This window comes from Artemia franciscana, chromosome 20 (genome assembly GCF_032884065.1).
Source record: "Artemia franciscana chromosome 20, ASM3288406v1, whole genome shotgun sequence".
Taxonomy (NCBI): domain Eukaryota; kingdom Metazoa; phylum Arthropoda; class Branchiopoda; order Anostraca; family Artemiidae; genus Artemia; species Artemia franciscana.
The window spans coordinates 28,056,727-28,345,084 of NC_088882.1; the positions used below are offsets into that span (position 1 = coordinate 28,056,727).

Consider the following 288,358-nt stretch of genomic DNA (forward strand, 5'->3'; position numbering starts at 1 on the left):
AATCAATGGTAAATAAATAATGATCCTTGTCAATAATGAAACTGTAAGAGCGTAACTATTGATAATATTTAATCAAATAATCAGCTTTTTATGGTGATCCTAAACATTTATTTGTTTATTAGTAATTAATGCAGTTATTAGTACGCAAGAAAGTTCATATAGTTATAGAAAACAAAATGGAAGCAACTTAATAAGGGGTACACTAGGTAGAAATGCGCCGTCAATCTTTGCCTGCATTGCAAGAGTACCCATGAGCTGATATTTGAAGCCACTATAATCAGAAATATTTCTCTTGAATGGAATGCTAGAATTTGTTGTATTTTCCTCCTTAATGGATACGTTTTTTTGTTTTTATTATCATTTATTTTTTTCCAGGATTGATTGTATTTATCTATTTGCCACTTTGAAAAAGTATAAATTTTTCACAGTTATGACTCATAAAGGTGACGAATATATTAGTTTTTGGTATTGAAAATAGAATAAAAATATTGAATTAAAACTTTTATTTGATTTTCTGAATTTTAGTTTTAATGTTTTACTTTGAACAAACTTCTTTGATAATGTGTTATCTTTTATAAGCAATTGAGCCTAAAGACATTAAATATTTTGGTGTTTGATAACTAAGTTCAAAACTGTAGTTATTGTTAAAAAAATATCCGTCCAAAGCTTCGTCATTATTCCACAGAACTGAATGCTGGGAGTTAATATCTTAGTTTTTGCAAGTAGTCTATTGTTTTGTGTGTTTTTCGAATTATTACTTTTTCTTTTTTTATATACTTTTACTTAAGTTGGCATACCTTTTTCATTGCCTTTAGAAAAATGTTTGTCTCTAAGCTTCATTAAAAAAAAAACAAGTTTTTTCAACTGAAAGTAAGGAGTAACATTAAAAAGAACAGAAGTTGTTCCTTATATGGGGAGGGCTACCCCCCTTCTTAATACCTCACTCTTTACGCTAAAATTTTTTCGCACGTTAAAAAAAAGTTACTGATTGTTCTAATTAAACGACATTTGTGTTTCAGGAGATATTTTTAAGGAATTGGGACAAAATTCAAACTTTAGTGTAAGGAGTCAGGTGTTGAGAAGGGGAAAAAATCCTTGTATTTGTAATTATTTGTTCTATTAATAATCTGTTCGTTTAAAGTTTTAATGTTGCTCCTTACTTTCAGTTGAAAAAACTTGTTTTATTTAAATTTGATTTCTAACCGTTTTTAAAATAACACCAGGACATTTGGCTCCACCTCCACGGAAAATTCCTCCTCCCTAAAGAAATATCCTCTGGGCAATTCAATCCTGGTGAAATCTTATCTTGGATAATTACCCTTAGTATGTCCACGCCTATGAATTGGTAAAGAGAAAGCAAGACACATAAAGAAATTTAGAAGAGGAATTCTGGCAAATTCACCAAGCGTAAAATTCCCCCTGGATAGTTCACCTCCTGGAAATTTCCCCCTCCCTGAAAAAAATCTCCCCGTGCAAAACCCTCCCAGCAGAAAATTCGTCCTGCCCTCTCTACTCAAAAAGTATATGCAGACTTCCCAATAATAAATGAAACAACGGGTGCATTTCATAACTTAAAAAACTTTCCCCAGGAGCTGTAGGGGGTCATTTTATCTCTAAAGACATAGTTATTGGGCCTTTCAATTATACTGAAGAAAAAATTTTCTCAAAATTTTGCTGACGATTTTGGTAATAAGTGGCGTGGCAGGGGGCCTAGTTGCCCCCCATTTTTTGGCCATTTAAACAGGGCACTAGCACTTTCCATTTCCATTATAAAGAGCCCTCTCGTGAAGTTTCAGATCCACTGGGTCGACACGATCACCCCTGAAAAAAAAACAAAAAAACGAACAAACAAATAAACACACATCCGTGATCCTTCTTCTGGGAGAAATTACAAAATTCCACATTTTTAGATATAAGCTTGAAACCTCCAAAGTACGGTTCTATGATACGTTAAATTCGATTATGTGTTTTTCATTAAAATTCTATAGCTTGAGGGAGGTCTTCCCCCCTTTTTTCAACTTATTCCCTCAGGCTCGTAGCTTTTGATGGGTAAGTTTGAACTTAATGAAACTTATATATTTGGAATCAGCATGATAAGCAAATTTTTTTGATATATCTGTTGGCATCAAAATTCCGTCTTTTGAAGTTTCAGTTACTATTGAGCCGGGTCGTTCCTTACTTACAGTCCTTTACCACGAACTGTTTGATTACCCATTAAAATCCAAATAGAGATCATTGAAATATTGATCATTTTTTCTGCGTTGCCAAAAGTATTGTATTCAAAAAACTTTAAAGTTTCATGAAATATAATTAAACACTGTCCCCTGCTCATTAAACAAAAGTTTTTTAGTTCTTGGAAAAATCTTATCTTTCCAATTGCAAATTTTCTTTAAAAATTTGAAAAGAGCCAAACTTTACGGTAAAGAGTATGGTAATTATACGGTAATTATATGATACTAATAATTATATTATGGTAATTATATTATGGTAACTGGTAATTATATGGTAATTAGTACGGTAATTATATGATGGAGGCTGCCTCCATCATATAAAGAAAAATCTGTTCAAATAAGTATCAAATCTGGTCCTTGCTTTCATTTGAAAAGTTCTTTTTTTATTTAATTTCTGACTGTTTTCCAAATCATACCCATGCCTAACCAAGACATGATTGTACCAGTCCCTTACATCCCCGGCTGATTCCTTTTAAAATGTGTAAATAGTAATTGAACGTTGATTATTACCGTACTATGTTTAAATTTGCAATGTCAATTGTGGATAAAATTTGAATATACTTAAAAAATTAGTGGTGGTAGTAACTTTAATACAAAGTCCTTGTTAAAATTGCTACTAAAAAATTGTGGTTCGATGAAAAGGAGTATTATTATTTGTATGGATGGAAAGTCTAGGAGACCTTTGATCTTTTACGTAACTGAAGCATTCACTGCCTCTATAATAGGATTTCTCTACAATTAAATACATTACATGCATTTCTTTAATGTATTAAACTACTTCATATAAATAGAAAAAACAAAATAAGACCATTTAAAATTTTTGAAAACTAAGTTCCTAGCAGTATTTGCCATCCCTAAGAAGTTTTCTAGCGGAGTGATGATGACCTGGCTTGCCTTTTCTGCCTCTGAGCTGCTAGATATGGGAATATAATATTTTAGCTGTATAGAGAAACATTCAAATTAATTCCTACTCCCACCCTACCTCTTGAACATTTACCTCAAACTTCATGAAGAGTAAGCAGTTTGTCCATTAAAATATACTTTTTTACGAATCTACCCTACCCCACCTAAACAATGACTCCCTCCTCATTATAGCTAATATGCAATTACAGATTAATAAACGTAAGCTAATTCCACTACAAATAAAGCGAATTGACTTGGTTCAAGTCAGTACTGCCACCGCGTGGCATTACTTCTTCTGCAACTTGGAAGCCTAAAATAAAGTTATTGATACTTGTAAGTCAATTCCCTCATCATAATATAGATAACTTCGAAGACCACACTGCATTTCCATGACGAAAGTAAAACAGTTCAAAATAGGGATGATACCTTTTTATTGACAGTGAATAGATATAAAATTATTTAACTGGATATTTCGAACAGTGTATATGTGTTCGAAATATCCAGTTAAATAATTTTATATCTATTCACTGTCAATAAAAAGGTATCATCCCTATTTTGAACTGTTTTACTTTCCTCATCATAATTTTAAATTGTATACGACTTTGTCCTCTTCGGGGTAGAGTCGTATTTTGGTGCCCTAAAATAGCAAGAAAACAAGATTTTCCCCTAACGCAATCTGTATTGTTACTTAAAAAAGAGCTTTAAATTTACGTTTGAATGAGCTCCCTCCCAATTATCTTGGACCTTCGGTTGATATAATCACCCCTGCAAAAAAAACAAACCAAATAAACATGCCTCGATGATATTTCTTATATAAAAAAAAAGCGAAATGCCATATTATGAAGATTGGAGCTTGAAACCTCTATGGTAGGGTTCTCTGATATGATGGATCTAATTAAGGGATTTTTAATAATATCGCTTGCTTTTTTGGGGTTTTTTACCCTTTTTTCGAAAATAAGGCAAATATTCTTAGATTGTTGGTTTTAAGTGGGTAACAATAAATTGAAAGAATTTTATATATTTAGAATAAGCATAAAAAATCAATACTGCCGATATAACAATTGTCATGAGAATTCCATTTTTAGCTTTGGTGAATATTGGTCCAAGTCACTTTTCGCTTCCAATTTTTTAATCACAAACTATTAGATAAAATTCTCTTATGACAAATAATTCTTGAACCTGTTAATTTTATTAAGTGGAATAGGACAATAGAAAGAAAGAGAATTAATTTGACAGCTGTATAGTAAGTTTAATTTTTTTTTTCGCTATTCCTTTTTATTTATTTTTTTTAACGTCTCAATATATAAAGGATTTAATTTCTAGGGGGAAAACTGTCCTAATATGAAAAAGGTACATTTTACTTGAGTTATAAAATCAAAACGTGGTACGCAGGCAGGTATGATGATTTTCAGCATCTCTACTCCTTCTGTAAAACCAGAGGCGCCATTTGGGGGGGTGGGGGAGGGTCAGGGGGGGGGGAATGTGGGGGGGGGGGTCAGGGGGGCAACCCCAGATTTACCAGGGGGCCCAAGTTTCAACCACAAAGGGCCCTTTGCCGGCCATAACAATCCATTATGTCCAACATAATCCATTCTGTCCAATTGATTTGAAATTACTGCACGCCAATTAACCAAAGAGCGTAATTACTTGATGACCCTTGGGGTAATTACGCTATTTGCTATTAATCATTGTAAACTTTGAAATTAGGTAAGATACATAATAAAATTCTCGAGTTCTGTCAAATGCCCATTTCCTAGATGATTACGCGACACGAAGTGAGTCAGGGGGGGGGGCAAGATGGAGTTCATGCCCACCCCAAGATTTGGTCCTAATGGCGCCTCTGTGTAAAACTATTCCTTGGCGTAGAAAATTGCAAAAATGACAGGTCTATATTTGTTATAACCTACGGAAGCAATAAGCATTTCTACTTGATTTTCTTTTAAAACTAAGTACATAATAATTAAATATATTATTGATTAAATTAATTGATACCTTTACCAGGAATCCTTGTCGTTTAAGGTTTACTGTATTTTATTTAATTTTGCATACAATGTAATTGTTCTTTTCATTTGAGAGTCTTTCGCAAAAGTATTTAAAATAAACATATTCATACGAAAATCGTTTCCTGAAATATAATCCCTATCACCTAACCACCACTTATATTTTGGAGTTTGCCTCCCGCCTGGAAAATTTTCTGCCGGCGCCCTTGGGTAAAATATAAGCTAGAATCTTTACATGTTCAACCTTTTTGGAATCGTTTGTTTTATGGTTTTAATATAAATGCCTATTAAGATCATTCGTACAACAACTATGGTTTATTTTCGAAAGTCAAAAGTTCCAGTGCCCTTTTTAAGAGTCAAAAGTGATCGGACCACACTATGCTCCTTTTTCTCTCAAATACATCCGATGAAAATTTTGAGATACCCACTTTACTTAAAACAGTCCAATGTTTAAATAACTGTGCCCCAAGAGTTCACAACCATTAGTCCCTGTTGCAAGGACTGTAAGTTATGCAAGTTGCCTACTAACATACGACGTTTTTCATCCAGAAAAGAGGGTATATTTGATCCAGGATATCCAAAAAAGCCTGGAGTATTAATGCCAAACTTTAGAAAAATGCCCAGAAGAATACAAAACACAATAAAAAAGAAAAAAAAAATCCTTTATTGGTTATGAAAAGGAAATACGAGCAATATCTGAAGACCGGCTGATGGTATCAGCCGTCACATCGTTCGGAAAATGTTTAGAGGCATCTTCAACTCAATCATAAGATACTTGTAATACCTTTAAAAGATACTTTTACAAGAAGATGTTTCTGCAGTATGTCGAGAACAGCTGAGTGTATTAAGTTTAAACTTTCAGGGTATGCTGAGGAATGTTAAAAAAAAGGCCGGAGTACAACTATTCCCCTCCCGTGCCCTTTTTAGCTACAATTTCCCCAAAGACGTCTGATCAAAGTTCGTTACCAAAATTCACAAATTTAAAAGATGTTCGATACTGGTGTTCATTAATCAGCATTCAGAAAAAGTCTGATTCATCTGGATAATGAAAAATAAATCTGCTCTAATGATTTGTGACATTTGATTTTCCTTTTTTACCACAAGTGTATGTTCAACCGACCAAAGAGAAAGTTAGCAAGCTGCTACTATTGCTATGACTACTACCCCTACGACCACTATTAAAAATGAAGGGTATTAGGGTGAAAAATTCGAGAAGTTCTTATATAGAAGTTGAACTGAATCAAACACTATATGTACGTACTTGCCAAAGGGCGCGTTAGTAATACCTTGTGAACCACTTTGAACAGTGGCGTAAAATACTGGGGGGGGGGACAAAGTTAGAGTCAATTTTCCCAAATCCAGTTAAAATTACGATAAAACTGAGAAATTAGCCATTTGGTACAATGAAAGTACTATATAGTGCTATAAAAGCAGTATAAAGATACATATAATGCTATAGAAGTAAATATATACTAAAGAAAACTGATGCCTTTCTGTTGATCCTTGAATTATGCAGAATTATGTTAGTTTTGACAAGATTTTTGAAGAAATTAAAATTTCAGCCGAGGGGGGACTCAGGTCTGGAGGAGCAAATCAAGGTCTAGGAGGGGCAATTGCCCCCTGCCCCATAGAAAATTACGTCCCTGACTTTAAGTATTATATTAGAACTTACAGACATGTTGATGGGGATGTTAAACTAACCAAAAGGCATTCTTTACGTACTTCTACTACTACTACGACTGCCCCCTTTTTGGGGGCCCTTCCTATCTTTAACAGGGACACGTTCAGATTGACTATACCCTCTCAATTTATTAGTATGCCAGTTCTATATGTTACTATTTTACCGTCTGGTTCCATCTTCCATATCTTCGCAGTTTTATCCGCGGCCTCCACTTCACACCTCTTAGTTCATATTTTAATGCTTTCTCCACTTTCTTTACATTCCTCATATTTCCATATGATCTATCACTCATATAATTAACGTCAACACGATTTTTTCTCTGAAGGTCCTGGCACATAAATCAAATCCCTTCAAAATTTTCCTGCGAAAAAATTAGCAACCCTGATCAAACAGTTCGTGGTAACGAACTGTAGTAAGGAGCGACCCGGCCCAATAGTAGCCGAAACTTAAAAAATGGAATTTTGATACCAATAATTACATCAAAAGAATCGCATTTTAATGCTGATTTTAAATATACAAGTTTCATCAAGATCAGTTATACCCATCGAAAGTTACGAGCCTAAGGAAAATTTGCCTCATTTTAGAAAATATGGGGAAACACCTCCTAAACGTCATACAATCTTAACGAAAATCACACCATTAGATTCAGCGTATCAGAGAACCTTGTTGTAGAAGTTTCAAGCTCCTATCTACAAAAATGTGCAATTTCGCATTTTTTGCCAGAAGACATATCACGGGTGCGTGTTTATTTGTTTTTTTGTTTGTTTTTTTTCCCAGGGGTGATCGTACCGACTGAGTGATCCTAGAATGTCGTGAGAGGGCTCATTCTAACGGAAATGAAAAGTTCTAGTGCCTTTTAAGTAACCAAAAAAATTGGAGGGCACCTAGGCCCCCTCCCACGCTCATTTCTTCCCAAAAGTCACCGGATCAAAATTCTGAGATAGCCATTCTATTCACCGTAGTCGAAAAACCTAATAACTATGTCTTAGGGACGACTTACTCCCCCGCAGTCCCCGTGGGAGGGGTTGCAAGTTACAAACTTTGACCTGTGTTTACATATAGTAATGGTTACTGGGAAGTGTACATACGTTTTCAGGGGGGAATTTTGGTTTAGGGGGAGAGTTGAGGGGGGCTACGTGGGAGGATATTTCCATGGAGGAAATTTTCATGGGGAAAGAGAATTTCAATGAAGGGGGTGCGGGATTTTCTAGCATTATTTGAAACAGCAATGAAAAAAACAATTATGAAAAGTTTTTTCTACTGAAAGTAAGGAGGAGCATTAAAACTTAAAACGAACAAAAATTATTACGCATATGAGAGGTTTACCTCCTCGTTATACCTCACTCTTTACGCCGAAGTATTTTTAGTAATTTCAAATATTTATTCTTCGGCCTTTGTGATTCAGAGGTCATCCTTAAGGAATTGGGACATTTAAGCTTTAGTGTAAAGAGCGAGGTATTGACAAGGGTTGAACCCCCTCATATACGCAACACTTAGCTTTTTTCGGCACCGATTTGCCAAATCGACACCGAATTACGAAGAACGGCTGTGATTCATGCTTGATAATTTTTTTGTTTTCGGTGCCGATTTATAAAACGGCTGCGAATTTCATTGTGACCATAAAAAAAAAAACTGTTCTTTCTTAGGTATTTCATTTCTCAATCGTTCCCTTCTCTTCATCAAGATAATCAAAAGAACTAAGCTAAAATCAGTCATGCAACTGTTGATAAACTGTAGTTGATTATTTATTTAAGAATTAACGACGCTTCTTGACTACTAAGGTCCCTGCGTCGGCCCTGCAGTGCATTCCTGCAGCGTGATTCGATCTCTGGGTCCCGTATTACCAAGCTAAGGTCAAATCCACTGCGCCACCACAGGACTTGTAGTTGATTATTGATGCACATTTCTCTTAGTTTTAAAAATATCGCGCAAAGGGCACTGTTTTTGTTCCACTATCAATTGCCCACATAGCTGCTGAAATTGGCGCAGAAAAAAGTTACGTGTGTCTGGTCCGTAAGATGTAACTCTTGAATCACCTTTGGGTCTGCCCAATCTTGCCTTTGGTACACCTGAAGTATGTTTTGAATTAAGTTGCGGCAGAAATAAGCTTATGATTTCTCACCTGCTCTTAGCAGTGCTACGTAGAATTTTGTTAAGGCAAGGTGCCCAGGTCAAAATCTAATCAAGTCCCGTCTTAATGCTCTCATTTATTGGATTGTTCCTAGATTGAGTTTGAAATGTGGCAACTTTTAATTTATATAAGAGGAGAGGATCATGTCTTTTCTTAGTCGTCACCCGAAACTACAATGAGGAAAAAGTACAATTTCTATGAAATGGATTAAACACGATTTCGTAAGTAGTATCGGAGTATATATATACATATCGCTACTTTTAAACAGTGATATCCATTGTACGCTGGTTTGGGAATCCTTTGTCCCAGTGGCACGGGTTTAATTCCTTGCGTGACCGGGTATTTGGTTTGGGACAGGGGTCAGTGGCATGACTAAATAAGCTCGACCCGGCTCTAAATGGGTACTAAACAACAAAGAGATAAAACTCCACAAAAAAAAACCTCAAACGAGACTACGGTCAGTAGAGAGGAAAGACTAAAACAACGCGGATATTTCGCCTATATCCAAACTAGGCGTCCTCAGCACACGATAAAAAGAAAAAAAAACACTAAACTAAAAACAAAAAAAAAACACCACCAATAATAATAAATACAATTGTCGCTACTGATCCACGTAGGGAAAAGAAGCTATTAGAGTTACTTCAATGAAAACATCAAAGCAACTGAAAAAAAATTATGAAAATTGAAACTTAGTTAACTATTATGTTGCGAAATAATCCTCTTGTAAGCTAATCAATAATAATATAAGCTAATCAATCTTGTAAGCTAATTAATACTAATATAACTTCAATATTCTATAATATTCTATAACTTCAAGATTCAATATATAAGAATCTAGTGCCATCATGCTGACATACTTACTTACTTGGCTCATATAGATTTTTCCTTTTCATTTCTTTTCTTTTTTTTCGCTTTGACTATTTCTGTTATTATTATTTTTTTGTCTATTTTAGAGATTGGTCCAAAATTTATTTGTTATTTAATTTTACTTTTAAAGCATAAAGAGGATAGCCAAAAGTAATTTGCTTGCTGAAAAAATTTCATTTCAGTAATGAAAACCAGGCTTATGTGCAAATGGAGGGGAGTTTAACGCATATACCCCTCGTCTCTGAGATATCGTGATTTTTTTTATTTTTCAAATAATTTTCAATTTTTCAAACAATTCAATTTTTTTTCGAATAAGCCTTTATAAAAAATTTTACTCCCCCTCTCTTCTTAGGAAAAGTCCTATTTCAAATACCTGCCAGAGTCATGGAATCCAGTTTATGGCCTGAATATTGGTTGAGGTTAAGGCCTGAAACATTTCAATTTTATAATAAATTATTAAACACTGTACGATTATTGATGAGGCTTGATGCTCAATTAAAGCATCCGCGCCCATAGCTTGGGGATTTCCATTGTTTTCTGTCTATAAAAACAATTGCCTAATATCAGCTACGGTGATGAACGTTCCTCCTCTGTAAATATTAGCTCGTCTCTGCTGTTCCCTACCCCAACTACCTGAGTGTGCGTCTGCTGAAAGGCTAAAACCCATGCTACCTGGTAAGTACTAATGGTGATGGGAGCACTTGCAGGGAACTCTATGTTTCCTTCTATGTCATTTTGTGCCTAATTGAGAGCTATGAAATCTTATAAAGTTACCGTAATAGTAAGTTAAACTACATGTGTTGGTTATGAGTTTTTATATTTTCCTTTTTCGTTAGCTACAATCAAGAAAGAACTTGAAAAGACTTCACTCACTAAAAACGGATATTTCGCTTATTTTCGGACTTTATCCATTAAACTTCAAACCATAAAGGTGAATTTGAAATAAAATCCCTGTAACACGGGTGACGGGCCCCTAATAAACTTATTTTCGTTTTCAATGACCTCAATAATCCCATAGAAGACAATCCTTTGTATGTATTAAATGAAATAAACTTTTTAGCTTTTTGCCCCTCCTCCGTATTTTACAGGTATTTTACTGTGTGGTGCGAAGAGTACGAAGGGAAAAGGTGGTGCGCCAAGAAAACGAAGACAGTTCGGTGTAAAATTTAAACAAAATAAAATGGAAATAGTTTAAGGAAAACTAAAATGCCCCTGGCAGAAAAGTACACAGGATTTGTTCCGGGGGGGGATGGGAGAGAGAGCAATGCCAAAAGAAATATATTTTATGGTTTGAATAGGAAGAATCAAGAAATGCAGAAAAATTTAAGATTTTCCGCAGAACCAAGCTCAGAAGGGACGGATCCAGGGGACAAGAGAACTGTCCCCTAAGATCTTTCAGGTACTCTTTTATGTTTTTCTCTTTTTACCCTTTTTTTTAAATATGTCAATTTGGTCAATTATTAACGCCCTTATCACATTGCCCTCCCCCCCCAATTTCGCTCTTGACCCGCCTCTGGCCGAGGGCTCTGTTTTTTTTGTGTGTGTGTGTGTGTGTGTCAGTGTCCCTGCCTCTCTGCTTATTTTCCTGTTTGTTATGTCCGTATCAAGGCCGAATCCGGGTTTTTTTTTGGCGATATTTTTGGAGGAGGGGGTAAAAAATTTTTTAAAAATGCACGAAAATTTTATTTATATTCCTTTTTTTCGTTTTCGCGAGTCAGACAAACATTTTTGGGTGGTAACGTAAACCCCCTACCCCCACCTCTAGTTACGGTCTTGTTCGTTAGGCACAGAAATAACAAGAAGACTTTCGTCGTGTACACGTTTTGACGGCATTTAATTCAATAGAAATAATTTATTTTATTCTACCTCCTTCCCCTGTCTCTCAAGCACAGCTTTTTTTAATTATTTCTGAGCCAATTTATCGACTATAAAGCAGTGACCAACAATTAAGAAAATAAAATTTAAACTGTTAAATAAATTCTGACTATAATGACTTAAAATTATTTTGTCTTCCTGCCAAATTCCTTACAGCATTAATTTTTTTAGCTATTACAATTTTTTTATTACTCGATAATCAAAGAGGGAAGGTAGAGCTTTCAATAGCATAATGAGCTGAATATCATGTAGATATGGCAATAGGACCCCGTCGGCATTTTTACCATCTCAATATGATGAGACCGGCTTTTCTTTGTGTGGTTCGTGCCGACTTTTCAGTAGTAAAACCGTTGAAGTCTTGTGGAATTTAAAGATATTTGGATGCACTGGGAGAAGTTGGATATTTTTTTTTGGATTCATGAATAGCATTTTTCAAAGAAAGCAGTTGTTATAATGGTATGATATTAGGTTAGCTAAAATTCACGACAAATTAAATTTCCAACAAAAATGATGGTTTGGCATTTTTATCCGTGTCCTAAAGTTATTGAAAATAAAACTTTATTAAAAGAGCGTAACAGCTTTAAGAAATATACAAGGTATAAATTCAACCCCAGCCCCTGGCCTATAGATATCAAGAGACTGTTTGAGCTCATTCTCCGTCCCCTAAATCTTAAGATTGTTTACAAAAGAGCCAGAGTTAGGTTTTTTCTCAAGGGCGGGGGGAGGGCAAATGTAGAGTTCGCCACCCCTTGCCATACCATCAATGCTGTAACTATTACAATTTTTCCCCAAAAATATTATAATTTAAACTTGTTTTGCCACCCCAAGGCGTACCGCCTGGGGCGCCTGCCCTTTCTAGCCCACCCCTTAGATCTGGCCCTGGTTTATGATTCTCTTTATTATCTCATTTAATTAGCGTGGTTTCTGCATTTTTTAAAGCTACCCCCACCCCTCAAAATAAATTTACGTGTAAGTCTGGGGCTTTATTTGCTATGGGGTAGGGGGAGGGCAAATGCCCCCAAACTAATTGTCTAATTTGCTCTTTAATTTGAGCAAATATTTTTTTAATTAGTCCATGCTCATTTATAACATAAAGAAAACGAGAAAAAAGGGGTCCCTTACACTTATAATATGTTTCACATTAATATTTTTTCCAGACATACTGTCTTTGAAGCCATATCATCGAGCATACCCTCTACATCTGAAAATAGGAAAGATATGTAATCACTAAAGTATGGGAAGATAGATAAATAATGAATATAATTTCCGGGAAAAAAAATCATTGAAAGAGAAAACAAGACTTAGGACTTTTTATAATTATATTCGTACTATAACTAGATAGGTCAAGTCGGTTGTCGTTTGGTCATGGAATTTGGTAGAGGGTTATCCGCTCAAGGAATCATATGATTGTTTTAGTTTTTATTTCTAGTATTTAATTGGAACTCCCTATTCTCTTATTTGTCATTGAAATACCTAATAAGCGCTGATAACGTCCTATTCCTTACGTTCCGGGTTCACACACTAACCCATAAATGTGGAACTGTCTTTATACATAATACCATGCGTCCTCGTTATTTTCGTTTTTCTAAATATTTCTTTTAACCAGCTCCAAAAAAATAAATTATCATAAATGTGCAAAGAATTATGACTGAAATTAGTCGCTTTAAATTAATTTAGGCCTATTAATTTAAATAAACAAAGTTTTCCGAGGGAAGTAACGAGCGAAGTTGAAACTTAAAACGGGCAAAGATTATTACTTCACAGCCTATCTAATATATATCAACAAAACTAGTAACAATAAACCAACAAATTATGTTTCCCTATACTTTATGATTATAGAAAACTAGCGCTTTACTGAAAACACGAAAATCAAGTATAAAAAACAGGAATACTGATTTGGGAGTCGAAAATGAGTATGTAGCTAGACAACCGTAAACGAATCTACAAAGCTTTTCATAGTCTTGCACCAGTTATGACATCAGTAATTTTCAGTATTTTACTTTGAGAAAGCACAGAGGTCTTTTTCCCAGAAAAATAGATTCCCAATTTTTCCTAATTTTTAAGATGTTTATGGTTGTCAACTTTCAGTATACAATTAAATTATCTTAAAAACATAAGTGTAAAATTAAATATTTTTCTAATAACCGAAAATAATTGAACAGCATACAGAAATAATGGATTGCTTTTCAGGTAGCATTTTGGTCCCGGCAGCTATAATACCAATAGTGAGTAATATACAATCTTAAATTGTAAGAAATATTCTGTAGTATTACTTGAAATGAAGATCAAATAAGACATACTACGAACTCTGGAAATCCGGTTATTTCTCTCTATACAACAGTGAATTTCAAGCTATGATCAAACAGTTCGTGGTAACGAACTGTAGTAAGGAGCGACCCGGCTCAATAGTAAACGAAACTCTAAAAAACGGAATTTTGATGCTAAAATATACGTAAAAAGAATCGTATTTTCATGCTGATTTTAAATATATAAGTTTCCATCGCATTCGGCGCATCAGAGAACCATATAGCAAAAATTTCAAGCTCCTATCTACAAAATGTGGAATTTCGTATTTTTTGCCAGAAGACAAATCACGGGTGCGTGTTTATTTGTTTGTTGTTTTTTTTCCCAAGGGTCATCGTATAGACCAAGTGGTCCTAGAATGTCGCAAGAGGGCTCATTCTAACGGAAATGAAAAGTTCTAGTGCCCTTTTTAAGTGACCAAAAAATTGGAGGGCACCTAGGCCCCCTCCCACGCTCATTTTTCTCCAAAGTCAACGGATCTAAATTTTGAGATAGCCATTTTGTTCCGCATAGTCAAAAACCGTAATAACTATGTCTTTGGGAATTACTTACTCCCCCACAGTCCCTGGGGGAGGGGCTGCAAGTTACAAACTTTGACCGGTGTTTAAATATAATAATGGTTATTGGGAAGTGTACAGACGTTTTCAGGGGGATTTTTTTTGGTTTTGGGGGTGGGGCTAAAGTATTTTTAGTAATTTCAACTATTTAATCTATGGCCTTTCTGATTTAGGGGTCATTCTTAAAGAATTGAGACAAAACTTACGATTTCGTGTAAAGAGCGAGGCATTAACGAGGATACAAACCCCCTTATATACATAATAAAAATATAAGAATATAAAAGTTTGTTACGTAAGTTAATTCTTAAGTTACGTATATTTTTTACTAATAGAAGCGTTCGATAAAAATTAAAAGCTATAGTTGCCTTTTTATGTAACCGAAAAACTGGAGGGCAACCAGGCCTCCTTCCCCACCCTTTATTTCTCAAAATCGTCTGATCAAAACTAAGAGAAAGCCATTTAGCCAAAAAAGGAATTAATATGCAAATTTCATTTTAATAATTTATGTGTGGAGAGCCAAAATCAAACATGCATTAATTCAAAAATGTTCAGAAATTAAATAAAAAAAACTAGTTTTTTTAACTGTAAGTAAGGAGCGACATTAAAACTTAAACGAACAGAAATTACTCCGTATATGAAATGGGTTGTCCCCTCCTCAACGCCTCGCTCTTTACGCTAAAGCTTTTAATTGTTTTAAAAAGTAGAATTGTGGCAAAGAGTCAAACTTTGGCGTAAAGAGCGACGCGTTGAGGAGGGGACAACCCATTTCATATACGGAGTAATTTCTGTTCGTTTAAGTTTTAATGTCGCTCCTTACTTACAGTTAAACAAACTAGTTTTTTTATTTAATAAAATTCTAAAGCTAGTCTGTAGTCCTAATGCTATTAAGATGGCTTTGCTTCCAACTTGTCAACAACCTAAGCGTGACATGACCTTTTCAGAACCAAAACGCGACCCGGTCATTGAACTAAGCCATTGTGCAGAAGTAATACCAAATTAATCAAAAAAAAAAAAAAAAAACTAAAGGAACAATCTTAGAAGGGATTGTCCCTTAAAAAGGATTGATGATATTTTTGTTGTGTAAAAAGTGTTTTTGATTGGCTTGCTTTTACTGCACCAAAACTATTATTATTATTACTGCACTATTATTATTATTTTTACTTATTATTATTTATTATTACTGCATTATTATTATTATTACTGCACCAAAACTATTTACTGCAAAATATTATGTTGTGTTTTGAGTAAAGCGCTAGTTTTCTATAATCCTCGGAGTATGAGGAAACATAACTAGTTGGTTTATTTGTACTTGTTTTATTTATATATATTAGATAGGCCGTTAAGTAATTATTTTTGTCCGTTTTAAGTTTCAACTTCGCTCTTTACTTCCTTCGGAAAAACTTTCCTTTTTGAAACTAATCTTCGTTCGTTTCTGATTAAAATTTAATATAGGAACAGCGCTGCCATGATCTTTTTTATTTATACGGAACAATGTATGTTCGATAAAAGTTTAGATGTCCCTCCTTAATTTCAGTTGAAAACCTATTTTTAATATAATTTCTAATTATCACCGATCTAGGGGAGATAAGACAGCTCTAGAAATTACTGCTGACAACATTGACAGCTACGAAAAGTTTTCAATCTATAACATGGATTTCATTATTCATACTTCACAAATCAATACATGTTTTTCAGGAAAGTTTGTTTCTGATAAGCAAAAAGCTGTTTTTACTCGGCCAACTTCGCCTGAAAAAGCCATAATAAAGACAGGGCTTTATAAATCGCCTACTGGCTAGCAGAAACTAGAAGGCTGCTGTAATAAAAGAGGGCTGTTTAAGGGCTCATTTAAAAGCTTATATTTATACCTAATCATTTTTTATAAATTTGACTTGATAGCGCATTCCCACAAAAGGCACTTTTGGTTGTTTCTGCCTTTTTTTATCAAATGGAAAAAGTGCCTTTTTCAATGAAATGACCAAATAAGGTGTTTTTCAAGCCTAGGCAAGGGCAAAAAACTAAGAGGGCAATTACGTCCCTCCTCTCAATTACCACTATTAGAACTAGCACACAGGCTTCATCGCAGAGTGAAGTTTGAAGGTTCAATTCAAAACTGTTGATCATTCAAGCTTAATTTTTCGTAGATTTTTAGTTGAAAAGTGTTTAGTTTTAATTAGTTTGTTTTCGCAATAATCTTTTACTTTTAAGATGAGTAGGCAATTTATGAAACTTACTAAGAGGGTCTGGAGGGGGAGTATATGTAAGGGGTTCTTATAAACCTCCATTTATGGGCTTTGAGCCATAATCATTGCAATGCTACCGTTTTATGCTTCTAAGCTCTTCCACTTAAGAAGTGGCACCAAAAGTGCCGTTCGTAATGCTATATTGCACTTATGGTAAAATTGATATAAAGCACGCAAATATGTGCAATAGGTTTAAAATAAGTCTTCCCGGAATATACTTTTAAAAACAAGTGCATCACATTTGCAAAGATAGTGGATTATATGAAAAGTAATCATAAGAAGGGACAAAACATGATTGAAAAATAAAATCCAAGCTGGAATGGGACGCATGATAATCCAATTCGAAGTCAACCCCTGTACTAACAGAACCACGCCTCTAATAATACAATTTAATATAGTAGTGTTTGTTGGACTTGAATTGCGTAGCTTAATAAGGGAGCCTGGAGGAAGAACATGTCAGAGGTGTTCTTGCATACCTCCAATTAAAGGTTTTGAACCACAATTATTACAATGATACCGTTTATGCTTCCTAGATTTTCCACTTAGAATTTCAGATGAGGCATTAAGCATCGCTCTAAAAAGTTCTGGTAGCCCACTAGCCATATCTTTTCCACTTGATACATTGCACCTAAAGTGCCATTTGAAACTTGAAGATGGAAGAATTTATAGGAAGAACGTAGATATGAGCAACATTTTTTATATTTGCTATCAAAAATCTATCTAAGATTATCTGGTAGCCTGCTAGCCCCTCCCCTTGAGAAACGGCATAAAAAGTGCATTTCTTCGTGCCATATGGCACTACCAAATGGCGGAATTTATATAAGCCACGTACATATGATAAATGACTTTTGAATGAGCTCTTAAGCATCTCTCTATGGTGTTCTAGTTACCCGCCAGGCCTGGAAAAAAAAGAAGAAAAAAGACTGTTTTAACATTTTTTAACTTTTAGTTACCATAGGCTCTTTACTAGGTTGCAGCTAATGCTTCAACCTTGACAAAGAGTCCATTGCAAATTCTCCCCAGAAACTAGTTAACGTTGAAATTTGTGAAGTCTAATAGATGGTGGAATTTTTTAAAACATAGTAAATAAAAGCAATAGCTTTTAATTCAGCCAATAAACATCCACCTACGATGGTGTGCTAGCCTGCTGATGTTTCAATAGCTTACTGATGAAGACTATTTATGAAATGTACTATGGGGGCTGGTAGGGGGAGTGTACGGTAGGGGTTTTTGTAAACCTCCAATTAAGGTTTCTGGAACATAATTGCTACAATAATACCTGCTTTGTGCTTCAGAGCTTTTCCACTTAAGAACTGGCACCAAAAGTCTTATTTTCAGTGCTATATAACACTTACGAAGAGGGTAGAATTGAAAAATTGAAACCGCTTAGATATGAGCAATCGCTTTCAAATGAGCCCCTAAACATCACTCTTATAAGTTCTGCTACCCCAATAGCCTCAACTTTTCCACTCGAGACATGGAACCAAAAGTGCCGTTTCTAGTGCCATTTGGAACTTCCATATGGTGGAGTTCATAGGAAGATCGTAGATATGGGAAATGGTGCAATTTATAGGAAGATCGTAGATATGGGAAATGGTGGAATTTATAGGAAGATCGTAGCTATGGGTAATATCTTATATATGAGATATAAAAAATCTGTCTACGATGTTCTGGTAGCCTGCTAGTGCCACCCTTTGTGAAATGGAACAAAAAGTACCATTTTAGTGACATATGGCAATTGCATATGGTAGAATTTATAAAAAGCACGTAGATATACATACATACATACATACATACATATATTTATTTCCCATCAAAAGAAACAGATGGAGTATAAGATAAAAAAGCATAAAAAAACTCACTACAAAAGAATACACAACACATAAGAAAAATAAAGAACAAATGGGTGTCTAACTACAAAAAACAAAAACCTATTGCCTCAAAACAATTGCCCAAGGATGAGTAACAATATTAGAGTTATATCTGGCGATCTGGGCTAATATTGCTTCATTAGGGTCGATAATCCCATACCGACTTGTCACAATACGCTTACTTGTCCATGGTGGAAGCCGTAAGAGGTACTTTGCATATTTATAATATGTAGACCGCAATTCTTTCTTATCTTCCTTTTGGAAAATCCTCCAAAAGGGACTTAGATACAGATAATGGGGTAGTGCCATTGCATTATATAGATGGGCCAAAATCCGCCGATCAAACTGACGCTTATAAACTACAACATGGCTATACGCTAAAGAGATCCGCTTTAGAGAGAGCTATATGAGAAATAGTTTTCGAATGAGCCATTAAACACCTCTCTATGGTGTTCTGGTGGTCCACTAAACATACTAAAAAAAAACGAAAAAAAAAAACAAACAAGAGACAGATCAGTTTAGAGATCCGCTTATACCGCTTTAGAGATCAGTTTACAAGATCCGCTTTAGAGAGAGCTATATGAGAAATAGTTTTCGAATGAGCCATTAAACACCTCTCTATGGTGTTCTGGTGGTCCACTAAACATACTAAAAAAAAACGAAAAAAAAAACAAACAAGAGACAGATCAGTTTAGAGATCCGCTTATACCGCTTTAGAGATCAGTTTACAAGATCCGCTTTAGAGAGAGCTATATGAGAAATAGCTTTCGAATGAGCCATTAAACACCTCTCTATGGTGTTCTGGTGGTCCACTAAACATACTAAAAAAAAACGAAAAAAAAAACAAACAAGAGACAGATCAGTTTAGAGATCCGCTTATACCGCTTTAGAGATCAGTTTACAAGATCCGCTTTAGAGAGAGCTATATGAGAAATAGTTTTCGAATGAGCCATTAAACACCTCTCTATGGTGTTCTGGTGGTCCACTAAACATACTAAAAAAAACGAAAAAAAAAAAACAAACAAGAGACAGATCAGTTTAGAGATCCGCTTATACCGCTTTAGAGATCAGTTTACAAGATCCGCTTTAGAGAGAGCTATATGAGAAATAGCTTTCGAATGAGCCATTAAACACCTCTCTATGGTGTTCTGGTGGTCCACTAAACATACTAAAAAAAAACGAAAAAAAAAAACAAACAAGAGACAGATCAGTTTAGAGATCCGCTTATACCGCTTTAGAGATCAGTTTACAAGATCCGCTTTAGAGAGAGCTATATGAGAAATAGCTTTCGAATGAGCCATTAAACACCTCTCTATGGTGTTCTGGTGGTCCACTAAACATACTAAAAAAAAACGAAAAAATAAAACAAACAAGAGACAGATCAGTTTAGAGATCCGCTTATACCGCTTTAGAGATCAGTTTACAAGATCCGCTTTAGAGAGAGCTATATGAGAAATAGCTTTCGAATGAGCCATTAAACACCTCTCTATGGTGTTCTGGTGGTCCACTAAACATACTAAAAAAAAAACGAAAAAAAAAAACAAACAAGAGACAGATCAGTTTAGAGATCCGCTTATACCGCTTTAGAGATCAGTTTACAAGATCCGCTTTAGAGAGAGCTATATGAGAAATAGTTTTCGAATGAGCCATTAAACACCTCTCTATGGTGTTCTGGTGGTCCACTAAACATACTAAAAAAAAACGAAAAAATAAAACAAACAAGAGACAGATCAGTTTAGAGATCCGCTTATACCGCTTTAGAGATCAGTTTACAAGATCCGCTTTAGAGAGAGCTATATGAGAAATAGTTTTCGAATGAGCCATTAAACACCTCTCTATGGTGTTCTGGTGGTCCACTAAACATACTAAAAAAAAAACGAAAAAAAAAAACAAACAAGAGACAGATCAGTTTAGAGATCCGCTTATACCGCTTTAGAGATCAGTTTACAAGATCCGCTTTAGAGAGAGCTATATGAGAAATAGTTTTCGAATGAGCCATTAAACACCTCTCTATGGTGTTCTGGTGGTCCACTAAACATACTAAAAAAAAAACGAAAAAAAAAAACAAACAAGAGACAGATCAGTTTAGAGATCCGCTTATACCGCTTTAGAGATCAGTTTACAAGATCCGCTTTAGAGAGAGCTATATGAGAAATAGTTTTCGAATGAGCCATTAAACACCTCTCTATGGTGTTCTGGTGGTCCACTAAACATACTAAAAAAAAACGAAAAAAAAAAACAAACAAGAGACAGATCAGTTTAGAGATCCGCTTATACCGCTTTAGAGATCAGTTTACAAGATCCGCTTTAGAGAGAGCTATATGAGAAATAGCTTTCGAATGAGCCATTAAACACCTCTCTATGGTGTTCTGGTGGTCCACTAAACATACTAAAAAAAAAACGAAAAAAAAAAACAAACAAGAGACAGATCAGTTTAGAGATCCGCTTATACCGCTTTAGAGATCAGTTTACAAGATCCGCTTTAGAGAGAGCTATATGAGAAATAGTTTTCGAATGAGCCATTAAACACCTCTCTATGGTGTTCTGGTGGTCCACTAAACATACTAAAAAAAAACGAAAAAAAAAAACAAACAAGAGACAGATCAGTTTAGAGATCCGCTTATACCGCTTTAGAGATCAGTTTACAAGATCCGCTTTAGAGAGAGCTATATGAGAAATAGCTTTCGAATGAGCCATTAAACACCTCTCTATGGTGTTCTGGTGGTCCACTAAACATACTAAAAAAAACGAAAAAAAAAACAAACAAGAGACAGATCAGTTTAGAGATCCGCTTATACCGCTTTAGAGATCAGTTTACAAGATCCGCTTTAGAGAGAGCTATATGAGAAATAGTTTTCGAATGAGCCATTAAACACCTCTCTATGGTGTTCTGGTGGTCCACTAAACATACTAAAAAAAAAAACGAAAAAAAAAACAAACAAGAGACAGATCAGTTTAGAGATCCGCTTATACCGCTTTAGAGATCAGTTTACAAGATCCGCTTTAGAGAGAGCTATATGAGAAATAGTTTTCGAATGAGCCATTAAACACCTCTCTATGGTGTTCTGGTGGTCCACTAAACATACTAAAAAAAAACGAAAAAATAAAACAAACAAGAGACAGATCAGTTTAGAGATCCGCTTATACCGCTTTAGAGATCAGTTTACAAGATCCGCTTTAGAGAGAGCTATATGAGAAATAGTTTTCGAATGAGCCATTAAACACCTCTCTATGGTGTTCTGGTGGTCCACTAAACATACTAAAAAAAAACGAAAAAATAAAACAAACAAGAGACAGATCAGTTTAGAGATCCGCTTATACCGCTTTAGAGATCAGTTTACAAGATCCGCTTTAGAGAGAGCTATATGAGAAATAGTTTTCGAATGAGCCATTAAACACCTCTCTATGGTGTTCTGGTGGTCCACTAAACATACTAAAAAAAAACGAAAAAATAAAACAAACAAGAGACAGATCAGTTTAGAGATCCGCTTATACCGCTTTAGAGATCAGTTTACAAGATCCGCTTTAGAGAGAGCTATATGAGAAATAGTTTTCGAATGAGCCATTAAACACCTCTCTATGGTGTTCTGGTGGTCCACTAAACATACTAAAAAAAAAAACGAAAAAAAAAAACAAACAAGAGACAGATCAGTGCCACCGATGCAAAAAAGTATTTTGCTTGTTGTTAAAGCAGGAGGATTATAATTTCCCTAAATAGAGTTTTCGACCATACTGATTCCAACAGGTTTGGTACACTTTTCATTTTGATCTGATGCCATTTTCAAGGGGTTTCAGGCTTTTTTTTTAATCACCCTTAATTTCTTAACGCAATAAACTTTTACTTTTAAGACGAACCGAAATAATAGAAGAGTCAAAAGTGATCGATTGGCAACTAGCCTCCCCCACGCCCTTTTTTTTTACCAAATACATCCTATGAAAATTTTGAAATAACCATTTTGTTAAAAAAAATTAAAGGTCATATAACAAAACTTCAGGGTTGACTTCAGGGCCCATGGGCAGGTGTTGTAAGTTATGCCCTGGGGACATATGTAGTTGTTATAAAAGGGATGTTCGGATAAACTTCAGAGAGGGCTCATTTGATTGGAAATTAAAAGTTCCAGTTTTTTTTTAGAGTCAAAAGCTATCGGAACGCAAATAGCCCCCACCCCTTTTTATCCCCTAACCCGTCCAATAAAAATTTTGAGATAGCTTTTTTGTTAAAAATATACCTGGGGCTATTAGAATCGAGCTTGGTTCAATTATGGGGTTGAGCATCCTGCGCTGGGCGAGAGGGAAGTTGAGGGGGATATTTACTGCAGTATTAGTGGTGAATCTGGGTGAAAAAAGCTGATTGTAAACTAAATTTACCTTCGTCCATCCGAAAGCTTGTTTGCGCTATACTACTGTCGTCTGCAGCAGCTCATTGCTGATAATTTTAGTAAAAGCCAATTATGATTGTTTAATGCGTCTTCATTGTTTATAATGTATGGTGTAATGATCTGAAATTCACCAAGTAGCGTGTTTATTAATTAATTACTTTTCTTCACTACGGCTTGAATAGCACCTACTTCAATAGCACCCCCTCTTGCCCCCCCCCCGATAAAAATACTTTATTTACGCCCTTAACCTGAAATTGAATGTCTTCGAAAATCTCGTCGAAACTGAGATAGACCTACATAATTCAAGTATCCCCAGAAACAGGTCAGTTTTCTTTAGTAAACCTTTGCCTGTATAGTACTACATGGTTATTTTTTCACTGTCCTTTTCATTTGACTTCGAAAGTTGGCTTCAACTTTTCCCCCCCCTCCCCTCTCCCCTCAACGATTTGACGAAATTACGCCACTGGTGCACATGTCTGGATTTAAAAAACCTAAAAACATTTAACTTCCATCAGACCATGATAAGGATGCTCGTGATATCCCTCCCCAATAATTTCAGAAAGAGCTCCAGTATCTCCAACAAGCAGAGCTATCGGTTATATTTTATTGGAACAAGAAAGGGGGACTAAAAAATATTCTAATTTTTCCTCATTTTTATGTAAGTTTTTCCTTTGTACAGAAACTATACAAAAAATATTTTAATCTTTGAGGCGACATTCCTACTCCCACTCCGTCTAATATGGTCGCTGATGCCAATGATCTACTGCCAGGTATGAATAAAAACGTGAATTTAGTTTAGCAGTATTCATATCAAACAGTTTTCATATCAAACAGTTTTCAAACAGATTCATATCAAACAGTAGGCCGAGTTGGTTGGTGCGCTGGATTCGGGATCCTTTGTCTGAGAGGACGCGGGTTCGAATCCTAGTGTACCCAATTCTTCAGTTGGGACGGGGGTCAGTGGCGTGACTCTGTAAGCTTAGCCAGAGTCGACCCAGCTCTAAATGGGTACCTGGAGAAATCTGGGGAAGGTAAACAGGAAGGGTGTGTGAAAGCACAGGATGGCTGGCCCCAAACCCCCCATTGCACTTCCTGGCTGAAGGGCCAAGAAACGGAGATCAGCACCGCCGGTAGGGACTGTAAAGTCTAATGCCGTATCCTTTACCTTTACCTTTTATATCAAACAGTTCGTGGTAACGAACTGTAGTAAGGAGCGACCCGGCTCAATAGTAAACGAAACTCTAAAAAATAGAATTTTTGATACTAAAAGATACATCAAAAGAATCGGATTTTCATGCTGATTTTAAATATATGAGTTTCATCAAATTTAGTCTTTGTCATCAAAAGTTACGAGCCTGAGAAAATTTGCCTTATTTTGGAAAATAGGGGAAAAAAATTTTCGCATTCAATTTTTTACTGTTTATTAAAGTAGAATTGAGAGAAAGAGTCAAACTTTAGCGTAAAGAGCGGGGCGTTGAGAAGGAAACAGCCCCTTTCATACACGGACTAATTTCTGTTCGTTTTAAGTTTTAATGTCGCTCCTTACTTTCAGTTAAAAAAAAACTATTTTTTTTATTTAATTATTACAGGATGGGGCCAAGAAGCGGTACGTAGCTCAAGCTTCAGACGAAGGAAGTGCTAAAAAATCTTTTTAATGCCGTTTTTTTTTTTAAGAAAGATTTCGTTCTGATAGCGCATTAGGCGTAATAGCAGTATCTTGGGCATTGTTGTAAAACTACATTTAAAGATTAAAAACTCGTACTGACAATTTAGGTGGTAAAAGATAGTAAACAGATGAATTGGTTGATATTCTGTTGTTCAATAGTAATATTTTAATGTTTGAAACAGTTTAGAATATAAATTACGAAGTACCAACAATTTAAAAAAGACCAATAGGGATCTGCATTTTTTTTTTTTTTTTTTTTTTTTTTATTGGCAAAATTTTCTTCTCTAATGTCGCCTGCTTCTCAAATTTGTCATTTAGCCTTCTAAGAATGTATGAGAATGTTCTGAACTAAAGCCGCTAATTCCCCACATGCTTTCACTCGAGTCACGTAACATTTGTACAAGCCCAAATGTTTCGGTGAAATCAAATCAGGTCTATAAGGCAGTCCTTTGATGAATTGGTTCTTAGCTTGTGTGTTTTCAGGGTAGCTAGATTAGCTGCTGTGGCTGATTTAGGTCACGTTTCGACGCGGAAATCCTTGCTTTTTTAACTTATTTAAGAGGGAAGAGATCTATTTGTTCAACCAATCTGTATTCAATATCAAACCATTTTTGACAATAACTAAGAAGAGACCCTTTCAACGGAAACTAAAACTCTAAATTAAATATAAATAACAATATAAATAAATAATAACAATATAAATAAATAAATAACTCTCGTAAAAGGAGCCTGCTCATAAACCTACTCATTTGAACATAACTATAAGTACTCATTAACATAAGAACGTTTACATATGTTCAAGAAAAGGGAAAAATACCCCCAAAAGGGCTATAAACTTTACGAAAAATAGACCCTCTAATTTCATGTTTGAAAACCCATGCTTGAGGTTGATTTTAGGGTGATTATTCACCCAAGCATGAAAACTCATGCTTGAGGTTCATATAGGAAGGGTGATTATATAATCTTCAGAGGAGGCTCATTGTATTGGTAATCAGGAGTTCTAGTTCCCTTTTTAAGATTCAAAGTGATCAGAGGGTGGACACCCCCCCACACCTTGTATTTTCGCGAAATGCATCTGATAGGAATTTTGAATCTTAACGAAAATGCTCACACTGGAATGTTATGTGCTCCCTGCAACAAATTAACGTGCATCTCCCCGATTAACCCCCTTCCTTGAAAAGAATTTCAAGCTCATGCCCGGGAAAATTTTTCTTTGGATAATTCCGTTCTTGGAGTGTTGGCCCCCATTCATCGCACTTCTGTAGCGGAGTTGGAACAACCATTTGTTTTAGAAGACAGGAAGAGTATCTGTTCAAAGATAAAATTAGTATTTTAGTAATTGAATATTATAAGTCAACTTGCTCATTTCAGTAACAAAAGAAAATCATGCCACTGTAAAATTCAAGATTTTGCCATTTTATTCCAGAAACCAACAGTTTTGGGCCGAATAATAAAACAAATATGAAACAAAAAATATGAGGTGGTGGATCAATTTAAGGCTGTTAAAAATCCATTAATATAGTCTTCCAGTTTCAGAGATCCTACTGCCCCAGAGTAGCGCAATCGTCTCTAAATAAGGGTCTAATGTAGTCCATACATATCAACTGATTGTTAAAGGCAATACTTCATTTGACTTGCTTGATTCATTTGAAGTCTCATTTGTTTATTTTGAGAATTGCATAGCTTTGCACTTACTATTACATTTTAACATCCATATCAAGAGTTATCAAACCCTTAAAATGAATGGTGGTCCAAAATTTTCATTTTTCCATATCAATTTCTGCAGATCAATATGGCAAGGAAAAAGATCGCCTCTTACTTTTACTTCAGGTATAGATTTTGGAATATTCAGAATGTTATATAGAAGATTACATACCACTACAGAAGTGCGATCAATTGGGGCCAACACTCCAAGAACGGAATTATCCAAAGAAAAATTTTCCCGGGCATGAGCTTGAAATTCTTTTCAAGGAAGGGGGTTAATCGGGAACATGCACGTTAATTTGTTGCAGGGAGCACATAACATTCCAGTGTGAGCATTGTTTAGCAGTAAACATTACCTGAACAAGCAGAGGCTGCGAAAAAGGGGTAGCCCTCTCAAATCTTGGACAACTTCAAATAGAGCACCAAAAAATGAATAAAAATCAAATTGAGGAAACTTTATTTAAATGTTGAATGTAAAGAGCATCAATTAAATTTAGCACGAGCAGAATTATCCTTTACCCTAAAAGAAGCTATATCTTCTTGCCCCTTGACTCTTTACATTGAACTCCAACTTTTTTCTATCTTAAATTTTCAAGAACGAAAATCTTATCATAACAGCAATGTCATCGAAGAACTTATTTTTTACCCCTAACAATGCTTAGAGAATTAAAAAGAACTTGGTATTGCACTTGGTATTGACCAAGGGACATATAGCAACCGCAATTTCTGTCGGTCTGTCTGTCTGCCGGTCCCGCTTTTGCTATTTTGGGCACTTTCAAATAAACTAGGACGCTGAAAGTTGGCAGGCGTATCAGGGACCAGACGAGATTAAATTCGGAATAGTCTTTTCCCCGCTTTGACCATCTGGAGGGGGGGGGGAAGCGAGCGAACAAGATAGCCGAGAAGAATTTTATTTGCAGATCAAACAAATGATTGTTCTTCTTAAGTATGACTTCTGGTCAGGGGTATGATTCTTGCTTAGGGTGTGAGAGGTCTCAGATTTGAATCCCAGACAACCCTAACTTGTACATGAAGAAGATATGAAACTAGATAAGTTATCAATATAGAGATCACTGAAAGTTGGCGGACGTATCAGGGACCCAACCAGATTAAATTAGAAATAGTCGCTTCCCCGATTCGACCATCTGGGGGAAGTCGAAGGACAGTTAATTCGGTAAAAATGAGGAAAAATTAGGTATTTTTAACTTACGAAGGAGTAATCGGATCTTAATGAAGATTGATATTTAAAAGGACCTTGTGTCTCAGAGCTCTTGTTTTAAATCCCGACCTGATCCGATGAAATTCTGGGGGAGTTGGAGGGGGAAACCGGAAATCTTGGAAAACGCTTAGAGTGGAAAGATCGTAATGAAACTTGGTGAGAAGAAGCTCTTGGCTCTTCCGACCTCGTCACAGGTGCCATATGAGCTCTTGGCTCTTGTTTTCAATTGAATGTACAATTAAACTAGCTTGACAATAATTACGAAAGTAGCATAACAGTAGAGTTTTTATTTCTGCTGTTTATAGATATTGGCATTCATGGACTTAGCTGGAACTTAGTGACGGGGGAGGGACACAGTATTTCAGCCTATTGTGACTCGAAGGGACGTAAACGAAGAAACCATCTGTGCATTTCAATTTTTTTATATAATTACCTTTAAAGATAATTCTATAAAAAAAATTATTGCTAGAGAGAGGGTGGGGGCTAATGGCAATAGTTTTCTGGGGGAGAGGGGGGGGTTAAAGCTTGGACAGGGCATCTTTTTTGAAACAATTGAATTGTTCTAGCTAATAACAGGACTATATTTCTTGTTGATTTTTTAATCTAAGAAATACGAGTGTGAAATCTTTATGGTCCCTTTCCCCATGAGTATCCATTATTTCGTTTGTCCATATTTTGGACAAACGAAATAATGCAACTATGGGACAAATGAGGAATGCAACTATGCATTTCGTCAAGTTTCGGCTTTCGGAATACTTATGAAACGCCATCTATTTTCCATGCAGTCAATGGCGGAATTTGTATATACAAACTTCATATAAAGTTAATCTTATTTTAAGGACTGTTAGGTCCATCAACATTTAATGTCAAGAGCTATTGCAATCAATTAGCTTTGGTATGTTTTAACTGAATCTACCTTGCCAGTCAATAAGACTATTTAAAACCAAGGCCTACTGGTGGTGATTGTAGCATACATTTATAGGTTAGTTGAACCATTAAATCACCATAGCCTAGACCAGTACTCCAAATATTCAGGCTTGTGTTAGTGCCCTAATCCTTGAAATAATTCAGGGCTAACATCTGAGCTGTAGCTTTTGGTAGGGCTGGGCTAACCAGAAAATGCTGTATTAGGGCAAATAGACCTAGTGAGCCAAAATGTCCATGAGAATTGGTTAGCATACTAGGGTTACAGCTCTTGTGAGGGAATTAATAAAAGATGAGCACCATTTCCTTCCCCCAGTAGATAATCTTTCCAAATAGCCTAGGGTATTGGTTTTAGCCTGGGGTATATTGCTCCATAGTCAATGATATGGTTTATCAAACATCAGATTTATCCCACTGGTACTTTCAAAGAACACAATTCCACTCAACATCCAGTAACTTATTGAAAGCTTTTGGCAGGGGAAAAACTGTTGAAGATGTTTGACCAATGAATTCAGCTGCTTCTTTAAATGTCCTCTCCTTTCAGTGTCCAAATTTTGGTAAGTTGACAAGTAGCCAAAATTGGGGGCAGGGGGCTTAGCTTATAGGACAGAAGGATAATAACTCTTTGTCATTGGTATACCAGTGTAGGTACTTTCAACCACCCTCAAATGTCCATTGTAAGACTTGTCTTTCATCTTTGTTGCTACCTTAGTAGCCCCCCCCCTTTGCACCCTTTCCAGCAGCTCTACATCACTCCTGTGCCTTAGTGATGCTATACACATTCCAAAATCAAACACTGGCTTGAAAAGGGCCTTGTGCAATTTCTTAAAAAACATAGGGATAGTTGTCTTCAAGAGGCCAAGGAAAGAGTTTACATGAGACACAGTCTTCTTGCAGTTTGAGTAGAATTTATGCTGGTTGTCAACAATAATAGCAAGGTCCCTTTCTTCATTCACACTTTACAGCTCTTGCATGTTTTTCTATAGCTAGATTGACCATAGTATAGTTACCTGGTATTGACCGTAGTATAGTTACATAGTATAAAACCTGGGTTGGACTTGTCAAAATGTATGAGGCTGTATTTGGTGGCATTACTAGCCAAAATGTTTAGGGAAGGGATTTCACTGACTAGCTGGTAATTTTTACCATTTTTTTTTATTAATAATTAGCATAATTTCTGTTTAAAATTTGATAGGGATTCAATCACTTGATGAGTAGGTAAAACCACTGCATTTACTGGCCAAGATTGATATTTCAGTATATGTCATGCCTTTATATGGAGCATTTTGATGGACTTAGTCTTATGGAGCACAGGAAAGGCAATTGGAGACCACATAATCAAATGGGGAGGGAAAATGCTCCTGGACTTAGATTATGCTGATGATTTAAACATATTAGATGAAAGCATGAGCAAAATGAATGAATTTTTAGAGGTATTGCAAGTTCAGGGTGCTAGAATAGGTTTGAAAATTAATGTTAAGAAGACTACTTCACTAAGGCTAGGAATAAGTGAAGGTGAAAAGGTGATGAAAAGATTGATCAGGTGGGTAGCTTCACTTACCTTGGTAGTATTATTAGTAAAGATGGTGGGAGCAGTGAAGATGTTAAAAGTAGAATAGCTAAGGCTTAGGGTGTTTTTTCACAGTTAAAAAAAGTTTGGAAGAATAGGGAGTTGAAGTCTGCAAACCAAGATTAGAATATTGGAAGCTACAGTAATGACATATGTCAAATATGGCTTTGAAGCATGGGTGCTTCAAAAAGCAGACAAAAATCTACTAGATGTTTTCCAGAGAAATTGTTCTGGGTACCCAGCTGACTGACTGTATTTCAAATAGTAGGATGTAAAAAAATGTGGTTCAATCCCACTTCTTAGGGTTATAATGATTGCCAAAAACTGTCCTTTTTGGCCAACTGTCTGGGGTTACACAGAAAGCAGGTTGTTCTTGTCTGGGTTGGGAGGATGTCATAAATAAAGATTTAAAGGAAATGGGAACTTCCTGGGAGGGTGTAAAGAGGGAGGCCTTGAATAGATTAGGTCAGAGGAGGAGTGTGCATAGCTGTGTTGGACTCAGGTGACTTGGTGCTGCAGTGAGTTAGTAGTAGTAGTAGTAGTCATGCCACTATTTCCATGCTCTTTATTTAACCAAATGAAAAACTGTGGCACCATCTGTGAAATCATGGCAGGAGTTGGTAAAACTGCTGTATTCACTGACTAAGTGCAAAATTTCTATAGATTACATTTCAATATTTTTCTGGTCTTTATTTAACCAAATAAATTTTTTTTGGAAATGTTGGTAAAATTGTGGTGTTTTGCACCATGATTTTACTGACTCTTTTTTATATGCTGCCCAAAAATATTGAGGAGGGTGTCAAACTCCATCCCCTCCTTTTTGTGGTGGCCCTGGCTCCATTGTTAGTTTTGAAAGTCATGTCCCATGTAGTTGCCAAGTTTTGAATATGGTCAAGATCTGCTTGTAGTGTTTCATGTTTGACTACAACATACAGCTTTGAATTGTCAGTGCAGAGAGTAAGACAATCTGTAGCCAGTTAAAAATATCCTTTATATAGACATTGAACAAGGAAGGTCCCAAGACACTACCATCAAGAACACCACTGGTGTTCACACCTTTAGAGAGTATCGATTGTCCTTCCTTAGTAAATATCCTCACTCTCTGCATTCTATCTGCAAGAAAAGCTGAAATCCAACCCACAAGGTCTGCAATAATTCCACACAAGATTACCTTTTTATTTCAGGTGTGGATTTGGAGCTTTGTCAAATGCTTTTGGAAGGTCAATCAACTTGACATCCACAGGTAGCCTGTGGTAATTCAGGTCTGTTATTGCATCATAAGTCTTGAGTAAATTTGTTTCTACTGACTTCCCTGGTTGAAATCCATGTTGGCTGGGTGATAGTATTCCATTAAGTTTGAGATGCTTCTTGACAGTGTCATTTAACCCTCTTTCCAGGATATTAGCTACAACAGAAGTAATGCATATAAGATTGTAATTTTCTGGTCTGGCTTTATTTCTTTTTTTAACAAAGGGGTGCCAAATGCTGTTTTCCAATCTGTTGCAGCTTTCATAGTACTGAGTGAAATTTTGAACAATCAGATGATTGGTTTGATAATGATTTTCTTTCAAAAGATGTGGATGTAACTTATCTGGTCTAACTGAATTGTTAGACAACTAACAATTTAAGTTGTTTTAGGACATATAAACTATAAATCTCAATAGGCTGCATTGGATAGTGTGTTTGTTTGGGTTCAATGGTGGGTCAGTCTGTATCTTGTATACTATTAAAAACTGGCAGTACAGTGCCAACTGCGGCGAAGCTCATGTTTCCTATAGTATGAATTGCCCAGTGATAAAACGCGCTCTGAACTCTGCTCCAAAATGAACCAAGCCACTATTTTAAGTTTTGCTTCTCTTAATATTAACGGCACAAAAGACAAAGACTTGTTAATTAATGAATTATTAGTCCATGACATAGTGTTCTTGCAAGAACATCTTTTGACCAAATCAAACGTTTCTAGCCTGAAGCGATCTTCTGTCCACCATTTCTTTTCGCAAGAGGCCAAGCAAACTAGAGGCCGCCCTTCCGGTGGCCTAGCAATTTTTTTCCGTTCCCCATCAAAGCCCACTGTGATTCATTGTGATGATAACATCTTAGCGATTCAATGTGACAGTACCGCCTTTATAAACGTTTACTTACCTTGCGATCGACGTTCTATAGCATCGTTCACATCTTTCGCTAAATGTTGCTCCAGTTTAAAGTCTCTACTCGAAAGTCTACGTTTGAAAGACCTAAATTGGGTTTTAGCTGGTGACCTTAACTGTGACATTCTTGGTACCTCCGATAGATCAATCCTCTTGCTAGAATCACTTCCTAGCATATATCACGTCGCAGTTAAGAGCCTCCCATTCACGTATATTCATAACAGAGGCTGTTCAAAATCGAACCTGGATCACGTGATCTCTTCCAGTTCCAGCTTAATATCATCGATTGTCAGGGTGGACGAAGAGAAGATTGACGACGATCACCTTATTCTTAGCTGTAATTTGTCCTGTGAGCTATCTGGCAAAATACTTTCGGCTCAGCCGAAGTGGCATATGAAGTTGAATTGGGATCGTGCTAATGTCCCACTATACCTTGCTAGGCTAACTGCTTTACTCTCGACCATAAAAGTGCCATATCACCTGCTGCAAACGTCAGTTTCCTCGCCTTCAAGTACAGTTGACCTAAATTTCTATTATTGTCAAATCGTCCATTGCCTTAAATCAGCTTCCAAAGCTGCAGTGCCTGTGGATAAAGTTAGGATTGGTACAAGAAAGCCTAATTGGAACGTTGATCCTGAAGTAAAACGTGCTAAGCAAAAAGCCAAATTTTGGCTACGTATGTGGATATCATGTGACCGACCATCTTCCGGAGCTGTTTTCTCTGTGAAACAAAAGTGTAAACTTGAATATAAGGCCAGTTTGAAGAGGGCACGCTTGAATGCATGGCCAGGCCCCACCGATAAGGCCTCCTGGAATAAGGTTATTAATAGTGAGAAATGTTCCCCATCTACCCTATCTTGTCTCCAGCTAGCTAATTTTGTTGATCATTATAAGCGTGTGTTCAGTGTATTTAATAGTTTTCTTCAGTCTTTTTATTATAAGTTGCTTAAACCGCTTTTACCATACCGTCTCCTGCAGGCTCATGTCCAGCCTGTAGCAATATCTGAAATTCGCCGGGCTTTAAGAAAAATTAAGCGTTCAAATAGCCTTGATGGTGACGGCCTTTCTTACCGATTTTTTGCTTATGATTGTCCTGCTCTACTTAACCATTTACAAATATTTTTCCAGTCTTGCTTAGCACAGTCGCTTGTTCCTGATAGTTTCCTTTGTGGCCGTGTAACGTCTATTCAAAAGCGAGGCAAGGACCCCACGTCATGTATGAATTATCGTCCCATTACAGTATCGTGTTTCTTAAGTAAGTTGCTTGAACATTTGTTACTACCAGAAATTGAGTCGAATTGTGATTTTACGCCTTTTCAACTTGATTTTCGGAAAAGTTTCGGTTGCTCCCATGCACATCATGTTTTAAGCCGACTCATGAAAGATGCCGTAAAAGCTAAAATGTCTTTATACTGTCTTACTGTTGATATTTCTGGAGCTTTCGACAATATTGTGCACTCTCAGGCTCTATTTTCCCTTGCGTCTTCAGGTGTTAATCCTTCCGTACTAAGTTTATTGTCTTCTTGGTATTCGAAGTCTAAAATTCAAGTTACCTGGAATGGCCAAATATCTGACCCGGTAAAAATTAATAAGGGAGTTCGGCAAGGTGCCGTATTGTCTCCTAGTATATTTAAATGCGTGCTTGCATCGTGCCTGCGTCCCCTTAGAAGTTCTGTTTTTTACGGTAATACTGGTTTGTCTTCTATTGCATATGCAGATGACGTTCTTCTTGTTGCCCGGACTCGCCGTGGATTGCTTTCTAATTTTACTATATTAACCAATGAACTATCTAAGATTGGACTGTCAGTTAATGCGTCTAAATGCGAGTTTATTTGTTTTAATAGCCCTTATGCGGTCGCTCCATTCGTTACTGGGACTGCAGTTCTACCATGTTCTTCTTTAGTTAGTTGGCTTGGTCTGTGTTTCGGCCCAACACTTTCCGCTACCTGTTCATCCCTAGTGAATCAAGCCGTGAAAAACCTACGCGTCGCTTACGGAAAAATATCCCCAAACAAAAGCCGTTATAACCGCAACGGTTTGTGCATGATTTATAACGCTTATTGCGCCCCTGTGCTTTTGTTTTTATCAGGCATGGCTCATCTGTTTCGTAAGAAAGATCGACATACTCTACGTACGGCTTATTTCAGATATTGCAAATTCCTCCTCCGGCTTCCTAGATGGCGCCGAAACAAAAAAATAATTGCTCGATTTGGTTTAGTAGATGTGCCTTCTCGGATTCGGTCTTCCAGTGATGATTTATGTAAAAAGACTGTCAACTTTATTCACGTTTATGACCCTCTGCAGCCTTTTTTCCATATTGATACTGGTTGATTAATCCATATTGTCTTTTGTTAGTTTCAATTTTGTATTTCTTCGCTGTTTATCGTATTTGTTTTTGTTTATTTATTCATAATACTCCGTACTTTGTGTTTTTTATACTTTACGGGTAATAAAGTTCATTCATTCATTCTATCTGCAGTTTGTTTGACAACTGTTAGTTCAGGTCCTGAAGCAGTAGTTAATTTAGATTTTGATTGCCAACTGGGTATTTTACTAGAAACATATTTCCATGATTTCTTTGGGTTATTCTTGCTTTCTTTAGCTAGTGTGGCTTCATGGTTCTGGTAAAGTTTCCCAGTTATATTTCTCAGTTTATCTCCTGCTCTTTTGAATGTCTTATACTGGTCTGAATCCTCGGTTTTGTGAATTTTTTTCAAGATCTCTTGTTTCAGCTGCTTCTTAATTTCATTGGTCATGTATTGAGAGGTCTTTAACTGTCTCTTGTAAGACACAGTCATATTGCTGTCTTAGATTTTCGATAGAGTTAACTTAAAATTTTCCTTTGCTTTTCTACTAATCTTGTAAAAGTTCACTCCAATTCACTGGTTTAAGTGTTTTCCTGATAGATTTTTCACCTTTAGACAGAGGTGTATTTCAACAGCTATGTGGTTACTCTTACCAATGGGGGCAGGTACTCAATATTTTCCAAAGCTCAAGAATATTGAGGAAACCATGGTTTCAGAGGGTCGAATTTTAGAAGATTCTCTATCTAGTTGGCGTTTCAACAGCTTGGTATAGGAAGAAATCATCTATGCTGTTCTAACATGCACCTCTCCCCCTAATTGTCCCTGACATAGCCCTAGGCTAAAAGCCAGTAACTTTTGGTTTGTGAGCCATGTGTGGCTCTTTTGTTGTCAAATAGGAGCTTTGGAGAGACTCTTGATCAGTATGATTATGATCCATAATAAAATGATGGTAAAAAAGAACATAAATCTTGAAACTTCCTTTCATAAACTCATCAACATGAATAATAAGAAATTAGAGGTACACTAGGCTGTATAATCCATATCCATGTTTTTCACCCTGATTTATTTTAAGTTTGTTAGTGGTATATTTATGGCACTTGGTATTAGCCAAGTGACATATAGCAATTGCAAATTCTGTCAGTCAGTCCTGGTTTTGCTACTTTAGGCACTTCCAGGTAAGCTAGGACGATGAAATTGGGCAGGCGTATCAGGGACCGGACCAGAATAAATTAGAAATAGTTTTTTTTCCGATTTGACCATCTGGGGGAGGGGAGCGTGGGGCCTGATAATTCGGAAAAAAAAGAAAAAATGAAGTATTTTTAACTTACAAACGGGTGATCGGATCTCAATGAAATTTGATGTTTAGAAGGATATCGTGTCTCAAAGCTCTTATTATAAATCCCGACCAGATCTGGTGACATTGGGGGGACTTTGGGGGGGGAACCTAAAATTATGGAAAATGCTTAGATTGGAGGGATCAGGATGAAACTTGGTGGGAAAAATAATCAGAAGTCTTAGATACGTGATTTACATAATTGGAACGGATCCGCTCTATTGGGGGGGGGGGTAATTCTGAAAAATTAAAAAAATGACGTATTTTTTACTTACAAAGGAGTGATCAGATCTTCATGAAACTTCATATTTAGAAGGACCTCGAAACTCAGATCTCTTATTTTAAATGCCTGACATAACCGGACCGGACCTGCTCTCTTTGGTGGAGTTTTGGGAGGGGGGTAATTTGGAAAAATGAGGTATTTGTAACCTACGAAAGGGTGACCAGATCTTAATGGAATTTGATATTTAGAAGAATCTTGTGCTTTAAAGCCCTAATTTTAAATTGGGGGGAGTTGGAGGGGGAAACCGGAATTCTTGGAAAACGTGAAAATTGGGGTATTTTTATTTTACAAATAGGTGATTGGATCTATGAAATTTGACATTTAGAAGGAATCTATGTCTCAGAGCTCTTATTTCAAATCCCGACCAGATCTTTTGACATTGGGGGGAGTTGTAGGGGGAAATATTGGAAAACACTAGGAGTGGAGGAATTGGGATGAAGCTTGGTGGATAGAATAAGCAAATGTCCTTGATACGTGATTGACGTAACCGTACTGGATTCGCTCTTTTTGGGGGAGTTGGGGGGAGGGGTTCAGTGATTTTGCGAGTTTGGTGCTTCCGGACGTGCTAGGACGATGAAAATCGGTAGGCGTGTCAGGGAGCTGTACAAATTGACTCGATAAAGTCGTTTTCCCAGATTCGACCATCTGGGGGGCTGAAGGGTGAGGAAAAATTAGAAAACATGAGGTATTTATAACTTACGTGTGGGTGATTGGATCTTAATGAATTTTAATATTTAGAAGGACATCATGACTCAGAGCTCTTATTCTAAATCCTGACCGGCATTAAGCCTCTGATTTTCCTTTTAAATCAATCTATTGACTCTTAGAATTTTGTCAGAACTCATACCATATGAGTTCTTGGCTCTTAGCTCTTCTTGCCTCATCACAAGTGCCATATGAGCTCTTAGCTCTTGTTTTGAATAATCTTAGTGAACAGCCTATTGCATCAGTGACTACAAAAGTTGGTGAAATGGGATTTAAGTGTCTCTCCAGAAGTAAAGATGTTAGGGTAAATCTAAATGAGGTTCCATAACTGACATAGGGACAAGGTGAACACACTACTTGATTCCTTTTTTATAATCTTTCTTAATACAGCCCAATAAATAATTTTTTCCTAAATAGTCTTGTGCTTTTGGAATATATTGAGTACCTACCCCTATTGGTAAGAGTAGCCACATAGCTATTGAAATACAGCTCGGTCTAAAAACTGTAAATAATAGAATTGTTAGAAATGTCTTCACAGACTACAAATATATCAGGAGGAAACTCTCAATTATGTTGGTCTCCTGCGCAATAGCAAAATCAAGCCCCCTTTTCAGGAAGACAACCACTTATAGCTCTTGAGGTAGCATATTGCATTTGCTTACCTAGCAAATAAAAGAATTTTGCCCAATTCAGTCATTTATTTAGTATTGGGCAAGAACCACTGGTTTCCGCTAATTGTGAATCTCAGCGAGTGGCTCTCTCTTGAAATTACATCTTTTGGCTTTTAAATCTTCAACACTTCTGACGATAGATTTTATTTGTTTGTTATTTTTGTTGGATCTTGGCGTTGTTTGTTTTTTGTAATCAATTTACTCATAAATGCAGTCCCTCCTCTTGCTGATAATTCCATACCCAAGGAAGATATAAAACTGAAAGATTACACTAAAACAATCACATTCTTACTTTAAAATGTAGTTTTATTAATAAAATTGTCATGTTTTTACCAATTACTGTAAACTATTTAAAATCAAATCAAATAATATTTTTTAAATTATGTACTCAATCACATATAATGATAAATTCCCGACTGAAAAGATATCTGGTTTAATATAGGAGTTATGGTGTATGATCGGGTTGCTAAGATGGACAAAACATTATTAGGGATATAAACAAAGAGGGTAAAGAGAAAGAGCATTTGCAGGTGGATTGATATATTTGGAAAGGAAAGGAATTAAGTAGTGTTTTCAGTGTGTTCCTATGTCAGTTATGGAATCTTGTATGTATATACTGATGTGAAATGAAAGTAGATTGATGCATTATATATTTATTATTAGTCATAATATATACATAAATCTAATAGAAAACAATGAAATTTTAGCCTATAAAATGCAGCCTGTTTCTATTAATCATTCTACCATGTTTCCTTCCATTGTCATTCATCTCTTGAAATAATGTTTTTATGCACCTGATCTCAGTTCTTTTGCAATCAGATATGCATTTTGATTTTAACAGGTCAAGAACACAGCTAGCTACCTGCTGATGAAATGGAAATCATCAGGAGGTGATAAATAAGGATAAGCTTATAACTTGGGGCTAGACCTAAATCTGAGACCATCAGGGAGGAGAGTTGCTTTGTTGGTAATGCAAATATGATATTTGGGACTTGTATAAATTAAGAATATAATGGTATTGCTTTTTATTAAAATCTTCATTCTGCAGAATTGCTTAAATCCCTGCTACCTACAAAAATTAATTTGAAAACCTTATAGTACCAATTCTAGAGTTTTTAGGTTCTTGTTAATTATTCAGAATACACTGAAGAATTTTGATCTCAATGTAAGATCTGAGGAAACCGGTTTCATAGCCACAAAAAAAAATTGAAGAGTCACAGAATGCATTGGACTTCTATAATTTGGGATATATATTTGTATGTCAGGGGTGGAATGGGGTTGGGTTAAAGTATAGCGGGTTTGCATGCAAAATGTTTCAACTACAGTTATTCTGCATGTTATGAAGTAGAAATGTTTTCTAACTTCATGCTTCCCAATTACTTTACCCCCCCCTCTAATGTGCAAATTATGTAAATCCAGTACACTCTGTTGCTTGTCTTTGCGGCTATGAAACCGGTTTTTATCAATCAAATTCCTGAGTGTGTTCTTAATAATTAACAAGTATCAATTTTTTTTTATAAAAATTTACTTTTAAACTGAAAATTATGGTTACAAAGTGAATAATACATATTTTTTATTTATTTATAATATTTTGTAATGTAACTGCAGTTCTTTTTCCTTTTTTTGGCTTATTTTGAAAGGTTGACTGTGATCTTTTTTAGACTTATTTTTTAACAATTATTAAAAGGTTGCCAATCACTGCCCCAGGCTATATACAAAACAAAGGAAAACACAACTAATGACATTTCACTTTATAATAATTCAGGGAGCTTCTGCATCATTCACATTTTTTCTTCGATTCCAAATCGAAGATGAAGAAGACATGTGATTAATTAAATAAATGTGATGAATCTCTAATCCCTTTGCAATTTCCAATTACTTGTTATTTTTTGTTCAAATTAAAATCAATGGTTTACCTAGTTGTGAGAAGTTTCTTATTGGATTCTAAGAATTTAGGGTGGAGGGTAAATTGACTTGCATGACTTCTTCTCTGCATTAGCAGTCCAATTTTTTCTCAATGGATTCAACTTCTCGTAATGATGTTCTCAGACCTATATCGAAGCTTGATTTATGAGCGGAAGGGGGGGGGGGGAACTGAACATGAGCGTTCAAAACAAAAAAGTGCATATTCGTTGTCTGTGTACCAGATTTACCTGTTATTTATTTTCGATACGTGCCAATTAAGTTGTTTTTAAAAAGTCGTCATTTTAGAAGAAAAGACGAAAAACGGTCAATTTTACCTCTCCGATTTTGGCTGATTTTTTATATGCTGTAGAGAATTTTTTTCCGGTTCGAATGGTACCAAGATCAAACTTTTGCAATTTGTTTGAGGTTAAACTTTAGATTGACTGTACTAAAAGTAGTGCTTTGCGGCAGCCGAAGTCGGTTGAAGCTGCTCTGCCTGAACGAAAGCGTTTGCAATTGCCAAATGCTCGCACCTGCACATCCTCCAGGGCCTTATCATTACTTTTCACTTTGTATATGCGGAGTAAAGCTTTCAAACTCCCTGAGCGGGTTCTCAATGTCACTGGACTGTCGAGTGCCTCAATTTTCATCAGTGTACTTGTTAGAGAGGCTTGTCGGCTGTCCTCATATCTTGAATGAACTAATGAGAGATGTTGGAAAAGCACACAACTTGAGTGACAGAACGTTGGTCAAGTTAGAACCACTGGTGCTAGCCATTGCGGCTGGACGTTGGAAGATTAGAGCTCGACCTACCGTTTTTCTCTCGCTATCTTTTACCACAGATGACTTTTCAGTCATAATTACAGCTTTTTCCTTTCTCCTGAAAACATATTTGTCGATGTCTTTCGCTTCCACGTCCTTCAGAATCGTTTCTCCCGCAGATTTGGCAACATCCGTTTTTACAGATGACAAAGTATGTATCAAACTGTCTTTTCGATATCCACCAGGTATCTAGATATTCTTGATGATATTGCTTCCGCGTGACTCTCTATAGTCAACTCCACGAGGCCGGTCAGATTCTTCATGTATTCGTTTACGAGGGTAAAAGTAGGTATAGCAGATGTCCAAATTGTCTGCTGGAATTCTGTCAAGCCTCTACCTCTCATCAGACCTCAACTCGTTTTTGTACTTCTCATTAACATATATTCGATCACCGAATCAGGAGAAAGTACTGCCCTGTAGTTGTCAGTTCTCCGGATGAACAGGTATTCCTGTAACGTTACTGCTCTGGGTTACCTTTCCTCAACTGAAAAATAGCCTGCACGAAGTAGACTTCGTGTAAAGATTGTGGCAAGAAGCAGCAAATTAAGGAAGTATCTCTAACATCGACTGCAGATAAAGTTCAAGGATGTCATTTCGTTCAACTCTTATGTTCTTTCTCAGGATTCCATGTTTGTCAAAATACTGAAACCAAAGATGGGCAATTCTGGACTCAGATAATCGTTCTTTTCCATTGTAAGCTATTTTATAGATAAGCTCTGCAACTTCCGACACCTGCGCTTAATCTTTGGTATCTCCTTCAAGGAGCAACTCGTACTCCTGTTTTGTCTTTTTAAAGGGCTCTGGTAGCACGTCATTGCCGTCAAACGCTCTGTTACTCAGTTCTGATGATAAACCGTTCGTATGAAAGGCTACCTCCAATAGACCTTGGCCTCGCACAGAACGAGAGACATCTTTGCCTTGTAACATACTGCGCCCCGTGTTAGGCGCGTATGCTTGACTTAGGATTTCCAAAAGTCCCGAGTCAGCCATAGGGAAATCAATGGTTTCTAATAATCTCATGCGTGTGTGAAATCCTCCTAGGACAACAATAGCACTTCTTAAAGCTATTGTTGCAGGCTCTGCACCGACGATACACTTTGCCTTCCAGTAGTTGGTCAAAGGTAATGACAAGTGCTATGATAGATGGCCCCACTGATTCAGTCACCTAAAGAGTGGCACTAAGGAATGGAAACCGGAAACTGAAGAGAGAGAGGGGAGGGTTCTGAAATACTGGTTTAAAATTAATCTGCTCGAGATCACAAATGATTAAAATAACTTGTTCATGAAGGTCAATTTTTACAACTGTTTAAGGTAAGATGACTGTGAACTCACATTTTCGAATTGGCCACCATTGGTTTCATGCGAAACGTCCAAATATTTCAACGAACTCTTAATTTCGAGTGCCCCCTCTTCGTCCTTTTAGTGTGAAAATGGGCATTACAGTACAAAAAAATTGAAAACTTGAATTCAGATTTGAAGTCAGCATGCTTGATTTGATAGGTAACGACAATTTAAACTCCAAAATATTGATAAAATACACAAATTGATTATCCTGTCTAAATTTCCTCCTTCAAGGCAAATTTGTGACACTTATGCAAGGGGGATTCGGGTGGATTTGTTTTGCACAATTAACCTGATGTTTCTGAACATTTTGGCGCAAAAAAAATCTTTGACAATTTCCTCGACGTTTGATTATTTTTTCCCGCATCTTTACTCCACTAATCAATCAATCAATCAATCAATTTATTGATACTAAAAGAAAAAACTATTACAAAAGTAAAGTGGTTACTAGGCCCAAGAAGCTTTGCTTGTAATGGACCACAGAGAACAAGAATAAAACACTACTATAAAATATATACAAAAAAAAAAAAAAAAAAAAAAAAAAAAAAAAAAACACTGGAACAAGACAAGGACATTGAATAGATAGGATATTTAACAGATAGAAGATTTAGAAGGAGATTAACATATAGCTGAAAATGATTTTAAAAGAAGAGAAGAGACATACAAATTAGGAAAGGATTAATAAAGAGAGAAAAATTATTGAATTGGAAATACCCGACGAAATAATGCCTTTGCAGAAAGAAAAAGAGGGACATCCGAAGGGATGGAGTTCCATAATAGAATTGATTGATATACTGGAGACCTCTGGCTTGCTGTAGAAGATCGTTTTGGTAAAGTAAATCGTCGAGAAGAATTACGTAAAGAAGAAAAGTACCTACCTGAGCCTGTCCGTGAGAAAAACTGCTGTAGGGGCGGTGGGAGAGTACCTAGAAAAGCAGAATGCGCAAAATAAAGGGTACTTTTACCTATAATATGATCCAGCGGAGCTATTCCAGTATCATTATAAAGATCAGAGGAAGGGTAAAGCCGAGGGAGAAGAAAAGTAGCCTTCACTGCCCTATTTTGGGCTCTTTGAAGTGAGCAGAGAAGAGATTTATTATTATTACCCCAGACAGAGCAGCAATAAGAAAGGTAAGGATAAATAAAAGCATAATAAAGAGAAACCATAATATCAGGAGGAAGAAATGAGTTAATCCGGTGCAACATTGAAGACTGGCAGAGGATTAAGGAACGGGTGTGAGTTATATGCGGTTTGAAAGAAAGAAAACAGTCAAGATACACACCAAGAAATTTCACCACAGTAGCTTGTGGTATAATATCATTCCCAAAAGTCAGGGTGATTGGCTCCTGTACGTCTCGCATACGGTAAGGGGTTCTGAAGTTGACAATGGCACTCTTTCGGCTGTTAAGAGCCATACCATTTGACCAGCACCAATCCTTTATTTTATCAAGAAGACCTTGAGCCATAGAAGTGGCAGATGGCAGGTCCACCGCAGCAATGAAAAAGTTACTGTCATCAGCAAAAAGAACAGGGTGAACATGGGGATGAAGACCATCAACAAGATCATTGATGTAAATTAGAAATAAAAGTGGACCAAGCACAGAGCCTTGTGGGACACCTTTTAATACAGGCAAAGTAGAGGAAGAAGTACAGTTAACCAAAACATACTGAGATCTCTCTGAGAGGTAGGACCTAAACCATTCTAGTGGGACTCCATGCACTCCAAATAAAGATAGTTTAGACAGAAGAACATTGTGGTCAACCATATCAAAGGCCTTAGAAAAGTCGAGAAATAGACCCAAAACACACAAGCCCTTGTCCAGATTAACACGCACAAACTCAGTTGCATCAGAAAGTGCGTGCAAGGTAGAGAATGAGGGACGAAAACCATACTGATGGTTAGTGATGAGAGGATTTCCAGCAGTCGAATTAGTACTAAATACAAATGAAGAGAGTCGACGATACACTACTTTTTCAACAACCTTTGAGATGACGGGAAGAAGAGAAATAGGTCTGTAATTTGAAATTAGAGAAGAATCACCTTTTTTATGCAAGGGTACAACGGTAGCAACTTTAAATAAATGAGGAAAAATACCAGAAGAAAGAGAGAGGTTAGTTATATGTGAGATGGGATGAGAAACAAACTGACTGATTTTTTTAAGGACATTATTACTCAAACCAAAACTATCAACTGAACAACTAGTTGGAAGTTGAGAAATAATAATAGAAATCTCAGTAGTACTACATGGGGAAAGGAAAAAAGACTTCTCTGTCATAGGAAAACAACTTACTCTACTCAGGGGTGGAATGAGAACTGAGGGAAGTGTGGTGAAGTGTGGGAAGTGTGGGAAGTGTGGTTTAGTTTTGAGTGTTAAAGTCCGTGACTGACATTTGTATGCGCTTTAAAACGGATTATCTACCTAAAACAACACGGTTGTTTATTTCTAAATATTTGTTGTAAGTCATATAAACCAAAATGTAGTTCGCAGTTCTTATTGAAAATATTGAGCCTTCCAAATATAAATTATTTCAATAATATAAAAATTGTTGCCTACTTTATTGTTTTTTAGGCCTACAAGTAGGCCTGAAAAAACGACAACAACAAAAGCAGCAATTACGTCAAGAAAATTGAACTAATATCTTCTACTGTGCAAGGATTTGCTTCAAAAATTGTATTTTACTACCATTATTTAATTTTATCCTTAATAAGAAAACTAATTAAAAAAACTGATAAAAACGATAAAAAAAAACAGTAAAAAGTATCTTCACTTTTTTTTTAAACTTATCTTGAACATATATCATTTAACGAAACGTCCTTGAATTGAAATGTCATCGTTAACTCTCTTAGAATTTGCTTCAAATTTTTATTTCACAACTGTCTTAATTATTTCCATTTCTAATATATGTCGGATTAGTTTCTTTGAAAAAATATCTTGATCAGTTCAGCTTGTCGCTAGTATAGAGATAATACCGCAAATGCCATTAAATTTAATGTCATTAAAATGAATTACCTTCATCCACTGTCTGAGGATTTGCATCAAAATTATGTTTCTCAATCCTCTTTTGCAAGACCGACACATGAGTTCACCTCACTGTGGGCTATTATTTTGATAGCATTGTTTTTTTTATTATTATTAATTTTTTTTATGTAGATAATAAAGAATTTGAAGAACTTGCTTTGAATTTCACATATTGCGCTGCAGTCGGTTCAGTGTGCTGCAAAACAAATGACTTCATTCTATCTTGTCCCAAATATAGAGTCAATGTAGCCTATGACATAAATTTAATGTCATTAAAATAAATCATCTTCATCCATTGTCTGAGGATTTGCATAAAAATTTTAGTTCCCAATCCTCTTTGAATTTTATATAATTGCTCGTATTCGTAAAACTGATCCTAGTTTTTTCCAAATATAGAGTAATTGCAAGACATACAATTAATGTCATTCAAATGAAGAGGGCCTCTATCGTTGGCTCTCTTAGATATCAAGGATATTTCGCTTCTTCCTCCACCATTGGAGCATGTGCTGCTATTCCACAACCATCTCTTAACTTATCTATTTCCCATATGCGTCGGATCAATGTTCTGTAAAAATAATTGTCTTCCTCATATTAGCTTGTTATATCGATAATGATAATGTCACGGATTTTGCAAATTTTCAAGGGTTTTGAAGGGCCATTTTATTCACCCAATCATTCTAATTTTAAGCTACTGCTCCAGGGAATCTATTGTATAAATTAGGGTGGTTTCCATATATGCCTTATTAAATATTGAAGTATAAGCTCCTGTCGTTCATTCTCCTAGAAATGAAGAGGATTGTGATTGGTCGAAATGTCTCTTACTTTTCATAATGAGCTCGGAGAATACTTCACCCATCATCTACCATTTCATAATAACTTCTCAAGAGCTTAGTTTTTTGAATTGAGCCCCCCTTTGTCGTTCTTCAAAGATATTGATCCATTTTGTATTTTTCCATTTTTTACGCTTGGAAAATTTTTGTATTGTTCTGTCAATCAAAGGGAAAATTTCTCTGAGATTCGTTTGACTTGATAAGAATGATTAGCTGTCCTAGGCTTAATCTTGATAAGCAGATGGTTCAAATAGAAATAAAACCCCAAGATGAACCGGACGTGGGCTATGCTGAAACCATCCAACTCAGTGTTGCCACTGGCCAGAAAAAAGAAATCTCGAGACGAAATGTTTATAAATCACTGGGCCAAACGACATTCCTTAGAAGGAGACCTACTAACCCTGAAAGTTTAAATAGTGGAGGGGTTATAAATTTGGAAAAGTCCAAAAATAGGTGGTTTATGAGAACTGTGATTATTAGAGCAGTCATGGCGTTTTAAGGCCTGAAGGCCTATCTCTATGAGTGCGTGTATGGTAATAACCATGGGTTAACAATGGCGATTTTTCCCCCGACAACTCATGGGTTTCATATTATAGACCCAGCAAAGCAGCAACATTATTTGATATTGAACCATTACGATCGTCAAACTCAGATGATCGTCTTTTTTTATTTGTGTGTATTGTCACATTTTTTACGCTCAGTTTTTTATTACCGTTTTTTACTCCTTTGTAACGCAGTTTGAGGTATGGTTTTTGTTTGCTTCATATTATGAATTCTATTTTTGTGTTTTTTGACCTGAAACATGAATTCGTTTTTTTCCGGCTTGTGACAATCGTTTAACAATAAAGTATTATTTTATCTTTTCGTTAATTATGGGAATAAGTTAAAGCCCAAAAAAGGAAAAACAAATTAATTATATATTTTTTCGCCTCAAGAGTGGAACTTTTGTTTCCTGGTAAGCCTATTGAGATGTTTTTAACTAATAAACCGTAATGACAAATCATAGTACGAAACTTCAACACACAAAATGAAAAAAGAACAATCCTAGCTTTAGTGGTATGATTGTTTTCTTTAAACAGTAATAGACTCTGTTCTTTAGGTGGCTTCCCCCCTCCAATCGACACTGATGATTTTGGGTCTCTTTAGTGGGAAACTAAGTAGTCAAAGTTGTATTCCAAACAGAGAAGTTTCTCTTCAATAATTCCATAGAAATTCCCCCTAGAACATTTTGATGGGATAACTAGAGGTTCATGAATGTGTATCATGGCATTGCATGTTCTGAACTATATTAGGCTATGAATTTTTTTCTCACTAGAATTATTGGAGTGAATGATATTTTGAACTTAGGATTATAGATTAAGCTTGGAGGTTAAGTTTCTATTGTTATATTTCGCTCCCTGAAACTGTTTCTAGTTGCAAATCATGGTCATTTTTACTTCTTTAATGTTTTACGTTATACTGTGGAATGTGAGGAATATTCTAATAATTATGCCTCACCAAGATAAAATTCTTTCCTGGTGTAGCTTTCGCCTAATTTCTATGCTACGTAATAAATTTAGTTTGTCAAAAATTGACTTGATAACAGTCGTTTTCCGAAACGACCATCTGGGGGGCTGGAGGGAGACGAAAAAAATAAATAAGAGGTATTTTGACTTACGAATGGGTGATCAGATCTTAATAAAATTTGATATTTAGAAGGACCTCGTATCTCAGAGCTCTTATTTTGAATCCCGACTGTATCCAGTGATATTGTGGGAGATACAGGGGGAAACGGTAAATCTTGGGAAGCGCTTAGAGTGGATAGATCGGGCTGAAACTTTGTGGGAAGAATAATCACAAGTCCTAGATACGTGGTTGACATAATTCGACTGAATACGCTCCCTTTGGGGGAGCTGGGGGGGGGGTAATAATTCGAAAAATGAGAAAAATTGAGGTATTTTTAACTTAAGAACGAGTAAGCGGATCTTAATGAAATTTGATATTAGAAGGAACTCATGTCTCAGAGGTCTTATTTTAAATCCCTGCCAGGTGTGGTGACATTGGGGGGAGTCGGAGGGGGAAACCGGAAATCTGGGAAACGCTTAGAGTAAAGAGATCGGGATAAAACTGGGTGGGCAGAATAAGAAAATTTCGTAGATACGTGTTTGGCGTAACCGGACTGGATCCACTCTCTTTGGGGGAGTTTTGGGGGTCCAGTGCTTTGGTGAGTTCGGTGGTCTGGACGTGCTAGAACGACGTCAATTGGTAAGCGTGTCTGGGACCTGCACAAATTGACTTGATAAGGTTGTTTTCTCCGATTCGACCATCTGGGGGCTGAAGGGGGAGGAAAAATTAGAAAAAATGAAGTATTTTTAACTTACAAGTGGGTAATTGGATCTTAATGAATTTTGATATTTAGAAGGACCTCGTGTCTCAGAGCTCTTATTTTAAATCCTGACCGGCATTAAGCCTCTGATTTTCCTTTTTTGCTAGATAATTTTGCTAGAGCTCATACTATATGAGTTCCTGGCTCTTGGCTCTTCCGACCTCGTCACAAGTGCCATATGAGCTCTTAGCTCTTGTTTTCTTCTCCTTTTTGGTATTCTTTTTTGAGCAATTATTAATATTTTTTTTTCTCTGAGTAAGTGACTCGTTTGTCTTCCCCCTTCTTGACAAGCCAAAGGGCCTGTGGGGAAATAGTAAAATGTAATATTGTATGCATATTTCATGATGAATAATCTTATATATATATATATATATATATATATATATATATATATATATATATATATATATATATATATATATATATATATATATAAATATATATATATATATATATATATATATATATATATATATATATATATATATATATATATATATATAAATATATATATATATATATATATATATATATATATATATATATATATATATATACATATATATATATATATATATATATATATATATATATATATATATATATATATATATATATATATATGTGTGTTTGTATTGCCTCCTGGTTTCAGAGGCATTAAAGCCCTGCAGTGGCACATTCGCCCCTGAAGAGTTGCATAGTCCATACGAAATAAATGTTTGACATAGATGTTCGTTTTAAAACCTCATTCAACCAAGTTGATTCAGATTATTTTTGATTAAATTCTATACAGTGAAATATGATTTGGCACTAGATATTATGGATGACTCTGTGCGTCGATAAACAGTGGGGTGTTTATGATAACTCTGAACACAGTATTAATAATGGTCGAAAATTAAATATAAAAAGAACAGCTGTACTAAAATTAAAGTAAAAATCAACATTCAAAGTTATAAAAAATATAAATTATCCTTTATATAGGCCCTCTACTTTTTGAGACAAAGCTTACCTTATGCTTAATTGGGAGTATAATTACTATCCATAATTGATCGAAACTTTGGCATAAAAGGCAGGAGACTAAAGACACCATCTATTTCCTCATAAAAACATGGTTTCGTCATCTTTACTTTCTTTTGAAAATACTTGTTTACCTGCATCTAACTTCATTGAAGGTGTCATTATGGAACTCGATCTATGACACAGTTCAGACGAATATGTGTTCAGCATCAGTGAATCGAATAATCCCCATTTCTACATTCCATCGATTGTTCAGGCCAAATTTCACTGTTAAGACAATAATGAAGTTCATCTTGGATAATAATTGGCCGTTGACACCAGTTGCTTAAGGATGCACAGTTTTGGGGACCAAGACTGTTTTGAATATGCAATCAGGATCTATCGTCTCCCTCTTAGTTTTGAGAGATTTTTTTAAAAAAAACTTGGTATTTTAAAACTTTAGTAACATATTATTTAGAAATTATTCTAATTTAGATTTGAAAATTTTCTAACATATATCAGTTTGATTGAAAATTAATGGCTATTATTTTTGTATATATATTTTTTTTAAGGAATGAAAGTTCAGAATGAAAGGTCAATATGGAAGAAGAAGAGAACAACGAGGAATTAATGCCTGATAAAGCGGAGATACGACCCCCCGTTCCAGGTCAGAATCCCTCTGATATTTTTACATGTTTAGTAATTTTATAAGTTGTAAATTCCTAAATTTGGGCGCAAATATATGGCTAAACACTCCTCAATCATTCCATTCTGTCAGAACTTCTGCTTTAGCCACCTCCCAAGAAACGTGTAAAAATTTAAGTGGCTTTTATGACCCCGATCTCTTGCGCGCCCAACCCTTTTCGTACTCTCTTGTGCTCTATTAAGAACATTCACTCTTTGATGACGGTTTTTGTCTTTCATGCGGAGGAGGATTAAAAACCTGTGTTTTAGGGTTTTTGGCCGAGGTGATTCTAATAACGTATTTTCGAGAGTTGATGCGTAATGGCACTGAAAAACAATTTTTATTTGAAAATCGCGTTTTGCTTTATTGCTGTCAACACGGTTTCATGAAAAAGATGTAGATAAAAGCCTTAACTTTCAAGTGAGCCGTTAAACAGCTTTTAAGGGTGCTTCAGTGCCACACTAGCGCTAGTAAGATAAGAAAAAAAAACACGTCTGTGCTATGAATGTGATTTTTTCAATGTTTTCTTTCAGACGGAAGACTGAAAAACTCCCTTTAATGGTTTTTGACCGCAACGACTCCATTGGTGTAATTTTTTTTTTATCCACCGCCAATTTCGATTACTTTCAAGCTCTTTTGATTCTCCTGTAAATTTTCTTCCGTCATTACTTTTTACTTTAAAGCTTAAAATAGATAATAATTACTATTCACGAAGCAGAGTGGATATTCTTTTACACATGAAGATTTACTTGGAAACACTTCTTTTTTTTTGGTTCCTGCATGCTATGATTTGCTCTTTACTAGGTTGACTAATAGTTCAATAGATCACCAGTTACTTTAATATATTTTGTCTTCTTTACATATATGTGAAGAATTAGCTTCTACAGTTTTTTGTCTAAATAGATATAAGCTCTCGGGTAGGCTATATAGGGCTGGGGACTATTCATCCCTCCGACAAATTAAGATCAAGTCGTCATGCAACTGATCAGCAAAAATTCCGTTGCAAGTTGATATAAAGACATCATATAATTTTTCAGAATCTGTACAATGTAAGATTATAACAGACTGCAACATTTTACCTTTCCTCGTGACAAGATGGGAAAGGTAAAAACGTCGCAAATTGATATAAAGAAATTATATAATTTTTCAGAAACTGTACAATGTAAGATTGTAACTGACTGCGACTTTTTACCTTTCCTCGTGACAAGATGGGAAAGGTAAATCGTGACAAGATGCGACTTTTTACATTTCCTCGTGACAACTTGCGACAAAAGATGCCAGTTGTCGCAAAATGTATTTTACCGTGCCGATTCTCAAATACAAATGCCCAGAAATAGATCCATAATGTGGTATCATAACGTCTTCTTGTCTTATACAAAAGACTGAGAGGCATATAACTACTATGCTTAACACACCAGACTCTATTTGGGGCTAACTCTTTTGTTCTGAACTAGGTTTATTTATATAAAAAGTGAAGAGTAATTAAAACAAAATGATCAAAACTCATATTGCGTTGCTGGTTGACTGCTGCCTCATCATACCCCTGTTAAGTATTCCAAGAAATAACTTGCTTCTTACTTAATATACAAAGAAATTTTGTATATATGTGATATTGATTTAATTTGTGGCTTGAATCCGCCCTGAATTTTTCCAAAAGTCTTTTAAGTAAAGGGTGACACATACCCAAGTATACTTAATGAGGAGTTGAAGGAGGTGGTAGCCGTCATCTAACGAACTCGTAGTTTTCGCATGATTGAAGCTCCAACCCCTCTTTACTTGTACACAGATTCTAATTTTTTTATTGGATATTTTTACTTTATCCAAAAGAAATGTATTTGGAAGCATATATAAATACATCATCCTGTTTACTACATCTACTTTGGCTATACACAGCCAGGTTTGCTACCTGTACCACGAAAGTGAGTGATGAAAGTGATGCACTATTTCATTATGTGTAGCACGTGCTCTGGGTCGCTTAAACAGTGCGAAAATAGCACGACATCGCTATTTTAGCACCATCACAGTCAATGTTTTGACCATAGTGCTGAAAATCGCTGTACAGCACGCAAATTTAGGCAATTATGACACTTTAGTAACTAACCATGGTGGCAACCCTGTACACAAGTCTATACAGTCTAGTTCAGGGGTGTAAGTTTAAATAGGGAGCACTCTAGGCCCTCATCATGAATGCGATTCTCAGATATAAACAAGAAATAAGGGCATGCCATTGCTACCCATGCAAAAAAGTGATTTGTTGTTCAAGGTTCGGGCCTATAAGTTTCTCGGGGCTTTTCGACACCGATTTCAATGATATAATTTAAACGCCATTTTGGTTGGGATCCGGGCCGTGTTCTGAAATTATAGCCCCTCCTCGTAAATGTGAGTCTCCGATATAAACAAGAAAAAAGAGGACACACTATTGCTACCCATGGAAAAAAGTGATTTGTTGTTAAATGTTTGGGGCTATAAGTTTCCTGGGGCGAGAATGTCGATTTCAGTGGTGGAATTTCAACGCCATTACGGAGGGGTTTTGGGCTATTTTCTGAAATTCCCATAAATTTGTTTTCAAAATAACGTTTGATTATTAAGACCTATCAAAATAATCATTACCATTTCGGAATCAGCGATAAATGGCATTTTTTTTTCTCGCTAGACTTTTTTTTAACGAATTTTTGATTTTTGTCTTTTACGGGCCGTGGTCCGTTCTTTGCTAGTTTGTCCCAACTGAGACAACCTTGATTACAGAATAAACGCCCATTCTTATCTTAGCTTATAATGTGGCTGCCTTACTCAAGCATCTTTTTTATTTTAACCTTATACACATCAATGCATGTTGATTGGATCTTGATTTTTTCATTTATTTATATCTATTTTAATAATGTTTTATTGATTTTTATGTGCCTACATTTTCATATGATTTTTAGAAACATTTCTTTCTGTATTTTAGAGTAAAACAACTGTTTTCGACCTGCTCCAATGCCAAATTTCTAAAGAGAACGGTAAATGTTGCGTCAGCTATAATAATTTGCAGGCGATAATTTTTGTCAAAATAATTCAAGTGAACCAAATTCTTCCAAAAAATTAAGAATATTTTCTTTCCAACACAGTGATAAACAAAACTAATATTATAATATTTTTGTTCTGTATGTAATGTAGTCGTACTCATTGGAAAAGAAAGAGCTAAGAAATAATGCCTCGTAGCTGCAAAAATAAGGTGAATTTTTGTGGTTCTCCGGGTAGCCAATCGATCCCCAAGAAACTCATTTTTTTTTTTTTCCGCCGCAATAGTGATATTCTATTTTAGGCCTAAAGATTAGCCCCTGCCCCACAGCGATAACCAGCTTCAGTGTCTAGCTTTAGAGGAAGAATGTAAACTTACTACGATTTTCAGACAATCTGAGTGTAGAGACCTGCAATTGGAAAAGGAGTCTTGGCTTATGGTTTGTCATAGGCCCCTGCTCTTCAAGACAGTAGACAAGTTTTTTCACTTCCCGCGATTTTTTTTTTTTGGGGGGGTCCTGAATATCCCCAAAAGAAAATTAGATTCTCCGAAATCTCTCCCCCTAAGTTAACTACGCTCATTTTGTGTTAACATTCTTATATTTACAAATGTTTAGTTTAAGGGAATTCTTGGAGGACCTAATTTTTTTCGGAGGAAGTTCAGGGTTAGGGAAAGCATGGCAATGGATATTGGAGAATCAAGTTTGGTGTACTGGCTTAAAGAAATCTAACACCCTGCGTTTTTAACAACAAGATTAAAGCAGTGCACGGTGAGGAGTTTTATTTGAAACTGAACCTACCGTGGAGAACCCCTTAAGTGGTGGTTTTAAGTACGGGCCAAGTGGGTACCACTGCATAGGAGATACGGGGTGTCATATCAAGAGGATGACTCGGAGGTAGGCGGACTTGTTCCCTTTACGTATGGAGATATACTGAAGCATATTCTGAGTAATTATCCAAACTCGGTGAATTCAAGGAAAAGTTTTTTCGAGGGACTACTGCTCCCAGGTATTTTGGAACTGAAACTGAACCTACCGTGGAGAATCCCTTAAGTGATGGTCTTAAGTACGGGCCAAGTGAGTGCCACTGCGTAGGAGACATTGTGTGTCATATCAAGAGGATGACTCGGAGGTAGGCGTAATTGTTCCTTTTACGTATGAAGATATACTGAAACTTATTCTGAGTAATTACCAAAACTTGGCGAATTCAAGAAAAAGTTTTTTCGAGGGACTACTGCTCCTAGGTATTTTGGAGACCACTTCTAGAGACCTTATTATTCCAGTAGGAAGTTTTTTTTTAGAGAAAGGTGTAGAGGAGTGGAAGACATTGATTTAAATATGTTGAGTGTATGTTGAGTATTGTTGTTTGTTTTGCTCATTTTTTTACTTGTTGAGAATCACGAAACATGATTTAGCTTGCCAGATATGACCTAGTCTAGGGATGTATTCTGTGGTGCATGTATGGTAGCAAAGTGCTAGATAACTTGATAATCTTTTCTTCGTCTTTTCCAGAAAAATGACCATCTTATCAGCGTTTTCGTGATATGCTTATTCCTATGTGCTCCAATAAAATGTGGCATAGATAAACCATTTCGAATTTTAAATTATAAAACATAATAGGATTTTCTTTACCCTTTCTGGCGTATATATTGTCACCTGGTAATCAATCAGATTCTTTCCACCTTTGTAAAAATACAAGCCGTCTTTTATCACTAAATCCTACCCAGATTACTTCAATTGAAAGGACAGTATAGAATTCAAAATCTGGGTGGGCTTAGTTGACACTTGCAATGAATGAAAAATTTAAAAAAAGGGATTTATACCCAATGACAAGATAGGGGAGAGGGGTTCCTTTGTAAAAGAATTAAGGTTTATTGCTCGTATCTTTTCATGGTGCAGAACTATAAGAAACCAATGTTTTCCGCTATTGCTTATTTATCATTGTAAGTAGCAGATTGTTATCAAACAGACAGAAGCCGGTAGTGCTATCCTAGGGTACTCTGGAGGTTTTTCATTTAGATTTTTGTATGTCTAAATTAATTTTAGCTGATCCGTTCATGGGAAAAGGGGCATTATTGTTTTGAATTCTGGTGGATAATTTAATTTTGAAGTTTAAACTAAATTTGGATCAGTCATGTTATATCTGATCAAATTGAAAAAAAAAAAACTAGCTTTTTTAACTGAAAGTAAGGAGCGACATTAAAACCTAAAACGAACAGAAATTACTCCGTGTATGAAAGGAGCTGTTCCCTTCTCAATGCCCCGCTCTCTACGCTAAAGTTTGACTCTTTCTCTCAATTCTACTTTATTAAAGAGTAAAAAAGCTTTAGCATAAAGAGCGGGGCGTTGAAAAGGGAACAGCCCCTTTCATACACGGAGTAATTTCTGTTCGTTTTAAGTTTAGTGTCGCTACTTACTTTCAGTTAAAAAGACTAGTTTTTTTCAATTTAATTTCTGAATTTAATTAGCGTTTCAATTTAATTAGCGTGGGAGGGGGCCTAGGTGCCCTCCAATTTTTTTGTCACTTAAAAAGGGCACTAGAACTTTTCATTTTCGTTAGAATGAGCCCTCTCGAAACATTCTAGGACGACTGGGTCGATACGATCACCCCTGGAAAAAAACAAAAACAAATAAACACGCATCCGTGATCTGCCTTCTGGCAAAAAATACAAAATTCCACATTTTTGTAGATAGGAGCTTGAAACTTCTATAATAGGGTTCTCTGATACGCTGAATCTGATGGTGTGATTTTCGTCAAGATTCTATGACTTTTAGGGGGTGTTTTCCCCTATTTTCTAAAATAAGGCAAATTTTCTCAGGCTCGTAACTTTTGATGGGTAAGACTAAACTTGATAAAACCTATATATTTAAAATCAGAATTAAAATGCGATTCCTTTGATATAGCTATTGGTATCAAAATTTCAATTTTTAGAGTTTTGGTTACTATTGAGCCGGGTCGCTCCTTACTACAGTTCGTTACCACGAACTGTTTGATATTCCTGAATTTGAGATCTCCATTCTTCACATGTGTATTCTCGATATTTTTTCATACATTCTGCTCCTCTGTGCTTTCTTTCAGCATTGTGTTCGATTACAAATCATGTTGTATACCTATTTATCGAGGTTTGACGACCAAGAGGGAAGGTGGGGGCTCAGGAAGAGGGGGAGGACTCAGTTTGCTTGATTTGATTTTCGAAATAAGATGTACAATTTATAAACTCAATCTATATTCATTTTATAGTTTATTCAATTCATTTGACCTCTCACCTCTTAAGGAAATTTTGGGAATTTGGCGAAATTTGGAAAAAGGCTATTTTGAGGTCCCTCCTCATAAAAAAGAATTTGATGGTCTCCACCCTAATAGCCATTGTGTAACAATTAATCTTAATAGCAATACTTTTTATATGGAATGCATTCATATAAAGACGAATCTTCTACCGTACGTCAGTGTTGTCTCAGAACAGGTCGGTTATAAATATTCCCTTCAAATAATTTTCAGAATTTGACTTGATAACATTTTGGCCCTCTGAAGGTTAAAATTGCGTTTTTCGGTACTTTGGTCGACAGTATATATATATGGGTTATCGTTAATTTTGAATTTCATTGCATAACTTTTATCAAAGTTACATGACTTTTTGAATTTTTGAACCCTTTTTTTCTGAATTAAGCAAGCTTCCATGTCTATTAGCTTTTGAGGGACAAATTTAAAACTGACGAATTTTTCATATTAAATAATAAGCCGTCATTATTTTTACAGATGGGGAATTCTTCAAACAATCGTTTACAGGGACCCCCCCCCCCCCACACCTTCCCTTCCCTTGCAGATAAGCATATAAAATATTTCCCGAAATGAAGGGAGACTATGGGAGACCAAAACTTACACGAAGATTAAATCACTTGGTCTAAAAACACTTAGTGAGGATTCAGGCATCATTTCCCCCACCTAAAGAAAGGTCCACTAACTTTCCTTCCCAATAGTTGATACGAAACTATAGCCAACATCATTTTGTATAATCTAATAAAGCTAAAATTGGATAAACTCAGTTAAATGAAGCTTCGAAATAGTTGTTTCTATTAACCGTTTCCTTTTTATTGTCTGCATCTATCGGTAGGAATAAATGCGTCATTTCACGCCATTATTGGCTCGGATACTGGGAAGCAGAATGTATAGCTTTTCGATAATTCTAAATTGATTGACTGTCTTGGAATTTTCAATCCACTGAATTTGAGTGTGTTTGTGCCAAATTGTTGTTTTATGCCACAACACAATGGAAAACAACTCCACTTTACTGTGGCATGATCTTTTTTGCTACTTAACAAGGGCACTTCAAATAAGCTCCCTCCTGACCTACGAAAACCACAGGCTCGGTGACACTCTAAAAATTTAGGGCTGCCTCAAGGTCCCTTAGTCATGAAAACTAAGGAAGGTCTCTAAAAGTCACTAAAAAAGCTCTCAAATCCCTAAAAGTCCTTTTTTTCAAGGTCAAGCCATGTCGATATTTCAGCTAAAAGAAATCTTCTTAGTTTGTTAGTGATCATTAGTGCCCTGAAGACTGCAGAATAGTTTCAAGTCTACAGCGTCCAAGTTTTCTTGATAATGAAATGATTTGCTCTTTACTAAAAAAAAATAAAATAAAAAAATGACCGTGGATTGTCAGTTTATTTTACATGTACTGATGTTTATTCCTTAAACTTTTAATATTTTTTCAAGTAAAAAAAGTGAAAATTTTGAAATGTATTGTTTTCAGAAAAGTGGAAATTATTTTCTGGTCTTGAGAAGGCATGGGGGTTATCTGCCCTACCCATGTTAATTTTTGCTAGTATTGAGTTTGATTCGGCTATTTATTGTAAATTCTGTTCGTTTTGAGTTCCATTTATTTATTGATAGCGGTTTGCGGTAGTTTTATGGCACTTGGTATTTACCAAGTGACATATAGCAATCGTAATTTCTGTCCGTCGTTCTGTCTGTCTCTCTTTCTGTCGGTCCCGGTTTTGCTAGTTCGGGTACCTCCAGATAAGCTAGGACGATGAAAGTTGGCAGGTGTATCAGGGACCGGACCAGATTAAATTAGAAATAGTCGCTTCCCCGATTCGACCATCTGGGAGGGAGTAGAAGGACGGTTAATTGGGAAAAGTTAGAAGAAATGAGGTATTTTTAACTTACGAACGGGTGATCGAATCTTAATGAAATTTGATATTTAGGAAGACCTCGTGTCTCAGAGCTCTTATTATAAATCCCGACCGGATCCGGTGACGTTGGGGCGAGTTGGAGGGGGGAACCGGAAATCTTAGAAAACGCTTAGAGTGGAGAGATCGGGATGAGACTTGATGGGAAGAATAAGCACAAGTCCTTGATACGGGATAGACACAACCGGACCTGATCAGCTCTCTTTGGGGGGGGGGGGGTATTTTCAGTGGTTTGGCGAGTTGGGTGCTTCTGGACGTGCTCGGACGACGAAAATTGGTAGGTGTGTCAGGGACCTGCACAAATTCACTTGATAACAGTCTTTTCCCTGATTCGACTATCTGGGGGGGGGGGGGGTTGGAGGGAGGAGAAATCGTGAAAACTGAAGTATGTTTATCTCACGAATGGGTGATTGGATCTTAATGAAATTTGATATATAGAGAGATATCAGGTCTCAGATGCTCCATTTTCAATTCAGATCGGATCCAGGGACAATGGGGGTGGAGGGGGAAACGGAAATCTCGGAAATTGGAAATCTTGGAAAACACTTGGAGTGGAGAGATCGGGATGAAACTTGATGGGAAGAATAAACATAAGTTCTAGATACGTGATTGACATAACTGGACCAAATCCGATCTGTTTGGGGGAGTTGGGGGGGATTTCTAGTGCTTTGGCGAGTTCGAGAATAAGCAAAGCTCTAGATGCGTGATTGACATAACCGGACCGGATTCGATCTCTCGTCACAAGTGTCATATGAGCTCTTAGCTCTTGTTTTCTTGGAAAATTGCTTGTCTTTATTTCTGCTCATTTTTGGCTTAATGGAGCTGTTTGCTTTTCTTTGAAAAACTTGTTTCGTGTATTTTTTTTAATTAATATTTTAAAAGAATGAGTTGCCATTTTTATATTCTTTGCTGCACAGAGAAGGGTCCGGTGGGGGCAGGTTATACCAACAAAATTTGTTCGGTTGGCCCCCTCTCCATCCAAAAACTTCAAGAATATGGACTTAACTTTCATTAGTATTCCAGCCTCCCCCCTCTATTTGCTCAGAGAAATGTTTCGAAATCTCAGTATTGGGAGTGAAGGGTTTGATGGGCTGTAGCCCCTTTATAATTTCAGTGTCGAACGTAAAAATTTTTTCCTGATTAAAAAAGTAAAGTCTCAGTGATAGGCTTTGGCAATAAAGAGAACTTTAATTTTTAGGTAAAGAAACCGTCAAAATGAGTTACAAGGAGCCTCCAGACTTGTTGACGAAAAGCTTAGAAAACCTTAGATTAGAAAGGAGCGGACAAATTGGATCTGGGGGGAATTCTCCCACAGCTTCGTTGAAGAGAAGACAGGTGGCAGTGTACAATGGTATGTTTTATGTCAAGCTTTTTTTTTGTAATATTGTGGTACTTTGGGCTTAAGCCGACGGGGAAGGGGACCCTTTATTTAATTTATTTCCCACAAAATATCTAGTGATGCGCCATGTGCTACAAATCGGTCAGGATGAAATGTTGATTTTTTTTTTACATTTTTCTTACAGACTGCGTTTGAGGACGGCAGAGGTTACTTCAACATGTACTCCTGCCAAGGTTGTATCCATGGGGATAATAGGTTCTAGGTTTGAACCATCCCCCCTACTTTCTTTTCCCACTCGTAAAAAATTAAAAGAAATATTCTGTATAAGCAAATTTTTGGTGCGGTTTGTAAAGTTTACTCTTAACCCCCCCCCCCCCCATCGAACAAAAATCCTGGATACAGTCTTGATTCCTATCCTTACTGGGTAGGATTTATCAAGTGGGCAAGATATACCTATCTGCTTTCAAAATAAGAAAAGGAAGATTTCTGGAATAGGTTGGTAAAACCAAGAAATTTCATAAACTGAATTTTTGTCCTTATAAAAAGAACGCTAATAATTTATTTTTAACCCATATCATATACAAAAACAACACTTCTGAAGAATAATGCAAAAAAAAAAAAAAAAAACAGCAAGAGAATACACTATATCCATGAACTATATGAAAACTTAAGAAATTTACAATAGCAGAGTAAATAAAGAAAGAAAAAACATTCAAGACACAAAAAGAGAGAAAATTAAAGTATTTAAGAAAAAATCCGGAGAAGACTTCTTTCAAAGAATGTATTCTTTGAAAGATTCGGCTTTTATGGTAATTCTAAATGAGTGATAGTTGAAAATTTTCTTTTCAGTTTAAATTACCAACGAAAAGCTATGATCCTGAGAAAATTTAAGCTATTTAAGAAAAAGAAGAGAAATTCCCTCAAAAGATGGGTGATCTTGCAGATATTTACACCATCAAATGTAGCAGAACAAAGAGCGCTATTAATGTACAGATTGTTCAAACCCTATTGACAAAAAAAGCAAAATTTCGTATTTTTGTCGAGAAGAATGGTCACGAATTCTCTATTTTTGTCTCTGCCTTCGGGTTGTCGGGTTGCTGGGGTTGTCGGGTTGTCGAACCAGTGGTGCTAAAATTCCTTAAAGAAGTTCATTCGAATGGAAATTATACGCCCTAGAGCCCTTATTAAGTAGTATATGAGATTGCGTCAGAGGAAAGTGACCTTTTCTGCCATTAAATAAAAAAAAAGTTTTTTTTAACGGAAAGTAAGGAGCGACATTAAAACTTAAAACGAACAGAAATTACTTCGTATATGAAAGGGACTGCTTTATGCTAAATTTTGACTCTTTCTCTTAAATCTACTTTTTAAAACAGCAAAAAATTTTAGCGTAAAGAGCGGGGCGTTGATGAGGAAGCAGCCCCTTTCATATACGAAGTAATTTCTGTTCGTTTTAAGTTTTAATGTCGCTCCTTACTTTCCGTTAAAAATACTTTTTTTTTAATTTAATTTCTGAACGTTTTTGAATCAATGCATGTTTTGATTTTGGCTCTCCGCCATATGAATAATTAAAACGAAATTTACATATTTATTTATTTGGCTAATTAAATTTCTCATAGTTTTGATCGAATGATTTTGAGAAAAAAAGGAGCGGGAGAGGAGACCTAGTTGCCCTCCGATTTTTTGGTTACTTAAAAAGGCAATTAGAACTTTTAATTTTTTACGAATGTTTTTATTAGCAAAAGATATACGTAACTTACAAATTAGCTTACGTAACGAACTTCTGTATTCTCATGTTTTTATTACGTATATGAAGGGGTTCATCCCCTCGTCAGTACCTCGCTCTTTACACTAAAGCTTAAATTTTGTCCCAATTCATTAAGAATGACCCCTGAATCACAAAAGCCGTAGAATAAATAGTTGAAATCACTAAAAATGCTTTAGCGTAAAGAGCGAGGTATTACGAGGAAGTGAGCCCATCATAATGCTTCTCCTTACTTTCAGTTGAAAAAACTTTTTCTTATTTATTTTTTTATTTATTTTTTTTAAATAATGCTAGAAAATCCTGCGCTCCCTTCATGAAACTTTTCTTCCCCCATGACAAATTCCTCCAAGGAAAGTTCCCCCAACATATCCCCCTCTTCTTACCCACCCAACCTTAAAAATCCCCCAGATTTTAAGGTCAAAGTTTGTGATAAACTGGTCAAAGTTTGTGACTTGTGGCCCCTCCCACGGGGACTGTGGGGAGTAAGTCGTCCCCAAAACATAGTTAAAAGGTTTTTTGACTACGCTGAATAAAATGGCTATCTCAGAATTTGGATCCGGTGACTTTAGGAAAATGATTAGCGTGGGAGGGGGCCTAGGTGCCCTCCAATTTTTTTGGTCACTTAAAAAGAGCACCAGAACTTTTCGTTTTCCGTTAGAATGAGCCCTCTTGCAAGATTTTAGGACCACTGGGTCGATACGATCCCCCTGGGAAAAAAAAAACAAACAAATAAATAAATAAACACGCATGTGTGATCTGCCTTCTGGCAAAAAATTCAAAATTCCACATTTTTGTAATTAGGAGCTTGAAACTTCTACAATAGGGTTCTCTGATACGCTAAATCTAATGGTGTGATTTTCGTTAACATTATATGACTTCTAGGGCTTGTTTCGCCCTATTTTCTAAAGTAAGGCAAATTTTCTCAGGCTCGTAACTTTTGATGGGTAAGATTAAACTTCATGAATCTTTTATATTTAAAATCAGCATTAAAATGTGATTCTTTTGATGTAGATATTGGTATCAAAATTCGATTTTTTAGAGTTTTGGTTACTATTGAGCCGGGTCGCTCCTTACTACAGTTCGTTACCGCGAACTGTTTGATTTTTGTGGCATAGAGAACAATCTTGGCACAAAGAAAGCGAAATAATTATCAGTTTAAGGTTCTGAAATATCCAATCAGTTTAGATTTTTCCTGAAGGCTATATATTCAGGTTCCCAGTTTCAAAGGCCACAATGCCGAGGGTCGACGCATTTGTTCTTACCAGTAGATTTTGTTAATGTAAAGTGAACGGTTAACGTAGAGATTTACTTTTAATCTTTATTTAGATAGGTTTATTCATTCGAAGCTTCATGAAATTAAGTTCTTCCAAATGGCTAGCGCGCTGGACTTACAATGCTATGTCATTTAGGTTGATGGCTCGAGTTCTGATGTCGTCCATTATTTAGTTTTGAACGGAGGTTAGAGGTGTGATTGTCAGTGGCGTAGTTTCATTAAAATCCAGAAGGGGGAGGCAAAGTTGCAGCCAATTTCCCCCCAAAAAGTAAAAATGGCAGTGAAAAATGAAAAATGTACCACATAGAACCATAAGGGCAAATATATGCCAAAGAAAACTGACCTATTTGTCCTGGCTGCTTGAATTATGCAGGCTTATCTTACTTTTGACAAGATTTTTTCAGAAACTAAATTTTGGCTGGGGAGCAAAGTGAGGTCTGGAGGGGGCAACTGCCCCCTTGTCCCATAGCAATTACGCTCTTGGGGATTGTATAAGCTCAACAAGAGTCAACCAGCTCCAAAATGGGTATTTTGAGAAATGTGTGGAAGGTCAACAGGAAGGGTCTGCTAAAGCACAGGATGAGAGGCTCCACAGCATCGCCGTGCTATTCCTAGCTGAGGGGTCATGAAATGGCGATTAACACTGTTAGTGTAAACTGTCAAATCCGATGGAACATCCTTTTTTCATCAAATTGTGTACAGTATTGCATAGCTTCTTATTGGATATTTGGGAAGAAGGTCTTTGGGGCTTTCTCAAACAGTTCGTAGTAACGAACTGTAGTAAGGAGCAACCCGGCTCAATAGTAACCAAAACTCTAAAAAATGGAATTTTGATACCAATACCTACGTCAAAAGAATCGCATTTTAATGCTGATTTTAAATATATAAGTTTCATCAAGTTTAGTCTTACCCATCAAAAGTTACGAGACTGAGAAAATTTGCGTTATTTTAGAAAATAGGGGGAAACGCCCCCTAGAAGTCATAGAATCTTAACGAAAATCACACCATCAGATTCAGCGTATCAGAGAACCCTACTGTAGAAGTTTCAAGCTCCTATCTACAAAAATGTGGAATTTTGTATTTTTTGCCAGAAGGCAGATCACGGATGCGTGTTTATTTGTTTTTTTTGTTTTTTTGTTTTTTTTTTTCTTTTTCCCAGGGGTGATAGTATCGACCCAGTTGTCCTAGAATGTTGCAAGAGGGCTCATTCTAACGGAAATGAAAAGTTCTAGTGCCCTTTTTAAGTGACCAAAAAAATTGGAGGGCACCTAGGCCCCCTCCCACGCTAATTATTTTACCAAAGTCAACGGATCAAAATTCTGTGATAGCCATTTTATTCAGCGTAGTCGAAAAACCTTATAACTATGTCTTTAGGGACGACTTACTCCCCCACAGTCCCCATGGGAGGGGCAACAAGTTACAAACTTTCACCAATGCTTACATATAGTAATGGTTATTGGGAAGTGTACAGGCGTTTTCAGGAGGATTGTTTTGGTTGGGGGAGGGGTTGAGAAGAGGGGGATATGCTGGGGGAACTTTCCATCGATAATTTGTCATGGGGGATGAAAATCTCCATGAAGGGAGCGCAGGATTTACTAGCATTATTTAAAAACACAATGAAAAAATAAATATGAAAAAGTACTTTCAGCTGGAAGTAAGGAACAGCATGGTAAGGAAGGTAAGACAGTAAGTAAGGAAGTAAGGAAGGAGCGACATTAAAACTTAAAACGAACAGAAATTACTTCGTATATGAAAGAGGCTGCTTCCTCATTAACGCCCCGCTCTTTACGCTAAAGTTTTTTACTGTTTTAAAAAGAAGAATTGATAGACAAAGTCAAACTCTAACGTAAAGAGCGGGGCGTTGATGAGGAAGCAGCCTCTTTCATATACGAAGTAATGTCTGTTCGTTTTAAGTTTTAATGTCGTTCCTTACTTTCAGTTAAAAAAACTTGTTTTTTTTTATTTAATTTCAACCCTAAAAAGAGCATTTTCTCTCTTTCATTTGTTTCTCTTTTCCCGGGGATAATCATATCGATTCAATGGTCATGGATTGTCAAAAGAGGGCTCATTTCAACAAAAAAAAAATAGAACCCTTTTTATGCAGCAGAAGAGATCGCGCAGCAGCAAAGTGCCGATTTATGGCATTTCCCCTACAAACAACAATTTTACCCAAGAAAATCTTAAGTGTAACGTTAGAAGTCTTAGTAGAGTGGTAAAATTTACTTTAGAGGGTGAGAATTAAAGATAATTTTGTTCGTTTCACGCTTCGCTCGTTTTGCGAACAGAAAATTTTCTTAAGTTTTGGCTTACATTCAAAAGAAAGAAAACAGAAAGGACGAAAAAAGCAACAATAGGAGACCTACTGCTTATTTCAAATATGAGAAATACCTGCTAAGATCTTCGTAATTTGTGAAAATTCTAAGGTATACAATGACAATAATTAGTTTTTTATTTCACGTTTGCTTATATCCAATTCATACAAGAGAATCTTTCCGAGTCAGCCAAAATATGCATGTAAAAAATTTAGTCATTGCTGGCGTTCGCACTTAAATGCGTATTGAATGGATTTTCGGTTAAGTCATAGTGAGATATTTTGATTGAAGGTATTTTAGATTACGTCATACTAAGGTATTTTGATTGAAGATATTTTGGGTTTCCTCATAGTACGATGCTTTTTGGATAGCGCCATTTTAAGAAGGGGCAGCTTTCGCCTGTATAATATGGTCCTGGTTGTGGTGTTGATCGCAATCTAGTTAAGAACGAAATCTAGCCCACAGTAACCGAAAACTTTTTTTTATTGTCAAGTGAGGAAGAATTGCCATTTGAAGCTGATTCAGGAATGGTAACAATATTGAACCAGCAAGAATACGCATGTTATCAAGCTATAAGCAGTGGCAGGTTAATAATTTGTTAGTAATATCCTAAACCACTCTGCCATTCCATTAGTAAATACAGTACAATGAAAATATAGAGATATACAAATAACGGGTAATACTTTTAATAAAGACAGTAAAAAAATAAACTGAAATATTTCTGAATATTTTGGTACCACGCCGTGAAGCCCTTATCAACGAAAAAATAAGAAGGAAAACTAGACTAAACAGACAAAATATTCAAGAAAATAGCATACAGAGATAAAAAAAAGGTTTGTGAAACCTTTTAATGTTATAATATGGTCAATTCTAAGAGTATTTAAAAACCTGTTTTAATCGTTTCTTTAAATGAAGAAGAAGCCATATGGATTACAAAGTAAAGAACATGTCAATTGGCATTCCCATACCCTTTGAAGTATGGACGTCAAACTACTATAGACACTAAATTCCAGGGTTTTTATGTATTTTCAAGAAATGTTTATTGAAGCCTTTTATTTTCGAGTTTACTGAAAATAATAGGAATCATCGATAAAAATACAATTTTATTTAAAAACACTTTAAAAATTTGTTCACACGTATTTTTGTTACGTTTTTACGTTTTTCAAAATTGACCCCGTAACCCCCTCCCCTGTATACGGCCATGCCTACCATCATCTGATATCTAACTTAATCCAGGACGTCGTTTTACGGATGCTTACCAATGGACTATAAGCGATGTGTTCTCATTTGCTGCGGATAAGCTGAAAGGTTGGGCTTGTTCAACGCCCATTCTTACCCTCAAAACCTATCTCGGGCCTTACAATACAATAGCTGCTTGAAATCCACCCTACTACATTTAAAATGAAATGGAAATGAAAAAGGGGTAAAACTTTGAAGACAGTGAAGAAAAAAACTGTACCCATGATTTGAAAAGTCCAAATATTTTGGCTTCCCATCTGATTCTGGAAGCCTTAATCAATGAAAAAAAACAGGAAAAATCTATCTTAAACAAACTTTTGGGAAGATGAGAAAAACACAAAACAAACGCTCCGCAGAAAAATAAAAACCAACGTCTGTAAACCTTGTTCAGATTTGAGTTTTTGTCCGCTTTTCTTTTTAATTTCTTCGTTTAGTATTTTTATGCTCTTTTGTTTTTCATTTTTTTCAATATGTTTATTTGTATTTTGGGCTACTTTTAGTTGTTTTTTTCCCCATTGATAAAGGCTTCCAAATATGAAGCGATTAACATCTGGACTTTTGCAATTATTTTTGTAAATAGTTTTTTGTCTTTTTTTTACTGCCATATTAAAAGTTACCTAATTTTCAATTTTTTATTTCTTTTAAATTGAAAGGCAGCGTGGTTTAAAGAATTTTTGTTTTACTCTATCGAATGGACTAGAAACAGAAAGTATGAAAGTTAAATAATGACCAAAAGAGAAAAGACGTCGATCACTGTCACACATTACATAGCTGGGTTCAGTTTTAGATGTAGTAGGAGGAGCTAGCCATGTGAAATAGACTATAATAAAAAATAAGACATATAATAAGAAATAACTTATAATATAAAATAAATAAATAGATAGAAATAAAATAAAAAGAAATAGATATAATAAGAAATAAGACATATAATAAGAGAAAGAAGTAATAAAGCACAAAGCCTTAAAAGGCTCGATTGTAATTCGGTAAAAATGCTCATTCCTTGAATGTGTTAAGTAAAAAATATATTAGAATTTACTGTAAAGTTTTTCTTAGCGTGGCAGCATTTTGTAGAAGATGTGGTTTGGTTTTGTATGTAAAAAAAAAAAAAGTGTTTCTCAGATACAAGCAAGGACCTTTGTTAACAAACACCAAAAACAAGAAGAACAATAGTGAAATTCTCAAGACAGTGGGAAACAAATTAGAATGAATATTTCGGCCCTATGTCCAAGGGCCGTCCTCAGCAATACAAAAATATATAAGAAGAAACAACTTACAACAGGATAAAATCAATAAAACTAAACTGAAGAATTTTTCAAAACAGTCCCAGCATACTTACCTCAGCGTATTTATTTATCAGTCCTGGTTGAACTTCACTGAGGTAAGGATGCTGGGACTGTTGAAAATCTACCCTGCCAGAAAAAATCTCCCCTAAGAAAAATCGTACATTTCCCAATAACAAATACTGTATGTGGACAATGGGCAAACTGCGTAACTTAAAGTCCTTTCTCCGGGGGCTATGTGGGGTCTTCCCATCCCCAAAGGCATAGTTATTGGACCTTTTATCTACGCTGAATCAAATGGCTATCCCTAATTTTAGTCGAATGTCTTGGGGGAAAGGGGGTGTGTGAGGAGAGCTTGTTGCCCTCCAATATTTTGATTACTTAGAATGGAAACTACAACTTTTGATTTCCGTTCGAATAAGCCTTCTTCGATCTTCTAGGACCATTGGTTTGATAAGATCGTCCCTGGGGAAAAAACACTAACAAATAAACAGGTGTCCATGGCCTTTCTTCTGACAAAAATAAAGATTTCCACATTTTCGTAGGTAGCGGCATGAAACCTCTACAGTAGGGCTCTCAAATATGTTTGATCTGATGGTGACTTTCTGCGTGTGCATCCCCCCTTTTTCGAAAAACCGGCAATTCTTTTAGGCTCGTAGCTTTTGATGGGTAACATGAAGCTTAATAAGTTTTATGTATTTGGAATTAGTTCAAAAGGCCAATTCTTTTGATGTATCAGTTGTTATCAAAATTCCGTTTTTAATGATTTTATGTGTTGTATATGGTTTAGTAAAAAATTATTAAAGATATTTTATTTTATGTAATCATTATAATATTGTATGAAATAATAATTCTTATTAATAATAACTAATATAAGTATTTTTAAGGTTTTTGTTCTTGTTTATTGTTATATTAGTAGCATTTATTATATATTTTATGTGTTATTTCTTAAAAAATGATTTCATACATGAACAAAAAAGCGTATGTATTATAAAAACTTGGAATTTTATGTCGCTTTTTTTAATAACATATGGACTTTGACTACTAATTACTACCGTAGCCATTTTCTTCTTCTTCCCTGATTGTTTGTTTCCGCTCAAAGACTCTGCAACTAAACCAAGCATGTTTAAAATGCGCAAGTTTCCTATTTTGGAGCCGAATGAGTCTCCAAATATCCTCTTCTTTAGTTACTCTTTTGGTAGTCTCTGAACCAAGGCTTAAAGAGTTCTAAATTCTATATGAAACTATGGAATTCAGCTGCTGGGGATGCGAGATAGAAAATAGGCTTTTGTGTGACAATTTTGAAATTGAAGGATGTAGCAGCCACTCTACCTGCTCAAGCGATTGTAATCAGCGAAGAGAGGATTTGGAAAAATGTCGAGATATTTTTGATTGTTTTTATGGTATGTTAACTCGGAATCGCTTTCCTTTTTTTGTATTCTGGAGATAGCCAAAAATTGAGGCGCTGTTTATATTTAATTGGAAAATTGATTTCTAGTTGGGGAACAACTCTTCAAACTTGAATAGGTCAAATGCTAGTTTTTCATAATTCTACTAAAATAGGAAAACATCACAAGCCAGTTGTGTTTACAGTTTTTCAAAAATATGTTGTATAAACCGCAAATCAGTAATTTTTGTCCCATTTTAGGTTTTCAAATTTGATCTTTATTTTAATTATAAAAACTTCTTTAGTGAATTTTTGTCTATTTGTAAGTTTTAAGAATAGTTACAATAAACCTTGTAATATTTTTTTTTCAACTTCGGAAAAGAATCTAATGAAGTTGATTACAGATTTTGCTAAAATAGAGTATCAAATAGGCTAAAGCTTTAACTTCGCATCTCTCTCCAATAATTTTTTTTTCAACTTTGGAAAAGAATCAAATAGAATTGATTACAGATTTTAATAAAATAGAGTATCAAATAGGCTAAAGCTTTAACTTCGCACCTCTCTCCATTATTTTTTTTTCTTCAACTTTGGAAAAGAATCTAATGAAGTTGATTACAGATTTTGCTAAAATAGAGTATCAAATAGGCTATAGCTTTAACTTCGCATCTCTCTTAAACTTTGACTTAGAAAATCTGGGATTGGTTCCAAAAATAGTCTCTTGAGTATTTATCCTTAGTATGTTTGAGGAGCTGTAAATAACAAATTTAATTATATATAAAATTATTTAAAGAATTAATATATGTATTCAATACAATTTACGGAAGTTTATGTTTTCCTTATTTTTTTTTTGCTACTTCGAGTTCAGCATTTGAAACAAATTGGTGCTTGAAAGTGAATACATATTTACAAAAAAAAAGAAAAAAAAATCTAAGATTTTAACTTTTATCTCCGTTGCCAAAAGGCAAAAATATTCTCACCTGACTAAAGTATATTGTAAACAAGAGTTGATCTCTATACTGTTTAATTTGCCAAATCATGTGATTATTATCTATATATATAAAAATAAGTTGTCTCTGTGTGTGTGTGTGTGTGTCGAGTGACGTCATGTTTGTGTGTCGACTGACGTCATGTTTGTCGACTGACATCATTATAAGGATTGAGCTGTATGCGTCATGAAGTTGTTTGTCGACTGACGTCATGTTTGTCAACTGATGAAATTACATACCGGGACATTTGCCAAATCATGTGATTATTATATGCTATAAATTTAAGACAAAAAGGTAAACTAGACCCCGAACTCTTATAAACATCTCTCTAAAATGTTGTATGTGTGCTAGTTCTATTGGCGGCATTTGAGGACGGACTGTACCTCCTAGTATTTGTACCCTCTTAGATTATGAAAATTCTTTTTCCGAGTCTTTTCATTGGAAAAGGCCCTTCTTGTGATAGTTTCATTAAAAAAGAAAAAGAATATGGAAATACAACCCAAAGTGCAATTTGGATGGCATAAGGCACTTGTGATGGCGTCATCAAGTTGAATTTATAAAAACTATTAGATATAGAAACTTGCTTTTAAGTGAGCCCTTAAACAGTTTTCTATTATGTTGTAGTAGCCTGCTAGCTCAACTAGTCCGTACGTAATCTATGAATATGATTAAGAGGGCTAGGCGGGGGAACAAGCAAGAGGAGGTATTCTAAGCCTAAGGGTTAGAGTTTTCAACGATGGGGATTATGATAGTGCCCTTTTTATCCTTCCCAGCTTTTCCATTCCGCAACTGGCACCCAAAGTGCACTTTTTGGGTGCCACATGGTATTTTAGTACAAAATTTACAAAAAAGGATTAGATATAAAAATTAGCTTTTAAACGAGCCCTTAAACACATCTCTATGATGCTCCAGTGCCCCCCGCTAGGGACGAACAAAAAAGGACAGAAGAAAAAAAAAGTGTTACCCATGGTTTAGGGCTGTAAGTTTCCTGTATATGGTTTTCGACAACGGCGATTCTAATGGTCTACTTTTTTTTCGCGATTTTGGTTTGAGAAGGTTGGTTAACGAGCCCATTGGAAGCGCAGAGTAGAAGTGCAAGCTTAAGAATAGTTATTAAGTTAAAAAAAAAAACTTTTTTCAACCGAGAGTAAGGAGCTTAAAACAAACAGAAATTACTCCATACGTGAAGGTGGGTGCCTCCTCCTCAGTTCCTCCCTCTTTACGCTAACGTTTGACTTGTTGTCAAAATTCTTTAAGAACAACTGCTGAAAGACAAGGACCCATCAATTGAAATGAGAAGCTTTTTTAAAGCACTAAGAACCTTTAGCATAACGAGCAAGGGATTGAGGATGGGGCATCCCCTCTCATGTACGGATTGATCTGCGTTCGTTTGAGTTTTAATATGGCTCCTTATTATCAGTTGAAAAATTATCAGATTATTATCAGATTTCTGTTCTTTTAAAATCGTACCAGAAAGTCCTCCTCTTACATGGAAAATTTCGCCCGGCAATTTCGCCCCAGTAAATGAAAAAATTTCAGGAGAAAATATCCCTCCCCCCCCCCCAAAAAAAAAGAGTATATATTTCCAAATAACAAATGCTATGTATAAACAATGGGTAAACTAAACTGTAACTCGTTGCCCTTTCCCCAGGGGCTATGTGTGGGAGGGAGTGTCTTGCCCGAAAACATACTTATTGGACCTTTCGATCATACTGAACCAAATGGCTGTCTCAAAATTTTTATCGATATTTTTGAGTGAAAGGGGCATGAAAGGGGGGCTAGTTGCCCTTCAAAATTTTTGGTCACTTAAAAAGGGGACTAGGAAGTTTGAATGAGCTCTCTCCTGAACTTCTAGTACCATTAGTTCGATTCAATCATCCTTGGGAAAAAATTAACAAACACACATCCCTGACCTTTCTTCTGATAAAAAATTAAAAAAAATTCTTTTTTGTAGATATGAGCTTGAAACATACAGTAGGGTCTCTGACTTGCTGAATTTGATAGTGGGATTTTTAGTAAGGTAGCTGGACTTTTTGGGGTTGTTTTCCCCTTTTCTGAAAATCAGATGAATGTTCTCTGGTTCATAGATTTTTATGGGTAACATTAAGCTAAGTGAATTTTGTATATTTGGAATCACCATAAAAAGTCAATTCTTTTGATGTATCAATTGCGATAATTTTTTTTTAGATTTCTGTTACTATTGGGCCAGACTGCTCCTTGCTTAAGTTCGTTACCATGAACTTTTTTTTATAAGAATTCTCCCGAGCTTTATTTATTATTTGGTTACTTAAATGAACCCAGTGAGCCAAAAAACCTTTATTTTTTTTACGTTTTAATGCTTATTCTCGTGTCCTTATGACAATTTAGTTCAACTAAAGTCTTGAAATATTTTTAAATATACGTATCTATAATAAGTATCTTTCTCCAGATATTCGAAGAGAAATTGAATCTACGCGTTCTTCTTCACCTCCGACGCCGGGATCCCCATCATACCTTCGTTGGTCTGAAGATCTACATAACCTCCTTCTCGATCAAGATGGAGTCGAACTATACCGACAATTTATGGAGTCCGAAGGCTGTGGTCATTTATTTGAATTTTGGTTTGCATGCGAAGGGCTTAAACTCCACGGATCTGACATAGTTCCCACTGTGAAAGCGATAAATCGAAAGTATGTTCGTTCGCGGAAAGTGCCTTTAAGCGAGGAAGTTCGGAGGGATATTAATGATAAAATCAGTGCAAAGTCGGAGATAGACGCGAGGATATTCGACGCGGCTCAGAAAGAATGTGAAATGCAAATGCGAAATTCAACCTTTCCGAACTTTTTTAAATCGGATATTTTTTTAGATTATGTGCATAAGAAACAAGATGCGGGTCAAGGGGTGGAATCTCCCAAAATGGAAAGTAACAGAGGTATGTATACACATTTACTTTTAAAGTATATATAGTTGAGATTCTGGTCTTAAGTTCGGGAATAACTCCTAAAAATGTTGTGTTACAAGAGGATGGTTCGAGGGTAGAAAAGAGGGGGGAAATGAACTTGACGGACTTGTATTGTACAGACCTCTCGGTCTTCCAACAATGAGCTTTACTGTTTCTCAATCCTAACCCATAAGAAGAAAGAAAGAAAGAAGTCACATAAGAAGAAAGAAAGAAACAAGTCACCTCTCTTCCCTAAAGTTTGGCATAGATCTCTTGGAAAAAAGCTCAAATTATATAGAATGTTTGGTAGGTTATATGACATGATTAAAGTTCCTAAATAAATCATTTGACGGTTGTCACTGAAGATTATACCTCCTGTTACAAATTGATGAAGCAAAGGCGCGAATTCACAAATAATATCGGGAGGGGAGGGGGCCAAAGTTTTTTTTTCAAAATCTGAGGAGATTTTTTTCAATCTTTTTGTTGAAATGCAAAAAAAAAGGTATTTGTCAAAAACCAGAGCGTGGAGGGGAGGGGCATAATATTTTGGGGGCCAAATGCTTTGTTTGCCTCCAATAGGCGCCCCTGTGATCAAGGCTGCGTTTCCTCATAGCGACAGTATTAATGTTGTCTTCAATATCGACAACACTAGAGACAACTTCGCATCTCTTTTACACTACCTTTCTTAAATCAGAGAAGCCCTTGCAGTCGTCTGAAAGAACGACGCCTTATTAAGGATTTTCCTTCCCTTTTAAGGGGATTTGCCAGAGACTGGAAAATGGTTAGGTGCTTGAATGGTCGATCAAGAGGGTTCATACCTTCCTTGAATTGATTTTTTTGTGTTATCTTGCCTGGGTGTCAAAACATGATTTGGACCCGATGCTAATGTCCTAAAAAGTTAGGATTGATTCTTTCCTCATAAACCCTTCACATAAGCGTTTTTGCGAAGGTGTTTGAATTACTTACAATTAATAACCTACGTTCTATCTTTTACATGCCACCTCACCAGTTTGGCTTCCAGCCTAAGCTTCGTTGCTTCCATGCTCTAAAATGTATGTGCAATTCTGTTGATCGATGCAGATAAATCCGGCGGTACTCTAGCGCTTGGAACATACGATGTTAGTAAAGCATTTGATTCGTTGTTGCATCCCCAAGCAATGAATGAGCTTTTGAACCGTGGTGTTTTGCTAGACTTAGTTAGACCTCTTTGTACATGTACCGCCATATGAAAGCAAAAATACGTATACCTGGAAGCAATTTGCTGACTGATGGGTATATACCAATTCATATCGGGGTTAAGCAGGGTGCGGTTACTTCTCCCACGGTTTATAATAATGCAACGCTTCCAGCTCAGTGCCAACTTTCTTCGTGCTGTATATATAAAGGTACTGATTGGTCGATATTATGTTATGCAGACGACGTTTGTAATATTAGTAGGACTATCAGTGGGCTAGAAAAATGTTTTTTGGAGATATGTAAAAACTACAGTGATATTGGACTTTCCCTAAATGCTGAAAAATGTGATGTTTTGATTTTTAATGAAATAGAATCTATAGATCTGAATGGTACAGAACTAAAGCCTTGTGTTAAGTTGAAATATCTTGGCCTTCCTATTGGAAAAAATCAGAAGAAAACTAGGCTATTGATGCTAGAAAGTATGGAAACGAAAATCCGTCGTGCATATGGTACAATTGTTAGTTCTCAGTTTCATTTGAATAGAGCCCATCTTGCGAGAATTTATAATAGTGTCGTCCTGCCACATATTCTGTATTTAGTACCGTTTTACTCTATATTTAGTGAATCTGACCATCTTAGGATGAAACGCGTTTTCTTCAAATTTGCTAAGTTTCTGTTGCGAGTTCCTCCGTGGACCCGCAACTCCTATTTGATGAAAAAATATAGCTTGCCTAATCCGTGTGCTAAGTTAGCTGAGCTGAATGTAGACATGTGCAATAAGCAAACCGGCCATGAATGGCAAAATGTTTTTTTTGACGTGGAATTATTTTTGTTTGTATTTTAGAATGTAATTACGATATGTTGTTTCCTTCTTCTTTTTTTTTCAATGTACTCCATCAGGTCATTATTTTGTATGATGGGTAATAAATAAATACATACATACAGACATTCAACTCCATCATCCTTCATCCTTCAAACATCTCTTCATGATGCAGCTCCAAAACTTCACTTAGGACCACTCCAGAGGCTCCAGAATCGTGTTAGATACCGTGTGATGTGAAGCCACCGACAATCGCCTGTAAGTGAATGCACTCACCTCTATTTTGAGGAGCTTTCTCTCCTTTCGCAACAGTTCGTCAACTAACTTGTACTTGGAGCAGAACTAGGCACTTTTCAGCTCCACGTGGTATCTGAAATTTAGATGATATGTGGGAATTTGTTCAACCGTAAGCTCCCCAGACTCACAGGAGTTGCAAAAGTTTGTCAAGGCAAATGTACAAACACATTGTCGCACGCCTGTAGCTTTATTCAGCGCTACATATTCCTCTGTTACCAACTGCCTAAGGGTGGTATTTCATCAAAGTCGTCTGCTGACTTCTTCAAGCAAAGATTCAGAGGTTGTATAACACCTGTTAGTTAAACTAGGTAAAGGACTGCCATATCTGGCACTCATAATGTACCTGCCACAATGGATAAAATATAGAAAAAAAAATATTGAATGCTTGGCAAGCAATGCTAGAAATCTTGCCTCTCAGTTTTATTCAGGCTCTCTGGGAACTTCCTCTAACACTATTAATGAGATTATCGAGTTGTAAAATCTCTGCTATACTGAATATTGTAAAATAATAGCATTATCTGTAATTTTTGTCAGTAACCTATCCTTTAGCCCCCACTCCTCAAAAAAGATTGTAAAATCCAATAATGGACTACATCTGTTACTAATTGACTTTTTGTCTATACTGCTTCTTTAAAATTTTCAAAAAGTGTTTTCATTAAATTATCTGTATATAACATCGAATGAAGAGTTTCATTTCGTCTCCAAAATATTCTAAAGCAGAACTCTCCCCCCCTTCCGGTAAAAAATCAAAAAACACGGACTAGGTATATTTAGAGAAGAGTTTTGTGGTTCCAGTCCTGGTGTTGCTGGTTATTTGGTTTAGAACGGGGATCAATGGTTGGACTCTTAAGCTCAGTCAGCTTTAAGCTTTAAATGGGTACCAGGATAAATATGGGGGAAAAACTCGGGAAATGTCGAATGATTTGCTCCCAATAACGCATTGCACTCCCGGCTACCTGTGCAAACGACTGAAGAGGTAGGTAAGTTTCTTTGCTCACATAGTGTATCTGGCTTGTTCCCTATTTCAGGGATCTTTCTAAAAATTCTAAGATGGGTGGATTTTCGGACAGATCATAAGGGATAGTTCTTTCTCGGTGTATATTTATGACTTGAGGGGATGTCATTGTCAATATTTTGCATGCGACTCTTATTTTCTTAAAGTACCCTTGCCTATAGGTGCAAACAGCCCAAAACTTTCAAAAGAAATCGCTATTTTTTAGGTCATAATTTCCTATTTTTGTCTTTTCTAAGATTTTTCTCCTACAGTTCTAAAGGGAAAAAATCTTACCTTGTACTCTGTTTGAGCTCTTTTCTCTATATTCTTATATATTTTGACTGCGGATTGTTTTAAAGCAAAACTTCTATTTTTGTATTGAATTTAAGGGGATGAAAGCGATACAGAATCTGTGGATTTCCCCCGAAACCCGAACACGAGAACCTTGCCAACTGTAATGGAAGACATGGAACTACCCACTACCTCCTTAGCAACATCAAGCAAATCAGCGGCGCTTGCACCCCTTACAAGAAAAGCTCTAGAGGCAACTCAAACAAGAAGGCTCTATACAACGGATGCGCGACAAAAATCAGAAGTATTTGCAAGGTATAAATCTGTATGGTATAGTGAAACCTTCATAAACCTCAAAGACAGGTTCAGGGAGGGGAACGGGTCTCCACCCCCTCCCCTCCCCGAAATGTTTCTCTGGCTTGTAAATTGTTCGTAAGATGCAGGTAAAAAGATTATTTCTTTTAAAAGACTGGAAAATATTGCCCAACTCTTTATGTTGTCTTAAAAAAATGCTTTTTACCCCCCACCCCCCTCGAACAAAATTATTTGATGCCCCTCCCTCTCGTGAATATAAGTTCTGGATATGACCATTCTCGAACTCTATAAGATGTAGAATAATTCGGAAAACCCACGGTTGAATTACTCAAGCAAAAGAAGAGACCCAAGAGTTCAACCCCTCCACCAAAATTACAGTTATGTGAAATGACATTTTTTTGTATTTTGATTTTTTTGGAAAAATGATTAGCAATTTTTTGCCTCCAACATTTTCAGTAATTTGGGACACATTTTGACTTTCGCTTGATTATTCATATTGTGTAGGTATATCACTATTGTGTGATACTTTAAATGGGGAATCAAATTATTCTGACACCAGGGTCCTTCCGCGTCCCTGACCACTACATTCCTTATCAGGAAATAGGAAGGAGGTGGGTCAATTTTGGGACAAGTTACCTGAATGTGCTTAAATGAGCTTTCCTAAACTAAATAAGCTGAACGTTCCTTAAAAAACGCAAACGTTTTGTGCCAAATGTTCCTCTTGATAGTTTAGTTTTTAGATTTCGCTGAGAAAGCGCTTGGTCTACTATTAGCTTGGTTTGTTCAAAAGGATTCAAACAGTAATTATAGTATAAACAACATATTATAAAACACATCTTGGCTGTTGAGTATTACATAATGTTTTAAGAGTCGAATTTGACTTTGTGTCCAATTAAAATATACCTATATTGTTCATTATAGCCAATTTGACTTCATCAGATTGAAATGAATGTAAATGAAACCTTGAAATAAATTGTATAGTCAAATCGAAATGATACACCGAAATATGATGGCATACTTTCTCGTATTTGGAGTTCACAGGATGAATGCTAAACTAAAATCCGAAATTAGCAATTTGTCATCATCTTTAATTATCTCTGAGATTTATGTAATGAAGCTCATTATATTTAGCTTCTGAAAGGTTCAAGTACAAAACAAGAGTTTTAGATTTGTGTTTAGTTGTATGTAGCCGGATTTTTATAAATATTCTTTTATATTTCATGTTATTCTTAGCTGGTAATTGAATAACAGACCTATAACAAAGTCATCATTTCTCCAAGTCCAGATTCTCTCTGATCATTTTCTATCTCTTCCTTTCATCTTTTGGTAAGCAAAGTGTTCACCTTACTTCACTCAAATGTAAAGAGTACCGCCTCAATTCAAGCGGAACAGAGTTCCCCTTTGATGATTCCCTCTTAAAAGAAATCCCGTGCCGAACACATCAAATGAATTTGAAACGCTTCAGTTATATTACAGAGAAAAAGACGATGACAGTGTGTTTTCTTCTCTTTGTATCCTACTTTAATTTCCTTTAACTTTGTATCCTTCTATCTCAAAATCATAATATAATATATATATATATATATATATATATATATATATATATATATATATATATATATATATATATATATATATATATATATATATATATATATATATATATATATATATATATATATAAATATATATAAAATAATATATAAAAATAGCGGATTTTCTTAAAAATTAGCTACATGGTAAAGATGAATTTTATAATTGTTTAGTTCATTCAGGTTTTTTGCAATGTGTTAATATTTGTGATTTGGTAAAATTTATAATATTTAGTTTACCTATTGTTGCTAAAGGGAGGGATATATTAATAGGATAAGCTTGTTTTGGTTTTACTTGGTTGTTTTACATTTGCTGTGTTTTTTTTTTTTTTTTTCATAGGCATGTATTTTGGGGGTGATACCTGACGCGGGGATGCCATGGATATTCTGTGGTAGCCACAACACTGTGCTGGGTAGAGAATTTAGAGTGGCGAAACCCTATATAGGCCAGTGTATTCTCCTGATGAGCCCTTATGTTGGGTGCTGCCTCTGAATTATTTGTCTATATTATTTTTTCTATTGTTTGGTAAATGACGACTTATACTTATTGACGACATGACTGCCTGTCCATGGATTATTCTTTATGGTTGATTGTGTATGGCTATGCTGTTTGACCTATGTGATTGTATGGATGAGTAGGGTTAAGGCCTCATTCAAGTGCTGGTCTATAAGCCTGCCGGTTGTTGGGGTCCAGTCTCGAAATCGGCTAAATAGTTGTTTTTTTTTTCTTCTTGAAACTGGCTATTGACATTTTTGGCTAGAAAAACTGATCTTAAAAGTTTAAAACTTTTGGAAGAATTTCTATTTTTCCCAGGGTGGTTGTATCGAACCTATGATGACGCCATGACATCAAGAAGAGGCTCACATTGTCTGCGGTTAGAAGACAAGCGATAATGAGAACCAATATATACAAGTCTGCAGCGTAGCAGTGCCGGGGCCCGGTCTCGAAATCGGCTACAAAGTTTTTGTTTTCCCTTAAAACTTGCATATTGACATTTCTGGACACAAAAACGAACTAAATAGGTCACAACTTTAAGGAAGAAGCTCAATTTTCTCAATGTGTTTGTATCGAACCTATGGTGACGCCATGGCAAGAAAAGGCCAGGGTCAAATGACAGCTGCCATTGAGAATCAATCTATACAAGTCTGCCGCGTAGCCGTGCCGGGGACCAGTGACGATGCCGCCGGTCTCTCTCTCTCTCTCTCTCTCTCTCTCTCTCTCTCTCTCTCTCTCTCTCTCTCTCTCTCTCTCTCTCTCTCTCTCTCTCTCTCTTCTCTCTTCCTCTCTTCCTCTCTTTCTCTCTTTCTCTCTGGTATATATATATATATATATATATATATATATATATATATATATATATATATATTACTTTTCTCCAAAGTCACTTTTTCTCCAAATTGAATAAACACTTTGTCTAAACAATGAAAATTCAATGCATACATACAATTCTGTGTATATATTTGTACATTGAGGGGGAGGGGAGGGTAAATTTCATTTCCAACGGAAGATGATGCTGTATTTGGAGTCAGGGTGCACTTCTGATTTTAAACGTAAGTCTATTTCTTAGCTTGGTCAATAATTTAAACTCCTCCAAATTTTTCAAGGATTTCCAACTAAACTGTTTTTACGACATTGCCGGACCGTTTACTATCCATGCACTAAAGTGAAGCTTTGCATCAACAGGACAACATTAGGTAATTAAAGACAGCAAATTGTGATTGTTCCGATTAACACTAACTTCTTAAAATAATATTAGCAAATACCCTTGCGCTGGTGAAGTGGGAGTGCTCGTTCCTGCCAATCGTGAAGTATCACTTACCCTTCCTGGTGGATGGGGCACTCATTAAAGTTGTAGCCTGCTGCAATTACGTTGGTTTTTATGGCACTTGGTATTAACCATATGACACATAGCAATCGCAAATTCTGTCGGTCTGTCGGTCCCGGTTTTGCTACTTTAGGCACTTCCAGGTAAGCTAGGACGATGAAATTTGGCAGGCGTATCAGGGACAGGGCCAGATTAAATTAGAAATAGTCTTTTTCCCGATTTGACCATCTGGGCGGAGTGGGGGGCCCGTTAATTCGAAAGAATAGAAAAATTGAAGTATTTTTAACTTACGGACGGTTGATCAGATCTCAGTGAAATTTGATGTTTGGAAGGATATCGTGTCTCAGAGCTCTTATTTTCAATTCCGATCGGAATTGGTGACATGGGGGGGGGGGGGGTTGGGAGGGGGAAACCTAAAACTTGGAAAACACTTAGAGTGGAGGGATCGGGATGAAACTTGGTGGGGAAAATAAGCACAAGTCCTAGATACATGATTGGCATAACCGGAACGGATCCGCTCTCTTTGGGGTAGTTAGGGGGGGGGGGTTAATTCTGAAAAATTAGAAAAAAATTAGGTGTTTTTAACTTACGAACGGGTGATCGGATCTCAATGAAATTTGATATTTAGAAGGATATCGTGTCTCAGAACTCTTATTTTAAATCCCGAACAGATCTGGTGACATTGGGGGGGGGGGGGGAGTTGGGAGGGGGAAACCTAAAACTTGGAAAACACTTAGAGTGGAGGGATCGGGATGAAACTTGGTGGGAAAAATAATCAAAAGTCCTAGATACATGATTGACATAACCGGAACGGATCCGATCTCTTTGGGGTAGTTGAGGAGGGGGGTTAATTCCGAAAAATGAGGTATTTTTGACTTACGAACGGGTGATGGGATCTCAAAGAAATTTGATATTTAGAAGGATATCGTGTCTCAGAGCTCTTATTTTAAATCCCGAACAGATCTGGAAACATTGGGGGGAAAGTTGGGAGGGGGAAACCTAAAACTTGGAAAACACTTAAAATGGAGGGATCAGGATGAGACTTGGTGGGAAAAATAAGCACAAGTCATAGATACATGATTGACATAACCGGAATGGATCTGCTCTCTTTGGGGTAGTTGGGGGGGGGGGGGGGGGTTAATTCTGAAAAATTAGAAGAAATGAGGTATTTTTAACTTACGAACGGGTTATCGGATCTCAATGAAATTTGATATTTAGAAGGATATCGTGTCTCAGAGCTCTTATTTTAAATTCGGACCGGATCTGGTGACATGGGGGGAGTTGGGAGGGAGGAACCTAAAACTTGGAAAACACTTAGAGTGGAGGGATCGGGATGAAACTTGGTGGGAAAAATAAGCACAAGTCCTAGATATATGATTGACATAACTGGAACGGATCCGCTTTCTTTGGGGTAGTTGGTGGGGGGTCTAATTCTGAAAAATTAGAAAAAATTTGGTATTTTTAACTCACAAACGGGTGATCGGATCTCAATGAAATTTGATATTTAGAAGGAAATTGTGTCTCAAAGCTCTTATTTTAAGTCCCGACCGGATCTGGTGACATCGGAGGGAGTTTGGGGTATGGGAACCTAAAATCATGGAAAACACTTAGATTGGAGGGATCAGGATGAAACTTGGTGGGAAAAATAAGCAGAAGTCTTAGATACGTGATTTCCATAATTGGAACAGATCCGCTCTAGGGGTGGGGGAGTTAATTCTGAAAAATTAGAAAAAATGACGTATTTTTAACTTACGAAGGAGTGATCGGATCTTCATGAAACTTCATATTTAGAAGGACCTCGTGACTCAGATCTCTTTTTTTAAATCTCAACCGGATCCAGCATAATTGGGGGGGGGACAGTTGAGGAGAACTGGAGATCTTAGAAAATACTTAAGCGGTGAGATCAGGATGAAACTGGATGGGAAGAATAAAAACCTGTCTAAGACACGTGACTGACATAATCGGACCGGATCTGCTCTCTTTGGTGGAGTTGGGGGGGGGGGGGGTAATTTTGAAAATTGAGGTATTTGTAACTTACGAAAGGGTGACCAAATCTTAATGAAACTTGATATTTAGAAGGGTCTTGCGCTTTAAAGCTCTAATTTAAAATTCTGACCAGATCCTGTGATATTGGGGGGAGTTGGAGGGGAAAACCGGAATTCTTGGAAAACGTGAAAATTGGGGTATTTTTATTTTACGAATAGGTGATCGGATCTTAATGAAGTGATCGGATCTTTAACTAATGATAGTTAATCATATCACTAATGATAGTGATCGGATCTTTTGGGGAGTTGGGGGAGGAGGGTTAGTTCTGAAAAAATAGAAAAAATGAGGTATTTTCAACTTACGAAGGAGTTATCGGATCTTAATGAAATTTCATATTTAGAAGAATTTCGTAACTCAGATCTCTTATTTTAAATCCTGTCCGGATCCAGTGTCATTGAGGATAGTTGGGGGGGGACTGGAAATCTTGGAAAACTCTTAAAGCGGAAAGATCATGATGAAACTTGGTGGGAAGAATAAGCACAAGTCCAAGATACGTTGCTGACATAACCGAACCGGATCTGGTCTCTTTGGGGGAGTTAGGGGGGAGTAATTCGGAAAAATTAGAAAAAATGAGGTATTTTCAACTTACGAACGGTGTGATCAGATCTTAATGAAATTTGATATTTAGAAGAATCTTGTGCTTTAGAGCTCTCATTTTAAATCCCAACCAGATCCAGTGACATTGGGGGAGTTGAAGGGGGAAACCGGAAATCTTAGAAAACGTGGAAATGGAGGTATCTTTAATACAACTACAGAAGAGAGAATAATGAGGACTTTTTTCCCAAGACAGTGAACCAACAAAACCTATTTGAATATTTCGGCCCTATATCTAAGGGGTCAAAATGTCTGTGAAGATCAGGCTAGTGGCTCGTAAACGGAAGGAACCCCCAAAAAGATTTGACGTTGCCCGTCTTAAGGACCCGACAGTAGTAGAACAATTCCGTGTTCAACTTTCAAATCGTTTCACCGCCCTCGAGCATGAACACTCAAATGAGTCTCCTGAGGACGGGAACTCGAGCGGGTCGTCGGTTAACGAAGATTGGCAGAAGTTCCGAAATACACTACAGGAGGTAGCTCTCGAAACTCTTGGAAGAGTGAAGCGAAAGCGAAGACGGTGGATGTCCGAAGAGACCATCCGACTTGCAACGAAGAAAAGTCTGTTACCATCACGCCACTCAGCTGAATTCAAACAGCTACGCAAGCTATGTCACCAGTCGGGCAGAAAAGACAGAAGGAAGTACTGGGAGAATATGGCGGTGGAGATGCAAAAAGCAGCTAGCCTGTCTGATACTAGGAAACTGTATCAGCTGCTTAAAGAGTCCACTGGGAAGAGGTCGAAGAACTCGGCCTCTGTAAGAGACGAACACGGTAACATCCTAACGAGTCGTGACGAAGTCGTTGACCGTTGGAAGCGCCATTTCCAGAAACTCCTAAATCCCCAAGTCGACCCTTCATCACCTGCTCCAAATCTTCAAGTGACCCAACCTCCCCCACCTCCTTCATCAACGCTCATTAACCAATACGCAGGAGTCAAAATAGAGCCCCCTGACGAAGAGGAAATCCTGGCAGCAATAAAGAAGCTGAAGAACCATAAAGCGCCGGGAATTGACGCCATACCAGCAGAAATCTACAAGGCAAGCCCCAGGTTTCTTGCACAGAACCTAGAAAAATTGTTCAAGAAAATTTGGGTACAGAAGGTTCTCCCAGGTGATTGAAAAGTTTCAATTATCATCCCCCTGTATAAAAAAGGGGATAAAGCTGAATGCAAGAATTACCGGGGGATATCGCTCATAAGCATCGCTGCCAAAATATTTGCCATGATTTTACTCAACCGCTTCAGCTCAATCAGAAACACGACCACACGCCCAAACCAGGCGGGCTTTCGGCCAGGAATGGGCTGCATTGATCAGCTCTTTACACTCCGGCAAATTCTCGAACACCGCATGAAACACAATCAGATTACTATAGCCGTCTTCATAGATTTTATAACGGCCTTTGACTCGATCGTTAGAGATGGCATATGGGCTGCGATGCAAGAGGACGGCGTCCCTGATAAGCTGATACGCCTTATTCAGGCATACTACCAACACGTTCGTGCCTGTATACAAGCTGATGGAGAGCTGTCCTCCCTCTTCGACATCGATTTCGGGGTGAGACAGGGCTGCATCCTGTCCCCCATCCTCTTCAACTTTGTTATCGATTGGATCATGAAGCGCGCCATGCAATCTGCCAGAGGCGTTGAAGTAAGCCCTGACTTCTCCATCAAAGACCTTGACTACGCGGATGACATTGCCTTGCTAGAAAACGATATAGATCATGCGCAAGCCATGCTGTGTAATGTTGCTGCTACTGCAGATTTGGTTGGGCTGAAGATCAGTAAGGATAAAACCAAAATTCTGACAAATTCTGAGGATGTACTCACAAGGGGCATCTCTATCGACAACTCCCGTTTAGAGGTTGTTGACCAGTTCAAGTACCTGGGATCCCTCATCGACATTTCCGGCGGCTGCAGTACGGAAGTCCAGAGCAGAATATCATCAGCATCGATAGTCTTTGCTCAACTTAGGAAGAACCTGTGGAGACAAAGAGACGTCCTACTAAAAACAAAAATCCAGATCTTTGAAGCAACCGTCCGCTCCGTACTCCTTTACGGATGCGAGACATGGCCCCTGAAAGCAGCGGATGTTCATGCTCTCAAAGTATTCGACCACTCCTGCCTGAGACAAATCCTCGGTGTCTCCCTCCGAGACAGAATTAGCAACGTCGAAATTCGTAGACGATGCCACCAGAAGCATGACATTGAAGCCCTAATAAAAAAACGCCGCCTAACTTGGTTTGGCCATGTTTGTCGGAGGTCAGATGATACCCTCACTAAAAAGGCGCTATACTGCAAACCCCTCGCACACTGGAAGAAGAAGCGAGGTGGACAAGTCAAGACCTGGCTTAACACACTCAAGGCGGACCTAGAGCCGATTGGTGGTTTCCGACGACACGGCCGAAGATGGGACAAGCAGTGGCTTGAAATATGTGCACCACACACACACGACCGAGCGGCTTGGCACTCAACCGTCTGCCAGATCATAGCGCCAGGGAGAGCTGAAGAGCTTGTGTCCTGAAACAAGTACAAGTACAAGTAAGTACAGTGTGGTCTTCGTCATTATTGAGGTATCTTTATCTTACGAATGGGTGATCGGATCTTAATGGAACTTGATATATAGAACGATCTTATGTCTCAAATGCTCCATTTTCAATTCGAATCGGATGCGAGGACATAGGGGGTTGGAGGGGGGAAACAGAAATCTTGGAAACCAGAAATCTTGGAAAACGCCTAGAATGGAGAGATCGGAATGAAACTTGATGGGAAGAATAAGCACAAGTTCTAGAAACGTGATTGACATAATTGGAACGGATCAGTTCTCATTGGAGGAGTTGGGGGGATTTCCAGTTCTTTGGCGAGTTCGGTGCTTTTGGACGTGCTAGGACGATGAAAATGGGTTGGCGTGTCAGGGACCTGCACAAACTGACTTGATAACAGTCGTTTCCCCGATCCCACCATCTGGGGGGGCTGAAGAACGAGGAAAAATTGAAAAAAAATTGAGGTATTTTTAACTTGCAAATGGGTGATCAGATCTTAATGAAATTTGATATTTAGAAGGACTTCGTGTCTCAGACCTCTTATTTTCAATCCCGACCGTATCCGGTGATATTGGGGCAGTTGGAGGGGGAAACGAGAAATCTTGGGAAACGCCTAGAGTAGAGAGATCTGAATGAAACTTGGCGGGAAGAATAATCACAATGCCTAGATACTTGATTGACATAATCGGACTGAATCAGCTCTCATTGGGGGAGTTGGGGGTTTTTAATTCGGAAAAATTAGAAAAATTGAGGTATTTTTACCTTAAGAACTGGTGACTGGATCTTAATGAAATTTGACATTTACAAGGAACTCATGTCTCAGAGGTCTTATTTTAAATCCCGATCAGATCTGGTGACATTGGAGGGAGTCGGAGGGGGAGACGATGTCAATTGGTAGGCGTGTCAGGGACCTGCGCAAATTGTCTTGTTAAAGTTGTTCTCCTCGATTCGACCATCTGGGGGGCTGAAGGGAGAGGAAAAATTAGAAAAGATGAGGTTTTTTTACCCTAGGAGTGGTTGATCGGATCTTAATGAATTTTGATATTTAGAATGACCTCGTGTCTAAGAGCTCTTATTTTAAACCCTGACCGGTATTAAGCTTCTGATTTTCCTTTTAAATCAATCTGTTGATTCTTAGAATTTTGCTAGAGCTCATGTCATATGAGCATTTGGCTCTTCCGACCTCGTTACAACTGTCATATGAGCTCTTAGCTCTTGTTTAACGACCGATAGGAAATCCTTAGAGAAGCCCTCTTTGATGAGCTTCAATTGGTTCGGTTGCTGGCAGGAGAGAAAAGCTGTCTCCTCCCAAAATAGACTCTTTTGTATGCCTGTCCTTAAAGATAGTTCTTAATCGTACATTATAAGTTATACAAAGACTATTCATCATTGGGATTATCAATTTTTGGAAGAAAATTTCAAGTTTTCTTTATTGTAAAAATATTTGAAAAAAGTAAACTATATCGACCTCTTTTCCTTTCGACTAAGATCAAAGAACAATCTTTGCTTCTGGAAGAAAAAAAGGTTTGGTTATACCCTATGTAACACTTTATAAAGGATGTATTCCTTTTGTGATAAGATACCTTTGTGTTTCTTGTCACTCTTTGAATATGATGGAGGTAACTTGTGTTTTCGAAGAATGGAACAAGGGAATAACGGTGGATGTTTTTTTTTTTTTTGTCCTTTTATCAATCACCGCTTGAATAGGTTTGAACAACGCTGCCCCCCCCCCCCCCAAAAAAAAAATATGTTCAAAAAATATAATTCTAGTTTTTATCTTGGAAATGTTTAATAGTTTTACTACGAAGTTTTTAATAATAAGAAATCGAAGTCCAAAAAGCACCTGTTTAGTTTTCTTATGTTTTTAATGAAATGAATCCAGCTTTCTGCAACTCATAAGAATAAAGGAAGATAATACAGACAGAAAACTAGGATAGTAGTTAGAGACTGGTGAAGACTTTTTGACTCTTGATTCTAATGTTAATTTGATGCATTTGAATGAATCCTTTAAGTGTGCGTTTCTATGTTCTAACGCCGTTTTTCCATAAGACCTCCACATTAGAAACGTTTATAATGTTTATTGGGACAATCCATATCGGTTTGGTAGGAGGTTCTTTAAAATTCAGAATAAAGTAAGAAATTTGGTTTGTTTTGCACATAAAGTTGTACCTTGAGGTGCAGCCTTCCATAGATGGAACCCTAGCCACCGTGCTCAGTATAATCTTTAATTTTTTATTTTATTTTTTACATTTTTCTGAATATAATTTTTTTATCCATTTAGAGATATAACTACAAAGTCTTTTGGTGTTGTCTCCTGAATCTTTGCTCAAACATGTTCGAATTTAAACACACTCTTGTAACTGTCTTTCTTTCTCTAAGAACGGTAACGGAATATGGTGCAGTATTCCACTATAATGATAGCTGAACTCATAATCTTATCTGTAACAGAATTGAAATCAGAAAGCATTTTAAAAAGGCATTTTTTTAATTAGAATAAAGAGTGAGATTAAGACCTAATAAAAACAAACAGGTATTATATGAGGGGGATTACCGCGCCCTGTAATTCTCCTTCTTCATGTTTTAGTTTGACTAGTGTTTTTCTGGAAGTATGTTAGAGTGCATCAAATATAGCTGGTTGATAATTGCACGTTTTTTTCTTTCCTCTGTTACTGTCAGCCTTCCAAAGTATTTAAACCAATTTAAACGTTTCAAGTAAACCCCAATACACGAACCCTTTCATTTGGGACGCAAAATGAAAAAAAAAAGAAAAAATTAAGGCTTTGATAAATGGAACCTATCAAATCTCCGCCTTTTACGCTTTAGTTAAACTTTTCATCCCAATGCTTTGATGTTCAAACACTAAAATTTCCTGTTCAAAACTACCCGCGGGAAAAGGAGTGTTGTCACCCCGTTGACCTTCGTACTCCATGCTTATTTGTCTAAGTGAAGGAGATCAGGTAAAGACTAACCTTGAAGTCTGAGATGGGTATTTATCTGAATGAGCTTTCACGGAAGTTCGATAACTTAGTCTAAAACGCCCTTTTTGTGGTTGAGGTGCCTTTTGTACAGTTATCAACTGATACTTCCCCTAAAAGCTGCTGCTTAACTCTGCAATACTACATAATTTGTCAAGTGTTGCTAGGTCGAACTTTTACAGTAACCGTTTGTTAAGCATATTTGTTAAGAGACAAATGTGACACCAAAATGCAGTATGTCCCTAAGGCTTACTTTGACGAAAATTTTGATAGTGTTGGCTCTATTCCGGCTCAAACAACTGTTGTGGCAAATAATGGTACAAACTGGCATTTTGCTGCGACCTCTGTTTGTTTTGACTTAAAATCAGTTCTTGAGTTTACAATATACGTCTATATAATCCTCTCATGATATTCTACTATGCCTGATTCGATAGTATGACCCCGAGAAACGTTTGAATAAACATTGACTTGTGGCCATTCACCTGTCGCCAGGAAAATTTTAAATTTCGAGCTAATGTGTCATTTTGCCTCTAGGGTTCGGCTTCACTTGAGACTTCGGCCCTCTTGGACATGTTGACTGTCATGGTATAATTTTCATCAAAATACCAACCTTTTTGGGGGAAGGGGCCCTGCCTTTGTCTGAAATTAAGCAACTAATCTTATAGTTTACTATTAAAATGTATAAATTTGATATATTTGAAGTTAGCATGAAAAGCTAGTTCTTCTGATGAATGTCTTATTTCAAGATTCTGCTTTTTCAAGTTTTGGTATCTTTCGACATAGGTCGCTCATCTCTTAGCTTTCATGAACGTTTTGATTAAATGAAATGGCATAGAACGTACAAACAAAAAGAAAATGGATAGCTTGACTTTTTTTTCTCCAATGAAAGAAAAAGATCCAGAATAATGTATTTTCAGGGTAAACAACTGATACAATCTGACAACCCTGTCTGGGTATATTGAGATTACATTATGTTTGCTTTATATTGCTGTATATTTTACTTTATGTTGTGTTTGTTTATTTTATTTTTTTATGGTTTTCAGAACGATATCTCGCTCAGCCCCAAGTCCCTATTCTGTTTATAATCCTTGTCCCGTAGTTTCTCGACAAGATAGCGAGGCTCAGTCTATGAGCTCTGGGGCACACACTGATGATGCAATGTCCTGCACGAGTAGTACTCTGTAAGCTTTTTTGTTTTATTTATTCCCTATTTGATTTACTTCTCTCTTTTTTTTCTTTTCTTTTTTTTTTCTTTTTTTTCTTCTTCTTTTTTTTGGCACAAATTGTTTTCCCGGATGATTAGGTCACCAATGTAGTAAAAAAAGAAAAAAGTGATTTTAGGCTAGTTTTATCAGGAAACTGATGAAAATTGAACTTTAAACTGAATTTTTATAAAAAAATTTTTAGTGAAAGCTTGCAAGAAACTAAAATTAATAAAGATGAGATGTTAAAACCACTTAAGCATCAGTTGAAAATTAATCAAGAATGAGGCCTCCTTTCCGCCTCTCTCTTTATTTCTATATCTCGTTCTTTCCTCTCTCTCAGTTCTTTAAAGTGAAAGTAAGGAGCTGCATTAAAATTAAAACGAAATGAAATTATTCTGCATATGGGAGGGGCTTTCCCCTCCTCATACTCTCGCTTTTTACGCTAAAGTCTTAAAAGTTCTTGAAAAAAATACTTTTTATTCAAATTCAACGGCCCTTGTGTTTGAGTAGTCTTTAACACTTGTGACAAAACGTTAAACTTTCGCTTAAAAACGAGGGGATGAGGAGGGGGTAGCCCCCCTCGTATTCGGAATTGTTTCCGTTCGTTTTAAGTTTTAATGCTCCTTCTTACTTTCAGTTGAAAAAAAAATATTTAGTTTTTGATTGTTTTTCAAATATTGCCGTAAAATCTCCCTCTCCCTCTGTGGAAAACTACTTTTGGAAACTTTCCTCCTAACGGAAAATTTCCCCCTGGAAAATACCCCCCCCCCCCCACCTCTCAGAAAGTTATCCACCCTACGAAAAACTTACTTATACATTCCAATCGTAAATACTATATTCAAACGATGGGTAGATAGCATAACTTACAGCATTTTCCCCAGGGGCTGAGGGCGGGTAATATCACCCCCAGAAGCATAGTTAAATGACCTTTAAACTACCCTGAACCAAATGGCTATCTCAAAATTTTGGCTAGATGTCTTCGGGGAAACAAAAGGGCATGGAGGAAGGCTAGTTGTCTTCTAATATTTGTGGTCACTTTAAAACAGCACTAGAGCTTTTAATTTCCGTTTGAAGCTAGGGCCATCGGTTCGATACGATGACGCCTGAAAAACAAGCAAAAACAAATAAAATACACCCGCATCCGGGGTCTTTTATTCTGAAACACGAAATTCCGCATTTTTGTATATAGGAGTTTGAAACTACTACAGTGGAATCAGTATATTCTTTGGATGTATTAAAAGTTGTCAAAATTCCTTTTTTTAAGAGTTTCGGTTAATATTGGGCCGAGTCGATCCTTATTCCGTTCATTTACCACGAACTAATTGACCATTGGTGTTACCATTGGTTGAATTGAAAACTCAAATTTTGGGAAAGTCAAATTCGGATTGGGTTTGTTGATCGGATAAGTAAGTCTTGGTTTAAGTTAAAACTTTGAATTAAGAAAAACAATTACGAGTTAATATCCTTTTGTTCATAAGTTTTACTACTTTTAGTACATTTGTTCTTCTTAAACATGAGTAAATTTGACTTTATCTTGATTTTTACTCTTTTGCCTATTTTTAAACTTTAAAAAAAGAGGAAAAGGAAAACATGTTATATAGAGGTACAGAACAATTCAATTTCTTCCTGGCGTCTAAAGGCTAGGTAATATCGGTAGTAGAAACTAGTAAAATCTTTGGTAATTGGCGGATTCTTCAGTATATGGGTAATATGTTGGTAGTGGTAAAGTCTTTTCCCTCTCATCTTCTTAATAATAGCATTGAAATGTAATAAATGTGTTGGTCCTGAAGTTAGAAGCTTGGTAACACCGATCATGCCAAATTAGAATCTGCAAAACATTTATAGCTATTTTGATCTTAATGCTCAGGATGGGAAATTGTAAAAATGTTGACAATTTTAATTTAAAATGGTGCAAGTTCAGTTTAAAATGGGATAAATTTATGGGGTGATCTAGGTGGGGCCTAGAACCCGTGTTCACATTGGGAAAAAGTGTAAAAATGAGACCAAATTTTGATTTCCAAGGACCTGTTTTCATTTTGAATATAGGGAAGGAAAATTTTAAAAAATTGCAATATTTGATTTTAAAATGATGTAAAATCGACTGAAAATTATATACATAGATGGCGTGATCTTGGGGAGGCACAATCGGCAAGGAAGTTTCAACCCCTTTAGCTCCACGAGAAAAAAACTGAAGTTGTATTTAAGCAGATTTTTTTGAAATGAAAATATGGAAAAACATGTAAAACTTTTAATAAGACAGGTAATTTTACAACAAAAAACAACTATTTATGAAATGTCAGTTCCTTTTATTTTTCCTTTGTACAGTTTTCTTTTTGTATAATTTTCTCTTATTTTTGTAAAGCCGAAACTGCCAGACATTTGTTATTGTTTCTAATAACAAATTTTTACAAAACAAATTCATTACATTTCAATTATAAATAGAAAGTGTGGTCTAAGAAATTATCATTGTAGCAGCAGCAATTCAGGGCGTTGCTAATGAATAATCTTTTAGTGAACTTCGAAGCGGCCTTAGACATCCACCGACTCGGAAGTACGCTGTGTATATTGAGCCAAAGAACAAAGAAGTAGCTAGTGGCCTCCCCCTTCACACTCACGTTCCAAGAACTGACCGACTAGTCAAAGAGCAGGTATAACATTCTTAAAATAAATATTCTTAACCTATAGCATTCAAGTGAATTCACAAACCATCTTTGCAAATGTTGTTTTATACGGTTTCGCTCCGTCAAGACATGAAAAAATATTTTATTGGAAACTGTTTTTCAATTTTTCCCACCCTATACCTCCTCCCTGAGTGATGTTATGGTTGAAAACATGATTAATCTTTTAATTTTGGATCTAAGATCTCTCTAATTTAAAAATAGGTAATCTTGTCATTTTTGAAAATAATTCAGGAGCAATTTGTGATGCCTAACAGTAGCTATTGGTCCCTCTCCCCCTTCCTCATACTTATTACCACATATCTTTAGTTGAATATAGCTAAAGAACATCAAAAAGTTGAATATAGCTTAAGAACATCAAAACAATTAGCCAATTAAATTAAATCAATTGAAACCCGAACAATTAAATAAAAAAAATGGTTTCTAAAATTAAATTCAGAGTCTCGAAATTATTTTTTTTTTAAAGAATATTACCTGTTAGCAACAGAAAACAAATTTGTGTCATTCCTCTGTCTGTCTTAAAAGAAAGCCTGCTAAAGCTGGAGCAACTTTCAGCTTCTTGGAAGGTCGATAAATAAAGCTGAAAGTCTTAATGTGTTTTAACAAAGCTCACACTTTCCTTTTGGGAAATATTCAAAAAAGGCTTTTTATTGCATGTAACGGATTATAATCATTATAACAGTTAGGGTTAAGGACGTTCGATACCGTAAATGTCATTTTACTAGTCTGAGTGTCGCCTGGCAGTCTCAAAGACAAAGGGTGCATTAGCAAATTTTCCAGCACCACATGGAGCTTTCGGAGCAATTTTGGCACACATTTATAGGGGATCTTAAATGTGTCAACAGTTCGAAAAGCTACCGAGAGGATAGTTTAAAAAAAGAAAGTCTATAATCTCTTACTAATTGTTGAGTAATTAGTTCTCTCCAATGTGCATACAGCATAAATCATTTGCATCCTATGTCGGCATTGATCCAAGTAAAGGCGGTTAGCACAACAGTAAATTTCTAAAGCTGTGAAATTATTCAATCATACTTCTTTTAAGCTGATTCTTAATGTTTTCCCAGCAGATTTACTAAAAGATTGTTAGGGACTCTCCTCTCCTGAGCCTTAAAAAGAAAATTCTACTCTGTTGAAAAAAAAAAAAATAGAATCACGCTTTCTAATGATGCAAATTTTATTAAATCTGGATATCTCTATCTCTGACACCTTTAAAATCCAATCTGCTTTCCCGCACATGAGGCTGTATCCAGGATTTTTTTCGGGGGTAATTTGAAAAATCTTCAAAGCCACGTCAAAAATTTGTTTATATGAATTTTCGTTATGTTTCGCGATTTGGACAAAAATTTCAAGGGGGCCATAACCCCTACCCTCCCTCCTGGATCCGGTCTTGCCTACACATTTACAATATCGTTTCGGCTGCGGAGGATAATTTCTGGAAAAAACAAATTGCCATGCTCTGTGTTTATTTAAATATTTTAGATATAAAGACATTGACACCTTGGTTAGGAAGTTGGGCTTTTCAACTATGATAATAAAACACAAATCCAAATTTGTCAAAATTAGCTTTATTTGTAATGTGTTTACGGCCCTGTAGTCAATGGAACGCTTTAAATGAAAGTTCTATTGATTCTATAATGCACTTTCTAGTCAGACATGAAGAGAAACAGAGTTGTAGAAGAAAAAGAAAAGCACGCAGATGAAAAATTTGTTTTGCTTTTTTAGCTTTTTCTTTGGATATATCCTTGAGTATATAAAAAAAAAGGTCACCCTTGGGTGTCCAACCTAGAGTTTAAATCACTAATATCAAGATTTCTCCTTTTTTATAATGAACCAATGGCCCTACCTCGTCACAAGTACCATATGAGCTCTTGGCTCTTGTTTTAAATTTAAAAAAAAAAAGAAAAAGAAAAAATGTTGTATAGAGGTACAGATAGCTTCCTAGGGAAGCTATTGAACTTTATTCTGCTTTTTCCAGAGCACCTGGGATGATATAAATTCGATTCTAATTTTCGGTTTTTAAAAAAAGTTTTAGAATTTTTGAATTTGTTAGCAATGTGAAATTTTTTGACATGATTTTCTAACTTAGGAACATACAATTTTAAGGAAATATGCCTTTTTTTGAAGAAAAGGGTATATAAGCAAACATTGAAATCATAAGAGATATGTATACTAGCTTTGAACAGTATTCACCCCTACCCCCATCCCCGCTAATATCGGCCCCACTCTAAATAAATGGTGGGAGTACCCTCCTCACTTCTCCCAAAGTTAATGAATCCATCCACGAATTTGTATTTGAGTCTAAAAATACTCTTTTGTTTTTTCATGTTTGAATGTTAATTAATGGTCGATAACTTAAAGGATTAATTTGTATGCTTTTGTTTATTTTTCTTTTCTTTTTTTCTTGTTTTAAGGTGGTAAAAAAGAAATTTTTCGCCAATTGGTATTACTTTTCGTTTTACAAAATTCACGTAGAAACTGGATAGTTTTACTTTTTGTCTATTGAAAATGAATAGTTTTTTTTTTCTATTGATGTTCCACCAAATATTAATAGTGTCCTGTTTTGACCAATATAAACTCTTCTGCCATGATAGATGCTTTTGAATTATGTCTGAGACAAATCTTTGAAGTTTTCTTATTCTGGGTAGGAAAATTTTGCCAAATTTTTTTTTAATGAAAGATTAATTGGTACTTGGTTTATTTGTCGTTTTTATATAGTTATAAAAAAAATTCTTTCGCTATTCAGTACTTTTTTTAACTTTATGTTGAATTTTACAAAATTTTACTTGGAATTCTATATAGTTTCATTTGTTACTGCCGAATTGATTTTTTTTTTCTATTGTAGTTTGATCTAACATTATTCATTTCGATTTTGACCGGCAGAAACTTCTCTCCATGATAAAGCTATTTTTGGATTATGCCCGAAGCAAATCTTTAAAGTTTTCTTATTCTGGGTAGCAAAAGTTTGCCAAACTTCTCTGCAGCCTTAATTGTATATCTGAGGCAATTCTTCTTTTCTTTAATAGCACAAAATTTAACGTTATAAAACTTTGAAAATTTCATTTTGTATTCGATTAGTTATGCTGTTTCCTTGCTCCTGTTTCTTTGAGTTGCTCGCATTAAAATATTCAGAAAATCTCAGATTCAAGTAAACCTAAATCTCTAGGGGTTATCCATGGGAACAAAACAGAAGGAGAAAGGGATAAATTAGTCCCATCTTTTTTAAGTCTTACGCTCCTAGGTAGGAATTTGACTTTTCCCAAATTTGGCAACTAGCCAAAAAAAAGTATATTCCAAAGAATATGCATAACTTATAAGAGTTAAAACTGGGGCTAGTGCTGACATTGCCAATACCATCTAGCGTTTGGCGTTTCTTGGCATTTTTTATTGAAGTGATAATGCAAATTTTTAGTGATTAGTGTAATTGACCGAATTGGTGTTGTAATTAGCGTTTGATTTCAGCTTCTTAAAAATTACCTCACCATTACGAAGCTTGTAAAAAACGCCAATAGACACCACATGCTAGATGGAGTTGGTGATTTTTATTGACGTTAGAGTCAGTTTCGACAAATCAAACAGTTCCTACCTCATCAGTAGTAATACTAGTGATGACGGTTACTGCATATGTGACCGAAATATCTAGGATATTGATAATCTTATTATATCAAATCATATCAAATTATTTTGATATGAATGATATGAATGCGCCACCCCAACAGCTAGTTTTCATATAAAATCAAAGAGCTGTATGCCAGTTTGGCAATAATACGGATTGTAGTGGCACAAAATTGTATCTATATTGGCAAGACCTGTGAAAAGTATTGCTTTGAATTTGTTCAGTTCATTCCAAGGAATGTTTACATAATGCCAGAATTCAGGGGATAGCCATATATATAACATAATGGATAACAGCGAGTATGTGCATTGCCCGGTAATGAACTTTTTGGTCTATGATGACCAAATGAATATCAAATTATTGATAAGTTTCATCAAATTTAATCTTTGTCATCAAAAGTTACGAGCCTGAGAAAATTTGCCTTATTTTGGAAAATAGGGGGAAACACCCCCTAAAAGTCATAGAATCTTAACGAAAATCACACCATCGTGTTCAGCGTATAAGAGAACCCTATAGCAAAAATTTCAAGCCCCTATCTACAAAAATGTGGAATTTCGTATTTTTTGCCAGAAGACAGATCACGGGTGCGTGTTTATTTGTTTTTTTTTTTTTTTTCCCAGGGGTCATCGTATCGACCAAGTGGTTCTAGAATCTCGCAAGAGGGCTCATTCTAACGGAAATGAAAAGTTCTAGTGCCCTTTTTAAGTGACCAAAAAAATTGGAGGGCACCTAGGCCCCCTCCCACGCTCATTTTTTTCCCAAAGTCAACGGATCCAAATTTTGAGATAGCCATTTTGTTCCTCATAGTCGAAAACCATATTAACTATGTCTTTGAAATGACTCACTCCCCCACAGTCCCTTGGGGAGGGGCTGTAAGTTACAAACTTTGTCCAGTGTTTACATACAGTAATGGTTATTGGGAAGTGTACAGACGTTTTCAGGGGGATTTTTTTGGTTTGGGGTGGGGTTGAGGGGAGGAGGCTATGTGGGAGGATCTTCTCTTGGAGGAACATGTCATGGGGGAAGAGAAATTCAATGAAAAGGGCGCGGGATTTTCTAGCATTACTACAAAAAAAAAAACAATGAAAATATAAACACGAAAAAGTTTTTCAACTGAAAGTAAAGAGTAGCATTAAAACTTAAAACTAACAGAGATTATTACGCATATGAGGGGTTCTAAAAATACTTTAGCATAAAGAGCGAGGTATCTAGGAGGAGATAAATACCTTGCTCTTTATGCTAAGTATTTTTAGTAATTTCAACTATTTATTCCACGGCCTTTCTGATTCAGGGGTCATTCTTAAAGAATTGGGACAAAACTTAAGATTTAGTGTAAAAGGCGAGGTATTAACGAGGGGACAAACCCCCTCATATACATAATAAAAAATATAAGAGCATAAAAGTTTGTTACGTAAGTTAATTCTTAAGTTACGTATATTTTTTACTAATAAAAACTTTCGTTAAAAATTAAAAGTTCTAGTTGCCTTTTTTAGTAACCGAAAAATTGGAGGGCAACTAGGCCTCCTTCCCCACCCCTTATTTCTCAAAATCGTCTGATCAAAACTAAGAGAAAGCCGTTTAGCCAAAAAAATTAATATGCAAATTTCATTTTACTAATTAATGTGTGGAGAGCCAAAATCAAAAATGCATTAATTCAAAAACGTTCAGAAATTAAATAAAAAAACTAGTTTTTTAAACTGAAAGTAAAGAGCGGTATTAAAACTTAAAACGGACAGAAATTACTCCGTATATAAAATGGGTTGTCCCCCCCCCCCCGCAATCCCTTGCTCTTTACGCTAAAGTTTGATTCTTTGCCACAATTCTATTTTTTAAAACAATTAAAAACTTTAGCATAAAGAGCGAGAGGTTGCGGAGGTGACAACCATTTTATATACGGAGTAATTTCTGTCCGTTTTAAGTTTTAATATCGCTCCTTACTTTCAGTTTAAAAAATTGGTTTTTTAATTTAATTTAAAAAAGTTACGGTCACTACATATGTTACCGAAAAATCTAGTTTTTTTTTTTTTTTTTTTTTTTTTTTGAAATTCATCTCTTTCTATTAAAAGGACTTATTTGAACTCTTATTTGTCAATATTTCTTTCGTGATGTAGTTTTATTTTTAACGCGTTTTTAGTTTCCAGTTAATAAGGGAGCTGTGAGGAAGAGTATATAAGAAGGAGGGGGAGACTTAAGACTCTGGTTTAGGGGTTTTGGTCCATGGAGATTAGAGTGGTGTCATTTTTCTGCTTTTCAGTCCATCCACTCCAGAAATGGTGCCGAAAAATGCTCTTTTTTTGGCTATATAACACTTTACGATGGATTTATTAGGGAGAATTTATAAGAGGCACGTAGAAGGAGGCAGTAGCTTTTAAATGGGTCATGAAACATCTCTGTGATTTTGCAGTAAGCTGTTAACAAAAATATACAAAAGTATAGAAAGCAGATGTAAGCTGAAAAAACAGGTTTTTATACCATGACATCTCGATTGGCTATTTTGGAATTGGCTTTCCTTGGCATTTAGACCCTCTTTGGAAATGCATTGACCTTTTGTGGTTCAACTTGGCAGAAACTGGTACCTCTGCTGTGGCACGACTTCTTTTGTTACTAAAAAAAGTCATCATCTGCCGATGATTGATCAATAATATCGATAACCACTGCAGCATAAATTTACGTTACTTACATAAATTTCGTTACGATTTATGAACAAATGCAAAACATATTGCGGCATTTACTTCATACCGTAAGGCTTGATCCGCAGATTGTAGAACCGATTTTCAAGATTGGGCCTCAAAACCTCCTTGTAGGGTGTTTAATATTAAAAAGAAGAAAAAAGGACAGTTTTCCCAAAACGAGTTTTTCCCTAGACGCTCGGTTACAGCGGACCTTAGAACCATGACTCAGTCTAGCCTCCCAGAACTGTATTTAGTTTCATTTTAGACAATTAGTGGTGCGACAACTGGCGGTAGATATCACGCTTCTTGGGAGATATTTCAAGACTGCTAGGTGAAAAAAGGGTCGAAGAGGAGGCTGTTTTAGAATAAAATTTCTAAGGGTGTTTTGAAGGGTTTAGACTGACTCTTAATTTGCCGTGGATTGTATTTTAGAGATGAATATTAATGCTGTAAATACGAGTCTATATACCTTGGCACATAGTGTTTTCGGAATTAATTGTTTTCAACTAATATTACAGGAATAAGTCGGTTTATTTTGGAGATTAATAAATTTTATATTAAACACCATTTTACTTTTAAAAAATCTAAAACATTTTCGAATTTGGATGACGATATTCAGGTCCAAAAAGCAGTTCATGATTTTTTCTCTAGTTCATGAATTGTCTTCATCTAGGCTACCATAAATATATCATCAAATCCCCCCCCCCTTCTGTCTTTTTGTCTCCCATCGTTTTCTTTTTTCAATCTATAACTCTGCTTGTTTTTGTTAAATTTCTTATTTTCTATAAAAAAAAATATTTTTTTGCTCTAAAAAATTCCTATTATGTCTTTCTTTCTTATAGGCTAAATTGTTTGGCCTTTTCTTTTTATATTATGATTATTTTTCTTACTCTCTGTTGAAAAATGATTAAAAAATGATAGCAATGACCTACTACATGAATTTTCAGCTTCAGAAAGCTCAAGGGAAATAATTAATAGTGCGTCTAAAGTTCGATTCTTTGTGCGGCTAGGATCAATAGAAGAGCTTAGGACGACTTTTTGACGCCTCTTAATTTCCCAGTGAAAGAAATGCTTTACATTTCCGTGAAATTCTGTTAGATCAAACAGAATAGGAAGAATTATGTGTTCATCTATATAAAATTACTCAGTTTTTTTATCATTGTCATAGGTGTATTAAGGGGATTTATGAAGGGGGCAGAGTTCAAGTCATTAACATAAAAGTAAAATAATGGGAAGGTGTGTGAAATTTGGATTTTAAGTAAGATAATTGCTTGAACTTAAATTGAAGTAAAAGGCAATGAATGACAATTTTTTGAACCCTTGAGGGTGGAGGTAAACCCCGGATCGTGTCAAAGGTCGTAGCTCTTTTTATCAAGAATTTCTACGTGGCAAAAAAGGAAAGGTGTTCAGATAATTTCCTAAAGTGACGGGCTGATTTTTTTGTAAAACTTTATGCCCTGTCAATTAAAAAAATTTTCGGTCTACATTATTAAGAATATATGGAAAAAGACGGTCTCTGACCTCTGGTTTTATAGAAATCAGTTTTGCATGTAAAACTTGCCGGTTAAGCGATGAACGCTAATCTTTAGTGGCGATGCGGTGTTCGGGATTTGTCCCCATAAACAACCTGTCTATGGCTTGGCATATTATAATCGAAAAGTAGATAACGGTTGAAACGATTAAAACGAGACAAACGGCTCAAAATACTTAAAAAGCACTGAACGATTAATGCGACATTTTCAATTGCTATATTTTAAATCGCTATGAGTAAAACTGCACAACTTGTTGGCACAAGCCAACATAGGGCAAAGATGGAAATGATTGAAATTGCAATTTGTTGCTTTGCACTGTTTCAGTTTGTATTTTCAGCATATGTGTAAAAAATTACAGTTCTCTTTTTTGTTGCAGGAACCTCCTTCGAAACACATGCACACTTTATTTACAAGGGAATTTTCTCGTTGATTTGGTTGTTTCTTCTTATCAGTAACTTTTTTGTTTTCGTGAATAAACGGACAATGTTCACCAAGTTTGCATGCACCAGTTGACATAAAAAAGTAACGCTTTCCTAATTTCACGTGTTCTGGTAATTCCTAGTCCTTCAGCAATTTTCACGACATCGTCACAACACAGCCATCGAATAGCTGTAAATTCAGAGAGTCGATTTCGGTCTGTTTCATCAACAGGGATCGGGCTTGAGATTCAAGTTATACTTCCATGCTGTGGATCTTTTTTCAAGTTGAAGAATTAAATTGTCTTTTGCAAGGCTTCTGTCACAACTTCTGGGACAATTTTGAGAGGGTGGGCTCTCCAAAGGTGGGGAAAACATATTGTTGAGGTTAGCGACAGAGTATGTAGGAGTATCAGCCTCAGGGTGCTCAGTTACAACAGGCAGAATACATGAGCTGCATTTCCAGTTTGGGTTTTCTTACGGTAATACTGGTGTGGTTCCAGCACAGGGGGGATGGAACCATAAAAGGCATTTTGAGCATTGAATCGTCACACCTTTCCACAAAGCCTCTCACATCCAGGGCATATATAAGTAGCTCTGGTTCGTGACATATTAAGTGTACAATTTTACTGGTAATAAAACTAATTAATAAGTCCAAAATCAAGCTGTATTAGCGAAAACTCTTTAGCATTCTTTTGAAGATATCAAACGAGTGGGAGCTTCGTGCAGACTCTGCGAACGTGTTCCAGATCATGTTACAGGTCATCAGGGGGATGAAGTCAGACCGCAGTAATGTAGTATGAGAAATCTGCAAGTTGTTTGAAGTACAGAGATGATAAATCGATTGATCAAAAGTAAAGGACATATTATTACATAGAGCAATAGGGAGGTGTTCATATACCTAGAAAAATGGAAGAAGCACATATCAGAAAGTGAGATTTCAAGTCAAGCGAGGATTGAAATGAAGAACAGCTAGTTTCCTTAATACTAGTCCTTGCTTGCATAACGTTTTGTGAGTGGCTTCAGTGACAAGTGAAATGTTTATATCTAAATAACAGGACAATAAGGAAAATGAGACTAACCTAGGCTGTAAAAAGGAATCTAAGGATTGATTCTGGAAAAATTTGTTTTAGGATTCTGAAACTATCGGAGACTTTCATTTAGATTAGGTCAATATGATAATGAATTAAAGTTTTTCATCAAACAAGATGTCTAGAAACCGAAAATGTACATCGTATTCACGTACCAGACAATCTTTAAGACTTGAAATGAGGAAACACGACTTTCTAACATTTAAGGTAAGGTAATTCACATGAAAGCACTGAAAAATTACTTTTAAAAAGGCAATCATCTTTGAACAAAGATCAGAGTTGGTTCTGCCGGCTGTGCAGAGAGTACTGTCATGTGAAAAACCAATAAGTGCATCCAGAAAAGACAAACTCTTGTCACAGTTAGTCGCAGATGCTGATTGACAAAATTAAATTGGCGTTGATTAAAACCAGGACAAATCCTTGCGGATTGCCAAAACCAATATCAGAAGGGCTGTATAAGAATAGATCAATCCAGATGATTCGACCAAATGAATATGAAAGAAACTAAGCATAAGCATCCCCTCTCGTAACAATAAGTGGCTGTTTCCAAAGAAGAATCTTGTGTGCTAATGAGTCGAAGGGCCAATCCCTGGAAGCATTAATTTAAAATATACTATAAAAATAACACTGACACCAATAAATTTACAAAATAACAACGAAAAGTACATACAAGCATTACTAAAACTTAACTTTAAAGCATTACTTTTTTAAGAACCAAGAGACGTTCCACAGCAGCTGGTGTGGAAGTAAATTTTGTGCTCTAGCCTATGGGAATCTAGGGTAAAATTCCGAATGAAGATTGTTTATCAAAAGTATGAATTTTTTATGGTAATGGGACTAATCTTTTAAATGAAGATGACAGTAGGCTTTAAAAATTTAAAAAAAAAAGGAATTTTCTGGTATGATTTGAAAAGATGATCTGAAATCAAATCAAATAATAAGAAGAAAAAAAAATTCTGTATATTCAGGCCTAGATTTACCAATAGGCCCACAAGACCCGGGCTTAGGGGTGCACAGTGTCAGGGGGCGCAATAAATGGTCACTGGGTGTTTTTTTTTTCTTAACAAAGACTGGACTGATGTGTGATTCGGGGACATCCCCGAATTTTTGGGATTTTACCCCTTTGAATCTCGCAAAAACGGAGCGGCAAAACGCTTGGGCCTAGAAGCGCCAAATTTTAAATCCAGCCCTGCGTATGTGAGGGAGACTGTCCCTTCCTCAACACTCGATCTATCTGTTAAAGTTTGATTTTTGCCACAATGCTTTAAGAGGTCATTCAAACACAAGCATCGTTGCATTTCAATGAGAAGTACATTTAACTAACTTGATCGATAGTCCGTAAAATGATTAATATGCTCTACAAAGTAATGATATTGATAGTGTTGTTTGTACCGTTGGACGTTCGACCTAATGCTTTGAGTGCTTTATTGTATAGTAAGTTTAGCTTCTGTACATGTAATTTGAAATTAAATTGCCAAACCGTAGTATTGTATATGGGGTTATTAATTACGTTGTAAACCAAGGTCAATATTTTCATTGGGGATTAGTGACTGACCTTCCAAATGATTCATAAGTTCCTCAAAAGCCTCATTTCTACATTTGTGGCATGGTCCCTGAACGAGGGGTTTGTCTCTTAAAACTTCAAATATTACTCACATAACCCCTTTGCGTCCACCACCTGTGGGTTTCTTCAAGAATGTTCCGTAGCTTCGTTTTGAGAAATTTTTGGTTCTATTGGGAGCTGGGCATGAGGGAATCATCTGCAAATGCCATTAGATCATCCTTGACTTTTACAAATGTCAATGGGAAGGTTTCGAAGAACATAACGGTGGAGTAGTCTTGGCCAGTATGTTTGTCCAAGGCTGCTTAAAAGTGTGACAATTTTTTCAGTGTAACAGTATTTTGTTTGATTGTGGTTTATGTTGTATACTTGTTGTGTTTTAGATTCCTCCCTTCCCCTAGCTCTATCTTTTGATATTCTCAAAAGAAACTATTCTACGAGAAAGTTTTTTTTTTCTTTCCTTAAAGCGGACAAATTTTTTTACAGATACCCTGATTTTGCGTGATTTTCCTGAAAAAGTTGGCTAGTAGTAGAAGTAATAGTATAATTTGTTTTTTGTAGATACTTGGATTTGCTAGAGCTTCTTGAAAAAGTAGGCTACTAGTAGCAAGTAGTAGGTAGCTGATTCGTGGGGAAACCCAAAATCATCAAAGTTAACATCTTGAAATTGGGTTATAAACTCTCTTTTTGTTCTTCTACTTTTCAGATTACACCGCAAGATCCAGAGAAATTTGCCAAAATACTCATTCACAAGCTTGAGCTGGTCGCCAGAAACCGAGAAATTGAGGATAAGGTCCGCCGAGTCCATGAAGGTGATGACGAGGTACCAATGCCTCTACCTCATGCACCCCACTACTCTGTTGACAAGGTTTGTCTCCAAGAGGCTTTAAAGAAAATTACTGCACCCACTGTAGAAGATGATTTAGATCAAGATATATTGGATGCACATGTCAAAAGAGTTTGGGCTGATAGAACGCCTCTTAGATCACCCGGTGTGGCCTCTCCTCGTCCTTGGTCTCCCGATATGAAGAAGAAGAGCCATAGCGGAAAGGTTAGCAAAGTTTGTTCATTTCTTTTCTGGTCAGTTGATCTTGACCATAGATGGTCAGCTTGCCTATATTCAATTAGTTTAAAGGTATGGTTCTATTTATTCCTTTCGTCCTTTTTTGTGATAATTTAGCTATATGTCATAATAAAGGCTGTGTCAAGGGGGGAGGGGGTAAACTAGAATCTGGAACCTGATTATCATCTTTGATAATGGGGCTCAGTAATGATACTGTCTATTCCAGGATCGGATTATGAAATTTTCAATTGAAAGATTCTCAGGTTCTGGTGCAATTGACAGTTTGTGGTGGCCCTGTCATGGCTCGCCGTGACTTCTTACTATTGTTTCTCACTGTATATCCTGCCACGGAGTTTCGTGGGGTAATATAATGATGAACTTAGTCCTTAGTTCTACAACTGTGTTGTTCTTGAACAAATGAACACTGAGCTCTATATGCAATAAAACTAGTTCAGAGCATTGCTGTGTCACCTGAACACAGAGGGGGAGGCAGGAGAAAATCGGGGAGGTGTTTTTTGTTAAAAAAATAATGGCCTTTAGATCAAAAATGGCGGCCTACAGCTGTACTACTTTAATTATTGACGCCGTCCCTCCACTCAGGAAAAAATGTTTGTGAAGGGAAAATGGTGGATATATGCCTCAAAAACATCCTGCGCTTAGAATAACTTACCGTCAGTGATACTATAAATTGTTTGTTTTGCTGTTTTATGAGTTTAACCCCCACCCCCTTTTGAATAAAACCCATTTACTTGCATAGCCTAGGAAAAAAACCAAGATTCAGTAATTTAAGCTTCCTTGTACTGTTTCAATGCGAATTTGGCGATTTGTCCATTCTAAAGCAAAAATATATTGTAGACCAGGTACAGCTGCGGGGGAGATATTGAAAAAATTATTGGAGCGATTTGAATTCCTGTTGGATAAATTGGTAAATATGTCAATTGTATGTGTCTGATATACAGTAAAGGTTTTAATCTCAGTTGTTTTTTTTTTTCTAACAATTTCAACACAAGGAATTCATATCTCCTAGTTTTTGCTTCCTTCCATAGTTGATTGACGTCAGTGCACAGTTTCACGACCTTACATTTTTACAGGCAAGTCCTACATCGACTAGACCCAACAGGATCACTACTTTTCTGTTTATTTGCTTTAAAAATACCGACTTTCATATCTCTTATTTAATAGACTTTGCTTGAATTTTCAAAGTGCAATAAAAATTGATATTTCAAAGCGTAATAAAATAAACAGTTAAATTTCAGCCTTTTTTTCTTCTTAAAGCTTATTTTATATACCTTAACTTTTTACAGAAAGTCCTACATCAACTAGGTCCGAACAGGATCGCTACTTTTCTGTTTATCTGCCTTAGAAATATCGACTGTAATATCTCTTGTTTAATAGACTTTGCTTGAGTTTTTAAAGCGCGATAAAAATCGACATTTCAAGCCGTGATAAAACAAAAAGTTGAATTTCAGCCTTTTTTTTCTTCTTAAACTGGCTTATTTTATATATATTAAATTTTTACAGAAAGTCCTACATCAACTACGTCCAAATAGGATCGCTACTTTTCTGTTTATCTGCCTTAAAAATATCGACTATTATATCTCTTGTTTAATAGACTTCGCTTGAATTTTCAAAGCCCGATAAAAATCGATATTTCGAAGCGTGATAAAATAAAAAGATGGATTTCAGCCTTCTTTTTCTTCTTAAAGTGGCTTATTTTAAATACCTCAAGATTTTACAGAAAATCCTACATCAACTAGGTCCAAAAAGGATCACTAATTTTCTGTTTATCTGCTTTAGAAATATCGACTATCACATCTCATAGACTCTGCTTGAATTTTCAAAGCACAATAAAAAATGATATATCAAAGCGCGATAAAATAAAAAGTTGAATTTCAGCCTTTTTCTTCTTAAATTGGCTTATTTTAAATACCTTAAATTTTTACCTGGCTTCTTCATAAGCATCCATTGTGCATCCTTGAAAAGCACTTTGTGATTTTTTTTGTGGGATAGGTCCCTGCGTACAGGGGCGTAGCTCCAGTATTTTTATTGGGGGGGGGGTCAAAAGGGGCCCGCATCTGGCGAATCAAGGGGCATGAACTGTATGATGTTTTCTCCAAATTATTGGGGGGCAACTGCCTGCGTACGTTCCTGCTTCTGGTTCCCCCTCTCTCCTAAAATTTTTGCCCGCCTGTGGCTATGATGATAGACATGGGAATACACTGTCCAATCCTTTGGGGCTCTGATAATACCCTCATAAAGGAAAAAAGAATAATTCTCTCTTAAGGTTGATTTGGAGACCCTAGACTTAGGAAACATTTAAACAAGAAGAATTACACTTAGGATTATGCTATTTACGCTTCGGAAGTTTTTGGAAAAGCACATTAAAATGGATTTTTTTTTTCCTTGCACTTGACTTAAAAAATCTGACAAAAAAGGAACTTAAGTATGGTTGTAACCAAGGCCGTATTCAGGGGGGGGGTACGGGGTTTGAACCGATACCACCGAAATTTTGATCTGACTCGTAAAATAGTAATAAAAATGTGTATTGACAAAAATTTGATGCATTTGTTAAATTTTTCTTTGTAATCCCTCCCCCTGCAACAAAAATATTGGATATGCTGTTGGTTGTAACCAAGTCATGAGCTAAAAAAGGTGCCATTTTGGTAAGAATGTTTTCCAGATGACCACTAGTGGGCAATTCCTTCGATTTTACGATGACAACCTCCGCAGCTAGAAGCTCATCTTCGATGTACTCTCCCATAAAGCATCAACAACATAATTGTTTCGTGACGGTTTGTGTCTGATGAACTATAGGCCTATAGTAAATAAATAATAAAAGGCCTGCTTGAGATAATAAACAATAAGTGCGATCTCCTTGTGCAAGAAACAGCCGAAAATTGTTTGCGCGATAGAAATCCAACTTCTTTCAAAATTCACATGCATCATTTTTGACTTTTTTTTTTGTTTGACGTGATTTTGCTGCATTTGTCATTTTGAGTTTGTTATTTTATGTTGGTATTATTAGAATTCTTTTGCATGTGTTAATTGCTCCTCCATCTTTGCATCTATGAGGGGGGAAAGTACAATGATAATTATATACAGCGGGATTATATAATATATATAATAATGTCAATATAATAGCGATATTGTACGCAATTTATTATCATAATTTGATATTTATCTTGAATAGCATTATCAAAAGTATTCTTCTTTTATAAAAGTGTTCTTTATATAAAAATTTTTCTACCACACTTTCCTCGAAAAGTATTCTACTTCTGTTAGTACTCTTCATCTATAAAAGTATTCTTTATATAAAAATATTCTATACACTCCTCAAACAGTATTCTTCTTCTATAAAAGTATTCTATGCACATCTCTCAAAAAAGTATTCTATACACTTCTCAAAAAAGTATTCTATATATTCTTCTCAAAGAGTATTATTGTTCTATAAAAGTATTCTTTAGATAAGAATATAGAATATATAAGAATAAGAATATATTGTATAAACTCTCCTCAAAAAGTATTCTTCTTCTATTAACACTCTTCATCTATAAAAGTAATCTTTAAATAAAAAAGTTCTATACACTCCTCAAAAAGTATTCTATAAACTTCTCAAAAAAGTATTCTATATATTAAGAGTATTCTTGTTCTATAAAAGTATTCTTTATATAAAAATATTCTATAAACTCTCCTCAAAAAGTATTCTTCTTCTATAAAAGTATTCAATACACTTCTCTCAAAAAAGTATTCTATACACTTCTCTCAAAAAAGTATTCTATATATTCTTCTCAAAAAGTATTTTATTCTATAAAAGTATTCTATATATAAAAACATTCTATAAACTCTCCTCAAAAAGTATTCTTCTTCTATAAAAGTATTTTTTACGTAAAAATTTCCTATATACTCTTTCTCAAAAGTATTCTATGAGTATTCTTGTTCTATAAATGTGTTCTTTACATGTAATTTTCCATATAGTCTTTTCAAAAAGTATTCTATAAGTATTCTTGTTTAAAAAAAGTATTTTAGAAGAAATTCTTCTTTTGTAAAAACTCTATTTTATGCAGAGTATGCTTCCTCCTGTCTGTCCCCTATCAAATCGTCCTCCCCCAGTTGGAGCTCATCCTGGACACCATCGGCGAAAAGATCGGGAAGGAGTTTCTCTTTTAAGCTCAGATTCGGGACTGGTTGATCATAATGACTCACATATGTCAAAATCCAGGTCGGTTCCAGATTATAATGATATACAAAGAAGTTTGCCTGTTGATTCTTATTGTAAGTCTCTTTCGCTTTTTTTTTTTTTTTTTTTTTTTTTTTTTTTTTTTTTTTTTTTTGCTGCTACTACTGTTTCAACTACTTTCTGCATATCATTAGCATGAACAGCTGTCGAATCAATGTTGTTTCAAAAGAAATTTGCTGTTTTACTACTTTTGTTTTGCTAATAGAGATAGCGATTATATAGGCTAAAAAGGTTTGTTTTTTTTCATATGAAGGCTTTTGACTATTAACTAGAAAATTTGAATTTCGAACTACTAAAATTTATGATTAGATTAACGACCCTTCTTGACTAATGAGGTCCTTCCGTCGGCCCTGCAGTTAGTTGCTACAGCTGCTGACGTTTCCAATTTAAATATTTTAAATATTTTCATTAACTTTAAATATTTCCAGAAATTTAAAATTATTGATTTTTTAATTACTCGAGGTTTGCTTCGGAATATTCAAGTGGATTTAAGAGGACGACTAAATTTCGTTTTTTTTTTTTTTTTTTTTTTTTTTTTTTTTTTTTTTTTTTTTTTTTTTTTTTTTAATATAAATTCATTGTTTTATAGTTAAGAATTTTTAATGTTAATTCAAATTCTTAATTAAAATTAATTTCTTAATGCTAGTTTTTTTTGGAGTTTGGGGTTAAATCTGTAAACGTCAAGAAATTGAATACGAAATAAAAGCTTTTTCTCGTTACCATTTGGGACTAGGTCTCGAATATCTTGACCATGTCGTATTTTAGGATTGTTTAAAAATTGGATTTAAATTGGTTGCTGAAATCCATGGGGATAAAAGCCTGTAGTTGGGGCTATTGAGAAGGAAGCATGTTAAGGAAACAATTTCTACGTCATAATATGCAGAAAAATTGTAGTTAACTCATTTTGAAAGTGATTCCACTATAATTCACCTCCAACTTCCCATAATGTGCAAATGTATAGCTCGATTATATATATTTCTGATGCATTTTGCCATGTATCACTCTTGTTTCAACCTGTTTATCCGTAAATTGAATCAGTGCTGACAAAATCAAGAAACTGAAAAACTCATTTGAATATACAATTTCGGGTTATATATTTGCACATTAGGCAGGGGGGGGGTAAGTATTATGAAATTACTTTCAAACTTTGTTAACTACAATTTATCTGCATATTATGAACTAAGAATTGTTTTCTTAACATGTTTCATTCTCATTAGCCATATTCTAGGCTTATACCTCTGGTAGTGTCAGAAAAATGGTATTGAATCCCATAAATGTATGCCCACATGTATTTGGTATCTCTATGGTTTTGCTTGTCATGTGAGCTCAGCCCAGTGTCCCCTAATATCACAATCCAAGCATCAAAATCACTGTAATGCATCACAAATATCACAGTCATTAAAAATTTGGACTGAATTGGCTATGTCTTAAGGGTTTTGAGAAGTCACCACTGAGAAAATAGCCGGAGAAATGCATCGCCCAAATTCAAAACGCGTGATGTTCATAGAACTAAGTTTTGAGTTAGATGTATCAATTGGTGACATCTGTGATATCGTTAGATATATTTTTTCTTTGTTTCAAATGTCATTTCCCCTTTTATGTTCCATGGTGCCACTGCTTGATTTATTCAAAACTTGTTTGTTGCAGGGCTTGAGCCCTAACTTTCCACGGCCAAGCTATGAGGGGGGGGGGACTGAAAGCTTGAGCAACGCTCCCTGTACCAGAATAGTTGAAGCATAATGGCACTTAATGACTTTAAGAATCTTTATGTTTCTTAAATTAGCATCTACAAAAGGAAAGTCCTTTAAAAGAAGGGATCTCTTTCTAGAATGAGTTTTAATACCCTGTTTAACAGTTCTTAAAGCGAATGTGATGCTTTTGGGTGGGTTTAAGGTGAACTTATTGCTAATATTGTTTCATTAATCTATAGCGTATAAGATTAATATCAGCTGTAGTATTACAATAACTTACTATAAATGAAAATAAAAAAAGATGAAAATCCGCAGTACAACAAAAGCTAAATTTCCCATGACAACAGTAGCAGCGAAGAATAGAAAAAAAAACCATAAGTAGGTATACTGAAATATGTTTTTCATACCAAATAAAACCCAGCAAACAAATACTTGTTTGTGTCTTATCCAAGCGTATTTCAACACTTGGTGTTTTATGATTAGATTACTAATGGCGCTTTGCTGTGGTTAAATAAAAAAAGTCCGTATACGGTAGGGTTGCCCCCATCCTCTCTTCAGTGTCTTTGCTCTTCACGCTAAAGTTTTTAGCACTTTAAAAAAAATTGTTTTCTAATTAAATGGCCTTTGTCTTTCAGGAGTAGTTCTTAAAAAATTGGTGCGAACAGTCAAACTTTAGCGTAAAGAGCAAATCAGCAACCCCTTCATATAAGGAGTAATTTCTCTCACGTAAATTTAGAGATTAGATTAAGTAAAAAAGAATGGTGAAGGAAAAAGTGACTTAATATAAGATGCAATTATTCCTATAACACACGATAAAACTGAATCTTAAAAATAATGTAACAACTCACACCCGGATATTTTTTCTTACTAGGTAGTTTTTATTTCAAAACACGTTTAACGATTATTAGGGTCCATGACTCACTCTTTACTAGTTTGTAGCTATTGCTACAATCATCTAGCGGGGAAAATTTCTAGAATTATGTCGAAAAAAGTTTCGTAATTAAAGGAGACATTCTTTAACCAAGAAATTTTGAGAACTTGGGGAGGGGTTGATGTTGATAGCCGTCGTAAAATCCTAAAAAAATTGAATTTTGAGTTTAAAACTAATGAATTGTTCGAAAATGTTTGAAAAAGTTTGAAAAATGTACACAAACATTCCTGTTACGTCTTTTTCAGAAAGTGGGTTAGCCTCAGCCCTTCACTTCTTTTCTTATTTATTTTTATAGTTTTTTTATATATTATTCTTAGTCGCTGTAACCTCAGTTTTGGGGTTTGGAATTTTTCTCTCTTTAGAGGGTGATATAGCTCTCACCTTCTAGGGGCTAAATTTTTGGCAGTATGGTAAATAACGCGGCCTTTTGGGCTTATTAAGCCCTTTTATAGTATCTTTCTTAGTTGTCAAAATAGTGAAAAAAAAGAGCTAATTATCTTGGAAATGTAAAAAGCTGTATGAATGCCTCTAAAGGGGGGAGAGGTGTGAATGAGCTCCGAACACGGCCCCGGGGTGCTTGCACATTTAAGGTCTGATTTGTTCTTCTATGACTTGACCCTTGACTGCATGCATTTAGCAGTTATAGTCGGACTGAATTTAAATATTTTTTTTAACGACAGCAAAAATGTGTGGTTATCACTTTTCGTCGTGATTAAGATTCTGATGAATTATTACAGCTATGCCGTCTAATTTAAAAAAAAATATAGATTAAATCCTAATATAACGCTCAAAATTGTTTACATTGAGCTTAATCTTTTCGAAATAATTGGATGAAAAAGATGTCATCCTCTTTCTAAGTAATAAGTTAATACCACTCAAATACACCTGAAAAGAAGAGGCAAGGAGAATGCATATTATAAACTGGTTTTCGAAGGACTACTCTCCCTCTCCCTCCCTTCATAAGAAAAACGGAAATAATTTAAGCCTAGATATTCGCTTTTCCGTGACTTTTGATGTCATACCTTTGGAGAAATCTCCTACTATTTTTTTTTTGGGAAATTCTCCTGCATTAAAGTCTATCATCACATTCCTTGGCTGCTTTGAATGAATTAGTTACAGCTGTTTTTATGTGATTTTATTTCTTGTAGTTAAAAAGTATATTTATAAGCTTATTATTTGTTTTGGCTGAATATGTGTATTTTATAGGCCGGTCAAAGGATCCTAGGAGGCCTCCTAATATTTACCCTTCTACAACCTCCCCCACAAAGCGTAAAGCTTCCGCCTACGAAGCCGACAGTGGTGTTGGATTAGTCTACGATTCGCAGAGCAGCTTACAAAACGTCCCACTTGCCCCTAAGCATGTTTTGAATTGGGTGGCTGAGACAGCCAAATTGCATGCGGATGAGATGCAGAAGCAAAAAGCGGCTAATGCCACATCTCCTGGCTCATCCAGGTTAAGAATTTGCTTTTATTTTCTTTGTTTCATTTGTCAATGTGAACCTGTTTGACAGCTTTATTTTTGCTCTTCCTGGACTTTGTTCCTCGATTATATGGCGTTATTTTCATGTATTTGTACTATGTGCATATCAACGTACGTCATATGCTTTTAAAACTTTCATACGTGATGTAATTGATTTATACGAGAAAGCTTAGTCCTCAAATTCACGATTTTGTAAGCCTGCTAAGGATCCTGGTTCTCTCTCTCTCTCTCTCTCTCTCTCTCTCTCTCTCTCTCTCTCTCTCTCTCTCTCTCTCTCTCTCTCTCTCTCTCTCTCTCTCTCTCTCTCTCCTCTCTCTCTCTCTCTCTCTCTCTCTCTCTCTCTCTCCTCTCTCTCTCTCTCTCCCTCTCTCTCTCTCTCTCTCTTTCTCTCGTTAAGAAAAACCTGATCAATTTTCTAAATAAAGACTATAAAACCACTGTGTAGAGCTTTTTTAAACCGTTCAAATTATTTTCTTTGTGTGGAAAATTTTAAACTAAAATCTACTAAAAAAACAAACAAGCTAGTTTAAATATTGTTAGGTCAAAGTGTGGCCGATTGGAAAGTTTTGATTGAATTGTCGGACTTGACATAAAACGTCCTATTAAACTCTAATACTCACGAAGGATGTCATTGTATTGCATATGCCATCCGAAGATCTAATGGTTTTAAGTCTAGATGACGTTAATACAGCATTTGACACTTCCAAAAATTGGAACATCTTCTGGGTGTATCATAGAAAAATTTCGTATTTAGTCCGTAATTCACACTTATGCGATTTGTTTTAAACCAAAATGGCTCACGAATAATTATAACTATAATATTAACTGAGAAACAGTTTATTGCAGCCGTTGGAACGCGAAAACTAGTATGAGATGTTTAAAGAGCATAGACACTGGTAGACACTGGTAGACACTGGACATAGACATAGAACTTAAATCAAGTTCTAGAACCCAAGAGCAAATGTTTAGAGACTAGGCTGTATTAGCCAAAGAGTTGTGCTTAATTACTAATAGAATTCTTATCATCTACGTTCATTTCGTTGGAAATTTTCTTCCAGGCCTTAGGGATTCAATGTTTATTTGAATGACTCATGTCATATATTTATGGACAACTTCTAATAAATATGATTAGTTTATCAGTTGTTCGCATTGTATGGTTCAGTAAAGTTTTCAACTCAAAATAACGGACGTATTTTTTAACGGCTCAGTAGAAATATTTTAACGCAGCTGTTAAACCGTTATGACGCATAAACCTGTCGCAAAAAACTGGTGAAATTTGGTAGATGGTGCAAAACGGCTGTTTTTGCATGAAAACTCATTAGTAAGAACCAAGGGTAAGGGGCTAGTAGCCTGTCGGTACAAATGGCTTTATTATAAGTTATAGATTCTGGTTGAGTTTTTTTTTTACTAGTTCTTCGAATATTATTGCCACTTAATGTCTAGTTATGTCCAAGTAGATGGCATCATTGAAACGTCTACCGACAACTCAAAAATTCCAAGACCTTCAGTGTTTCTCAATGAATAACTGCTTAACTAATTGATAGAACGTTGATAAAAGTTACCTACAAAAGTTAGAAATCCTAATTAATTTCCAATTAATTTTATACAAACTTTATTGACACCAATTTTTAATTATAGCAAAGTAGATGGTGATAATAAACCATCATTTCTGCCACCAATTTCTAATTATGACAAAGTAGATAGTATGAATGAACCATCTATTGAACACCTAAAAAATTGCAAAATGTTTCGTATTTCTCATAATAAAAATTTGTGTTTAGCTGTTTGGTTGCATGTCGATAAAAATGGCTGTAAAAGGCTGGAAATTGTAATTAAATAGTTACAGTTAATTTTCAAATACATCCACATAAAATATTATTACCCCCTAATTTCTAATTATGTCAGAATAGATGGCATCAATGAACCATCTACCAGCACCTCCAAAAAATGGAAAATCTTCCGCGCTTCTCAATGAAAAACCGCTTAAGTTATTGGTAGAATGTCGATAAAGTGACCTTTAAAAGTTAGAAATCTTAATTGATTTCTAACTAATTTCATACAAACCATATTGCCACCGATTTAAATTATAGCGAAATAGATGGTAACAATAAACCACCATTACTTCCACCAATTTCTAATTATGGCGAAGTAGATAGTATCAATGAACTATCTATCGAACGCTTTCAAAAATTGCAAAATTTTCCATATTTCTTATTGCTGTCGTAGTTTGTCGTAGTTGGCAGCATTGTCGATGAAAATGGTCTTTAAAGGGTTAAAAATTCTGATTAACTTTGTGTTGAACTGGTTGGGTAGCACGTCGATAAAAGTGGCTTCAATATGTTATAAATTCTCCTTCCTCCTCCTCATGTTTGCATGAATACGGAGACACTTTCGCATAATCTCATTACTGGAATCCACGTCCGAGCCGTGAAGTGAGATGCTACAACTGAGTCCCGTATTACTAAGCTCAGACCAAACCCACCGCTTAACTACAGGACTAGTTAGAAATTCTAATTAATTTCTAGTCTATCCTACTGTTCACACAGGCAGGTGCGTTGTGGAAAACATAATGCGGTGCTTTTTCTGCACTGCATCGCCGCAGGGGTGAAGCCGCAGACTCTGTTCACATCAAAAGTTGCATTTCTTAGCTATATCATTATGGTCCTATATTCCAAATTTACCTTGACCTTTGCAGCTGATCACTATCTGCATCCGAATCAATAAATTCAATTTTTAAAACAAGATTGTCCTGCAGGATTCCTGACATAGGATATTGCATCTTCCCCATGACTGTGGCCCATCTACAATTCACTGTATAAATCTACATCTCCTAGGCTATTAGGGTAAATTTACCAGATCAACATTTGCATTTGTCAAAAAAAAAGGATGGGAACAGAAAATAGTAAATAGATATTCCCCCCATTCTTTTTAGTCGATTGTGAGCTTTGGTCTCAATTTGGTGAATAACTTGCTGTTAAAACAGTCCAATATGCTGTTCACCACATCCTATCGGGCAAATTTGTCTCTCTCGAGATTTCTTTCCAAGCCTTCTGAATTAAATAGGATCTTTAACGCTTAATATTTGATGAAATTTAAAAGCTGAAATCTACCTTTCAACTGCCTCCATGTTCTTTTCTTCCAAAATCCGCAAGTGTTTTAACCACATGCGTTCCTCCGCAAAACGCAATCCGTAGCGTTTTTTTCTGCAGATGCGTGCTCTGTGTGAATAGTAGGCTGTCCACGTAAACATTATTGTCACCAATTTCTAATTGCATCAAGGTGTATGACATGAATGAACCATCTGCCGACAACTCGAAAAATTGCAGAACTTATGTGTTTGGAAAAATGGAAGCAAAGTTGCAATTTTGCTAGATTTTGCTTGTTGATGGTATTATTGAACCATCTACCGATATCCACAAAACTGCTAAGATAAAAATGGTGCCGTAGCACGTTGATAACAGGTGCATCACCGTAACACATAAAATTATAATTAGTGTTTTTTTTTTTTTTTTTTTTTTAATTGAATTTGCTTTTATTTTGCCATATGATTTTAACATGAAATTTCAAGCCAGAAATTTACCTTTGTAGAATTTATTGTCCTATTTAGGGAACATGTCAATATATATATATATATATATATATATATATATATATATATATATATATATATATATATATATATATATATATATATATATATATATATATATATATATATATATATATATTCATGTATATATTTCATGTTTGTGGATATATGTAAATCTCCTGAGAGTACTGCAAAGAGCTGATGTTGCATGGTAGGTTTGTAATGTTAGAAACTTTATATTTACTATAGCCTATTATATTTTTACCAAGTATATCGTGTAATTTTTATTAACTAAAAAATTAACTTTTAGGAGGAGTCGTAAGCATGGTTATTCGTCGTCTCGTTCCGAATCATTAGAAAGGTCCGCTATTGTCCCATTGGCAACACTTGGACCCCACGGATCTTCTTGGGGGTCTGATTCTGGACTTAGCAACGCCTATCCTGTTTTGAACAAACAAAGGTTTGTTGTAATTGTTCCAAATATGTCCTTCAATTTTTTTTTCGCTAAGAGGTTAAGACTTGCTGGTAGGATTTGTCCCAAGAATTCTACCCCCCCCCCCAACTCCTTGCCTTCCGTTAGAGAGCTAGTTGAAACATTCTGAAAAGTAATTATCGGCGTGTGTTTTGCTTTAGTAGGACGAACTTCGAATCGATATTAAAGTGAGGGGGGACTCTAGTCTGACAAATAATTAAAGGTTCTGGCAGAATTAAGGGGTGTTAGTGATGTCAGGTTACAATAATTTTATAGGAGTATAATTAAAGGAGTTGAATAAAACTTTAGTGATTAGTAACCAAAGTGATATAGCTTTGACGTAACGTACTCAACTTCACTCTCTTGTCGCCTTTGTACTGTCGTCGGGAGAGTAGACACCATTCTCCTTCATTGCAATTGGGCTTAAGTAACCGCAGGTGCATCTTCAAATCTCATTTCTCCCTTGCTTAGGAACTGATGTAGACTGTAGAACCATGTCATTCTTGAATGACTGCGTGTTTGCTTCCACCCAGCGGTCATGGAGTTGAAATCATAGGCGATGCGATATGGTGTTTCTTTCGGCATTCGGAGAAGACGACCATACCATCTCGTCGTCGTCGTACCATACCATCTCATAGTATTCACTATCTTCATAGAGTGTGGTTATCTTTTTGACTTGTTTCTCAGTTGCTCCGTAATATTTCGAAATCTTTCATAAAGTGTTTTGACCAACAGAATCGAATGCCTTGTCAAAATCGATGAAGATAATGTGTATTTTTATTCTATTCTCTGGACACTAAAACAGTTAGTTTAAGAATGAAAGAATCAGAGCAAGACCTACCAGGTCGAAACCTATGTTGTTCATGCCTAAGGTGTGAATCTAGGCTGTTCTTAGGCTGTTCTTAGGCTTTGTAATTTGACTCTGACTAGTATTTTACTAGGTACAGACGTAAAGGTGATTCCCCTCCAGGTGTCATCAACCTCCTTGAACAGTTTAACTAGTATATCCCGGATTCAGTCTTTTGACTGAACTCGGGAACCCGGGAAACATTGGCGGAAAAAAAGTGTTTCCAATAATGTTGCTGTAACAGCATGTCTGGGTGTCTGTTTAGAACTTTCTCAAAATGTGAGGCCCATCTCTTGTCAGCTTTCTGTGGGCCCTACATCATTTTTTCTCCATTTTCATCTTTTACAATGAATGGCATATTTGGTTCATTCTAACACATTATTTATAAAATACTATATTTATGCAATGAATATAAGTGATAGTATAAATTTATTTATATATTTTAATCGAAATAAACTCGAAATAGAATAGTAATTTGAATTATAGGATATATGTCGTTTTAACACTTAACTTAAAATGAAATAACCAACATACTGAATAGAAATCTTGCAAATTTCTTACTATAATTCATTGCTATCTTGACAAGTAGGTGCACATTTCCTATTGGTTCAAAGTCGCAAGTTTATGATAAGTTTAACGTCACCAACACGCACTGTAAAGAGCTAAGTATCGAAGTATTTAATTATTTGCAAAAAAAAGTTACGTGGTGTTCAACCACAATCCAAAAGCAACCGTTTACATAAACTAAAAGGACCCGAAAATTTCCTCTTCTTGTAAAACATGAAAAAAACGAATGTACTTGGTAATACGTCTTTTCATACATCGAATGTGCCGTTCTTGAAGTTTCAAGCCCCCCCCCCTTCCGTCCTCAAGAAGACAATCCGTCCTCTTATTGTTTCTTATTAAGATTTTCTTTTATTTGTAGCTTTCTCTGATTTAAAATTTTATTCATATTTTTCTATTAGACGATTTTTTGTTGATAGTAAATTGGAATAAATGAAATATAGTAAGATGAAATAAATTCATTAAATATTGAGCAACACACTCATTGAGGTCACAATCTCGATGGCTTGCTTAGGTAATGGAGGTGTACACGTCTCCCAATGTAGGTAGCGCTGCGAAAGCACCCTTTAATTTGTAGAAATGTTTTTCTTATCCGATTTGGAGTTTTTATGTTTATTAATAAACTGGCATACAATTGATAATTAATTAATTAATACAATTGATATTAATTTATAATTTGTCTATTAATTTATTTATTTACAGGATGAGCAACACACCTGTTGATATGGCAAACTCAATGTCTAGTATGGGTAATATGAGGCGTCCTCGTCCTTCAACGTCGGCTGCACCACAGGCGGAGCATACAATCGTTACCTTCACTTTCTGTGACGAGAAAGTGCCCTATAGGACTAAGGTCTACAGTCATAGTGTAACGTTGCACCAGTTCAAGAAACTTCTTCCCAAAGGAAGACACGGTAACTATAGGTAAACACTATTCTTGTATTTGGTTTTGGATTTATAAGGTGTGCATGAAATGGACTAAGCAGGTCTGTGGAGTTGCCAAATCATAAATTTGTTGTCTTTATTGGGGTTTAATGGATTTTGTGAGCTTCTGGGGCATAATGGGGTTTCTCTTTATGGTCGTGCAATGACAGTAAATAGAGACAAAAAGCAAAAGTTACTTTTATTTCAGTCAGTTTTTCAAACAGGTACAGCTGATGATAATGATTATACTCCTATTATGTTAAAAACAACTTGGTAATTTTATTCTTATAGTGGGGTGGACCTAACTGGATTGCGGCTCAAGCCTCAAATGCCCCTTGCCTCCAAACCCCTGGTGACTGGGCTTGGAAAGTCACACCACCTACCCCCACCCCAAGCCAGAACTCGGGTCTTGGTAACACCAGGATTTGAACCCACGTTCTGAAGTACGTAGGGTTGTAAGGTCTTGTGCCATCCACTCGACTCGGGTAGATACCCATGAGAACATATATATTAAACGATGAACTAGTAAAAAAAAAAAAAAACAAGGAGGCAATGGTTGGGATGTTTTGAACTTCTGTGTCCCAACTCGAGTGATTGGGACTCTTCTCTTGGCTGCAGTTGTGGATGTTCTAGACCTAAACACGTAGGGTGTAAGGTTTTTCATATGACACTTCTGTTGAAAATATACGCGTAAATGAAGATAGATTTTTTTCCATGTTGGATGAACTCAACAAAGGAGCGTGTTGTAGGTGCCTGGATACAAAATTGATTACCTGTACAATTAGGCTAGACTTTTAGAGAGAATAAGAAAGGATTGTCCTGTCTCGTCCGTTATAAACTGTTTTAGTTTGTATGCCCAAACTCTTGACTGGGAGGTCTTGCCATAATTTGTAGAGCTTGGAGAAGAAATCCGAATCAGTGTGAATATTAATTTTTCGATTAAATGGAGCATAATTTTTTTTATATGTTCAGGAACGGGCAGTCCCTAAAATAATCTAGTATACCTACTCGGAAACCCTAAAAATCAGCTCAAAGGGTTTATTATTTGAGATATTTGGCCGCTCAGCGACTTCCCTGTGATTTCACCCACTTTGATTGACTAGCGCGCGAACAGGGGCGTAAAATTTCACTGTATTTTTAGTCAAATTTCACAGTCAAATCCCACATTGCTGACATCACTCGATGATAGCTAGTCTTCCAAGAGGATTTTTTAATGAGCCCTGGTTTTTGTGACACTTAGCCAACGCTGAGGCTCACAAAATGATTTTAAGATACTGCACACCCTTAATGGAACCTTTATCTAAAGATAACTTTGAAACCGATAGAAAGGCTCTACAATTTCAATTTCTAGAATACTGTGTGCTAGTGGGTTTAAGTCCTGTATGTATTCCGCCGGCTAGGATAGTTGGCACGTTAGTTTTCAAATTGCTAATCCTTCTTAAGCTTTTGGTTCCCTCACTATGTACGTTATTTCTGCTGACTCACCCTTGCTTTGACTGACCAGTGCATGACCACCCTTAAGGACTATCCACTCAATGACCCACCACCACTAAATCACCTACTTACCAAACCGTAAAAAATGTTCTTCTGGTATTTTTATTGAAAAATTCAAAGAAACGAAAAACTTTCGGCAATTGACGCCACTACAAGATTATACCAGGGCCTCTCACTTTATATTATGCAAATCTTCTTATGCTAATTTATCTTGCTATATATGTTTCAAAAAGATAAATTTCTCTGGCTAGGAATCAGGACCAAAATTATGAATTGTGAAACCGTATTTTTTATTAACTGTAGTTTTTTAAGTCTCACTCACTGATTATTGCCATTTTGTCGCTATCAAGCAAACATTCCGGTTGTTTTAATGGCACAAGTATCGAGATGATAACCCCCCTACCCCTTAGTATGAAATATATAAGATTGGAAACTTATTCAAATCAGAGTCTGCTTATTTCCCCTCTGGGTCCGAAGTTGACTGATTTGTACTCTGGATTGTGACTCCAAATTCTAGCTTCGAATGACTACAACTACTTGAGCAGTAAACTAACCCCGACTCAAAGAAAAAGTTTTATCGAAAAGTACACAGGAATTATTCGGATGGTGTAGCCTGTACACTGTCAGGCTAAGCATGAGAGACATGTAATATTTTCTTTTCTTTCTTAAATATTTTAACGAGTCAGTCGACGATTTTCATGATTAGGGAAGCCATGTCTCATTCAGAAACGTTGCTGTTACAACTAATAATTTTTGGCCCAAGCATAAATTCATTACAAGGGTGCAGTCTCGGTACTACGAGATTTTACAACAAGACAAATTGTGTTGAAAATAAACATAAGCTTCGGTTCGCGCAAAAGCATAATGTACAGTTAGTACTCTATGCAGTGATAATATAAGCATAATGCACTGTTGAATATGCAGTGAAACTGGAAGTGACTCCGAAAATCTAATAATGACGAAATAAAAAAATATTTATTTTTGGTACTTATCTGTTAGCCAGTACACACTCGAGAATTTTGATCTATTAAATCAGACAATAACCGGTTTATGCTGTTTTTATGCGGAGAAAAAAGCTTCGGCTCAGTGGGGAGCTACATTGTAGCTATATTTTATATAGTCCTCGTGAACTTGTCTATTTTCGACAAATGAGGATAGATAACAAATGAGTACGATCGTAGCTTTGTTCCGTTTCGCGATATTCTTACTTCTCTTAAATGTTTCTTTTAACGGTTTCCCGCTCCATTTGCGATCGTCCCGTTTTTATGGCACTTCGTGTTTACCAAGTGACATATAGGGATCGTAAATTCTGCCGGTCTGTCGGTCCCGGTTTTCCTAGCTTAGGCACTTCCAGATAAGCTAAGACGATGAAATTTGGCAAGCGTATCAGGGACCAGACCAGATTAAATTAGAAATAGTCGTTTCCCCGATTCGACCATCTTGAGGGGAGTGGGGGACGGTTAATTCGGAAAAATTAGAAACGATGAGATATTTTTAACATACGAACGGGTGATTGGATCTAACTTAAATTTGATACTTAGAAGGATATTGTGTCTCAGAACTCTTATTTGAAATCCCGACCAGATCCGGTGACATTGGGGGCAGTTAGAGGGGAAACCTAAAATCTTGGAAAACGCTTAGAGTGGGATCGGATCGGGGGATCGGGATGAAACTTTGTGGGAAAAATAAGCACAAGTCCTAGATACGTGATTGACATAACCGGAACGGATCCGCTCTCTTTGGGGGAGTTGGAGGGAGGGTTAATTCTGGAAAATTAGAAAAAAATGAGGTATTTTTATGTTACGAAGGAGTGAACGCATCTTAATGAAGTTTTATATTTTAGAAGGACTTCGTAACTCAGATCTTTTTTTTTTTAATCCCGACCGGATCCACTGTCATTGGGAGTGTTGGGGGGGGGGGGAATCTTAGAAAACGCTAATAGTGGAGAGATCAGGATGAAACTTGATGAGAAGAATAAGCATAAGGCCTAGATACGTAATTGACATAACCGGACTAAATCCGCTCTCTTTGGGGGAGTTGGGGGGGCGGTATTTTTAAAAGGTATTTTTAACTTAAGAACGGATGACCGGATCTTAATGAAATTTGATATTTAGAAGGAACTCATGCCTCAGAGCTCTTATTTTAAATACAGACCAGATATGGTGACATTTGGGGTAGTTGGAGGAGGAAAACAGAAATCTTGGAAAACGCTTAGAGTGGAGGGATCGGGATGAAACTTGGTGGGTAGAATACGAAAATGTCGTAGATACGTGATTGACGTAACTGGACTGGATCCGCTCTCTTTGAGGGAGTTAGGGAGTCCATTGCTTTGGCAAGTTTGGTGCTTCTGGACGTACTAGGACGATGAAAATTGGTAGGCATGTCAGAGACCTGCAGAAATTGACTTGATTAAGTCGTTTTCCCTGATTCGACCATTCTGGGGGCTGGAGACAGAGGAAAAATTAGAAAAAAATCAGACATTTTTAACTTACGAGCGGGTGATTGGATCTTAATGAATTTTGATATTTAGAAGGACCTCGTGTCTCAGAGCTCTTATTTTAAATCCAGACCGGCATTAAACCTCTGAATTTCCTTTTAAATAAATGTATTGATTCTTAGAATTTTGCTAGAGCTCATGCCATATGAGCTTTTGGCTCTTCCGACTTCGTCACACGTGCCATATGAGCTCTTAGCTCTTGTTCAACTAAATTTTTCACACAATTTTTTGTATAGTTACATAATGAAATTAATTTATTCAGTTGATTAAATGTAATTAATTCATTAATGAAAGATAAAAGTCTTGCCAGTCTAGAATGCCAGCAAACGTTCACTTCAAGAGAATTTCACTTCGGCAACAGAATGATACTGTAATTCCATTGTGCAGCATTTGTTCGTCCATTTTGGTCATTCATTTTTTTGCTTGACGGATTTCTTTTTTTTGTACTTACTACTTTGGATTTGCGTTGTTGGTGCTGTTTTTGTTGCTGCTTTTATTATTATCTATTTTTCTGTTTATTTATTGACGTGTTCATGTTGGCTTAAAGCTGTTTTACCTGTTAGTGAATAAACAGATTTTATCACCGAGAGCATCTTCGTTTGAGACTTCATATCCTTCTTTTTTTGTAATTCCCGCTATTTTGTTCTTTTTAACGGAACAATGATAATTAACAATAATCTAAGAATGAAGCAAGTTTTCTACGAAGATTTTATCACCGAGAGCATCTTCGTTTGAGACTTCATATCCTTCTTTTTTTGTAATTCCCGCTATTTTGTTCTTTTTAACGGAACAATGTTAATTAACAATAATCTAAGAATGAAGCAAGTTTTCTACGAAGAAATACAAAATAAAACGATTTCTACTCAACGATATATCCTTTATTAGAGATATTAGTTTTAACATTATGTTTTTGTACTTACAAAAGCACATAAATACAGAAATTTATTAAACGTTTCTCTATGATGTTCCAGTCCTGGGTGGCGCACTGGGTCTGAACTTAGCTTGATAATAACTTAGCTAGCTCAGTTGATTAGAGCGTCGTGCTAATTGTATTTTATTTTAATACATGTTTTATTACTTACTAAGTTGGTGGCTTCCAATGCAACCATGATGTTGGTGGACACACAGCCCATCCATCAAGTGCCTTTACTTTTTACTTACTTTTTATCTAAAAATACTATTTACTTAGTAAAGAGCAATATGACCTCTACAGACATTTTATTTTCCTGGCCACTTCCTATAGAAGCGATGGTTTTAGAAACTTGAAGGAGGGTTCGCTTGATTGGAAACCTAAAGTTCTAGTGCTTTTTTTAAGAGCTGAAAGTGATTAGATTAATAAATTAAATGCAATTTGTCAGAAAAAAAATGTTTTTTTTTTTTAATTTTCACATATCATCATGGTTACAGCGGTAGCTACAACCTAGTAAAGAACGAACCACGGCCCATATTAACCAAAAATTAAAAAACATGTTCAAAAAAAGCTATTTACTGAGAAAAAATTGCCATTTGTAGTTGATTTTAGAGTGGTAACTATTATCTCGGTTAATCTTTATAGTAAAATGTTATTTCGAAAACGAATTCATGGAAATTTTGAAAAATAGCCTGAAGCCCCTAAAAAATGGCGAGGGATCGAAACAAAAGTACATAATTGGAATCGCCAGGGCCAAAAACCATGTACAGTAAAACTTACAGTCCCTTGACTTGAACAATTATTAGCAAGATGTCTTAAAACCGTGCCCAATTCCTAGTAAAAATAGGGGTCCTTCTTCTCTTTCCGCCAGTGAATCTTTTGTTTACTTCTAAGAGTCTAAGAGTTGATAGAAGAGCGTTAACAAAGGTCTTCGAGCGTTAATTCGTTATATGGTATACCAGAAAAATTCATTAAAGTGATTTGTGCTATGTACGAGAATAACACTGCTGCTGTTAAGGTAGGAAATGAGGTTAGCAACTGATTTTGTATTAAATCAGGAGTTAAGCAGGGTTGTGTTCTATCCCCCTTTATATGGATCATCTTGATGGACTTCGTCTTAAGGAGCACAGGAAAGGCAATTGGAGACCACGGGATCAAATGGGGAGGAAAAACGCTCCTGGACTTAGACTATGCTGATGATTTAAGTATATTAGATGAAAGTGTGAGGAAAATGAATGAACTTTTAGAGGTTTTGCGAGTTCAGGGTGCTAAAATAGGCTTGAAAATTAACGTTAAGAAGACTAAGTCACCAAGGCTAGGAATAAGTGAAGATGAACAGGTGACATTAGGTAACGAAAAGATTGATCAGGTTGGGAGCTTCATTTACCTTGGTAGTATTGTTAGTGAAGATGGTGGGAGCAGTGAAGATGTTAAAAGTAGAATAGCTAAGGCTCAGGGTATTTTTTCACAGTTAAAAAAAAGTTTGGCAGAATAGAAAGATAAGTCTGCAAACCAAGATTATAATATTGGAAGCTACAGTGATGACAGTAGTCAAATATGGCTCTGAAGCATGGGCGCTCCGAAAAGCAGATGAAAATTTACTAGACGTTTTCCAGAGAAATTGTCTATGGATTGTTCTAGGTACCCGGCTGACTGACGGTATTTCAAACAGTAGATTGTACGAAAAATGTGGTTCAATCCCGCTTTCTAGGGCTATAATGAAAGAAAGGTTGAGATGGCTGGGCCACGTTCTACGGATGAAGGATGACAGATTACCGAAGATTGTCCTTTTTGGCCAACCGTCCGGGGCAACACGGAAAGCAGGTCGTCCTTGTTTGGGTTGGGAGGATGTCATAAATAAAGATTTAAAGGAAATGGGAACTTCCTGCGAGGTTGTAAAGAGGGAGGCTTTAAATAGATTAGGTTGGAGGAGGAGCGTGCGTAGCTGTGGTGGCCTCAGGCGGCTTGGTGCTGCAGTGAGTTATTAGTAGTAGTAGTAGTAGTAAGAATTTTTTATTTGCTTCACAAAGACACGAGATATTCCGTTGAAGGTACTGGAAAATGATGAATGTACTCAAGGAGACCTTTCGAAAATGTTCTTCAAAAGTTTTACTGGGTTACCAACCTAAAGAATTAAAAAAAAATCTTTTTTTTTCTTTTTCTTTTTTAATCAGAATTGTTATTGAATTTTCAGTTTGCATGTAGTTTTTTAGAACAGTGGTTAAAATGGTTGTGTTTGAAATCATTCAAAGCGGGACGAGAGTATAATTTTCAACAGATAACGAAAAACGAAAAATATTGAGCCTCCTGCCTATTCACTCAGGACCAAAGTAATGAGTAGCCCTTCATATATCGTTAGGAATGGGTCTAATACTTATTTTTATTTTAGGTTTTATTTCAAGACAGTATGTGATGATGATTTAACATCTGCCGTAAACCTTGAAGTTATGGAAGACGAAGAAGAATTACCGACATGGGATGGAAAAATTGTTGGAACAGTTAGGCTAGCAGAGTGAAATTCTCAAGATTTGTTTTGCATAGGATAACTTTATTCAGTACAACAGCAATTGCTGTTTTTGACAATGTCACGTTTGTTATGAGGACAACATAAGCTAAATGACGATGTAAATGAACTGTCCTACGTGAGGGTATTTGGGTTGACAACCTCTTTGGTTCTCTACGATTAAAGCTAGATTATGACAAGCAGTTGAATTAAAAATCGCTTGTCCTGTTAACAACCTCTTTGGTTGTATATGATAAAAGCGAGGTTTTGACAACAGTTGAACTAACAATCGTTTGGATTGTTAACAACCGCTTGACTGTTATCAACGTCTTTGGTTGCCTATAAATAAAGCTAGGTTCTGACTGTAGCTGAATTAACAGCTGATTGCCCTGTTAACAACCTCTTTGGTTGTCTATGACAAAAGTGAGGTTCTGGCAGCAGTTAGATTAACAAGTGCTTGCCCTGTTAACAACCTCTTTGGTTGTCTATGACCAAATTTAAGGCTCTGACAAGAGTTGAATTAGCAACTGCTTGGCTGTTATGAACCTCGTTTCCTTCTATGATTAAAGCTGGGTTCTGACACCAGTTGACTCGACAACCGCTTGTGTGTTAAAAATATTCGATTGTCCATATTTAAAGCTCGGTTCTGGCAGTGGCTAAATTTCGCTTCGGCACCTGGATTTTACGTCGCCTGAAAAAGAAAAACGATTTTTTTGCTTTTGTGACAAAATTCTCGGTGCTAGGCCACTAAGGACCTTACGGTCTGATATGCCACTAGTCAAACGTTTATCTAGCTATCTTGAGTAGTGTGTGCTTAACTTGCTCTTAAAAGAATGATCAAATGATTTTTCAGGATAGCAGCCATTCCAAATGGAAATGTAGCAACTCACAAAGCTGCTTAGAAATTTTCTAATTTGGGGGATCTCCTCTTGCAGGTAATCAGACTGCCGTGTTTCTGAGTGTTTTTAGTAAACCCTGGGCATATCCCGTACAGCTAGAGATAAAAACGAGACCGAAATTTAGCTTCGGATGAAATTTAGAAAGCACGTTTATCTGGCCGGCAAAATTCTATTTGAAATAAACAGAAGCTCTGTTTATATGCTAGGAAAATTACATTATTTGTATCCTTTTTGGATAGATATCCAAAGAGATTTTAGTTTTTTAAGATATTTATCGAAAAGACTAGTGACTTTAGTGTCGAGACATACCAGTTGGGGTTCAAATTAATATTTCTTACTACTGCTACTACTAATAACTCACTGCAGCACCAAGGCGCATGTGGCCCACACTATACGCATGCTCCTCCTCCAACCCAATCCATTCAAGGCTTCTTTCTTTATACCCTCCTAGGAAGTTCCCAATTCCTTAAAATCTTTATTTATACATCCTCCCACCCTAGACGAGGACGACCTCTTTGACTCCAGACGGTTGGCCAAAAAGGACAATCTTCAGCAATCTGTCATCCGAAGATCATGGCTATCCATCTCAACCTTTATTTCATTATAGCCCTAGAAAGCGGGATTGAATCACATTTTTCGTACAAACTACTGTTTTGAAATGCGGTCAGTCACTCGTGTACCCAGAACAACTCGTAGGCTATTTCTCTGGAAAACATCTAGTAAATATTCATCCTTTTCGGAGCGCCCATGCTTCAGAGCCATATTTGACCAGTCATTTTCATTTAATATAATATACCGTCTTCTGTTAGAACTGAACTTGACAACCAGGTTAGTTGACTTGGATGAAAGCCTAGTCTTGGCAATAAATCTGCTGAACTGACGTTCTCCATGAAGGGTAGATTATACCTTTAATTGAAAGAAAGCTAATTCTAGATCTAATAGTGTTAAAACTATATGGTAGAGACAAACGTTGTTTAATATAAATAACGCTACCACTTCAGTTGATTCTATTTTATTCAGTTGTGTGCATCTTGTTGATGATAATGTGGTTAAATTGATAATGATGTTACTTTAAGATCAATTGAGGGGCTGTTCAAACTTTTCATTAATTCAGTTGGTCTCAGTTGATTCTGAGTACTTTAGCTGTGTGTGCCTTGCTGATAAGACTGTGCTCAGTTTGATGATCACCGCGCTTTGAGGTTCAATGCATTGGTTGTACTAACTTTTCTTCACGGGAATTTCAGTGATAGCTTTTAATTTTGATCAGTTAATTTTGTATCAATTTAAAATTAATGTCGTTCAACTCATCAGACAAAACGAAAACACAGGTTTAAATCCTGTAATATTTAAAAGTTGAAAGGTAGTGCACGCTGTAGCTACTGTCATTTACTCTTAGCTACGATGTAGCTACAAGCAGGGGTAGCTGTAGTTGAATATTGTTGAAGTTTCAAGGTCATAGAGACTTTTAAATTAAGGGTAGAAATGGTAGGAGGACTGAACAGCCCCTTAATTTGAAGAAGAGAAGCTGTTAAAAATGACACCTATAGGCTTGTATTTACTAGCTTTGTTAATACTGTCTTACAGAGAAAGGCTGTTGTTAAGGTAGTTTCAGTTCTAAAAATGAGCCAAGTCTGGTTTTTGTCAGGGGGGGGGGCTACATGAATTTTCTAATATCATGAATTTTAATATAAAAATATTTATTTTTGGTTTTAATTTTACATTAAAGCTGTTTTACTTAATCTAAAGAATAATATAAATGATCGTCTGATATTGACCATTATTGTTGATTTTAAGAATTCGGATGCTCTATTGTCCCTTAGTCTGTGTTAAGTTCGAATATGTGTAAGAAATTTAAAGACAAATTTACAATATGAAATAGGAGGACGTTCCCGTAGAATCTGAGAATAACAGAGAAAGTAAAACCAGATGCCTTTGGTTTATTTTTGTTTTTCCAATCCAAAAAAATCTAGTATAGTAAATTTATCAACTAGTGAAATATATTAAACGATATATAAAGTATAGGTACTTTGAAAGTGTCAAAAATGAACTTGCCCCTTTTTAGACTAAAATCTTCCATGTCGTTGCTGTACCGCCTATTGGTTGCTGTAGCGCCTAAAGGGTGTATCTAACATTTTCAAATTCCTAAGATAATTGTCAAAAAATATTTGCTAATAATTAAGGTGTGCTCATTTTCACCTTGGTCCTCCTCATCTACATTGCCATGCTGATTCTCTTTTTGAAAACAGTTTTGGCAATTATCTCAGAGTATGAAAATACCGAATGCAACAATGTAAGAACGTATATTTGTAACAGCCTGATTTTTTCGTATATTAGGAATAATATATTTTTCACCGATTTGACCTCTACGTGCAGTTTTAGATGTAGCTAAAAATTATGAAGTGATTCTATAATTGAGTACAGTATATATGTTGCGCTGATAATTATTAAATATTGAAGTAATTAAGATAATTAAATAGGAAAATAAAAGCCGTTTTTTATTGATACTTGTTCCAAAAATATTTTTGAGCAAAAACAAAAATCTACTCTATTACTGCTTTCGAAATTTTCCAGCAAGTTGCTCAGAAATTCTGTCGTAATTTCACACAAAATAATCCCTTGCTTTGAGCTCCAAAAGAGATAGAAGAAACTTACATACATCAAGTCAAAAGGAATTTCTTTAGTTAACATGGAACTAGTTATTTGTAATTGTATTCTTATCTGTTGAAGTGTTTTAAGTTTTATTCTTATATTTGAAGTAGATTTCTCAGAAAGGTATATACGATTTCAACCAAACAATTCTCAACTCATCACAGCTCCAGGCTTTGCTCAATCTTTTCCATATAATAAATCCGACCATAAGAAACACACAAATGGACAACTGCTAAGAGTTCTTATCCCTTTAAGTATATCATCTGTAGACAGAGCCGTCCCTAGGGAGGTTGGGGGTGTAACTATTATCGAAGACCACATTGCCTTTCCGTGGTTAGAAATAACAGTTCAAATAAGGATACATCCTTTTTTAGACAGTGAAAAAAAAAGAATGAAAAAAACAGACTGGATATTTTGGTCACACGAACAGTGATAGTCATCAGCAGAAATACTAAAATAAAACAATTATAGAATATATATATATATATATATATATATATATATATATATATATATATATATATATATATATATATGTATATATGTATATATATATACAAAATAAGTTAACTACGTATTGTTTATTTCTCTTATTTTGTTCAATGCAATACCAGTTGTAATTGTTTTATTTTAGTCTTTCTGTTGATGAAGATCACTGAACACGTGATCAAAAAAAAAATTATTGTTTTTTTTTTCACTGTCTAATAGAAGTATTTATCCCTATTTTGACTGTGATTTATCGGGAGGGGGACCGGGGCAGTTGACCCAGGTTCCATGGCTTCGGGGGGGGGGGGCATGGCTGAGGAATTGACGACTTTGATTGGGCTTTTTTGCTTATGTTTGAGTAGAGAGGGGGGGTGCTGTAATTAATTTTTCCCCGAGTATCTCTGACCCTAGGAGCGGCTGTTGCTGTAGAATTACTCAGCTGGTTATGTCAATTAACCCAGGAAGTATTTTTGTCGGTGTTGCTTTTTTTCTCCTTTTCAGTCAAGTTGACATTTTAGCGAAGTTAAATTTGTTAGTTAAGTTGCAGCCTGTAAGAACTAGGTATTGTCTTTATACCTGCCATATCATTTTAAGCTTGCCATAGTCCGAAAAAAACAGTCTAGGTACCCCCCCCCCCCCCAGCTGTCTTTTATTTTATTCTTTCTAAAGAAGGCTCTTGACTATCCAAAATCAAAACATATTCGTGGAAAAATTAAGTTATGATAAATCAAAGGTTAAAACTGCAATTCTTCACTTGAAGTTGGAGACTTATTGGATGGGGGAGGGGGTATAAAAAAATTCTCTTAGAGCAATGAAAAAAGAACTAAAATTGTTTCAAGAGTGAAAATTGTCGGCTCCCCCCCCCCAGACTAAATTTCTGGATATGTCCCTGTGGGAAGTGACAGCACGCTTTGAGTCTAAAATCAAATGAAACATATAATGCATCTAAGTCGAAGTGGTGATGCACGTTCTTATTTGGGAAGGCCTGAGTATCTAATGGGAAGTTTTACTTTCTTCTTTTTTCGTCTATTTCTTCTATATTTCATTGCGTTCCAGGAGCCTAGTATCATTATCTATTAGCTATTATTCTCAATAGGGCTCTAACCAAGAATTTTTTTTTAGGAAGAGGGGGGGGGCAAAAAAAATTCGGGGTGGAGGGCTGCTTTCTCTACTTTACACATTAAGACGCGTCACATTATCCGTGTTCGTTTTAGAACAAAAGTCAGAGAAATTAATTAATGATAATTAATTATTGTAGTTTTCTTAGGTGGGGCCTCAGTTTATATATGTGTGCGTGTATAGGCGTATTCGCAGTCAATCAAAAATAAGTTATGCGTTCGATTGGTTTTTTATTTTAATTATTATTTTAATGATCATCTTAAATTTACATTAATCAACAAAATAACAATAGTTTCAAAACAATAATATTACCCAAATGCTTTTGTTTCCTCCTATAAAGAATGGTGAATATTTTTTTAGAGTGTTCATTCCTTGGATATAGATCATAGTTGTGGTTATTCAGACAGAATAGGAGCCTACTTATATGTTTATTGGTGAAGGGGGTGTAAATTTTAGCTAAAGGTGATTGGCTATTGCCCAGTTCAGCACCGCCATCCGATTTAAATCACATTATGTCCCTGTCAGGCTTAGATGCCGTATTTGACATTTTCTTGCTCCTTAAATAACTTTAAAAAACCCATGGTTAAGCTGCTCTGAACCACGGCACTACCAATCTATGAACTGCCTCATTTTCATGATAAAGCAAACATTTCAGACTACACCGTCCGTTCTTGGTAATTAAAAAAAGCTACTTTCTGATACTCTGTTGTCATTTTCTACCAATTTTTTGCAATATCTTATTAAAATGGATTAAGTAAATAAAAATTTTACTTTTGAAAATTACTTTCACAAGTACTAAATATGTGCTTCTTGGCAAATAATACTGCAGTTAAAAAAAAGTATTTCAATGAATAAAACAATTACATTGTAAATACAAGATAAAGACAAACTCATAATTATGCTTTCTGCGCTTTACAGATTATATAACCTGTTAAAATTGGGGGGCAAAAAAACGAACAGAAAATTTGATAATCTTTAAGCGTTGTAACTTCCCAAACTCGGCTAATTTAGGATTGGAATTTAGTTCGTGATATAACATTCGACTGACAAGGAAACGCATTTTCTGGAGAGATGAATAATTGCCCCTTTTTATAGTTTCACTAGTTTTTTGTGAGAAATATTAAGGCAATAAAATGAAAGAATAGTTTTTCAGCCACAATATTTTTTTACAAGTTACCCTTGTTTCTTTGTGTAACCAGTAGGACACAGAATCAATTAAAATATTGTAGTGCCATTTTTAACGATTAATTCCGCCCTTTCTAAAACCTGATTGGTTCTTGTATAAGGAATATTAAGCCAATAAAAAGAAAGAAAAGTTTCTGAGTCACAGCATTTTTTACTAGTAAACTCTGTTTCTTTGGGTACCCAGTAGGATACAGGATCAATTCAAATATTATTGTGCCATTTTTAACGATTAACTCCGCCCTTTCTAAAACCTGATTAGTTCTTCGGTAAGAAATATTCAGCCAATAAAAGTTATAGCCTTTTGTGCTAGCAATATCTCTGATTCTCTGTATAACCAGTTGGACACAAGATCAATTAAAATATTGCTCTGCTAGTTATAACGGTTAACTCCACCCTTTCTAAAACCTGATTGATTCTTTTGTGAGAAATATTGAGCTAATAAAAAGAAAGAAACGTTTTCGAGTCACAGCATTTTTAACAGGTAAACCCTATTTTTCCGTGGAAGTACTCTAATGCTCAACAGAAAAAAAATGAAAATAACGGTTCCGATTTTATTTATTTATCCAAGTGGATGCTTCTTTAAATGTGTGGATTAGGTGCCTTTTTAGCATAACTTTTCTTACCTAGTCGTGTTTTCTTTCTTTCTTTTTTTTCATGGTTATCTTTTAACAAGTTATACAAGTGCTTATCAAATTTTATTGTTTTGTATTTTAAGTGTCCAATCTACGAGTGATATTTTGTATTACAATTATTCCCTTTGTCAATTGACTCGTTTTGTAATGAAAATACGATTTAAATAAAAGCCGTTAAACTGAATAAAATATCCGACTTCAGTCCTGGTCGTTTTTGTTTATAGGATAAATAGTATTTCTCTTTGCTATTCACTTCTGTGTTGCATACTAGGCATACAAGACATACAATTTCAAAAACGTAACATATACACTTGTGTGAGGATCATAAACCTACTAACTGTGTATCTGTGTCATGGTTACCCTCTCACGAGCAACCTAATAAAGATCAAACCCTAGCCAGGGGTAACCGAAAAGTTAAAACGCCTTTAAAAAAAAAAAAAAAAAAATTTAGTGAGGAAGAATTGCTATTTGAGGCTCACTTAGGAATATGATTTATCATTCCGGTTAAGGCTCATCGACACTTCATAGAATCACCCTAACTTGCCCATAACAAGGTTTTTTAGTTTGTATGGGCAAACAATTCAGAACTGATTGGGCGATCTTGCCATAACTTGTATAGCTTGGATAATAAACTGTAGAAAACTAAAAGACGATGTATTAATTATTATCATTGAACGGAGCAGAATTTTCTCATTAAGTTCAAGAAAGGGCAGTACTTAAAAATATTCTCGTTTACCTGCTTGGAAAACATTAAAATTTGCTCAAAAGAAGTATGACTGAACAGTTTTACAGCTTTGGGAGTTCCCTGTTGTGCTAACTGCTTTGATTGAAATCTTTGCGGACACAGGCTGCACGTTATTTATACTGTATGTAGATTAATTCAACAACGTTTTGTTTAATGATTAGTAAGAGATTTAGAGATTATTGAGAATTAGTAAGAAGTATTTTTTTTTTAAACTAGCCTCCCGTTAGCTTTTCGAACTGTTGACTCGTTTTCTCTATCAAATTGTGCTAAAATAAATTCGGAAGCTCCCTACAGAGCTTTAAAAATTTAATAATGGGCCCTTTGTTTTTCAGACTGTCAGCCGATGCTGAGACTCGCAAAATGACATTTTTAGTATCGAACGTCCTTAATCTTAATGGTAAAAGTTTATTGCGTAAACAAACTTATGGAAATTTCGAGAAATAGCCTAAAACTCGAAAAAAAATGGTCTTGCATCTAAACGGAAATTGCAGTAAGGGAATAACCATAAGCGAAAATCCCATTTAGGATAAATACAGCTCCCAATGTTGGGAGCTTCTATGTCCTTCTAGTTCTTAGATTTTTCTCCTTTTTTTAGTTGCCGTTTATGGGGTGCAAAACACATCTCTAATGAAAGCAGTAATGTTTCTCTTTTTATTCTCCTTCTACTTCGTAGTTTTTTCTTTTTCTTTTAGTCGCCGCTTGTGGGGTACAAAACACTTTTGTAATGAAAGTAGTAAAGTGTCTCTTTTTATTCTTTTCCTTCTACTTCTTAGTTTTTTTTTTTTAGTTGCCGCTTGTGGGGCGCTGAAGCATCATACAGGTTTTTAAGGGCTCATTTGAAAGGAAATTCCTGCACCCAGCGTCTTTTGTACCTCCAACAGCAAAGAAAGTCACTTTTGCATACCGCTAACAACTCACTGCAGCGCCAAGCCGCCTGAGGCCTAGAAAGCTGCGCATGCTCCTCGATCAAAATCTATTCAAAGCCTCCCTCTTTACACCTTCCCAAAGGTGTTCCCATTTCCTTCACAACATCCTCCAGCCCTATTCGGGGACGACCTACTTTTCGTTTGGCCATAGATGGTGGGCCTACTACGACGATCTTTGGCAATCTGTCATCCGCAGAAAGTGATGTGCCCTAGCCATCTCAATCTTTCTCTTAATATACACTTGGAAAGCGGGATTAAACTACATTTTTGGACAGCTTACTGTATGAGATACAGTCAGTTAGTTGTTTACCCAAAACAATTCGTACTCAATTTCTCTGGGAAACATATAGTTTTATTTCCTCCGTCTTTTGGTGTTTGTATTAAGTTTTAATGCTGCTCCTCACTTTCAGTTGAAAAAATATATTATTTTTTTTTTTAATCAGACTAAATTAATCATTTTATGAAACCAAAAGCATTATTGACGCCATAGAAAAGCTGCACATTATAAATATTAGTTAGGTAATTATTGGTTTCAATCCGTACTCTGCAATGGTTTATTCAAATGAGCGACCAGACCTAAAACCAAAGTGGTTATCAATGGCATCAATTCGCAAAAATGTTGAGGGAGTGGGGGAAAATGTATTCTTTAAATCTAGATGACAATTTTTTTCTGTAATAAAAATACCAAAAGTTTCTTTTCCCTTAATATGCCAAAAGGGATATTTTAAAAGTGTATGGGGCTAAATGTTCCCCAAAAAAAATAAATTTTATTTTTCGAGTAATCGGAAATTCTAAAAAAAAAATTAAGGATAGCCGAATCTCACAATTTGCCAGACAACTTTCTTATTTAAAAATGACTTACATAAAGCTAGTAAGTATTTATTAAAATTCACAGTAAGTCCCAAAAATAGAAAGTAATTTAACTCATTCGATCAAATTCTCTTTTCATTTTTCCAAGCAATTCTGGATGCTCCATCATTGTCGGGTCCTTCTTAAAGCGATCCCACTGCCATTCAATGAATGTGTTCAGGTCGTCCTCAGTCATCGTTGGATACCTTGGTCTGAAAATTTCCCAAGCTGTGGTCTTGAAACGGTCAAATACTCTTTCTGGAGTTTCGTTCAAAGGGTTTTCAAGTGACTAAAAGAAAAGACGAATATTAGTGTCGTTAAAAGTTTCAGAGTTTTAATTTTGAAACACAAAGTTTGACAAAGTAAAATTTTAGCTTAAAAATATTCGTTTTAAGTTTCATTAATTGATTTATAGTAATTGCTTTTGGTTTTTTTTTAACAAATTACTTGACTTTAATTCTGCTTGTTTCAAGCTGCAATATGGCTCTTTACTTTCATTTGACAAGTGTTTTTTATAAAGAAATTTATGCTAATCTTTTATTTGACCTAGGTTATTTTGGGTAGGAATATTTGTAAATTTTTCAATTTTTTTACTTAAGAACATGAGCACTAAATTGCAATTGAAATTTTGGCCAATTTTGATTTAGTCTAAAGGTTCAATTAGTCTTGTACAATAATTTTTAGCAACTTTCTGATTCATAGACCTAAAAAATTTGCCTCTGAAGTTCAGTTTTCAGATAATTACTTGAACTACAATGTTCTTTGTGTTAATAATTGAGTTTCAAACACGCCGTTGGATTAGGCTTGTTATTTCGAGTATAACGAAAAACTGATTATAAGATATACACGAGTGACAAAACATACTAAAACACAGGAGGGAATAGGAGAATGAAATCACCTAGAATACTAAACATCACGTGTCTAAATGATCCAAAAACAAATGTACAATACTAATATAAAATCACGGATTTTCTGCTCTACATTGATGTAATTTTATGACTGGACGATGTACTTCTAAAGCATTCGATCTAACGACATCTCAAAAGGAGTAGTGACGGGATCTTTTTCACTTCTAAAGTATTCGGTCTAACCCCCTTTTGTTTTACCAAAACCAAGATTTTAGGTCTTATCAACCCACCTAAATTTCTTAGTTTTATCCCAAGCACCAGATTTCAACTACAGCTTCATTTATAAAATGCTCATTAGGATAGGATAGGACAAAATCAACCTTAGTATTATAATAACGCAACTGATCATCTCCTAACCTTATACCAGGTCTACTTCAACCTTTACCTCAGAAACTGGACCAAACCGTGGGGGAGGGGATAATTTATCTGACCAATCAGCGGCCTTACATGAACCTTGGTCGATATAAATGGTTGGTAAATGTCGGAAAATTCGTGGTTTTTGCAGTATCAGCAACAAATGACATCTAATTGGTCGTTCCATGATATCTTTGCATACGTGGGTGCATTCCACGGCTCACTTACCATTTCTGATAATTTTTTTCGTCCCAAGGCACTTGGGACTCAATTATCATTCATGATAATTAGCTATTTGTTAGTATTTTTGTTCAAAAATGACAGACAACACAAAACTAAAGCGATTTGCGTTACTGTAAGTACGGAATTTACTAATATGTTTGCCTCTTATGTGTTATAAGTATTTTAGAGCTCCATTTTCTTCGTTGTCTACCATTTTAGGCTGAAGATAATAACAAATAATAATGTTCAGCGTAATAGCATATCACGTTAGAACATTATTAAGTTATAATGTTAAAAAGTTCTGGAGCCAGCCCATCTGAAAGAAACCCCTGAAAGAAAATCGGACGCTCTGAAATACCTCTGAAAACTAATGTTTGTAAACAACGAAAACCTGTATGGGCAGGCATAATCAGATACCTACTTTGATCATCTTATCAGTAAAATACTGACCATACTTTTACATACATATTTTTACCTTATTTTGATTGATTACAGGTATTCCCCGGAAATGTAGAAACATCTCCTTAAATGTGTAGTTTACAGTTAAATTTCAGTTATAGTTTTCACCCCACTTTCCATCCCCACAAAAGTGATGGTTCAGACTAGTTGTCTGACTCTGTGGGCAAACTCTGTGACACGAGTCTTTATATTGCCCTTAAGCCCCTCTGAAAGTACTAACTTGTAAATATTATTAAAAACAGACCGAATAAATATTGGCAATGTTCCAGAATAAAAGAGGAAGAATCACCATCAGCAAATTACAAGACTAGAAAAACAATTAAATATTCAAATCGTAAAAGATTAGGTCATTTTCACTTATCAAAACCCATAAAATGATTTATACATTTTAGATTTTTAGTAGACAGCGTTAAACTTCTCAAAGAAATAATTCAGAGGCTAAAAAATCATGACTACGATTTGTATTTTTCTGATTGGGGCTACCTGTGTCAATTGCTATCTATGCTTCAATAAAAAAACAAGAGCCAAGAGCTCATATGGTATGAGCTCTAGTAAAATTCTAAGAATCAATAGATTTCTTTAAAAGGAAAATCAGAGGCTTAATGCAGGTCGGGATTTCTGAGTCACGAGGTCCATCCAAATATCAAAATTCATTAAGATCCGATCACCCACTCGCAAGTTAGAATTACCAATATTTTTCTAATTTTTCCTCTCCCTTCAGCCCCCCCCCCCCCGATGGTCGAATCGGGGAAAACGACTTTATCAAGTCAATTTGTATAGCTACCTGACACGCCTACAAATTTTCATCGTCCTAGCACGTCCAGACGCACCGAACCCCACCACCTAATTCCACCAAAGAGAGCTGATCCAGTCCGGTTACGTCAATCACGTATCTACGACATTTATAAGCGTTTTCCAAGATTTCCGGTTTCCCCCTCCAACTCCCCCCAATGTTAACATATCTGGTCGGGATTTGAAATAAGAGCTCTGAGACATGAATTCCTTCTAAATATCAAATTTCATTAAGATCCGGTCACCCGTTCTTAAGTTAAAAATCTCAATTTTTCTAATTTTTTCCAAATTAACCCCCAGCTTCCCCAAAGAGAACGGATACGTACCAATTATGTCAATCTCGTATCTACAACTTGTGCTTATTCTTCCCATCAAGTTTCATCCCGATCTCTCCACTCTAAGCGTTTTCCAAGATTTCCGGTTTCCAAGATTTATGTTTTCCCCCTCCAGCCCCCTATGTCCCCGGATCCGATTCGAATTGAAAATGGAGCATCTGAGACATAAGATCCTTCTATATATCAAGTTTCATTAAGATCTAATCACCCATTCGTAAGATACCTCGATTTTCACGTTTTCCAAGAATTCCGGTTTCCCCCTCCAACTCCCTTCAATGTCACCGGATCTGGTCAGAATTTCGAATGAGAGTTCTAAAGCACAAGATCCTTCTAGATATCAAATTTTATTAAGATCTGATCACTCGTTCGTAAGTTACAAATACCTCATTTTTTCTAATTTTTCAAAATTACTCCCCCCCCTCAACTCCACCAAAGAGAGCGGATCCGGCCCGGTTATGTCAGTCACCTATCTTGGACTTGTGCTTATTGTTTCCACCAAGTTTCATCCTGATCTCTCTGCTTTAAGCGTTTTCCAAGATTTCCAGTCCCCCCCCCCTAATGACACTGGATCCAGTCAGAATTTAAAATAAGAGATCTGAGTTTCGAGATCCTTCTAAACATGAAATTTTTATTAAGATACGATCGCTCTTTCGTAAGTTAAAAATACCTCATTTTTTCTAAATTTTTAGACCCCCCCCCCAAATCCCCCTAAGCGTTTTCCAAGATTTTGTGTTCTCCCCCTCAATTCCCTCCAATGTCGCCGGATCCAGTCAGGATTTAAAATAAGAGCTCTGAGACATGATATCCTTTCAAACATCAAATTTCATTAATATCCAATCACTCCTTCGTAAGTTAAAAATACCTCATTTTTCATTTTTTTTTGAATTAATCACCACCACCCCCCAACTCCCCCAAAAAGAGCAGATCCGTTCCGGTTATATCAATCACAAATCTAGGACTTGTGCATATTTTTTCCCACCAATTTTCAACCCGATTCCTCCACTCTTAAGCGTTTTCCAAGATTTTAGGTTCCCCCCCCCCCCAACTTCCCCTTCACCAGATCCGGTCAAGATTTAAAACAAGAGCTCTGAGACACGATATCCTTCCAAATGTCAAATTTCATTAAGATCCCATCACTCGTTTATAAGTTAAAAATGCTTCATTTTTCTATTTTTTTCCGAATTAACCGGCGTTGACAAGACCAGGTTTATTTGTGGCAATTCCTTCTCGTTTAAGGTTACCTTCAATATGATATCTGTTCGTTTGCTTTTTTTTGCTAGTTTTTTTTTTGCTTTGAAGTAATTTTAGCAACTCTTTACTTCCGAACCTGAAAAGTACATGCAAACCTAAAAAAAAATACTACAAAGAGATAATGAATTGCTTGGGTTGCAACCTTGTGCTTTGCTGGTGGTAAAAAAAATGAAAAAAAAAATCAAATCAAGCTCTTCTCACCGTTAACCAAAGTCGATGTATCTGGTCCTTAGCCTCATTCAATCTTAGATTAGGATCATGCTTTCTCAACTTTTCTAGCATTTCATTTTCAAAGTCAATATATGCACTGTTTTGCAACTTTGATGGATGGAAATGCCTATGAGTTGGATCGTTTATTGGCTGGTGCAATCTGAAATTCAAAAAGTTGGAAAATTCAATAAGATTAACTTTTTTGGTCAACTCTCTATGTCCGCCTACAAAAGATGAATGTCAAAGAAATAAAAGAAGTAACACTAATTTTAAACCCACATCAAACAAGTTATAAAATTCACCAAAGAAATAAAAGAAGTAACATTAATTTTAAACCCACATCAAGCAAGTTATAAAATTCGTCACACAATAGAGAGAAAATATGAAACTAAAATTCACTGAAAGTAAAAAAAAAAGCGAACCAAATTATGATACGAGAAAAACAGGGATAATGCTTAAACCCACAACTTTCTGTGCAACAGGGTCATCTATGCTGTTATATTTGGGACATCAAATTATTAGCTATTTTACCATTACAGTGTCAACAGAGAAAATAAATAAAAAATTTAAACATCTATAATAACAACCAGATCTACTTAAACATCATTCTTTATCAAAACGGGATCTATATCCCACGTAATTCTGTCCTTTACAGAAAGAATTGTTTCGCAATAAAATAATTCATTTTATATTCAACTTTAGAAACAAATGCACCTCCACATGTCTGGAACTGTGAAGAACACAATAACTAATTTTATATTCATATTTAGGATCGAATGCACCACCACATTCCTGGAACTGTGAAGTACAAAATAAATAATTTTATATTTTTATTTAGGACCGAATGCACCACCGCATTTCTGGAACTGTGAAGCACAAAATAAATAATTTTATATTTTTATTTAGGACCGAATGCACCACCACATGTCTGGAACTGTGAAGTACAAAATAAATAATTTTATATTTTTATTTAGGACCGAATGCACCACCGCATTTCTGGAACTGTGAAGCAGAAAATAAATAATTTTATTATTCATATTTAGAATCGAATGCACCATTACATGTCTGGAACTGTGGAGCACAAAATGATCAATTTTATATTAATTTGATTATCTGAACCCTTAGCAATAACAAGAGGTCATGCTGAGATTAGATGTCATTTTCAACCCATTCGACAACAACGAGATGTCTAATAGAAAACATATATTTGGTATGTCCTGATATTGATTGCTACGTTACTGCTCTTAGACCAAGGCAATTGGGTCATGGAATGGACAATTACAAAGGTAGCTTCTCAATGTCGGGCTACGGTCTTGGCAATTGGTTTGGTAAGTTGTTTCGCTTTGCACTACCCCTAGCTAAAAAATACGTTGCTCCGGTTCCCGCAGATTTTACATCCTCTGCACTACACGATTAGGGGGGGGGGAATATTTGAAAAGAATGTTTCATAAAATCTCAGGTCCAGCACAGGACCCTTTTGCAAGCGATTGAAATCGTGACAAAGTGGAAAAGGTTTAAAAAGGTCAAGAAACATCTCATCACTAATCAGTCTCTACTCAGGTCTCTGAGAGCATACATTTTCAAATTTATTCCAATGAAGACTAAATCATAGATTTATCATCCACATTTACTGATCTAAAGGTTGTAGTGAGGCGAAATTCTGACAATCAAGCTCCCACCGCTACTGATGGATTACCTAAGAAAATTGTACACTACAAAATTTGTTTAGACAAATAAGTGTCTACATAAATGGAACATTGGTCAGCAACAGCAATAATCTATCAAACTATTCAAGCTGCATACAATTCATGTTATTGACTCCAAGGTCATATAAAAAATCGAGAGGTCAGGCGATGGGCTAAGAATATAGATTGGACGTTGATACTAATGGTTACCACAGTTAAGCGGTGAGTAAGGAGTATCATTTAGTTGTTAAAGTAAATCACGAAATATTTAATATACCTCAATGGATACCCCCAATGTTAAGATTGAAATAAAGTTACAATTCGCCCCATTCAATTTCATTTTGAGAAAAACACTTAATACAGCACCCAATCTCACTTCAGGAAGACTTCGTGCACATTCATGGGTAGAAAAGCTACCGTCCTGCTGTATGCATTTAGAAAACTAAGTTTAAAATTATAGAACACATACCTTTCAACAGTGAGCAGCTTTACAAAAAAAGACGATATTTCTATAACTTTCCACAGATTCAATTTTTATGCAACATAATCCTCAACCAGTAGGCTTTTGAAGGTAGCCAAACATAGTAAATTTTAAATGCTCATCCTAAAGGAATAACACAAGGGAAGCAACTGGCAAAAAAATTCACGCGCTAACCGACTGTGATCAATATGATTATGTTGCTTTCTGAGTCTTTACTTTTCACTGAAAACTTATTTTTGGGAAAATAGTTTTTAAAATTGATACCTTGCTCAATACATTGCGCTTCATGCCAAAGCTTTTTTTAGTACTTTTAAAAAAGCTTCTTATTCTAAATTAAACGGCCACTGTGTTTCAGGAATCGTTCTTTACAAAAATGGGACAAACATTCAATTTTAGCGTAAGGAGCAAGGTATCAAAGAGGGGGACAACTCCTTCATTTACGGAACAATTACCTTTAGTTTTCAATTTAAATATCGTTCCTTAATTTCAGTTGAAAAACTTGTTTTTATAATTACTTCGGAAACCCCTCCCTTCTCTGGAAAATTTTTCTTGGAACCCCCCCCCCCCCCCAGTGGGAAGCTGCTTCCACAGAAAATTCTTCCATGAACAATTTTCGCTGCAAAATTTTCCCATGGGAAGTTCTTCCCATGGAAAATTCCCCTGCACCACTTAAAATTCCCCAAACAACTCCAAAACCGCTGAAAATTTCCCCTGGAATATCTCCACGATCAAAGTTGAGTCAGCTAAAAGAAATTAAGACAAATAAAGAGAATTTCACATAGGTATTCTGCCGAATTCCCCAGTGTAAAATTTTCCCCTGAAACGTTCGCCCCAGAAAACTTCGCTCTCCAGGGAAATTCTCTCCATCGAACCCAACTCCAGAAGAAACGTACCCCTCAAAAAAATGTTTGTACACTTCCCAATAACAACTACTGTGCCTAAACAATGAGCAAATTTCATAAATTACAGAATTTTTCCCAGGGGTTGTGAGGGGTTATATTATGGGTAATAAGTGCCCTACAATCTTTTTTGTCACTTAAAGAGGGCACCAGAACTTTTGATCTCCGCTTCAATGCACCTCTCTAGATCTTATTGGGAAACTGGTTCGATACTATCACCTACGGAAAAAGAGAACATGCATCGGTGGTCTATCTTCTGGCAAAAAAAAAAATAAAACAAAAAACCATATTTTTGCTGATGAGAGCTTGAAACCTCAACAATAGAGTTCTCTGATAATCTAAATCTGATGGTGCAGGTTTGTTAAGATTTTTTTGCTTTTTGGGTGTGTTTCCTCCCTTTTTCAAACAAAAATATATATCAAGCTTGTAGCTTTTGATTGGTAACAGTAAACTGAATGAATGTTGTATAGTTGGATTCAGCACACAAAGTCATTTCTTTTGATGCTATTATCGGTGTCAAAATTCTCCTTCTTAGGGTTTCAATTTCAATTGCTATTGAGTCAGAGTCGCTCCTTCTTTACAGTTCGTTTCCACGAGCTTTTTGATATTTAATGTATGTTTTAAACTTTAAAATCCCTCTATACTTCAATTCAAAAACAAACTACATTTTCTAAGTTTAATTCACCAGGGAGACCTTTCTACTATTTCCATTCTATCATTTATTCTCTCTTTTCTATTCTTCTTACTATTTTATCCGTTTCTACTACAAGTTCAAAATCTTACGTCACATTCGCAATTTGTTCATCAAATCGTCTTGTGGCTTCATTTTCTATAGGGCTTCGACTTCTCATATCTGTGACAGGCACTCCGTGGACGAGCTAAAAAAGTATTTTGCGATAAGTCTCTTTCACTCTCTTTTTTTGTCTGTATTCCTTTTTTTTAACTTCAATCACTATGAAGAAAAGAGCAAGAATAGGAAGTGGACGGTTTTTTTATTTGGTTGGTACTATTATGGAAACTAGGATGAATTTTTGTATATCTACCGAAACAGTGATCAGTGACAAAATGGATTCGAAAAAGGTCGAACAATAAAAATATAAAATTTTATTGAGAAGTTAGATATTAGGTACTCTAATTAGGAAAAATATCCAAAATAAAGATTGGTTCTTGGTCTAGGAAAAAGCAAACCTTGTCGAGTGGTTTTCGCTTCAGTCCATTGATTTCACCCCTAAAGTCACTTCTATTCCCCATGGTCGACAACTTGGACCTACAACTCTCCAAAACAACGGGCTCAGATTTCAAGTCCTTTGTGTTACTATGACACAGTTTTCAGTTTTGGTTTTCTTTTTGGATTTGTTGCATATTTTTTCTGTCATAAGGAGCACAGCAAAGACAATGGGAAAACACAAAATCAAACTAGACCTACGTTGCCTGGGCAACGTGAAGTGTTGCCGCAACCTTTGTTCGGCTTTGCCGATTAAAGTGTTGCGAGAGCAACACTTTGGTTTTGTTTCTTCGCTATCGGTTAAATGCTGAAGTTGTCAAAACTATCAAAGCTTTCAAAACGGCATATTCAAAGAAGAACACAATCAGTAATCACATGATCAAATTCTTCAGCGTTGAAAAAACAACAGCAAAAGAATATCGGAAAAAGGGACTAAATTGAGTTTGCAGCCAGTTGAACTTTATCCTTTTCAATCGTAGACATCGTGACGGATGGAAACTTGGAACATTATCTTATATAATCTAGTTGGTATTATAAAGCTATCCGTAACTTTTCAGGATCAAATACCATAGATGTGCACCAATTTGCACAAATTTGTAGCCCCTCATGAACCTCCTCTAGCAACCCATTCTTGCTTACAAGTCCCTCTTCCGTGAGAGACAAAGAATAACACAATCAGTAATCAGATGATCAAAGGCTATTCCTCAGGGTTGAAAAAAAAAAAAATATTGTAAGAAGGGACTAAATTGACTTTGCAGGCAGTTGAACTTTATCCTTTGCACACCATAGGCTCTGGCTCGAGGACAAGCAAAAACCATCCTTTTTGGCCCCAGGCAAGAGTCGTACGGAGCTTTCCAAAATATAATGTCATATTCATCAATCCGGCCCGAGGTCCACACTAACAGCCGATTATTACTTACTAGGCCCCTAAATGTCACTTTGCAGCCGGTTGAACTTTATCCTTTTCAATCGTAGACATCGTGACGGATGGAAACTTGGAACATTATCTTATGTAATCTAGTTGGTATTATAAAGCTATCTGTAACTTTTCAGGATCAAAATACCATCAGGGACCCATAAATTTCCTGTAATGACTCGCCATCCAGGATCGCTTATTATTGGATGGCGAGTCATTACAGGAAATTTATGGGTCCCTGATTCCATAGATGTGTACCAATTTGCACAAATTTGTAGCCCCTCGTGAGCCTCCTCTAGCAACCGATTCTTACTTACAAGTCCCTCTCCCGGGATATACATCCAAGTTCACCGGAAACAAATAATGGGTACACCAACTAGCAAAAGTTCCAAACCCCTTGTCGCTGAAGTCATTGTAGCCTAACAGCCGATTATTACTTACAACTCCCCTACATGTCTTACAATCGGGAACCAAGTTGTTCTTACCATCAATTACACCAGAAACAGATAATAGGTACACCAATCAGCAAAAGTTGCAAACCCCTCATTGCCAAAGATGATTATAAGCTAATAATCGACTGTTGCTTGGAAGTCCCCTACATATCTCACAATTGGTATCGGCCTATTTTTGGTTCAAGTGTGTACCTTACCACTGAAGTTGCCAACCCCTTGAAACTTTCAAACTGGTGTATGTCATGAAGGAATTTTTGTAATAAAAAATGGATGACATATACTTTGATCAGCTCATCAAGGTCTATCGATTGTCATTGAAAAAAAAATTCTATCTGTCTTAGTTCAAAAGTTGACTTTTTTGCCGGAGGCCAACTTTCTAACACCACCACTTAGAAAGGAGCAAAGGATAAGCTCTAATTTCTTTAGCAATGAGAGAACGTTTAAAGTTTAAGAGGTATATCTGATACCATTTCTCTATTGCAATCCCAAGTAGAAAAAAAACAATGGTAAAGTCAGCTCAAATCACGAAAAGAAATGGCTAGAAACAATAGATGGCAGCACTTTCGGACCCGTGGGAAAATCGCACTTTTTTGTTTCTGTAAATTTTTCTATTTATCACTCAAAGAAGATATATTGGCTGTGGGGCCGGGGAACTACCGCATATATTTAACACTTATAGATTTTAGTCCATCTTCAATTTGAAACTGCTGCCTGCCTGCTTGCCTGCTAGAACGGAGCTTTCCACTCGAAAGCAGAAACATGGTTTGATGAAACGAAAGCTTGGCTGCACAACTTCAGATACTCCTCTCTGACATAGGCTATATAACTCCACTTCACTTCGCATACCATAGGCTCTGGCTCGAGGACAAGCAAAAACCATCCTTTTTGGCCCCAGGCAAGAGTTCTACGGAGCTTTCCAAAATGTAATGGCATATTCATCAATCCGGCCTGAGGTCCACACTTTCCGTAAAAACCGCACAGGTTAGACCCTTACCAGTTTCCAGGAATAAGCTGAGATCGGCGGCATAGGAAAAAAAAAAAAAAAAAACCGGGACAAAACCAAAGTGTTGCTCTCGCAACACAATGAGGAAGTAAATCTCTTCTAGATTTACATTATGCTGATGATTTAAGTATCCTAGATAAAAATGTTCTCAGAATGAATCAACTATCACAGGCTTTGCGAATTCTTGGAGTAGCCGTCCAAGATCTATATATATATATATATATATATATATATATATATATATATATATATATATATATATATATATATATATATATATATATATATATATATATATATATATATATATATATATATATATATATATATATATATATATATATATATATATATATATATAATATATTATAAATATATATAATATATATATATATATATATATATATATATATATATATATATATATATATATATATATATATATATATATATATATATATATATATATATATATATATATATATATATATATATATATTATAAATAAATATATATATATATATATATATATATATATCTATATATATAAAAATAAGTTGTCTGTGTGTGGATCTGTGGATGGATCAGGTGACGTCACCTGAAAAAACTGGATCAGGTGACGTCAAAACTGAAAAAACTAAAAAAAGGCAAAAACTACAAAAAAAACTAAAAACTAATAAAAAAAATAAAAAGCTAAAAAACTAAAAAAACTAAAAAAAGGCAAAAACTACAAAAAAAACTAAAAACTAATAAAAAAGCTAAAAAACTAAAAAAGCTAAAAAAAAGGCAACAACTACAAAAAAAAACTAAAAACTAATAAAAAAAATAAAAAAGCTAAAAAACTAAAAAAACTAAAAAAACTAAAAAAAGGTAAAAAACTAAAAAAAAACTAAAAACTAAAAAAAACTAAAAAAAAGGAAAAAACTGAAAAATAAGCTAAAATAAAGGTAAAAACCAATAAAAAACTAAAAAAAAAACTGAAAAAACTAAAAAAAGGCAAAAACTACAAAAAAAAACTAAAAACTAATAAAAAAAGTAAAAAAGCTAAATAACTAAAAAACTAAAAAAACTAAAAAAAGGTAAAAAACTAAAAAAACTAAAAATAAAAAAAAACTAAAAAAAAGGAAAAAACTGAAAAATAAGCTAAAATAAAGGTAAAAACCAATAAAAAACTAAAAAGCAAAAAAGGAAAAAACTAAAAAAAATTTTCATCTAAAAAACTAAAAAAAAACTAAAAAAGGTAAAAACTAAAAGAACTAAAAAAGAAAAAAATAAATGACGACACTCAAAGAGAAAGCGACCAGGACAAAAGGAATGTTCGATTAGCAATCAACAAAGCACCGGGACACAGGGAGTATAAATGACGACCAGGACATAAGTAAAAAAAAAAAAACTATCTATATATATAAAAATAAGTTGTCTGTGGATCTGTGGATCGTGGATCAGGTGACGTCACCTGAAAAAACTGGATCAGGTGACGTCAAAACTGAAAAATCTAAAAAAAGGCAAAAACTACAAAAAAAACTAAAAACTAATAAAAAAAATAAAAAAGCTAAAAAACTAAAAAAACTAAAAAAAGCAAAAACTACAAAAAAAACTAAAAACTAATAAAAAAGCTAAAAAACTAAAAAAACTAAAAAAAAGGCAAAAACTACAAAAAAAACTAAAAACTAATAAAAAAAATAAAAAAGCTAAAAAACTAAAAAAACTAAAAAAACTAAAAAAAGGTGAAAAACTAAAAAAACTAAAAACTAAAAAAAACTAAAAAAAAGGAAAAAACTGAAAAATAAGCTAAAATAAAGGTAAAAACCAATAAAAAACTAAAAAAAAACTGAAAAAACTAAAAAAAGGCAAAAACTACAAAAAAACTAAAAACTAATAAAAAAAAGTAAAAAAGCTAAAAAACTAAAAAAACTAAAAAAACTAAAAAAACTAAAAAAAGAAAAAACTAAAAAAAATAAAAAATAAAAAAAAACTAAAAAAAAGGAAAAAACTGAAAAATAAGCTAAAATAAAGGTAAAAACCAATAAAAAACTAAAAAGAAAAAAAGGAAAAAACTAAAAAAAATTTTCATCTAAAAAACTAAAAAAAACTAAAAAGGTAAAAACTAAAAGAACTAAAAAAGAAAAAAATAAATGACGACACTCAAAGAGAAAGCGACCAGGACAAAAGGAATGTTCGATTAGCAATCAACAAAGCACCGGGAGACAGGGAGTATAAATGACGACCAGGACATAAGTAAAAAAAAAACTAACAAAACTAAAAAGAAGGTAAAAACTACAAAAAAACTAAAAAGAAAAAAAAACTAAAAACTAATAAAAAAACTAAAAAATCTAAAAATCTAAATAAACTAAAAAAGAAAAAAAAAGGAAAAAAATAAAGGAGAAAAACAAAACTAAAAAACGAATGTATATACAGACCGGTACACCGGGATACAAATGACGACCGGGACACAGGGAATATAAATGACGACCGGGACACAGGGACACAACTACAACGGGGACACCGGGGGAAACAGGGGGATATAAATGACGACCGGGACAAAAAAACTAAAAAGAAAAAAAAACTAAAAACTAATAAAAAAACTAAAAAATCTAAAAATCTAAATAAGCTAAAAAAGAAAAAAAAAGGAAAAAAATAAAGGAGAAAAACAAAACTAAAAAAACGATTGTATATACAGACCGGGACACCGGGATACAAATGACGACCGGGACACAGGGAATATAAATGACGACCGGGACACAGGGACACAACTACAACGGGGACACCGGGGGAAACAGGGGGATATAAATGACGACCGGGACACCGGGACAGGGAATGGTCGATTAGCAATCACCATCAACAAAGCTCAAGGGCAATCATTAGAATCATGAGGTATAGATCTGAATACAGATTGTTTTCCCATGGACCATTATATGTTGCATGTTCAAGAGTCGGTAAACCTGACAATCTATTTATATGCAAAGACAATGGGACAGCAAAGAATGTTGTATATTCGCAAGTTTTACGTAGTTAAAACCATATATATATATATATATATATATATATATATATATATATATATATATATATATATATATATATATATATATATATATATATATATATATATATATATATATATCTATCTATATTCACAGGTGGGACATAGGGACACAACTACAATGGCGCGTAACTATTATGGCGCGTAACGACTTACGCGCGCGGGGGGGCTTGGGGGGGGGCGCGAAGCGCCCCCACCAACTAGGTGTTGGGGTGGCGCGAAGCGCCACCCCAACAGCTAGTATATTATAAATATATATATATATATATATATATATATATATATATATATATATATATATATATATATATGTATATATATATATACATATATTATAAATAAATATATATATATATATATATATATATACATATATATATATATATATATATATATATATATATATATATATATATATATATATATATATATATATATAAATAAATACTACTTTGACGAATTTACAACCTCCCCTCATAAAAGCTAGGTAGATATCTGGTGCCAGGACTGTTTGTCTTACTTGTAGGTCTGCAGGCTTAGGATGGCTAAAGAGTTCACGATGCCTTTGCTCTTGCTGAACTTTCTCATGCTCTTGCTTGTGTCTTGGAGTATGACTTTTCTCTCTTAAGATAGCTTGCGTCTCTCTGTCTAAAAATCGGTTTGTCTCTTCTTTTTTGTGAGCTTTTCGTTCATTCCTTCTATCTACTTCGGCCTATAAATATTCGAAAATCAGCAACAATTTGGATTAACCAAATTAATCGTTTAATAAAGTAATTTTTACCCTATAGGTAGTCATCAAAGGAAGGACGTGGAAAATACACTTCAGATTTAATTATTTCTCATTTAACTTATATTCAAGATCTTTTCAAATATCAAAACTCAAATTTCTTTTTTCCAGTGAATAGAAAATTCAGGACCAATAAGGACCGGCTTAATAGAAAACATTTATAAATAAAATAAGTCTAAAGCAGATGAAATATCACAAAGAAATTAGGCCCTAGCTCTAGGTTTCCTAACTCAGGTTGCCTAAGAACTGGTGTCATTAGGAGAGAGTGGTGGTATTTTATCTAACTAATGAACTGACGTCAATGGAGGAAGAGGATAGGTAATCTTTGCTCCCATCGGTTTGCCTCTAGATATTCAATGATACATTCCCCCCCCCCAAGTTTTTGTGATTTTTTGACATTGAAATTCAATTTACTGAAAAGTAAATTCATAACTTCGTAACTTTCTTGGATAATTTTGTACGATTTTATAAGAGCTTTTTTAGCTTTAGTTTTTTTTCGTTTTTCAGTTTGAATCAAAATTGATTTTTCGTTTTCGAAGCCATAAGGCCCTTAATTAAAATAGAAAGATAATCGTATAATATAGCCCCTCGGAGTATGCAGTTCAGTTTGTACATAGTATTTTTGAAAACTTGCCCTTTTCTGTTTTTAGGTATTGTTGAAGTTTGTGTTTGTTTATTCATTACATGATTAACAATAGGCGTATTGCTCTTGGTAATCTACCTACGTAATCAATAATTCTCTGCAACTGCCAACCTTTACTAACAATCTCTGGCTGTGAAAGCAATTGCAAGACGTTGGGCAATGAGTACCTGAAGCCTGAGTCCAAGCGAGTATTTTTGATTATACATAGAGTACATTGAGCTGAAACGACGACAGGTTTTTCATGTAATTTCATATATCCTTTTCAAGAAAGTGGGAAAAAAATCCAAAGACTCCAAACATTTTGATCGTAAAATAGAAAATCATCATCAGGAAACTAATTGTCGCAGCATTGAGGGAATATACCTTAAAATTGAATTATTTATATCTACGAGTCTGGTCCTAGCTTAAGCAAAGCTAAAGTAAATTTGACTGAACTAATTAAATACTTGATCAGATTTTCACAGATGGCGCATCAAGGATTATTTATAATATATAAGAAATTTTATAAGCTTTGGTATTGATATTAGCCTCGGATTCAGCCTCAATATTACATTAGCTTAGAGAAATTACTAGACATAAGAACTAAATTTTCTCATTTTCATTGAGATGACCACTAATCTGGGGAATGGGGTGGTAGACAATGAAATTTCTCGCTAGATTTTCAAGAATACCTTTTCATTTCATTGAAAAAAAACCTTTTCCCTAGATATCGAAAAATACGCTTTTCTGTATGTTTATTTTTTTATCCAATAAAAATATTCATCCCCTCTATTTTCGTCAACTGGCACCAATATTTACTTGGTTTTATATTTATTTGGTTTTATTATTTGGTTTTATTTATTTGGTTATTTGTTATGGTTTGATTTCAATAATTCAGCCAGCGCCATTTATAACTAATATTTTGTATCATCGTATTTTCAGTAATTTCTCATTTTATTATTGTTGTATAAGTTGAAACAAAAACTAAGACGGCCAGGCAAGAGTATCTTTCATTGCCAAACATTTTATGCGGAATGCACGATTTCTTCTTGGGCGGTTTTCCCGACAGATCTATCTCTTTTTCAAGTCTGACAGAACAAATCCCATGTTGAAATTGTCCCTTCCCCCTTATTAGCATGGTTTTAAAATGAAATTTGAATATCAAAGATTAGCTTGGTTATCTCAGACGAAAGAAAACAATTTTTTCCAGGAGGGGAATGAGGAGTCCTTGGGGTCAATCATAAGTTCTCCTCGTAATCTGTGCTTTCCTGGGAGTTACCCATGGTTTAAGGGCCTGTCAGGGGATCTCTGGCCTATAAATCCAGTTTTTAGTCTTTTTACTAGTTCTGATTTACTAGTTCTGAACTATGTAAAATTTCGTTTTCCGGGAAGGAAAAATAGAATTCTGATAATTCTAACGAAAACACTGAAGCGGAAAAAGTAATAAAAACGGAAATTATACTAAAAACTCTACGATTGCGAATAAACTAATACCACTCAGACCGAACTCATTCTGAAACACCTGGAATAAATCACTTCACGATGTACCAGACAAGGTCGGCTACAATATTATAATCGAATACTTTTACATAGTAGCCATCGTACCTTCCGTTCCTCCTTTTTTCTTAAGATTTTATCATCATCATGAAAAGCTGCCTTTTCTTCTTCTTCTCGTCGTACTTCTTCTGCCCGTACGCCAGCAAATCCAGCCTCGGCTTCTCGTGCCCGTTCATCAAGTCCAGTAAACTGAGATCTGTAGTTATCTAAAAAGAAAATAGATCTGCTTACTTTACAGACGTACTAATTTATGTATAAAGACAATATGGGATGTTCCAGAAGCCGAATATCATTAACTTTAACTGTTATATGATCTTAATCCTAAAATGGTTAATAGCCACTAGTTCTTCCACAGGGGCTCATAATATTAACATTTAAGTTTCTTCAATATTTTAATACAAAGAATTCATTTTGTTTTATTATCTGGTATTCTGAAATGCGGATAAATTAATAAGCATCGTTAATATTAAACATGAGGTGGCTAACGTTCTGCGGATGAAAGATGACAAATTTCCCAATGATCATCGTTTTCAGACAACCATTTTGGATCAAACGAAAAGTAGGCCATCCCTAAATTGGGTGGAAGGTCACAAGGAAGGTTTTGAGGGAAATAGGAACTACTGGGGAGGGTGTAAAGAGGGAGGCTCTAAATATATTAGGATGGAGGAGCCTATGTAGCTGTGTTAGCTCCAGGCGGCTTGGTAATGCAGTTAATTATTATTTTTAGTACTAGTAGCATCAGAACGCACCCTATGCTTAGCGAGCTTTTTGCGCATTTTCTTTCATGCCACCAACAAAGATTTCCTAACGCCCCATTCACGATAAGATTTTGTTAATACTGAAGTCTAGCTAGCACTAATTCAAACCAATAAGAATTTTTCATAAAATTTATCAGCCAATTATAAAATTTTACGAAAGTTAACTCGCTAAAATTGGCTCTAGGTAAACATTGACGTTAATAAAATCTCACTGTGAATGCGCCTTAAGGTGTTTGAAGTAGGAAAAATGATTCTTAAAGTCTGCGGCTCTAGTATCATTTTCATTTGCTCGCATTTTCCATACAATCCAACACCTATTAGATACCAAACTCTGGTGTTGTCTATGGTTATATCAGGTGTTACTTTATCTATGGTGAAGTTTATTACTTATCTCTGGTGTTACAAATAGTTTTCATACCACACCGAAACTGATGCTTTTATGTCAGACCCCATTGAACACATCTGACTTGTCTGTTAGTTCAATTTATTACATAGTACAATGTTTGTGCTATGTTTTTTTGTTTTGAGAGCTTTCAGTACCTTACTTCACAAACCAACCCCCTTCTCTTTCCCTTATTAGCTTTGAATGTGAAAAAGTTGTTCCTTCTTATATTCTCCCGAATAGGCAAAAGCTGTCCTACAGTGACAGAGCTTCAAACATTTAAGGAACCCATATCCTGCCCAGCTGACCGATTTGTTCGATTTTTTGGGGTACTATTGGGTACTTGGGTACTTTGGGTATATCTTTTCTATTTTTTTTTTGATATTTTTAAGTATTTTTTTTTTAAGTAGGGGGTTCGGAGACCAGTTGTGCTCGGGTGAGGATTGGTGAGCAGAATCTAAATATATTTTAAGTGTGTATGTATTTACTAGTTATTTATATTTTTTTGTTTTTTTCCCAAATAACGGGCCATTGAGCCCTTTGGGATATTTTGTTTATAAATGGAAGTATATTGACAATAAAAGGAACTTGAGCTTGAATTACATTCTAAGAGCTTACACTCAACTGAGATCCCAGGGGATCACTGAGGTCCCAAAAATCATTTCTGTCCTCAAGATAACTCATAAAAAAAGAAACATAAAAGCAATACTTTCTAAATGGTACCCTAAAAAGTTAAAAAAACAAGTTAAAAAACAAGTTAACAAGTTAGGACCTAAATAAATATAGAATACAGACCTCGCCCCGCTGCCCGCGGGGCTCATCAACTAATACGCTTCGCTCTATAGGTATGTTACCTGTAAGCAAGCCCACTTTACGCATTTTTAGTTTGCACCATGGAGGAGGAGTTCAACCAGAAATGGATGCGCTTCTAGAATTGGCATTTCTAAGTACTATAAAGTGGATACTATGCTGCTTTGCAGCATAGTATCCAGATTAGACAGCTTGTGATGAAACTAAAGTTAGGAAAGGAAACTTTCAGGGGTGGGTCTACAGGCTAAAGTATGTCCCAGGAAGGTATTTTGAAGTACCTACCTCCACTCCTTCTCCCTTTAAGGGGCACTGACCTTAATGACCTTTAAAATATGTGTGTTATAAAAGTGAAACCTTGCAAGATGAATCTTCTGCTTAATTAAAGTACAACAAAATTGTTTTCAGCTTCACAACTTTGCTCAATCCCATTTTATAAGGTTTTAAAGATATTCAAATACATTTCCTAAATTCTGAAAAAAACATTGATATGGCCCAAAAGTCTACTCAAATAACAGGAATTGCATTTTCAGATCTAAAGGCAGATAAAAAGCAACTGGAAACTGAAAATTAAGGTAAAATATGTTTTGTCAAAATTACAATAGGTAATTAGACCTGTATGATAGACCTGTCATGTAGGCAAATTTCAGGACCCTCTAGAGGGACGAGTGGAGGTGGGTACTTTAGAATACCTTCCCCGGATATACTTTAGCCTTTAGACCCATCCCTGAAAGTTTCATTTTCCTAACCTAACCCCTTTCCGAGATAGCCAAAAGTCACTTAACTAGAATTTTACCAAAACAAGAGCTAAGAGCTCATATGGCACTTGTGACGAGGCGAAAAGAGCTAAGTGCCAAGACATCATATGGTATGAGCTCTAACAAAATTCTATAAATCAACAGATTGATTTAAAAAGGAAAATAAGAGGCTTCATGCCGGTCAGGATTTAAAATAGGAGCTCTGAGTCACGATGTCCTTCTAAATATCAAAATTCATTAAGATCCGATCACCCACTCGTAAGTTATAAATAACCTAATTTTTTCTAATTTTTCCTCTCCCTTTAGCCCCCCAGATGGTCGAATCTGGGAAAACGACTTTATCAAGTCAAATTGTGCAGCTTCCTGACACGCCTATCAATTTTCATCGTCCTAGCACGTCCAGAAGCACCAAACTCGCCAAATCACTGAGCCCCTCCCCCCAACTCCCCCAAAGAGAGTGAATCCAGTACGATTCTGTCAATCACGTATCAAGGACATTTGTTTATTCTATCCACCAAGCTTCATCCCGATTCCTACACTCCAAGTGTTTTTCCAAGATTTCCCCCTCCAACTCCCCCCAATGTCAAACGATCTGGTCGGGATTTGAAAAAAGAACTTTAAAGCACAAGATCTTTCTAAATATCAAATTTCATTTAGATCTGGTCACCCTTTCGTAAGTTACAAATACCTCAATTTTCAAAATTACCCCCCTTCCAATTCCACCAGAGAGAGCAGATCCGGTCCGGTTATGTCAATCACGTATCTTAGACAGGTTTTTATTCTTCCCGTCCAATTTCATCCTGATCTCACCGCTTTAAGTATTTTCTAAGATTTCCGGTCCCCCCAACCACCCCCCCCCCCCAATTACGCTTGATCCGGTTGAGATTTAAAATAAGAGATCTGAGTTACGAGGTCCTTCTAAATATGAATTTTCATGAAGATCCGATAACTCCTTCGTAAGTTAAAAATACGTCATTTTTTCATATTTTTCAGAATTAACCCCCCCCCAATAGATCGGATCCGTTCCAATTATGTAAATCATGTATGTAAGACTTCTGCTTATTTTTCCCACCAAGTTTCATCCCGATCCCTCCAATCTAAGCGTTTTCCGTGATTTTAGGTTTCCCCTCCCCAAACTTCCCCCAACGTCACCAGATCCAGTCAGGATTTAAAATAAGAGCTTTGAGACACGATATCCTTCTAAATATCAAATTTAATTGAGATCCGATAACCCGTTCGTAAGTTAAAAATACCTCATTATTTCTAATTTTTCAGAATTAACACTTCCCCCAAACTACCCCAAAGAGAGCGGATCCGTTCCGGTTATGTCAATCATGTATCTAGGATTATTTTTTCCACCAAGTTTCATCCCGATCCCTCGACTCTAAGTGTTTTTCAAGTTTTAGGTTTCTCCCTCCCAACTCCCCCCCCCCCAATGTCACCAGATCTGGTTGGGTTTAAAATAAGAGCTCTGAGCCACGATATCCTTCTAAATATCAAATTTGATTGAGATCCGATTACCTGGTCGTAAGTTAAAAATACCTCATTTTTTCTAATTTTTCAGAAATACCCCCCCCCCCCCAACTATCCCAAAGAGAGTGGATCCGTTCCGTTTATGTCAATCATGTATCTAGCACTTGTGTTTATTTTTCCCACCAAGTTTCATCCCAATCCCTCCACTCTAAGTGTTTTCCAAGTTTTAGGTATCCCCCTCCCAACTCCCCCCCCAATGTCACCAGATCCGGTCGGGATTTAAAATAAGAGTTCTAAGAAACGATATCCTTCTAAACATCAAATTTCATTGCGATCCGATCACCCGTTCGTAAGTTAAAAATACCTCATTTTTTCTAATTTTTCAGAATTACTCCCCCCCAACTACCCCAAAGAGAGCGGATCCGTTCCGATTATGTCAAACATGTATCTGGAACTTGTGCTTATTTTTCCCATCAAGTTTCATCTCAATCCCTCCACTCTAAGTATTTTCCAAGATTTTAGGTTCCCCCCTCCAACTCCCCCCAATGTCATCAGATCCAGTCGGGATTTAAAATAAGAGCTCTGAGACACAATATCATTCCAAACATCAAATTTCATTAAGATCCCATCACCCATTCATAAGTTAAAAATACTTCATTGTTTCTATTTTTTCCGAATTAACCGGCCCCCACTCCCCCCAGATGGTCAAATTGGGAAAATGACTATTTCTAATTTAAGCTGGTCCCGTCCCTGATACGCCTGCCAAATTTCATTGTCCTAGCTTACCTGGAAGTGCCTAAAGTAGCAATACCGGGACCGACAGACAGACCGACCGACAGACTGACAGAATTGGCGATTGCTATATGTCACTTGGTTAATACCAAGTGCCATAAAAATGGCCAAAAGTAGCGCTTGTACATGTGGAAAGGATTATCAAAAAGTTTCATGGTGCATAATTAAGACTCATAAATCTAGTTATTGTGACTAAAGTATGTCACGGGAAGGTATTTAAAATTCTAGTTAATTGACTTCTTGTTATCTTGGAAAGGGTTTAGGTTAGGAAAATGAAACTTTTAGGAATGGATTACGGGCTAAAGTATGTCCCGGGAAGGTATTTTGAAGTACCCACCTCCACTCCTTCTCCCTCTAGAGGGCCCTGAAATTTGCCTACATGACAGGTCTATACCTATTGAAATTTTGACAAAACAACATTTTACCTTAATTTTCAGTTACCAGTTGCTTTTTCTCTACCTTTAGTTCTGAAAATGCAATTCCTGTTATTTGAGTAGAATTTTGAGACATATCAATGTTTTTTTTTCAAAATTTAAGAAATGTATTTGCATATCTTTAAAACCTTATAAAATGGAATTGAGCAAAGTTATGAAGCTGAAAACAATTTTGTTGTACTTCAATTAAGCAGAAGATCTATTTCGCAAGATTTCACTTTTATAACACACATTTTAAAGGTCATCAAAGGTCAGGGCCATCTAGAGGGAGAAGGAGTGGAGGTAGTTGCTTCAAAATACCTTCCCGAGACATACTTTCGTCTGTACATTCATCCCTGAAAGTTTCATTTTCCTAACCTAAACCCTTTCTCAGATAGCAAGAAGTCAATTAACTAGAATTTTACCCAAAATTGTTTTCAGCTTCATAACTTTGCTCAATTCCATTTTAAAGGTTTTAAAGATCTGCACAAAGATTTCCTGAATTTGGAAAAAAAAAACATTGATATGGCTCAGAATTTTGCTCAAATAACAGGAATTGCATTTTCAGAACTAAAAGCAGAGAAAAGGCTACTAATAACTGAAAATTAAGGTAAAATGTTGTTTTGTCAAAATTTCAATAGGTATAGACCTGTCATGTAGGCAAATTTCAGGGCCCTCTAGAGGGAGAAGGAGTGGAGGTGGGTACTTTAAAATACCTTCCTGGGACATACTTTAGCCTGTAGACCCATTCCTGAAAGTTTCATTTTCTTAACCTAAACCCTTTCCGAGATAGCAAGAAGTTAATTAACTAGAATTTTACCAAATTTTTTAATTAACATGCCAACCTCCTTATTCTTTTCCACTATTGGAAACCCGAGACTATGAAGTAAAGAAACTTTACTAAAGCAACCTATATTAAATAAAAAATACACCATTTACCGTTCATAGTTTTGGTATTTTCCACATTGAACAACACAAACAAGCTGGCCACATCGGAAATCTACCGCAATGCAATCATCAGCAACTGCGTTGATAAAACGTTTTCCAAGCATTATGAAGTAATACGGGACTTTGGATCTCAAACTCAGTTAAATCCCACCCTATTAAGAACATCACAAAATTAATTTGAGAATTAGGAGAGAAGGGAGGAGGGAGGTTTGAACACTGGCTTAGCGGGAGAGTGAGGAGCACATGAATGGAGTTTCAAAACACACTTTTCAAATAAGACAGTAGTTAACGTGTATCGCAACTACACGTAAGATTTTGTAAATCATGACAGTTTAAAACCATATAGAAATAAAATAAGATGCCAAAAGAACATATAGAGGAAACATCACTAGCAAACATGAAAATAAAGCCAAGTAGATACAAAAAATTGGAATCTGAATTTTTCAATATTTTCAAATGAGCTGTCAAGACTTTAGCAGTAAAAAGAAGCCCCCCCCCTTCATTTCTAATGTCATAGCTTTCTTTCGCCGATAGAAATTAAATGATTTTTCTATGAACGAGCCCTCACTGTCAGTAAATCTATAAGGGTTGACCCCCTTGGATCTCCCTAACTTCCACCTAGATTTATACGAATTAGTATAACAAGTCTTTACCATTTTAGACGATGGCAACTCTGCTCTAACTCCTCAGTCTCCTTGTCTCCAACTCCCAGTATCATATACGTGCAATTACTCACTTGCATACAGACTCACTGCATATTAATTACATATAATTAAAAATAAATATTAATTGCATGCAACTAATAATTGACAAACAGTAAAATAATTAGCAACAAAAATGACTAATATTCCTGCACGGCATTAACACCATATAGCCTTTAAAACTGATTTTTACACCAAGAATAATCGGTACTTGTATGGAATACCCCCTACATAATATTCTTCTAATTTGTTTTTCTGACGCTCAATCCTAATGAAATATACCTAAGTATGATAAAAATATAATACCTTAGAAACAAATTTGGGCTAATTATTTACAGAGTAGGGGGTGGGGGTAAAGTATAGCGGGTCTGCATGTATAATCTGTTAGGTACAATGATTCTGCATATTACGCAGTAAGAATTGTTTTCTAACTTAACACTGTCCAAATGCTTTACCCCCTCCCCCCGCACCTAATGTGCAAATATATAGCCCAAATTGTGTATTTTCCATTTATTCTGTCAATTTTCTTTGTCTTGTCTCACGCTAAGCGGAAAGAAACTAACAAAAACCGGTTCTACAATGCGTAAATAAATGAACAACTTGAGCGATAGGGGGTATTTTATAGAAGTACCGAATAATCTATTATGTTTATAAAAGTATAAATTGCACCTTAATAGCAAACACAAAAATACTACTAGGCCTACTACTGACAACTCGTCGCAGCACCAGGCCGCCTGAGGCAAACACAACTACGCACGACCCCACCCACGAAGTTACCATTTTCCTTAAATCTTTCCTAACGACAAATAGAAGAAGAAGAAGAAGAAGAAGAAGAAGAAGAAGATAAGATTTATTCATCACGAAACACATACAATATTACATTTTACTATTTCCCCAAAGGCTCTTTGGCCTGTAAAAAAGGGGAAAATGGACGAGCCACTTACTCAGAGAAGAAAAAAAAATAATCACTTACTCACAGAGAGAAGAGCAAAAAGGAGAAGAGAGGAAAATATAAATAAAATGAAAAACTATAGAAAACAAAACTAAATATACTAATAGATTGAACAGACTAAATTAATTATGTAGATCTGTAGATAAAATAGACTCCAATGAAATAATAAGGAAATATATATGCATACATATACGCATATACACATATAAAAAGAGATAAAATAATTTCTAAGAAGCCAATGAATTTTTAATAATTTTTTTGAACAAACCGAATGAGTGGCACCTTCGAGCTGATTCGGGCAACTTATTCCATACAATATAACTCGCAATTAAAGGATTAAAGTCTGACCTTACACAAGGAGTAAAAGGAACTTGAATATGATTTTCGGTATTGCGAAGATTATAATTATTCTGATCAGAGGTGAAAGATGGCTGAACACTTAGGGGACGGGGGAGGTCACCATGAAGCTGAGAAAAAGTAAACCAGGCACACGAAAGAATATACAGTGACTCGAGATCAAGTAATGGGATAACTCTTGAACGGTTAGTTTCCTTAATGAGGTTTCTAGCTTTATTATAAACCTTAGAAAGTGGTTTTAACAGTGAAGGAAAGGTTGACATCCATACTATTGGACAGTAGGAAACGTAAGATCGGATCAAGGAGTGAAAAAGGATTTCCAAAATTGATCCAGGGAAAATATGTTTGAGTTTCCTTAAAATACCGAGACTACTGCATATCTTCATTTTAATCAAATCAATGTGACGCTTGAAAGACAAGTTTTCATCAACAAGAATGCCCAAAAAACGAACATATTGATCTTCAGATCTGTGAATTATCCCATTTGGCTGACGAATTTCTGATAACTTGGGATAAATCGGAGAAACATGCGAAAATATCAAAAAATTGGATTTTGAATAATTTAGGGTAAGACAATTAGCATCAAGCCATGAAATTACTCTCTCAAACAAGTATTCCAAGTTTAATCAAAGCTCGGATTCACAGTTCCCCGAAGTGCCGAGTGTGCTATCATCAGCAAAACAAACAAGGACATCAGAAGATGGCGAACTATAGCTGGCACTATGGGCAAGGGAAGGTTTAGGATGACAGAGTCTACAGCAATGAATAGGTTTCTGCTTTTTTACTGCGTAAAATGAAAAGTTGTAATAGATATAAAATAAAAGTTGTAATAGAGGGCAAAGGCGTTTTGGCACGCAAATCCAATAATTGTTATTCTTTATTGACTGTCAAACATAACGAAAATTAACTATAATAAGCCATGTTGAAGGAGCGGTAACTAATGTGCCATCATCTTGGCGGTACGCCGTTCCTGAGTTGTTTCATAAACCCTATTTTTCCATTATATACCAGGTGTCTTAATAATTGCAATTTGCAGTCCTTGCCCCCAGGGCCTGGGGGTTCATGTCATTCCTGTAGGCATATTCGTTGTACCTTTCGACTTTCGATCAAAATTACTATCTCAAGATTTTATTGGGATGGCTTTTGAGCTTACTTTTGGGGCTTACGATTGCTGTTGTGGCTTTTGAGCTTGCTACCAGACAAGAAAGCCTGGAAAGGGAAAGGGAATGGGGCTTGCTGTCCCCCAAATCACTTTTGACTCCTAGTAAGGACGTTGGAACTTTCAAATTCCAATCGAATGAGCCCCCTCCGAAGTTTTTACGACCAACCCTTCAAGTTTGAAGTGACCCTCGGAAAACAATAACTCTCCCCTCATCGAATACATATAGTAGTATATTACTAACAATTTTATTACTTATTCATACAGAATTATACTGATACAGCGAAAAGGAAAGAGCCCATCTCATGCTTCTGTTTAAAAGCAGAAAATATTTTTCCAGTTGGTCGGTGAATCTTTGCTTAGTGGTCTCATTTCAAGAGTCAAATTTGCATCTCTTGCAGGGAAGAATGAACTTGGAGTACGTTCCAGCTTGTAAATTAATAAAAATTAAATAAAATATAATATATATATATATATATATATATATATATATATATATATATATATATATATATATATATATATATATATATATATATATATATATATATATATATATATATATATATATATATATATATATATATATATATATATATAAAAATTAATAACTATATAAATTAATATAAAATAATAGATTTATAAAATATATATATTATAAATTAATAAAAATTAAATGAAATATAATAGATATATTAAATTATAATTAATAAAAATTAATAAATATATAAATTAATATAAAATAATAAATTAACAAAATATATATATTATAAATTAATAAAAATTACACATTTTTCGTTTCGGGCGATGACCGTTGTAACGACCGAAAATTAAATTCGCACTAAATTTTGCGAATATGGTTATATAGCATCTTCAGTGAATCAACTTATGTACAGTTATCATTAAATTAGGGGAGTGGAGGCAAATGACTGAACTTATGAAAATTTATGAGTATTAAGGGATTAAAACTCGTATTTTCCGTATTTTACTCTTTCAAAACAACACAGCAAAGGCAATGAGAGAACACGGAATCAAATGAGGAAGTAAAACTCCTCTGCATTTAGATTATGCTGATGATTAGGGATCCTAGATGAAAATATTAACAAAGTGAACGAACTATTAAAGCTTTGCGAGTTCAGGGTGCAAAAATAAGTTTGGAAATTAATGTTATGAAGACTAAGTCGCTAAGGCTAGGAATAAGTGAAGATGAAAAGGTGATATTAGGTAACGAGAAGATCAATGAAGCGTACAGCTTCACTTACTTAGGTAGTATTATTAGTAAAGACGGTGGATGCAATGTAGATGTTAAAAGGAGAAAATCCAAAGTCCAGGACGTTCTATCGTAGCTGAATAAAAGTTTGGAAGAATGGGAAGATAAGTCTGCGAACCAAGATTAGAATATTGGAAGCTACAGTGATTGACAGTGGTCAAGTATGGTTCTGAAGAGTGGCCGCTCCGAAAAACAAAGGTGGATTTGCTAGATGTTCTCAAGAGAAATTGCTTACGGATTGTTTTAGGTACCTAACTGACAGACCGTATCTCAAACTGTAAGCTATACGGAAGAATTTGATTCAATCCCACTTTCTAGGGTTATAATGAGAGAAAATTTGAAATGGCTAGGGCACGTTCTGGGAGTAAAGTATGATATATTGTTAAAGATTGTCCTTGTCTAGGGCAAAAAAAGCAGATTGTCCCCGATTGGGGCGGTAGGATGTCGTAAGGTAAGCATTAAGGGAAATAGAAACTTCCCGGGAGGCATTGAATAAATTGGGATAAGGGAGGAGTGTACATAGCTGTGTTAGTCTCAGGCGGCTTGGCGCGACAGTGACTTGTTAATAGTGGTAGTACTCATTAAAACTGTTTAACAATCATTATAATACCCATTAAGACATTAGTCAATAAATCCTTCCTGGTTCACAGTTAATTCGTACTGAGTTCGAAGTAAATACACATTAAATTTAAATTTTCATCTGGAATGTACCCTTGGACACGAGATGCTCCAGTACCTCTTGTTAAAATCCTATCAAATCTAAGTGATCAAAGGGCAACCAACCCCTCCCTCTCACTTATTTTAGATCCCCTCTTCAACACTGATCAAAATATGGAATATACTTTTTTTCTAAATTGTTCAAAAGGTCTCATAACTATGCCTCCAGAGATGCCATACCCCCACAAAATATCAGGACAAGGTTTGTAAATTATTTGCTCATCACTTAATACAAGATTTATCATAGAGAAGGGCAGAATGTCTGATCCTGAGCGTGTCCGAAAAGGCTACGGGCATTAATGTAGAACTTGGGGAATGTTTGGAAGGATATTGAACTAAATCAAAACACACTATATACATCCAGCTGATCCAAAAGTCTTTTCTGCAGTATCTCAGGAATGGTTGCAGAAAATTTCTGGCCACTACTACTACTACTGCTGCGAATGGAACTACAACTACTCGCTACTACAGTTACTAGCAACTGTGACTACTTGCGACTTCGGCTCAAAACCAACGAATCCAAATTTTCGGAGGAGAACCACCTCCTCCTGCACCCATTTTAGCTACCTGCTCCCCCCGAAGACATCAAAATTTTGGGATAGCCATTTGTTCAAAATTGTCTTAAGGTTAAATACATATGCCTCCGGGGATACTATGACCCTTCAAACCCCCTTGGGCAAGGGCTGTAATTTATCCATGATACTTTCTGTTACAGTAGGGTTTGTTACTGGCAAAGGAGGGCATGTTCGATCCCAGGTCTCAAAAAAAGCTCAGGGCATTAAAGCAAAACTTTCAGGAAGAAAGTTTTTTATCTTACACCTCAAAAAAATTGGAGCCCCAAAAAAGAACCAATATTTTTTTAATCTCACCGGCTCAAACTTACATACCACTTAGACTACGGGGACCTCAGCTTTGAAGGAAAGAACGAAAAAATATTGGTTCCCCTCAAAATGGGCCCACATTTTTGGGGGCTACTTCTCCTGGAAGGATGGTTATAAGACTTGGAAGGGAGCTCATTAGTATATCTATTTCGTTCAAAATAGTCGAAAGGTCCAAAGACTACTCCGGGAATGCCAAGTTGCTAATTGTTTACACATAAATTTTATAATGGAAAGGGGCGGAGGGGAGGGAGAGATCATTTATATTTTGCGTTCAATTAGCTCGTAGTTGTCAGGAATTGTTCTATAGATAAACAGGATCAAACATTTTGTCACGGGCGAGGTCCCAGGAACAGATCGAAAAACTCTTTGTTTCTAATCAGTATGCAACTTACAACCGTAAGCCTAACTACCAAGAGGTGATCAATATCCACAAATACTATGGGGTACGGTCCCCCTTGGTTTACCCCGATGTGCTCAATACTTATTTTTTTAAGTTTTCGGGGTAGAAGGACCCTATTGTCGAGGTTAAAATATGAGAAAACTATTTTGCTCCCAAAGTATTAACAAAAATTCCCGGTCACTTTGTATCGAACAGATTTTTGTAGAAACTCAGGAGGAAGCTTATTGGATTATTAATTGAAAGTTCTAGTGCCTTTCCAAGGAATGAAAAGGATTTGAGGGGATACAGACACTCTCATGTGTCTTTGTCTGCTATTCGTCCCCCACAACCCCTAATATTACATCACAACGTAGGGACAGTCATTACCGTAGGAGGCATAGTTGGAAAAAGTTTTATTTGACATGTCTTATGAAATTTTCCATCTGTTGGTTGAGCAGCTGCAAATAAATTTCAGGGGGAGGAAACCAAGGCCTCACAGATTAATTCCCATGAGGAGGGGGGGGGTCAAGGCTTAAATTTTTCAAAAAATTATCGTTCTTTTTCCGAATATTGCAAAACGCTGTTCTTGTTGTTGTTGTTTTTTTCGTTCTCCCAGGCGGGATGTATGGAGGGGGGTATTGTAAACCATATATACCACTCTACGGAAACTCATAGGCTGGTGATCATCAGTCCAATTAAATAAACTGAGCGATAATTCGATACTAGAGAAACATAAAATAAAACTTGCTATCAGTTTTATTTGCATTCAAAAGTACGTGAACACAGCAACAATACTGAACTGAAAACATGGATAATGAAAACAAAGAATTTGAAAACACTGCCGAAGAGCTAAAAATTATATATGTATATAAATATACAAAAAAAAGAGAAGCAGTATGGGTGAGATCATTTCCAACTTGTTATCATGAGTACCAACATCTTAAAAATGAGCCGTTCAAAGGCCAACTTAAAGAGGTCTATAAAAGAAATAAGGCATAAAGTTGAAAAATAAGTTACGTAGTTTAATCTTTTGGGATAGTAGGAAGGGGGATCGAGTTAATGTAAGGTACTGTGAAATCAATCCTAAAAATCTCTATATTTTTCATTCCACTTTCTATAACATTTGCATTCCACATTTGCTGTCTTGCATTCTATTTTCACATTCTACTACATTTACATTCTACATTCTTGATATTTTGGTTTCACTTTGAAGCCATATTACTACTATTTATGTGTCCTTATAAAATAATTTTCTTTTTCAAATAAAAGTAAGGAGGAGCATTAAAATTTCAAAAGAACCAAAATTTATTCTTTATATAGGGGGGGGGGGCTTCCCTTTGTAACCCTTGACTTATTACGCGAGTTTGACTTTTCGTACCCATTTTTAAAGAACAACTACTCAAACACAATGGTCACTTAATCGGGATAAAAAGTATTTCTAAAGCATTATAAATCGCTAGTATAAAGAGCAAGGAATTGTGGAGGGGCAGCTCGATACACTAAAATAAGTAAGAGAAAAGAGAAACATATTCATGTGTTTGGTTATCATTCACAAATAATATATACTGAAATAAATACTGAAATGAATGAGAAAAAAGAGAGAGACAAAAAAGTATTCAGTGTTTGGTTATCATTTACAAATAATATATACTGAAATGAATGAGGAAAAAAAGAGAGATAAAAAAGTATTCAGTGTTTGGTTATCACTCAAAAATAAAATACATCCTTAAATAAGTGAGAAAAAAATCATTCACAAATGCCATACATTGAAATAAACTCTGAAATAAATGAGAGAAGAAAGAAAAAAGTATTCATGTGTTTGGTTTTCACTGACAAATAATACATACCAAAATAACTACCCAAATAAACACTTAAATAAATGAGAGAGAAAAGAAAACAATTTAACGCGTTTGGTTATCACTGAAAAATAATATACACTGAAACGAATACCAAAAAATACTGAAATAAATAAGAAAGAAAGAGAAAGAAAAAATTCACGTGTTTGGTTATCACTCGCAGACAAAATTAAAATACTAATTTCTGACAAACACCGCACTCCGTAAACGGTTTCGAATTAAACTTTGACTGAGTTAATTTTGTAATGTTAATAACTAATAAATAAATATTAAATTAAATAATTATATTTATAAACGCTTTAATTATTAATAATTAATAAAAAATTAATGATTTTAAGATTATACTTTAATATGAGATTAAAAACTTTTCACACTTTAAAACATAAGAATTTCAAAAATTGTTCCGAATAGAGACTTCAACCGTCATTTTAACTCATGAACCCTTTTATATGCTAGAGTTATGTATTTGACATGTATACAGTAAAACAAAGGGAACACTGAAACATAATTCTTAACTCGACTTGTTAACTCCTTAATTGTTAGCTTAGCATGTCCGAGAACCCAACGCTCATGTTAACGTGTTTTACTTGTAAGAGTCTTATAGCTGACAGATATAATAGAACAAGAAGAATATTAAAACACAATTCAAAAGTGAAATCATTAAGTTCTAAATATGGGGTGCTTTATATGATGTAAGCACGATGTATATTAAATCAGTTAAATCAAAAAAGCTTCAATCATTAAAATGAATTAAATCATTAAACTAACTTTTGACTTTAAATAAATAAAGCGATTGTTAACCTGTGAATAAGGGGCAATACATGTACTGAAATGAAACGCAAATCCAGCGTGAGATTCTGAAACTTTCAACCAAACATATATTCAGATATGTACTACTTCAAGAAAAAAAAAATTCTGAATCCTATTACAAAAATTTGTCCAGTTCTCACTAAAACTGAGCCTTCAGGATCTTTGACGGTGCTCCCAGGAATCTAGGTTCAGGGTAATAGCATGCTAATTTCAGAGCCCAAAGGCATCTTAAGTCGGGATAGCAGTTTGGTTCTTGTACCCCAGAAGAACTAATAAATAAATGCAAAAAATAGATGGAAGGATAGTATGTCCCTGCATAAAAAGGTTTAGCCACTAGGGTTACTTTTTAGCATCTCTGGTACAAAATGTAGTATATCCAGCAAAAGTTATCGCTAGTTTTCTTCCATCCACATTGCTAATATTAACTTGTTTAGAGTGACGGTTTATTTCAAAGCAACGTCTTACCCCAAGGGTACCCTGTATGCTGTGTAGGTTATGGCAACTAGGGATACTTTTTAGAATCTCTGGTATATAACGTAGTATATCAAGTAACAGTTATTACTGGTCTTTGTCCACTCGTATTGTTAACATCAACTTGTTTATAGTGGCAGTTTATTTCAGAGTACCGTCTATTTTTCTAGAATTAGTAATGACCCCAATTGCACTTTACAAGCACGAAGGTACTACCTTGTCATATACGTTATTTTATTGAATTTCCTGGGTTCTCAAATTAGGATTTCACATGCTAACTGTAGGTCCCTTAAAATTTCATGAGCGCCAATATTAGCAAACTGTACATTATCTGTTCATAGATACTAAAATAAATGAGAAAACAAAGAAAATACTATTCACTTCTAAATACAGCGTACGAGCGGCCCACCGAGGAAGGCGCAAAAGAGGTCAGCCAAGACACACTTCATGACATCTGTATGACAAGGACCTCGGAAATCAGAACCAAGGTGAGAGCATGTTATGACCGCAGCTCAGATCGGAGAAGTCTGGCGGTAATTTTTATTACCACCCTATGTTCCAGTACTGGCTTTGAAGCATTTAAGGTAAGGATTTGCGTTATTACACAACCCTTATTATGCATGTAATTAATAATCATTACTAAATCATTACAAATAAAACAGCAGCGCTGTCGTAACAGAGACACTAATACTAACAAACATAGATAGTGAAAGGTAATGTCATAGATAGCGACAGAGTAATGACAGGTAATAATGATGGTAATGCCTCAGGTAATGAAAGGTAAAAGTGAAAGGTAATGTCATAGACAGCGACAGAGTAATGACAGGTAATAATGATGGTAATGCCTCAGGTAATGAAAGGTAAAAGTGAAAGGTAATGTCATAGACAGCGACAGAGTGGTGACAGGTAATAATGATGGTAATGCCTCAGGTAATGAAAGGTAAAAGTGAAAGGTAATGTCATAGACAGCGACAGAGTGGTGACAGGTAATAACGATGGTAATGCCTCAGGTAATGAAAGGTAAAATTGAAAGGTAATGTCATAGACAGCGACAGAGTAGTGACAGGCAATAATGATGGTAATGCCTAAATTCTTTACCAATAATAAGTAAACAAACAAAGAGGGAATACAGTTTCTTCAGGGTTTGGCTTTTCGAAAAAATTACGAGATTATACCAATGAAATGGTTTAAACGAAATTCTTACGAAGAGGGGCGTGTTCTTAAATAAGTATCAAATCTATTTAAACAGAAGATTATAAGTATTAAAATGGTAATGCTGACAGAATATAAAACCTTTTTGCCATTTGGACCCATTTTTCCATACTAAACCAAAATATAAGTTAAATAGTTATGCCAGCAAACGGCAAATGAAAAAAGTATTAGACAGTTGAGATAATGTCTAAAAAAATATTGTCTAATATAGAAACGTATTTATTAAATAAAAACTAATCTACGAGTGCCTAACCTCATTGCTTTCTTTATATTTTTACATATTGGAATGAAAGAGTATAACAAAAATAATTTAGGGGGAGGGGGTTGGGCTTTGAGTATGTTTATTTATGGGCTTGAGTTTTTCTAAATTTTAAGGTTTTGAAGGTAGTTCAGATCCCTCGACGCCTTACCTGACTATACAACTGTGACCAATATGTAAGTTGCCATATGGCTGTTTGCCATATGGTAACTACCATTTGGCCAGAAGCCAATCTGAGGAAGGCCATTCTACCCTATTTTAAGGTTCTTTATGAAATTACTTGATTTACTCTTCATTTTTACACTAACAAGGATATTCAGAAGCAATTTCAATAAAATGAAAAATTACAAAAGATTATTTTTCCATCGAACACAAAACAAAATTCTTTTTTATAAGCCAATACGATTTAGTCCATACTAAAATTCAGTTAGGGATTTAGGGATTAGGGAGGGGTTACTAGGGACATCACTATCCATGCTCCAAACAAATAAGAGAACACTGTGCAATCGTGCAATTTTTAAGCAAATCAATAAATAATAAATATACCTAATGAAATAAACCAAATAAAAATCAAATAAACAATAAATAAACAATAGAACTAAATCCTGCAAAAAATACTGTTTTTATGCTTTTTCCGAATTTTCTTTTATAGACTTGGTTCAGATTTACTTCTGATCTAAGCATTTTCTTACTGATTATTTAGTTCATTCCATTTCCAATTGTTCAATATTATTTTTTCCTCAAAGTTAAAAAAGAAACTTTTTTTCTTTTGACTTTCCCTTGCAAGTTAGTTTTTTTAAATTTATGACAGTTCCAATAAATCAATATTATTTGTCAAGGATACTAATGCCAAGGTTTACAAATCTGTTTTCGAACAAGTGTCTAGTTTGGAAGGTATTCCCATAAGAAAGTTCCGCTAGAAATCATTTTTAGTCAACCCTCCGCATGAGCGTAGCATACGGATTTTCATACGAGACGATAACGAGAAAAAAACTTTTCCATTAATTACTTTTGAGGATTCTTTTCGAGGGTAGGGGGTAATGTTTTTCAAAGGGAGCGCTACCCCCTTATCCCATCCGCCCATGGTCCTTGAATAAGCAAACAAGAGATAAGTACCATAACTGATTACAACGTAAATGTATTGTAATGTATTTGATGTAGTTTTAAACATATTCGGGTATAGATTTGCAAGAATGAATTCGAGATAAATCTTTTGACAATGCATTGGGTATGATTTTTTTCGTAGTTAATCTTTTGTAGTTTTCATTAATCTTTTGAGGGTTAAAAAAGAACTATAAGTTCTTTTATAAGAATCTTGTAAGGGTCCTTCCTAAAGTAAGGCTTAAACAATTATAATAAGGCGGATTGCACTGAGCTAGACAAAGATTCTCGATATACGACACATTAGATGCTAATAGCTTTTGGGTGCATCGCACTGGAAATTAGCCTAAAAGTTACAAACACTTTACATTTGTATATCACTATTATTAGGTGTTTTAATTCTGGTGTAAGATTTTTGACTTTGAAATATTTGTGACAGTAATATCGGCAGGTTGTTGCTCCCATGGCTCACCATCTGCTTGAGCAGGAACTAATCCTCGAAGAACAATCTAAAAATAATCAAATTTTAAAAATGACAATATATAGACACATCAAATGAGAAATGCAGTCAAAAGACAAGAAGTAAAACTTCTAAAACGAACATAAATGAATCAAATTATGAGTTAAGTTAAAAGGTAGCTGTTGAGATGGAAAATAGAGAAAATATATGAGAATTAACATAAAAAGAGTCAGACAACTTGATTAACAGATAACGAACCCAAATAAGGAAATAACTAATCCCTTTAAAGATACTTGAAAAATATGCAGTTGAAGGAACACTTCCATGATTGCCAGTATAAAAAAAGCCAAAAAACAATCACGAATTCAAGGAATCAAGAGACCCGTGACACAAGATATCACGTAAGCAATAAGACCTTTCTGGGGCAATAGGCACGGCAGAGTGACGTCATAGTGGCTTGTTGCCAGTTCTCCAGCCACTGAACGACGCCTTGGTGACCCCCTGACGCTACCGCGACACCAGGGCCTCACATCAAGCGGCTCGCTACTTCTTTTTTTCATTTGCTAACGCCCCGTTTTCCTAAATTTCCGATTTGACGGCATGTGAAATAGCTTTTCTGTAGTTACTAGATAAGTCAGGATCGCCTTTTGCTCTAGAATTCCATTTTGCCCACTAGTAATATATAAAGTCTGTATCTCAAATTTACTGATGGTCTCATCTATTCCGGATAAACCTTGCGGCACCTATTTTTTTTATTTCTTGGATGAAGCTTCTTCTGGTTGACTAAAAATTTTTACAGCTAATTCCTTTGCCAAAGTTATTTCTTGAATTCTCTTGAATTCACATGAGTTTTTTTTACATGTATTTAACTTTTTGAAAATTCTCTTAATGTATTTCCGAATTTTTGAAAATTCTGCGAAACTAAAATTGTTTAATTTAAAATTCTGCTAAACAAAAAACTATGGTAACTAATTTTTTTTTGTTTTAAACATATTGTTTTTGAAAATTCCCTTCGTGTGTTTCTGACTTTTCAACTTTCTGTTTAAATGTTCGATAATATGTTTCCTTGAAAGACTTTCTCACACTTTAAATAAGCACTTAAACAAGCTAAATCAAAGAAGTAAGATAAGAATAAGAAAACAAATATATTGCAGGATTATAGCGCAAGAAAGATAATATATGGTCATTCTTGCAGAATCAAGTTGAAAATATGTTTTCTGGAGCTATGTACTGATGTAGGTGAGGCTTTTCTCCAACTAAGACTCAAATAGGTGCATGAATTAAAATTTGAGAGAATGATTTGGCACATTCCTTGTAGGCATAAGGCTTAGAGATGTGAAAATGTGGAATTTCTTAATATTTTTGAAATATGAGAATAAATGAAAATGAGCAGTAAAAGTTTTATGACATATCCGGCATGCATACGGTTTATTCATTTATACCAATGTCGTGATGTAAACCACCTCCGGTAAAATGCGTAATCATACTTACAAAAGTGCACCGACTAGAAGGGAGTTGCATATCCCACCAGAAGGTGGTGTAGACCTAAGTGCATTTCTCTACAAACAAAGAGGTACATAAGTTTCTTTTTATTTACTTTAATAGTAGCAGTAATAGCAGTAGCAGTAGTAGTATTAGTAGCAGTAGCTCTGATAGTTTCGACTCGATATACTATATCATCCTTGAGCTACCCCATCTATGTCATTTTGACAACCTGGATGAACATAGATTCTATCGATTCAATGGTAGTTCAATGGTAGTAGTAGAAGAAATAGTAGTAACAATAGTAGTTGTGGTATATTGCAGATACTCCTTTTTAACAACCTGCATGCACATAGTGTTTTTTGGTTTAGGTCAACATCATGCAAATCATACCCAGAAATTTGCGCCTTAATACCTTTAGAGTTGTAGTAGTAATAGTTATAAAAGTAGCAGTAGAAGAATGTACATGGGGCCCTTTTGGAAATTTCAATATCCCTATCCAACAACCCAGAAAGTTTCAACTTAAAACTCTAAAATATTCCTGAGATATTACTGATAGATTCTTTTGATAACTTATCTGCACAACGTGAGTTTCGATTTGATTCAACATCCCCCTCAACTTTCTCTAAAAAATTCACCTTAATACCCTTAGCCTTAGCATACTTCTCAATAATAAATACTGTATGTACATTATGGGCGAATTTCATAACTTACTGCCCCTCCTCCGAGGGCTCTGGGGGATCATGTTATCCCCAAAGACATTGTTATTTGACCTTTCAACTATACTGAACAAAATGGTTGTTTCAAAATTTTGATTGGATGACCTTGGGGGAATAAGGTCGTGGGAGGGGGCTAGCTTCCCACCAATTTTTTGGCCACTTAAAAGGGCATTACAACTTTTGATTTTCGTTTAAATGAGCCTTCTCCAAACCTTCTATACGGTTATCCCTAGAAAAAAAAAATAATAAACATACATCCGCGATTTTTCTTTTGAAAAAAAATATAATTCCACATCATTACAAGTGGGAGTTTGAAAACTCTACACTAAGGTTCTGTTATCATTTTTTTTTTTTTTTTTTTTTTTTTTTTTTTTTTTTTTTTTTTTTTTTTTTCAAGTTTTGGTCAATATTGGACCGAGTCACTCATTTACAATTTGTTACCACAAACTGTTTAATAACTGATTTTGGAAAGTTGACATTATCTGCTGATCTCACACAAATGGATGGGAAGTTATGTATTACAAGGGTTTTACAAGTTTCTGGTGAACACTTAAAAATATTCTAGAATCTCCTAATAAGGTATCTAGAGCTACAAATGCAATCCTATTACTATCAAAAAGTTCGTGGTAACGAACTGTAGTAAGGAGCGACCCGGCTCAATAGTAACTGAAACTCTAAAAAATGAAATTTTGATACCAATAGTTACATCAACAAAATCGCATTTTAATGCTGATTTTAAATATATAACTTTCATCAAGATTAGTCTTACCTATCAAAAGTTACGAGCCTGAAAAAATTTACCTCATTTTAGAAAATAGGGGAAAACACCCCCTAAAAGTCATACAATCTTAACGAAAATCACACCATCAGATTCAGCGTATCAGAGAATTTAATTGAAGAAGTTTCAAGCTCCTATCTACAAAAATTTGGAATTTCGCATTTTTTGCCAGAAGACAAATCACGGATGCGTGTTTATTTGTTTTTTTTTCCCCAGGGGTGATCGTATCGACCCAGTGGTCCTAAAATGTCGCGAGAGGGGTCATTGTAACGGAAATTAAAAGTTGCAGTGCCCTTTTTAAGCGACCAAAAAATTGGAAGGCAACTAGGCCCCCTCCCGCGCTCATTTTATCCCCAATGTCACCGGATATATATACATATATATATATCCCCATGGGAGGGGTTGCAAGTTACAAACTTTGACCTGTGTTTACATATAGTAATGGTTACTGGGAAGTGTACGGACGTTTTCAGGGGGATTTTTTGGGTTTGGGAGGGAGAGTTGAGGTGAGGGGGGGTGTTACATGGGAGGATCTTTCCATGGAAAAACTTCTCATGGGAGAAGAGACTTTCAATGAAGGGGGCGCAGGATTTTCTAGCATTATTAAAAAAACAATGAAAAAATAAATATGAAAAGTTTTTTTCTACTGAAAGTGAGGAGCAGCATTAAAACTTAAAACGAGCAGAAATTATTACACATGAGGGATTTACCTCCTCGTAATACCTCGCTCTTTACGCTAAAGTATTTTTAGTAATTTCAACTATTTATTCTACGGCCTTTGTGATTCAAGGGTCATTCTTATGGAATTGGGACAAAATTTAAGCTTTAGTGGAAAGAGCGAGGTATCGACGAGGGGTGAACCCTCTCGTATACGCAATAAAACATACGTATATAGAAGTTCGTTACGTAAGTTAATTCGTAAATTACGTATATTTTTTACTGATGAAAATGTTCGTAAAAAATTAAAAGTTCTAGTTGCCTTTTTAAATAATCAAAAAATTGGAGGGCAACTAGGCTTCCTCCCTCGCTCCTTTTTTTCTCAAAATCTTCCGATTAACACTATGAGAAAGCCATTTAACCAAAACAAATTAATATGCAAATTTCGTTTTAATTTTTTATGTGCGGAGAGCCAAGATCAAAACATGCATTAATTAAAAAAGTTCAGAAGTTAAAAAAAAACAAGTTTTTTTTTTAAATGAAAGTAAGGAGTCACATTAAAACATAAAACGAACAGAAATTACTCCATATATGAAAGATCTGGAAAGTACCGATGATGTTATTACTGATATTCTTCCCAGCAACAAAATGAAAAGGATCAGAATCTTTCTGAGTAAAATTATCTGTAGTGGAAGCTTGGAAGATATAGAAGAAGAAGTTTCAGGAATGTGTAGTAACGTTGAATTAGATGAAATGAGTACAGGGGTTTTAAGTTGATTGAACATGATAATCATGAAAAACTCCTTCAAGAATTAACAAGAGGGATCATAAAAACGGTCGTTTGACAAGATTTGGTTGTCTTAAACAAAACACATTTTAAATTCACTTTTTTTGTTCTAACGATCAATCCACATTCATTTGTTTGTTTGTTTTCAACAAAGTGCAAATTATGCTCTGGTCTTGAGAAGGTATGGGGGTTGTCAGCCCTATTCATGTTCATTTTTACTCGTTTTGGGTTTGAGTGTGTTATTTATTGTAATTTCTGTTCGTTTGGGCTTCATTTACTTATTGCTGGTGATTTGTGGTAGTTTTACGCTTGGTAGATAATTTGACTTTATTTCTGCTTATTTTTCGTTTAATGGAGCCCTTTACTTTTCTTTGGAAAACTTACTTTGTGGAAAAAGTTTTTAAAATAATAACTAACAAAACGGATCATGAAAAGTGGTCGTTTGATAAGATTGATAGCGAAAATAGTGAGAAACCTATAGAGTAGGAAACGTGTTAAGAAAACAATTCTTACTTCATAATATGCAGAATAATTATAGTTAACAATTCTTGCAGACCAAAAAGCTTTAAGAGCACTTCTCACCAACAGCCACGAAGATTGTCACCTAAGGCTCACTATGGGATGGCCAGAAAGGTACGACTGGATTTTGAGAGAGATAAGGAGGCATATTTTCCGAAACAATTTTTCACTTCTCAACACTTTGGAAAATGCCACTTAAAACCTTTCGGTTTTAAGTGGCTTAAAACCACGGCCGATTTCTAAATTAGCTTCAAATGCCGATTCTTCCTCACATGACAGTTTTTTGAGAAAAAGTTTTTAGATTTTGATTACTATGGATTAGAGGTCGTTACTCACTACACAACGGTAATACGACGATGACATGTGATGATGTTTACAATGGCAATGAGGACATACGACGGAAAATAAGACAATAACTGCTGAAAATGGGAATGGTCACAAATGAGATGACAAATGAAAGAAAACTGGTGAATATGATTATAATAGGAGACAAATGATGACGATGATTGTTTCGATTTTTTTTATTTAGCAAAAAAATTCAAGAGAAAGAATCTGAATTTTTACCTCAACGAACGTTGCATTTACAAAGTTAGAAAATAAAGTCAACTCAAGAAGTGTATTACTAACAGTCTAAACCCAGTACAACAAGTACAAACGTAAACACCTATAAAATAAATGCGAGAGTATACATTGTTCCGAAAATATTCAAGCGTTTTGAAATTCATTATAGCTTTAAGGAAGCAATATATATATATATATATATATATATATCAAACAGTTCGTGGTAACGAACTGTAGTAAGGAGCGACCCGGCTCAATAGTAACCAAAACTCTAAAAAATTGAATTTTGACATCAATAGCTACATCAAAAGAATCGCATTTTAATGCTGATTTTAAATATATAAGTTTCATCAAGTTTAGTCTTACCCATCAAAAGTGACGAGCCTGAGAAAATTTGCCTTATTTAGGAAAATAGGGGGAAACGCCCCCTAAAAGTCGTAGGATCTTAACGAAAATGACACCATCAGATTCAGCGTATCAGAGAACCCTACTGTGGAAGTTTCAAGCTCCTATCTACAAAAATGTGGAATTTTGAATTTTTTGCCAGAAGACAAATCACGGGTGCGTGTTTATTTGTTTGTTTTTTTTTTTTTTTTTTTTTTTTTTTTTTTTCCAGGGGTCATCGTATCGACCAAGTGGTCCTAGAATGTCACAAGAGGGCTCATTCTAACGGAAATGAAAAGTTCTAGTGCCCTTTTTAAGTGACCAAAAAAATTGGAGGGCACCTAGGCCCCCTCCCACGCTCATTTTTTCTCAAAAGTCAACAGATCAAAATTTTGAGATAGCCATTTTGTTCCGCATAGTCAAAAACCATAATAACTATGTCTTTGGGAATGACTTACTCCCCCAAAGTCCCTGGGGGTGGGGCTGCAACTTACAAACTTCGACCAGTGTTTACATATAATAATGGTTATTGGGAAGTGTACAGTCGGTTTCAGGGGATTTTTTTTTGGTTTTGGGGGTGGGGTTGAGGGGAGGGGGCTATGTGGGAGGATCTTTCCATGGAGAAATGTGTCATGGGGGAACAGAAATTCAATGAAAAGGGCGCAGGATTTTCTAAAATTACTATAAAAAAACAATGAAAAAATAAACATGGAAAATTTTTTTTTCAATTGAAAGTAAAGAGTAGCATTGAAACTTAAAACGAACAGAGATTATTACGCATGTGAGGGGTTCTAAAAATACTTTAGCATAAAGAGCGAGGTATTTAGGAGGAGATAAATACTTCGCTCTTTATGCTATAGTATTTTTAGTAATTTCAACTATTCATTCTACGGCCTTTCTGATTCAGGGGTCATTCTTAAAGAATTGGGACAAAACTTGCGATTTAGTGTAAAGAACGAGGTATTAACGAGGGTACAAACCCTCTCATATACATAATAAAAATTAAAGAATATAAAAGTTTGTTACGTAAGATAATTCTTAAGTTACGTATATTTTTTACTAATAGAAAAATTCGTTAAAAATAAAAATTTATAGTTGCCTTTTTATGTAACCGAAAAATTGCATGGCAACTAGGCCTCCTTTCCCATCCCTTATTTCTCAAAATCGTCTGATCAAAACTAAGAGAAAGCCATTTAGCCAAAAAAGGAATTAATATGCAAATTTCATTTTAATAATTTATGTGTGGAGAGCCAAAATCAAACATGCATTAATTCAAAAACGTTCAGAAATTACATAAAAAAAAACTAGTTTTTTTTAACTGAAAGTAAGGAGCGACATTAAAACTTAAAACGAACAGAAATTACTCCGTATATGCAATGGGTTGTCCCCTCCGCAATCCCTCGCTCTTTACGCTAAAGTTTGACTCTTTGCCACAATTCTGCTTTTTAATACAATTAAAAGCTTTAGCGTAAAGAGCGAGGGATTGCGGAGGGGACAACCCATTGCATATACGGAGTAATTTCTGTTCGTTTTAAGTTTTAATGTCGCTCCTTACTTTCAGTTAAAAAAACTAGTTTTTTTTTATGTAATATATATATATATATATATATATATATATATATATATATATATATATATATATATATATATATATATATATATATATATATATATATATATATATATATATATATATATATATATATATATGTATATGTATATGTATATATATGTATATATATATATATATATATAAATATATATATATATATATATATATATATATATATATATATATATATATATATATATATATATATATATATATATATATATATATATATATATATATATATATATTGAAAAGAAATATGTGGATAATATAAGCCGTTGCTTTTGTGGCCCCTCGCTTGTCTCTTTATTGTAATTTGACCCTTATTCAGAATGAGTTTAGGAGATCATGCTTGAAATATCATAATTGGAGGCGGCTGCCACCTTCATTTACATTACATGTTCAAATTACAATTAAATTCATAATTACTTTCAAAAAAATTACATTAAATTTCATTAAATTGCATACATTTAAATTAAACTACCCGAATAGTGAAATTCATCAGGCAAAGTAGCAAATTTGGCGAACTGCACCAATTTTTCAAATTGAGGAAATAGCTTTCATTTAACTTACTGGATCAAAATTTAAAAAGCCTGAAAACTAGCCAAAACTGGAAACACCAACTTAGAATCTGGTAATATAGTATGTTCAAACCTGAATTCTTCTTAAAGCTTACCTTGACAGCATTCGCCTGTCCCAAATGAAGCTTACCTTGACAGTATTCACCTGTCTCAAACGAAGCTTACCTTGACAGTATTCACCTGTCCCAAACCTAGCTTAACTTGACAGAACTCGCCTGTCACAAACGATGCTTACCTTGACAGTATTCGCCTGTCCGAAACGAATAGGGGATGAAAGTCCAACTTGCATCTGCGCAATATGAAAAGAAGAAGTGATACCAAAAACTTCAATTTTACCATCATTATAGCTTGCTTCTTCAAAATCTAAAAAAAAGTTTAGCTACAGATGTTTCTTGCATTTTTTTTACATTAAATATGCAATAATAATTGCTGAATTGAATTCAAAAGCGCTTACTGAATCAATTCAATCAGCTATTTACTTAGTGTGCACCAGAGCTCAATAAGCTACTATTCCTTCTTTTCTAGATGGAAAAATTCTTGGTGTATTTATCAATCTTTTTTACAAGATGCTATGGAGCCGTACTATGTTCAACTCCAATGTTTTTTTATTTATTTCATCAATAATTTTTGGTCGATTGGTTCTAGGTACGCGTCTAGCAAACTGTATGTCAATGATTAAGATATAACGAATACCCTTGTTTGATAAAAAGGATAAGGATAAAGGATAAAAGAGAACCCAAAATATTTATTTGCCCGTCCATATCGGGCCAAACGAAAAGCAGGTGTTGTCCTAATAGATGAAGGTCGTAAGAAGGGATTTGGAAGGGGGGATTTTCTGAAAAGAAATAGATAAAAACAAATCTTGTTTTCAAATAAAATTAAGATTAGGAAAGTTTTTCAGACGGAAATGTCCGCAGAAAATTTCCCAGGGGGAATATTCAGCGAGGGAAGATGGATTTCCCAGGCATTATTTGAAAGACGACATGAAAGTAAATTTAAAAAAAGCTTTTTCAACTGAAAGTGAGGAGCAACAATAAGACTTAAAACGACCAGAAATTATTTCTATTCGACAAAAAGTCGAACTTCAGCGTAAAGAGTGAGGCATGGAGGATGGGGATCCTCCATGCCTCACTCTTTACGCTAAAGTTCGACTTTTTGTTCCAAATCTTTAAGAACAACTCCTGAAACACAAGGGTGATTAAATTAGAATAAGAACCTTTTTTGAAGTACTAAAAAACTTTAGAGTTAAAAGAAAAGACTCGAGGAGGGGGCAGCCCCTCCTCATATACAGAATGATTTCTGTTCATCTTGAGTTTAAATGCTGGTCCCTTATTTCAGTTGAATAAAACTTTCTTTTTGCTTAATCAAGCAGTTGGATCTATATATTACGTTCCATCAGATCCGGATAAACCAGATCTACACGGATCTTTAGATTCGTGTAAACCGGAAATAAGGTGAATAAATCAATTGGCTTGTCCAAGAACTTTTATGAAAAAAGGCATTACCAATTTTACCGAAAAAGTTTGCTTATTTTTTATGGTTCAGCATGGCCAAAAGGTAAAAATTTACACAGGGCTAAGAATTTCTAGAATTTTATAAATTCTATAATTTGTAAGAAAATAAAAAATCCTAGAAAATCCCTGCTTGCAGATACGAAAAGCTCAAAGATGGATCCAGGGTGCAAAAAAGTATTTTCATTTTGATGTACTTAGTACTTTAAGTGATAGAACTAAAAATTTAAAGCAGGCTCAATTCTAATCTAGGTTTGATTTGGATTTCAGCAAAAGATTTGGATTTCATTTAAATTGGATTTAGCTTGGATTCAATTAAGATTGGTTACGATTCAATTAAAGATTTCAGTTTGTTTAGATGCAACCTAAAATTTTCAGGAAATAAGCAAATGTCTAAAATTAACCGATATCCAATCAGTTTTATTTACCTTGAAACGTAATTGAAAATTAATCATTTAATTCTTATTTGACTGAAAAATAAATAAACACAATAGATACCAGTTTAAACAAATCCATAAAACCAACATCAAAGAAAAGTTGAAAAAATTCATTACAGTTACTGATTTTAAAGCAATAATAATAATTTAAAAAACGAAAAAAATAAATAAACAGGTCAACAGTTCTTCAGTATTCCCGTTAAAATTTTGGACTGGAGGAATATCAAACAAAATATATTCCAAATCATTAAGAAATCTCTCCTTCGTTCGTCAAAATATTGACAAAGAAAGTTTTCAAAGCCTGAGCTAAAAAATAAAAAGGTGGGTATTAAAAAAATAATAATTAAATATTAATTTAATTAATCTAGTTTATTAAAAATCTTTAGAACATTATTAGTTGTGCTTTCCTACAAACAGCTTTATATACGATTGCACTTTTGAGAAAGATATCTCGAAAATATGGTTTTGGATGGAAACTCCTTTACTTGCAGACGGAGACCCCCTTCTGGAGTTTTCGTAATTATAATACTTCTTATTCATTACTGCTGAATTGACTCTATGGGAGTTTTGACGACGACACTGGTTTCAATTTTGTGGGTTGAATTTGGAGAATATATTGGTTCTATGGAATTTTATACTATAACACTGGTTGCACTCGTGGTTTGAATTGGGAGAATATATTAGTCCTATGGGATTTATAATACAGTTATTAAACGTAATTAAGGATGTAAGGGCACCTTGCTCTACTCCACAGCGAACAGGGATGTCTATCCCTGAAATCTTTCCGTCAAACGGATTAACTATGACAGTTAAATGAATAAACATATCATACAAAGTAAATAATATAAGTACAAACCCCGCGCTTATACAAAATTAAATAAAAAAAACAAACAAATTCTTTTTAACTACAAGCAAGGAGCGACATTAAAACTTAAAACAAACAGAAGTTATTCCATATTTGAAAGGGGTTGTCCCCTCCTCAACGCCACGTTCTTTACGCTAAAGTTTGACTCTTTCTCACAACTTTACTTTTTAAAACAATAAAAAAAACTTTAGCGGAAAGAGCCAGGTGTTGAGAAGGGGACAACCCCTTTCATATACGGAATAATTTCTGTTCGTTTTAAGTTTTAATGTCGCCCCTTACTTAAACTTAAAAAAACTTGTTTTTTATTTAATTTCTGGACGTCTTTGAGTTAATACATGTTTTGATTTTGGCTCACCGCACATGAATATTTAAAATGAATTTTGCATATTAATAACTTTTTTTTAGCTAAATAGCTTTCTCATAGTTTTGATCGGACGATTTTGAAAAAAAAGTGGTGGGGGAGGAGGCCTAGTTGTCCTCCGGTTTTTGGTTAATTAAAAATACAGCTAGAACTTTTTATTTTTTTACGAACGTTTTTATTAGTAATAAATATAAATAACTTACGAATCAGCTAACGTAACGAACTTCTATATTTGTATGTTTTCATTACGTATATGAGGGGGTTTATCCCCTCGTCAATATCTCGCTCTTTACACTAAAGCTTGAATTTCATCACGATTCTTTAAGAATGACCCCTGAATCACAAAGTCCGTAGAATAAATAGTTGAAATTACTAAAAAAAACTTTAGCGTAAAGAGCGAGGTATTGTGGAGGAGACGAACCACCTTACACGCACAGTATTTTCTGTTCATTTTAAGTTTTAATGCTGCTTAGTTGACAAAACTTTTTTTTATTTATTTCTCATTGTTTTTTTTTTTAATCATAGTAGAAAATCCTGCGCCCCCTTCATGGAAATTCTCTTCCCTCATAATAAATTTCTCCATGGAAATATCCCCCAACGAAACCCCCTCCCCCAACCCATACCCACCCCAACTCGAAAAAGTCCCCCTAAAAACTTCTGTACACTTCCCGATAGCCATTACTATATGTAAACAATGGTCAAAATTTGTCAATTTTTTTCAAAAACTGATCTCGAAATTTTGATCCGGAGCGTGGGAGGGGGCCTAGGTGCCCTCCAATTTTTTGGTCACTTAAAAAGGGCACTAGGACTTTTAATTTCAGTTAGAATGAGCCCTCTTGCGACATTCTAGGGCCCCTGGGTCGATAAGATCACCCTTGGGAAAAAAAACAACAAAAAACAAATAAGCACGCATCCGTGATCTGTCTTCTGGCAAAAAAAAAACACGAAATTCCATATTTTTGCAGATAGGAGCTTGAAACATCTACAGTAGGGTTTTCGGATACGCTGAATTCGATGGTGTGATTTTCGTTAAGATTATATGACTTTTAGGGGGAGTTTTCCCCTATTTTCAAAAATAGGGCAAACTTTCTACGGCTCATAACTTTTGATGGGTAAGGCTAAACTTGATGAAACTTATATATTTAAAATCAGCATTAAAATTTGAATCTTTTGATGAAACTATTAGTTCGTTTTTTAGAGTTTCGGTTACTATTGAGCCGGGTAGCTCCTACTACGGTTCGTTACCACGAACTGTTTGATATATTATATTATTATACTATCAGTAGTAACTAACTGATATAACAGTTGTAATATTTATTCAGATGGCCACAAATTCAATTGAAGATTTTGGCTTCTTTATTGTACACCGGTCTAGCTTTTTTTTTTTTACAAGAATGATTCCTTATCTATTACCCACCACTATTATGCTATTGGCAGCAACTTATAATTCAGGTACGTTATTCACACAAAACTGCACTAAAAAAGTCCTCCTGAAGTGGCAGTTATGTGGTGCCGAAAGAAGAGGCCGTCACAAAAACAGCCTACACAGATAACAAACTGACCATACAAATCTCAATACCTCACTCCAACCCAAGGGGGGGGGGTGTTTGGGAGACCACAGTGATAAAAGATGACTAGCGGCTCTTCATCAAGTTCCTCTAGAGGCAGAGGAGGATATAAGGTTTAAGCAGCAGATTAATGCAACTAATTGGGCTTTTGACTTACTTCCAAGTTTCCAGGGCTTCGCCCCTCCGCCCCAGCATTCGATATTAAGTAAAACAATAGACTCTATTTCTGGCAATTGTATATGTACACCGTCAAGATGTAAAGCAACTTTTTTCTCTAGTCCATCACAGCTATGTTCTATAACGTCTTTGGTTCCATATGTCAGGTACAGTATCTAGAATTAATATAACATACAATATAATATTTACTGATTAACCATATGCATTAAAGTACGGTTAGGAGAGTAGAACATAAAAAAAAATACAACACGATGAAATGTAAAATTACTTTAAAAATCAGAACATGGAATAACTTTAAAGTTTCATAGTTGGTCCTTATTTTATCTCTTTGGGAGTAGAAAATTTATACTATAAATAGGAAAATCTGTGTTATTAAAGTATAAAAGCATATACTAAGAATGCCAGAAGATCTAACACTAGAAGATCTAGCATCTGGAATTAATATAATATACAATAATAATATATTCTGATTAACCAAATGCATCAAAGCACAGTTAGGAGAGCAGAACATAAAAAAAAGGTACAACACAGTAAAATATAAAATTATATTAAAAAACGAAACTTGGAATAACTTTAAATTTTCATAGTTGGTCCTAATTTTATCTCTTTGGGTGTAGAAAATCTACATTATAAATAGGAAAATCTGTATTATTAAAGTATAAAAGCATGTACTAAGAACACTAGAAGATCTAACACTAGAAGATCTAGCATCTGAAATTAATAAAATATACAATAACAAGTTTTATTAATTAACCAAATGCATCAAAGCACAGTTAGGACGAGCAGAACATAAAAAGAAAATACAATGCAGTGAAATATAAAATTATTTTTAAAATCAGAACATGGAATAACTTTAAATTTTCATCTTTGGTCCTTATTTTATCTCTTTGGATGTAGAAAATCTATATTATAAATGAACAATTATAATATACAGGATGTATACTGGAATTAATATAATATACAATAATAATATTTGATGATCAACCAAATGCGCCAAAACACAGTTAGAAGAGTAGAACACACACACACACAAAAAAAAAAAAAAAAAAAAAAAAAAAAAAAAAAAAAAAAATACGACACAGAGAAATATAAAATTACTTTAAAAATCAGAACATGGAATAACTTTAAATTTTATCTTTGGTCTTTATTTTATCTCTTTGGATGTAGAAAAACTATATTATAAATGAACAATTTTAATTTACTGGATATATACTGGAATTAATATAATATACAATTATAATATTTGATGATCAACCAAATGCACCAAAACACAGTTAGAAGACTAGAACATAAAAAAAAAAAAATACGACACAGAGAAATATAAAATTACTTTAAAAATCAGAACATGGAATAACTTTAAATTTTCATCTTTGGTCCTTATTTTATCTCTTTGGATGTAGAAAATCTATATTATAAATGAACAATTATAATATACTGGATATATACTGGAATTAATGTAATATACAATAATAATATTTGATGATCAACCAAATGCATCAAAACACAGTTAGAAGAGTAGAACGTAAAATAAATAAATAAATACAACACAGAGAAATATAAAATTACTTTAAAAATCAGAGCATAGAATAATTTTAAATTTTCATCTTTGGTCCTTATTTTATCTCTTTGGATGTAGAAAATCTATATTATAAATGAACAATTATAATGTACTCGATATATACTGGAATTAATATAATATACAATAATAATATTTGATGATCAACCAAATGCATCAAAACACAGTTAGAAGAGTAGAACATAAAAAATAAATAAATAAATACAACACAGAGAAATATAAAATTACTTTAAAATCAGAACATGGAATAACTTTAAATTTTCATCTTTGGTCCTTATTTTATCTCTTTGGATATAGAAAATCTATATTATAAATGAACAATTATAATATACTGGATATATACTGGAATTAGTATAATATACAATAATAATATTTGATGATCAACCAAATGCATCAAAACACAGTTAGAAGAGTAGAACATAAAAACATAAATAAATATAACACAGAGAAATATAAAATTACTTTAGAAATCAGTTGGTCCTTATTTTATCTCTTTGGGTGTAGAAAATCTATATTATAAATAGGAAAATCTATATTATTAAAGTATAAAAGCATATAATAAGAAAACTAGAAAATCTGTGCTATGTATTTTAATTGCCATATTTTGACGCATCAGAGCATGTACAGAGGAGGTACAGTTAACGTGTAAGAACGCATATAACTAAACGCATACAACGTGTAATTACTTTTACAAATTGGGATTGGCTTTATGCATTCTATATATAACTTATTTTATAGATACTATAGGATAAATTAAACCATTCCTAAGTCGTAAAAGTTAGTTAATGCGCATTAGGAATGCGCACTCATTAGGAATGAGTATCTTCAAAAAAAAAATAATTCTTTGTGTTGGCAGCAAAACAAACGTTAATTGAGAAGTAAAAAAATTAATTTCATAATCTATTGTTTGCACAAATATCAATGTCGTTTTCTATAGTCTAGATTTCTTTTCCATTACTTAAAAAATCTGAACAAAAAATTCAGCTATTTCGAGATTATAAAATATAGTGGGCGCTCTTTTTGAATTCCTAAAACCAGCTTACTAAAAATAAAGACACGAAAACGGAAGATATAAATTTTCCCTCGTCGTTTTTTGTTTAAATTTCCTCCCAAATTTTATTTTCTGAAAAACAGACTTTCCCCTTTAAATTTCTTTTTGCTAACAATTATTTTCCTTAACTTATTTTTCTTTTTCGCATATGCCAATTCACATGGAAGTTTTTAGAATAGACAATTAAGATATTGAATGAATGGTACAGTTAAAAAATGAAAAGCTAATATACCAAATTCAGACCCAAAAGTATTTTGTCAAAAAAAAAAACAAAAAAAAAAAACAAATCTAATACAGTCAAATTCACAGTCAAACCAGCAAAGACTCAATAATCTATAACTCAAACAACAATCATCACGATAACATTCACATATAAGCTTATATCGGTCTCAGGACTAAACTTCCAAGATCAAGTTTGTCCTGAAATAGGAACAAACTTCAAAAAGTTGTGGCTTTGTCTCTCAGTCCTTTGTTACAAAAGAATTGGTCTTTTTCAATTTTATTTACAAAAATTGGTTGCATGTATATCAAAATCCTTACCTTGTTCAGTATCCTACTCTTGAAGGGGTACATAGAAGACTGACGAGCTCTATGAAAATTTAATGTAATCAAAGCATCAACTCCAATACTGAAATAATTTGTAAACTCCACTTTTTTCGTTGGTGGCCGAATTCCCAAATGACGAATAGGTGAAACAACAATCTGCCACCTGAAATAAATTCAATATTTTTGATTCAATATAGAAAAAACAATCATTACTACAACTACAGCTCTTGAGCGTTTTCCAAGGTGCTTTTTGTAAGTAGGCCTACTTTAACAGATCAGTCAAAATCGATCAAGTTTATTCTTTGGCTCTAACCCCCCCCCCCAAAAAAAAAAAAAATCAAAACTGCAATTTCATCGGTTCAATCAACAATCTAACGAGATTACTCTTTAGTTTTTAAAAAAATAATAGAAACGGCATTTTGTTTGTTGGAGGCTAAATTTTTTTTTTACATACAAAAATTATTAACAAACTATAACATTTATAGAATTATGGTATAACGCCATAGCTTGACTTTGGCATCATGGCTAAAACTATGGCATTTCGGGGTTTTTCAAAGTGTATCTGCAAGAACTTTTTGACGACAATCAACAATCCACCGAGGCTACTTTTTGGGTCTACCTCAATACAAAAAAAAAAAAAAAAAAAAAAAAAAAAAAAAAAAAATGTGAACTTCGAATTGTTTTATTATAAATTTCTTAGAATATAAAAAAGAACCATTCCCACAATTAAGGCGAGTGTTTCAGAGACTTCGTAAAAGTCTTTTTATATGTCTTTTCAAAACCAATCAGATTACTCATAGAATCAACTATAATACTTAAAAAATGAATAATATAATTGTTTATATTAATGGCCAAGTTACCCAATGCTGAAGAAGTGAAAAAGACAATCTGCCACCAAAAATTAAATTATTATTTTTATTAAAATATAAAATGGAACGAATTCCACTAAAACCATAATGGAAACACAAAATACATAAGAAACAATAAAAAAACTAGTGTTTCTTTTATCACAAAAATCTACAGCTATTGTAGAACTTTCATAACCAATCCACGTGACAAAAAAGTGTTGATGCTAAAACTAATTTTAATTTTGAACTAAAAAATTTTTTGCACTAGTTATACAGCACAAACTGAAAATCTCTTTTATCAAAATTATATAGCTAGAATATTCCAGTGCAATGTTTTTCTATCCTTTAGGGCAGGGATTTTACTTGCACGTACAAAAAACACTTTAAAATACTTTCTTTTCTTTACTTCTTCGAATCTCTGGAAAATAAACAACAGTATTTAAGTCATAAACTTTAGAACCTTAGTTTCGGTTTCCTATCAAACTATAAAAATTAAAGGATAGAAACTTTGACTTTCAGAAATAGCGAGACTCTAAGAATATTCCAACATCTGAAAGAACTCCAACGTCTGATTAAATCGCTAATCTTGACATTCCCATTGGAGATACAATTTCTTACACTCCTAATCTCATAACAAAACACATCAAACTCCGCATATCAGCTCCATATGCTTCCATAGTCTTTGATAGGCTTCGTTTTAGTCACCATTATCTGTCAACTCTAGACAACACCACTGCTATTTCCCACATCCTCTATATTGTACCCTTCTGGGTGATTCTTTTCTAATGGTGATTTTTTTCTCCAGAGTCATCTTTCTGGGTGATTCTGGGTGCACGCTGATAAAATGAAAATCTGCTCCACTTTATTCTGTGTCCTAAAATACTTGCTAAGATATCCGATTTGTACATGCAGTTCCTCATTAATAGACTTCATATAGCAGATCCTACGATAACTGTTGCTAAACTTATAGAAAAACATAACTAAAGATTTCAAACCACGGTTGGAAATAACTCCTTCTACACTATTTACATTTATACGCTGTTATAGCTCTTTTTATTCATTTTCGATTCATTTTAGCTTTACGTCGGCAAAAAAGGCCCCAAATTAATGGATCATAATAAGAGTTTAAAACTGATTTACTTTTCTTTTCTTTCTCCATTCTCCTTCCATCACTTTCGCACCTTTGTATAAAAAAAACCTTAGTTCCCTGTTTCCGTCTCTCTTTTTTTAGTTTTTTCGTCCCCTGTTTACTAATTTCTGTTCTTTCTCGACGATCGGTTTTAATCGCTTTGTCATTTTTGGAATTTATCTTTATTAAAATAAAGTAGAAGGCGCAGTTAATACGTTAACATAATTAATTAATTAATAAAAGAAACAAATTAAAGAAGAATTTAACAATAATAATCAAAATAATTAAATTAATATGATTTGTAATAATTGTAATAGTATATTAAAAATTTATTAATTAACTGAAAACAATTGTGCTAATAAATGAAAATTTTGTGAAAATTTGTGGGGGAAAAGAGGGGGACTAGTCAAGATTTTACCCCAGGCGCAAGAGAGACCAGAATCGCTACTGCCTAGCTACACCACTGGGTCTGACCGCTAATGACTGGTCGACCAATTTCAATTAGCAAATTACGCTTCCCCCCTTTTTACTTCAACGTAAATAAATAGGAAGAGCGCAAAATCACAATACCTGATTGACGAGTTACGAAGAGATCAGTGACGAGAGGCGTGTATAAATTCTACGTTGTAGAAGTCAAAGTAGATCATGCTGAGTTTTTTTTTACTAGGGGGAGAGGATTGTCTGTTCATTTCAGTGGAATCGATTTATTTTTAAAATTAGTAAGCACCATAAAAGACGGTCGTTTTGTGTAATTGCCAAAATTAAGCTATTGGAACGACTACAGTGCCAATATGAACAGTAACACGAATTGACAGGTGGTAAAATTCCAAATATTAAATTTAAGATCGACCTATCAGAGTGAAGATTTAGAGCACAATTTTTTGAATATAGAAAAGATGGTATCATTGAACAGCAGATTCTTATTTTTATGATGAATCCAGAAAAATATTCTAAGATCGGAAAAATGTATAAGCAGTATTGGCAAATACTGTAAATGTATAATATGGTAAATGTATAATGCTTGAAAAAAATTTGCATTGATGTCGGCTTTTCAAATTTTTTTTCTCTAGCTTCTGTAACACGAAACATGACGTTGAAACAATAGAAAAATACAAATCATCCGTATATTTTGGCTTGTTTAACATACGTGGCTATGGTGCGGCTCAGACATGAGATGACGTCACTGGAGTAACGTCATAACCCGAGATAAGATCTTTTTTTTCGTGATTACTCTATAAGAGTGATATAAAAATATCTACTAGTTAAAAAGGTCATAGCATAGACTGCTTTTTGATGATCGGAAAAAATAGTTTTTCGCTCCCCGAAGATTCTAAGGCCCTTACCTGCCCCTGCCTCTTCCAATAAAAGAACAAAAATTTCTCCTTAGAGCTTCAACAGCCATCTATGAGCCGTGAGACACAAGAGGGTGTACGAAAACCTCCATCTTTTAATGAAATCTATTAATTGAATACATTTCTATAACAAAAGAAACACTGGCTTGTTCGGCAACACAATTCACAATCTCTTGTGAACATAAAAAAAAACAATTTACTGAGCTGGTCTCCTCAGAACTCTGTCTCCTCTGTAGCATTTTTAGTATCCAATCATGGTCTTCAGATCTCCCCGATATATATACATATATCTTTGTTAGAAATTGCATTTAATTTTATTATCATATTTTGTTGCTTACAAAAGGCACTAGATGTTGCAATTTCCTTGCGAATGTGACCTTAGACATCTCTCTATGGTGTTTCAGGGTCCCACTAGTGAGAATAAAAATAAAGGAGATATAACTGCTTCCCATATGAAATTGATATCCCTGTAGCTCAAGATGGATTGTAATTCTTTTCTTGGTATTTTCAGCTAAGATGATTTTGATTGCTCAAGCTTTCATTTTGATTCGATATGGACTTTGAAGGGGTTTCAGGCTTTTTGTCGAAATTATCATAAATCAGTTTTCACAATAAAAGTTTCCCAGCAATATTAGTCTAAATAACAGTAAACATTCCTCAATCAACTTCAAATGTGGCTTCTTCTCCTTTGACAATTGTATATTTTTTCTTACACATTTTTAAATTTCCACCTACTATGAGCTATAGTTTGGCCTTTATAAACTTTCATCTAACGTTGCAAGTATAATATGTTTAATGAATTTCATTTTATATATGCACACACACACATATATATATATATATATATATATATATATATATATATATATATATATATATATATATATATATATATATATATATATATATATATATATATATATATATATATATATATATATATATATATATATATATATGAAGTATTACCTTTATTTATATTCGTTGATGGAGTGTAACGTGCCGGTTTTAGGGTTATTAGGTTCTTCTACTTCGCGTAATACTATTGTAAGCAGAACCTCTTCCAAATTTGAAAGTGGACTTTGTCACAAACATAACGACTTTGTTATGAAACATGAGGGCTCCAGAAGGCTTGACTTTCCAAGAAGAAGATGAAGCTTTTAGGAGAATACGCAAGGCCCAGCTAAATCTATTTTGGACCGCAATTATTACAGCTTATACATTTTCATTCCATGGGTCAATAAGACATAAATTAATTTTGAAAATGCGAACTATCACCCTTCATTTAAACTGATGACCTTAAGTAGTCTGGGGCGTTAATATTACCGAATCGTTGTTAAGAGAAAAAACAAATATTAGTTGTATTTCCCCAGTTTTGGTCATTGTTTTTTGTCATTAGTTTTCTTAGTAAAGCTTAGATTTCTTAGCAGCTTGTCTTAATCTATCTTATCAGCTTTCTATTCTGTTCAGTCCACTTTTTTGATCCACTATTATCAGCTTTTCTTATCAATAGTTTTTCTGTTATCAGCTATTTTATAAACCATTTCTCAGCTAAATTACCTATCAATTAGATCTTCTTGAGCGTTGGCAACCCTGAGCATTACTCCTTTAAGGTCTTCTTCTTCAGGCACACTTCCCCAGTTTAAGACCCGACTTAGATCATTACCTGTGCCAAGTGGAAGAACAGCAACAGCTGGGGGATTCTGAAATTAAATTGACCATAAATTTTGGCTTAAACCACAATACATTCCAGAGTAGATAGATAGATGGATAGATTTATTCACACGAAAACCTAATTAGGCCATGCTGACATACACAAAACAAGCGAAACAATATAGCGAGAAAACATAGACTGAAAAGACACTAAAACTAATTATTTAAGAAAATCATCACGATATCTCATGTCTACCCGGACGAAACTAAGGACGATAGAGAGTGCACCGAAAAAAAACCCAATCGGGCCCTACACCTATTCAATCTGTGAAGTTTTCTGTGCAAAAATATACAAACGAAATGTTACTGAATCAAAAATAAAACAAATCCCATTTTGAAGAAGAACAGACGATAAAAGACATATACAGAGATATTTTAAAAACACTGTATTGTTCCTTAATTCATCCTTATCGGCTATATTGTTGTACTGTTTGGGGTAGTATATTTCCATTTCATCTCCATTATATTCAAGTTTTGCAGAATAAAGCGCTTCGAGTGTAATGCGGTGTTGGTTTTAAAGACTCGGTACAATGCAAAATCTTGCCTTTAGCAGGACTTATTACTTTTTATCGAAGCCTGTTTATATATAAATATTTTCAAAATTGTTTACCAATATGTTTTAAAAGTATATTTGAATTAGGAAGTGATATTCATACACTTTTTACGAGACAGTCCAATATAATTCGTCGTCCGCTTGCTATTACCCATAGATCTCAATTTTCTATTCGGCATATAGGACCCATACATGGAATTGTTTACCTACGATTTTAAGAAACATGGATAATTTTCAAGAATTCCGGCGAGAATTAAAGCTATTTTGCCTTAAAATTAACGGTTTTGATAGTTGAGTGGAGCCAAGATGTTGGTTTTGTTTTAGGCAAGACTGGTCAAGTGGTTTTAGTTTCTTTTTGTTTTGTCTTTTTGTCTTTTTTGAAGTGGAATCCCGTATCGATCGAAATGCAGGGTAATTGAATATTTTTTTCTTTTTCTTTTCTTTTCTTTTTTTTATTTTCCTCTTCTTTTCCGTATTGTTTTATTTGTACGAGTATTGGGGTTGTAAGCCTAAACAAGCTTTGCTTCGGGCCATTTCCTTGTTTTGTTTTGCTTATGTATATAAAAAACCCATCTTTCTCTCTCTCTCACAAGAATATATATATACAGAACATAAAATCGTATCAGCGCCTGATTCGTTTCCCAGCTGAATACCGATGAGCGCAGTCTATGTCGCTAGACAATGCGGTCATGATGGGTTACTCTTTTGGTCAGCCCACAGAGAATAGAAAATTTAAGCTAAACGAAAGTAAAACAGTTCAAAATAGGGATGATACCTTTTTATTGACAGTGAAATATAAAATTATTTAACTGGATATTTCGAACACATATACAGTGTTCATCATCAGCAGTAAAACTAAAAGACATGAATAAAAATAAACAGAATTTATACCTAATAAAATAATTACATATAGTTTATTGCTCTTATTTTTTTCAATGCAACAGCCGAGGCAAATCTCCTTGACCTTTTTGGTTCCGGTTCATTAGATTTAACTGACGTATTACGTGGACAGAGGTCATAGCTCTTAGGTGAAGTGATATTTACTTTATTTGACGGAAAATAGTCTGGATTTTAAGATTTACAGAAAACCTACTAACAATAACAGATTTTTGTCATTTTTCTCCGGTCATGCCCGCCAGGTAAAAATTGGTTTAATCATATCTTTAACTGACCGCATTTTTAGAATTTGTTCTCCAAAATTCATTGAGGAGGAATTATTATTGCTAAAAGACATTTTAATAAGTAACCATTATCCGGGTTGGTTAGTTGACCAGACTTTTTCGAAAAGAAGGAAAAAATTTCTAGAATGTTCTGACGATATTCTGGAAACAACAGAAAAGAAAGATATCTTTTGTTCTCTACCACATGTTCCAGGTTTGAGTGAAAAACTTAAAAGAATTTTATAAAATAATGGTTTAAAGGTAGCTTTAAGAGGTAGTAATACTTTGGCAAGTTTTTTAAATTCTGGAAAGGATCGGACTTCCGTAGAGCAACAAAGTGGAGTTTATAAAATTCCATGTACTTGTGGAAGCTCTTATGTGGGACGTACTAACCAGAATTTAAGAACGAGATTGCTACAACATCATAATTCCATTTCATCGTCTTTAGAGCAAAATACCAAACCTGAAGATTTCACGTCGGCCCTCGCGGAGCATATCTTTAATTTTCCAAATCATTTTAATTTGTTTGAAAATGTTTCTTTGATTTCTAGGGACCAAGGTTTAAAGCAAACTTTCAGGGAAACAATCGAAATTAAAAAAAATTCTATTCAAGAATAATTCCATAAACAGAGATACAGGTGAATTTGGATTGAACTCAATTTATGATAATTTACTGAGGTCAAATAAAGTAAATACCACTTCACCTAAGAGCTATGACCTCTGTCCACGTAATACGTCAGTTAAATCTAATGAACCGGAACCGAAAAGGTCAAGGAGATTTGCCTCGGCTGTTGCATTGAAAAAAATAAGAGCAATAAACTATATGTAATTAGTTTATTAGGTATAAATTCTGTTTATTTTTATTCATGTCTTTTAGTTTTACTGCTGATGATGAACACTGTATATGTGTTCGAAATATCCAGTTAAATAATTTTATATTTCACTGTCAATAAAAAGGTATCATCCCTATTTTGAACTGTTTTACTTTCGTCATGGAAAGGCAGTGTGGTCTTCGAAGTTATTTAAGCTAAACCTTTGGTGATTCAACATGTGATTATAGGAACTAAAAACTACTAGGGCCACATAGAGTATTGAGTGCAGTGACTTCATTTAAAAATTAATCCACCATGGAATAGGATTAAAACTTAATTTTCTTTGTAAGTAAACAACTAATCGGCATTTTTATTCTCAAGAATAATTTTGTTTAAAATCCAGTTTTCATACAGCAAGCCTAGGTTAGCTTGGAAAATCTTTACATGTTAAGTAGGTTGGTTCATTTTAATCTGGTAGGCAAAACGGGGACAGAACTGCTTTCTTTACCCTCCCCCGTATTTTAAAGTATCTGAAAAGAGATGTATACAGCAGTTTTGGGTCAAACAAAGTCACCAAACAACAGATAGCGTCGATGCCTTTTCGTTCCGACACTAAAGCCAGTTCACACTAATGCGAGTTTCTTATACTCTTTCAATTAGCCCTTGATCTTAAAGTATAGACAAATGACCTATTGGGTAGAGAAAGGGCATTTGGACTGGATTGCTTGTTCAGTATGAAGAAAATAAGGGAGTCAAAACAAGGACATCAGTTTTCAAATTTGTTATGACCAATAGCAACGTGCTTTAGATTGTTTAGACGATGGCCTACGCTTGCATTGAAATTTCTAGAAAGTGTGACCTTCCCTGTCCCCGAGCATTTTTCATTGTATATTCCCGAAGGTCATACAACTCATGCTTCCACGTATCCAACCAAGCACGAATCGACACAAACTCTGCGGGATCTCCCTTCAGTGTCAGTGTTGCTATCCTATTCTAAAGGATAAAAGTTTCATCAAGATTAGTCTTACCCATCAAAAGTTACGAGCCTGAGAAAATTTGCCTCATTTTAGAAAATAGGGGGAAACACCTCTTAAAAGTCATACGATCTTAACTAAAATCACACCATCAGATTCAGCGTATCAGAGAACATTATTGTAGAAGTTTCAAGCCCCTATCTACAGAAATGTGGAATTTCGCATTTTTTGCCAGAAGACAAATCATGGATGCGTGTTTATTTGTTTTTTTGTTTGTTTTTTTTTCCCAAGGGTGATCGTATCGGCTCAGTGGTCCTAGAATGTCGCGAAAGATCTCATTCTAATGGAAATTAAAAGTTCTAGTGCCCTTTTTAAGTGACCGAAAAATTGGAGGGCACCTAGGCCCCCTCCCACGCTCAGTTTTCCCCCAAAGTCACTGGATCAAAATTCTGAGATAGCCGTTTTATTCACCATAGTCGAAAAACCCAATTACTATGTCTTTGGGGACGACTTACTCCCCTGCAGTCCCCGTGGCAGGGGCTGCAAGTTACAAACTTTGACCTGCATTTACATATAGTAATGGTTACTGGAAAGTGTACTGACGTTTTGCAGGGGGATGTTTTTGGTTTGGGGGGGGGGGTATTTGAGGGAGAGGGTTACCGGGGAGGATCTTTCCATGGAGGAACTTCTCATGGGGGAAGAGAATTTCAATGGAGGGGGCGCAGGATTTTCTAGCATTATTTAAAAAAAATGAAAAAATAAACATGAAAAGTTTTTTCTACTGAAAGTGAGAAGCAGCATTAAAACTTAAAACGAACAGAAATTATTACGCATATGGGGGGTTTACCTCCTCGTAATACCTCGCTCTTTACGCTAAAGTATTTTTTAGCAATTTCAACTATTTATTCTACGGCCTTTGTGATTCAGGGGTCATTCTTAAGGAATTGGGACAAAATTTAAGCTTTAATGTAAAGAGCGAGGTATCGACGAGGGGTGAGTCCCCTCGTATACGCAATAAAAACATACGAATATAGAAGTTCGCTACGTAATTTAATTCATAAGTTACGTATATTTATTACTTATGAAAACGTTCGTAAAAAATTATAAGTTATAGTTGTCTTTTTAAGTAAACAAAAAATTGGAGGGCAACTAGGCCTCCTCCCTCGCTCCTTTTTTCTCAAAATCTTCCGATTAAAACTATGAAAAGCCATTTAGCTCCAAAAAATGAATATGCAAATTTCGTTTTAATTATTTACGTACGGAGAGCCAAGATCAAACCATGCATAAATTCAAAAACGTCCAGAAATTAAACAAAAAAGAACAAGTTTTTTTAACTGAAATTAAGGAGCGACATTAAAACTTAAAACGAACAGTATTTCAAAGGGGCTTTTCCTCCTCAACGCCCCGCTCTTTACGCTAAAGTTTTTTACTGTTTTAAAATGTAGAGTTAAGAAAAAGAGTCAAACTTTAGCGTAAAGAGCGGGGCGTTGAGGAGGAAAAGCACCTTTGAAATACGGAGTAATTTCTGTTAGTTTTAAGTTTTAATGTCGCTCCTTACTTTCATTTAAAAAAAACTTTTTTTTTATTTAATTTGCTCTAAAAGCTCATAGGCCGTGGAACAAAAAAATATAAAACAAAGAACAATTACTCAAGAAATTGCACAAACCCTAATGTAATCCTGCAACAACCTAGCTCTATTATTCATCGCAGGACAAGGAAATCTTGCCAAAAAAAACACTCATCCACACATACTCTTACCAACCACTCAAAATCAAAATCTCCCCTACTAAACACATCCAATCTCCAGACATTCAGCTCCTCATATTCACATATAAAGTGATATACACTCATTTAAACCTCTACATATTATAAAAATAGGGACCAGCCTTTAACCTTCCCCACCCGATAAACTTCCTGCTTTGGCCCAGGGGCAAACTATCACCCCTCATTTCAATTAATAGCTATATTTCTTTTTTATTCAAACCCACCAGAAATTTTCACCCCCCAAAAAAGCTTCACCCAAAATCTTTTTCAACTGAAATTAAAACCCAGTAAATCGGAAAGTCAGCGCTGCGCTTGCTATGCCTGTATTTCCTAATACTGTAAAATCTTTTCAACTGATCCATTCACTTGGTCCCTCATATCCTCGATATCCCATATCCCCCCACATATGACTTAATCCACACTGCTCTAACACACTCTTAACTTGGTAAGGCCACTCCCTAGCTGAACCGCTCTTTAGGATCTCTAAATAAGCCGCCTTCATCACACGTACCCTAGGCATCACTAAAAAAAAAATTCCCGAAGCCTAACCTAGGACTTCTCAAAGAAAACGAAACCTAATCCCCTCTAACTACCAAACTACTTGTATGCTTACTTATCCCTATCCACCTCTTATAATATCGTAATTGCACTGTTTCTAGCCTCCTATTGACATACTTCCAAAGCTCAGACCCATAGTGCATAATACCTAAAATTTAAGCCCTGAAAACCTCTTTAACTACTCGGATTTTTTTGAAGTCCCTAAGCTGGATTCCTAATACCATATTACAACATACCTTACCTTTTTCAATTCTACTCTCTAGATGGCTATTAAATAAATTTCCTTTTGCCTTAAACTTATCTCCTAAATATGACCATTCCTCCACTATCACACCTAAAACTAAGTTTTTACATCCTCCTCAAGTTTACCACATTTGCAGAATGATAACCCAACGGTTTTACTCACATTAAGTTCTAACTTTTTCCTATCCAAATAATCTCCAAAAATATCAAGTAATTTCTGAAGGTTCCTTTGTGAATCTTCAATCAAAACAACATCATCCACAAACGACGTCATGCAAATGCATAATATAGCTAAACACACCATCCGCGCCTCCTTATTCTCCACAAACCATACTACAGAATTTTTAAACAGGACGAATATTGAAATAGACAATGTGCAACCCTGTTTAGCACCTTTATATTATCTGACTACCCTAGAGACCTTGCCAACCACCTCTCACATCTACTCTAGTAAACCTATATATTTCAACTAAAATAGCACAAACGGGATCGAAAAACCTTTCTCTGGCAAACTTTCCATTAGTTGAAATCTACAAACATTCTCAAAAGCTTCTCTAATATCTATAAATATCATGTATAATCCACCTTTTCTAACACTAGTATATTTATTAACTAAACCTTGCAGACTAAATATATGATCTGCCGTCCCATAACCTTCTCTAAAACCTGCCTGAACCATATCCGAAATATCTTCTTTTTTTCCATACACTTCCTTAGTCTAAAGTCTAACACCTTACAAAATAACTTCGGCAAACTATCCTTAAATGAATTCCTCGATAATTATTATGATGAGACCTATCCCCCCATCTTAAATAATGGTATGACAATTGACTTCCGCTCTTCAGGCCTCTTACATGAACCTACCAAAGCTGAAAATAAACTAATCAAAATTGTAGCACAATAAGTTTTGTGCTTTCCAGTGATTCAAGATATTGATAATTCAAAAATCATCATTCAAACCAGGTACATACGCTGGATTTTTTGCGGAGGGGTGGGGAGTAATTAAAAAAAGTATTTCAATAAAAAAATTTTTGGATGATTTCAATAAGAAGTGCCGGAAAATTTAAAAAAAGATTACAACAGAGCGGGTCCCGAGGAATCCACCCCTATACACACCCCTGAGTTTGATATTATCTATTCAACTTTGAGAGACCTTGAAATCAATTTAGCCTTTCATTCTTCATAGTAACAAATTATATAAACGATACCTGCACTATTTCAATCTGAACCCAGGTCTACCTCCCCTTCAAAACTATCCATAATCATAGCGTTATAAATAAACAGGTATATTTAATTTTCTTCGAAGATGTGATCTTTACAGATTTCATGTTATTTAGCCTATAAAGACTAAGTAAAATATAAGTGTATAAAAAATAACCTGTAATTTCAATCTATCAATTTCACCAAGCATCCACGAAACACTCCCATCACCACCAGCAACTAATATTCTTGGCACAACAGGATACAAAAGATGACACCATGAATTAATGACTTGTCTTGGGGAGGACTGCTTCATGTCGATACACTGAAGCGGGTTAAGGAGTCGACGTGCTTTTGCCAAAACGGAGACAGCTTCGGCACTGCCCGATTCTGAATTCGCTGTAAAGAAATAACTAAAACAATTCTATGAAAAATAAACAAAACAGTTTTCGTAAGGGTCATAAGTAGAAACAAAGAAGCTGGCTTCTGACAACATCAAACACAGCAGGGTACGGTAATTGCCCTTCCAAGGTTTCTCTGCCCCCTCGGTTCTGAAAAATACCTTGTTTGGAATTTTAATTGAAAGATGCCTCTTTTTCGGTATTTGCGTTGGAAAAATTGGCAAGCTGACAAAAATGATCAAAATGGCTCCAATTGATCTTAAAAAATCAATTCCCCCTCTAGTTTCCATCAAATGACGCCACTGAAAGCAAAAAATATTTAAAGTAAAGATAAAAACTTAATAATTCTGATACCCTATGAAAACTAATAAATATAGTAGAACATAATAGTACAGTCTTCATTTACATTGTATGGGGCAGTCATGGATAATTCCATGACTGTGTATTTTCAAGTCCCGTGGGTCTATTAATGAATAAAAACAAAAATCTCGCACAATCAAACTACTCAGTCTATTCCTGGACGCCGAGAACGACGATAATTACTTTTTAAACAAAATACGAAGAGCTGTCACTACTCTTAATCTCTGACACAACCTTACCTCTCAATTTAAAAAAAAAACTAACCAAATACAATTCCACTCCTTGCCTCAGGGTAAACCAACCCATCAAAAAATATATACCAATCAATGGCGGATTCAGGTGGGGGCACCCCCCCCCCCAACTTAATAACGGATTTTGGGTTGGGACCGACTGCTCTGGTTGGAACAACAGTTATTTTTTTGTAATCGGTCTTTAATAGTTAAGTTATTAATAAGTTTTGGATTGTTAAGACTGTTTCTTTTTGCAAATAAGTTTGAAAAAAAGTTTCGATTACTTTGTGGCCTCTGTTAGATTTTACTGATGATGCATACCAGCTAAAAATATTGTATTAAATTTATATTTATCGAGGGAATCTGTCCGTATTAACACAAAAGTCACCTGGGAGGCAAAAGTATTCATTTCGTAATAACAAGGAGGAGAAGCTTAAAATCCTAACTTCTTTAGGCTATCGAAGTGATATTTCAGGATTGTGCTGTCACAACGGGGCTCAAAAACTTTATATTTAAAATTCTTTCTGCTGCCGAAAATTTGCTTTCGAGTCTTGTTATGGCTTAGAGGCGAAGAAATTAATATCATTACTCTTTGGGGCTGTCATATTTTTGGGTTCGCTTTTTTTGCGAAGTGGGGTGGTTTTCGCAAGATTGTTGCTTTTTTTAGGGGATTTGTATAATGGAAACTAAATGTGTGAGAAGTGAAAAGATATGATAGAAGTGAATTTAAGTTTTGAATTTCGGTGAGCGAATGGTGGCCTGTTTACTGCCTATTTTCAGCTAATTAAAGCTCTGCAACATTTCTGCATCTGCAACAATTCTACATTCGACATATAGCCTCCTCTTTTCTTCCTAAAACATAAAAAAAAGGTAAAATCTTTGGAAATACCTGAACTTTAATAAAGGTTCACACAAATATACACTTAAAATTAAATATATGAGTCGAAATACTCCTTCAAAGGTCAGAGTAATCATTTAAGGAATTTTCAAAAAATTGTTTATAAAAGAAGTCAAATGATTATGTGTCTATTTTGTTTATCTAGCCGGTACAGACGGGTCTCTGAATTCCCAGTTTGAATCAGTGGGTTGGCATCGATTTTTTTTTCAAACATTTACTTATGAAAATGTTGAAAAAAGTGGATATTCACACCACTTGAGTTAACCACGGAAACTTCTCATGGAATTTCTCACCTTCTCTACCAACCAGTCACAAAATGTAGTTATTTTTTCTAAGCAAAATACATCGGACTTTAAAATGTGAAAAATGCGCTATGTGGTTATGAAAAGTGAAATTTTGATTAGTAATTTTTGAGATTTCGCCAAAGTTAGCACTTTATATTAAAACACTATTTTTAATAAGAAATATTAATTAATTAATGCTTTATTGCCTATGCTTAAAACCCTAGTTGTAAATGTACATCCCTAAACGAACTAGTATTTAATGTTTAATATATCTTTTACGATTATGCAAGTTGTATCTTAAACCAAATTTCTTACTTTTCATTACTATCATAATTACTAAGCGATGCCATAAAGTTAGGGGACATACTAAATGGTTTGACCTGTACAAATAGTCACAAAGAATGCATGACCCCAACAGATGGTTCAAGACCAATTTTTCTTTACAATAAGAAGCTTAACTCACTCGCTATAGTGGTCAGAAGTGCAAAGGCGAAAAATTATGCAGAAAATATTAGATACAATATTTGTTTATAGATGGTGAACAGCTTTTTATTTTTTATGGAGGGGTGGTTTTTATAACTTGCTATTTTCTGTATCAATATTTTTATAGCATTTTAATTTCAACTGATTTATTGGAACTTCAACTCAAACCAGATTTTAGATTAAATTTACGACCATTTCCACTACCTACCTACGACGCATAATTGTCGTGGTTTCCTTTAAATTGCTGGTATCTCTTTGTTGGTCATTCTATCGAAGCAAACTAATATGCAACCCCCGCTAAAAGAAGAATCCTGGATCCACCCCTGATACCAATAAGTGAGTTCATTCTAATTATAACTTAATTCTATTATATTTGGATTTCTCTTAAACCATTTATTTACCACACCTTAGTTTCACAATTCTTTTGAAATTCTAATAAATGATTGTTACTCTTTTTTTTTAGTGTCGCAAAAGAGCTCCTGCCTCTCAGCTCTTTGGGATCAGCTTTGCACATGTTTGGAGCAAAATCAAAAAATACTTTCGGATTAATGGGTGTGTGCAAGTTTGATGATGATCGAGTATGCAAATTATGCTGGTCCAAGGTATGTCAAAATAATTTATTAAATGAAGCTGGCATCTCGTCAGGTGAAAAACTTAAAACACCAAAGTCGGGTAATGATTGCTGATGGAGCAACTGCACCGACAAATACGCTTCTTTGTTTCCGATTAATATATGACATGTTTATGAATTGAATTCAGTTTTCGCACGTGAGAGTTGAAGGTCGATTACCGAGCCAATGCACAATACTGTAAATGGGGCGTTGTATAGGAGGACCAGCGTTTCCCTAGTTTGTCGCCACTACTTCCCCTCCTTTTTGTCGCCACTACTGCCGTCACAACAGCGTTCCTCTGTTATTCCAAGACTTTGGGATAGCTTCAGTTCTACTGCTTGGATATGATCCAGGAATGACATATTCTCATACAGCATCAAAGCGATTTTTGAATAAAAAATCAAGTAGTTGTGGGCATCAAGTCATAGCTAATTGTAGAAAAAGCCATGACAGATAGTCCAATTGAGTGAGAGGCAAATCTGGCATAAGCCCTTGTTAGGATTGTATAAAAATAATGTCAGTTCATTACTGAAAACTACCAGTTTCGGGCTGGAGAGAATATTCATCGTAGCATAGGTCATAGCAGCAAAGATTTACGCGTGCTGGGTTCAGCACTCGGCAGAGATCATTAACGTGAATGAAAAGCAGCAATGGTCCTAACATTGAGCCCTGGTGGACACTATTGTCGACAAATACATCGTTTCATGGATCTTCTCCAACATAATTCTTATTGTCTTTCAAGTATGACCTGAACTGATTCAGTATCTTATCCGTACAAGTTCCTGTTTTCTGATCGGAACTGAATGGTACATACAGTCAAATGCTTTAAAGTCAAGTAGAACCGCTGCAGGTAGTAGGCTAGAATCCAGCGCTTTTGTTTATCCATAAGTTCCACGTTGTTAGTACACCTTGGGTGGATTCCCCTAGTTTGAATCCAAACTTGCAATTGCTAAGAAAACTTTTCCACTCCGAAAATTGGAGTAGCTGCTGTTATATAGGGTCTTACAAAATTGTATTAAAGCTGAAAGAATGGAAATGAGTTTGTAATGAACCGCATCAAATGAGAACATCCTTTGCTCGATGGAATCGTTCTAGCTTTCTTTAGCAGTTCCGGGAGTGTGTCCTTTACGAGACTAATTTATCAAGTAAGAGGTTCTATGACTGACGAGGCAACAACTATTTAACTTTCAGAGTGAATTCAGTCGGAACTAGCAGCCGAATTAAGTCTTGGATTTCGTAAGATCAGCAGAATTTTAGACGGAAACACAGGTGTGAGTGCTATTGACTTAGAGTAAGCTAGACTAAAGTAATCTTTAAAACCCTAGGTGGAAATTACAAAAGAATCTGCTCTTTTTATGCCAACCTCAGTAAAAAATACTCCCAATCTATGTTACAGAAATTAGCAAACATTAAAATAATATGAGAAAAGACAACTCCATCACAGCTCAGCAATCATAACACATAATAATGTTATTTACGATTTTCCTCTACGCCTAAATTGTAGATCGGCATCCCTGATTTTTCATACCCTGGAAAAACTGGAATATCGAAATTCTCCTAAAAAAGCGACTAATACTAAATCCTATCAATATTTTCACCGTCCAATCCTAAATAGTTTCGTTTTAAAAACAAACCCAACTATGTCTGTAAAATAATTAACTTCAACTGTCTTTTTTAACTTCAGGTAATATTTAAATATAATATTTAAAATTGAATATAATATTTAAATATATGAACATACACGGGCATGAATTCATGAAAATGCAGGAGGTCAAGAATTTTCCATTTTTTTATGAAGATACATGAAATGTTACTTTTCAAAGTCTAGGGGCGAGGATGGTTATTTTCATTTCTTTCCATTTTTTCCTAAAAATATAAATAGTAACTTTCAAAATCTAGGAGAGTTTCAGAGCATTAGAAAAAATAAACTTGCCTTAAATTTTTACTGCGATTGGACAATTATAAAGTTTGTGATTTGAAGTTGAACACTGGTCAACGCCCGAAAATAGGCACAGGATACATCAATGTCTCTATACTCGTGTACAATTTCAATTTTATTCGCAAATGGGACTATAACATTGCTTGGGTATAACAGTGAACAAAATCCACCTGACTTTTTTCATAGTTCTCAGATTCTATTGAGTAGCTTCTTATAACACTTTACATCTTCTAACTAATTATGATTGAAAATAAATGTAGAAGTTAATACGGTATTATGAAACAAGCAGGTTCGTATTCAGGATTTTTTCAGGGAGGGTTATTTTTTTTCAATTCTGGGAGGGGTTACAAAAAGAAACCTTGAAAAACGTATCCATGATTTTTTTTTTTATATGCTTTTTCGTTATGTATTAACGAGTCGGACAAACATTTAGGGGGGAGGGGTCAAACCCCTAGTCCCCGCTTGATAGGTCTTGGACACAAGCAATATTATTACAAGAAATCAGGAAAACTAAAAATATCTTTCGTTCTTTTTGCCTACTTTTATCAAAGACTTGCGGTTTGTACTATCATAGACAAGGTAAAAGATCATAGACCTTTTCCTTTTTTAACTATTCCTAACTATTCCAGCCAACTTCCAAACCAATTTGAATTCTGCACAATTAAAATATAGGATAGCAGATATTTTTCTTGTAGTTTCATTGTAAACTTAGGATATGTTTTTCGATTTTGTTTTCTTTCATTCTAAATTGCCTCTCATCAGTCTTGGAAGCTACATAATAAAAACAAGTTAAAAAAAAGATTGAGTCACACTGAGATCCTCGAATGGAATTAGTTATCTTTTTGAATACAACGGAAACGATTAGACGAAATCCTAATAGTAAAGAATACAAAAATAGTTAGATTATTCTCCTCCCCTCCCCCCAAAAAATGATACCACTTCAGCTTTAAATGAAAACAAGAAGATGAGCTCTCTAGGTACGCTTAATGAAAGCCACCATAAAAATAAAATTAAATAAAACTTGGGTGCCAAGGCTCTTTGAACTGTTACAGAAACTGTTACGATTATAATATTCTTGGCAGCGTTAAAGTTAACTCTGGTGGGGAAACTATAATTTAGGAAGATACCTCAATATCACCTGTGAAAAAATAGACCCGGGCACAAAATTAAAACTATTGTGTATTTTGTGGGTACTAAATGAAGTTTTTCAATTCCCTGGCAGTGGAATGAGAAATCTAAAATTTCAAAGCCAGTGGCTGCACAAATGCCCATGGCCATGGGCAATTATGTTTTTTTTTTTTGGTAAAAAATGGCTTTTTTTTAAATGGCACTTTGGCTTGTCTATTCATAAATGAAGTTTTTCAATTCCCTGGCAGTGGAATGAGAAATCTAAAATTTCAAAGCCAGTGGCTGCACAAATGCCCATGGCCATGGGCAATTATGTTTTTTTTTTTTGGTAAAAAATGGCTTTTTTTTAAATGGCACTTTGGCTTGTCTATTCATAAATGAAGTTTTTCAATTCCCTGGCAGTGGAATGAGAAATCTAAAATTTCAAAGCCAGTGGCTGCACAAATCCCCATGGCCATGGGCAATTATGTTTGTTTTTTTTCGTAAAAAATGGCTTTTTTTAAATGGCACTTTGGCTTGTCTATTCATAAAAGAAGTTTTTCAATTCCCTGGCAGTGGAATGAGAAATCTAAAATTTCAAAGCCAGTGGCTGCACAAATGCCCATGGCCATGGGTAATTATGTTTGTTTTTTTTTTTTTTTGGTAAAAAATGGCTTTTTTTAAATGGCACTTTGGCTTGTCTATTCATAAAAGAGTGATGGAGCACTTTGTAAATATTGTTTATTGTTTACAAAAGATACAGCCGGAAAATGCGGACATCAAAAGATGAGATTACTGGTGATAGAACCGTATAGGGATTGGAAGGATGCCTTGGAATACTTTAAACATCATGAAGATAAATGTATCTACCATGAGGCAGTAATGGAATCAGGGAGCGACTTTATCAGTGTTGCCAAAAATCCTAAACGTGACATAAGAATCAAGTGGATTCAGGTAGGAAGAAACAAGTACGAGAAAGCCAAAAGATGCTGGCTTCTATAACGGTGGCTATTTAACGGTGTTTAAACTTTGATAAGAAAACAGTGTCCAGAAGCTCTTTACGTCCATTATTGATCTCACTCGTTAAACCTTGCTCTCTGACACTCTTGCAACTTACAGCGTGAAAAATCATGTTGGTACATGCTATGTTCGTATGTTGGTACAGTCAAACCAGTCGTAAGTTTTTTTCAAAAAACCCCAAAAAGAATGTGTTGCCTGAGAGAAAAAATAAAGTAGAAAACCCTGACTCACAATGAAAAACACTTACATAGGTGTGTGAAACCAGGTGGGTTGAGAACCATAGCAGCCTACTTAAGTTTCAGGAACTTTTCAAAACAATTATTGCCATCTTAGAAGACCTAAACAGTGACACAGACATAGATACGTCTTCCAAGGCGTCATCATTTGTGAGAGCATTTATTTGTGGGGAGTTTGTTATTAGCTTACGTTTCTTCACTAAAGTGTTTTTACATACTATGACTCTTTGCAAAGTCACCTTTGTGTGATTGTACATCTGCAACAGATCATGTTGGAAACACTGTGGACCTGTTTCAGAATAGATGAATAAACAGATAGATATTTTAATGCTTTAAAGCCACAAGAGCCATGGCACAAAAAAAAATGACAAACAAAAAACAACTTACACACATGCAACATTATTTTCAGTCCTCATCCCCCCCCCCTTTACAAAATCTCTCTCAAAGCGTCATTCCCACTTTTATATATTTTGCTATTTTCCTTATTGTCACATAGTCTTTTGATCCCATCATTGAAACCAGCCACTCATTTGTCCCCACATTACCAACAAATAATTATTTCCTTAATACGCGAAATAACATTTGAGGTGGAACTTTCTCGTATCTACAAGACAGTTAACTTTTTTACTAGCTGAGTTTGGTGAAGAAATCAAGTTTCCTCATGTCACTGCATCACAGCACAACCAATGCAACGTATAAACTTCAGATCGAGAACAATATTTTCGCATTGCAATGGCAGTGCCACAGCTATATAATTTTACAAACCATCTGCAAGGACGGTTCGTGAATCACAAAGGAGTTTTTCAGGCTTTAAACTCGCTGCTGCCGTCTGTACATTGCGAGACTTCTATTGTTTTAGATTTGGAATATTTGAAGGTTTACCAAAATAAAGTTGACAAAGACTTATTGAAAGCTGAGTTTAGTCTGTGGAAGATTTATTGGGAAAAGCAGGAAGAATATGATCGTCCATCAAATACTATTGAAGTTCATTCGGAATCCAACAAAGACTTTTACCCCAACATCTTGAAGCTGCTACAAAGATTTTCAACAGATTCCCTGACATCTACAGATACCCCAACTGATACCCCAACAGATACCCCAACATCTTGAAGCTGCTACAAAGATCGCTACAAAGATTCCCAGTAACCAGGTACACGCCAGAACGAAAATTCTCAACACTTAGGAGATTAAAGACGTATTTGCAAAACACTAGTGGTTAAGACTGGTTTTATGGGACATAAAATTAGATAAACCTTCTACTGGTTTAGACCAGTTTTAGGAAGAAACAATAAAGATCGGTCCATTAAAATATATAAAACTCCAAAATACTAAAAAAATAAAATTAAAAAGTCAGTATAAGATACAAGCCCCTTCCTTCCCATTACCATCCCAATACATCTAATCTTAATAATTTTATTTATATGTAAATTGGTTGCTCTCAGTTACTTCTCATTGGAAGGAGACAATTACTCGTTGAATCAGTATAATCGACCGGTCTTAACCAGTTTCACTGGTTAAGACCGGTTTTGTGGCCTTGATGTCAGTTCACAGGAGTATATCGATTTCAACAGAAAAACTGTAAATATTTTTACTTCAAAACATAGCAGATAATTACAATTTGTGTTGTAAACGATTTCCCCTGTATTAACCATATTACTGTTTACTTTTAAGTATAAAAAATTAGTAGATAACTAATAGTTAATTTTCTATTACTTTTCCCAGATTCTTCAAAAAAATAATACTGTTAATGACAACGGATCACTGTAAAATCACTGGTGCAAATACTAAAATAGCAAAACTATGAAGTTGACCTTTATTACCACCGAGTGTCCCACCGAGTGTGGTTGGGATCTGACGTCCCCATCTAGTACTTATGCTGATAACAATAACCAAAAGAACCCCTTTCTCCCCTATCGTAGAAGTCCAGGCAGCTCTGGACCCCTAAAAGTAACAACTAGGACATTAATATTGTTTCCGACTAGGTTGAGATCTGCCAATCCCATTCCGTGGCCCCTTTTCCATTGTCAGTTGATCTTATACCCGCAAAAAACACAAATAGGATACTAAAGTTTGCCGTTCATCAATTTTGTTGGCAAGATCAGCCCATTAAGATAAGGCTGTACGTAAGAGGGATGGGGTACTAAGTTTGAACCATCCCCTAAAAATTTCTGCCCAACTCGTAGAAAAGTAACCGAAATGCGTAGAAACAAATTTTGTATGTGTTTTGTAAAGTTTCCCCTCCCCTAAAAAGAAATTCTGCATACATCATTGCCTTCAGGAGATGCCCTGATGATAAGAATTTAGGGGAGCCGTTCTTTTAAGGTGGCTGGGCAAGCTCTGGACCCAAAAGAATAAAATATGGAAATTAGCAATTGCTTTCCACAAGCTTTTTATTTGATCCAATATCTTGTTCTGTCGAATTAACCAGATTACAAGAATTAAAGCCCTCCTCCCCCATTTCTCACAGGAGGTACGATTGAACTTTGACGACAAAACGTCAAAAAAGGCGTACAAAATTATCAAGGGCTAGTGTCATACTAACTTGTGCTTCCAACCGTATTTGATAGAGGTCCCACGTCCTCTTCTCGTAGATGTGCCGATGACCAGAACTTAAAAAAAAACCCTTGCGTCCTCCCGTAAGGAAGCCGTATTGGTTAAAGAATCCAAAAAGGCATAATTAGAGCAGTAATTCTTACATCATATCAGGCTTATAGCTTTTCATAATAATATTTGTAATTCAATTATGTTAGGGCTGGGCTATGTCAATTGTGAGGGGTAGTAACGCCAAAAACATACCAATTAAAGCTAAGCTTATCAACCATATTCTCACGCATGTTAAAAAAATGGCAAACAAATATACCGAAATTTATAATTATCCGTAACCTAACACGAGGTAATCTTACCAAATACAAGTATAGGTAACCAATCAATCTCCCATTCAGGCTTGTCAATTTTCACAACAACTTTTTTCCTATTTCCTTTTACTGTGAAGCAATTCGGGGGGACTATACACTTCTTCAAGCTTCCCAGATCGCACTGCACCGTCATGGAAGAAAAACAGTTTTTATGAACGGACCTTTGACACCATACACATTGATAGTCTGACAGGCTTGGGTCATTCCCACAATCTTCGTTGCAAACGTCACATAGGGTTGGTCGTTCAAAATTACCTAAAAAGGACCAAGATGAAAAAAAAATTAACTATTACCCTTATTGCTACCTTAACATGCATAGACTGCACACCAAAGCCTAAGAGAAAGGAGAGGTAAAGGTAAAGGATGTGGCACTATACTCGACAGTCCAAACCATTGGTACAGGTCTCTGTTTCATGGCCCTTCAACCAGTAAGTAGAATGGGTGGTTGTGAACCGGCCATCCTGTCGTTTCGCATCCCCTATTGTTTATCTTCTCCATATTTTTCCAGACAGACTAGCCATTTAGGTCTGAGTTGACCCTGGCTGAGCTTACAGAGTCACACCACTGACCTCCATTCCAAACCAATTAAAAAGCAACACCAGGACTCGAACCCCGTCCTTAAGGACACAGGATTACCTATAAAGAACTGATGTGGAAGAGTCGGCACTAAAATGAATCAGCAAAACATCTTGCCCCTCCTAGGTTGTGGTGATGTAAGGCCTTATGTAATTTTTTTCTCTGGTATTAATAGCTTTCGTTTATTTTCAATTTATCTCGTTAACCAGCCACAGCCTGCGGTACTAGAACTGTTTAATAGATATAAGAATAGTGTTAAAGTGCAAGCAGATGACTGTATTTATTTTCCTATAGGTAGATAGATGTTTCCCAACTTTATTAGCCTTAAGGAACCATTAAAATTGATTAAGCGTGACAAAGCGTGCCTGTACGTTATATGCTATAACTCCTTCAAAAATTTTCATAATCGTTCACATGGTTTCAAGGCAGTTCACCCATTCTCTTGGGACATGTAGGCAACTTCTGAGCAGTCTTAAGGCCCCAGAAAATCCTACACCAAGGTCCCCCTTTGTTTCCAAAAAAAAAATTTTTTTGTTCTCTCATGAAAGAATATCCTTCTTGATGTTTTCATTAGAAAAAAAAATAAATAAAGTAACAAAATTCGCTCCCCTACATTTTGAAAAGAAAATCTTCATTTAGAAATATCCCTTTTTGGTATTTTCATTAAAAGAAATAAAAAAAAGGCTCAATCCCCTAGGTTTTGAATAAGACATTTTGCACCCCTTACAATATTCCACAAATCCACTGACAGATATGTGGGACGGGGGGGGGGGTTATTCTCTATTAAATGTTAGTTCTTAATGGTGATACAACGAGTAATTAACCATGTAAAAGATAATTGATTAACTATCGATGAAAATCGAAAAAGTTGCTAGAATTGGTAATCAGAATTCAGGACAATTTTTCCGATTCTACAAACGCTTCCAACACTGACTTTCATTCTTAACATACAAGAAAATTGTGCCTTGCCAAATGATTTATTATGCAAATGCACCTGCTACTTGAACCTTTGACAATTTTCGGACTGAAAACAAGCTATTTTTATTACGATGTTAATTACTTCTTACTAATTACTTCTTTTTTATGATTGATGTAAACACTGCCAAAACTATTGTAGTTTTATTCCTTCACGGCCTTTCGTACTAGAAAAAAAATAAATTAAGTTTGTTCATATTTTTTAACTGCAGGGATTTTAACCCTAATTTTTACTATTTTGTTATTAGTGTGAACAGTCCTCCAAAAATGATGCATATTGATGCACACAAATGATGAAATCCCCAAAAGTTCGGCGATAGTGGAGGTACTGAACAGAACGCAACTAATTAGCCAAAAGTGATGAAAGGGAGATGTTGTACCGAACTCTCGGAAGCCATTCTTGGAAAACATCTGACAGTTTATAAGTGACCACGAAGTCCTGTGTTGTTTTAAAATCACTTTTCTGTGAATAGGCAACGCGTTAGAGGACCGCACCTGGCATTTTGACGTTAAATCACATTTGTCCAGTTTTTGTTAAGAAATGTTTTGTTAAGAAATGACGCAGTGATAATTTATTGCACTGCCAAGCGTTGTGCGCCCCTAGGCCCGGGCTTAGTGGGCCGATTGGTAGATCCTGGCCTGAGGGCAATAGCAAATTTTCCCCAATTTTCCCACGTTGAACTATTAAAATCAATGAGCAAAACTAATTAGTTAATTTTAACAATCTTTTTCGTTCGTAAAAACTGAAATAATCATATTTCATTTTCCCTGTCCTTGGTACTTATACAATTACACGTTTTTAGCAGTTAAAATGAAACAAAGAGAGATGAAAGAGAAAGGGAGCTGTGTCCGAACTATGCTTACCCTTGATCCAGTGGTGTAGCAGCCCGAGCTTGCTTCCAATTCTTGACTTGCACTTGAACTTTCGGATTGCGACATCAAGGCACTTATCATCAGAAACCAAACCACAACATTCACAGAGCAGCCCACCAGTAAGGATTAAATTTTCACAAACGTTGCAAAATGAAGCCTTGAAAAAAATCCGATAGAATATAAAGGCAGAAATAATTATCGAAATATCTGAAGTTGTAGTCACATACAGCTAAATTATTTAGCTTTCATACACATCGAATTTCTAGCGCATATAGATCGAAAAAGATGACAACATTTTCCGAAAGAAAAGGCACTGGAGACTATGTTCAGTCATACTCGTGGGCGTTAAACGTTTTTTTTCGTTTCATATTTTTTGTCTTCTTATCCCTAAAATTAGTATGAAATCCGAATTTTTTAATTCTTTCATTAAAATGTGATTTTAGACCCTTGATTTCGTGTCCCGTTATCTGGACTTCCGGCGTCTGCTCATAGGTGCCACTTTCTAAGATAACATAGTGAAAAATTCTTAGGCTTTGACAATTTTTTTTCGTTCTTTCATTCTTCTTTATAGTACTGATATTTCATTTATTTTTTTCTTTCTTTTGCCCCTATTTGTGATTTGTCATAATAATCATCTTAAAAACGTTTTTCGTTGTAGTTGTTTGTTTGGGAGATGATGATGAATTAATTTTTTTTTTCATTTTATGCATAAAAGAATAAAAAGAAATCTAGTCTAGTAAAACAATCCAAAGCTCAGAGATCTGCTTATCCGGTAATTTCAGCCACGCTGACCCCGGTGGATCGGTCGCACTTATCACGTGCTAACGATGCAATATCGAAGCAATGCTTTAAGCGTCTCTCCTTGACGTCATGGATGAACCGAGCTGGCAGATAAAGAAAAACTTGATTTACAGACAAGTTTTGCTTGGAGCCGCTTGGGGGATTCAGAAGCTATAGAAGATGCTGGGTTCAAAATTGATTGTTGATCGTCCGGCAATCAACCGTGGGCAATTCTTCTGCAGCCAAACATGTCATCAGATCTCAAACAATATGATGAGCCACAGGCGTGTAACAGAAATATCATTAATGGAAACCTGTTAAAGAAGACCTATGATCAGTTGCTTTTAAAACCCAAGTGCAGAGGAATTTATTTCGAGACCCACATCTTGGAGAAGAGGAGGGGATGAAGTTGTCAAAAAACGAAAAAGGGAATTATAAGAAATTTCAAAAACACAACAGAAATAATCATAAAATTTTGAAATTCAAAGGAGGAAGGGCCTAAAACCACTCTACCTGGGTTATAAAAGATCTGCTACTAGCTGTATCAGACACCAGGTACAGAGGAATTTATTTGGAAATCTGCATCCTGGTGAAGAGCTGAGGGATGAAGTTGTAAAAACAAATATAAAAATTTTGAGATTCAAAGGGGGTGGGCCTATAACCACTCTACCTGGGTTATAAAAGATCTGCCCCTAGTTGTATCAGACCCCAGGTATAGAGGAATTTATTTGAAAACCTGCATCCTGGTGAAGAGCAGAGGGGATGAAGTTGTAAAAACAAATATAAAAAATTTAAGATTCAACCGGAGGTTGGCCTATAATCACTCTACCTGGGTTATAAAAGATCTGCCACTAGTTGTATCAGACCCCAGGTACAAATGAATTTATTTGGAAACCTGCATCCTGGTGAAGATCTGAGGGGGTGAAGTTGCAAAAACAAACAAAAAATGCGAATTATGGGAAGCATCAAAGACACTGTGGAAATAATCATAAAGATTTGGAGATTCAAAGAGAAATAACCTTAAAACCAATCTAAAAATGTTATAAAAGATCTGTCACTAGTTGGTTTCGGACTCCAGGTACAGAGAAATTTATTTGGAAACCCACATCTGGGGTAAAGGTGGGCCGATTAAGTTGTCAAAAATAAAAAAAGGTGAATTATATGAAATTTCGAAAAAATTCCGGAAATAATCACAAAAACTTTGGAATTTTAAAGGGGGATGGGCCTTAAGCCACTCTATCTAGGTTATAAAAGATCTACCACTAGTTGCATCAGACCCAGGGGTGTAGCTCCGGCAGTATTATTGGGGGGAGAAGAGGAATCTATATCAGGAGAGTAAGAGGCACGGGCTATACAGTGGTTTTTTCTCCCAATTAATGAGGGGGTAAGAGCCGCCTCCAAATGACGACCCTGATCAGCATCTAGGTGCAGAGGAAATTATTTGGAAACCTGCATCCTGAAGAGCCGAGGGGATGAAGTTGTAAAAACAAATATAAAAATTTTGAGATTCAAAGGGGGGGGGGCGCTAGAACCACTCTACCTAGGCTATAAAAGAACTGTCTCTAGGTGTATCAGACCCCAGATACAGAGGAATTTATTTGGAACCCTGCACCCTGGGGAAGAGCTGAAGGAATGAAGTTTAAAAAAAGGCAAATTGTGGGAAAATATTAAAGATATTATGGAAATAATAATAAAAACTTTGAAATTAAATGGGTGATGGCCTTAAAACCTACAAAGGTTATAAAAGATCTGCCACTAGTTGGTTTCAGACCCCAGGAACGGATGATTTTATTAGGAAACACACATGGTGGGGATGGTTGGGGATAAGTTACAAAGATTAAGTTGTAAAAAAAAGACCCATTATATGAAATTTCGAAAACATTACATAAAAAATGGTAAAGATTTTGAGATTCAAAGGGGGGTGGGTCCAAACCATTCTACGAAGGAGCCTGACTGGACACTAGAGTCTCCTGCCAACTAGGCAGTCCAGATAACGAGAGATCCAACAACTAGGGCAAGCCAAAAGCAAGATGAGCGTTAAGAAGTTGGCGCTCTTAAGTACTTTTCAAAATCTTTTACGACTTAAGTACTTTTCAAATGCCTTTACGAATCTCTAAACAGCTAAAAGAATGGTAGAATAGTGTTATATTTTTGGTTACAAATGTTGTTTTTGTTTGTGAGTTGGTCTTCACAATTGTCCCGCGAATGGTGCGTCTCAAATTATGATATAACGATATAGATATAGGAATTTATAGTTTTCAGTCGAGAGACAGGGATGGAAAAAGTTCCAAAGCTGTCAGTAGCAGAATTCTATAGAATCCCAATAGCTACTGATACTTTAGAAGCACTACTTATATTTTTGACAGCTTTTCTTTGAGCAAAAAGTATTTTTATATGTAAATATTGTTTTTTCAGACGAAATTTGCCAACAAAATTAGAAAACTGCCAAGTAGCATTGCTACTATGCTACCCCAATTTTTGCAAGGTTATACTTGTTGCACGAAATTGTTCACGTCGTAACTAGGTAGGCTACAGAACTTTTTCACAAGTTCATCAATTACTTGTTTAAAGATCAACTAAATCACAAGGTTTTGGTTTTTGCTAAGTTACAATTGGGACCATGTTTTAAAATTGTAAATTTTGCTAATATTTCAGATCTCACCCCCTCCAAAAAGAAAAGCCAGTTTTTAATTTTTCTTTTTTTACCAGTGAAACGAAAAACAAAGAAAAGAAAAAAACTGCAAATAGCGCCATCTATGAGATAGCAGCGTGCACGATTGCAAGAAGGCAGTGTGAAATTCTTCAAATAAAATTTGCATTTTTTTGTATTAAATTTACAAAATCAAATTTGCAACACCCGTAATTCCACATTGACAGCCCTGCACAGGAAAAACATGCTGCAGTTGGCCTTTTAGCGAAGTTCAAACCGCAGTTTTAGCTTAAGATGGGTTTGGGGTGACAATGTTTGCTAACAACAGATAAACTAAGTAAAAATGCAATTATGGATAATGTTGATTTGTGAAGTGAAGCAATGCACTGAAGCGAAGCAAATGCATAGTTTTAATCTTGTCCTTTGTCACCAGACGCTCCAAAATAAATATATTTTGGCGCATAAAAAGTTACATAATCGGCACTAAGTTTATTTATATAATATTTGTTTTTCTCTCTTTTTTTAAAGGCAACTTAATTTAGAAGTCACTTCTGAAGTAAAAAGAGCTACCTCCGCTAACAGAGCGTTTTGGTTCCAATGATGATCCTCTTTCACATCCCATAAATGACCAAGATTACCAGCAGCTGTAACTCCCCTTGTCTTGAACAGTCGATTTAAAACGTATAATAAGAAAAATGCTGGCCCAATAAACAACAATGTTTCTGATAAGGTCGGGACCATAATTCTACTCTGAAAGAGGAAGAAGAAGATTTAATAATTTTCCAAAATGAATAGTAGAAGTTAGGCAGAGAAACAGTAATGCAGTTCCCGTAGGTTAAGAAAACTTTCAGATATGGATCTATGACCCAAATTAAGGACCACAAAGAGGCTTTCAAGTTCCAAGATCGTCTTTTTTCCCAGCAATAAATCTTGATGATAGATTTTCCAAGACACATCTTGGCAACCAGGATTATTCTTACCAGTCCTAATTAAAAAAAAAATTAAAGGAATAATCATCTCCAGCTAGACTCCCCTCCCCTTCCTAGATTTAAAAATAGTATTTTTGGCATTTTCATTGGAAAATACCTGTTTTTGTATTTTCTGAGAAAAAATGAGAAAACAACGAAATTACTATCCCCTCTAAATTTTGTTTCCCTGAAACATTTCCATGAATTGGCACCCACTGGTAGTTCCGTACACAATCTGAGAGTATGTGTTTTCTCTGTCATAGGTGTCGGCAACGTAGTTTTGATAAATTATCTCATATTATTAAGCGGAACAATTTTTTTATTATTTGGTATATTTATACGAGAGAATGAAAGAGAGAGAGAGAGAGAGAGAGAGAGAGAGAGAGAGAGAGAGAGAGAGAGGAGAGAGAGAGAGAGAGAGAGAGGAGAGAGAGAGGAGAGAGAGAGAGAGAGAGAGAGAGAGAGAGAGAGAGAGAGAGAGAGAGAGAGAGAGAGAGAGAGAGAGAGAGAGAGAGAGAGAGAAAGAGAGAGAGAGAGAGAGGGGAGAGAGAGAGAAAGAGAGAGAGGGGGAGAGACAGAGGGGGAGAGAGAGAGGGAGGGAGAGAGATCTTCGTATATCGAGATGGGTAGTGCGCTATACTGAATTAAATTTAAAAAATAAGTTTTTCAACTAAAAGTAAAGAGCAGCAATAAAGCTTAAAACGAACACAAATTATCCCATACATGAGATATACGAAATAATTTCTGTTAGTTTTAAGCTTATGTTGCTCCTTACTGTCAGTTGAAAAAAAACCTGTTTATTAATGTAATTTCTTAGCCTCTGCCTAGAAAACTACCCCTCCCCCCAACTTCATGAAAATTTCCCTACACGAAAAATTTAATCATGTAAAGTTCCTTTCATGTACCCCCCCCCCCAAAAAAAAAAATGCCCCCAGACAATTCCATCATCGCTGAATCTCCTACTTTCATTTAAAAAAATTGTTTTTACTCAGTTTTTGATAGTATTTCAAATCTTAAGGGAATCCCCCCCTCCGTAGCAACTTTTTCCCGGAAACATTCCTATAGTGGAAATTTTCCGCGGAGAATTTCCCCATGGATAATTTCTTCCTGACTTTCCCAACACAACCACAAATTCCACACGAAAATCCAATGTCATCTGTTTTCATATCCAGGCATGTCAATTGTGGTGTGGTTGGTTAGGTAGGATATTTCCAGGAAAAATAGCTTTTTTGGCATTCTAAAAAAGTCGATAAAACAGCAAAGTCGCCTCTCTAAGGGTTTTGAAAAATAAGCAGCTTATGTTGCAGAATGGCAAAGTAAAACATTGTTTACATTGGATACACATCTTTACCTCTTTAAAAATTTAGTTTTTTATGCAATTTTCGTTTAAAGAGCGTATTTAATTTAACCCGAGGGGGGGCGCAAACTTTCAGAAATTACGTACACCACGTGACACGTGCAGAGCTCGTTTAAAGTGTGTCAAGCGTTGTGAAAGTGCGCCAAGTGTTACTAAGCCAAAGCACGCCTGAAGAATGACGGGGAACTGCGTGGCACGTGTGGCACTCTGAAATGTACATCAGATGACAAAAAGTAGGCAAACCTATATTTAACATTAATTGATTATAAGCCCATGTGTGCTGACATGTACACATTAGTTTCAGAAAGGGGGGAGGGGGTAAATTTTGGTGTTTAATAAATAAAATACAACAAAAACTCAATTACGTAAAGAACACAATAAATGGTAAAAGACGAAGGCCAAAACGTTTCAGGTTTCAGAGGCAACGGCAAAGAGCCACTCCTCCGCCTGTATATTTCGGGTAAAATTCTAGATGATGGTTACCTGGTTATCTTGAAAATCAATCGGCGAACGAAACTTTTGAGAATTGATTCAGAGCCTATATTAGATCATAAGATAGTGATTTTAAGCTTATTGTTGTTTCACGGTGGCTGTTATCACCCTTCACCCTTCAAAGGACACTAGCTTCTGATAAGCACCCGGTAAAACAAACGTTGGTGCCAGTAGCCTAGCCGTCCATTGGCACTACAATAAACGAAAGGCAAAATAAAAGATCCTTCATATTAACGCCTACGCCGAGTCGTTGGCCTATGGAACTTACATGGAAGCGTACACACTCGGCGTGTACGCCGAACCAGGTTCTATATTTGTTAAAAGCCTACTAAAATGTAAAAAAAAAAAAAAAAATCAAGTTCCTATCTCTGTGGCCGAAGACACGAGGCGTTTCTTACTGAGCGTTTTGTTTTCACAAAAAAAATGAATATCTTTTCCTGGGAAGGGAGAGGGCAATTGTAAAAAAAAATAATATAATAAATGCTTGATAATTTTGTTATAAAGTGCCCAGAAATTCAAGGAATTTCGAAGTGTAAGGGTGTTGGCTCCAAATTAGCCCCTGCCTTCGACCCTAAACAAATCGAAGATTATTCATCAAAAATAAAAAAAGAGTGGTGATCCTAATTATGGACCCTAAACTATTACTGAACTCGAAGCTTCAGTAATAGGGGAGGAATAGAGCTAGGAACATGAAAGCACCTATCTGGGGATACATTATCCCATGAACATAGGTATAGACCTATCTTCTATGGTTTTTCTATGTTTTGTATTAATAGAGAAGGAGGAGAGATAGGATTCTGAAAAAATTGAGGATAGTATAAATAAGGCTCAGAATAGATTCCAAAAAATATCGCTCTTCTAACTCAACTAATTTCAATGACGAACAAAAGCTCCTCACATAGAGTTTTGTAGGATTTCGCTTGTGTTTTTCCGATGCCGAAAGAACCTATAATGAATAAAATTTTATTTTTTGAGAAGGGCAGAGGCGCAAATTAACGTCAATGTTGGCAGGGGGGGAATGTATCTTGTAAAAATCTACAGGGGACAATTTTTTCATTTTTTTTCCAATGAGAATACTAAAAAAAAAGGTATGGTACTCCTGTACAATCCAGAACACACTCGAGGAGTGAAGCTAGGTAAATCAAAAAATAATATAACAAAACATGAAGAAAACAATGCTTTATTTTGCATAATAATATATTTTGGGCTATATATTTGCACATTGGAGGGGGGATTTTGGTAAAGTAACCAAACATAACCTAACGAAAATACCAACTAATAGGCCTATCAATTTATAGATATTAAATATTTAATTAAAAATACCTACAAAGTAGTTTTTTTTCAGTGGACCTAATCTAATTGTCTCCGTATACAGCACAGCTTAGATACCAATATTGGTATCTAAACTGCGGTATACAGGCAGCAAAAAACCGATTTTTCACTAGTTCAACTAAGCAAACTCCTCGAATGCCTCGAATGTGTTTTGGATTGTACGGGAGTACCAAAGGTAATTGTCAAAATCTTGGCGGGGGGAGGGGTGAATCTGTCGCGTTTTACAAAAAGGATCGAATTCCACTTTTTCTAATATTACAGGAGACCAAAATGAAAATAAAACGCACAAAATCATCACAAATCCGAATTTAAGAAACTCGGTGAGAATAAAAGATAAACCATTTTGAATAGGCCAATCGATAGATGTCTTTGAGCTCTTTTGAACCAAGTGCTTAACTCATTTTCGAAAAAAAAAAGTTGAATTTGACCCTTATTGCAAAACGACTCAGAAATTTCCTCCGCCAATCTATTCCACTGGAGAAGGGGATCGGCCCATATAAAATTAGCAAAACTTTACGATTCTATTTTAAATAACTAATTGCAATTTTTTGTAAGATTCACTTACGCTCAACAATCAACACACCATAAAAGCATCCCAATGGCCGCCAGCCAAATAAATTTCGTTAAAGTAGTTTTCTCGATTCAGTCGGAAACAAGTTATTGTCTATATAGGTCGTGTGTGAATTGTATGCATCTAAGGACATAAAGGTAAGCTTAATTCTCTCAGACGCCATTCCGAAACGTTGGTCATTATTCTTCTGGGGTGGAATAAAGGTGCTTATTCGGTTCTTTCACTCTCCATTATGATGTTTTTAACCATAGGCTAAAATGTTAAATTGCAGTTACGGAGACTGCGGATCCCTATAGCCTATTGGGAAGATATCAAGTGTATCGATTAAAATATTTAGTGGCTAGAGACTTTCTAAATAATCAATAGTTATTCACCCAGGCTGGACAGAGATAGCCTACTTGTGGGATAGAAAAATTAAAATTGTCTTTTTTTTCATAAATCTTTTATAAGATTTTTTTATGATTTCATAGCATCAAAGGGAGTGCTTGGATTTTACAAAATCGTAAGATGCATGACTGAAAGGAAGAATTCTTTAAATGCACTGACAACCAAAATTTATAGCCCCTGGACAGAAAAATTTGCTAGAAATTAGGCTAATTTGGATTGGTTTCAGAGGGTCTAATTCAAATCTGCTAGTTTAAACAGTCAAATAGACTTTACAAAATGTAAGAATTCTACATTCTTTAGTCCATTACGAGGGGGAGGAGGATCCCTTAAATCTCGAGATCCCCTATTATTTCTTGTGTTTTGTCACTTCACCTGATCTAAATGTTTTTTTTTCCAGGCCCCCCTCAAACTAGAAAATCTTTTAGCATGTGCCTGAATCCATTGGCGTCCTTAATGTTCAAAGATACGCTTTAGAAAAGTATACAAAATAAAAATGAATTAACACGCAACTGTGATCTTCCTTCTGGCAGAAAATACAAACTTCCACATTTTTGTAGATAGGAGCTTGAAACCTCAACAACAGGTTTCTCTGATATGCTGAATCTGGTGGTGTGACTTTCATTTAGGTCGATTGACTTTTTTGGGGCCTTCCCCCCTTTTCGAAAATCGCATTTTTCCAGGCTTGTAGCTTTTGATGGGCACCATTAAACTTAATCAATCTTATATATTGAGAACCAGTGTGAGAAATCCAATTCTTTTGATACATCGATTGTTATCAAAACTTCGTTTTTTAGAATTTCGGTTACTATTGGGCCGAGTCACCCCTTACTAACAGCCAACCCTTCCGTTTTAATGGGGTATTCAGTAAACTCTCGGTAGCAGTCGTATCTATGGTTCTTTTGAAGTAAACACTGCAATGAAAAGAGGATAGTAACATGGAATCCAACATTTTTCCCAAACATAATGGTCGCTACCATGACAACCGAGTATACTACCATGACAACCGAGTCGCTAGCATGACAACCTATGTAACCCTAGACTAAATATTATTTCATCAAAAGTTGGTTCATAATGCAAAATCACGCGAATTTGAAAAAATCACACCAGGGTCAGCAAAGTTTTACATGTAGCCTATGGCCATATCTTGCCTCATTGGGAAGGGGGGGGGGGGCTGTCCCAGATTTCGGATAGTCACGGTAACATTTATATATGGAAACTATGTTGAATGGGAAATCAAATGGCATTACTCTTAAAATTATATGGTTTAGTTCAGAAGAGACCATGCACAAGATTGTTAGCAAAAGTCTTCGTGTCATTCTGTTATTTCTTTCCAAATAAAAGAAGAACAAAAAAGTATTAGTTTGAAATAAATTTTTCAGCCCCCCCCCCCAAAAAAAAAAAACTTAACTAATTCCTATTCTTTAAGTACTCAGAAATCACCCACTCAAACCTGTCAGAAAACTTTGGGAAGGGTGCTGTGTTATTTTCAAATAAAACTCCAATCAAACACCACATTCAATAAAGCTCATTCAATTATACTTCTTATGTTTGTCAATGAAAAAGGCCTCTTCATTGGCTGAAAGTGACGTTATGCGATCACCGTAAACCAATCAGAGACCTTTAACATGAAATTAAATTTAAAAAAAACAAGTTTTTTTAAATGAACGTAAGGAGCAACATTAAAACTTAAAACGAAGAGAAATTACTCCGTATATGAAAGGGGCTTTCCTCCTCAACGCCCCGTTCTTTATGCTAAAGTTTCTTACTGTTTTAAAAAGTAGTTAAGAGAAAGGGTCAAACTTTACCGTAAAGAGCTGGGCGTTGAGGAGGAAAAGCCCCTTTCATATGTGGAGTAATTTCTGTTCGTTTTAAGTTTTAATGTTGCTCCTTACTTTCATTAAAAAACTTGTTTTTTATTTAATTTCTGGGCGTTTTTGAATTAATGCATGTTTTGATCCTGGCTCTCCGCACATAAATAATTAAAATGAAATTTGCATATTAATTAATTACAATTAATCGGAAGATTTTGAGATAAAAGGAGCGAGGGAGGAGGCCTAGTTGCCCTCCAATTTTTTGCAAACGTTTTCATTGGTAAAAAATATACGTAACTTACGAATTAATTTACGTAACGAACTTCTATATTCGTATGTTCTTATAGTGTATGAGGGGGTTCATTCCTCTTCGATACCTCGCTCTTTACCCTAAAGCTTAAATGTTGTCCCAATTCCTTAAGAATGAGCTCTTTATCACAAAGGCCGTAGAAAAAATAGTTGAAATTACTAAAAATACATAAGCGCAAAAAGTGTGATATAACGAGGAGGTAAGCCCCTCATATGCGTAAGAATTTTTGTTCGTTTTAAGTTTTAATGCTGCTCCTTATTTTCAGTAGAAAAAACTTTTCATATCTATTTTTTCATTGTTTTTTTTTCAAATAATGCTAGAAAATCCTGCATCCCCTTCATTGAAATGATCTTCCCCAATGACAAGTTTCTCCGTGGAAATATACTCCCAAGTACCCCCCCCCCACTCAAATCTCCCCCTAACCAAAAACAGAAAATCCCCCTGAAAACGTCTGTACACTTCCCAGTAACCATGTAAACACAGGTCAAAGTTTGTAACTTGCAGCCTCTCCCACGGGGACTGCGGGGGAGTAAGTCGTCCGTAAAGACATAGTTATTTCCACTATGATGAATGAAATGGCTATCTCAGAATTTTGATCCGGTGACTTTTGGGAAAAAATGAGCGTGAGAGGGGGCCCACGTGCCCTCCAATTTTTTTGGTCACTTAAAAAGGGCACTAGAACTTTTAATTTCCTTTAGAATGAGCCCTCTCACGACATTCTAGGACCACTCAGTCGATACGATCACCCCTGAAAAAAAAACAAATAAACACGCATCCGTGATCTGTCTTCTGGCAAAAAATGCGAAATTCCACATTTCTGCAGATAGGAGCTTGAAACTTCTACAGAAAGGTTTTCGGATACGCTGAATCTGATGGTGTGATTTTCGTTAAGATTGTATGACTTTTAGGGGTTGTTTTCCCCTATTTTCTAAAAAGAGGCAAATTTTCTCAGTCTCGTAACTTTTGATGAGTATAACTGATCTTGATGAAACTTATATATTTAAAATCAGCATTAAAATGCGATTCTTTTGATGTAACTATTGGTATCAAAATTCCATTTTTTAGAGTTGCGGCTACTATTGAGCCGGGTCGCTCCTTACTACAGTTCGTTACCGCGAACTGTTTGACAAGTCTATTAAAACTAATTGCAACAAAATCTATTTAATTCGGGTTTTTTATCATAATGCCTAAACTAAAAATCACTAGATTATTGAAGAAAATCAAGTGATTTTTCTTTATCGCCAGGTGGCAACCCTGAACCCAACAAAATTTATTGGTACAGGAGCACTTTCACAATTTGGGGTGAAAACACCTTAAAAAGGGGTTCATTCCTGATGATTATGCAATCCCACTCAAAATGCCCTGAACTTCTAGAATGGGAATTCAAGTCCCTATCTGCAATAATACCAAATATCCCATAATTTCCCTCAGAATACGTGTACGTAGAATACCATAAGAAGAGTCATACAAGATAAAACTTAAAGTTCTAGTGTCCCTAGAAAGCTCTAATAACCAAAGAGTTGGCGCTGCAATACATAAATAGTATGCTAAGCTTATCAGGTTTGACCATGAGAGATCTTCATATCAGTAAGAGGGTTTGAGGAATTTACTCTCTAACCTACTATGATTTGGTGGAATATATTTTGACTAAGTGAATAATATTCTGACTTAATAAAGGATCACTTTCATATGGGATGGTATTAAAAGAATGTGGTCCATCATCCTTCGAACATATTTATCTAAAAATGTCCTTATCCCAAGGGATAGCGACCGCAATGACAAGATTGGCATTCAAAGTGTGTATTGTATTGTCTCTACTTCGTCTGAATGAATTGCATCGACTCACCTCACTTTATATCAGTCCTTATTTGAACTTCGTTGAAGTTATCATGCTAGAGCTGTTTAAAAACAAAAAATTAAGGGCGTATTTTAATGCAAATTTCTCTTTTATGTTTTCGTTTGTGTTATGCTGAGGACGGCTCTTGTACATAGAGTCGAAAAGTTTATTTATTGTTTCTGATCCCAAGGCCGTATCTGGGATTTTTTTTTGGGGGGGGGGGCAAAAAAACTATAATACACGTCAAAAATGTACTTGTATGTATTTTTTATTTCTTTAAGAATTGGGTAAAAACTCCCTGAGAGTAGGGGGTTCAAACATGGCAATCCCCTCCCCCTAGATACCGCCTTGTCCGACCCCCTTGAAAAATTTAAAACTGAAACCTAAAAACTTATTATAGGCTAATCCCCCCCTTCCTCGCCGAAATGTTTTATAAAATGTATGTTTAAAGAGTGTTTTCCAAATATGAGGAGGGGGGCGAGATCCCCTTCAACTTCAGCTGAGATTTAGATTTAATCCTTGAAGTTGCGTTATATTCTACAATTAAATTTTATCATAAAGAATCCTCCAGTGGAGATGACAATCCTCCATATATTTAGGAAAATCCTGTGATATTGAAGACTAAGGAAAAACAAGAATTAAAACATTAAAAAATACGCCTTTCTCCATTAAAGTAAAGAGCAACGAAAAAAATTAGCGATAAGAAGTAATGGTACCTTTATGATAAACCCCCTCCCGATCAAGTTGTTCATTCATTTACACGTTATAGAACTCATTTTTTTTTTTGTTAGTTTCCTTCAGCTTAGTGTGAGACAAGAGACAGAGAAGTGACAGAATAGATGGAAAATATAAAATTTGGCTATATATTTGCACATTAGAGAGAATGGGGCTAAAGTATTTGGACAGTGTGAAGTTAGAAAACATTTCTTACCACATAATATGCAGAATAATTATAATTAACACACCCCCCCCCCTAATGTGTAAGTATATAGCCTAAATTTGATTCTGGAGTATGATAGTTCATTAAGATTGATTCTTCATTAAATGTCATTCTAAAGGTATATTTCATTAGGATTGAGCGTCAGAGAAACATATTAAAAGAATGTTAGGTAGGGGGTATATCATACAAGTACTGAAGTAATACATTATACAAAGCTCCACTTCACCTCACTCTTCCACTCTTTATCCTACAGTTTAACTTCTTTTTTTAATGCTAGAAGAATGAAAGATCATTTACTTGTATTTTCAATTCAAAGATTTTGAAAGACTATCGATAAATAAAACATTCCAAATTAGCAACTTGCAATTACAAACTTTAGCATAAACAAAAAGCAGGTCCTTCCCCATCCCCTTGTAATAATGGACGATTTTTCATTGCACTAAATTTTAAGGTTGCTTTTCACTTTCATTAAAAAAAATGTTTTTTATTATTTAATAGCACAATAACTATAGTTATTTTTGCGTGAAGCTACAATTTAACCACAAACTTTAACAAAACATCAAAGTCAGACCAAGAAGCAACTATATACCACACTTGTCTACATTATATTTGCTAATCCCTTGAAGCGAAGCTTTAATGCCTTTTTTTCGAAACCTGTAGGATTAGAAGTATTAAAAAAGAATTCACTACGCGTGCCCACTTTTAGTCATGGATCTGATATCGTTGGCTAGAATTTTTGGAATTTAAGTTACAAAAATGGCCGTTATTCACATTTCTAAAACACAAATACCCTAATACAGCTGTAACATAACATTTTTTCAGTGCGTTCATGAACGGTGTGCGTGTACCTCAACACAATTCAATTCATCCCCCATTGAACTTAAACATCCTTTAACTCAACCCCCTTCAATCCAGCTTTCTTTTAACTCAACTTCCATGCAGCTCAACCTTCAACCTAAGCTGTTGCGAGATCGAATGGGATTCGGTCAACGTCTGTTTCACCGGCCTTCTTTATTATTATTACTGTTTATTCAGCTCAATGGGTCCGTCGCAATACTATCATATACACCTCTAAGAAACGTTCGAAAAAAAAAAACGCTCAGTAAAAACGCCAAGTGTGTCTCGGGCCCCTTTCAATCCATCCTCCTTTTAACTCGACTCCCTTGTAACTCAACCTAGTTCAGATTATTCGACCTAAGCCTTGCGTGATCGAATTGAATTGGGTCGATGTTTATTTTACCGATGTTTTTTTTTTTTTTTTTTAAATATATACATATTCTTCTCAATAGGTCCGCCGCAATACTACTATATACATCTCTAAGAAACGTTCGAAAAAAAAAAAACGCTCAGTAAAAACACCAATGCGTCTAGGACCCCCCCCCCCTTCAATCCAGCCTCCTTTTAACTCAACCTAGTTCAGCTTATTCAAACTAAGCTGTTGCGAGATCGAATTGAATTGGGTCGAAAATTGTTTTATTGAGTGTTCGTTTTTTTTGTGTTTTTTCGTTTTTTGTTGTTTTTTTTTTTTTTTTTACAACTCTGTGAGTCCATCGCAATACTATTCTATACGCCTCTAAGAAATGTCCGCCAAGTGTGTCTCGAGCCTTACATGGGACTTTCATGAATCCTAGTTTTGATTCAAGAGGAAAATTTTAATATATACTGACGGAGGGGTCGTCTACTTTTAAAAATTACGTAAATCAAGGGGTACGTGTAACGCATGGGACAGATTGGCGAAAGCATGTCATTCGTGGTGGGAAGTCCCACAGGTGACAGTCTGAGGTGTATACTGGGTGGTGGAGATTGGGCAAATCCTCACTAGTGGATGTGATGGCCTTGAAAAATATCTCGTTCTCTGGGAACTTATCATTATTATATTTCTCGTTAAAAATTTTTGGGTGTTCTCGCATATATTTTTGTCATTTAGTTTCTGTAGTCTTTATCCAGAAAAAAACCTTTTTCGTATAAGACCCACCTTAATATTTAACCATCCAATTAGTAAATAGCCTATATTATTTCGATCTTGGTTTCAAACTAACAAATTTTTTTAAGCTCTTATTCAAAGTTGAACCTAGGTTACATTAAATAAAATTTGGTTAAAAAATAAAGATGGATTTAAAGTTGCTTATTCTGTCTTGCTTAGCGTAAAAGTGATACATCAATAGTTTATATACACATTTTAAAAAGATAATTATATAAGAATGAGAAAATAATAAGTTTGGTGCTTTCACAGGGCTTAGATATGAAATTTTTCTTCAGTTACTATGGATTAGGGTTCGCTCTTTACTACGCTGCAGTTTTGCTACTACCACAACTACTAGTGCCATTGAAAGCATAGCGATATAATGAAGAGTAAAAAATCGAACAAGTTCTATTTAAATTCATTAAAACTTCATTTTAATTTTGGGGTTATTTGTGGTTTTTTAGAAGTAGACAGATTAGTGTTATATTTTTTATTTTATTTTAGAATACTCAAGGATAGGTTAGTATACAGAAGACATTAGTTGAAATAACACCGTCCAAAATAACTACTAGAACAACGAACATCTCACTTCTTTCATGTCAATATATTTAATTAAATGATCATTTAAGGGTGCCTTAAATTTAATCCAAGGTTCATTTCCTATTTCATTAAATAGTGAAACAATTTTCGGTACTTGTATGATAAACCCTGTACCGCTCGAGTTGTTGATTCATTGACGCATTGCCTAACCGTTTGTTTTTTTTTTTTCGTCAATTTCTTTCACTTATTCGGAGACAAGACAAAGAGAAGTGACAGAATAGATAAAAAACATAAAAGTTGGGCTACATATTTTCACATTGGAGGGGGGGGGGGTAAAGTATTTGGGCAGCGCGAGGTTAGAAAACAATTCTTACTACGCAGTATGCAGAATAATTGTACCTAAAACACTAGGCATGCAGACCCGCTATACTTCATCCCCCCCCCCCCTCTTGAGTGCAAATATACAGCCCAAATTTGTTTCTGAAATATTGTATTTTTATAATACTCAGATATATTTCAGTAGGATTGAGCATCACAGAGACATATTCGAAGAATATTAGGTAGGGGGTATATCATACAAGTACCCTATTTTCATCCTTTTTTTTACAATGGGGACATCTTTTGCACAAATTTCTTAAAACCGTACGCGTGACGAAAACAAAAGGAAAGAAATACTTTTGAAACCGATTTTAATTGAATAACCAAGTCAGATTCCAAAGCGCAAAGAAAAATGCCTAAGTACCCTTTTGTAAGAAGAGGTTTTTGTCTTTAAACCAACGAAAAAAAGAATAATAAATAAATAAAAATAATATTTTATTTTACTTTACTTATTGACTTACCTGGACTAGATGATGTATTATTTTTTCATATACAAACTTGAGACTGTATTAGAGCAGTCCTCACATAACTTGCCTGGCTTAACAAATGCAAGGAATGTTTCTACTAACGGTGATCCTTCGAATTTCTAATTTGACTCATTGATGAGTCAAATTTATCTGAAAATGTGTCGCTTTGCTTTATTGGCAACATTCCACCCCCGCCCCCCCCAAAAAAATTGCTCTATAGTACACTAATTCTTTCCTTCTTTTTTCAGGTGTTCAACATGAGCGAGATCGCTCCATTCTACACAGGGAAATCGGTGCTAGTCACTGGTGCAACAGGATTTTTCGGGAAAGTTCTATTGGAAAAATTGTTAACATCATGCCCTGATATTAAAATTATCTATGTTCTGATTCGTCAAAAAGCTGATAAATCAGCCCGTGACCGACTGGAAGATATATACATGTCTGGAGCCTTTGAAAATGTACGTGAAAAAGTGGGAGGACGACGCAGGTTTTTTGACAAAATAGTATCAATTGCTGGAGACGTTACTTTACCGAATCTTGGCGTTGATGATATAGACCTAACAGTAATTAAACATGTGTCTGTCGTTTTCCATTGTGCTGCAGACGTCAAGTTTGAAACGCCATTAAAGCAATCATTAGATGCAAACGTTGAAGGAACAAAGCGTGTCGTTGGCCTTTGCAAAGCAATTGGTAAACCAGTATTAATCTACGTTTCGAGTGCCTACGCAACGTGCAATCGTTTGGGAGATCGAGATGAAGTGATCTATCCTCCCAAATACTCAGAAGATGTAATTGCTGAACTTGCAGAAAGGAATGATGCTACGATGGGTGACGCCGAGTTCTATGACGGCCATCCAAATTCATATACACTCAGCAAAGCTCTAGCTGAAAGTTATTTAGAATCAATTAGTGAGACACTGCCTGTGGTGATTGTAAGACCCAGTCAAGTGACTCCTTCTCTTCGCGAACCATTTCCCGGATGGATTGACAATGCTGGAGGACCAACAGGGCTGATTGCAGCCGTTGGCAAAGGAATAATTCGAAGAGTAAGCTGTGATCCAGATATAATAGTTGATTTCATTCCAGTCGATGTTGCAGTTCATCTCATGATTGCAGCTGCCTATGACATGAGTAAACAAAGTTCTGGGCTGAAAATTTATAACTGTACTACAAGCGGCGAAAACCCAATGATGATGAAACACGTAGAAGACATTCTGTGCAATCATTACTGGCGTGAGAATCCTCTGCAAGGGGCATTACTGCCTCCTTATGTCAAATTCCAGAAACAGGACTGGGTTGTCAAATTTCAGGGTATTTACTTGCACACTATACCTGCGTATGCAATTGACATGATACTAAGATTAACTGGACAGCGACCAATGTTAGTCCGTGCACACCAAAAACTAGGTAAAGCTCTGAAATTTATTCGTTTCTTTATGTACAACGAATGGAAATACCATGCTGAAAATACAATCAAGCTTCATGAATCTCTCTCCCCCGAGGACCAAGAAACCTTTATGTTTGATATCCGGAAAATTGAATGGAATTCCTATTACAATAACTATACCCTTGGTGTGAGACACTTTTTGTTCAGAGAAAGCCCAGGAAGCCTTGCCAAGGCTCGTAAGAAAATCAAATTTATGGAAGGAACTATATTTGTTGCACAATGTGTTGCTGTATTCTGGGCATTATCAGTTTTTGCAAAATTTGTGTTCTTTTGAGACCTTGCCTGCTTTGAGAAATCTAACTTTTCTTCAGTGAATAGCATTTTCCATTTTGCAGTTTATTTTAAAAGATAAGAAGAAAAGTCGAAGATCATAATGTAAAAGTAAATACCGCTTTAATAAAATTATCATTTAAATTTTTGTACCGCATATAAAATATTTAATATTTAATTATTCCAATATGTAGAAAATTAAAGTGTCGAAAAAGGAAAAAAAATCATGAGAGTTATAACTGAAGCACGATACTAATTTTGTGTTAATCTAAGATTAATATGTGATTTTCTTTTTTTTTTAAACTGCGAGTTTCTTACTGTCAACTGATATTGGGCTCATAACCGTTTTTTTTTTAAGCTTATTCACATGATGACCTAAATGAAACCGCGATCTTACCAGTTTAATACCGAATTAAATGGATCATATTTTTGGGGGTGCAGAGGCAATGGTCCTTGAAGGTCTGAGCCTCGATCTAGGAATATTGGATCCACCCTCTCCCCTTAATAGTGATAATAATAATAATATATTATATTCCAATTGAAGAACAGTCTTGCCAAGACCCCATGCCTACTGTGTAAAATGTTTCCATTGGGTTTCCTTTATTCTTTGTGGCCAAAGTAATCTCTATCATATTTCCATTAGACATAGCAAAAATTGTTTGTTTGGGCATTAAGGAATTTGTATCTTCGCACATCTTCAGCCAAATTAAAAATTTGCTTAGCTACTGTTTTTTCCTCGATTTGTTGGAATTATATCAGTTACTATGTTTTGTTATATTGTAATTCGTTTGGAATACACTTTTTTTGTGGCTTAATTTTGAATTCTTGAGTGACTGAATGCACGTCTAGAACGCTGTCTAAAAAGTTTGTGAAATATTAGGGAATTGAAATTGCGTAAAAACAAATTTAATTACACAAAGAAAAAAAAAACAATACGTTTAGGAATAAAAAAAATCCAAAATTGAATTCTGTTTCAAATGAGCAAGTTGTTATGAGTGACAAACTTAGCATAGACATTGAAAGGTGTGGTAGCATAGTAGATCGATGGCCTGCTTGGCAATTTGGGGTTCGAATCAAGCTGCTGCAAGGTTGAGCGACAGGGTTGCTACCTGTCCCTATAAAAAGACCCAGCACCTGAAACATCGACTCAACGCCTTATGCGCCATTAATGACTCTGGAGGATATTTATCCTAGAACTTGGAAACGTTGAACTGCTGACGAAGTAAACTATAGTTACTCAAATTACAAGTAAAGAGGACATTTCCAAGACAATGAATTTGTATCCTTATAACCCTCAGTATTTGAATGTGGTCTCGTTTCCGACGAGCCGGTTCGAAAAATATTAAAGCTCTTTTTTTAATTCGATCTATTACAATAGACAATTCCAAGGTTTTGAAGTTATGCTATTACAGTAAGTTCTTGGGTACTCGTATGATATACCCCCGACCATTTAAGTTGTTCATTCATTGACACATTATAGAACCTTTTTTTTCGTTAGTTTCTTCTAGCTTATCGCGAGACAAGACAAAGAAAAGTGACAGAATAGATAGAAAATATATAATTAGGGCTATATATTTGCAGATTAGGGGGGGAGGTAATTTATTTGGACAACATTGAAGTTAGAAAACAATTCTAACTACATAACATGCAGAAAAATTGTACCTAACACATTAGGCATACAGACCCGCTATGCTTTAACCTCACCCCTAATACGTAAATATATAGCCCAAATTTGTTTCTAAAGTATTATATTTTTATTTTACTTAGGTATATTTCATTAGGATTGAGCCTCTGTGACAAAGGTTTTACTAAAATGAAGAATTAGGTCAGTTGTATATCATCAAAGTGCCCATTCTTGTTTATATTGAAAGCCCTTGGAACTTTAATCCCTCTACGTCTCTTGAAGCACTAAATTTTATAAGCTATTTCTATGAAAACATGAGAAATCGAAGAAAAACAAGGCGATTTACAGCTAGTGAAAAGGAACGGAAATAAAGATATTTTGGCTCACACCTCCACTTAGCAGTTCTCAGCGTAACAAGAAAATAGAAGAAAAAAGAAGAAAATCCCAGAAAAAAGAAGAAAAAACACGTCCTCACTCCAATCTTTTCTAACTTCCACTACAGGCAAGAATTCCTCTCAATGTACATGGATTATTGATGGTATTGTCCATCACATGAGCGGATGCTGTCAAACAAGGAAGTTGACTTGTCCATTGATGGTTACATGGGGGCCAACTTAGAGAAAATAAGAGTATCGGTACGCTCTTTGGGGGGCTGACCACACACAAACAAAAAAAAAACATTCGAAAGATATCAATATGATCCACAAGTATTTACTCGTACTAAACTGGAATCGAGTAAAGCTTAGTACGACGAACTCCCGACGATACGTTTATGGTATCTTCTGTTTATCAGTGTACATAGGATAGAACTACTCCCCTTCTCATATTAGTTCAAGGATCTAAATGGATAATAAGACGAAAAACGGCAATCTAAAGATAGACTTGTTAGGTCTTAACCTCCTCCCTGGCAGGGGCACCAATTGATGGGGGGGGGAATTACTTCTTGATTTACCTAGGAAAATACTTTTATGGTTTTCTTAAGAGAATCGAGAAAAATCAACACCCCTCCCCCAATTGAATTTGAAAATAAACATCTTTTTTGATATTCTCATTAAAACTAGAATTTTTTATTTATTTATTTTTGTTCGCATATAAAACCAAAACAAATCTTCTACAAAATACTGCCGCGCTAAGAAAAACTTAAAAATATCCCTTTCCATAATTTATGAAAACCTTGTATTCTACATTCACGAAAACAATCAAGAATCCCCCCACCCACGCTTTCGTCAGCTCCTGATCCCAGGATTGGCACTATCACATGCGTGACTTAATCAAATACAATGTTTTTTAATAGCTAGAAAATACAATCTTCAAAAATCCCAATTATCTTTTGATTAATACTCCCGACGCCATCAAGCTGAAATGTAACAAAAAGAAAATCTTTAGAAAATAAAATGCACCAAGGTCGCACTTTTTAATAGTAGTTGCAATAATTGTAACACCAAATCTGAAGCTTATTGAATTTAGCCCAATTATTGCCCTTTGTGAGCCACCAAATCAAGATTAAACAAATAAGCGTTCGACGTATTTATAAATAGCAAATTTAGTAGACTTCCAACTTATAATGAATTTTAGTAAATAAATTTCTGTTATTTTAAAAACATAATGAGCACTAACCACGTAAGGCCAGCACAACAATGTACACTCCTCCATCCCAATTTACTCAAAGCCTCCATCCTACGCAATTTCCTTTAAATCAATCCCACTCCATTCGGGGACGGCCTGCTTTCCGTTTCGTCCTAGGTGATAGGCTGACAAGTACAGTCTTTGGCAATCTGTTATCCTTCATCGACAGTACGTGTGCCAGTCATCTCAACCTTTTTTACCGTTTGAAATACGTTGTAATTGTTATATTGTAATAATACGATATGTTTTAATTAGCACTCAGGGAAAGCAAAACTCAGATATTCTGTATGAATTTGGATAAAGCTTCGAGTATAATATAGGAACTTTTGGAAATGGATGCATAGCATTAAAGAGTATAATAGTGCAGAAATACTGCCCTTCTGAAGGATATATCTCAATCAAATGAAAGAAGTAGGGCTACCTTATTCCTTAGTTGATGCTCCTTTTCGGTTTAATAGTCATATAACAGTGCAGGGTTTGCTCTTCTGATGAGAAATCTTCATCATTTTCATCTGATGAAGACAATAAAATAAAAGTAGGCGTTTTGAAAGAGGAAAAAGATCTCTCACACAGAACGTTGATGGAACCCAACCTTGTGTATAGATCGTCTGCAGCAGTAGCATTAAAGTGGATTATGCAATACAGTCAGTCAGGGAAAGCATGCAGACGGGTCAAGTTCTTCAACATATTTGGGTTCAAGTTGGGGGTCTGGTGGATAGAATTTTGCCTCATAGAAAGAAGACCAATGAGATATGTGACAACCAAAGGAAATAAGGGTTATCTTTATTTTTTGTGTTGTCTGTTCTGTGATTTACTTGAAGTGATAATGAAATTCCCTAATAAACTCCTGCTTTGTTGCAATGTAGATGGAATTAACAAGACTAAGACTGTGAGTTATGGGTGGCATTTAATGCCACCCATTTTTCATTAATATTTGGGCAAGAAATGAGCAGAGACTGCCCATTTCTATGCATATTAGGGGGATTGCCCCTATATATTTTTAATAATAAAATGTCAGTAGTACGGGTAACATAGATGAAGCCAAAACTTTGCTGAATCATTTGATGGAGAGACTTAGATTTTTCCTGCCACTTAGAAACGGTTTCTACATGGTCATGCTTCAATGGAACAGTACAGAATTCTGCACATTGTGAAGCATGACAGATGTCTGTACAATAAATGCCAAGTAGGATTCATTTTTCTTCAGCGAACAGCAATGCTTGCTCCGAGAATTTTCTGGTTCTAATTTCTTAGAATTTCTTCTTTCTAAGCTTCAACACGGCCTCCTTAATAGCAGACAGCGTTATCACAATATAATTCGGTTTTTGAATAGAATCGAGCAACGAAGCGATCTCACTATCAAAAGAAGTTTCTACACTGCTGTTGGGTTTTACAAACTGACTTTTGAAATATATGAATTCTAGTATTAAATCCTAGGAAAATTCAAGGTATTAAAAAACATACGAATTTTATTGGTTAATGCTAATTTTTAAGGCTAATATCTCTTGATTGGTAAATGTAACCTAATAAGGGTTGCTTTAAAGCCGCCTATGAAGGGGCTCTCACTTTCGGGAATCACGTATACCAGGTGGTGCGTGCCAGCGGTGACAAACGTGATATTCAGAGATGCACAGCAGGTGGCGGAACGTGGGTGCTCCTTCGGCCACATAATTTGTTTTTAGTTGCACATTTTTTGTGTTTTTAGTTTGGTTTCATGCACAAAGGGTGGATTCTCCTTGCCCGAGGTTGGTATTAATAAGGATACATCGAAATATTATTTTTTTGGTTTAGATTTTAACAAATAGAAAACTGATTTTTGTCTAACCCTAATATAATTTTGGTCCTTCACTACACACTTTGAAAGACGATTTGAACGGCCAAGTTCTTACCACATGTGTTCAGTAATGAGATGTAGGCTAGCTGGTCTTGTAAAACAAGCTTAACTAGAAACTCTTTTACGTGTCGAATCTCATTATGGTTGAGTGACACCTAGTAAAAATTACCAACTAGCATTGAATTTGAAGATAAATTTAGTTTATAGATTCAAAAGGGAAGTAAATATCTTCGATGGAGAAAAAGTAGCAATCTTTATCTCAGGCTATGCTCTAAACTTTTTTATTGGAAGAAAGCAACATTTATACATTTTTCATGAGGGGGCCTTGAAAAGGGAGCCAGCTCTTAGCAAAGTTTGTAGCATTGCATTTGAAGATAAAAACAGACAGTTGTGTGTATATTTTCTTTTGTGCTCGGATCTGTTCCCAGCGCCAAAGGATTCAAAAAGTTCCAGCAACGAACATTAATTGTAACTGAGACCCTAAAAGATAGAATTTTGATAACGATAGAGACATCAAGAGAATTGGCTTATTGTCCTGATTCCAAAAATATGAAATTCATTAAGTTATGTATAACCCATCAAAAGCTACGAACCTGAGAAGATTTGCCTGAAAAGGGGTGAAACCCCACCCCCCAACAAAGTAAAGAGGTCTTAGTGAAAATCACACCGTGAGATTCAGCATATAAGATAACGTCACTGAATAGGTTTCAAGCTATTATCCACAAAAATGAGAGGTTTTGTATTTTTCTTCTTGTCAGAAGATAGATAACGGATGCCTCGCATCGAACTAGTGGTCGTATATGATGCGGAGAGAATTTAATCGAACATAATCTAAAATTCTAGTGCTGTTTTTAACAGACCAACACTATTGGGAAGCAACTAGCCCCTATCCCACACTCTTTTTCCTCAGAAGCATCCGATCAAAATTTTGACATTGCCATTTTGTTGAAAGGTCCAGACGCCTTTAGAGATGCCATGACCCCACAAAATGTCTGGGAAAGGGCTCTAAGTCGAACAATTTGTCCCTAGTTCACATAACGTAGGTTATTTGTGATTGGGATATATATGAAGATATATTTTTTTTTGGGGGGGTGAGGGGTCCACGGGGAAAAATATCTATGGAGATAAAGTTTCTAGTGAATTGTCCCAGGGTGAATTTTTTAAGGGGGAATTTGCTGTCGTTGAAAAATGGTCAAAAATAAAATAAATGACAAGTTTTTTTTCAACTGAAAGTAAGGTTCAACATTAAACTCAAAACATACCAAACTTATTTCGCTTATGCGCTATTGACTTTGTGTTTTTTGTCTCTCTCCCACCCAACCTGTGTGATTGAGCGTTTGTTCGCATGACTCTGTGTCTGTCTTTGTGTTTTTGTGTGTCTGACTCCGTTTTTGTGTGTGTTTTTTGTCTCTCTCCCACCATGTCTGTGTGACTGAGCTTCTATTTGCATATCTCTGTGGCTGTCTTTTTTTTTATGTATCTGACTCCTTGTACTTGTTCTGCATCTGCTTTACATTGCTACTTTCTGGAATTTTTTTACAGTTACAGATAAGAAGGACCTACGATCAATCTTCTTCGAATTTGCTAAGTATCTATTACATTTGCCTCCTTGAGCAAGAAACCATAATCCATTTGTATAAGCTTGCAGACCCAAATAGTAGTATTAATAAATTTCTATCCCGTTTTCAAAGAAATTTTCATCATCATTGGCCATCAATTTGTTCCCATTAGACCTAGTTTGTTCGTATTGACGTAACATATATAATGAAGAGTTTTTATCGTCGTGTATTTGATTTTTCAATGTGTGTTTGTGTCCTTTTTTTATTTTTGTTTTCTTTAGTGATTACTCCGTCTATTGTACCTTTTTTGACGGGCAATAATTGAATTTTAATTATAATATTGTAGATATGCTGCTTTGATCACCTGACAGCATATAATGTGTTTTGATTTACTTTGATTCTTAACCACAAGTGGGTTCGGAGTCCTGTAAAGGATCATAGTGAAAAAGGATTGGGATGGACTTGAGAGAAACATTTTTAGCCCCCATTCTCTCTGCTCGCTCTCCCAAGTCAAAATATGAGGTCCATTTTTAACTGAAAGTTTAAATATGAAGCTCTAGAACATTCCAGGGATATTGCAGATACGCAATTTGGACAATTTCATGTGTTTTTGGACTTACGTCGCTTCTTACACCCGAAATTACAAGTCTCAGTGGTACTTCTAATTTAAAAGATTTTTAGATGGATTGTGAACAATAATTTTTGAACAAAGAAATTTTGGGGAAAACAGATTTCCCCTTCCCCCTCACAATAACTGGGCCCTCAGAGTCCTTCCGTGGATTGCCTCTGCTGTCTCCCCGAGTCAAAAGGCCCCTTGACCCTGTAGTACCTCCTGAAAGTTAGTTTCAAATCGATTCACCAAGCCGTTCTTGAGACATTACAGACACCCTATTTTCTTAAATGTCGATTTTAGCTATTTCTTTAACTGTCCGAACTTCCTATGACCACTTTTTGCGTACGAAACGGTCAGGAAAAAACAAATTGAAAACTTATGACTCTTTACTAAAGTAGTGCCATTGCACTGTCTCTGATAGAATTTAGACAGCGTGTGTTTGGGGAACTGCTTGTGCTTTTTCCTTTATTTCATAAGCTTTACTTGGTAAGTCAATTTGAAACAGAAAAACTAGTTATTTACGTCTACCTATCTGTAATTTGGTTTATCACTACATTTTTGCCAGATGCTTGATGGCTGTTCTACATGCTCGCGCATTGCAATGACTTTCTATATTGTTCAGTATTCTTGTTAGTTAAAATCTACGATAGTACCTAGTATATGACCAAGGCAAGGTCATATATGACTTTGGTCGTATATATACAATTTATATATGACATGATAATTTATCATGTCATAAATTATTAATGTCATAAATTATTCAGACAAATTTCCAATTTGTTTGATAATAATTTACTGTTAATTTTTTATTGATTTGTTTGATGACAATAATTTGATATGTAACATATTTATGTGACAATTTCTATATAAGAAAGTGCCCAGAAATTCGGGTTAATCTGGAAATGACTAAAATTTAAGAAATGTTTCTACTGAGGTATAAAGGTTGAAAAAACATCTCTTATCTCTTGGCACCCCTAAGTGTGTTCCTTCCTACACTGATTTAATTCTTTTCTTAATTTACACTATTCTTTTAGTCGTTTTTTTTAGACAGACTAGCCCTCATTTGTTGATTGCCCTGAACTGCAACCAAAAGAATAGAACGAGGTCAGTGACCTCGCTAGTTTTCCCTATTTATTCCATTCTTGGTCAATAACAAGAGCCAAGAGCTCATACAGTATGAGCTCTAGCGAAATTCTAAAAATCAACAGATTGATTTAAAAGGAAAATCAAAGGCTTAATGCCGGTCGGGATTTAAAATAGGAGCTCTGAGTCAGGATGTCCTTTTAAATATCAAAATGCATTAAGATCCGATCACCCACTCGTAAGTTATGAATACCTCATTTTTTCTAATTTTTCCTCTCCCTTCAGCCCCCCAGATGGTCGAATCAGTGATAACAACTTTATCAAGTCAATTTGTGCAGCTCCCTGAAACGCCAACCAATTTTCGTCGCCCTAGCAACTCCAGAAGCACCAAACTCTCCAAAGCACTGAACCCCACCCGCTAACTCCCCCAAAGAGAGCGAATCCAGAGCGTTTACGTCAATCACGTATCTACGACATTTGCTTATTCAATCCACCAAACTTCATCTCGATTCCTCCACTCTAAGCGTTTTCAAAGATTTCCGATTTCCCCCTACAACTCCCCCAATGTCAACAGAACTGGTAGGGGTTTAAAATAAAAGCTCTGAGACACGAGTTCCTTCTAAGTATCAAATTTCATTAAGATCTGGTCACCCGTTCTTAAGTTAAAAATACCTCAATTTTTCTAATTTTTCTAAATTAACACCCCCCAGCTCCTCCAAAGAGAACGGATCCATTCCAATTATGTCAATCACATATCTAGAACTTGTGCGTATTCTTCTCATCAAGTTTCATTCCGATCTCTCCACTCTAAGCGTTGTCCAAGATTTCCGGTTTCCCCCCTGCAGCCCCCATGTCCTCAGATCCAATTCGAATCAAAAATGGATCATCTGAGACATGAGATCCTTCTTTATATCAAGTTTCATTAAGGTCCGATCACCTATTCGTAAGATAAAGATATCCCAATTTTCAAGTTTTCCAAGAATTCCGGTTTCCCCCTCCAACTCCCCCCAATGTCACAGGATCTGGTCGGAATTTAAAATAAGAGCTCTAAAGCACAAGATCCTTCTAAATATCAAAATTCATAAGATCTGATCACCCGCTCGTATGTTACAAATACCTTATTTTTCTAATCTTTCGGAATTATTCCCCCTCCCCAATTCCACCAAAGAGAGTGACTCCGGTCCGATTATGTCAGTCAAGTATCTTGTACTTGTTTTTATTCTTCCCATCCAGTTTCATCCTGACCTCTCACCTTTAAGTATTTTCCAAGATTTTCGGTCCCCCCAGCAACTGTCCCCCACAATGACTCTGGATCCGGCCGGGATTTAATATAAAAGATCAAGTTACGAGGTTCTTCTAAATATGAAGTTTTATTAATATCCGACCACTCCTTCGTAAGTTAAAAATACATCATTTTTTCTAATTTTTACAATTAACCCTTCCCCCCAACTCCTCCAAATACAGCAGATTCGTTCCCATTATTTCAATTATGTATCTAGGACTTCTGCTTATTTTTCCCATAAAAGTTCATCCCGATCCCTCGACTCTAAGCGTTTTCTAAGATTTAAGGTCACCCCCCCAGCTCCCCCCAATGTCACCACATCCGGTCGTGATTTAAAAAAAGACCTCTGAGATACGATATCCTTCTAAATATCAAATTTCATTGAGATCCGACCACCCGTTTGTCAGTTAAAAATACCTCATTTTTTCTAACTTTTCAGGATTAACCCCCCCCCTCCCCTCAACTATCCCAAAGAGAGCTGATTCGTTCCGGTTATGTCAATCATGTATCTAGGAGTTGTGCTTATTTTTCCCACCAAGTTTCATCCCGATCCCTCCAATCTAAGTGTTTTCCAAGATTTTAGGTTCCCTAAAACCCCCAACTACCCCCAATGTCACCAGCTCCAGTCAGGATTTAAAATAAGAGCTCTGACACACAATATTCTTCCAAACTTCAAATTTCATTAAAATCCGATCCCCCAATGTCATCGAATCTGGTCGGGATTTAAAACAAGAGCTCTGAGACACGATATCCTTGCAAACATCAAATTTCACTAAGATCCCATCAATCGTTCACAAGTGAAAAATACTTACTTTTCCTATTTTTATACTTTCTATTTTTTTTTCGAATTAACCGGCCCCCATTCCCCACAGATAGTCTGATCGGGAAAACGACTATTTCTAATTTAATCTGGTCCTGTCCTTGGTAAGCCTGCCAAATTTAATCGTCCTAGCCTGCCTGGAAGTGCCTAAAGTAGCAAAAACGGGACAGACCGACAGAATTTGCGATCGCTATATGTCACTTGGTTAATACCAAGTGCCATAAAAAACCCGTTCTAAGAATATACCGTGACTCTGGTTTAACGGCCAAATCAAAACGCGAAATTTAGTGGAGTATGGCCTCTGTTTCTCCAGCTTCTATGACAGCACAATTGGTGGAGACATGAAAAAAAACTCATTCGGCTAACTTTTTTTTCAGTTTTTCCTTCGAAGAGGAATTTTCTTGGGACTAATTTCCATTGCTTTCCAAGCATGGAATCCGCTCCATGCTTGGTTATACGGACAAGGTCATAGGTGCAAATGGGCAAAATTTATAAAAATAAATCAATTTAAATATCAAGTTTTTTTGGTTTTATTGGCTTTAAAACAGGTACTATTTATAGTGCAAAATTTAGAGTTGACTTAAATTGCTCAAAATTTAAATGGCTAATGTCCTGTTTTGAAATTTCATAAGTTGCATAACAACATGGCAAGTTGCGCAATCAGACAGATGTTGTGTTTTATATTTAGTCTCTGGTGACTGAGATCAATTTCCCTTAAGGACAAAAACTACCTAAGTCATTAACAAAACAAGAGCTAAGAGCTCATATGCGACTTGTGACGAGGCAAGAAGAGCTAAGAGCCAAGAGCTCATATGGTATGAGCTCTAACAAAATTCTAAGAATCAATAGATTGATTTAAAAGGAAAATCAGAGGCTTAATGCCGGTCAGGATTTAAAATAAGAGCTCTGAGTCAAGATGTCCTTCTAAATACAAAATTCATTAAGATCCGATCACCCACTCGTAAGTTATAAATACCTAATTTTTTCTAACTTTTCCTCTCCCTTGACCCCCCCCCAGATGGTCGAATCGGGGAAAACGACTTTACCAAGTCAATTTGTGCAGCTCCCTGACACGCCTACCAATTTTCGTCGTCCTAGCAACTCCAGAAGCACCAAACTCGCCAAATCACTGAACCCCTCCCCCCAACTCCCCCAAAGAGAGCGAATCAGGTACGGTTACGTCAATCCCGTATCAAGGACATTTGCTTATTCTATCCAACAAGCTTCATCCGATTCCTCCACTCTAAGTGTTTTCCAAGATTCCCCCTCCAACTCTCCCCATTGTCAAAAGATTTGGTCGGGATTTGAATTAAGACCTCTAAGACACGAACTCCTTCTAAATATCAAATCAAACAGTTCGTGGTAACGAACTGTAGTAAGGAGCGACCCGGCTCAATAGTAACCAAAACTCTAAAATAGTGAATTTTGATATCAATAGCTACACCAAAAGAATCGCATTTTAATGCTGATTTTAAATATATAAGTTTCATCAAGTTTAGTCTTACCCATCAAAAGTTACGAGCCTGAGAAAATTTTCCTTATTTAAGAACATTGGGGGAAACACCCCCTAAAAGTCATATAATCTTAACGAAAATCACACCATCAGATTCAGCGTATCAGGTAACCTTACTGTAGAAGTTTCAAGCTCCTATCTACAAAAATGTGGAATTTTGTATTTTTTGCCAGAAGACAAATCACGGGTGCGTGTTTATTTGTTTTTTGTTTTTTTTTTTCCCAGGGGTCATCGTATCGACCAAGTGGTCCTAGAATGTCGCAAGAGACCTCATTCTAACGGAAATGAAAAGTTCTAGAGCCCTTTTTTAGTGAACAAAAAAATTGGAGGGCATCTAGGCCCCCTCCCACGCTCATTTTTTCCCCAATGTCAACGGATCAAAATTTTGAGATAGCCATTTTGTTTAGCATAGTCGAAAACCATAATAACTATGTATTTAGGGATGATTTACTCCCCCACAATCCCTGGGGGAGGGGCTGCAAGTTACAAACTTTGACCAGTGTTTACATATAGTAATGGTTATTGGGAAGTGTACAGACGTTTTCAGGGGGATTTTATTTTGTTTGGGGGGTGGGGCTGAGGGGAGGGGGCTATGTTGGAGGATCTTTCCTTGGAGGAATCTGTCATGGGGGAAAAAAATCAAGGAAAAGGGCGCATGATTTTCTAGCATTACAATTAGAAAACAATGAAAAATAAACATGAAAACGTTTTTCAAATGAAAGGGAGGAGTAGCATTGAAACTTAAAACGAACAGAGATTATAACGCATATGAGGGGTTCTAAAAATACTTTAGCATAAAGAGCGAGGTATTTAGGAGGAGATAAATACCTCGCTCTTTATGCTAAAGTATTTTTAGTAATTTCAACTATTTATTCTACGGCCTTTCTGATTCAGGGGTCATTCTTAAAGAATTAGGACTAAACTTAAGATTTAGTGTAAAGAGCGAGGTATTAACGAGGATACAAACCCCCATGTATACATAATAAAAATATAAGATTATGAAAGTTTGTTACGTAAGTTGCTAATTTATAAGTTACGTATAATTTTTACTAATAAAAACGTTCGTTAAAAATTAAAAGTTCTAGTTGCCTTTTTAAGCAACCGAAAAATTGGAGGGCAACTAGGCCTCCTTCTCCACCCCGTATTTCTCAAAATCGTCTGATCAAAACTAAGAGAAAGCCATTTAGCCAAAAAAAGAATTAATATACAAATTTCATTTTAATAATTTATGTGCGGAGAGCCAAAACCATTAATTCAAAAACGTTCAGAAATTAAATAAAAAAAAAAACTAATTTTTTAGCTGAAAGTAAAGAGCGACATTAAAACTTAAAACGAACAGAAATTACTCCGTATATAAAATGGTTTGTCTCCTCCGCAATCCCTCGCTCTTTACGCTAAAGTTTGATTCTTTGTCACAATTCTACTTTTTAAAACAATTAAAAACTTGACTCTTTGCCACAATTCTGCTTTTTAAAACAATTAAAAGCTTTAGCGTAAAGAGCGAGGCATTGCGGAGGGGACAAACCATTTTATATACGGAGTAATTTCTGTTGGTTTTAAGTTTTAATGTCGCTCTTTACTTTCAGCTAAAAAAATTAGTTTTTTTTTTATTTAATTTCATTAAGATCCGATCACCTATTCGTAATATAAAAATACCCCAATTTTCACGTTTTTCAAGAATTCCGGTTTCCCCCTCCAACTCCCCCTCAATGTCACAGGATCTGGTCGGAATTTTAAATTAGAGCTTTAAAGCACAAGATCCTTCTAAATATCAAATTTCATTAAGATCTGGTCACCCTTTCGTAAGTTACAAATACCTCAATTTTCAAAATTACCCACCCCAACTCCAACAAAGAAAGCAGATCCGGTCCGGTTATGTCAGTCACGTATCTTAGACAGGTTTTCATTCTTCCCGTCCAGTTTCATCCTGATCTCTCCGCTTTAAGTATTTTCTAAGCTGTATCCGGTTGAGATTAAAAATAAGAGATCTGAGTTACGAGCTCCTTCTAAATATGAAGTTTCATCAATATCCGATCACTCCTTCGTAAGTTAAAAATACGTCATTTTTTCTAATTTTTCAAAATCCCCCCCCCAATAGATCGGATCCGTCCCAATTATGTAAATCACGTATCAAAGACTTTTGCTTATTTTTCCCACCAAGTTTCATCCCGATCCCTCCAATCTAAGCGTTTTCTATGATTTTAGGTTCCCCCACCCCAAACTCCCACTAATGTCACCAGATCCGGTCGGGATTTAAAATGAGAGCTTTGAGACACGATATCCTTCTAAATATCAAATTTCATTGATATCCGATCACCCATTCGTAAGTTAAAAATACCTCATTTTTTCTAATTTTCAGAATTAACCCCCCCCCCAACTACCCCAAAGAGATCGGATCCGTTCCGGTTATGTCAATCATGTATATAGGACTTGTGCTTATTTTTCCCACCAAGTTTCATCCCGATCCCTCCACTCTAAGTGTTTCCCAAGATTTTAGGTTTCCCCCTCCGATCCCCTCCCAATGTCACCATATCCGGTCGGGATTTAAAATAAGAGCTCTGAGACACGATATCCTTCTAAATATCAAATTTCATCGAGATCCGATCACCCGTTTGTAAGTTAAAAATACCTCATTTTTCTAATTTTTCAGAATTAAAGTAGCAAAACCGGGACTTACAGACAGAATTTGCGATTGCTATATGTCACTTGGTTAATACCAAGTGCCATAAAAATTAGTTATGACTGATATAAACTACTCTCCATAATTTTATACTTATGTTGTTTATACTGTTATAATTAGGTATGTCTTTTTCTGTCATAAGATGTTAATCTTCATTGCAATTAAATTAAATCTGGTGTTTATAAGATTCGAAAATAATATATGCTGAATAGAAGTTTTGATGGAGACTGATCCCTCATCAAGTTTCATTTTAGTTGGTGTGACCCACAGTCTCCTGATATGAATATTTAAGAGGAACCCCAAGAAGGGATGTCATTTGAATATTTCAGAGCAAAATGCGCTAGTTGAAAACGACTATTGTCTTTAGGCTATAGCGAAGACATCAAGAGAACAGAGAGTTGATTTTTAAATTGTAGTGACACAAAATGTTTGGTCTTCTTACTGCTTAAAATTTCCTGAAAAAGAAAATGAAAAAATAGCCTTTTTCTTGTTGTTCTTTTTTAATTTAGTGTTCTTTTTTCTGGCTCAAAATATGATATAGTAACAATAGGTACATGCAGCAACGGGTTAAAAAAAAAGTAATTTGGCTTTCCTTTTTGGCAAACGCCCAAGGAGTAATATAATTGGTCTAAAAGAAAATGTGATGTCACAAAAAGAAATCAGTTGAATTAAAGCACATTTTTTACCATGGAATTATAGGACAGCAGCAGCGTTACCAAAACAGTACAATTGTACCAATTTGGAACAATCTAGAGGTCCAGCTACAATGCGGTACAATTGGTAAATTTTTTTGGAACAATACACATTTTCCTGTTGGCTATATTTTAGTTTTATTTGCTACTTTCTTACTGGGACATCTTTTCAAGTTATAATTTATCATAAAATTCTTTCACATGACGACAAATTTTGAACCTGGTGTTCAAATGGTACAAATTATCCTCTTACAGTGCAATTTTAGTCGGAAAACTGATTCAGTTTACTTCAAAGCTCCGTAACGCTGGACAGGAGTCTCTCGTTTTCTTTGCTCGTAGTTATTGGACCTTTTAACTATGCTGAACAAAATGGCTATTTCAGGATTTTGATCGGGCGACTTTGGGGAAAAAGAAGAATGGAAGGGGAGCTAGTCGCCCTGTAATCTTTTTGATCGCTTAAAAAAGACACAAGGACTTTTGATTACCGTTAGAATGAGCCTCCACCCGACATTCCTGGATCATTGGTTCGATACAACCAACCCTGGAAAAAAACCAAATAAACACGCATCTTTAATCTTTCTTCTGGCCAAAAATGCGAAATTTCATGTTTTTGCAGATGGGAAGCTAGAAATCTCATATTAGCACGATTTTCTAATTCGCTCAATCTGATGGTGAGATTTTAATTAAGATTCATTGACTTTATGGGGGTGGTTCCACCTTTTTAAAATCAGACGGACTTTATGGGGGTGGTTCCACCTTTTTAAAATCAGACGGAGTTTCTAAGGGTGAAAGCTTTTGATGTGTAACATGAAACTTAATGAATTTTTATATATTTGGAATCAGCATAAAAAGTAAATACTTCTGATGTACCTATTGTCTTCATAATTTCGTGTTTCAGAGTTTAGATTACTATTGTACCCAGTAGCAGCTTTATGCCTCATAATCTGAGGAGGACAAGGTATATTACAGGGGTGTAAAAAATAAAAAAATAAACAAAATTTTATGTCACATGTAAAAAAAAACTGGGAGGGGGTAGCTGCCCCCCATGTCCAGGCCTAGACCGTCACTGATTGTGCCGAGTCGCTCCTTACTTACAGTTCGCTACATCGATCGTTATATTACAACATAACTGTTATTTTGTGCTTTAAAGTACAATATTTCGTAAATCATCAGTTGGGTATTAAAAGGTCATATGTCCATAACTAAATTTTCAGGAGAGAAAAAAATAACTTGCTACTCTTTTGTTCCCCTCCGAGAACTGTAAAACAAAAACAAATTAATATGTAACATCAATACTTATCAATCTATTCTGTTTTTCGGTTATTGGAGGGGAAATAAGAAGTTGTGAGGTCATTTTGCTCTTCCGAAAATTTACATTTATGGAGATACAAACTTTTGATACCCGATTGACGATACACGAATCCCAATTTAAGTGACAGTTTTACCTGCACAAAAGGTCCATCCCAGAAGTTTTTCGGTTTTGTCTACAACAAAGACCAACTTTTATTGGTCTTTAGTAGGTTTCTTGGAATTCATCTATACAATTAAATTACCGTAACTTTAATTAAGAAATATTCCATAGTCAAAAGGGTAGGATTAAGAAGTCTTACTCAAGGGGTCAAGCACCAAGCCCCTTTGTGTAAACTTGGTGTCAAAAGGCAGAATTTAAGTTAGAGGTAGACTCGGTGAAAAGCAAAAGTGTACGCATTCGACAGACAATACACAATTCATTTACCATACCTCACGTCGAATGTCTATTACTTGCTCAGTTTTTTTTTTGTATTTTCTACTAACATTTTCCTTCTACATCTAAAATTAAGGCTATTAAAATTAACTAGATAAAAAATGATGCCGTTAGTTTCTTTAAATATAGAACAGAGTTCAAATTGTATTGTCAATTAGATCCTTCCATTGTACTTAATAGATTCATTTTTAGTTATTATGTACATCCCAAGAAGATCTCAATATATCCTTTGTAAGGGGGGGGGGGCAAAGTGTCATTTTTTAAACCCAACTAATTATGAAGACACCAAAAAACAAATTATCTCGAATTTTGACAAAACTTAGTAAAGATGGATAAAAAAGATTGGCGAAGGTCTGGAGTAGAGGGTATTTAGAAGGATATATGCTAAGAAAACAATTCTCACTTCATAATGTGCAGAAAAATTGTAGCACACATTTTGACTGCAGTTCCACTATACTTGAACCTGTAACCCTTACCACCCCTAATCTGCAAAGGTATAGCAAAAATTATATATTTCCTAATACATTCTGCCAATAATTTGTGAAGTTGCTGAAGATGCCTTAGGGAAGAAAGATAGGAATGCAGGTAAGAACAGCGACGATGATCATACTGCCTTTCCATCACAAACACCAAAAACAAGAAGAACAATAGGGGTTTCTCAAAACAGTGGGAAAAAGACAAATGGGAATGAGTATTTCAGCCTCATGTCCAAGGGCTGTCCTCAGCAATACAGAAATATATAAGAAGAAAAAACTCACAACATGATAAAATCAATAAAACTAAAATGAATAATTTTTCAAAACAGTCCCAGCATCCTTACCTCAGCAAAGTTCAACCAGAACTTATATTTTTTTGTATTACTGAGGATGGCCCTTGGACATAGGGCCTAAATATTCATTCTAATTTGTTTCCCACAGTCTTGAGAAATTTCTATTGTTCTTCTCACTTTTGGTGTTTGCAGCTAGGAATATAGGTGAAAATTCTTTATGTTTAATATAGAGGAGAAGGGGCTTGTAAAACAGCTACCTGAGTAATAGATCATATGAAAATAAAAGGAATGTAAAGAGAGTGAAGAAAACATTAGAATATGAACTAAGGAGGTGTCAAATGGATGCCATAGATAACATTGCTGGGGATCTAGAAGATACTGCTAAACAGCATAATAGTAAAATGTTGAACTGGCATGTTAATAAATTGAGAGAGAGTAGTCAATCTGAACTTGTCCCAGTTAAAGATAATAATAAGGTCACAAGTTGTGATAAGGAAAGAGTAAAAGAGAGATGGGCAGAACATTTTGAGAATGTTCTAACCCATGATAGAGTTAACAGAAAAAGAGGAAAATGAAAAAATTTGTGACACCTTGGATGTGAAGGAAAATTTATCTTGAGAGGAAGAATTAGTGACAGTATTGTAGACTTCTTTGATTTATGGTTTAATTAAAACCCAAGCACCTAAAATAAAACCATAATACAAGCACACGAAAGAAAAGCATAATATAAGCACAAGCAAGCAGATTAGTCACAATGTTGCATCTCCCTTCCTTTTATTTAGTAATGTCTGCTTACATGTCTAGCCGTATGGGTGGTCTAATCATCCTGCTGCTGCGGGTATGCAGCATTGCCTTTGGCGTGGTGGTGGAGGGTGTTTTTTTTCTATTAGCACTGAGGATGACATAGAAGAGGTCCTTGTCTAAATATTGGCTTATTTTTGCTTCATATTGTTCAACTGGCTGACCCTACCCACGTTTTTTTCTGCTATTTTAATTTTTTTTTTCATTTTGTTGTGTTTTTTCTTCTTTGTTTCATATGAGCACCTTTCTTCGTCTCATCACATATTTCTTCTAGTTTGGAGTTACTTGCTGGCAGAGATTGCATTAATGTGTGCACACAGACTTGGTTTTTATTCTGCATTTGGGCATTGGTATCCTGCAAGTGAAGGCAGAGAGTACATCTGGTACCAAAATATCTTATATAGAGTTATAGTTTACTTCTAGGTCATACAGCTGGATTTGGATGATCATTTGCTGTAATCACGCTGATGCAATTGTGGAGTAGAGACAACGGGATGGTCTTTACAACAGGGTGATGATCTGTTGTTAAGATGGTTTTATGCCCATAGATATAATGATGAAAGTGTTTGCACTCAAACACAATTGCAAAGAGTTCTTTTTCTAGCTGAAAATAGTTCTGTTCAGTCTTGATAAGGATGTATGCAAAACCTACTATCTTCCCATTTGAGGATAGCTTGGCTCCAAGTCTGTGCTTTGAAGCATCAACCTTGAGCCCAACTGTTTTCCAGCCATGGTCAAAGAATGCTAGATTTTCTGATATGCAGCTCTTGATTTCTCTCATGCAGGATTTATTCTTGACTTCCAACCTGAATTCCATGGCTTTGGAGACAACTCTCAGGGGCTCATTTTTGGAAGATAGGTTGGGTAAGTACTTTGATGGGAAGTTCAACAGTTTTAACAATGTCTGTAGCTCTTCTCTAGACTGTTCAAAGAAATATTATTATTTATTTTGAGATTAATTTCGATTGATTCTCAAACCGCCTGTTTTATTCCCAAATCATTAATCATTTTGTTCTCTTTAGTTTGAATCAGCTTATATTCTCATTTCATTCTTATTGCCAGTCCTGGTTGAACTTTGTTGAAGTAGGGATGCTAGGGCTATTTTTAAAAAAAAGTGTTTTTAATTATTTAGTTTTAATTCTCACAATTTGATGTAAGTTCTTTTATATATATATATATATATATATATATATATATATATATATATATATATATATATATATATATATATATATATATATATATATATATATATATATAGTTTCTCTTATATTCATGTGTTGTGCTGAAGACAGCCCTTGGACATAGGGCTCCCTATTGTCTCTACTTTGTATTTGTTTGTTATGGAAAGGCAGTGTGGTCTTTGTTGCTATAAGCCTGCAAACTAATATTAGAATGACAGTGGTAAAATATGATTCTGAAGCATGGACACTCAAAAAATAACAAATGCAGATTTGCTAGATCTTTTCTAGAGAAATTGCCTATGGACTGATTATGGTACCTGACTGACTGACTTTATTTCAAACACTAGGCTGTAAAAAAAAGTGTGGTCCAATCCTGCTTTCCAGGGCTACAATGAGAGAAATGGCTAGGGCAAATTCTGCTGAAGAAGGATGAAAGATTACCAAGATTATCCATAAAGGTCAGCTTTCTAGAGCTAAACAGAAAGCAGCTTATCCTTGGTCATGGTGATGGATGTAAGGAAAAATTTATGGGAAATGGGAACTTCCTGGGAGGGTGTAAAGAGGGAGGCTTTGAATTGATTGTGATGTGTTGGCCTCAGTAGCTTGGTATTGTGATGAGTTATTAGCAGTAGTAATATTAGCCTAGTATTCTGCAAAAGTGTCTCTTTTTGTTTCAACCTGAGTGACTAAAAACTGAATCAATTATGACAAAACAAGAAACAGAAAAACATGAGTGACTAAAAACTGAATCAATTATGACAAAACAAGAAACAGAAAAACATGAGTGCAAAATATATGGGAAATATATAATTTAGAATATGAATTTCCCCTCCCCCTTTAGAGGAGTTGGGGGTAAAGTATAGTGGAGTCAGAATATGTTCACTACAATTAATCTTGCCTACAATTAATTACAGTTATTTATGTTTTCTTCTCAATAGCACCTACTCTAGACCTTTACCAAACATCAATGAGACAACAAAATGGTAGCAAGCAGGAACCAGCCAGACCTACCCAACATTAAGCCTAGGCTACCTTAGCTGAAAATTAAGCTAGCATGTGGCTCCCTGCTTTTAATGTTGACAAATGCCATGTCATCCATTATGGCAAACATAACAAGCATCATGAGCATTTCCTTCAAGACAACTTCCCTTCTGCTGTTTCTGATGAAAGAGATCTTAGGGTTATTGTTGATCACCAATTAAAGTTTAGCAGCCATGCTAAGTCTGTTCTATCTTCTGCAAATAAATCCCTCAGTATCATAAAAAGAGTTTTTGTGAAGTTATACAAGGCACTTGAACACCCACAACTGGAGGTTGGAATGTCATTGGCAGCCCCTTTTTCAAAAAAGATAAGAAGTTGCTTGAGGATGTTCAGTGTCATGCCACTAAGATGGTTAGCAGCATGAATAAATGTTCAAACAAAGAAAGACTACATTGTTTGAAGCTGCCAACACTGACATACTGAAGAAAAAGGGGTCACATGATTTTAACCAAAAAAAAATCTTTTCTAAAACACCCTTCCTGGTCTCTTTGTACAGCCCTTGCATTCTGGTACTAGAAGATATTCAATGAATCTCCTCATACAGCATTCCACAAGTAGACATAGAAGTCATTTTTTTAGCCAATGAGTTATCAATCTGTGATATCAACTGTCTGAGGCAACATGTTCAAGTCTAACCTTGATAAGGAATGGCTCTACCAGGAGTTTCTTTACAACAGGGAAGCTGTAGTGTCCTCCACAAGAGTATAGATCAACAACCTACATCAAACAATTTTTTTTCATCACTGGAGCATCAAAAGGACAGAAAATCCTTATTTTGCTCCAAGCTGCTAATTAAGGGGTAACATTCTAGTTGATTGACTTCTTGCTATTTTAGAAAGGGGTTAGGTTAGGAAAATAAACAGTAAAATTCTAGTCAATTGACTTCTTGCTTTCTTGGAAAGGGTTTAGGTTAGGAAAATGAAACTTTCAGGGATGGGTCTACAGGCTAAAGTATGTCTCCAGAGGGTATTTTAAAGTACCCACCACCACTACTTCTTTCTCTAGAGGGCCCTGAAATTTGCCTACATGACAGGCTTATACCTAGCCTATTGAAATTTGACAAAACAACATTTTACCTTAATTTTCAGTTACTAGTTGCTGTTTCTCTAACCTTTAGTTCTGAAAATGCAATTCCTGTTATTTGAGCGGAATTTTTGCCTTATCAATGTTTTTTTTTAAATTTAGGAAATGTATTTGCATATCTTTAAAACCTTATAAAATGGAATTGAGCAAAGTTATGAAGCTGAAAACAATTTCGTTGTACTTCAATCAAGCAGAAGATCTATTTTGCAAGGTTTCACTTTTATAACACACATATTTTTAAAAGTCATCAAAGGCCAGCGTCCTCTATAGGGAGAAGGAGTGGAGTTATGTCCTTCCCAGGACATAAGCTACTTTAATCTGTAGATTCATCCCTGAAAGTTTCATTTTTCTAACCTAAACCCTTTCTGAGATAGCAAAAAGTCAATTAACTAGAGTTTTACCAAATAAAACTTTCAGGGGTGTGGGTCTACAGGCTAAAGTATGTCCTGGGAAGGTATTTTGAAGTAGCCTACCTACCCCTTTCTGAGAGAGCAAGAAGTCAATCAACTAGACTTTTACCATTTAATGTAATAAGTGACATGCTTTAACTGACCTTGATAATCTTACAATACCAATTTCTATTTACTCATAAACTCTTGATTGATATTCAGTACACTACTAAGCCTAAGGCCTTTTTTCGCGTCAACCAAAGAGACTGTTTGAGCTCAACCACTCGGTGTGGTTGAGCTCAACCGCTGTTTTTGCGTGAAACAGTGACAAACCAGGTTGTCATGAAAAGTGATTTTGCGTGAAACAATTGACTGGTTGAACTCTAATTTAACCAGAACTGTCATTGTTTTTAACCGTAGGGTTCTACCATTCATAATTGTTGGTTGACCTTTTCAGGCGTAGATTTCGAAAAGAAGAATTCGTAGGCTATAAATAAGTCTATATAAAATAAGAATTATAAGCTGACAAATAGAATTCTAGCCTCGCAAAAGTAAGGTTTAATTTTTTTTTTTCGTATTAGGGCTATTTGGATAAATGTTGGGTTATATCCTGCAATTTGATTCACATAGGCCTTAAGACAGGAAGTCAAGAGTTTGAATATGCTTTTGAAAACTTATGTAGATACTTGGAAATCTTTGTTTCATCCTTTTGATGCCCTAGGCTTGACCTTAGCTTGGTAATTTGGCTTCAGAGATAAAACCTTGATGAAGCAAGACCCTAGTGGTTATAAAGCATTGTTAATCCAATTACTATTCTTACTAGATGCTTCAAGATATGTTGCATCTTTGTCAGAACTTTTTACATTTCAGCCTTACCCTATAGGGCCATGGATAAATTTTCAGGTCAAACTCTAGTTTGGCTACTGTTTGCTATCTTAGAAATGGGTTAAGTCAGGAAAATAGAACTTCCAATAATGAATCCAAAGCAAAAAATACGTAAAATTCTAGTTTAGCTAATTTTCATTATCTTGGAAAGGGAATAGGTTACAAGAATGAAACCCAGTAATTAATCCAGGGTCAAAAACACTCTGGGAAGGTGCTGCCAGGCTTCTATGTCAACCCTTTTCTGATTTCTAAGTCTTAGATAATTGCTTACTCAAAAGGTCTATACCTATACTATTGAAATTTTGACAAAACAAGATTTACCTTAATTTTTAATTATCAGTTTCTTTTACTCTGGCTTTAGCTCTTAAAATGCAATTCCTTTTATTTAAGTAGCATTTTAAGCCATATCAATATTTTTTTTTCAAAATTTAGGAAATGTCTTTGCATATCTTTAAAACCTTATAAAGTGGATTGAGGAAAGCTGTGAAACAGTTTCTTTGTACTCCATGTAAGCAGACCTTCCCAGAACATACTTTAGCCTTTAGACGCATCCCTGAAAGTTTTTTTTCATTCTCACCCCCTGGTGCTCTTTTACACATTGTATAAATTGTGAAGAAATGCCTGCCCCCTTGCTAAGAGTCTTAGAAGTATCTTATATCAAAATACACCTGATACAGTTTAATTTTTTAGAGATGACACAGAATAGCATTAAAGCTGAGTATTTGCTTTGCAAGAAATGTGTCCCTTCTGTTGTAAAGCATTTTGGATAGACACTAATCTAACCATGGACGTATTGCTGTTGCAAATGGTTTTGCTTAAAATGGTTTGGAAAACAAATAGCAAATGTAAATTTGCTTTTTTATCATTATTTAAGACTAGAATATCACAAAGCTATGCAATCACATTGCTTGTTGTATCTTAAGTAAATACAATCCCTGATGGAGTTTTGTTGATACCTGTCTTAAAATTAATTTGTCTGAATAAAATATATTGTTTATGGGACAGTAGAGAAAATGGCAACAACCATGAATTGAGTTTTTTTCAATATTTCTTTTTTTAAATAATAGTTCTCTGGTCACATTTGTGTTCCTTGCTAAGTTGTTGGCACTCTGGTTTGGGAATCCTTTGTCCAAGGGGTACAGGTTTAATTCCTGGCATTGCTAGTGTATTTGGTTTTTACCAGCTAAGTATTCATGATGCTAGTTTGCATCTTAAGTAAAGCAATCCCTGCTGGAGCTTTGTTGACACCTGCCTTACAATAACTTGTCTAAGTAAAATACAATGTGTATTGAAGATTAGTGAAAATGGCTGCAAATCCATCTTGTTTTTTTTTTTCAATATTTTTTTTTTTAATAGTTGTTCTACTCTGGTTGTAATAATATTCTTGGCTAAGTGGAAAGCACTCTTAGTAAGAAATCATTTGTCCATGGGGTACAGGTTTGATTCCAAGTATTGTCTGTTTATTTTATTTAAATGGGGGTCAGTGATGTTAGACAGATCTAAACCAGCTCTAAATAGGCAAATGGAGAAATATACAAAAGGTAAGCAGGGAGGGTGTACAAAAGCACAAGATTTCTGGCCCCCAGCCCTTAATTGCAATTCTTGGCCAAAGGGTCACAAAGTGGAAATTAGCACTGCCAGTTTAGACCTTGATGTGTCAGTGCTGCCATATTTACTTACTTGCATATTGGTGTTGAGTTTGCCCACATTTTATCTTCATTACTATCTAAAATCATTTAGACATTCAGCAAACTGTCTCAAACCACAATTAGTATCGAATAGATTTTGGGCCTTACTGACTTTTCCTTTATAGCAAAGGTTTATTGTTGTGTATAATGTAGATATTTTAAAGTAATCAATCATTAAGAAGTCCCTTTTAGTTTTATCAAGTTTTTGAGTAATAAACCTTTTTAATTACCTTAAAATATTTATTCAGGTCCTTTACTATTGGCTGCCCTTTATATTACAATAATGATTGAAATATATTGTGGTAACTAAAAATTTGGATAATCCAACCTATTTTACCATCTTAAGGTTGTTTGCAAAGGTGTATGAAATATTTAAGTACTGACTTAGCTACAGAAAACTTCTAGATATAATAAAATGTAAGCAAGATGGCTCTTACTTTGACCATATCTATGGAAGCACTAATGAGAGAGTGGGTCATTTGATGCATTTGTAGGATTGAGTGAGATGAGAAATGAAGTGTAGGTTTGATGAGAGATGGCTGGTGAATGTGATGAGGGATGAATGTTTTGCAAGATTTTAAAATTTTGGACAATTTCTCATGTTGACAGTAGAGTGCAGAAGTAAAATTTTATAATTTTTCTTCTTTGTTTCTGTTATGTTAGACAATGTTGAATATTCTAAAGTGAAGTTTCTTTTTTGTTTGGAATTGTGATGGCCCTAGGGCTTTAGTGCAATACAAATTACTAATGTTTATTCACTTTCTTTAAACAAACACAAGGTCTATGTCTCCTAGCTTTAACAAAGTCAAGTGTAATTTTAAGACCAGGGATTTCAAAGTAGGTCAAATGAACTTGTGGTAAAAATGAGCAATTTATGAAACATCTAGATTAAAAAAAAGTCTTTTAGACAACAAAGAAGACAATTGAATAAAGAAAAGTACCTTATATCATAATTGTTGTGCACCCTTAAGATAGAAATGAACAAAGCTTCAATTAAGATTCTGTTTTGTTTAAACAGACAGAAGGGACAAACCTCCAAGCTTTGACAAATACAATCTCACTTTGTGGCTCCTATCTTTTCAAAGGGGACTTTCTTTGGATTTTTTCTATCCAACTAAAACTGAAAAGGACAGCATGATATACAAGTGACCTTCCAATTACCCTACATAGCAAGAGAAAATCATTAAGTTAGGCTATGCTTTATCTCAATCCCCCTCCCAATGTGCAGAAATATGGCTCAAATTTCATATTTTCAATGCATTTAACCTCCTGTCACCTGTTTTTCTAGTTATTGTTTGTCACATTTGTTTAATTTACAGCTACATGGGATGAAGTTAGAGAGACAGATTGACAAAACAAATGGAAAATAGGAAATTTCAGCAATACATTTTTATATTGGGAGGATTGAGGGGTAAAGTAGAGCAAAGTTGAATATAAAATGTGTTACCAGCTATTATTCTAAAAATTATGAAGCATGAATTTTTTTTTTTATTATGTTCCTTTCTCTTCAGGTCCTTCTCTAGGGCTTTACCAAATCAAACATTCTATGCCCAGAAAAATTAGCAACAAGGTATAGTCTATATACAAAGGCTTATGTTATTTAACTATGAATATGGAATTTAAATGGCAATCAGGAACTGGATACAGGCTAAAGCAAGTAAAAAAGAAAGAAAAAACTTCCCTAGTTAGCTCAGGAGACTTTTAATAGATTACTCTTCAGATAATTGCCTATGATACATAATTTAAATATTTACCCCTGTACAGTAGGGCGTTAAAACAATCTATCACAATGTAAGATACAGTATATTTAGATATGATGCTGATTTACAAATTCCAGGATTCTTTGTTGTGGTTTTCATAATTTTGTTGATAAAGTTTTATATATTCATCATTTTTTATTTTATATCATTAACATTAGCCAAACTAAACTTCTCAATAGAACTTGAATGTGGTGGCTATAATGCACAAGTACTGCAAAAATCTTACAACACATTATGTGTTATGGTAACTGTCAGTGAGAAAAAAACTATTTTCCTAGTTTAGCTTAATTTGTTATATTTTTGTGCTTATCAGAAATATTTTGTTAATTTTAGGCAGCTGTCCCCCCTCAAAAAATTCTTAAACATTTGCTGGTTTATACTTAACCAGTATTCTACTGAAAACAAAAATTTAGTATATATTTTGTATTGAAGAAATATAAAGTCCTTTGGATTTTTTTTTATTAGGATTAAGCAGTTTGCTATTTTCTTTTGTTAGGCTAAGCCTGTAATAGTGCTTTATTGTGAACAGTCAAAATTTGTAGGGATTGCAAAGGCTAGCCTGAACAATATGTTATTACAAATTATTAGGTTAAACTTCTGTTTGGTAAAATTCTAGTTTAGATAAATTTGTATTATCTTGAAAAAGGTTTAGGTTAGGAAAATGAAACTTTTAGGGATGGGTCTAGAGATGAAACTATATCATGGGAAAGTATTTTGGAGCATCCAACTCTACTCTTTCTCTCTCTTAAAAATGTTTGCCTTAAATTACCTTAATTCACATTGTCTAATGAAATAAGGATTAAATCCTGTAGAATTGCTGGTTAGTGATAATGACAGTTGGAAATCTTAATATTTGGTCCACACCCTTAAAAACGCTTGTGTTATAAAAGTGAAACCCTTGCAAAATAAATCTTCTACTTAAATGACAAGAAAAAAGCGTTTTTAGTGTCATAACTTTGCTCAATTTCAATTTATGAAGTTTCCAAGATTTGGAAACTTTCAGGATATACATTTCTCTATATTTAAATACGAAACAAAGGTAAATGGCTTAAAATTCTACTCAAATAACAAGAATTGCATTTTCAGAGCTAAAACCAGAGAAACAGAAACTGCTTGCTGAAAATTAAGGTTAGATGTTGTTTTACCAAAATTTTAATAGTTACAGACCAGTCCAGTATGCAAAATTCCCAGATTTAAAAACAGAAGAGGGTTATCACATAAGCTTAGCAATAGCTTCTCAGAGTATGTTTTTAGCTATGGATTAATCACTGAAAGTTTCATTCACCTAACATAACCCCAATCAAAGATAGCAAAAAGTAGCTAAACTGGAATTTGAATGGAAATTTAATATATAGCCTGGTAGGCTAGTAGAATTCCAAATCAAAACAAAAAGAAGTCAAACTAGAATTTTATCCTCTGTTTAGGGTAGCTCAACAAAGCTAAAGTCTTATCATTTAGGACTTTTTTATAGATAATTTTGCTTTTACAGTATGAATACAACATTTTCCAATATATTACCTGAACAATTTAACCAAAGATTCCACTAAATCAGAACCTTCCTATCTCTTCAAATATACCAGAGAGTATGCTAGATCATTTTTCAATTCTCTCTGACCTCAAACTAATGTGAAATATGTTAAATCCGGAGGAAATTAAGCCAGTGCTAAATCATTTAATTATAATAGAATGACACTCTTAACACTATACGGATGTTTTATGTTTGAAATTTTTTGCCCAAACCGACAAGTAAAAAGAGTGTTTTCGCGAACCAGTTTTGTTTGAGCTCAACCATATGTAATTTTTTCCGTTTTCGCGTTAAACATTCAAGCTGGTTAAACCAAAGCTGTCATTGGTTAAACCAGCTGGTTGACGCGAAAAAAGGCCTCTAATGTGAAGGTAGGCGACAGTCACATTACTGTGATTTTAAATTGAACGCACAGATAACATCCCTATCGGACATTTGTAATTATTTCAAAAGGAAAGTTTTAGCATAGTAAAAGTTAAGAAGGATTGTTATTTTGTGTTTATATTTTTATCGTTAGAATAAGCCTAATTATACTGTATTCTTTATTCAGTCTCAAATTAAAAATTTATTTTGGGACATTTTTTCTACTATTCAGGATAGACTGCTTTTAGCAAACATTTCAAAATTCCATTTTGTGACATTCTGTGACAAAATTCAGATTTTCTTTGTAGAAAATCTGAAGTTTTAAGTGAGAATAACTGTTTATCTTCAAGGCTCTTCAAAATCATATTTAAAATGGAAGCTCTCATAGCGCCTGTTAGCCATTTGAGGTTTGATATAGAATCAGCCTTGGAACAGCAAACTGGTGCTCAGCCTTTACCTTTTGCTGGAATGGATAGTAAGTGCCATTATAGTATTTTATGTGGTAGCAGTCTTGTTTATACCCTGATTTGGCCAAAAAACAGTTATTTTTTCTTTTTTGAATTAATGTGACTGCTTAAAGAACAATGCCATGAGCTATTAAGTGATCTGAGTCAACCTTTTAGATAGGCCTATAACCTATGCTAGCCTAGATTGGTAACTAGCAACAATTACAAGGAACCAGAGAACCTTTTTACAAATATAAAAGCCCAATGAAGAATTACATTTAGGGTTGAAGATAGAATCCATAAAAATGTAGGCCCTATTCTAGTCTATGTTTTGTACATTTTTTGACCATAGCCTAGGTTAAATAACTTTTAGCTAAATATGTACACTCAAACACCTGATAAGATACTCAATATCCTGTCAGACATCACTCAAGGAAACGTTTTAATGAGATAAATGTAGTTTACAATAGCCTACCTTTAGATTCCTTAATGCTCTCTTCAAATACCTTCTTTGTTCTTCTAATATGGTATTGTTATCTTGGCTTGGCTTTCAGAATAAGATGGTTTAAGTCACTGACAATAATTTCTTATGAAATCTGCCTCTAGATCAACTTCTCCCATTCTGGCAAACACTTTTGTACTGTCAATGAAATTGTTCATTTCATCCTCCAATATTCTTTCTAAAAGTCTCTTCATAACTTCAAGTATCTCAGTCACAATGATTATGTTGATTTTCTCTTCTTCAAATTTTTCTGTTGCTATCCTGATCTTGTCCATGTTTTTTTTTTATTATTCATAAAGATAAGGCAAGCAATAAATTCAGAGTTTAGAATCCCTTTCAGATGGCCACTAGCCTGAGCCTTTGGCCTTGTATTGGTGTTTTTATCTTTTTTGTTTTGTAATTAGCTGAAACTATTGCTTCAAAATAAGTAGCTACTGCTTACATGGTTTAAGCCCCTGTAGTTTACTGAGTCCAAGAAAAGTTTCAGAGATTAAAGCTGTTTTCTATCAAATAGACTTTTTCAAACAGTTTGTGGTAACAATCTGTAGTGAGGAGCAACCTAGCTCAATAGTAACCAAAACTCTAACAAACAAAAATTTTGATTGTTAATATATTAATACTAGCTGTTGGGGTGGCACTTTGCACCACCCCAACACCTAGTTGGTGGGGGCGCTTTGCGAACCCCCCCCCCCAAGCCCCCCTGCGCACGTAAGTTGTTACGCACCATTGTAGTTGTGTCCCTGTGTCCCACTTTTGAATATAGATAAAAGAGAAAAGATTTCTCTTTTTGTTATAAATATATATATATATATATATGTTTTTAACTATGTAAAACTTGCAAATATACAACATTCTTTGATGTCCCATTGTCTGTGCATATAAATAGATTGTCAGGTTTACAGACTCTTGAACATGCAACATAAAATTGTCCATGGGAAAAACAATCTGTATTCAGATCTATACCTCATTATTCTAATGATTGCCCTTGAGCTTTGTTGATGATGGTTGCTAATCAAACATTCCCTGTGTCCTGGTTGTCATTTATATTCCCAGTTGTCATTTGTGTCCCAGTGTCCCAGTCTGTAATTTCTCTTTGATTGTCCTGTTTGTCATTTATATTCCCTGTGTCCCGGTCATCATTTGTGTCCTGGTGTCCCAGTCTGTAATTTATCCTTGAGTGTCCCAGTCATCATTTATATCTCCTGGTTGTTATTTGTGTCCCAGTGTCCCAGTCTGTAATTTCTCTTTGAGTGTCCCAGTTGTCATTTATATTCCCTGTGTCCTGGCTTTTAGTTTTCTTTTTCTCCTTTTTTTTCAGTTTTTTTTCCTTTTTTAGTTTTTTTTCTTTTCAGTTTTTAGTTTTTTTATTAGTTTTTAGGTTTTTTTCTTTTTAGTTTTTTTGTAGTTTTTACCGTTTTTTTTAGTTTTTTTTTTCTTTTTTAGATTTTAATTTTTTACCTTTTTTTGTTTTTTTTTAGTTTTTTTACGTTTTTTAGTTTTTTTAGTATTTTCTTTTTAGTTTTTTTTGTAGTTTCTACCTTTTTTAGTTTTTTTCTTCTTTTGTATTAATGCTAAAGCCAAGGTTCAAACCTGGAGCCTCTCGGACCTAGAACCTGAAACATAATGCTTTACTAACTCAGCTACTTTGGCTTGAATACATTTGTTTTGAGCAGCTTCCTCGGGTGTTGCCATTGTAGGTTCTTCAGTCATTTTACAATTAGAAATTTCTCTTTCAACGATCTTCTTACAATTAAAAATTTGTCTTCAAACAATATTCTTACATACCTGTGTCCTGGTCATCATTTATATTCCCTGTGTCCCAGTCGTCATTTGTGTCCCAGTATCCCAGTCTGTAATTTCTCTTTGAGTGTCCCGGTTGTCATTTATATTCCCTCTGTCCTGGTTGTCATTTGTGTCCTGGTCTGTATTTTCTCTTTGTGTGTTTTTTCTTTTTAGTTTTTTTTAGTTTTTTTACCTTTTTTTCAGTTTTCTTTTTCTTCTTTATTTTTCAGCATCACTATGAAATACATATCGCCGAACCTTTGTTTTTTTAACTAAAATCTGGTAGGCATTGATGACCTTAGCCAAGTCAAAATCCCAAACCCAATCATCATTGCTATCATTTTCAGTTTTGATATGTTTTGACTCTTGCTGTCCAGGTGGATTTTCATCTAACTGCGCGGTTTTGCGTTCTTTAGCTGCAAGCCTGTTTTCTTGCTGTTCTTGTGATTCCTCGGCTTGCTTTCTTTTCTTACTTTCTCTATCAGCCATAAGTTTTTTGGCATAGACTCTTTGAGCTGCTTTCTCGGCTGTTGCCATTGTAGGTTCTTCAGTCATTTTACAATTAAACATTTTTCCATCCACGATCTTTTTACAATTAAAAATTTGTCTTTGAACGATTTTCTTAAATACTTTTAATGACGTCATCGTCATAACAAACATGACGACAACTAACTTCATGACGACATGATGACATGACGTCACTTGACAGACCCACAGACAAACAACTTATTTTTATATATCTTCACCCTGAATTTTTTTTTTGAATTAAATCTTTATTTAAGTCAAAACGATCCTACATCTTACATTAATATTGCACATTTGAATAAATAACAAATTACTTTGCTTACTGGAACTACGTCAGAATCTAAGCGTTTTTTATCACAGATCAGAAAATATAATTCATGTTTCCAAATGACATCGTTTGGTGCCCAAATCGAAAATCCAGATCAATTTATCCCTACTTTCAAAGGAAGAGGGCAAATTTACCATAGAGCAGGGTCCCTTCTACCATTCTCAGGCGAGAATCATAAATTTTTACAATTGTACTTCATCAGTGATAGAAATTATGAATTGAATGCACATTGTGAAATTTCTCCCGACATTGAAAGGACTATCGTTTCCCAATTGCAACATCTTTTCCACGAAAATAATAATTTAGTACGTCTGTTCAAAACAGCCATCGATTTGATGCCTACTAATAGGCATAAAATTGTTATTTCCGCTGACAAAACGCCTCCTGGCCAACATGTGTGTAGATACAATGCTCAACTATTGACGAAGTGGCAATCGTTATGGCCAGTGATCAGTTTTTACCTCGAGATATTATTCTTCATAAGCAAAACGCTCAGTTGGTAAGAATTGCTGAAACTCATCGATGCTACGATGCCCTACAATATCCTATCATTTTTTGGGATGGAGCTGACGGCTATCACTTTAATATTAAATTGATGAATCCAGCCACTAACAAAGAAATGAATAAGAAATGCAGTGCAATGCATTATTATTCCTATAGACTATGATTTGGCAGGATGAAGACAATTTTATTTTAAAATGCAGTCAATTGTTTCACAAATATGTCGTTGATATGTATACAAAAATTGAATCAGAACGTTTGCTATATATCCGTCTGAATCAGACCAAGCTCTGCTCTGAACAATACATTCATTTGCGAGATGCAGTTGTAAATGACGGTAATACCACAAACGTTGGAAGATTAACGATTTTACCTTCATCATATGCTGGCAGTCCCCACCATATGCATGAATATGCTCAAGATGTTATTGCATATGTTCATCTCTATGGTCGTCCAGATTTATTTATTGCATTTACATGTAATCAATCTTGGGACGAGATACTGCAGCTTTTACTTCAAGGACAATCGGAGGTTCATAGACATGACATTACGGCCCGTGTCTTCCGGCAAAAGTTGAAATCACTGATAAACTACATAGTAAAACTTGAAGTGTTTGAGTCAGTGCGATGCTGGATGTACTCAGTGGAATGGCGAAAACGAGGTCTGCCACACGCACTTATACTAATCTGGCTACATAATAAAATTACTTCTAACGAAATTGATGATGTGATTACCGCTGAAATACCTGATGAAAATGTCGATAAGGGGTTATATGATATTGTTGTAAAAAATATGATACATGGACCTTGCAGTGCACTGAACGAAAGTTCACCATGCATGGCCAAAAGAAGGTGCACAAAGCAATATCCTCGACTTTTAGTATCCAACACAATTACTGGCAATGATTGTTAGCCACAATATAGAAGAAGATCTACTGAAGATGGGGGTAAAACAGCAATAATAAAGAAGCGTAACAGTACCACCATCAAAGTAGATAACCAGTGGGTTGTTCCATATTCCCCATTATTATCAAAAACATTTAATGCACACATAAACGTTGAATACTGTAACTCCGTAAAGGCAATCAAATGCATATGTAAATACGTGAACAAAGGCAGTGACATGACAGTTTTTGGCTTGCAGTCCGAAATCAAAGATATCGACGAAATCGTACAATATCAGGCTGGAAGATACATAAGCAGTAATGAAGCTGTTTGGCGAATTCTTTCATTTCCGATACATGAATGTAGTCCAGCTGTTGTTCACTTAGCGGTACATTTACAGAATGGTCAACGTGTTTATTTTTCGGAATCCAACGTGCAACAAAGAGCCCTGAATCCACTGGATACAAAGTTAACTGCTTTCTTTTCGCTATGCAAAAATGATTCTTTTGCAAAAAAAACTGCTGTATACTGAAGTGCCTTCGTATTACACGTGGAATACTAAAAATAAAGTATTTGAACATCGAAAACAGGGTAAGTCAGTCGACGGCCAACCTACCATCTTCAAAGATACCACGATAGGAAGACTCGACACCGTTCACCCCAATCAACATGAATGCTTCTTTTTACGCCTGCTTTTGGTGAATGTACCCGGTCCGACGTCCTTTGAGTATTTGAGAACTGTAAACGGTACTATACATGACACTTACCGTAGTGCATGCCAAGCTCTGAATTTATTGGAGAATGACCAACACTGGGATAACTGCATCAATGACGCGTGCGAAACGTCAACTCCAAGTCAAATTTGTGCATTGTTTGGCATCATACTAACAACTTGCTCTCCATCAGCTCATACACAGTTATGGGGAAAATATAAATCAAAAATGTCTGAAGATATACTCCATCAAAAACGGTTAGAGACGTCAGATATGACTTTTGATTTTACATCAGAAATTTATAACTACACTTTAGTTATTATAGAAGATTTGTGCGTATGTATGGCAAACAAAGCTCTTCAGGATTTGAGAATGCCTTCACCTAATTGTACCGCTGCTGTTTTGACATGTGTAGAATTGGATCATGAACAAAGTTACAGTACGAGTGATCTATTGTCGTATGTACAAAATAACATTTCCAAGTTAACGTCGGAAGAAAAAGACATTTATGATACGATAATGCATTGTGTCGATAACAACGTTGGAGAAATTTTCTTTTTGGATGCGTCAGGAGGTACTGGTAAAACGTTTGTGATAAAATTGATTCTGGCATCAATTCGATTCAAAAATGATATAGCGTTGGCAATTGCGTCGTCCGGAATAGCCGCAACGTTGCTGCCTGGTGGAAGAACTGCTCATTCCGCTTTGAAATTGCCTCTGAATTTGCATTCTACAGAAACTCCCACGTGCAATATTTCCAAATCATCTGGGATGGGTAAAGTATTGCAGCAATGCAAACTTATTATTTGGGACGAGTGCACAATGGCACACAAAAATCGCTCGAGGCTCTGGATCAATGTTTGAAAGATTTGCGAGGGAATTCGAAACCCTTTGGCAGCACATTAATATTGCTTGCAGGAGATTTCAGGCAAGCATTACCTACAACACCTAGATCAATCCCTGCAGATGAAATGAATGCTTGCCTGAAAAATTCTAATTTATGGGCACACATAAAAACATTAAAATTAACTACAAATATGCGTGTCCGATTGCAAAACGATGACTCTGGTCAAACATTTTCAGATCAGTTGCTGGCAATTGGAAACGGAAAGCTCCCAGTAGACTCAATTTCAGGACGTATACAACTACCTGCTGAATTCTGTAATTTAGTGACGTCCAAAAATGAATTGATTGTAAAAGTATTTCCGAATATTCTAAACAATTATAAAGATAATAAATGGCTAAGTGAAAGAGCGATTCTTGCACTCAAAAATATAGACGTCCACAAAATCAACAATATTGTTTTGACCAAGATTCGAGACCAGGCAGTGCTTTACAAGTCAGTCGACACAGTTTTGGAACCAAATGAGGCGATTAATTATCCATCTGAATTTTTAAATTCCGTGGATCTTTCAGGGTTTCCACCATACATGCTACAATTAAAAATAGGCGTACCAATAATACTGTTAAGAAATATCAACCCACCAAAGCTTTGCAATGGCACGCGACTTGCCGTAAAAAAACAATGGAAAACGTAATAGAGGCCACAATCTTGACAGGGCCTTTTGAGGGTGAGGCTGTTCTTATTCCTTGCATTCCCGTGATTCCAACGGATCTGCCTTTTCAATTTAAAAGATTGCAATTCCCAATTCGATTAGCATTTGCAATCACCATCAACAAAGCTCAAGGTCAATCATTAGAAAAATGTGGGTTCCCATGGACAGTTGTACGTTGCATGTTCGAGGGTCGGTAAACCTGACAATCTATTTATATGCAGCGACAATTGGACAGTGGAGAATGTTGTATATTCGCAAGTTTTACGCAGTTAATTTGTATTGTATCTATTTATCTATCTATCTATATAATAACGATTTGTGTGTATGCATGTTTGTTTGTTTTTAAAAAGAGCGTTTGCATATGACGTCATTATAAGTACATAAGGCTTTGTATATGCACAGACAATGGGAAAGCCAAGAATGTTGTATATTCGCAAGTTTTACATAGTTCAAAACACATATATTAATCTAACTATTTTCGTAGGTGGTACACAGGGATACAACTACAATGGCGCGTAACGACTTACGCGCGCGGAGGGCTTGGGGGGCGCGAAGCGCCCCCACCAACTAGGTGTTGGGGTGGCGCGTTTGCTAGGAGTAGAGCAAAATCTTTTTTGTTCGGATATGCATGTGATTGGGTAGGTACAATTTTGCCAATTCGCTTATGATTTTTGCTTTTTGTGGTTGTTGTATGTTCATTGACTGTACTGCATTAGAATTTTATGTAAAAAGGCACATGTTAGGAGTTAATTCATTTGGATTTTCATCTGGATTTTTGGTGATAATTTGATTAATTCCCAATAATACTTATGATTTATTTCTACTTGGGAGAGGTGGCCATTTTGATCTTCTATCATTACTTGCAGAGGCTAGATGGTTTTTCCAGGGTGAATCTCTCTTATGGGAGTGTGAGCTGGGTTGTTTTGAGGAAGGAGTCTTATTGGGGGTGCTTGATGCTTTTGGTAGAATGGTTGGTCTGTGGGTGAGATGGTTGTGTTGTTTCATAGAGTTTTTGGTCAGGTGTCATTGACCTGCATTTACTACCATTGCTGCACACAATGGGCAAGGTATGTTTTTTCTGTTGCTATTTAGAGTGTTAGTGCTCGTTTTTCATATACAGGGCATAAAGTTTTATTTGTAGAATCGTGGGGACCGTTGCAGTTGATACGTTTTGGCTGATTGTTTATACAATTTGTCATTCCAGCGTAGTTCGAAATTTTACAAGCATTGCATTTATGTAATATTTCACTACATGTGTTTTTTGTGTGTCCTAGTTTTAAATATTTTTGGCATTGGATAGGTTTTGGCTTGTAGGGATAGGTTTGGCTGTAGGAATATCTTATTCAGGTTGTTATTTTCTTCTCTTAGTTTGAATAAGAAAGACTTGCTTAACTTTTGGCCATTGGCATCTGGTTTACCCAATTGGGTTACATCAGCTACTGGGATTGGGTTACCAGTTCTGTCAGAGGCCCTTCTTTTAGATCCTGAATAGGAATTTCTGGAAGGATGTTGTATGCCACTATTTTAGTTGGGTTTTGGTGTGGGGTCCAGAGAACAGATTTTATTGGTATGTTCAGAAGAGATTTTGAATTCTGTAATATATCTGCTGATTTAGAATCTTGGAGGACTATTAGAAGAGATCCATCACGGTTAATGTTTAATGAGAAGATTTATTTTAACACTTTGAAGGTTGCAACCCTCAATAGAGCTATCTTTTTTTTATCTCAAAGGGGGTATCTGGAGTGATTTTAAGTATATTTCAAGGTTTTGTAAGGGGAATGTTGGATCATGAGGAGGTGTATTATTTTTGATTGGGGAGTTTTTTTCCTTTTTTTTGAGTTTCTTGATAGGACCTCTTGAAATTCATTTTCATTATCATCATGACATACGCCCCCACTTTCACCATTGTATTATTCAGTGACCCCTCAAGTGAGCTTTTAGAAAGTTGACCCCTCAAGCTTCATCCCGTATTTTTCCTAACCTTCGAATTTCAACCAAACCTTCATCCCGAATTTTTTTTTTAATTAAATCTTTATTTAAGTCAAAACGATCCTACACCTTACGGTAATATCGCACATTTGAATAAAACGAATATCTACTTTATGAATATCTATTATCGATTAATTAAATTATTAGTTTCGCTGAATTGACTAATTGCAAACACAGATCGGTTTTAAAACGTTCTGCACTTAAGTACTGGCATACTCACATAAATTTGTTTCTTAAATCACTGTTGGCACTTTTTTTCAATATTTTTATTGAGTTTGTTATGTCTTTTCACTTTTCTTTCACACTTATGCTAAAATTTTTCATGTCTATGCCCTATCAATATATCTTTTGGGTTAATTATTGTTCATTCAAATAAATATAAGTTTTTAGATTTTCACATCATAATACTTTTACTGTTTAAAATATTCACAAGTTGTTAAAGTTCGTAACGTTTTTAAATGTTTGTTAAATTGTCTGAAGAGTCGTTTGACTTAGATCGTTGTCAAAACATTACTTGGTGTGTCGGTTCGCGAGTTATATCGTTTGAGCTTACGCTGTTCTTCATGATATATATATATATATATATATATATATATATATATATATATATATATATATATATATATATATATATATATATATATATATCAAACAGTTCGTGGTAACGAACTGTAGTAAGGAGCGACCCGGCTCAATAGTAACCAAAACGCTAAAAAATTGAATTTTTATATCAATAACTACATCAAAAGAATCGCATTTTAATGCTGATTTTAAATATATAAGTTTCATCAAGTTTAGTCTTACCCATCAAAAGTTACGAGCCTGAGAAAATTTGCCCTATTTAGGAAAATAGGGGGAAACACCCCCTAAAAGTCGTAGGATCTTAGCGAAAATGACACCATCAGATTCAGCGTATCAAAGAACCCTACTGTAGAAGTTTCAAGCTCCTATCTACAAAAATGTGGAATTTTGTATTTTTTGCCAGAAGACAAATCATGGGTGCGTGTTTATTTGTTTTTTTTTTTTTTTTTTCTTTTCCCCAGGGGTCATCGTATCGACCAAGTGGTCCTAGAGTGTCGCAAGAGGGCTCATTCTAACGGAAATGAAAAGTTCTAGTGCCCTTTTTAAGTGACCAAAAAAATTGGAGGGCATCTAGGCCCCCTCCCACGCTCATTTTTTTCCCAAAGTCAACGGATCAAAATTTTGAGATAGCCATTTTGTTCAGCATAGTTGAAAACCATAATAACTATGTCTTTGGGGATGACTTACTCCCCAACAATCCCTGGGGGAGGGGCTGCAAGTTACAAACTTTGACCAGTGTTTACATATAGTAATGGTTATTGGGAAGTGTACAGACGTTTTCAGGGGGATTTTATTTTGTTTGGGGGTGGGGCTGAGGAGAGGGGGCTATGTTGGAGGATCTTTCCTTGGAGGAATCTGTCATGGGGGAAGAAAAATTCAATGAAAAGGGCGCAGAATTCTCTAGCATTACTATAAGAAAACAATGAAAAATAAACATGAAAACGTTTTTTCAAATGAAAGAAGCAGCATTGAAACTTAAAACGAACAGAGATTATTACGCATATGAGGGGTTCTAAAAATACTTTAGCATAAAGAGCGAGGTATTTAGGAGGAGATAAATACCTCGCTCTTTATGCTAAAGCATTTTTAGTAATTTCAACTATTTATTCTACGGCCTTTCTGATTCAGGGGTCATTCTTAAAGAATTGGGACAAAACTTACGATTTAGTGTAAAGAACGAGTTATTAACGAGGGTACAAACCCCCTTATATACATAATAATAATTAAAGAATATAAAAGTTTGTTACGTAAGTTAATTCTAAAGTTACGTATATTTTTTGCTAATAAAAAAATTCGTTAAAATTAAAATTAATAGTTGCCTTTTTATGTAACGGAAAAATTGCATGGCAACTAGGCCTCCTTCCCCATCCCATATTTCTCAAAATCGTATGATCAAAACTAAGAGAAAGCCATTTAGCCAAAAAAGGAATTAATATGCAAATTTCATTTGAATAGTTTACGTGTGGAGAGTCAAAATCAAACATGCATTAATTCAAAAACGTTCAGAAATTACATAAAAAAAACAACTAGTTTTTTTAACTGAAAGTAAGGAGCGACATTAAAACTTAAAACGAACAGAAATTACTCCGTATATGAAACGGATTGTTCCCTCCGCAATCCCTCGCTCTTTACGCTAAAGTTTGACTCTTTGCCACAATTCTGCTTTTTAAAACAATTAAAAGCTTTAGCGTAAAGAGCGAGGGATTGCGGAGGGAACAATCCGTTTCATATACGGAGTAATTTCTGTTCGTTTTAAGTTTTAATGTCGCTCCTTACTTTCAGTTAAAAAAACTAGTTTTTTTTTTATGTAATATATCTATATAAAAATAAGTTGTCTGTCTGTCTATGGATCTGTGGATCTGTGGATCAGGTGACGTAAAAAACGTAAAAAAAGGTAAAAAACTAAAAAAAAAACTGAAAAAACTAAAAAAAGGCAAAAACTACAAAAAAACTAAAAACTAATAAAAAAAATAAAAAAGCTAAAAAACTAAAAAAACTAAAAAAACTAAAAAACTAAAAACTAAAAAAAAACCTAAACTAAAAACTAAAAAAAAAACTTAAAAAAAAGGAAAAAACTGAAAAATAGAAGAGAAAAAGAAAACTAATAAAATTAATAAAAATAAAAAAAAATAAAAAAGATAAAAATTAAAAAAGTAAAAAGAAAAAACGAAAAAAAAACTGAAAAAGCTAAAAAAAAAGGTAAAAACCAATAAAAAACTAAAAAGAAAAAAAGGAAAAAAACTAAAAAAATTTTCATCTAAAAAACTAAAAAAAACTAAAAAAGGTAAAAACTAAAAGAACTAAAAAAGAAAAACAAAACTAAAAAAAGGAAAAAAACTGAAAAATAAAGGAGAAAAAGAAAACTAAAAAAATATAAATAAAAATAAAAAAAAATTAAAAAGATAAAAACTTCAAAAAAAACTAAAAAGAAAAAATAAAAAAGCTAAAAAACCTAAAAAAAGGTCAAAACCAATAAAAAAAAACTAAAAGGAAAAAAAGGGAAAAAATTAAAAATTTATTTCATCATATACCAATTCAAAAACGAATGTATACCGGGATGACGACCGGGACACAGGGAATATAAATGACGACCGGGACGCAGGGCTACAACTACAACGGTGACGCCGGGGGCACAGGGGGGACATAAATGACGACGGGGACACAGGCAATGTTCGATTAGCAATCACCATCAACAAAGCTCAAGGGGCAACAAAGCTCACCATCAAACAAAGACGAACGGGACGCTCAAAGAGAAATTACAGACTGGAACACTGGGACACAAATGACGACCGGGATACTGGGAATATAAATGACGACCGGGACACAGGGAATGTTCAATTAGCAATCACCATCAACAAAGCTCAAGGGCAATCATTAGAATCATGAGGTATAGGTCTGAATATGGATTGTTTTTCCCATGGACAATTATATGTTGCATGTTCAAGAGTCGGTAAACCTGACAATCTAAATAAATGACGACACTCAAAGAGAAAGCGACCGGGACAAAAGGGATGTTCGATTAGCAATCAACAAAGCACCGGGACACAGGGAGTATAAATGACGACCAGGACATCAGTAAAAAAAAACTAAAAAAACTAAAAAAAAGGTAAAAACTACAAAAAAACTAAAAAGAAAAAAATATATAAAATACGATGGATATATAAATGACGATGGCGACTCAGGGAATGGTCGATTAGCAATCACCATCAACAAAGCTCAAGGGCAATCATTAGAATCATGAGGTATAGATCTGAATACGGATTGTTTTCCCATGGACCATTATATGTTGCATGTTCAAGAGTCGGTATACCTGACAATCTATTTATATGCACAGACAATGGGACAGCAAAGAATGTTGTATATTCGCAAGTTTTACGTAGTTAAAAACATTGGGGGGCGCGAAGCGCCCCCACCAACTAGGTGTTGGGGTGGCGCGAAGCGCCACCCCAACAGCTAGTCTATATATATATATATATATATATATATATATATATATATATATATATATATATATATATATATATATATATATATATATATATACCGAAACCCTATAGGCAAGTGTGTATTCTCCTGATGAGCCCTTGTGTTGGGTTGTTGCCTCTGATTTATTTGTCTTGGAGAAGAACTTCTTCTCCAATCTTCATGATTGTTCTAATGTTGACAATGTAGTGTTTCTTTATAGTTGGAATTGCAGGCACTCTGTCAATGTTCATAGTTCTTGCTGGAGATCTGCATCATGAATGATAGGTGTCTTGTTTCTTCAATTTACTTCTTAAGGTTTAAATCAGTATTAGTTCGGTATCAATATGTGTGGATAGTTTCTTCTATGACTGCGAAACCCTATAGGCAAGTGTGTATTCTCCTGATGAGAGCCCTTGTGTTGGGATGTTGTGTTTCTTTATAGTTGGAATTGCAGGCACTCTGTCAATGTTCATAGTTCTTGCTGGAGATCTGCATCATGAATGATAGGTGTCTTGTTTCTTCAATTTACTTCTTAAGGTTTAAATCAGCATTAGTTCGGTATCAATATGTGTGGATAGTTTCTTCTATGACTGGTATTATTGAGGTGTTCTGTCTTTGTTGATAGCTGTTAGGTGAAGTATCAGGTGTGATCTTTCAGGCATTCTTTGGTGGTTGATAAATCATAGGAATAGATGTTACTCGTTCCTTGATTTTTGACTACAATGGGTCGTCGGTCAGTACCATGGTATGCCAGTTCCTATAATAAAAATTTCTTGGCAGGAAGTAAAATTATGCATAATAATACGTAATATTATTATAACGACAATGTATGTAGCATTCAGTAATGAGTAATAACTAAAACATTATTATTTCGCCATTAACTACATGTAAAATTAAGATCTTGGCCGTGATTCTAAGAGAATTGTTCTAAAAAATGGTTGAATTCTGCGTAAATTTTAAAGGTCTTAACTTTACATATAATATTTTCTGCAAAATGTTTTATATTTCTGATGTATGATTGTGTCGAATAGAAAAACAACATAATTTGTCATAGCTTTCAACCAATATACATCAGCAATATTTTTTTTTTTTACTTTAGGGACAGGATATTGGGATATATAAAAGACGACTTCTTAATTCTCCTATATTGGTATATCCTCCCGGTTCTGATGGCTGAACCAGTTTTAATACGGATGGTTTAGAGGTCTTAATTTTACATATAATATTTTCTGCCATATATCTCCAATGTATGATTGTGCTGAAAAGAAACACAACATATTGTCTCATAGCTTTCGCCCAATATACATCGGCAATATTTTTTTCTTTTTTAAAGATAGAATGCTGTTTGTTAAAGAATCAATCCGGCACTGTACACCATAACCGACCTGTACAAAATTTTATCAAAGTTAACAAATTTTCAATAAACAAAATACAACCCCTTCTCTAGAGCCACTTGTTTTTTCTTTCTTCCAACATAAAAAATGAAGTCTACAGAAAGAGAGAATGTTACATAAATTTAGAAAATGAACGAGTGGGTTGAGGGACTGAAATTACTTAAGTAGCTGGTTTACAGTTCGTCTTTGGTATGAACTTCTTCTTCTTCTTCCTCATCAGGAGCAGCCTGTCCAGATGCTCCACCAGTTTCAATAAATTTGGACATCCCTTCTAAGGTACGTTCACCATTGTATTCCACAACCTTGTTGTCTCCTTTTTTATACAGTTTAATTGCAGGGAGTGATTGAATTTTGATGTCTTCCAATTCATTAACAGTGGCATCCATTTTGGCTATAACAATACTTTGGTTGTCCTTGTATTTCTCGGCAAGCTTTTCATAAATAGGTGTCAGTTGTTTGCAATGTCCGCACCAAGGAGCGTAGAATTCCACAAGGACATCTTTGGTGTCATCAAGGACAACTGCATGAAAATTCTTGGCCACTAGAACCTTCACAGGTTTGCTATCCCAATCTTCAGGAATCTCTTCAGACAAGAGATAAGGCACTAGCTTATTATCAAGGAAAGCTTGGACAAAAGACTTCATGTTTTCCGCGGTAAGCTCAGGGTTTTCAGGCTTATATTTGGTCATATCCTCTTCAAGTTTAATGAGTCTCATTGTAGGTAATTCAGTTTTCTTTATGCCACAAAATTCCATGATACCCTGATGATGTTCTTCCTCAGTATCAACGGTCACAAATAGTAGCTGTCCCCTGAAGTTCCTGGCAAGTTGCTTTGCTGCTTCATGCGCTTTCTGATATTGTTCTGTTATCTTTGAGACAAAAATGAGAAGGTGAGACTTAATTTCACCACCAACGATTTTTGATGCTGTTTCACGATTCAATTCGACTACAAGTGGCAGAGATTCGCCTTGAACAAAGGTTTTAACAGCATCTTCTGTCCACTCTCCATTAAAATTGACTAGTCCATCATCAAACTTTTTGAAGAGAACAATGGCCTCATCACTAACGTCATGATCTGCGTATACTTGGCTGTCCGATGTAATACCAAACTTGACATCGTCCAAAACAGCCGCTACAGAGAGGAATGTTCTGCCCTTTTCTGATGATTGATCCTTGAAGAAACCAATGACAGCTACTTCATTATCTTCAATGAATGCTTTTGATTGGTCTCTATTTTTCAGGTCAACAGCAGGTGGTCCAGTCTTCTTTAAGAGCCAATTAACAATTTCCTCAGATGTTCTTCCGCCTGTATATTCTGAAGGTTTTCCATTTCTAAAGAACTTCAATGTTGGAAATCCTCGAATACCATGTTCTTCAGCAAGCTCTTGTTCTTCAATGGCATTTACTTTAGCCAGTTTGATTGGTGAGCCGTCAGATGCCAGTTTCTGTGCAGCTTTAGCATACTCTGGTGCTAGGGATTTGCAATGACCACACCATGGGGCATAAAACTTAACAAGGATGTGCTCACTATCACTCAAGGCACTGGCAAAGTTTTTTTTAGTGAGAACTAATATTCCTTCGTCTTTTTTAATTTCTTCGTCTGACAAGGCTAATTGGAGAGTAAGCAAACTAACAATAAGTATTAATTTCATATTTTCTGTCCTATCTAAATTACTTGTGTGGTGAAGAACTTAATAGCCTACTATTCAAACAACCCACAGGACTATACAGATACAGATGGAGAATTAGCATTTGAGAACGTATCAATATGCTGTTTCTTAAATTTTGGAACATATATGAAAATGATTCAAAATACTTGTGCAATTACGAGTTTACGGAATAAGTTTTAAAAACATAAAAATGTTTCTTTCGTTATTATATTATCAGATTGTTCTTCTAATTACGTCACATTTTCTTTTTTTTCAAACTCATGGTGTATTTTTAATATCAAGGCTCCAAGATTATTCCATGTCTCCAGATTGAATTATCTATCAAGCTGGAGATTTAGCGTTTCTACTTTTTGTTAAACTTATGGTAACAACTTGGAGGCGTGCCATCAAATGCCAGAATTGGTTTTTTCTTCATGTGTATTATTGCCATATTTTTTCTAAATTGTTTTTCTGTTTCTTTAAAATCTGATTTAAGGGTATGGTTGATAACAAAGGTGACTCTCACAACGTCCCTGGTTTTACAATATCAGCAAAACTGCGCCTCAGAAATCCGAAAGTGCAGGTTCAACGGATCTGAAGAGTCGAATTCTCTTCAAGGAAATAATTCCAGGCATTCCCACGTATCAGGAACACTTGCCTAAATTATTTGGATTCTTGGATTCTCCATATTCAAATTTGGGTTTCTGAAAAGATTTTCCAACTATATTTCATAGATCACATTATGTTTAATGCTCGTCTTAGCATTTGAGAGCATACCTAAAGAACACGGGAACTGTGCCTGGTGTTTGGATGCATAAACAAGAACGATTAATAACAATAATTTTATTTCAGTACACACATACAAATTCAGATACGGCACATCAAACTTCAACTTTAGATTTGGTTGTCTATCCTGCATCAATGTAGGTATTACTCTATCTACTCTCAAAACTCTCCAGCTCTCTTATATACTCGTTTTGTTATGGGATGTTTGACCTCCTCTAAAATAGGCATTACAGTGTCGCAATAGGACTGGTATTTTTACACTTTTGCAATACAATTGGTATCTTCTTCTCGTAATAAATTGTAACAAGCATTTTCATATACAGTTCATCGAGGTCATCAAAACTTTTTTTTTTTTTTTTTTTTTTTTTTTATAGGAACCACATTCTCCTTTGCTAGTGCAAAAAGAAAAATTCATGTATGCTGTTGCAAGAACAACTAACAAATTGAACCTTTCTCAAAGCTTGTATTGTATAGAATAAAGAATTTAATGATGAAATTTTCAAACTTGGAATTTTAAAGGAAAATAAATAATGAATTTTTTCTCGAATTTTTTTTTAGTAGGGAATCGTAGGCCTTTATGTCACAAATTTAGTGTAAGCTTATTTTTTCCAGCTTATTGAAATTAAAATATATTGGTAAAATTTATGAAAATTATCAAAATGTACATTCAACAGCTGACATCTCTATGTAAAACTAATATAAAACTGTTAAACACAATTCCACATATTATCAATTTTTCACCAACTCCCAACACTTTTGTGCATGAGAAGAGATGATGCCATCCTAACCTTCAGTATGATTTGCTTCTTCTTGTTGGTCCAGAATTGCTTCTTTTTGTTGGTCCTAATTTGAGAACCAGAGGTAATCAACTGAAACTTTTGAAGCATTCTACCCAAACCAGATTCTGCTCTCAATTCTTCCTCAAGAATCTTTAATGATTAGAACAAATTCTAGTGATATATCTACTGCTGACTCTTGCCTTAGAATCGCCTTAAATTCCATTATGCAGGCATGGAAGGATGGCTCATAGTGAAATATCTGCCAATGACTACTTCAAAGTTTGGTTAAGCCCTGTCGTCATTCAGCAGTCAGCTGTTGTGAAGTGCAATGTTTAGCGAAAAAAATTATTTTCTAACTATTTTTGAAATGTACGTTTGATGTATCTCTGCTTTGGATGTCCACACTTTGATTTTAAAATGATTTTAAGGTAAAACAAGTAAAATCTGACCACATGCAAGATGTTGGGAGGGGGTGGCTCTTATATATTTTGATTTCAACAAGATGTAGTATGCTCGTTTTATAAAAAATATACCTGAATTATCTGTTTGGAGTAGACTGTTTTTTTTTTGTGTGTTTTGGCTTTGGGCCTGCACAGATAGTTTCCCCCTTTGAGCCATATCTCATGTGTGATTTGACCATTTTGAGTAAAATGTATATCTATAAATCTTGATTTGATGCCAGGCAGGTTGTAGGGGTGCTGAAGAGGTGAGGAGTTGCCATCTGATTGTCTTTGCTCCTAAAATGAAATAAAACTTTTAATTTTGTAATTGAATGAGACTCGCCTAGGCTCCATGACCATTGGTCATATGCTAGGACTGGAGTAAAAGCACAGGTGATATACTACTTTTTACTTAGTCAACAATATTGAATTGACCATAGTTAGGCGCATTCTTCATATGAAGTATTTACTTGAGTATCTTATTGAACAGCAGTATTGCTGAAAGTATAGTATAGTAGTATATAGTATAGTAGTATATAGTATATAGTATAGAAAGTATAGTATAGTAAGTAAATCCAGAATATTCATAAAATACACACTTTTCAAAAATAGGGCTGTATAATTATTAGACTTATTTTAGATGTAAAAGTTGGATTATTATTATTTTACATGCTTTGTATTTCATTTCTAAATAATGTAAATTGTCATTTTCTGTTTCTTCTTGAAGCTCATGTTGTTGGGGTTTTATATTTGCAAGGTTTTATATTCTCCGTATTTGTGTTAAAATGGAAGATAACACATAGGCCAATGTTTAAAAAAAATTCTTACAGATTTCAATTTGTCTAGAAAGTACTGTCTAAGGAAAATTTTTCCAAGAAAATGTTGTATTATATCTACAAATATGAAGTTGTCTCTCAGTTTTAATGGTCTCTCAGGCCATTAAAAAGGTACCTTAGGTGGTATCTTAAAAGTGTCTTAGGTGGATCTTCATAAGCTCCAGGGTAGAACTTCTGCAATCTGGACAGCCTATTTTTGGCTGATGCATGGAAGAATCAAATTATCTTTGAAGAAAAAATAAATCCAGAAGATGCTTTTGCCTCATTTCTTATCAGAATTGTTCAGCACTAATTGTGTATTTTCTTAGTCATTTATCCCTAGGCAAATCTGGGTACATAGTTTTCAGTATCAAACAGTTTGTGTTCTTAATAAATCTGTTAAACCCTTAATGTAAGGAGCAGCATAAAACAAAAAAACGAACAGAAATTATTCCGTATATTAGGAGGCTTACTCTTCCTCGGCTCTCACTCTTTACGCTCAAGTTTGACTTTTTGTCACTAATTCTTTAATAGATTAAATAAAAAAAAACTAATTTTTTTAGCTGGAAGTAAGGAGCGACATTAAAACTTAAAACGAACAGAAGTTACTCCGTATACGAAATGGGTTGTCCCTCCGCAATCCCTCGCTCTTTACGCTAAAGCTTTTAATTGTTTTAAAAAGTAGAATTGTGGCAAAGAGTCAAACTTTAGCGTAAAGAGCGAGGGATTGCGGAGGGGACAGCCCATTTCATATACGGAGTAATTTCTGTTCGTTTTAAGTTTTAATGTCGCTCCTTACTTTCAACTAAAAAAATTAGTCTTTTTTATTTAATTTCTGAACGTTTTTGAATTAATGCATGTCTGTTTTAGGCTCTCCTCACATAAATTATTAAAATGAAATTTGTATATTAATTCTTTTTTTGGCTAAATGGCTTTCTCTTAGTTTTGATCAGACGATTTTGAGAAATAAGGGGTGGAGAAGGAGGCCTTGTTGACCTCCAATTTTTCGGTTACTTAAAAAGGCAACTAGAACTTTTAATTTTTAACGAACGTTTTTATTAGTAAAAAATATACGTAACTTAAGAATTAACTTTCGTAACAAACTTTCATAATCTTATATTTTTATTATGTATACGAGGGGGTTTGTACCCTCGCGAATACCTCGCTCTTTACACTAAATCGTAAGTTTTGTCCCAATTCTTTAAGAATGACCCCTGAATCAGAAAGGCCGTAGAATAAATAGTTGACTTTGTTGATGCCCTCCAATTTTTTTGGGTCACTTAAAAAGGGCACTAGAACTTTTCATTTCCGTTAGAATGAGCCCTCTTGCGACATTCTAGGACCACTTGGTCGATACGATGACCCCTGGGAAAAAAACAAACAAAAAAACAAATAAACACGCACCCGTGATTTGTCTTCTGGCAAAAAATACAAAATTCCACATTTTTGTAGATAGGAGCTTGAAACTTCTACAGTAGGGTTCTCTGATACGCTGAATCTGATGGTGTCATTTTCGTTAAGATTCTACAACTTTTAGGGGGTGTTTCCCCCTATTTTCTTAAATAAGGCAAATTTTCTTAGGATCGTAACTTTTGATGGGTAAGACTAAACTTGATGAAACTTATATATTTAAAATCATCATTAAAATGCGATTCTTTTGATGTAGCTATTGATATCAAAATTCAATTTTTTAGAGTTTTGGTTACTAGTGAGCCGGGTCGCTCCTTACTACAGTTCGTTACCACGAACTGTTTGAAACTGATCAAAAACATGGCTCTTTAAATTTGAATGATAAGTAATTTTAAAGCATAAAGAGCGAGGGTTGAGGAAATGGTAGCCCCCCCCGCCTCATATACAGAATTATTTCTGTTCGTTTTAAGTTTTAATGTTGCTGGTTACTTTCAGGTGAATTTTTTTTATTTCTTAAGAATTGAACAAATTCAAGAATACATCTCTAATCTAATTTCCAAATTTTCTGATAACTGCCAAAAAACACAAAAGAAATAAAATTGAATAATAATTTGTTAAAGCAATAAATAAATGGCTATAACAATAAATTATATCATAAAGGAATGTCAGAGCAAGTAAATTTAAGACACTCGTATAATGTTGCTTGGTTTTCTGTATGCATCTTGAAGGAAAGAGCGAGCTACCCAGTTTTTGCAATTCATATCTGGGACATTACGTGAACTTCCTTTATAAAATAATTTTTTTTGCGATTGCTTGAACTATTTGCGAGTTCGTAACCAGAAAAAAAAACAGAAATTGGTTTTGCTTCAATTTTATAAATATAGATATTAAGGAAATAAATAGTTTTTCTTTTCATTCTGGTAAACAAAATAATAATCGTCTCTGCTTGATTGTCAATAATGGATGAGTAATCCCTCTTTTCAGTCTTTCTGAGCTAGCATATGTTGACCTAAATAAGTATTGAGGGACAAAGTAGCTTTTGATGATGATGAGGGTTTTTAGTTGTTGTCTACAGTTGAATGTAAAATTTATCCTGTCCACAAATTTCAGAACAATTGTTTTTCCCAAATACCAAAACATCATATATAACTAAATTTAAGCTGTATATTTTGTTCTTTTGCTAATTGTAGTGATTGCTGCTAGATCTTTTCTTTATTTTTAGCATTAACTCATGAATTTTTCAGTTTGTGAAATGAATGGGTTTTATTTCAGAATATTACAGTTTTTGGAAGGTGGAGAAACTTGAGGTTTTGATATGTCTTGAAAACACTTTTTATTTTAACTGGGGATCAAAAGTCCCTGTGGGAGGGATCAAAGCCTTATGCCCATGACTACTATTTTGCAGACAATGCACTTACCTGCGTTCGAAAGCAAGAGTAGAAGTGTGCGCAGGCGTGTTGGCGCCAGACGACTAGGTGCTGCAAAGAGCTGTCAGTAGCAGTAGTACTAACATTCTTCAAATTTTGTTTTTATTTTCAGAATCAACTGCTGGAGTCTGTGTTGCCGTCTTTTTTTGGGAGGGAGCTCTGGAGTCAAGCCGCTGTCGGAGATTGCAACCTATGATTAAAAACTACAATTTGCAAACAGTGTACTTGTATTTGAAGGGAAAAGTTTAAGCATGTGGAAGTGTACTAGCTCCAGACGATTTGATTTTGCAGAAAGTTGTCATTAGCACTCCTAGCATTTTTCAAACTATTGACTGCTGTTAAATTTTATCTTTATTTTCAGAATCAACTGCTGGAGTTTGTGTTTTCTACTCAATTGGATCATGTGACAAATCTCAGTACTGTCCATTTCGTCATGTTCGTGGTGATAGGACAGTTGTATGCAAGCATTGGTTAAGAGGTCTTTGCAAGAAAGGTGATCAGTGCGAATTTCTTCATGAATACGACATGACAAAAATGCCCGAATGCTATTTCTTTGCCAGATTCAACGCCTGTCATAATAAAGAATGCCCTTTTTTGCATATTGACCCAGAAAGTAAGATTCGAGATTGTCCTTGGTATGATCGTGGATTTTGTCGTCATGGTGCTGCATGTCGGCACAGGCACGTTAGGAGAGTTCTATGTATGGATTATGTGGCTGGATTCTGTGCCAATGGTTCTGGCTGCAAGTTTGTGCAGTAAGTTGTTTTGTTTGATGGCTAAAAGATTCAGTAAAGTCTTTTTTCTATTATCTGCTGTCACATGGCAGTGCTCCAGAACATCTTTATACAAAATAATCAAAAATTAAATATCTCACTTTATGTGATTGATAAGTGTCAGTAGCTCTAAGAAAAGAAGGTTTATTGGAAGTTTGTTCTTTTTTTACATTAACACATCAAAGCTGTGATACCAACTAACAGTCATGGCTAGCTCATGTGGTAGAACACCATACTCCCAATATTGGGTTCTCATGCTTGACCTGGTGTTAAGTTTTTTTTCCATGTGTAAAATGTAAAATATTGAGAATATATATATATTTCTTATGGGGGGAGGGGTAAAGAAAATGTTGCTTTTGTAGATCCATTTTTGTAAATCCATTTTAGGTTGTTGAATGTATGCAAGTGGATAAATAATTTGATAGAAGGGAGGAGGGTTCTCTTCCTAAATGGCACAAGGTCTCTCTCTTCTCTTCTTAAACCATTATTTCTAAAGTATATAAAGTCTACTCTGTTTCGCGTCATGGTTGGGGACTTCAAACTCCCTGACAGTTTTATGGGGGTGGGGGAGTTATTTATAATGTTATGTTTCGAGGGCGCAAAACTATTTTCTCCGATCATTAGATAAGAGTATACTCTACAGTTTTTCATTTTTTATGCCATTTTTTAGGAGGAGCTTGGCCCTACTTTTTTCCTCCACTCATGCTGACTAAAAACTTTTCAATAACTGTTCAAACAAGGTGCAAAATGCAACATTGTGCTGCAAGTTGATGAGGGAGCGGGGGGACGGCATTGGAAGGCCCTTCGCCCACTTTTGTCCTTCAACTGTACAAGTTGAAAATTATCACATTAATTCCAGTTCCAGTTCTAACAAGGTGCAACAATCGAATCTCTCTGCTAAGAAGTTGGAAATGGGAGGGAAGTGTCAGAAAAGACAAGAGCTCACTTAATGCTTCAGAAATACTAACTCGGAGTCGTTGGATGATCACACTTCACCTAAAGTCAGGATTCCTGCCTTTCTGTAAAGAAAACGGTTGGGAGAGGGTAAGGGAGGTGGTATTAGAGGGGCCATGGGCGGCCCACTTTGTGTTGTCTGAAAATATTTGAAAACCTGTACCTTTCGAAGAACACGGACATACAATTATTCAATCTCGAACACAATTTCTTACTGGATTTACTGGGTGACAAATCTCAATATAAGGGATAAGAATGAGGAGATTGAGATATTGATAGCATATAATCCACATGAATAAATAATGCCTCGCACATAATGTACGGTGATGGACCTCGTTCAATTTTTGAAAGAGGGACAGACAGGACAACATACTTGGTCAATCCCTGCAGAAAGAGTTAGAAAGTCTTCAGTCTTTAGTGAATAATATCTAGTTCTTGGCAAATGGTAGGCTGAATGGGAGGTCTGCCGTTGTTTCCATGTACACCTCTAGGCCTGGGAAGACATAACTAACATTAGTGCTAATATGCACTTTGTAGCTTCAAGCAAAGTGCAGCTTCCCTTACCTTTTTACTAAAAGTTCGACAGGGAGATATGCAGGGGCTATTGGCCTACTCTGGTAATCTAATCATACAGATTGAAAGTCCTTGTAAAATTCTGCATCAAACAAGGTGCAACTTTTGCTTTGAAGTTAGTTGTAGGATAGGCGGGAGGGGGTGTGCCACATGCCCACTTTGGCTCTTCAATCATGCAAATTGAAGATACTTGATGCTGCTTCAAAAAGGTGCAATATGCCAACCTTTTGTATGATCGTGCAGAGTTGAATGGGTTATGGATGAAGAGTCACGGGTCCACTTTTCACCTCTAGCTTGTTTTTTGAACATTCAGGTGTTAACGTGCTTTTGAACAGAGTCCCCATCCAACTTTTTTCAGTTCAACAAAGAAGTCAATCCTTCAAGATTTTCTAAATGGTGTATCTCATTAGTTTTCAAACAAAAAAAAAACCGATGCAGTGTGTATATTCACCAGCTCTCCAGGGAAAGTCAACCGGCAATAAAAAGAAAAATGTTTCTCTCTTAGTTCAAGAATTGATTTTCTTGCACTGGGAAAACTTTCCAAATATTATTACTAAGAAAGGACCAAATGGAAACTTACAATTTCCTTAGCAACGAGAGAACCTACAGTCTAGGAAGAATATATGATACCATTCTTCTAACACAGAACCAAACACCGAAAATGAGAGGAATAGCTCAATTCCATCCCAAACAGAAATGACTTATAAAAGTAGATGGCAGCACTCGGGCCTGTTTAAAAACGCCTCTTTTTGGATATCTAGTTTTTCTATTAATCATTGTAAAAAAGTATTTTCGCGATGGGGTCAGGGAACCGTCCAACATTTTAAGCATTCTAGATTTAAAACTCACTTCAATTAGAAATTCTTGTATGATTCTGCTTAAAAGTAAGGTGCAATCTGTCCATGATAGTCTTATAGTCCTGGCAGGGGGGAGGGGTTGGAGGAGCTTTGCCCTTCTTTGTTCCTCCAATTATGCAGATTAAAAACTGTTCAATGACTGTTCAAACAAGGTGTAAAATGCAACATTGTGCTGCAAGTTGATGGGGGAGCGGGGGGACGGCATTGGAAGGCCCTTCGCCCACTTTGGTCCTTCAACTGTACAAGTTGAAGGACCAGAGTTGTAAAAAATCCTTTCCTGGGAAAATTATCCAAATATATTACTAAGAAAGGACCAAATTAAAACTCACAATTTCCTTAGCAACAACAGAACCTAAAGTTTCTCTTTAAGGAATTTTAGAGAAATGGTTGCTTTTCAAAATGTAATATCATTTTCAACAATCCAGCAAGACATGTCAAATTTCAATAAAACCAATAAGTTTTATTCACTTATCAATTAACTGAAATTAGCAGCAGAAAAAAAAGAAACAGAACAAAACCAAAGCTACTCCCGCAGCCCAATAAAAAAAAATTAAAGTGGCAAGCTCTGAATCTAAGGAGGGAAGAGTGTAGGAATTTAGCCTGTATACCCTTCCCCATACCTGAAGATTACTCAAAAAGGGGGGTAGGACTATTGCAATTGACAAAGTTTTTTTTCCATCTGTAATGCTGTGTTTTATTTTGTCTTCTTTCGGGTATTTTCTTTTTCTTTATTCACTCTTCTCTCAGCATTTTGATGTTTTTTAAGAGTCTAGGCGCAAAATAATAGTAGTAATTAGGGGGAGTCACGCACATGTAATTAGGGGGAGTCACGCACATGTAATTAGGGGGAGGTACACACAAGTAATTATAGGTAGTGGCGTAATTTCGTTAAAATCCTGGGGAGGGGGCAAAGCTGGAGCCAATTTTCCCAGATCAAGTGAAAATAACTGTAAAAATTGAAGAATGAGCCATTTGGTACCATGAAATTGCATTAAAAGTACTATTAAGATATTTTATAGTATATAGAAGTAAATATATACTAAAGGAAACTGATCTGTTTCTGACAAGATTTTTGAAGAAACTAAATTTCAGCTGTGAGGGAAACTCAGGTCTGGGTGGGGGGGGGGGGGAAACCGAGGTCTGGGAGTTGCAGTTACCCCCCCCCCCCGTCCTATAGGAAATTACGTCCCTGAATAAGGGGAAGTGTACACGAGTAATTAAGTGTAAGTCCAGAGTTTCCCTTGTGTCTATATTTATGTGCTTAATAAGTTATAAATAAAAGTAAGCCTTCCCAAGTGATTTCCATTTCGTTTAGCCCAAAATGGAAAAAAGGAAGCTAGAGGGCTCAAAGTTAAATGTCGGCTTAAGATTTATACGCGAGGGCTTAAAATTTTGAAAAACAATTTCCAATTTGGCTGTTTCCGTTTATAACAAAAATTGAAATTTTTATTTTTGATATTGGTTCCAAATGTCCAAGTTTTCAGCAAATCTGAAAAACAGGAAACATTTTAGGGAAAGATAATTGTTCAAAAATATTTCCAAATTGTGATTTTTTAAGTCTTTAAATTTGATTTTGGTTTTTAATTCATAATCTACAAAAAAAAAAATCTTTTCTCACAAATGAAAATGCAAAAACTAAGGTCCTGAAAATGTTTTTAAAGGCAAATTCATAATTGTTCTTTTTTGTTTTCGCAAATATTTTTTAGTACTTATTCATTTTAATTTTGTTTGTTGATTCAAACAAACAAAATGAAGAGTAATTTTTGTTTTCTATTTCATTCTTTTAAGGAAAAAAGCACAGACAACAAAACTAGACGCATGGTAGTTTCAAGATTCATAATTGCCCCCCCCCCCCTTATTTTTCAGTTTTGAGTGCTTTTCAATTCTGCACGAAAAAAAAATGCGCATGTTTTGGTTAAAAAAGAAACTTTTATTATAAGAAAAATCTTTTACTTTGAAAAATTAAATCTTCTCAAAAAGTTTGTTTTGTTTCTCTGTATTAATTGGCATTAAGAAAGAAAAGAGAAATTGCTGGCTGAAGCACTGGAAATTTCCGCAGGAAAAACCTGTGGAAAGGAAGTTATGCTGAGCAGCCGTGACTGAAAATGCTTAACTTGCAGCTTAATAATCGTTGTAAAAAAAATACAGCAAGAAATTTAGCTAAGAGCAAGGTTGTATTCGACGTGAGGGGGGGGGGGGCAGGGTTCAAACTCCTCCCCCTCCAAAATTTTCCCTGGCCCATTAAAACGTTACAAAAATGCATATAAATACGTTTTTGATGCTTTTTTAAAGTTTTTTGTGCTCCTTGGACATGTCCTTGGATAAGGGATTTTATATTCTTTTATAAGACCCCCAAGTATGTGCAAAATGTTTATTAGAACATTTTCCAGACTTTCTTGGGTTGTTTTTTTGGGTGGGGGGCGTCTCTCCTGTGTTCAGAGTACTAATGTGTCATCAAAAGTGGAATTATTTCTTGAAAAATGGATTGTTGTTCAAAGAAATGGTTGACTTTTTTAAAGATGAAGCATACTTGCATACTATGCAATCAATTTGCTTGAGTTTTAAAAAATATCGAAATTTCAAAAAAATAAGTTTAGTTTTGTAAACTTAAAAGAAGAAGAGAGAAGAATTATCCAAGTCTTGTTCTTCTTCTTTACTGCAATACTTCGTCTTCAGTGTGGGTTTAGTTATTACTGTTCTTCAGCAGCTTTTTAATCAGTAGGTGGCTGAATTTACATAAGACTTTTGAACTAGGTGGCTAGGTTGAAATTGTTTTACTCTTGCCATGTAACATCAAATTGAACATTTCGACCTTGGGATTTCTTTCGGATAATCTGCAGCGTTGCAGTCTGCAATTCTGCTCAGGGCAGAGAAAACGAGTATCCTTTTTTAAGCAACAATTTTTGGTGAGCGTTGAACTAATTTTAAAGTTGTATTAACAGTCGGCGGAATAAACTATTCTGTTATTGAGATTAATTTATTGAAAAAAGCTATAAGCATTCTCCTCATTTTATTCTTTTTTTCAGTCCAAGATTCGAGCTTCCGCAACTAGACAAAAACGTGGAAGGAGTAGCTAAACCCCGGCTTGTGTGCCACCACTGCGGTGAACTTGGCCACAAAATCACACATTGTTTTAAGCTTGCTCCCGAAATTAGGGTTCAAATGCAATACAGCGAACATGCTCGATTTACTCCAAGTGGTGCACCACCTGCCACAGAGTCACAAACACCATCAAATCCAGCCTTCCCTAAAGAAAGAGGGCCATTGAGACCTCTTGAAGAAGTAACTTGCTATAAATGCCACGCCAAGGGACATTATGCTAATAGATGTACCAAAGGAAATCTTGCTTTCTTGAGTAATCCAATGGTTGGTATTCGACAGGATGTACAGGAAAATGTTCAAAGCTAAAAAAATACGCATTTATTTATGTTTTATTCTTATTTTGTATACATTTATTACATGGATTTAATGCATAAGTTTAGGTCGAAGTCTTATTTTTTTGGAAATAGAAAAGTGCTAAGGAT

General features: G+C 35.3%; 6 protein-coding genes across 10 annotated transcripts; 3 read left to right on the forward strand and 3 right to left on the reverse strand.

Annotated features, from left to right (window-relative positions):
• Positions 1-9,103: 9,103 nt before the first annotated feature.
• Positions 9,104-132,812, forward strand: LOC136040073 (axin-2-like). 5 transcript variants are annotated; one of them, XM_065724147.1, is made up of 13 exons: positions 9,104-9,167; positions 49,420-49,514; positions 58,917-59,069; positions 71,725-72,207; positions 75,893-76,109; positions 88,727-88,864; positions 91,401-91,536; positions 103,158-103,502; positions 107,579-107,786; positions 111,580-111,826; positions 115,753-115,902; positions 118,028-118,249; positions 125,540-132,812. In XM_065724147.1, the coding sequence occupies exons 2-13, from the start codon at positions 49,448-49,450 to the stop codon at positions 125,664-125,666; spliced, it is 2,493 nt and encodes an 830-aa protein (XP_065580219.1). In that variant the 5' UTR covers positions 9,104-9,167; positions 49,420-49,447; the 3' UTR covers positions 125,667-132,812. The 5 variants fall into 5 exon arrangements, with proteins under 5 accessions (XP_065580219.1, XP_065580217.1, XP_065580216.1 ...); XM_065724145.1 differs by lacking the exon at positions 9,104-9,167 and adding an exon at positions 12,000-12,144; XM_065724144.1 differs by lacking the exon at positions 9,104-9,167 and adding an exon at positions 28,394-28,523.
• Positions 132,813-135,157: 2,345 nt separating this feature from the next.
• Positions 135,158-158,799, reverse strand: LOC136040075 (coiled-coil domain-containing protein 124-like). The gene is made up of 6 exons (XM_065724150.1): positions 158,667-158,799; positions 152,393-152,550; positions 149,899-150,090; positions 143,523-143,617; positions 139,666-139,834; positions 135,158-135,432 (listed from the first exon to the last, which is right to left on the reverse strand). The coding sequence occupies exons 1-6, from the start codon at positions 158,671-158,673 to the stop codon at positions 135,214-135,216; spliced, it is 840 nt and encodes a 279-aa protein (XP_065580222.1). The 5' UTR covers positions 158,674-158,799; the 3' UTR covers positions 135,158-135,213.
• Positions 158,800-170,967: 12,168 nt separating this feature from the next.
• On the reverse strand, positions 170,968-259,745 carry LOC136040076 (diacylglycerol kinase epsilon-like). The gene is made up of 11 exons (XM_065724151.1): positions 259,702-259,745; positions 253,648-253,718; positions 216,647-216,826; positions 212,638-212,803; positions 210,211-210,477; positions 199,917-200,137; positions 192,322-192,464; positions 187,427-187,595; positions 184,240-184,414; positions 179,576-179,703; positions 170,968-171,309 (listed from the first exon to the last, which is right to left on the reverse strand). The coding sequence occupies exons 3-11, from the start codon at positions 216,815-216,817 to the stop codon at positions 171,196-171,198; spliced, it is 1,554 nt and encodes a 517-aa protein (XP_065580223.1). The 5' UTR covers positions 216,818-216,826; positions 253,648-253,718; positions 259,702-259,745; the 3' UTR covers positions 170,968-171,195.
• On the forward strand, positions 220,834-231,961 carry LOC136040077 (putative fatty acyl-CoA reductase CG5065). The gene is made up of 2 exons (XM_065724152.1): positions 220,834-220,933; positions 229,678-231,961. The coding sequence occupies exon 2, from the start codon at positions 229,687-229,689 to the stop codon at positions 231,148-231,150; it is 1,464 nt and encodes a 487-aa protein (XP_065580224.1). The 5' UTR covers positions 220,834-220,933; positions 229,678-229,686; the 3' UTR covers positions 231,151-231,961.
• A 186-nt stretch (positions 259,746-259,931) lies between the features above and the next one.
• LOC136040079 (cleavage and polyadenylation specificity factor subunit 4-like) lies at positions 259,932-288,322 on the forward strand. Its single transcript, XM_065724154.1, has 3 exons — positions 259,932-260,179; positions 282,039-282,432; positions 287,861-288,322. The coding sequence occupies exons 1-3, from the start codon at positions 260,077-260,079 to the stop codon at positions 288,240-288,242; spliced, it is 879 nt and encodes a 292-aa protein (XP_065580226.1). The 5' UTR covers positions 259,932-260,076; the 3' UTR covers positions 288,243-288,322.
• Positions 273,184-276,051, reverse strand: LOC136040078 (protein disulfide-isomerase-like). The gene has a single exon (XM_065724153.1). It carries the CDS (start codon positions 276,021-276,023, stop codon positions 274,545-274,547), a length of 1,479 nt encoding a protein of 492 aa, XP_065580225.1. The 5' UTR covers positions 276,024-276,051; the 3' UTR covers positions 273,184-274,544.
• Positions 288,323-288,358: the final 36 nt, after the last annotated feature.

What these genes read in the sequence shown, in the direction of transcription:
- LOC136040078 (XM_065724153.1), bottom strand. Translation starts at nt 276,023, where the DNA reads ATGAAATTAATACTTATTGTTAGTTTGCTTACTCTCCAATTAGCCTTG.
- LOC136040075 (XM_065724150.1), bottom strand. An exon ending in CTAAGCCTGCAGACCTACAA is followed by an intron (nt 143,618 to 149,898) that starts GTAAGACAAACA and finishes ATACTTTTTTAG; the next exon opens with CTCGTCCACGGAGTGCCTGT. An exon ending in TACATCGACTTTGGTTAACG is followed by an intron (nt 135,433 to 139,665) that starts GTGAGAAGAGCT and finishes CTTTTCTTTTAG; the next exon opens with TCACTTGAAAACCCTTTGAA.
- LOC136040079 (XM_065724154.1), top strand. Translation starts at nt 260,077, where the DNA reads ATGGAAGCTCTCATAGCGCCTGTTAGCCATTTGAGGTTTGATATAGAA. An exon ending in ACCTTTTGCTGGAATGGATA is followed by an intron (nt 260,180 to 282,038) that starts GTAAGTGCCATT and finishes CTTTATTTTCAG; the next exon opens with AATCAACTGCTGGAGTTTGT. An exon ending in TCTGGCTGCAAGTTTGTGCA is followed by an intron (nt 282,433 to 287,860) that starts GTAAGTTGTTTT and finishes TCTTTTTTTCAG; the next exon opens with TCCAAGATTCGAGCTTCCGC.
- LOC136040077 (XM_065724152.1), top strand. Translation starts at nt 229,687, where the DNA reads ATGAGCGAGATCGCTCCATTCTACACAGGGAAATCGGTGCTAGTCACT.
- LOC136040076 (XM_065724151.1), bottom strand. Translation starts at nt 216,817, where the DNA reads ATGGTCCCGACCTTATCAGAAACATTGTTGTTTATTGGGCCAGCATTT. An exon ending in GCTACACCACTGGATCAAGG is followed by an intron (nt 210,478 to 212,637) that starts GTAAGCATAGTT and finishes GGTCCTTTTTAG; the next exon opens with GTAATTTTGAACGACCAACC. An exon ending in GACAGGCGAATACTGTCAAG is followed by an intron (nt 171,310 to 179,575) that starts GTAAGCATCGTT and finishes GATTATTTTTAG; the next exon opens with ATTGTTCTTCGAGGATTAGT.
- LOC136040073 (XM_065724147.1), top strand. Translation starts at nt 49,448, where the DNA reads ATGGAAGAAGAAGAGAACAACGAGGAATTAATGCCTGATAAAGCGGAG. An exon ending in CCTGTTTTGAACAAACAAAG is followed by an intron (nt 115,903 to 118,027) that starts GTTTGTTGTAAT and finishes ATTTATTTACAG; the next exon opens with GATGAGCAACACACCTGTTG. An exon ending in GGAAGACACGGTAACTATAG is followed by an intron (nt 118,250 to 125,539) that starts GTAAACACTATT and finishes TTTTTATTTTAG; the next exon opens with GTTTTATTTCAAGACAGTAT.